Genomic DNA, 255,032 nt, shown 5'->3' with positions numbered 1-255,032 from the left:
GTTTATGGCCATTGTACTCAGCAAGACACTGTAGCAATGACAGATCAAATAGATGCTTGCACTGGAAAGATGTGGTATCCTAAAAAGGCACAAAGAGTAAGCTGGAGGCCTACAACACTCAGTGACATGCTGATGGCAGAAATAACTTTGATTGATTTGAATGGTGGAAGGGCTATAAGCAATTACTACCAGGTCTAAGTGATAAACTTGCCGTGCCCAGCAGTGGTACCCTGAAGTATGCCGCACAGGTCAAACCCATTGCCTCAGACTAGAAGGCAGTGCTTCATGCGCTGCCTGGCATGGTAAATTTACAGTGCAGACATGGCCTTAGTAAACAAGCCTCACCTGGAGCCTGTAATATGGGTATTGTACACTATCCTCTTCTTATAGTTGTGAAACCTGAGGCAGAAAGATAAGTTGCTTGGAAGTGTCTGACTTCTAAGATCCACTGACCATAGTGCATCTCATTTAATCTGTAATGGAAGATGAGAGATTTGCTTGCAGCACAAACTAGAACTATTTTATCAAGTCTCTGCTCCACTGTCTGTTCAAACTATGATTCCTAATATTTTGTGAAGCTGTGTTGGAAGTCATTTAAGATTTCAATATGTCTGGCCTTTGCTGCTGAAGTGTGCACTAGAATTCAGGGCACTGGAACTCAGACATTCCTTGGCATGACTGGTTACTAGATATGGGAAAGGATACATTGTCTGTCTGTCAGTCTCAGATTCTTTTCTGCATCTGCTTTAAAAGTGGCAGGCTGTTTAAATGTAGCTGCAACACTGCCCACAATTTACAGCTCTAAATTAGTGCTACTTTAGTTAATTAGCAGTCCATTGAGACACATGTCTGACATTGTTACCTTTTAACTATTTCCTTGCCATAGTCCCAAATCTTGCTGTTTACAGAAAGAATTAAAGTTAGATGAGTCAGACAAATTCAAGATACAATACTAGACTAAAATATTTCATAAGATGTTGAGTGCCACTTAGCCATTTCCTCGCAGTGGAATTATGCTGATACATTTTCCCTAATATAAAACCTATTAGGGAGTTAAAGGTGATCACCAAAGAAAACAATTAGGCTTGTATATTTTATTGCTTTAAAATGGATAAAGGAAGCAGAAAATGTGTCAATCCCCATCCCTTTCCACCCCATGCCCCGCCTTTTAAAAAGGGAGAAAAAAAAGTTTATTCTGGAAGATTTTATAGTAACTGAAGTAGTACAACTATGCCATCACACAGTTCAAAAGACTAAAAGTAGAGCAAGTAAAGGGAATGGTATTTTTAGTCTCTGTTTTTTTAGTATTTAAACTGGAATGTTTAATAAACATTTGGAGAAAGGACTTGAGAAGGACTCCATTGTATTTCAAAAGGTAAGCACTTGTAATAGGTGTGCTCTGAGAATCTCAAGATCTCCATCAGGATCAGACTTAACCATTCCTGATATTTGTAAGGTAAAAATAAGCAAAATTAGATAATGAAAAATCTAAGCTTCCCAACTGTCATGACTCATAGAAGAGGAAGAATAAAACAAACAAAGCACTTTTATGACTTTATTAGCAGGAGTTAAGCAGGGGGTCATTTTTGCTATACTGCCAGCAGTGCATGCAATGAAAATGCCTGGAAGCTGCTTAAAGATTAATTATAGTAAAAGCAGAAACAAAACACAGCTATTTTGATTTAGAGTAAAGAGTCTGAAGAACAGTGTGGGTGTGACTTTTTTTTTTACAGTCTGCACAGCGCTACAACGTTTCAGTTCCAGTACAAATCTCTGCAGTACAATCACACCCAGAGCCTTGTTTGGCAAATAAGTGCAATCAAACAGCCTATCAAGAAAACTCAAGCAGACAATGAAAGGCAGTAGTTGCTGGGATACAGATATAATGTAATCTTAGGCTCCTTTTTCTTCAACCATTATAGAGCCATTATATATCTACTGGAACCTGGGATTACCCTGTCTGCTGACCCTGTAAAATGGTGGAAGTGCAGAGATACTCAGTTTCTCTGTCCTGCTGTTTTTATAAGATCTGTTCTTGGCAAGTCACTGTGCAGTGCTCCAGCAAAATAGCCTGTTTGTTTTGCAGAGGGCAGTGAATAAACTAGATTATCAGCCCCTCTGAAGAACTAGCTGCTTATTTAGGATGCCTAACCAACCACTGAAATTTGAAAGTGGCCTTTAGCACACTTCTCCAAAATAGAGGTACATAATTTTTTTTTTAAATCTACATACTGAGAAAAATTAGTCCAAGTAGAAATCAGTTATAAAGTACTGTTTCACAGCATCAGTCGTGTCATTTTTCATCCCAGAGGTCTGGTCTGCTGTAAATGTAGTATTAGCAGAACTGGCAACAGCTGCACTTCAGTGTTCAGCAGAATAATGGAGAAGTGGATTGGTCACTCACCTATGCTGGAAGGACAAGTTTAAGTTTGCACTCCCTGCCACATAAAAGCAGCTACCGCACCACGCACAGCACAGGAAGCCCCAAGCACTGGAGCCAGCCGCCTTCCCCTTCCCCAGGGGAAAGTGCCTGGGGCTTCCCACCAAACCATGCAGCACCGGTGCGGAAGGCAGCCGGTGCGGGGGGCTTCTCTCCCGTGCTGTACGAGTGCGAGGGTTGTGCTTGCATAGCGGGGAATGCTAGCAATAGACTATATATTGGGGGGCGGTATGGTCGAGGATGTGCATACGTGTGGATGGTAGGGTGTGTGGGGAGTTGTGGCTGTGGAGAGGGGGAGGCATAGGGTATGTTGGGTTGTGTATATGTTGGGGGTTGCGGGGGTAGGCTGTTGGGGGGGAGGGAGGAGGGCAAAGGGGGGGATTTCTGGTGACAATACATCGTAGGATGCTGCACACCTCACTACAATGTGCTGGAGGTGCATCCTGCCAGGGACTAGTGCCCTGAGTACCCCTGCCTGCTGCTGTCACTGCCTGCTGGAGGAGGAGGAAGGACCGTGGGAGAGTGGTCCCTAAACCCCCCTACCCTCCCTCACACCCACATGCTGCCCACCCATGCCACCACGCCGGGCACAGGCTCTGGGCTGCCAAACCTAGCTCCATGCTCTGCACTGCCATTTGGCTGCAGCTTGGCCCCTGCCGCTTCCCTACCTGCTGCCCTCAGCCCATAGGAGACCAGGAAAGTAGAGCAGGTCCCCAGGGGCTGCAGCAGTCCCATCCAGAAGCTTCCTGCTGGCTGGACCAGGCTCTTCCATCCATGAGGGTGGGAGTGAAGTACAATAGGGTATATTTGGGGGTGGGGGGGTGTACACATGGGCATCTTGCTCCCACCCTCATGGTGGGAAGGGCTGGACAGGGTACAATTCATTGGTGAACACTATGGGCCATATTTTGCCTGCCCTTGCATTAAGGTAATGTGAACTATGCTGGTGTGAACAGTCTAGCTGGCTGAGTGTAAGGCATTGCTCCAATTTAGAGGCTCTCCTTCCTAATCATGCTCAGTTTTAGCCTACAAATGCAAATAAAGCTGCTGCATATCCCAGCTCTCTGGCATCTCTACTAGAGCCTCAGCAGGGCTTCTGCTAACAATCTGAAGGTTGTACAAATACTGGTTGATCCTGTGTTGCCACCTCCTGCTGTATCCCTGTAATCTACTAAGATAAACCTGCTGCGATGCACCAGCATCATTGTGTTATCCTTTGGTAACCAAAGACATGGTGGGAGACAGTACTTGGACAGCTCTGTGCCTGGCTGCTGTTTGCACTGTGCTCTCTATTCTGCAGCAGCAAGGTGGAATAGGATGCAGATCCTGCACCTAAGCAAACAGAGCCCAGAAGGGCTGTTTTCTGGGCTTGCCCTCTCCATAGATAAAAGGTAGTAAGGTACATGTCTACATGGCCTATTTCACAGTGCATCAGTCTTTATCATATTTATCCTCACAGCACCCGAGAGGTGAGGGAGTATTATCTCCATCTTGCAGATGGAAAACTGATGCATAGAGGGTCAGATCCATAAAAGGATCAAACACCCAGGTCCAACATTTTATTATCACTGGCATTCAGAAAACTCTTGAACTGCTGTTGTCCATCCCTGAAGATGCCCGTGTCCATCAGTGGGCATTCACAGACCTACACGAGTCCTGCCACTGCTGTTCATGTTAGCCAATTCTCAGGCTCCAGCAGGCTTTTCAAGTTAGGTATTGTCCTGCCTATTCTGCCAGCAGGGACTGATCCCAATGTGTGCTCAGGGGATATTTAACCCACATGTCATCTGGGAAAAGCTCACATTATACCCCATAATTCAGCCCCTGTTCCAATCAATAACTGAATCAACTTCAACAAGAGAGTCAGGGACCCACCTCAGCTATCCAACAGCCTGTTGAGTGGTCAGGGCACTCTTCTGGGAAGAGAGGTTCGAGTTCAGGTCCCTTCCCTGAAACAGGTAGAGCAGGGATTTAAAAGCCTCCAATGAGAATGACCCAAAATACTACTGGATAGTAGTATTGGGTAGAGCTCACTTCCCCTTCCCTCCCAGTGAGAAAGACCTGACCTGGCCTTGGTGCCTAACTCCAGGAAACAATCCACATTTAAAAATCCCATTCAGAGATAGGCATCTCATCTACCAGGTCATGCTCCTTCCTCAGCATGTCTCCTGTCTAGACAAGGCAGCTCCCCATGCAGTGTGTTGACTCCTATGAATCCCAGTCCTAAGCACTCTGTGCACTGGATAGGGAGTCTGGGCCCCTAAATCGGGGTGGCCAATCCCTGGCATGTGTGCCACAAGTGGCATGGGCAGCCTCTGTGTGACCCAGTGGCGATGCATAGGGGGTATATATGCACCCCAAGAGCTCTGGTGCACCCTCTGGCAGCCAACATTTCCGGGCAGGGGGGGCAGGCAAGAGTGCTGGTGCCTCCCCCGCGAGAGCACCAGCCAGAGTGGGGGCACCAGGAGAAGTGATCCCTGCATTCCCCCCGCAGCCAATCGCACCCACCCAGAAGTGCCAGCGGTGTGCCACTGCCACTTCCAGGACAGCATAATGGGCTGGGGGGGACCCCATCCTGTCATTGACTGGCCACTGCGGGGGGGGGGCAAGAGCTCCCTGACTCAGGAAGTACCAGTTGCCCATGGTGTGACCCACATCAGAGTGGGAAGGGGCCAGACAGCACAGTTGGAAATAGGGCAAGGAGCAGAAAGCAGAACAGCAGATCAGACAGGGGAAGGTGATCAGGGTGGCACCTGGGGATGATGCAGGACTAACTGGATGAAAACCAAAGTGTTCAAGATTCCCTGCGAGGCAGCAGCTCTGCAGATGCAGGGGCTGTTCCAGAAAACTAACCAGAACATCCGTTTCACTGAACAGCTGCAGGAAGCTGCCAGGTGGCGTCTACCCTAGACACTGACCCTGGCAGCGTGGGGTTTCCAGACCTGCAAGAGTCCACCCAACAGGTTTGTCTAGTACCACAGCCCTGGAAGCAAGAGATCCTCATCTTTGCAACAGATCACCAGGAAACTAAGCCAGGTCTCATCATCATCATCCTGCTGAGGACCTGGCAATTGTTTGTCGCATGTGAGTGGTTTCAAACAAGTGTTTTACATTCAACAACTTGTTATTTGTCAATTAAACTTGGTTTCAGTGGCAGGAGGCTGAAAGATTAGGTTTTGCAGTGCTCGTCTGTAGGTCTAGCTCTGAGAGCTAAAGGTGATCTAGAGCAGTGGATTTCAACCGGTGGTCTTCAGACTATGTCTAAGGGGTCCACAAAATAGGAGTACGATCAATGAAAAGTATGTGAATACCCACACTTACACTTCAAAGGGGTCCATACCTCTATTCAAAGTGTTTGGGGATTTAATTTAACCTCAAAAAAAAAGGTTGAAAACCACCGATTTAGAGGACCTAGGCTTGAGTGACTTGTCAAAGGTCCTACAGCAAGTCTATGATGGAATTGGAAATTAAATTCATGTCTCCCAGATCCCCAGCTAGCCCACTGTCTGCTGACTAAACCTTTCATCCAAACTTTGCTCAGTCACTATCACTTGGCCATATTGGCATTAAATTACCTGGCCAATGACTTGTTATTTCAGATCCACTAAAAAAGGAGGACACATTGCAAACTGAAAAACATAGGTGGGTCAGCGGATGTTGGGCAGGAACAGCCATGTAAAGCAAAGGGGATAAAGGTGCAATCGCAAATCTTGTGAGGAGAAGGGGGTATCTTCTCCACATTTTCCTTAGGTTTTCAACAGATTTTGGCTCATTTCTGCCTTGCATAGCAGAAAGGAATATTGGGGCCAGTGTGGTTGAGTAGAAGCAGTTAGAAATCAAGTTGTGTAGGCCTCAAAAAGATATAAAAAGCTTCATTCCCTAAAGAAGTTTGGAGAGTCTTCTATAAGGGCTGCAATAGCTACTTCATAACACCGAGTGGTTTTTTAAAGCAACTGCTCTCTTAATGCGCCAGCTAAGTTTTGTGTGTAGTAAACTAAATGCAATTAATAATAATGAATTAGCCACATTCATGGCTCTTGGAAGTTGTAATACTTGCACTCTTGCAATTACTCTCCTGATGTAGTTGCTCAGCTTTGGCAGTTGTGTGCTGCTAATATTTTGACTGCTGTACGCAGGGAATATAAACTCTGTTATGGAAACTTCTTCTGGGTCCATTTAATGAACTGCAAGAGTCAGAGACCTGTATAAAGCCCAATTAGAAATGAAAGCACAGAAGAAATACATATAAATCTTAAAACCTCATAAAGATTTCCAGCTTTCAAAGTCTGCCTGCTCACTGTGAGGGACTGTGCCCAGCCCTTGCTGCTCTTTCCCTTTCATTGAACTGCTAGGAGTATGGGCAAATTAAGACATAATTGACTGGATCAGCTAACAAAGCCCAGGGCCAAGACAGAAGGGCCGGAATAACCTACTTCTCTCTCTTTCAGGATTTTTTTCATGACAGTAGCACCTCCACCCTTTTTCCATCAGCATGTGTTCCTCCTGCAAGCTGGAGTGGACTTCCTTGGGATTTTACACTTTTATTAATAAGACCATATGATCTGGGGGTTCTGAATTTCTTTGGTAAAGGTTACAGATGATAGCAGTACAGTACATATGTGAATATAGGATGAGCAAAAAAGCATCCAGGAGCTCCACTAACTCAGATTAATACTTCCAGTCAAACACAGTACTTGACTGAAAATAACTGCTTTGTTTTCAATACCACACCTCCAAGGATAATAGCGGACACATCATGCAAGCAAGATGCTTAAGCTTTTGAAGAGTTATACATCAAGATATCTATAGCAGGGATTTTCAATCTTTTTAAAGAAGTGTGCTCCTTCTGCATACACTTCCAGAAGAGCAGGGGGAGAAGATGGGGAGTGGCGGTGGCTGGACACGGAGCGGTGGAGGCTTGCACGCGGTGGTGGCATGGGGTGGTGGACGGCAGTGGCACCTGCTGCATGTGAGCTCCCCCCATTTTGTGCCTGTTTGGCTGGGCAGCACCTGTGCAGCCCGCAGGAGAGCCACTGCCCTCACCCCCTGGGATGCAGCGGCACCGAGTGGTGGGTGGTAGCGCTCCATCCCCACCCACCTGTGCATACCCCCTAGCCCCTTTCCAAGTACCCTGGGGGTACATGTACTCCTGGTTGACAACCCCTGATCTATAGGAAACAGCCTAGTGACAAAGATACAACTTGACTTCAAGTTATGTAGGTCTTTTCCTATATAGCTATATACATGCTTAAGCCCATATCCACAAAAAGATTTACAGGCTGTAATCCAAAACACCCCTCTTCAGCAGCTGCCTAGTCTTACCAACTCCCTCCATTTTTTTTTTTTTTTACATCTAAATTCCCTGGAGGCCCCAGTCTAAACCACATGTGAGGACAAAGAGCTAGAGGCATGGTATTTAAATCCCTTTAGGGCCAGTCTGAAATGTACACTTAAAGAGCCCACCTAACATTAACAGCACTGAATTCATAAAGGCACAAGCTGGGATGTAAATAAATAACTGTGTCCTCGTGAGCATTGTAGGGCATGCAGTGGCTATGTCCTGCACGTGAAAAAGAACCCATAAAAATTAAAAAGAGATTCCCCAGTTGTTCAGGCAATTATGCTTTTAAAGGATGCATGCATAGAGCTGCAGGCATATGGCAGAAGGAGGCAGGGCTGTGAAAGCACTCGAAAATTTGGCCTTCAGAGTTATTCTGACTGGCACAACTCCATTAAAGCCTCACACTAGTTAAAAACCTGCCCCTTATTCAAGCAATTCATAGGTCAGCGCAGGTATTTTAATCCAAGGTCTACCTCCAACAATCGAGAAGTGTGGGGCAGCATTTTCCACAGCATGAAACTCTTACCAAAAGGTGTTCTTTGTGTAAATTATGTACAGGAGTAGCTCTAAATCTGGGATTATATTCTAACCAAGAAGATCATTGCTAGTAGTTTAGGTTAGAATTTCACAAGCTCAGCACCATTCTGTCTCTCTCCTATCTCCTCCTGGAAGAATTTCAGTCATTTACAACCTCCCTTAGGAAAAAAAAAAAAAAGAAGAGCCCCAGAAGCCCATGAACCTTGGTTCCTTGGTGCCCCTTGAAACAATCAAATAACCCAAGAGATCTCAGGTGTACCTCCAAAGGCTAGGCGAGGTGAAATAAGAGCATTACAATCTGCAAAACACTGAGAGTGATCTGTGGTACAGATGTTCAGGGGTATAACATCCAAGGCTACTGAAGCTGTAATTTTTTATTTTTTTTACTGAGCCTTGCAATGGCATGCAAGCTCATTCTTCACACTTCACCTGCTGTCCGTACTTGGGGAAATGATTTGAGCTCCTGGCATGCCAAAAGAAAAGGAGTGTACTGGGTGGCCTAGAGAGTAGGCCTCTGCTCTAAGGAGAATTTGTGAAGGAGGACATTTTTGCTGCCTCCGGTTTGAAAGTTGCACTGTGAATGCCTGCAGGTGTTGATAACATGCAAGAATCCACATCCCATTAGGTGTCCAGTTCAGATCTAGAACAGGCTGAGGCATGTTGGGTGGTGACCCAAGTCCTAGCTTCTGGCAAACAGGTACTAGCTGATGTAACTGTCACCTTAGCAAGGAAATCACATTACTCCCCTGCCACTGGATCAAGGCATAGGCTTCACTTACTGGGCAGCATAAGCATGTTTATATAGTTGTTGCTTGGGCTATACCTATTCTACAGGATATGAGCTCTGGCTTCCTCATGGAGCCTGTTCCATTATTCAAGGAGTGGACCCAACTCATGGTTGCCACAAAAATCGAAGAACAGTTAGTAGGCCATCTCCTGTGGATTTTCCCGGTCAAAAACAACTGAACTGTATGGGACAGAGGCAGCATAACAGCATCTAAACCAATCCTGACTGTAGCTGCAGTTTTACAAAGTGTGCCAGAGAGTGTTCCTGATAACCAGATCATTGTTGTGCTCTGGCTATCCCTAACTGGGACATTAGCCTGTGGGGGCTATAGAAAGCCAGGTGTCTATTAAAAATTAATTCAGTTCAAGTACAGACAGAGAGAGAGAGAGAAAGATGGTCTAGGAGACCAAATGAATGATAGTTTTGAGGAAATACACGTTTTCAAATACCTTCTTCCCTGAAGAGCAAAGCTTCATGCCCAAGTGGTTCTCAGCATTTTGGGGAGGTTCAGACTCTCACAGATGCTTGGCAAACCCAAGCCAGGAAAGTTGAGAGTAAACAGAGGTGATGTGTGACACATTAAATATTGCTAATGAGCATCAGGTGTTTGCAGAAGAAAACGACTTCTCATCTTATGTATGGTAATTATTTTAAAGATCTATTTAGCATTTAGATTGCTAAGGGGAGAAAAAGCTTCCAGCAGCTGATTGCCTTGAAAAATGCTGTGGCATTAAATGGGTCTCCTTGAACATTGCTTTCATCTGCTCAGACAGAAAACAGAGATGACACTTTCACTTGGGATAATTAGAAGGACTTTGACATCGTTGGGTTGTCCTTGTCAACAGCATTATAACATGCAGCTCCAGCTTTAAAAAACCCCCATGCTAAGAGTACACAGCATTAACCACAGTGCACTGAAGTCTTTTGAGAGGGCCTATGAAAGAGCCAACTTGAACGTTCATGCTTTGTAATTGAACCCAAAGGATAAAACACTCAGCATGGCTTTATACACAGCTACACCTGTCAGGTTTTTAACATCCTTTTCCACCAATTAATATTTCTGGCAATGATACTACCATATCCCACAGACGGAGTAGGTTAGACCAATCCAGGGTTTGGAAAGGAAGCCTCCCCTCAGGAAAAAATAAAAATCACAGGCTTTGTAAAAAGGGGGGAGGGTACTGGCTGTGCAGTGGGGAACCAGGGGCTAACTTTTCCCCATGGGAAGCGTGTCCCAGGCTGGTGCTAGGATATGCTGTGCTATTATCAGTCTTGCCAATGACACCTAAAAAATCAAGGTCCCAACAACCTCACAAGGACAATTTCATTCCTTCTATTCATTGCTGCTTTGTTTCAGAGCCTCAAGAAGTTATTTGCTCTACAGAATTTAAAGCATTTTCCAATTGGGAATCGGTGTCTACTGCTCAATACCTCAAGTTCTGTTGGCAACACTTTGCAGAGCACAGATGCTTCAGAGTCAGAAGCCACTTCTTCCTGCTGGCAGAGTAACACCATCAACCCAAAGATGGCTTCCCCATCCAGCAGCGAGCAGAAGGTACATATAAATGTTCCCATGCCTTCTGCTGGCTGCAGCAGCTTCTTCAGCAAGTGGTACGGTCTGTGGCTAGGGACAGAAGTTACACGCAAACCAGTTTAAAATGGTCAGATACTGGTTTAAACCTATAACAGAACAGAAGTTTAGTGCACACAAACCAGTTTCAAAATGGCTGTAACTGGTTCAAGATAAACCTCGTTGAATGTAGTATCAGACTTAACTGATTTGGGTCAAACCAGTTTATAGAATTTCTGTCCCAGACCCCTTCCTGGTTCCAGTTAAAACACAGTCCCCCAGCATCCCAACATGCTTTCCAGGGGCAACACGTAGGGGGTGCATGTGCACCCCCCGAGTGTGGCAGTGCACCCCCTACAAAAAAGTGCTGCCGCCAGTGTCGGTGGCACCTGTGGGCAGTCACTGTCCACCACTCCACCGCTGACACTGCCGGCAGCATCTGTGGGTGATCTGCAATCCCTGCTGGCTGCCACCAGTGGTGGCGGGTGGTCGCTGACCTTTGGTCGGCACTCGCCACTCCCTCCCCCTCCCCCCCCCCACCCCGACAGCTCTGGCTGCACCTGCAGGAGCTCCCCGCTTACTGCCACCATGCTCCCACCACTGGGGGCACGAGTCATTCACGATGCTTTCCAGCCCTGGGCGGGGCTGTGCTATCTGCTCCAGCAGAGAAGGGTTGAGGGTAGGGAGGCAAGGACTGCCCCCTCCCCAGGCAAACCCTATTGGCTGTGGTCTGGGGCCAGACAGGGAGGGTTAAAAAAAAAAAAAACAACAAAAAACAAAAAACTTCCCTTCCCCTGCTGAGTAGGGCTGTGTGAAACTTTGGTACCCGATTCAATTTTGGCAGAGATTCAGCCCGATTTGGTGGCCGAATCTCTGAATCCAAATCAAATCAAGAGACCCTTTAATCTCTCTGAATTAAATTGGAACCCTCTGAATTGATTCTGAAAGATTTGGAGATTCAGACATAGACACAGCTTTAAGTGTTTTTTCTACATACCTCAAGGTACCAGGTGGGTCATGAATGATGTGATGCTGGGGCAAATGGAGAATCCCATAGAAGCGCAAGGGGCTCCCCAGCAAACCCAGAAGTGGACCAGAAGCACTTCTGGTCCACTTCCAGGTCCACCAGGGAGCACACTGCCCCCACCCACCCCTCCAGCTGCTTGGTGACTGGTGCCTCCTGGGTTGGGGACACCTGGGGTCCCCCTGCGGCTGATCGCTGAGCCAGGGGGACACCGGGGGGGGAGGAAGGGGCCCACATGCTCCCCAGCAGACCCAGAAGTGGACCAGAAGTACTTCCAGGTTCACTGCTGAGCACACAGGGGACCCCCCACCGCGCTCCTGTGGGACGCTCCATCCACCCCACCATTGCAGCATTCACAAGCCATGCCTGGTACCTCGAGGTATGTAGGTTTTTAAATGTTTTTTCTAGGTCTGTGGCCAAATTGATGATTCTCCAAATTGGCGTTGAATCTTTAGATTCAGCCAAATCGAAAAATCAGGGACAGCAATCCAAATCACTATCCCCAATTCAGGCCAAATCTGAATCAATACAACACGTTTCACACACCCCTACTACTAAGTACGGAGCTGCCCTGCCCTGCTAAAATCTTCCTGCTGACTGCAACTATGGACTACAAATCCCAGAGGCACCTTGAAGCAGGAAGAGGAAGTGATGAGCAACTCTGCAGAGTCCTGCTGTTGTGATTCTGCACTGTAAATCCCAGAGACCTTGGGGGCAGCAGAAAGAGGAAGCTGTGCTCTAGCACCCTCCTCCCGCAGCTTCTGGCCTTAGCCACTGCAGGCATGTGGCTGCATTTCCAGAATCAAAAGTGAATATCCATCCAGTTGTTTCTCAGTTTAATCTCTGTAGAGATTTAATCTCTGAATCAATTCAGCCTCGGGCTTTTTGACTGTCTGTACTTAGCCCTTGTGTCCTGCCAGTGCAACAACTGCAGTGGAGTCGCACAGAGCCAGCAGCAAGCAATGTGCACACAGGCCTTGGATGTGCAAGGCATGGATGTGCACAGTCTGGCAGCTGCAGTCATTATCAGTAAGTATAGACAAGGCCTCAGATGCATATTGAGATGACTATGTAAGATACTTTGTTGACTACTTATGCATCACCAGTGTTGTAGTAAGCGAGGTTCCATTTTTCTAACAGGCTGTTGTAGTACAGTTGTCAGCATCTACTCCCTGGGAACCCATACAGCTCATCAAAAGCATCAACATTTCATAACCCAAGAACAAATTTAAAATATATATTTTAATTGCCTGTCAAAAATATTATTTGTAGACTTTTCCAAGGCTATGTAGACTGGAGTGAGCGTTCATGAATGTGCCGCTTTAAAAAAAAAAAAAAAATTCAAAACAGTCAACTTTTCACAGCCCATGAACATCTGTATAGGATCATAGGAAAGTAAGGCTGGAAAGAAACTCAAAGTTATCTAGTCCAGACCCCTCCTCAAGGCAGGATCATCCCCAACTAAACCACCCCAGCTAAGTGTCTGTGCAACCTATTCTTGAAAAACTTCCAAGGAGGAGGATTTCATAGTTTCTCTAGATAGCCAATTCTTGTGCTGACCACACACAGTCAGAAAGTTCCTCCTAATCTACAACCTAAATTTGCCCTGCTTCAGCTTGAGGCCATTGACAACAACCCACACATTACAACGAGGAACATGCTCAGTTGGGATGGGCTTCACCTGTCCCCCAAAGGTAAGCGTGTGTTTTCTTCTAGGTTGGCGGATCTCCTCTGGCGGGCTTTAAACTAGGCTCATCATGGGGAGGGGAAGATGAGGGTAGGGGAAGCTGTGGACCACCAAACCATGTGGCACCCACAAGGACAGCCCAGCCTGAAGAAAGAGAGCATTGGGAACCTGAAAGCCATGGGGAGGCCAGCACTACGGCACAGGTAAGAAACGAGAAGGTAAGAAACAAAGGGCCCCTTGGGACTCGGAGTGGGGGGGCAGCAAAGGCACCAGTCACAGGGCTCAAGTGCCTATATACTAATGCTAGGAGCATGGGAAACAAGCAGGATGAACTAGTGCTCCTGCTTGCACTAAACACCTATGACTTAGTGGGGCTAACAGAAACCTGGTGGGATTCGTCCCACGACTGGGCAGTACATATCGAGGGCTATAGATTGTACAGAAAGGACAGGGTGAGGAAGAAAGGGGGAGGGGTTGCACTCTATGTCAATGAGCAATATACATCAACCCTCATCAAGACGGAATCCAAGGATGAGGAAGTAGAAGGATTGTGGGTTAGGCTACATGGGGGGCAAGGAGAAAGGGATTTGGTGGTAGGGGTCTGCTACAGACCCCCACACCAAGGGGAAGAAATAGATTCGGGGCTCCTGAGGCAACTCTCGGAGACCATAAAAGCTAAAGAGGCGGTAGTCATGGGGGACCTAAACTACCCGGACATCTGCTGGGAGTCACAGACGGCAAAGTCCCACCACTCACGCAGGTTTCTAACCTGTGTACAGGACCTCCACCTGACACAGGAGGTACATGGTCCCACTAGGGGAGCGCACAAAAAGTGGAAACAGGGAGAGATCACCAAAGACGAATATACCTCTTCTGCTCGTGCTTGTAGGGAGGCAGTTAGACGGGCCAAAGCTACCATGGAGTTGAGGATGGCAACCCAAGTAAAAGACAACAAGAAATTGTTTTTTAGATATATAGGGAGTAAAAGGAAGGCCCAGGGAGGAATAGGACCCCTGCTAAATGGGCAGAAACAATTGGTGACGGATAGAGGGGACAAGGCTGAACTCCTCAACGAGTTCTTTGCTTCAGTGTTCCTAAGTGAGGGGCACGACAAGTTTCTCACTGGGGTTGTAGAGAGGCAGCAGCAAGGCGTCAGACTACCATGCATAGACCCTGAGATGGTGCAGAGTCACTTGGAAGAACTGGATGCCTTTAAGTCGGCAGGCCCGGATGAGCTCCATCCGAGGGTGGTGAAGGCACTGGCCAACATCATTGCAGAGCCACTGGCAGGAATATTTGAAAGCTCGTGGCGCACGGGCCAAGTCCCGGAGGACTGGAAAAGGGCCAATGTGGTCCCCATTTTCAAGAAGGGGAGGAAGGAGGACCCGGGCAACTATAGGCCAGTCAGGCTCACCTCCATCCTTGGCAAAGTCTTTGAAAAAATTATCAAGGCTCACATTTGTGAGAGCCCGGCAGGACAAATTATGCTGAGGGGAAACCAGCACGGGTTCATGGCAGGCAGATCGTGCCTGGCCGACCTAGTCTCTTTTTATGACCAGGTTACGAAACGCCTGGACACAGGAGGAGGGGTGGATGTCGTATACTTAGACTTCAGGAATGCCTTCGATACGGTATCCCACCCCATACTGGTGAACAAGTTAAGAGGCTGTGACTTGGATGACTACACAGTCCGGTGGGTGGCGAATTGGCTGGAGGGTCGCACCCAGAGAGTCGTGGTAGATGGGTCGGTTTCGACCTGGAAGGGTGTGGGCAGTGGGGTCCCGCAGGGCTCGGTCCTTAGACCGATACTCTTTAATGTCTTCATCAGCGACTTGGATGAGGGAGTGAAATGTACTCTGTCCAAGTTTGCAGATGACACAAAGCTATGGGGAGATGTGGACATGCCGGAGGGCAGGGAACAGCTGCAAGCAGACCTGGACAGGTTGGACAAGTGGGCAGAAAACAACAGAATGCAATTCAACAAGGATGCATGATGAATAGGTCCAAGGAGGTGATACTTCCCCTCTATCGGGCACTGGTCAGACCGCAGTTGGAGTACTGCGTGCAATTCTGAGTGCCACACTTCAAGAAGGATGCGGATAACCTGGAGAGGGTCCAGAGAAGGGCCACTCGTATGGTTAAGGGCCTGCAGACCAAGCCCTACGAAGAGAGACTAGAGAAACTGGACCTTTTCAGCCTCCGCAAGAGAAGGTTGAGAGGCGACCTTGTGGCTGCCTATAAGTTCATCACGGGGGCACAGAAGGGAATTGGTGAGTATTTATTCACCAAGGCGACCCCGGGGGTTACAAGAAATAACGGCCACAAGCTAGCAGAGAGCAGATTTAGATTGGACATTAGGAAGAACTTCTTCACAATTCGAGTGGCCAAGGTCTGGAACGGGCTCCCAAGGGAGGTGGTGCTCTCCCCTACCCTGGGGGTCTTCAAGAGGAGGTTAGATAACCATCTAGCTGAGGTCATCTATACCCAGCACTCTTTCCTGCTATGCAGGGGGTCGGACTCGATGATCTATTGAGGTCCCTTCCGACCCTAACATCTATGAATCTATGAATTGCTCCTAGTCCTGTTCCCAATAGCTACAGAGAAAAGCCCATCTCCATTCTTTTGGAAATTCATCCTTTAGGCATTTGAAAATGGTTATCAAATCCCCACCCTCCTAGTCGTCTTTTCTCCAAACTAAATAACCCTAGTTTTTAGCCTTTCCTCATGTCTTGTGCCTCAGGCCCCTAATCTTTGGATTGAGTCCAGTGTAGAGCAACACAAATCTGTCCACATCCTTCTTGAAGTGCAGGATCCAAAACTGACAATTGGACACCAGCCTCCAGGGGGGCCTCACTAGTGCTGAATAGAGCAGAAAAAAATAGCTTCCCTTGACTTGCAAGCGACATTTCTGTTAATACTATCCAGTATGCCATTAACTATTTTTTTTTGCAGCAAGAACACACTGTTGGCTCATTCAGCTTACAGTCTACTGTAAAGCCAGGTCCTTCTCTGCAGTACTTCAGCCTAGCCAGTCATTCCTCAGTCTGTATTTGTGCATGCAGTTATTCTATCCCAAATGACCTTGTTGACTCATCTGATTGATAGCAGGCCATTTCTCCAGTCTATCCAGGTTGGTCTGGATCTTAGTTCTGCTCTCCAGAGTATCTGCAGTTCCACCAACTTGGGTGTCATCCACAAGTCTTCTAAGCATTCACTCTAGCTCATCATTCAAATCATTAATGAAGATATTAAGCAATACTGGGTCCAGAACATCCCCCTTGGGAACTCCACTAGATACCTCCTTCCAGCTAGGAATTAAAGTCACCGATGACTAAAGGTACCTTTTTAAACACATGCCAGAACAAGTAGTCATCCATGATGCAAGTACTAACTGTGACCCCTTCTGCAACAACTGGTAAAGATGAACCTGCTGTATGATCCTAAAGAAGAAAAAGAGAGGGACTCAGCCATGCCCCATTTTCATTTCTTCCCTTGTTTTGTCATCCGCTGTGTTGTTTTTCCTGACCTGCTCTACTACTGGCCCTTCTGCCAGTATTACTACTACTGCTAGTAATAACAAGTCAGGGAAAACCAAACTGCGGCACTTCCCCTTGCTGTTGCCATTCTCTAGAACAGAGCAGATAAAATGCATTTGTACCAAAGCAGACAAGGTTCCTTGGGTGAATTTGATCTCTTTTATTAGACCAACCCAAATAGTTGGAAAATAGTTATTAAGCAAGCTTTCGGGTTCAAAAACCCTTCGTCAGGCTAAGGAAGTTTCAGCAGTTGGTGTATGCTCATCCTGGATGGAATGAAAAGTAAAGAAGCCAGGGGCTTGTACCAAAGCAGCACTCTGGATCCATGTAGACCTGCAGTGCTTCCCAGTCAAACTTCTGGGCAATGAGTCCTTTTGTATCCCTGTATTTTTCCTTCCTAACATTCAGCTTTTACCAGGAGTCAGGACAAAAACATTGCTGCATTCATTAGTCAAGTGAATTGCATCCACTGTACAATGTCTCATCTTTTTAAAGAATTTTTACAGATATGTGGGTGCAATTGAAGTCATTGGCAAAATTCCTATTCCCCAAAATACAGCCAAAGCTTCACCAAAAAAGCTACAGTCCCTGCTGCATCTATGGGGACTATGTAGTATAGCTCCATACCCCAACTAGCTTTAGACTGGCTAGCTCAGGGACAAGCAGCAGTTTAGCTTTGAGAGCCACAAGCTCAAGGCAAGCCAATCACTTGGGCAATTTATTTAGCTTCTTGGATGGAATTCAGCAGTCCCTACAACATATCACAGCTACATTGCTACTGATACCCAAGCTAGCTGGGGTATGCTTACTCCCTAGTCACTACAGAGATGGCAGCATAGGCATAACCAAGAATTACAGAAGCATAGCTTTAGGATAGATCTGAGGGAACAGATACGCTATGCACATTAGCAGAGCTTCCAAGAGAGGACTGATTAGAAAATGCTAATTATATAAATCCTTTATCTTTCTGCAAGGGTGTGCTTTCCAGCCAAGTACTTCACAAATCCAACTTCACCCTACGTAGTCACTCAACACTAATCACCCCCTTTACACCAATAGGAGATGAACGGAGGGGTAAGATGGCTTGCCCAAGGTCACACAGTGCCCAAGAGTAGAACGCACACCTCCGAGCTCCCAGTCCTTCTTATCAAATGGAAGAATAAACAAGCAAACATACCAGCACCATCTCCCCTGGATTTCCCACCCAGGCTGGTAACTGCTTGTGCTCTTCTTAAAGAAAATAAAATTTGAGGTGGAGGAGCCCAGCAGGATCAAGCATCCGAACTACTGCCGAGTTGTCCCCTAAGGGCACATCTACACTACCACTGACCTGGGCCTGGATGCACCGCTGCACATACCCCAGCTCTGCACATGCCAACTCTTAAAAATGAGGCAATGTGGCCATCTTAGAGGGGCCCTGAGCATCTGCACCCAGACTGCTCTTCCACGTTTCAGGCATGTCAGTGCTGCTCTGCAGTGATTACACTGGAGGTCTCTTCTGGCTATAGGAAGAGACCTGTAAAAGAGATTCCTGTTAAAGGAATCTGTGGTGGTCTCTACAGTATTATTAGCCGTAAATCAATCTATCCAACAATGTTGTCCAAAAGCATTTCTCCTTTAAATCACTGAGGGCAACTGGCAAGTACTCTCAAGTCAGTTCCCCCATTGTGAGCACCTTGCTTTACCCATTTCACTGAGGAATCTGGGTCCATGTTTTTCCCCCAGTAGCCCACAACACTGACTGCCTGATTTTAACCTTCTTTTAGCTAGGGCTAAATTGCAGAGGGATGTTGGAGGAAGAAAGAGCAAGGAAACCAGGTGTGGAAAAAAGAGATACAGAAATGCCTGTATATCTGGGGCACCAGACCTTCTGTCCTGCACTTGCAATCTTCAAGGCTAGATACAAGACGTAACGCTGCCTATTTAAGCTATATTTTGGAGGGGGGAAAAGAATTATTTATTGTGATACAAATGAATGAAATATTAAGAGGTGCTGCCTCTTGAAAATAAGCTGTTCTTCCTCCCCATTACACACTCTTCATAAACTGTCCTACATTGTGAAATGTAGGTAATAACTGATAAATTTATGTTCCCATTCTAAGTAATTTATTCTAAGCAGCGGTGATGAATAAAATGCTCAATTGTCGTAACCCAGTTACTGAAGGAGCAAGCGAGTGGAGCCAACAGAAGCAAGCAGCAGGGCCAAAAAAATGCTGTGTGAAGTCAGGAGATACTAATGAAGCTGCAGCAAGAGCTATTAGGTGCCCACGGCAGCCCTGCTGGCACTGAAGTATTGTGCCAACATCTCAGCTGAAGAGGAAGAACTTCAGGAAGGTGAAGCAAGGGCCAAGAGAAGCCAGGAGAACAAGAGAAGCCCTTGGCCAGCTGTCAAAATAGAGGAAAGCCTCCTACTCTCCAGCTGCCAAAACAAAGCTGGAAGAGAGAAAGGTGTGGGGCTTGAAGCAGCCCTGCAAGCCAGAAGAGCCAGCATCTGAGCTGTGATGAGGAAAAAGGGCCTTGGGGAAAGAAAGCAGAGACAAGGCCATAGGTAAGAGGGGACTTCTGTGCATGCATATGTGAGTTGGAGGAAAACCTCATCTAAGAGCAGATACAGTATTTATTTTTACCTAGCTCTGCTCAGCTGCAGACTGCAATAAGTGGTGGTTTTTTATTAGTTTCCATGGAAATCTTAAATACAGCAGCTGCTATCCACTGAATTCATGTTTAAAAAAACAAAACAATTTTGCCCTAGGGGATTATTTTGTTGTCCTTTCTGCCATGGTGGCAACACAAAGGGACACTGATGGAGCTGGATGCATTTAGACTTTGTTTAATTTACGCAGTACATACAATCCAATAGGCATCATGGAGATCCCAAGAAGAACCTACCATTCCATTTAGAGAAGGGACAGCCTTGCCACAAAACGTTGTGTATTTCAATGACTGCTTTGAACATTTACTGGAATGGTTTCTAGTGTAAAAGAGATGGTCTTATCCTTAACTTCCGAGCTGTATTAACCACTCTGCTCACGAACTGGAAAGATCCAGGCAGCCACCCTCAAAAATACAGGATTCATTTGTCAGAAAACAATGGTGAGATCAATTCTCCCCTATGCACGGGCTCCATGCAGCACTAGTGTAGAGTAAAGGCTATCAGAAAGGTGCTTACAGCTTCTTGATGCTTTGCCTGACCATCTGCAGCACAAGCTAGAGTAACCTAGGAGCTGCTCTAACTTGCATCACAGATACAATATCCTTAAGAGACCTTACAAAAAATGAAGTAGCAGTAGATTGATGTGTGCCCCCCCCCAGTGCCTCTCACCCCAAGTAGAAGCAGCTGGTGCAGAAGCAAACTCTGATACTTGTACACTGATCTGCACAGTCCTAGGGCAAGGAAATTCTCCCTTGGCTATTTCTAGCCAGAATCCAGACCCTTTACCTGCAACCTCAACTCAAGCAGGTGTGGATGTTCTCTTTTATTGTCAAAACAGTGCTTCTCTGGATAGAACTGATTTATTGTGGTTCACTGGCAGAATAGAAACATTGAAAAAGTGTTTCATCTCAGGTCTATCCAGGAGGAGAACTTTGCAGTGACTGAAGAACAAAAAGTTTTGGGTATTGTTATTAAAAGCAAAAAAGAAATTTGGAAATGGAAGTCTAGATTCACAGGATGGGAGAGGCTTGTGGCAACTTCTTATCCTATAGACAAAGGAGCTTAAAATCAGGAGCCACTCTAATTAACACCCCCTCCCCCCCACACACACACACCCTCCTCCCAGAGTACATCTATAAATGCCCAGAGAGAGAGCATGAGAATGACTCTATAGTTTGGTGGGATGCTGAAGTGATCTGTTTGGGCATTTTTAGAAACTTTTTAAATTTCTTTATTTTTGTATCAGAAACTATTAATTAACTTTCACTTAAGGTTAGGAATAGTTCCCCCCACCCCCCATGTATTTTTATTTTTTGAAAATAAGTGATTTGCTACAAATAGTTTACTGAGCTTTGATAAAAAGAATTCTTGAGGATGCAACTGTGCGCTCAGATCTTTAAGTGAGAGTTCACTGGCCTCTAAATTGCTACCTTATTTCCTTAAACCTTCCTTGCAATGAGGAGGTTACCTTTCTCATCCTTCCTCTACTTCTCTTTGCCCCAGTGAAGAAGCAACTGATTTGGCCCTCAGGAGTGCTGTGGTAAAAATATAGCATAATCTATATTTCCTGCTTTTATAATTGCTTCTGCATATTATCACAATTGCTTTTGCTAAGGCATATATGCTAATGATGGATTTACGAGTAGCACCAAACTTCTGCAGACAGAGCCAGGAACAGATGCAATAAATAACTCCTTACGAGAGATAAGAGAAGAGGGGCAGGGAAAGATGCTGATGTGAAGAGACCAGACCCTGACCGAAGGATGACCGGGAGGGGGCTTAAGAACTGCCCCTGGGAGGGGATTTAAGATGTAAATGAGACATGTATGTAAACCATCATAGAACATGTAACTGCTCGACATACAATGCAAGACGTAATGCTAAGTCTGCCAATAATTACACGATATGTTGAAATCTATTGTTTACCTTGGCTATAAAAAGAAGTTGCAGACACAATTTGTGGTCGACCCTGATTTGAGTGGCTCAACTCCCGGGTCGGTCTGTTTGCAAACAATAAATCTGAAATTGGACCTAGCCTGTGTGTGTGACTCTCTCCTGGGGTGGATTGGACAAGCCTCCAGGGGCACGAAACTAGCCGTTTGTGCAACAATTTGGCGAGCCAGCCAGGAGTTGCCCTCGGACCACCCTGGGGTCAACAACGAAAGCGGAAAAGGTGTCTGTGAAGCGCGCACCAGACTGCTTTTGGAGTCTGTCACGGTCACTGGGAACGTGAGTCGGGACACCTGGGAGGTTAAAGGCTCTCCACTGAATGAGTCACCCAGGCTGAGCAGGGTCCGAAGAGACGGCGCCAGGGTGTTGGCAGGAGTAAGTATTCGCTTTCCTTGTGTCATTTGAATAGTCTTTCGGGGAATTTGGAATTTTGGAACGTTCAGTATATAAGTCTGAACATTAGCCCCGGGGACTTTGATTTGTTTTAGCTTTCAGCATAGAGGTCTGAATAATTGGTCCCGGGAACTTTGGAGTTCAGCTGAATATTGGTTTGGAGTTCAGCTGAATATTGGTTCTGAATTTTGATTGACACAATGGGTTCGGGTAGCTCCCGAGAAGAAAACTCTGCAACCCCATTAGGATGCATGCTAAGAAACTTTAGTAAGTTCAAAGGAAATTACGGAATAGAGATGTCAAAGGACAGATTGATTACTTTCTGTCAATTGGAATGGCTATCATTTGAAGTAGGATGGCTGGATGTCGGTTCTTTTGATGTGAATCTGGCTAAGGCGGTGTGAGGGAGGAGGCAGGTCTGACTGAATGAATGTGCATCTGTGTATTTAGAAAAATGAGCCACTGACCAGGTCTGGGACTAAGGCTGAGTCTAGCCGCCCCGATTCTGCCTGATAAGGTAGTGTCGAACGCAAGGGGGCTCAGCCAGAACCTCGTGACCCAGTGGACAGATGTCTGAGTGATTTTGTCTTTCCCAAATCAGTTGTCCCAGTATCTTCTGTCAAGGGCAGGAGTGAAAGAATCCCTTTTGTGTTTCCCTCCCTCCTTCCACTGTATGAGCTGGTGTCAGATCATTAGCCTTGGGTCTGGGCAGTAAAAACTGCGGGGCAAGGCACTGAGCAGCCCGGACGTCCTAAATAAGCCTTTCCTGTGTCTTTCTGTGTGCTCGAAATCATGGTGACTGGATCCGAACCTTATTAAATACAGGTCAGTTTAAAACCTTACTGCCGGCTAGAATTTTGTTTGGTAAAGGATCCTATTTTTGTGTCTGAGAACATACGTTGTATTCAGGGAGAAAGTGCTCAAAGCGCCCTCATCCAACAGCACGTCAGGCTTGTCGTAAATTAACTAAGACGCTGGGAGAAAGCCCCGAGTCCTCTCTAATTCTGGTAGTGAGGGAGATCTGGCTCAGGGACTAAGGCACAGGAACGAAGCCCAGTCACCGGCCAGTACAAGCACTGGAGATCAGAAACCATCACCGTTACAAGAATCTGGCCCTAGTGCTCCAGAAAAAGGAGACTCAAAGAGCACCCCAGAATCGGCACCCTGATATGAACGTGAAGGGAAAGGTGACTCACCCCCGCAAAGGCCCGACCCGGCTCAGCCCTGGCTACCAGGCCACTGGTCCCCAGCATGGTGTTCGCCCCTCTTGAATGGATGGGCACCAGATAGACCCCCTCGTTTATCCCGTAACCGGGCCCCCAACTATCAGTGTCCCATGAGAGAGGTATTTATAGGGGAAAGGGACACCTCCTTTGTTTATGTGCCTTTCAATACGTCAGATTTGTTCAATTGGAAGAATCAGAATCCCTCTTTCAGAGAGGATCCCGAGAAAATGCAAAACTTGTTTCAGTCAGTAGGGCAGACTCACCGCCCCACCTGGGCTGATGTTCAGATGATGTTGCATACCCTTCTAACCTCAGAGGAAAGGCGCTTAGTGCTGGGAACGGCAGATCGAATAGCCGAAGAGCGCCTAGAAGGAGTGGGAGGAAATATACGGAACATATGCCCCATTGAGAGTCCCGACTGGAATAACAGTTCAGCAGACGGGAGATGACGTAATCATGATTATTTAGGAATTATAGTGGAAGCTCTGGGCAAGGCAGTGCCACAGGTAACTAATCTCTCTAAATTGTATGAAGTCCGCCAGGGGAAGGATGAATCTCCCTCGGTTTTCCTGGAACGTTTGTTCGATGCCTTTAAGAAATTTAGTGACTTGAACCCTGAGGCCCAAGAAAATCAGCGCATGGTGAATCTAATGTTTATTGGGCAGGCAGCCCCAGATATAAGGAAGAAGTTGCAAAAGACTGAGGGGGCAACAGGTAAACCGCTTTCAGAACTTGTAGAGATTGCATATAAAGTTTATGGGAATCGTGATCAGGTGGCAGAGAGGAGAGAGGAAAAGCGTGGACAAAAACAGATGGCCCTGCTGGCAGCTGCCTTGGGCAAAAGCGCAAACATTGGTGGGGGATGGAAGGAGAAACCTGAGGGGGGTCAGAAGAAAGGAAAAGGCCGACCTAAGCCTGACGAATGTGCATATTGCTGAGAGAGGTAACTGGAAGAGGGATTGCCCTAAGCTGAAAGACAAACAGAGAGAAACTCAGCAGGGGGGCCGCCAGATGCGAGCGGAATCCTCAGGGGAAGATACTAGCCGAAGGAGACCGGGGTCCAAGGCCATCACCCTACAGGCGAACGCTCGGAAGGATCCCATGGTGAAAATAAGGGTAGGTGGCAAAGACTATGAGGCTCTAGTAGATACTGGAGCTACCTTTTCTATGCTTCCAGTAAAACCTCTTCTAGCTAAAGAAAGCGGAAAGCATGTGACTGTAGAAGGTATAGAAGGAAGACGAACTAGATTGCCTGTATGTAAGCCCCTCCTCACAAAAATTGGGATTAATATGTTAGAGCATGCTTTTATAGTTTCCCCCGCCTGTCCTGTAGCTCTCTTGGGGCGAGATCTACTAACAAAACTCCAAGCTGAAATCTTCTTCCGTGAGGATCAAATTGTGATGCAGCTACCCGTGAAGCAGGGTTCAAATTACCAGATGGCCCTCCGGGCAGCTGAGACTGTGTCAGAAGCCAAAGGAATTGAGATTTTAGAGAATGTTGATTCATGTGTGTGGGCAGATGGGACTCCTGCCCGGGCAAAATACATAAATCCAGTCAAGATTCCTCTAAAGGAGGGAGAGGGTCCTGTGTGTGTGAGACCGTATTCTCTGAAGAAATCCACCCACGCAGGTTTGAAGCCGCTGATTGAAAAATTCAAGCAGTATGGGTGGTTAATAGAGGGATCATCCCCCTTTAATACCCCGATCCTGGGTGTGCCCAAAGCAGATGGTGCCTCCTTCAGGTTAGTGCAAGACTTGAGAGCTGTAAACAAAAAGGTTTTAGTGAATCATCCTATGGTCCCAAATCCACACACCATTCTAACCCAAGTTCCAGCAGGGTTAGATGCCAAGGTGTTTTCTGTGTTAGATTTAAAAGATGCTTTCTTCGCTATCCCGCTACATAAAGATAGTCAGAAATTGTTTGCCTTTGAATGGGAAGACCCGGACACGTATCATAAGACTCAATTGTTATGGACAGTGTTGCCCCAGGGATTTGTCTCATCCCCCCATAACTTTGGAACAGCATTGCAAAAATACTTGGAGCACTGGAAAGAGAGACACCCTGAGGTGGCGCTGCTGCAGTATGTTGATGATTTATTGATAGCAAGCCCTGATGTGCAGACGGGAAAAAGCGCAACAGAATCCTTGCTGAATACCCTGGGAAAGAAAGGGTATAAAGTGTCACGGGAAAAGGCTCAAATTTGTCAGCCAAAGGTCACCTTTTTGGGTTATGAGATTGAGGAGGGGGCTCGGACTTTGAGTAGGGATCGAATTCAAGCAATGCAGGATATGCCTGCCCCCCAAAATCCCAAAGAGCTGTGAGCTTTCCTGGGCCTAGCTGGGTTTTGTAGACTGTGGATTCCTGATTATGGGGGAAAAGCCAAACCCCTATATGAGTCCCTCACAAAAGAGGGTCTCACAAATTGGAAATGGACTAAGGAAAACCAACATGCATTTGAGTTATTGAAAGCTGCCCTTTTGCAACCCCCAGCGCTGATGATTCCAAATGGGCGCAAGCCCTATAGACTGTATGTGCATGAGAATAAAGGGGTGGCCTCAGGGGTCTTAACTCAACCAGTAGGCCCAACTTGGAAGCCCGTGGGCTACTACTCCAAGGTCCTAGACCTGGTAGCGAAGGGATGGCCTGCATGTTTAAGGGCTGTTGCTGCCACAGCTACTCTTGTGGAAGAGGCCCAAAAGATTGTTATGGGAGTGGATATAAAAATACATACACCCCATGGGGTTCCCCAGATCCTCGGAGGAGAGGGAGGGAAATTTTTAAACCCCTCCAGACAATCCAGATATGAAATCTTTCTCCTATCTAATCCAGGCCTCACCTTCAAACATACCACTGCTTTAAACCCAGCCACCCTGATACCAGAACCGGGACCTCCGTGCCATGATTGCTTAGAGGTATTGACTCAGACAGTACTAATTTGTCCTGACTTGACAGACGACCCACTCGAGGACCCAGAGGAGGAGTTCTTCGTAGATGGTTCAAGTAGTGTAATACATGGTGTGCGGCATACGGGGTGTGCTGTGATAACCTTAACTGAGACTGTATGGAAAGAAAAACTCCCTGCAAACTGGTTAGCACAGGCAGCGGAGCTTACGGCCCTGACACATGCATTGGTATTAGAAAAAGACAAAAGAGTGAACATTTTTACAGATTCGCGCTATGCCTTTGCCACTGTACATGCCCATGGGTTGTTGTGAAAAGAATGTGGGTTCATCACGGCCTCTGGACAAAAGATTGCAAATGGGCCACAGATTATAATGCTATTGGAAGCCCTCCGGCTACCGAAAGAGGTGGCCGTGGTGCATGTTAAAGCCCATGGCAAGGCTGCAGACGAGCGCCAGAGAAGGGGAAATGCGAAGGCTGACGTAGCAGCCAAAGAGGCAGCACAGATGGGAGGAGAGGCAGTGTTTCAGGGCTCGGCCCATGAGGTGCCCTTTTACTTAAAAGATTGTAAAGCAAAGTATGGCCCAGGATCAGATAAGTTAGCCGCAGAGCTCAAGGCTATTAAGAACCCTCAGGCATGGTGGATTGTACCCGGAGGAAAAGTATTAATACCTCGATGCTTATTGGGAGAGATACTCCACCGGTTACATTATTCCACTCACATGGGAGGCAATGCGATGGGAGACTTGTTAACTCGTCAAATGGTGGCTCCAGGACTTTATTTGGAAGCCCAGAGAGTGGTCTCTCAGTGCCCAACCTGTCAAAAGATAAACCCAAAATCTACAAGACCACCAGCCCCTATGGGAGGAAGACCATGGGCCCATTATCCCGGACAAGCTTGGCAGATTGACTTCGCTGAACTTCCAAAGTCTGGTTGTTACCGTTATCTGCTAGTATTGGTTGATCAACTAACTGGATGGGTGGAAACGTACGGCTTCCGCAAGAACGGCTACCGCATCCACAGTGACACGAGTACTACTCCACGAGATAATACCCCGATTTCTGTTGCCTGAATCCATTGAGTCAGATCAAGGAAGTCATTTTGTGGGGAAAATAGTACAGGAAGTGTCCAAAGCCTTAGACATCAAATGGAAACTCCATGCTCCATGGAGACCCCAGAGTTCAGGTCAGGTGGAGCGCGTGAATAGAACACTGAAGGCTATGCTAACGAAAATCTGTATTGAGACTCATTTGAAATGGCCGCAGGCACTCCCACTGGCTTTAACTCATATTTGTAGCACACCACGTAGAGGGATTAAATTGTCACCTTTTGAATTAATGTTTGGTATGCCTCCCAGAGTCTTGCCAGCGGGGTGGAGGGAACAGGTTACTGTGGATTTGGGGAAATCTGAAATTTGGGAACATGTTATCGCCTTGCAGTCTGTTTTGTCTTCTCTACACAGGTTTGCTGCACTTCCAGAGCCTCCCGCTTGATGCACCGATCCACAACTTTAAACCGGGTGACCAGGTCCTGGTACAGAAGTGGAGAAAGAATCCCCTCGTGGAAAGGTGGGAGGGACCCTACCAGGTGCTGCTGACTACACACACAGCTGTTCGCTTATCAAACAGTGATAAGTGGACCCATTGCTCGAGAGTGAAGCCTTTTCATCAGGAGGACACCAACTCCCAGGGTGTGGTCACTCCGGAAGCTGATAACACCCGGGAACAAAAAGCCAACAAATGGAAAAGCGAACCTGCTGGAGATTTAAAGTTACGCTTGCAAAGATGTGGGCCCTAGTCTATTTGTTGAAGCTCTTGTCCCTTTTAGGTATATCAAACCCAGCTATTATGCCCACCTGTTGTAAGTGTCCCCAAAGCGGGGGTGGAACCCTCACTAAGGCTAACTACAAACTTTCAAAGTCTACAATACTTAGTGCCCTCCTGCACCCCATTTCCCAGTGCTGCCCACATCGAGAAATTATAATTCAATCCGGCGATACAGCACCGCTGTGTGTAAAGCCAGACCCAGAAATCTGGTCTGCAAGCCTCAAAGATTGGCCTTCAAGCCTTCAACCTGTCAATAATATATGGGAACCTAAAGGCCCACCTACAAATACACGGGTGGGAAATTCATGGGTGGCCCTTCTTAAAGACTCAGCTTGGGCTCTAACTAACCAAAGTTGTCTTTTGTGTGCACTTACTCCTGTTTCTAGTGATGAGGGAGTCCCTTTCTTGCCTATCCCCCTCAATAGGACTGGTATAGTCTCAGATTGGGGTTTTAACCGGAATTTCTCTATGCGATATAATGGTTCTGGGAGAATTATGGTGACAAAAGTTACTGGATCTATTTGCATTTCCCAACACGGAAGTGGATTTAAAGTGGGACAGTCAAGGTACAAGAAAACATGGATTTCTAAGGAAATCGCCCCCTGGGAGGGTGCATGGACATGTGCAAATGTCTCACATAACAATTTTGACAATTGTAGCTGCCTATTGAATAAGGAGTGGATTTCAGTTTGGGGCATTAATTGTACCCACTATCGAAATGATACCAAGGTGAGTGGGAGTTCAACAAAAAGAAGCTCACTAACTCTAACTTTAATGAGCTCTCGTTCCACCATCACAAATGAAGCCTGTGGGCTATGGTGGATTTGTGGGCGATGGGCATATAGACAGCTTCCCGCCAATTGGGCTGGGACTTGTTATTTGGGGGCTTTAATTCCGGGTGTTTGGATAACACAACCCAAAACTCATCGAGCCAAACGCAATACTGATGTTTCTTTTGAGGGCATTGCAGCAGGGGGAGGCCAAAAGTGGAAAAATGATGAGTGGCCAGCAGAGAGAATCATTCAGTACTATGGTCCAGCAACTTGGGAGCCAAACGTGGTTGGGAGAGAGCCCACATATTTGACAAATTGAATTATTAGACTCCAGGCCGTAGTAGAAATTGTTACAATAAAACTGCCGCAGCCCTGCGTCTGATTGGCAACCAGCTCACTCAACTACGTACTACTGTACTACAAAACCGCTTAGCTCTTGACTACTTACTTGCAAGTGAAGGAGGGGTGTGCAGGAAGTTGAATTTATCAAATTGTTATGTTGAAATTGATGATAATGGTGAATTGATAAAGGCCTTAGCGGATGAAATAGAGGAGGTAGCACGTGTCCCAGTCCAAACATGGAACGGGTGGAATTTTGATTGGTTTACATCCTGGCTCCCTAATTTTGGATGGTTAAGGGGAGCGTTCTTAATCTTTTGTCTGCTAATGTTGATACTTTGTTTGATTCCCTGTATTATACCCTGCATCATGGCTCTTGTGAGACAAACAGTACAGTCGGTCGTCAACCAAGAGATGTTTGTGCATTATCAAAAGTTAGCCATAGCTGAAAATTATTAAAATTAGAGTTAGAAAGCATCTTGAGGGGGGAATAATTGTGGTAAAAATATAGCATAATCTATATTTCCTGCTTTTATAGTTGCTTCTGCATATTATCACAATTGCTTTTGCTAAGGCATATATGCTAATGATGGATTTACGAGTAGCACCAAACTTCTGCAGACAGAGCCAGGAACAGATGCAATAAATAACTCCTTACGAGAGATAAGAGAAGAGGGGCAGGGAAAGATGCTGATGTGAAGAGACCAGACCCTGACCGAAGGATGACCGGGAGGGGGCTTAAGAACTGCCCCTGGGAGGGGATTTAAGATGTAAATGGAGACATGTATGTAAACCGTCATAGAACATGTAACTGCTAGACATACGATGCAAGACGTAATGCTAAGTCTGCCAATAATTGCACGATACGTTGAAGTCTATTGTTTACCTTGGCTATAAAAAGAAGTTGCAGACACAATTTGTGGTCGACCCTGATTTGAGTGGCTCAACTCCCGGGTCGGTCTGTTTGCAAACAATAAATCTGAAATTGGACCTAGCCTGTGTGTGTGACTCTCTCCTGGGGTGGATTGGACAAGCCTCCAGGGGCACGAAACTAGCCGTTTGTGCAATATTCATATCTTTGTATAGAACAGACTAGTATCAGCTGTAGGCAAGGTTGCCACTCCAATAGATATGCCCAGCTTCCTGTATGCTAATTCACTTGTGGAGCTACAATACATAAGGAGGAGCTGGATACCAGATTTACAGTCAGGCTAATAGTCTGCAGTGCAACTAAGGCCTAGCAGGGAAGCCCAGGTGCTCCCATTACATTTTCTACTAAACATGCCATCATGAATATCAAATACAAGCTACAATACCTTGCAGACCAGAGAGGGAGGGCTAGTCTCTCTCAATCCAACAGCACTGGAGTGAAATATGAAGCCAAGTCTTCTCACAGACAGTTACTTGCTGGAATAGCTGCTCCAAACATGCAGACCCAGCTGCTCCTGGCTTTAAAAAGTTCCCCCTCAGGTGCAGCAGCAGGCAGGCATAATTAAGCCTGGGCTTCAAATCAAAAATCTCCAATTGGCTACTTCGGTTGTGCTTTTTCAGGCAAGATGAGGATTAGGAAAGTCTGTTAACTCGCTTTTCTAAGATTCAGGGGAATCCAACTGCAAAACAAGTCCAAGCTGCTAACATATGCCTCCAGGGACCAGTGGTGCATCTCCTCCTCCACAACAAGAGGCAGGGGGTGACCCAAGGGAGGCTTAGTGAGGAGTGGGTAAGCTGGGGCCTTTAAGGGAAAGATTTGCAGGATAGTAGTGACCTGAGGAAGTGAAAGCCAGAGCTACAGTAACTGGAAGGTTGTAATTTTTGGGGCATGTTGGACCTTCATATTAATTGCACTTTGCAATTTTGGTGTCACTAGACAGAAAAGGCCTTCTTCCTCATTCACTGAAAGAGATTTGCTCAAGCACTTGCAGCTGATCCTCTTTAGTTGTCAGCCGTGTCTTATAAATCGCTCATTGCTCCAGTGATGTCTCTTTTGAAGTGATCTGGCAATCAGTGCAAAGGATTCAGGAGTGTATCTGAAGAAGAAGCTTTACCAGTGTTGAACGTAGCAGGGGGCAGGGGTGTGGAGAATAGGAAGAACTTCTGCCCATAAAAAGTAAGGGAAATAAACAGACCAACACTCTTGTTTCAAAGTGGATTTAATTCCAGGCATTTAAACAGACAGATTCTGGCACATGCTTTCTTCAAGAAAAGGAAAAACAAATCTGTGTTCCACATAAATTACATTTGGCAAAGTGCATTTGATAGCCAAGTGGGGAAAATAAACTCTTTAAAATTGGTTTCTGTACAACAGTAGCTTCCACTCCTGCTACATAAACCTTGATACTTCCCACATGGCGCAGGAAATTACACTGGGTGATATCATCTAATAACAATTTTCTTAAGGACACTCTTCCTTGTAGCCTAGGTCAGTGGTTGGCAATCTTTTCAAGCTGTAGTCTGGAAGGACCCAGCTCAGGTCCGAGGCACATCAACACTAGGCCCTGGCCGCTGTTGCCACCACTGCTTCTCCCCACTGCCTTGTCTCCTCGTCTACCCAGGTGAGGCACGGTCAAAGCTTCCAGCTACCCAGCCATGTTGCAGGCAAAGCCCCCCGGCTTTGTAGGCTGGATCTAACAGCTCTACAGCATGGATCCACCCTGTGGGCCATAGGTTGCCAACCCCTGGTCTAGGTGTATTTTCAAAGTAAATAGCAAAGCAAGGACCAGGCACAACTCTTTCTGACTGTTTTCACAAACTGTGGGACAGGCCTTGAGGTCCATCCTCAGCTTTTACCCAGCTAAATCCCTCAGTGAAGTTGGTGGGACCTTTGAGTGTGAGAAGCCGTCAAAGTTCAGTGCTAAAGGAAAGACACTGGCAGAAGCAGCACTGTGGGGAAAACATGTTGTTAACATCATCTCCTCAAGCGAGATGCACAAAGGAGCAGGTTAGCAACACACTTAGGGGTACCCTCATCTAGCAGGAGAAGATGTTTGGATTGCTTGAAATGAAAAGAAGCAACTTTTGACACGGTTCCTCCTTATCAGTGATCTCTAAAACCTAATAGGAAAGCTGAAGAACACAGGTTACTTCGAAAGCAGGAGGTGAGTTTTTTGGAATTCACCCTTCAGATAGCATGAGTGCCTGTAGGTAGTGTTTGCCCAACTCCCAAGACAGCCCATGAGGAAATTACCTCACATTGACTTTTGCAATGAAGCACAATCGATGAAGTGCCTGAACCAGGGTTGACTTTTAGTCACAGGACAAGCTTAGGATGACAGACAACTTGAAGACTCAAGACAAGTGGGATTTCTGGTGCAATCAGAGCTCAGCACCCAAGCCAAAAGCAATATTTTGAAGAGGTCCCCTCTCAAAGAGCAGCCCTGTGCAATTGTTTTGGTTCATGAGATAAGAGTTAGAGACGGCTTCTGCCCCTACTGTGGTTAACAGACAAAGCCCTAAAATCAAAGTACAGGAAGGCCACACAGACACAAGAATCAATGGGAACAGGTAAGGGAGCAATGCCTGAGGAAGGAGCTGACTGCGCCACTAGCTGGGACTGTGAATCTACATGATGGGGAAGAAGGGTGCTCAGGCAGCCTCTTAGGATAGAGCTCATAGAACAGATGCAATCTGGAAGCAACAAAATACCCCCAGAAATTACCTCCCTGCTCCTCTCCTCTTTGGTCTTTCTTCACATGCTGCTTTTTTTTTTTTCTGTCAAGTTAATTAGACCTTCTTGTTCCTATCCTGGAAGTAGATCCTCCTGGGTGTGCCTGGTGACTGAGGAATGATGGACTTATCTCTTTTCCATGGTGCCAGTCTGTTCTGTGTTCTCTTCCCTTCATTTTCCTCTCCTTTTTCTTTCTTCTCCTTCTGTGTCTCTCTGCCTTTTCTCCCCATACTGCCTCTTCCTTTTCCCTTTCACTGTTTTTTTACCCCTAAAAACTTGCCCATCAAGTTCAATCCCTCTGATGTGTGCTGGCATGAAAGCATCACAGCATCTCTGTACTGTACAGGAGGAGGAGGAAAACATGTTGTACAACACTCCCTCCTTCCTACACAAAACTGCTCAGTTGCACAAAACTGAACTTGCCATAGCTGTAAGAGGAGTCTCTTGAGTTTTCTTTGGCCAGGCAGGAAAACCACTGCCAAACTGTTAAGCTCCTATCTAAATGAAAAGAGGAAACTGAAGATTCTCATTGCTCCTGGTCAAGCAACAAACTTTTTAAATAGAAGAACAATAGAGAATAATGAACCCCTTTGTTCTCACATAAGCCTTTTTGCTTGCAAGAAAATACAGGTTCAAAGAATAGAATCTGTTCTTTTACCAAGTATTTGGTGCAAGTAATGAATGGAGAACTGGAAACAGGCACAAACATGGTCAAAGCCAACAGAATCCAGAATTGGAGTGTAGTTGTAACCATGATGGTCCAGGGACTATGCAAGAAGCAAGGGGGTTTTGATGATACCTTTTATTGAGCCAGCTGTACATTTGGGAGAAGTATTAGAGAAGCTTTTGGGCACAAGGGTACTTTGTGCCTGAAAGCTTGTCTAACATCTCTGGGAACCAAATCCAACTCCTACCACTGACTAGTTCACTTGAACCAGAAATAGAGGCACAGAAAGAGACACTGGCTTTTCTTTTTGCAGAAAGCAAATGAGGGAAGCAGAGAGCATCTGTTAGGGGCTTGTTTTGGGTTTTTTTTTTCATTTTTCCCTATTTCTATACAGTCCAATTTCCCTTAATAGATGGATTTACATCCTGCCACTGTCCTTTTAAGTGAGAGCAGTTAGTCTTCTCCATAAACGGTAGTAAAAGAGTGATGTTGCCATGATGGTCCAGAAATTATAGGAGGGGCAAGGCTTTCTTAGGATGATGGCTTTTATTGGACCAAACGTATGGTTAGGATAAAGTCAGACATGATTCTGAATGCAAGACATTTTTCTTCAGGTGACCTCACCCTACGAAACCCTCACCTCTTCTCCATGAAAAAAGAGAAATCAGGGTCTGCTCCACTAATCCCTTCACTGCTGCCTTACTCTCGAGTATTCCCAGCATCACATTTTTTTTCACGCCATTGGTTTAAGTAAAAGAGAACAGGAGGAGATGCTTCGGTGGGCACACCCTGTCTGGCTGGCACGGAAGGGATTAACAACAGACTGTGGTGATGCAAGATGTTGGAGAATGGATTCATCCCTGTGCTTCACTGGCATCAGGTCCTGGCACACAGGGGAGGTGACTTGCATCTTCCTTGTTCCATGGCTGCCAGTGGCTGGTTTAATCCCTGCTACAGAGTAGGGCAGTCCTAATTTGCACCTTGGCAAAGTCCACAGAGTGCCAGGACAGGATCTTGTCAGCCACAACTCCTCCAGTCCACCTCAGATCCACCCCCAGCATTGGAACAGCAACTGACTGAGGATCCTGAAGCAGTGGGGCAATTCACCAGCAAGGAAAGGCATGTAATTGCTATGGAGTATCTTTGAGCCAGTACCACAGGGAAGGATTTTCTTTCTACCTCTCCTCACCACGACTAGTTGAAAATGGAAGGGGTCAGGAAACAAGTCACTGGATGTGTATCTACCTTTGTCAGTGAGGGATAATGTCAGGAAATGCCTTACTGTGAGTCCTCATGGGTTACAATGAGGGCAGGCTTTCTAGAAAGGGCAGGTGAATGGGTACTGATGCTTTGGTGGGAAAGCTGGGCTTTCCAAGTGTAAGGAGTGAAGTGGGAAAAGAACAGCCAAATCCTCAAACTTTGCAGCTGCCTTTGTCTCTCAGAGCAAGAGCTTTGGAGCCTGTTACCCCAGGCTGCGTTCACATGGGCAATGCACACTCACGTGGCCATTTCACTGGCTTTCCTTAGTCATAACCCACATTTGGAACACAGTAATTACCCAGGGGGATGCGCGCTGTCTCGCACGCTCTCTGTTAATGCATCCCAGCCAAGGAACGACAGAAGGCAGCAATACATGTTCTCTTTGGAGCCCTCCCCTTGTCATCCCAGAATACAGCAATGCTTTCAACACACACTGTCAGTGCACTGCTGTGGAATGCCTGCAGGGTGGCACTTAATGGATATTTCCTAGTAGCTGTAGCATCTCATCTATCAGTCTCAGAGTGACCTCCAGCAACCTCCAATACCCCAGAGTTTAGGCAGCCATTTTCTGAATGTCAGGCCAATTCATGGCAGAATAGTCATGCAGAAGTGGGGGCATGCACAAGCTAAATCCTGGCATCAGCTCCCTGTGTGGTGGGGTTTCACACAGACACTGTAGTTCTGACATGCATTTACACCCTAGCACTCTTATGAAACACAACAATGTGCCTGGTTGATGAGGATTAGCCCTGGGTTATCTACTGCAGTGATACTGGCCTTTTTGAGGTGTTGAGGCAGAAGTCTTCCTGACCATCATGGCTATTTGCCACAAGAAGCAGGAATCATAAAAAGGTCCTTTGCAAGGAACGACATTGATGTGAACTGACACAACTCAGCAAAAATACATCCCTCCTCCTACCCATTGATCACCCTGCCCTTCTGCCCCTACATCTTTCTTCTTAAATCTCATTTGATCCCACAAAGAGGAGGCTCCACTAGATCAGGCACTGTCCAAACACGGAGCAATAAACAGCGCCTGCCCTGGAATGTGTTACCCACACCCAACCCATTTGTTATTTATGCTGGCACTCCTGCAAGGCCACCTCACTGCAGCAGTCAGACAACATGCAAGCAGTGACCCAGGATGTCACAGTAGAAAGCCAGTAAAGCCAGAGAGGTACCATGAGATTGTACAAGCATTGTTGAAGCTGCTGGTGATGTGGAATCGATGGGGCTGAAGACCACGTATTTCGACACAAAGGAAGGAACCGAAGGGGAGAGCTGTTAGTCAGTTGTTGCCATTCCAAGGTGACTTTGGCTACTGGGCTGTGCCCTCTCCTGCCTTTCACTGTTGTTAGACAAGGATGCCAATTACAGAGGAGAATGGAGGCAATAGGTGGGCCGATTTCAATGCCATTTCTGACCTTCCCTCCCCCCCAACTTCTTCCTTAAAAGTTCAATGACATTGAATGTTCAACTGAAATGGTGACTTACTGATGGCCACAATCAAGACATTAAGGGTTAGACATAATAAACCTTTACTCCCCACCCACGCCCCTTCCATTCCCGAAGTTCCATGCAAAGGAAACAAAGAGGTTTCTGAGCTACCATCATGTGGCCTGCAGCAGCTCCCACTGTTGACCAGGTACATCCAATTGGCATGGGTTGGTCACTGCTCTGCTGGACTGGTTTTCCAAGCAAAGGCCACTAACAAAGTGCTGAACGAAACTGCCTTTCATCTTCCATTTCTGCAGGAGAGGGGAGGGAGAAAAGAGAGGAGGGAAAAGACAACATTATGGCTTGCTGCCCTCCATTTTGTCAGGGAGTGGTGTCTCCCAGTCTGAACTGGGCAACAAAGTTTAGTGCAGTATATCCCAGCTGGCAGGGAAACAGAGTAAAAATTCAGGGAATCACAATTCTGAGTTTAAACAACTCTTTCAAAATATCGACTTATCTGCCTGTCAGATAAGTGGGATCTGGGTAGCTGGGGTTTGCCTGGAGCTATGGCCAGATTTGCCAAGGTATTTAAGAGGCTAACAATGCAGCCACCAAATGGGATTTTTAAACAGATGCCTAAGATTCCTATCTCTATCTTCAGGTACTTAAATAGCTTGATAAATCTGGCCCAGAGATCATCACCCTCCCACAGGGGACAAGTCAAATCTTGTTTATACTTAAATGAGTATGAACCCAGAGTAAGCCCAGGTAGGGTTGGTCTGGGTTTACACTATTGGAACTGAGAAGGAAATCAGGTCTCCCTAAATAATTGATAGCATTTTAAAACATACAATATAAAGTCACCAAGGACAGTAAGGATCCAAACAGGTGGCATTTACATGGAGGGGTACTTCTGGGCAGTCCTGCACTGGCTGGTACCAGTCATGGATTGAAATGGACCTTCAGAGTGTTGGTTCCCCTTTGCAAGCAGCACAGAGCTCTATGTCCACCAGGAGTTCCAAGATACATTTTGCTGCCTTCTGTAGTTTCCTCATACCAAGGAAGATGGCCTGTTCACCACCATGGCTAACCAGCTCTGCTGGATGTGGCTCTGCCCAGCCAAAGGGCAGTTCTATTAAAAGCCACTGTTAAAAGCTTCTTTTCCTCCATCCGGTTCCTGAGGATGATTTCCAGATCTCTCTCTACATCCATGTCCTGACCCCTTCATCTCATCAGCTTAAATTTAGCATGGGGCAAACCAAAGTCCTTATATTTCCACCCTCATTACCCCAACTTCCATTTTTCCTGCAATTGCTGCAACACCACCACCACCCTTGCCTGTAATCTGAGGGAATTTGGTTGCTCCCTCTTGCTTGCTCCCTGGATCTGGGCCATAGGCAAACTCTGTTGTTTCCTCTTCCCCAATATGCCCAAGATCCATCTTTTTCTTTTGATCCACATAGCAGCATTTATTGACTAGGCCCCCATTACATCCCATTTTAACTCCCTCAATTTCTTTCCATTTGCCTTCCCCAAAACTTACTGCTTTTCTCTACCCCCACAGAAAACACAGCAGCAAAAGACCTTTTTCTTGCACATTGATCTGATAAGTTGGTTCCCTCTTTAAATCCCTTCTGTGGCTCCTTGTCCACACTTGCAACAGTTCAAGCTTCTTATCACTACGCACAAAGCTTTTCTGTAACTCTGCCACTCCCCGATTCATTTCACTCCACTCCATGTCACCCCATAACACTACCTTTTTTGCCAGTGTTCCTGCCTGAGTATGCCTACTTGTCAGCTTATTGGCCAATGCCTCTGTGTCCTCTGCCATCTGTGCATGGTACAGCCTCTGTGAGCTTGTCATTCACAAGACCTCTACCCTCCTTTGAGTCTCTCAGAAATCAACTCTGGCTTGGCTACCTACAGCAAAAGGATAGAGGATGTGCTGTTTCCCTTTTGTGCTCTTTGCTCAGCATTTATTTCCTTAAATTATGAGTTTATCACCTGGCTGGAAAGCAGGCCACTACCATACACAAAGCGTAGTAGTAAGTGCCATTGGGAAGCAAGCAGACAAGGTTCTTCGGGTAAATCTGATCTCTTCTATTAGATCGACTCAAATAGTTGGAAAAAAATCTACTTTGCAAGCTTACGGGTATCAATACCCTTTGCCAGGCTAAGGAAGTATCTGCAGTTGGTGTGTGCTCTTCCTGGATGGAATGAATAGCATAGAAGCCAGAGGCTGGTGTGCATGCAAGAAAGATAGTCAGTGAAGATGTAAAACAAGGTTGCCCTGGAGTTTCTCTGCTGTTCATTTGCAAAGGAAGATGGTTGAGATCAGGAGCTCATTGAATTCAGTGTTTCAGGCTGTTGGGATTTTCCCATTTGCCTCCTTTGGTCAGGCAGATGACCCAATTGGGGCATAGGGATTGAGTGCTTATTAGGACAAGACCCTGGGGTTATTAACAGGTTGTTTAGCCAGGCTGCCAGGAAAAGCAGGACAGCCTGGCAGCCAGGACTGAAGGGTCTGAAGGTATTGCAAGAAACACCCCATGGAGTCAGACTTAACTTCTTTTAGATTAATGCCTAAAATCTATAGGAATTGTCCTTCCTGGGTAAGTAACACAGCAAACAGTTTAAGTTGTTATATGTTATACACTGAGGCACCCAGACACATTCAGTGAAAATCCTGCTGTTTAAGTCAACATCAAATCAATAGCAAGGCACTTCCCATTGATATTTATTATCTTTACCAAGCAGCACCTGGGTGCTGCTAATTGTTCTCTTGCTGATGTGTGTGCAGGTTACCTTCCCTCACATGACAGAGCAATTGTGCAGGATAGGGACTCCCATGCGCAGGGCCCGCCTGCATTAGTTAGTCCTTAAGTAGCCTATAAATAGCTCCTAGTATTAACACTTGACTTGCCTCTGGTGCCACCCCTGCTGAGGAGCACCTTTTGTAGGAATGAGTTGCCTTTGCTCCACTGGAAAGAAGCAAACATTGGCAGGCAGGTGCTGGGAAGAAGGGCAAAAATAGGATGGGGTGGAATTACAACTCCTCCTGAAGCACTAGATGGAGCCTAAGGGGCCTTTGTCATCTGGCGCTTGTTAGGACTCAGACTCTAGGTTCCAGGTCAAACTGGCTATCACTTGGCAGGGCCCACTGTGATGGGGGTCAGGGAGGAAGAAAGCCACAATGTGGTATACATAGTCAGTAGGGAGTGCAAAGAAGGGCATGTGTGCTTCTGGGAATGTCTCTGAAGTATATACTGCATATGCCCTTCCAGATCTCACTTTAGTACTACCTATGTATGCAATGCCAACACCTTCTCTCCACCTTTTACCGGCTCTATAAATGCCTTGATTGAGAACCTCTAACCAAATTCCAATTATCTGCTTATGACCATACATGTCCAAAATTCCTTCTTGAATTTACCAGAGGAAATCTTTTACCCTAAATGGTATGATTGAGAATTCCTAGTCCCTTCCCTTGCTTTATCCTCCGGACACTCTAACAAGCAACCTGAAGCCCTCCCCCTCGTATCTCTTCTGGTCTCCTTTTACTGGAAATACCTATGGTAAAGGTATAAGTTGCTATAAGAGTAAAGATTTAGAACAATGGCCATTAGCACGGGACACTTTTTTTCCTCTTCAGTCCCAGGAGAACCCTGACCCTGTTGGGAAATTCTGTCATGCTGTTTCTCCTGCTTAGTGACCTCCTGATCTGTGACTTCTTGGTGCTAAACTGAACCCAGTTGTTCAGCAGCAGAGACTTCCAGTGAGTGCTAACCACAGCATATTTTCTTCTGCTAATGAACTACATCAGAGAAACAAATTTCCCAATTGACTACACAGCCTGAATGATGAGCAATTGTTTCAGAGTCAACTTGAATCTCTCTGTGCAATGGAAAGCCATAGGTGGGTTTTGGCAAAGGAGAGTGCAGCCCTGAGCTTTGGCTACAGCAGTGGTACTCAACCCTTTAGCTCCACTGGCTGGATCCTGGGGGCAGGGTTGGTCTGTGGCCCAAATCCAGCCTGAGGTCAGCATGTGGGGGTGCGATCTGGCATGCCACCACAACCCCATGTGCTGGATTCAGCTGTGGGGCGGCCCCACATGCCAGTACAATCTGGAATGTGGACTGTATTATCTGGTCCATGAGGTTTCCCATGGATCCGGAAATCTGATGGTTGGGGAGCAGTGGCAGCATCAATTGCCGCAACTCTGGAAGCCAAGCTCTCTTTTGCCAAGTTTCTGGACCTACGGGGAGCCCAGCAGGCTGGATGACATGGACCTGCAGGCCAGATTCTTCCTGTGGGCTGGAGGTTGAACATTGCTGGTCTGCAGGGATTTTACACAGATAGCAGTTGGAGTGTCTTGACAGTGGTGTTGATTCTACTCATTAGGTCTGAGTAGTGCCTTTGAAACAATCGATTTTTCTCTCCTGACCTGGATGTTATGTTTGGCTTCTATCTATAGTGTTCCAGGGGGAGCTGTGATCCAGCAAGAGGCATACTCCATTTTGCTTGAAATCTCTCATCTGATTGCTCAAGTGCCCTCAGAAGTTATTAAGCACAATCCAGGGTCTGGTCTGTGCAGCAGAGGTGATATCTCAGCCAGATAACTAAAGAGAATGGGGAGAGAGGAAGGGAGGAAACAGAGTGGCTGGGGAAATCACAATCGGGAGAAAAATTGCACAGGAAACTACCTGCAGTCTCACAGCCCCCTGCTCTGGTTCTCTCAGATCTCATATACCAAGCATAGTTGGGTCTGATCAGTATTTGGGTGGGAGGCCTCTCAGGAAGAGTTACATGTTGCGAAGTTCTTTAAAGTTGTGACCTGAATTATCTTCCTTAGTCTCCCTTCCTGTGGAAGGGGGATAATACAGATTACCCATGAAGCAAGTTAAAAAAAAAAAAAGAGTCAACATTTTCACAAACAAGTTGCCACTGTAAAGTACTTTTAGATGAACAGATGAAAGTTCTCCAGGGTCAAAATAGCAGGGTTGTTGGTTGTAGCTGTGTTGCTAAGGTCATAGGCAGGCAAGGTTCTTTGGGTAGATGTGATAACTTTTATTAGACCAACTAAATAGTTGGAAAAAAGCCAGGGTCAAAATGTTATTTCATTATGACTGAAAGAAATACCCCAGTCATCCAGTCCTTCTGGTCTATTAGTCAGTCTAAAATATAGCTGGAAGTGTTTACCATGTCACAATTTTTCAGTGTGATCACAAGTGGATTTTTAAACCCATATTAGTCCAATCAGTCTTGGTTGATCTGGAACTTTAAGAGCCTTAAAATAGCTCCAAAAGTCTAACAAATTATTAGAGAAAAGCAACCTTGGGAAAGATGTAGAAAGTGCAGAGTGTCTTAGACAGTGATAAAGAAAAGGTAGTTGATAACTGGAACAAGTGGGGGGGTGACACAAGCTAAGACTGAAGTGTATTTACAAAGATTTGGGAAGCCTAGCTGCAGGAGATATTTCATGGAAGATTATTGGCGCTTTGGCTGAGGTGTTTGATGAGAAAGTGTGTACAACAGCTGGCACATCATACAAGAATACAGCAAGTCTGTCTTTGTCCTTTTGAGCTTAGAAATTCACACAAACTTGAAACACACAAAAAGAATTGGAGCTGAGAAAAACTCTTGTCTCTGGAAAATTGCTTTCAAGCTGTGGCATGATGAAAGGAACATTTTACCTGGTTATTATCATCAAGATGCTGAGTCAGGCACTTGCAAAATTGGCAAGTTTTCATTCTTTCTGCATTCAGAGAGTCTGCATAAGGTTTCATTTGTCTGTATCTCAGATGATACAAGCCATTGGAAAGCAGACTGAAGAAAAATATTCCAATCATATGTCCAAAGGCAGATTTCATAGACATTAGGGCTGGAAGGGACCTCAGAAGATCATCGAGTCCAGCCCCCTGCCCAAAGGGCAGGAAGTCAGCTGGGGTCATAGGATTCCAGCAAGATAAGCATCCAGTTTGCTCTTGAAGGTGTTCAATGTCGGCGCTTGAACCACCTCCGATGGCAGGCTGTTCCAGACCTTGGGGGCTCGGACAGTAAAGAAATTCTTCCTTATGTCCAGCCTGAAACGGTCTTGTCATAGTTTATGACCGTTCGACCTAGTCGTCATCCCTTGGGGTGCTCTGGTGAACAAACGTTCCCCCAGATACTGGTGGTCACCCCTGATAAACTTGTAGGTGGCCATCAGATCACCCCTGAGCCTGCACTTTTCCAGGCTAAAGAGCCCCAGGGCTCTCAGCCTGTCATCGTAGGGTCTGCTTCACTGACCTCTGATCATGCGCGTGGCTCTTCTCTGGACTCTCTCAAGCTTCTCCACATCCTTTTTGAATTGTGGAGCCCAAAACTGGACGCAGTACTCCAGCTGCAGCCTCACCAAGGCCGAGTACAAGGGGAAAAGGCCAAGTACAAGGGGATGAGATGAGATTTCATATGTGGTAGCTCCACAAGAAAACCTGGTTGTTCTAATTTTAAGACTGAGGTCGCATTGTTTTGGTAAATTAAAATAAAATATTGGTGGGATTTAGAAAATAATGGGATTGGGAGATCTGGGGAAATAATGGGATTTTTCTTTATTCTCCTTATTCTGTTGGGGAACACTTTGCCAAGGTTCCTCAGTTTAATTCTTGTTTTAGTGTCTGGCTCTCACTTTGTCTTATATTTATCCTCCTATAATACTAATTAAAATGCACCTCCCATCATCCATCTGAGCCAAAATGAGACTATGTAATAATTTATCTTGCATTCAAGTTAAAATGCTATTATCTAAATAATATTATGGATAACATCCATCTGGTTTGAAATCTAGTTGTGATTATGCAGAATAGCTTTTGGCTAGTCTTCCACTTGGGCTTCCTGCTGTTGCTGTTGAGTGATCACTGTGACTGTGTTGCCAAACATATCTTGTTTCTGATTCTTTTCAACCCAGGAAAGAATAAATTAATGGGACCAGAAATCACTCTGATTCAGGCCACTCACTGGTACATGCCTCAAGTTCTTCCCCACATACACATGCAAAGACTTACTTTGCTGAAGTAATCCAACTGTAGCTCACATTACTGCAAAGCGCTCCCCCTACCCTAGGGGGTAAATCAAATTGTTGCTTGCCTTTCTGGCAAAAGTTACTGTCTTTTGTAATAGGAAGCCAGTGGCTCCTGTTACTTGAAGATGTAGGCAGCCAGGGACTCATAGGCAGTGAATGCCTATTGTTGGGTTAGCTGTTCAGGAATAGTACAACAGGGCAGAACCTTGTTTAAGCAGCAAGGACACTACTAAGGCAGCAAGGGTAGCAGCAGTAAGCTGCTCCATAGGCAGTCTGGACTGGAAACACCTGTAGCTGGCTGGAGAGTCACCTGCAAGGAAGGGAGCCAGGCTTAGGCAGCACATAAAGCCAGTGCCTGAGCCCAGGCAGGCAGTCTGGCTCTGCAGGCGGGAGAGGGAATTGCTCCTGTCCAGGAAGGCTGTAGAGGAGTGCCTGGCTGATGCTACCCTGGGATGGTGCTGATAAGGAATATAACCCAGGGCAGGGGGAAGTTTTATTGTACAGCCAGCAAGCTGGTGTTTGTATTTGCATTTAGATCCTGGTGTAGGGATAGTTTGTGCTATAGCCAGTGAGTTTACTCTTGTATTATAGTTTACACTGGCAGACTGATTGGGACTATCAAGGGTGGAAGAGTTCTCAGTAGTGCCCAAGCAGGGTGGACATCAGGGCCAGGGGGCTCAGTACCCAAGCAGCATGGACATCAGGGCCAAAGAACCAAGAGCCAAAATAGGTATTACAAGGGCTGAAGCCCAGAAGCCAGGGGCCTGGGCTAGAAGGCCCAGTGAGAGGAAAGAGGCGAGGCTGTGAAGGCTGAAGCCCCAAAGGAAAGCAACTGAACAGTAACATCTGAGAGAGATGGTTGTGGCTACAGGAGAGATAGGAGACCACAAAATTAGCCCTTAGAAGTGATTAATGCCCTTGGAGATATGGATGGTCTGGGAGGGCCCACCAAGTGAGAGGACAGTACTGAGACCAGCGAAGTCTGAGAGGGATGTGCCGGCAGGAAGAGGATTGGGACTCTCTCTAGGACCCTAGGGCAGCCTCTTTTTTCTCTAATCAGCTGATTACATCAGGGCATGGCAGGTGAGGGAAAAGGAGGGGAACCCAGGGCACCAGAGTGGGGGGGCAGGAGCTGTGTGGCCACCAGGGGGCATCTCAGTCACCCCTGGGGCCCAGCAATTGCTACACTTTGAACTATCCAACTGTGATCTGTAGCCTTCAAGCCTCTCTCTCTCTCAAAATCAAATCACATGCTATTTTTGCAGGAGCGGAGCAACACTCTAAAGGTTGCTAGACAGTCCATTCTGGTTGGACTGAATAACTAAACTTTCTGCCTTTGAACCACTTGACTATAGATGAAAAGCCCTAGATCCTGTAAAATCTATTTCTCTTCCTTTCCTTTTACTATGGATACCTCTGATCAGGACGCTACTAGGGAACATAGTCAAAACAAAGCTCAGCCATACCTGTCCGCCTAGTCCCGCCATTTTTCCCAAAATCTTGTTTGTGTAGATAGCATCAGTAGGGTCAACATTCCTCTACTCTGATGGGCTCCTGCATTTCTGGGCTTGACATGTGCAAGTGGGACTGGTTGGGTGGGGGGGTGTATTCAAGGACATCCCTCCATGAGAGTGCCGAGGAAATGGCATAGACACAGCCCAGGGGTTCTAATGAGTTAGAAGAGTGTGCTAGCTTTGGGGCTGTGAGAGCTGGCAGACAGGACAGAGCTGGCCTCAGATATGCTGCTCTGCTTTATCACTTTGTTGCCAGGATTCCTCCTTGTTAGTCCTGGCCCTACCTTCCCAGGTAATCCATCTTGCCATTGCCAGCTTCAGTTTCCACTTCAGCTGGGGGCTGGCAGAGAAAGAACCAGTTCGCAAAATGAAGTTGAAGCATTATCTGAGAAGCAATGCTATGGAAGAGGAGGGGCAAGGAAGAGGAAGAGCAGGAGATGCAGTAAAGTAAGGACAAGGAATCCTGATAGTTAAAAATCCATGTCAGTCTTAACATCAGCAGTCACAAGAATTATTGTTGCTATTTACAGATGGAAAGAACCAGAATAGTATTTCAGGACGATAGTAATGGAGATGGCTCCATACACAAAAATCTTTGGGATTCTGAACCCTCAGCATTTCAGAGCTCTTTAGATTCAGAGTTCATATATAACCTGTTATGCAGAGATGGACTGTATTTAACATTCAAATGCAAGTTTGCATTCAAGTACAGGCATCCCACAAAGATGCAGAAAGTCTGGAATTACAGCTTTGGTCCAAAGCAAACTCTAATTATTTGAAATATTTAAACAAAATCCTTGTTTATAGACTGGTACTAAAATCATCTGGAAGGTTGAAGTCCTTGACTTGAGTCTAGCTTATCCACATAAGGTAATGGAAAACAACAATACACATCCTTAGCAGGCTGACTCCAAATTCTGACTGTGTCTTATAACATGACTGCTATAAAAACTGACACAAAGGTGCTCTGTAAAACACTTTGACCTTGAAAGGAATCTGTGTGTTAGCGCAGATTGATTTGTCACTTCTCACTAACAGGTCTTGCATGCCTTTTCTGTGCAGAAGACACTGGTCTGCTGTGCCAGGGGAGGAGAGGGAAGGGCAGCTGAAGATTTTGGCAGCTGCCAGCATTGTTTCTGCTACCAGAGAGGAAGATTCTGTAAAGCACTCCGGGGAATTAAGCGACCTAATTACACAGTGAAGCAGTGAGTGGTCACTAGTGGGAGAGAGACCCAGGAAAATACAACCCATCTGGGATATTCTTGGAGGGCTGATTCGAACAGTGAGAATTTTCCCAATGTATTCACAGTAACAGCTCTGAGACATCGCTGCGTTAACCAATTCTCTGGAGAAATATCAGTTCATGCTTTCCATAGATGAGCCTGGCTTAATTTCAGTGCTTTTTAAAGCACTTCCTTTTGGCAAGGACTAAAATCAGTGACTCATTGTGCTGGGTACTGGTAATAAGCTATGCAGCCTCATACCTTTATGCTACCAAGGCAATAGACACATTAGAAAAGATGCCAGCACAGCCCTAGATGATGCAAAGTTTACTTTCGCTTGCTACAGAAGGAAGCACACAAGTCAGGAATACAGGCCTCCTGTCAATTCGTTTTCTGCTAGTGCAGGATCATTCCCTATTGCACTTTGTCCAGTGAAGAAAATGATGCATACCTGTACTTATAGATAGGTCTTGGAGATCTGAGATACCACTTCTCTCTCTAGCTCAACAGAAAAGATCAGGTAAACTGACAGCTCTCTGATATATGTCTGGGTGCGCTAAAGGTAGGATGTTCTGTGTGTCACAGGGATTGTGTGTCTGTTGACTTTTGTATGAAACATACTGAACTTGATTTCAAAGTGAAGTCTATCCAGGTTGGTATCTATCAATGTATCATTTTAAATATATGCACATGTGCCCAAGGACTATGTGATGGGCACATTTTCCAAATCTCAAAATAAGAATTATTGGTAAAGGTAGTGTAACAGTTATGTTGTAGCTGTGATGGCCCATAAATTACACAAGGCAAGGATTTCTTAGGGTGGGATCTTTTATTGGACCAACTGTGTAGCTGGGATAGAGTCAGACAAACTTTTGAATGCAAGACATTCTTCACTGGGCCAGACCTGATGAAGAAAGTTTTGCATTCAGAAGTTTGTCAGACACTATCCCAACTGCAAAATAAGTAGACAAATAGCTCCTGACACTTTATTGAAGGGTGTCAAAGGAAAGTGATCTATATCCCATCCCTAGAGTAAAGGTGACAGTTACAAATGAAAATTTATAAATCACATATAGAAGAAGAGATTCTAGAATCAGAAGACAGAAGAGACCTTTTAGGGTATACAGTCTCCTTACCAGTGCTAATTCTTTCTGTTAAGGTAGTCCTAATAAAGAAACACCAGCATGTGATAGTGACAGTGTTATGAAGATAGTACAATACCTGTCTGCCATCTTTCTGATTGCATGCTTCCAGTGTGACTTGAGACCCAGTAGAGAAGGAGGTGATGGAGAGACACTTGTCCTGCTGCCTAATTAAAGGGTCGCTGAATACCCATTCCTTTAGTGGAGGAAAAAAAACCGAAACAGATAAAGATTCTAGTACTGTGAGGTTGATGATGTTTTTAAAAAAAAGAGATTTTCATCAATGCTGAACCACATCCCAGAGTTCTCACTTAGCAAAAGACATGAATGCACTGAGCTGGTGGGTTTTGGGGAAGTCTTTTACCGTGCTCTGCAGCAGTGATTCTCAACCAGGATGCCACAGCACCGCAGGGTGCTATGAAATCCATTTAAAGGTGCTACACTCTAGCTGCATACACATTTTCCTGGGTTTGTTTCCCTGGTAGAAAAATTTACTCAGAGATGCCTGAATATTTGAGTGCTGAGTTCTTGAAGAGCAAAGAGTTTGTAGTGTTGACACAGCAAAGCCCAGGAGCCCCTGCATGCATATTTCTGCATGCTCTGCAGACTCTCTCATTCTCCCCAGAAACAGATGGTAGCAGTGTACAGGGCAGCCCTGACTGGCTGGCCCACACTGCTCAAGGTCAGCCTGTGTCTCCCTGCAGCACAATATGGGATTGTGAAGGGGCGTGTTGTGTTCCCTGCTTAGCTGGAACACTATCTCCCTTGAAAGACAGAGAGTTGGGAGCAAAGAACCCTAGGAAGTTGGAGGGCTGTGCCGTGCCTGCTTTCAGAAGAGAACATGTACAGACATGCACTCTCCTAGGAGAAACTGTCTTGGGAGTTATTTAACCTTGGTTGTTTCCAGGTCATTTTTCTCCTCGAGCAGCTATTTTTGCTCTAGAAAAAAAATCCTGAACAACTGTACATTTGTGGTTTCTCCTGGGAGAGCAGCAACTTTCCCAGGAGAAACTGAATGTCTATATGTGGCCAATACTAGCGTTGTTAGGTATGCATCATCACCCCAACACTGCCACAGATATCTATGCAAGATAAACCCAGAGATGTCAAATAAGAATCCATAGTGTAAAAACGTTTTGACCTGCTGTGATCTTTCTGGGTTCTTTGCAAGAGAAGAACTGTTCCATTATTCTTCCAGAAAGCTAAGAGCTGGCATTTTCCTAAGGGTGCCTTGAGTCTAAAAATGTTGAGAACCACTGCTCTGGAGTATGTATTCAGGTTTGGGAACCTATGACATATGGATTTCAAACCCTGCCAGGTGGTTCCCCTGACTCTCAGATTGTCCATATGATCTATGGATGAGATCAGCATCCTCATGTAATTAGGGCTGCAAAGTAGGTAGGGCCCTGCTGCCTGATCTTAGCCCACAAGAGGCCAGGAAGCGATTTGCATGAAGTGTAAACATGTTTTTCTTATTATACATAATGGACAAACTCACTGGCTAACTTCTACACCAGCCAACAGTGACTGTCAGCTGTGGTATGCAGACAGTTGATTGTGTTGGGTAAAACATATACCTATAAATCTGCATACTTACAGATGTGCCAAGCACATGCAAAATACAAGTCAGTTCATGTGCCCTCTCCCCCACTTGGTAGATGCCCAAAACAATAGTATTATTATGATTATTCTTTAATTACAAAGAAAATGCAATAAGTTTCAGTGATTTCAAAAAATCGTGACATGTAACAATGAGTCAGAGTAAAAGGCACGTTGGATACTGGCTGCAAACTTTATTCCCAACAGTTAACAGATGTGAATAAGCCTTTTCTGGCATCGATTAACCTACTGTGACCCTTTGCTTATTCAAACTGCTTACCTGCTACATCACGGCTGCTCAGCGTGGGTATCTTGGGCCTCACCCTCTGCTGTTGTAAACCAACATGGCTACATTGCAGTTAGTGGAACTACTATGTTAATTAATGGCAGCAGGGGTTGTGGACCACTTACTGTACAGTTTGGTTTTAGTTGGAAGCATTGCTGAAAAAGTGGCACCTTCCCACTCAATCAATCTGCTCCCTGTGGGTTTTCAGGGTATTATCTGCTGACTTTTAGTGACAACTATTATTTCCCCTTGTGGCTTAGCTCTGTTAACCCTGTTGGGCCAACGCTACTTATGAGACAAAACTATTGTTCTGTTCTGACTTGCCCATTGTTAACAGCTTATCAACTAGACTCCAAATATATGGCCAGATTCTGCCCTCAATCACAAATCTGCAAGTCCACTGAGGGCAGATTTAGGTTTACACAATCCTGTGATGATGGACAAGGCAGCATCATGACTTTCAGGTCCCAGGTCATGGTTACAAGGTTGACATTTTTTCCCTCAAAACTTATGTGTATTCGATCTGGAGTCACTGAGGGAGACATATTCCCACAGTGAATTAGAAGTGTGTGTGTGTGTGTGTGTGTGTGTGTGTGTGTAATCATGACCCCAAGGAGCAAATGTAACAGCCCAATATGACCTAACCCTGTCCCTAAAACACACACATACATATACATACACACGTGTGTGTGTGTTTTAGGGACAGGGTTAGGTCATATTGGGCTGTTACATTTGCTCCTTGGGGTCACGATTTGACTTTTAACCATTTTAGATTAAATAGAAAGATAAAGAATTTAAAAATATATATTTTTAGTCGAGACAGTTCTCCACTAACAGAATTCTTATTTTAAAATGGTTTTTAAAAGGCTTATTCTTAAATAAATATTTCAATATATTATTCTAGCAATTAAGGCAAAGACTTCAGATTCCTCTAGGGGCTGTACTACTTCATGTATACTATGCAATTCAGAGTGTATATGTATATTGACCACTTCAAAATCTGTGTGAACTTTTACATAGTGCTCAGAAAGTGACATCTGTAAGGTCCTACGCCTGTGGTTACCAAAGTTGGGGTTGTTACCCCAAGTGGCATTGCAGCAGTTTGGAGTGTGGTCACAAGCACTATGGAGCCCCTGATTTCCTTAAGCCTCAGTTTATCCCATGTGTGCACAATTAACAGGGAGTGGGATTTTGCCACAGCTGCACCAGTAATTGTGGCTGTACTCAGTTACCGCACAGTAAATGAAAACTAAGCAACTCAGCCCTGTTTCTTTCCCTGGTTTATCTTCCACCATAGGTTTTGAGATGGTGTAGGGACAATGACTAAAGAGCAGCTAAAATGCAATAAATCCTCATGCCCTGTTAATTGTGAGCACCCAGTTCTGGTAAGTTCTCTCCTGCCTTTACTGAACTCAGGAAGAACTCATGCCTTAGCTGTTCTGCAGTAACTGTCCCCAATTACCTCCCAGCCTGAGCTAAACTGAGGAAGCTGACCCACGCAGTGAAAATGGCCTCAATATTGGCTTCATCTGAGTTTCACTTACTGCAGGGTACAAGCAGCAACACAGTCAGACAGTTCATGTAGCCGCAGTTAAAAAAGGGGGAAGTGATTTGCCATGCCTCAGCTGCTCTGCAATACCTGTATGCCTGCAATGACCCCATGCTAATTGGATATACAGAGTTGTGATAAATTAGCCCCGCTCTGAGTGGATTACAACTAGAAAACATTTGGGGACCACTGTCCTGTGCCATATATTCCAGGAGAATGGCTGAACTTTTGTGCAGCTTACCTTCATATATTATGCCACTTTACAGTGCCTGGATGCAAAGGCATTTGGTAAGATAGGGATGAGCTAGAGAGAGAGAATTACATATAGCTTCCCAGAACACAGCATGTAGCTCTCAAGGAGTTAATAAATTATTGTGTGAGCCTGTCAGTATCTAGTGACATGCTGTATCAGTGGGTCTCAATCTTTATACTAAAGGCAGCCCTTGGAAAGTGCCAGTTCTCAGCTTTCATTGTTTTTTTTGTCTACAGAAAAATAACAGAACAGTTCTTCTATTGCAAGGAACTCAGAAAGACCACAACAGGTCAAAATGATTTGACACTATGGATACCTTTGGGTTTATCTGGTAAATTATGTGTAACTGCAGTATCTGGTTAAGAATCACTGTATTATATGGCTCTATAATTAACACAGCTGATCACATATACCTGAACTTTGTTATACTGAGAGCCATCTTAACAATTAGCCTTAAAGCCCAAGGGCCAAACTGAATTTGCTAAAAACTAAGATTGCAGCAACCCCCTCTCAGAAACACAAGTGTGGCCTGTGGAAGTGACAAGTCCCAGCATGCGGTTCTTCAACTTAATCTGAGTGGTTTGAATATGGACCAAATCTGATGAGCATATGCGCTTAAGGTCTCAGTGCATCTAAGGTCATATGTGCACCTTTGTCTGGGTACCATTGTCTTAAGTACTTGCATACTGTATCTAAGAAGCAGCAAGCAGAAGTGAAGAGTGAAATTCAGGACAGCCTCACCTGGGTGACAGGAGGACTGTTCATTGTCCCTTTACAGCTTCCCACGCCAGCCAAAGTATTTCCAGTCATATCCTGTCCCTGAGATTCCAGGCAATTTTCTCCTTGTTTGATAATCCCAGGAATTAGCTCCTTTTCAGGAACCCTTGTAGGAAAACAACTTTTTCATAGCATCTTGTATCCAGAAGTGTTGGAAAGCATTTTACATATTTATATAGGGATCACTCGCTGCATCTGAAACGCACCTCCCTCTGGAGTGAGACACAGCAGCATGCAAGTACACTACACAGAACGTGAAGAATGTCATCATATTTGACTGAAATACCTGAGGGAATTTAGGGAGGCAGGAGGTGAAGAAGGATTTGCCCGTGAAGTTAGCATCCCTCCCAAAAAGGGCTGCAAGATCCCTAACATCTCCAAGTGGTTGGACTGCTGTGTTGTATCTCATCAGCAAGGTGGCACTTCCAGAAACAGGCTGTCTCCCCACTGATCTGTCTCCCTATTGCTAACACCAGGTTATCACCACACTGGTAATAGCAGTGTGAATACTAGTGTAGACAAGACTCCAGCCACCTCCCCAGAATTTTAACCTGTGTTATCTAACCTGACTCAGTCCTAAGGTTCCATCGCACTCGGATTAGGCGGGCTGCTAGAAGATGTTAGCCAACATGCCCTAGTAACGCAGCGCTAGTGTAGATAGGTCTGTTCACTAACATGATGGTTCAGTACCAATGCAGAAGAGTGCCAATTTGAAAAGGTCCTCCAGAATGTGGGGTTTTCTTTAGTGGTCTCCCATCTAAGTACAGAGGCAGAGTGAGCTTATGTCTGTTTCTTCCGGGCTCTGAGCTATATGTGATTATTGTCTCTAGGTTGGGTTCAGCTAGAGATCCTTTCCCAGACTGCCAATTCCCAACTCAAACATTCAGTTAAGAAGTGGTGGTGGGGAGATGAGTCATATGCAAGTGCAGGCTGGGAAACAGGGAAGATTTCTAGCTAAAGGGATGAGGCAGGACTTACTTGATATGAGAGTTTCTATCTTTCCTCACTCCCAGCTTCTGCCACAGATCTCTCCTTGTCCTGTGGCTGACACTTCCCAAACTGGTACAACCTCAGAAAGGGATTTCCCAGGTTTTTTAAGCATTGGTGATCAACTTACTTGAGTTCTGGGTAGACATTCTCCAAATACCACTGGAAGGATCTGCAGTTCAGCTTCTTACGTTGCTCCACTCGGTCAGCAATGCTGGAAACAAAAGTACATTGTTCAGAATGATGCAGTGAATGGAGGGGATGTGGAGCAGCAGGGAGAGGAGGGTGGGTTTTAGTGCCACATGAACAATGAGCAAATATGAAGTTGACCCTCTGCTCATAGTATCTTCCTGTGCAGTTTAACATGTTGCTCTGAGCAGAAACAAGAACACAAGAAGGGACAGGTGTCAGGAGATTTGAGAAGAGCCTTAAATGCTAAGGCTCCGCTCTGGATGATTCTTGTACTTCCTTTGGCTCAGATGGATGGCAAAGCCCCAAGCCCTTTGGGGAATGCAGCATAGTAAAGCCACCAGAAAGCCAGGAAAGTCTCTCTCCTGTGGTGTGACCCTGTGACACTGTACTGTATGTAAGTCTCAAACAACCACCATCTCAGAAAATGAGGTGAGTTGCTGCCAAGGATAAAGGGCATTTTAAATCATTTTTTAAAATGATCTTTTCCCCCTGCATTTAGGACAACACCTGAGAGTTTAATCCTGAAGTGAATAAAAACAATGGCTATGCCACATCGCAGCTCCTCACGGTTGTGCTGCCTGCACCAGTCTGTTAGCAGAGGGTTGCATTGGAGCTGCCATTCGGCAGTCCTCCTATTCTTGGAGAAAGAAGAATGAAGCATTTGTCGTAAACAGGCCACAATGGGTTAAACGACATGCACTGTGAGCCTGGGGAACAGAACCACCACATTGCTTGAAGGTAAGTAAGGTGGGCAAGGAGCTAATGTCTTGCCTTTAGGTGAGTTTGGATTGGGAAGGAACTCACTCAGCTGTTATACCCCATTCCTTTGTACAAGAGGTATTCAGTACATTCCCGTCGCTGTCAATTCGACTGGCTCTCAGTGGTGAATGGGGAGTGGGGGCTGAGGTGAGAAGAGGGCCCTGGCTCCATCTCCAACCCACTCATTGAATGATCCTAGCACACAGTCAGTGACTCCCCTCTTCTCAATATATTTCCATGTTGCGTTGTGCCCTCTTTATATATCCTCTTTCTCCTGTTGTCCCTCAGGCACCCAGCTGGAAGCAGCCATAAACAACCATACCTTATAAGGAACTACATAGACCCTGTAATCTGTTTTAAACAGTGGGGAGGCAGGTCACATTATAGGCCCTATTAATCTTGACAGCATCCGTGACATTTACATCCTACATGTGCATTTAATGTAGGCTTGACAGCACTGTTACTACAGGTTATGTAATTACCTAAGGCCAAACCCTGCAGCCCTGATATAGCTTTTATTCAGCCAAAGCTGCTACTGAGGTCGCTAACAGAGCTTCATGAGGAAGCACTGCAAGCTTTGATCCTAAAATGATGTTAATCCATCTTCAGGCAGGCTCAAGAATTGTGTAATAGGCAGGTCTCCATCACTAATGGGCAAGCAGCGGGGTGCCTGGGTCTTGCAATTTAGGCTCTGGCTCAGATGCTGTACTCAGTTCAGGTCAAGTAAATAAGGTAGGAAAAGCCTGATTTTTTAATTTTTTTTTTAAATTAAAAATCAGCTCTTTGTTCGGGAAAACTAACCAGAATGTAAAACATGAAGGGTTAAGTCTACTTGCCTCAGAATAAAGAGTAGGGCCTGTACTGCTACCAAGCAAACCTACATATTGGCAATACAACTATACTTAACAAACAAACTTCTGGGGCTTATGTCCCAGTGCCACTCCCAGTGCCATTCTTGTGCTGCCCTACTTCAGCTGTTGATTATTGCCGATTCCTCCTCACCACCACTAACTCCCCACACCGTCAATTGCTGTACCTCCTTAGGGGCTGCACTCTACAGTCTGGGAAACACTGCCCCAAACCAATATAGCAATAGCTTCTCACTATCCACAGACAGATACTCCCACAAATATGCATCTATGGATACATATCCTATTTAAAAAAAAATCTTTATAACTGAGTTGGAAGTTCAATGCCCTTTAAGTAACTTGTCCTTTGCCCCTCAGGTACATATAACCTACTCCACACCTAAGTTCATGAGGAAGCCAGTTTGCCTATCCCTGCCTTTTCATGAACACTTATACCAGTAAAAATAAGTCCTGTCAAGTCTGAATCCAGCACCTGCAGAGGAATGCCACATCAGGTGTAAGTCTGCATGTGACAGCTCAGCTCAGACTTACAGAGGCCCGGCACTTTCTGTGAGCTTAATATCTAAAGCATATTTCCTTTTTACTTACTTTTTTTAAGGATCCCTTTGGTTTTGTGTTATAGAGAAAGTTAGATAGTCGTAGTAGGGAAAGACATCTACTTCTTATAAAACACTTAAAGGAAGCCTAGTCATACAATCATTTGTGCTGTGCTTCCAAACATGAGCTATGCAGGGCATCTTTATCTCAATGATAGGATAAAATCCTTCCCAGCTAACAAGTCCATTAGCAGGAACATGGCCAGCCCAGTTTAGAGATGACTTACCTTCCAAATGACTTTCCGATGGCAGATGGCCGGGCCTCATAATAATACTGTTTGTACTCATCCATCCACACCTCTGCAGTGCGTTTGGTGTTCCTGCATGTGGGCAAGGAGCAATTCTGCTGAGTGCCAGCTGCCTGCGGATCGCTCATCAAGACAGAACTGTGGTGACTGAGAATGTGTCTACACAGGGGCATAGTATGCTCAGGAAAGTTCAAGCCAAACAACTAACAGCGTGACTATAGAATGCATCAGTTAAAGCACTTTAGATACCTGTGGGGATGCTCACACTCAAAAGTAAAAGTGTCCTTAAGATTATAGACAGATGAAGCATTTCTGCCAGTGTAAAATCGGCATTACACCTGCGTACACATACAGTAGTGGACAGATTATATTATCCCCTAAACTGGACTAACTTTACCCAATCTGGGGAGAGCTAACCCAGGTGTAAAACTCTACGAGTATAAGTTACACTGGTTTATGTTTCTACAGGCAGGAACCTGATCCCTCACTGCCTAGCAACAAGATGCAGTAATAAACATCTACTGTGTAAGATGCCCTGGGATAGCTGCAGGTTTGGCCATTCCTGATCCCAGGATAATTTCCATATGGACACAAACCAAGGCAAATTATACCAGGGAATGTATTCATCTGTCCTTTAGTCTGCAACAGCTTTACTCCCTTGTGAGTAAAGCTGTGTATACATGTCTTTAGTGATTAGTCACAGACCACTCTCCTTCCTCCCAACACGTCTGCCAGCTTTCCTTATTATGATTCTCTCCCCCCACTTTTCTACAAAGAAAGCTTCCCTTGTGATTTCTCAGAGCTGATACAGACAGGTAGTACATCTGGACTCAGGGGGCTCAGGTACTATCTCCTAATCAGTAGCAACATATGTGATCAAGAATTCCTGAGATCCAGCTGACAGTTCCTGTTGTAGCACCATCACAATTTCTTTTCCTATGCAGAAGGCTCCAGAGAAACCCTGGTTAAATATGAATGTTCAATCATGTGAAACTTCCCCCTGGCCCCCAAGTCCCTATGGAAAAGGTAAGAGAAAAGATGAAACTGTGCAATAAGATTATTTAAGCATGCTAAGCACAAGGGTGACCGATCTGCCATTGCAATCCTCTAATACCTACTTAATGTAGGTCAGTGCGTTGCCCTCAGGGAAGTCGTAGGGGTGGCGTTTCCTGAACACATGGCCCACACGACTGCAGGGAACGATCTCCAAGCTGCCACCACACATCCACACACGGAAGGAGAGCTCTGGAAAAGATCCCAAGAATCATGAGACAACAGCCAGGAACGCAATACCAGACTTCCACCAATGTTGATCCACATGCTGTCCCTGAAGTCCTTGCCTCCCATCTCTGTCCATGCCACAGACACCATGAAAAGTATGACTAGGAAGGTTGGGAATGATGCAAGGTGAGATAATTTGTTCCCTCCTGAATCAGAGTTAGACCCCCTCCCTCCAAGAGACATCCTAACTTTCTTCCAGTCTCTCTTCCCTCTGGTCCCAATAAGACTATTGTTTTAGCAAGATACTTGCTTAGTTATCCTGCTCCTTTGGGTTCTCAGATACTTAAAATGGCTTTCAGGAAAGGTATGTGATATTAACGTGACCTTACAGTGGGTTGCGTAGTTTTGGACTCCAGTGCCTTGCAAGCCCTTCCTCTAGGAGATATGGTTGCACTGGTGAATTTGAGAAACCCATGAAGAATTTAGAATGGGTGGAAAACTTAAGTGGGAGAACAAATAGAAACAAGTGGAAAAGCAACAGATTCATAAAGAGGTGTGAACAAACATGTCTTAGAACAGAAGAAATAGAGGAGATGAAGAGGTCCTTTTTGGTTGAAGCAAACAGTCCACAACTAGTGACCCATCTCCTCCTCTGTGTCCTCAAGTATATCACTCTGGGGTACAAAGGAGAGTGTACTGTAAACACCTGACAAGTTCAGGCCACAGTTGCAATTCCCCTGTAATGGCAGGGTGGTAACATAGCTGACTGCATTTATGCACATTGTATATAAAATTAAACACATTCCTCTGGCACAGGCACTTTTGTGACCCCTCAGCATTGCAGAGTTTGGAACCACTGCTGTAGAAGGCCCCTGTGCCAGTCTGAACAGTGAACCATATGTCCTCTACCAGTCTACCCTTTTCCTCTCTTGGCCCTGAGACCTCTAGTAGCTGCAACAAATCTCTAATTACTGTATTATCTGCCTTGCAAAACCTCACTGTAAACTACAAAATCCACTGGGCTCTACCAAAAACAGCACAAGACTGAAACTGCAATGCTGTAGTTTGTTCACAGTTCCCCCTGTTGAAGGAATTTTATCAGGAACAGAATTCAGTCCCATTTATTTAAAAGAGCACCCTCCCTGCCATTGATTACAGAAGCCCAACTGGCCCTGCAGTAAAATTCAACATTTTGTTAAAGGATTAAAAGAGCAAAGGAGCTTTGATGTACAGAAGCTCATTTGCAACACTGAGGAGGCAGGACCTTGTTAAAGCTTCCAAGTCTGTGCTTGTGAGTTAATGTTGCCACACTGGAGGGGTTCTTCACTTGCATTTAATGTGGAGGTGAAAGGAATAAAAAAGGAAAGAGAATGGGGAAAAGTATCTAGGGAGTCAGGGATGGCTTTGGATAAACCTCCTACCAAGGGCTTATGTAGACTCTTGTCTCTTTCAAATAATTTCCCCACCTGAGGTGCTCTACAGGACGGGGGATTCTAGCACTGGGAAGTTTAAAAATAAATCCTTTCATGCTGAAAGCTACCACCTGAGCCCTTCAGCTTGTCTATCCAGCTCCTTTGGGATGAGTGGGAAAAGTGTCTTAAAGTGAACAGACTATCTTTTAATTTGCTATCGTTTCCAAGTACAGAAGAAAATTGTAATAAGCCATCAGTTTGTAGAATCCACACCTGCCTTTTGTCCTGCCCACTTCCCACAGCACATCCTTTCCCGTCTGTTCTGAATGAGGTGTCAGTCAAGAGGTGAGCAGCAAAGGAAAGTTTCCCAGCTAGCCAACATCAAGAACAGGGAAAACCCTTTTTTTAAAAAGCCAAGCCTGAAATTTCTGTCTGGTCTGATGTCCAGCTGGCACCTTCTCCCCTGGAACTGTTTTCTAACTCATTCTGGGCTAATATTTGTACAAGCATACCCATGTGTGCTTTGTTTGCATGTTAACTGGATTTTGAGTTTCCAGGATCATTCATGTGTGTCCACTGAAGTGTGTCCATGCATGGGCCAATACCGGATTAAGAAAAAAGGGAGGTGCAGTAGATGCCACCTTCTGCCCCTCAGACCAGCGAGGCATAGGTGTGAGGCATGACTGGAGCCTCCAGGCCAGTGAGGGACACCAGGGGGAGGGAGAGCCAGGCAGGGAGCAGGTAAGAGGAACTCACCTACCACCACTGTTGCCCCAAGGGGAGCCCGACACGTGCAGCTGCTACCCGCAGGCTAACACTCCCCCACCAGCTGGGGGCAGCCAGAGCAGTGGGCAGGTCCCTCTTTCCTTCCCCTACTCCCTACACAGTCCCATTTGATGTCCCCCACCAGCTGAGGCTCCAGTTGTGGAGAGCAGCTGCATGGGCTGCCAGACTTGGCAAGGATAGTGGAAGCAGCAGCAGGCAGGCCTCCCGTACCCCCTGCCAGCCCAAGGAATCCAGCTACACTTCCCTGTCCCTTCCTTTCCCTCATAGTATGACCTCAGTTTCTGCCTGGACCCTTCAGGGGACCAAGATGTCCAGGGCCAAGGAGGACTGGAGCCAGCTGGCATACCCTCCAGAGAGCTGGCTCTGGCCTACAGTGCAGAGAAGTTGCAACTGGGTCACTGCACCCCTCCCAATCCATCCCTGTATCATTGAGCAGGCAGGCAAGACAGTCCAAAAATATTATGCAGTAGACTCAATAATCCATCCTTATATTCAAATTTCTTTATTTCCAATGTAGAAGAGAAACTAGAGATGGAGAAGATCCATTATGTGTTTTAGCACATTCCCTAAGGATAAGTGTAGGATTGTTTCATCTGTGCATTTTCCAGTTTTTGGTCCAGTCTAGATTAGGATGATTTAAGTACTGTGGCTTGCTCCATTTCCTGTAAGAGACTCCTACCCACAGCTGAACATGCAGAAGGCTTCTGAGCAACTAACAAGTCACTCCTGTCTCTTAGCTGAAATAAAGCTTGTAGAGTATTGTACTGCAAAGTTCCCTCTTAGTATTTCTCCTCAGGACAGCTGCTCTTCACCCACACCAGGTCCCTTTGCTAACCTGCTCGCTTGCATATACAGTGGGGCAAATTTTCAAGCAAAACATTTGTCACAAAGGTCCTCTATAAAAAAAACAAGGATTCTTGCCCCCCCCAATATTACTGACACTATTAAACTGTTGTTTTCATGAAAAAATATCATTTTAATATAAATTTTGAGAAAGAGGATATTATAAAAATATTATTAGATTTACCAAAAACCTGGGTTTTGATCAAAAAACTTTTTTTTCTTGAGAACTCTTTTAAGGCAAATGAAAAACCACCATTCAATAATGCTTTTCTTAAAAAAAAATAAAAAAAAAGCGCACTTCAATATCTGTTTAAAAAATTCAATAAAAATCAGTTTCTAACCTTGGAAGTGGAACAACTGGCCTGATGCAGAAAGTTATTGGCTAAGACTCTTTGGCTTCTTTTCTTCAAGAAGTTAGACTACAGGCTAGCCTTTATATAAAATATATACACTCTGATTTTTTCACAAAACTATTTTTCATTATTGCCATTCATATTGTCATTAAGGGAGGACAAGTCCTGGGCCTAGGCCCCATTTTTCTAGGCACTGTACAAACATAAATAAAGGGTCTGTGTTATGTTGAGCCTATAGTTGAAGCATAAGGGATGTGACAAGAAGCAAATATAACAAACAGACAAGGAATTCGATGTAATGGGAGAAATGTGTCAACAAGCAGTGGTCACTAGACACCTTTTGCCTGGCCCCTGCCAAGTTTTTGGAGGCATCCCAGCAGAGGGAATATTTATGAAGGGATGCAAAGGAGGACAATTGAGAGACTTTGTGGATAGCTCAATCAGCTCAACATGCAAGTAATGGCATGTGGGTAAGTAGGAGACTGATTTACTACTGCTCACTGCAGAGAACTCTGCCTCACGGTCTCTACTCATAAATGCTTTAGAGAACAATCACCGTGTGCTTCTTAGCGTGCAGCATGGAATGAGCAAACACCTAAATAAATAATCTGTCTCCATCATTAGTGCTTACAGGTTCCACACAAACAGTTGTATGGAAGAAAGTAGAAGGCTGGAATGGGAACCATGTGTGTCAGGCTATCAAAGTCTAAGGAGGGCTAGTGACTATTGCATTAAGAAACTGCATGTCTGTGTGCGTGCGTGCCACAAGGGGTCAGAGGTGGAAGGGGAAGGGTCCATGACACTTGTGGTGTAGTGGCATAACTAAGGTGGGCAAATGGGGTAACTGCCCCAGGCACCAACTTAAGGGGGCCTTAGGCACTCGTGCAGAAACTGGAAGTTGCCACTGCCCTTGTGCCCTGGGGGTCTGGCTGTGTCCCTACTCTACTGCTGGAATATTAAAAGTCTGAGGGAAATAAAGCCCTGCTTCTAAACCAATGCTATCTGTTGTTGGAACGGAAAGGGATGAGCTGTTCATAGCCTCACTGACACTCTAAACAAGCATTGGGGTGGAATGCCTCCTTCAAATGTCTGTGATATCAGGAAAGGAAGCAAGGTCTTGGCAGATAAGCAAAGCAGCCATTGACTATTGTGTATTTTACTCTTAAATTGTGTCAACTGGACATTCTGTTACTGGTCACACTATCATTTGCTTTTTCAAAAGCATTTCAGTTCTACTGCAAGAAGCAGCAGCCCCAGGTGTCTGCTTATTGGAAAGACTTCTGTTTCTGCCCATAATACTCGGCTAATGATTAGCTTGCAGCACTGGCATAACAGGGTTTTTTATTTTATTATCCTCCTATTACCTGGTGGGTATTTATTTGTGCGTCAAGGTGAGATGAGCAGGCCTTTATATTTGTATTTAATTTATGAGATTGGCACCTACAGAGATTTTGAAAAAACACAGTATCGAGTCACTTGATAGCATTCATTTTACAACAAAACTCCCATAGCTGTTGCATTATTTTCCTCCCTTCTCAACTGATCCTTAACTAGGACTAGGACAACTTGTTTTCTTTTTTAAAGGGAACTTATCTACACATCTACATTATGTATTAATAGATATGTAATTTGAATACAGTAAATTGTTAGCAGCTTTGTATTCTTAATAATCTTGCAGTTGCTGCACGGTGGAATTCCAGCAGAGCACCAAACACACCAACTTCTGTCAGGGTGACTGTACCAGTTAGACCATGAAGACAGGTGATCCCCAATTGACAGAGTGGTGCCAACAGAAACCCCAGTCGTAAACTTACAAACTTACATTGGCAAAACAGCTCTTTTTCTTGGCATAACTTGCTTTGTTCAGGTGTGGTGGAATGGCAGTAAAAGTGCAGTTTTGCTGATATAACTGCAACCACACCAAGAGTGCTTTGCCACTATATCTTGACTTCTTAGGGAGGCTATTCCCTCTCTAATGAAACACACTCCTGAACTCTACAGACAATACCAAATTGCATTTCCTGCATGTGGGTGACTCTTGGGATGACTTAAGAGTGAGCAGAAGCACTGTAAAACACTAGATCCTTTCAGGCAGGAGGGATCCATTTTATTACTATGATAGGTACAGAAACACTGGCACAGCTATGTATAGATTTATTTTGTACCTATTTATTTAACAGGAAATATAAATAATAAATTAGTTATTTTAATGCTTCTCCTCTCCTTTCTCCCAGCACTTTGTTCTAATACTTGATTTCTCTGTGAATCTATTTTCAGTACTTTTAGTTCTTCTATTTCACCCTTATTTCAACAGCATCATCTCATTTGGGAGAAAGCAGAGCTTAGAATTGTGTCACCTTTGCTAGGTTTGGGGAGGAAGATCTCAGACCCTTCCTATAGAAATAATATTGCCATTATACTCTGAATTCCTCATCTGCTAAGTATCCTTGTGTTTAGTCCCCTTTTAAACAGATCATGCCCAAATTCTGCTCACTAGACAGTCTGATATAGTAGGAAGACACCAAGCTGAGACAGAACTCACTTTTATTGGAGGAAGAGAAGGGTACAGGAAGATTAAAAGGTGGTGATGACCCTTAAATTCATGAGCTGTATAAAAGTAGAGTGCAGTAGGAAGGAGAAACTCCTCCAAAGATCTGACATTACTAGTAAATAAAAATAACCTCTGTAATATTAAAAAGTAAATATTGTGACAATACCTAGAAGGCTTTGCTGTGTCAGGGCTGTGTACCTCAAAAAATTTACACCTATCGTGTACAAATAAGCCAGTAATACAGATCTGACTGGCACTGAGCCTACCTCAGCATATGTAACTTTAGGGTGATACACAGATCTTTCAAGGGGGGCAATTTTGTAGGTATGGAAGGTGTCCATCTGCTTGCAAGCAGCACTTGAATGAGGCCCAAGATAACCATGAAACACCCTCAAGATTCCCTATAGTCATTTTCTGCGATGTAGGGAGGAAAGGCAAGGAGGGGGCACGAAGAAGTTAATTCATAACTTACCAAAGTTTTCTCCTCCCCAGATGTCCATTTGAGTGTCATATTTCCCCAGGTGATTAAACCAGGACTTATCAATAACAAAGATGCCTCCTGCTATGACAGGTGTTCTGGAGAAAAGGAAGGGCAAACATAATAAAATATTACCACCACAAATACAAACCCCTTTGCATTTGCACAGGACCTTTCAGCTGAAAGTCACAAGACACTTAAGTTAATCAGTTAGTCAGGCCTCATAACCCCAGCTTCATCTTCTCCATTTTATGGCTGGACAAAACTTGGCCTAACCTAGCTCTCTGCCTCATTCACCATGAGGAGGCAGCTGTGTTGGGAACAGGACTCAGCTCTCTACTCTAAATCTTGTACTTTTGTCATCAGGCTGTCTATCTTCACATGCATATGAAGGATGCATGTGCGCATGGGAGGGTCCGAACAACTTAGTAGCTTCACAAAGCAGTAGGACGTACCCTTTTTGGCAGGTGTACCATACATTAGCTCCATAGACTCCCCAAATGCCACTCCAATCCCCTTCCCCTGCCTGATCTGCTGCTCTGGTTTCAGCTTCCTGCCCTGTGCTCCCTGCCTGACCTATTGCCCTGCTTTCTCCTTTCTGCCCTGTCTACCACTGTAGTGCTTCTCGCCTCCTTGATTTGCCACATGCCACAGAGGCTGCCTGTGCTACTTGTGACACACATACTGAAGGTTGGCCACCCCCCCTGCCACAAAACATGTAAGACATAGCTACAAATGCACACCATTTGTGTAGTCTGTATTCTAGTGGCTTCTGGAAAGCAGGAATGAGTAAGGATGACAAAGTCTCTAATGCTATTTAAAGGGATATTACCCAATTCTTAATGTCCTACAGTTAGGAACCTTATTGTCTAAATAGACAACCATTTTGCTTTTGCATCAGCATTGTTCACATACCAAACTTCTCAAAGCTTTGAACACAGACGTGAATTAGGCAGCAGTTGTTCTGACAAACAAGGAAGTAGGTATATGTTCCCATCTCTGTCAAAACCTTGCCCCCAAAGTATGAGTGTTCAAGGACCACTTGTGGTTGCGGGTTAAGTTCTCAGACTCTGCTACTGACTTCCTGTCTGACACCAGACAAATTGTTCCTTGCCTGTAAAATTGGGAAAATGCCGCTTTCTTACCTTACTGGAAAGACATGATGCGCTCAGACAGGTGAGCGATGGGGGCTATATAAATAGACAGGGAGAATGGGCTGCAACAGCTTGTAGATGCACTTAATTTACTATCACTCTCCTTTTTACATTGCTCAGGGAGTAACACAATCATAAACCACAGCTTTCAGACACATCATAATATCTCTTCAAATATGTCACATGACAAGTGTCTCAAAGCACTATCATGTGGGACAGCACCTCATCTCTGCAAGGCAAATTCTCGTGCATACCCTATTACCAAAGTGAAGTCTTAGCTACACAAACCCAACAGAGACTGGTACCTGATGGACTGGGTTGGGTCTATCCTGGACATCTTCTGCTCTATGGGGATCTGCTCCCACTTAAAGTGAAGGCTCCAGTCAAACCCTGAGAAGAAAAAAAAAGGCTAGGAATGGAATCTTGTTCTGCACACATACTCTTCCACCCCTTGTGGTGACTGGTCCCCAGTTTCACCTTGCCATGGTGTTGTGGGGTTGCCTGTTGCATCCCTGCCTGTGGCAAGTGTAACACCAGAGAGTCAGCGCTACTGTGCACATCAGCCAGCAGGAGGCAGCCCAGAATACCGGACCTTCATGAAGCCATCCATAACACCAGTGGACAGAAATCCCAGAGTTACACTCTTCACTCATCTCAAATTAGCCAGCAACTTATCCCATTGCAAAAGAATGCAAGGAAGCTGCTTTGCTTCCAGGTATCACCCGACCCCTTCCCAAGCACTCCTCTCCCTCAGCGGTCCCTGTCTGTGCTCAATTACATTCCAGATCTTCTGGAGTGTGTCACTAGAGCGAGATGTGATAATTAGTGCTACTGTATTCTGGCCAGCGTGTCTAATGCCTCATTGGCTGCCAAAGTTATGAGGTTTTAATCAACACTCTCAGTGGGACGCGGCTGTTTCTGGGAAGAAAGGCTCCAGGTCATTGTAACTGGTTTTCTCCAGTTCTGTCACTTGTTTAGTTGCCCCATATTTGAGACCTGAGCTCAGTGTCATCCTTAAAACAATGTCAAGCAATGGGGTGGATACTGAGAGCAAGGAGGATGATGGGAAGGGATGTTGGCAGATGGAATTCACCCAGCTGAAAGAGAGGGAGGGAAGAGGGATGTTGGTGGAAGGGTTCGGCAGCCAGATAAGAGCTTAAAGAATGTTTTTCAGGGAGGATTGTGGGAGGACTTAGCAGCAGGGAGGAGCAGCTTTAGGATACTTACCAGGTGACAGAGGGAAGTCCAAATAGCTGCATACTGCAGGGAGTAGCAAGAGGGATCTACAGAGAGCAGGGAGTTTGTCTGCAAGCTGCCAGCTGGTTGTTGTACTATTTTCCAGGAATCGTGGAGCGGATGCAGGTATATGTAACAGCTAGGAAAGGAGGGTCAGCCTAGGGACTTTGCTTGAGCGACCTCTTGGTAGTTAGGTATTGCTGGTTAGCCCTTCCTGCTACTTAGTCAGCAAAGGTGTTGAAGGGCAGTGGTCACTTTCATCACTTCTCCATTAGAGTAAGGGTGCTTTTGGAGAGTGTGAGTGGGGCTGGTATACATGCTTTATGTTAGGAGGAGGTGGGAGGGGGGCATATATCAAAAAAGCAAATGTCATCGGGCTCAGGGTAATAAAAAAGAGAAGGCTGAGAGGGGAGTTGGTAGCAGCTTACCACTACATCAGGGGAATACATCAAGGGCTCAGCAAACAACTATTCACCAGGGCACCCTTGGGGAAAACCAGGAGTAATGGCCACAAACTCCTGGAAGACTGTTTCAGGCTTAAAACTAGAAAAATCTTCTTCATAGTTAGGGTGTCCAGACTGTGAAATAAGCTCCCTCCAGAGGTGGTGCAATCACTTACCCTGGAAATCTTCAAGAGGAAACTGGACGGTCACCTCGCTGAGGTCACCTTACCCCAGTTGTCTTTACTACTGCAGGGGGGCTGGACCCAATGATCTTGCATGGTCCCTTCCAAGACCCTTACAATCTATGAATCAATCTATGAATCTATACATGCATGCGTGTATGCAGCATGTGTAGGCAAATTTCCAGGTACACTCTGATTGCTGGCCTGTGAGATAAAGATAAGCTCAGCAATCACAGGAGGGTTTGGGTTGGGTGTCTGTGGGCATCCTTGAGCCACTGGGAATACTGGTCTTGGGCACTGCAGGGGTTGTACTGTGGCAGACCTCTCTTCAATGTCTGCCTAGACCTTCAGTCCACTGACCAATCCTTCCTAGAGAGCAAACTTCAGACTCGAAAAATGCCTCTCTGACTGAAGTAGCCTAAGTGCAGGGTGAGAGGGGAGATCCTAGATGGGCAGTAAGTCCCACCCCTCTTCCCCAGTAAGCTCTATGTTCTCTTTTCCACTACAGCTGGTCCTTCCCAGGGGGTAGAGCACAACAGAAAGTCCAGAACAGCATTGGTGCTGCCACTCACTGGAACCAACACAGGAAGGCTCAGGAGTTTCTAAGGGAGCCCTGCGAACCATGCTGCCTGCCCTGCTTCTCCTCTTACTCGCCATCTCTCAGAAAAGGAAGAGCAGTAAAAGTGATTCTCTCTGCTCTGTCACCAAAAAAAAGAAGTGGAGCAGGAAGCAAATTGTACTAATCTAAATCCCTGCTTCAGGGCTACAGCCTGGAAGTCTGATTACTTCCCTTTATCAAGTGACCTCATACTCCTTGGGCATGAGGTGGCGTGTGGGGGGAGGGGGGTCTGGATGATATGATAACATTTCTTTATCCCTCTAAGTGCTGAGCTTGCAATACTTGGATAGTGCTGACTGGTCTTTCCCTGCTGTTGAGCTCTCTATGCAAGCTAAAGACAGACTTGGTGTGGTTTTATTTCATTCCTACAAGAGATTGAGCAGTGGGCATTGCAGAACCTACAGACAGAACCTGGCCTGGAAAACCTCTCTTTGGCTTCTTGGGAAGGTCAAGAGAACATCAGCTGTTCCTCATGCACTTTCCCTCTAACATATCCAAGCCAGCAGCTTTACGTACCTCCCCTCAGATCTGCTGATGCTGCCAAGTAGGCAAAATTATCCAGGCTGATCACATCAATGATTGGACTCACCACTCGGGTATAATCCTGCCAGAACAGAGGAGAGGAAGAAAAGTCAAGGCCCCTCTTGGGGAAAGAGATGCCAAAGCTACAGGAGATCAAAGAATGTAAAGCAATGCATACAGCCCCAAGACACAAAACAAAGCATCACACAGACAGCATTCATTGTCTCCAATCTGGCAACAGGATAATGAATACATAACCACTGAAGACACATGATAGTCATCAATTGCACTTCCTGTCCATGACACGAGGGAATGGAACTGAGGTCCTCTTACAACATGAGACTGACACACAGACATACAAGGAAGAGACAGCCCTTTGACCCTGGTCACATGACTGGGGGAACAGTCCCAAAGATTAATATTTCTGCCCCATGAATAAGAATCAGCACCTACTGATCCCTACGGTTGCATTAAATCTTGCTTGGATTATATACAAGTAATTTTATCAACCCCAAACAACCAGTCAACTAATCGAACACAAATACAGATGCAGTATTGTCAACTGCAAGTGTCCAAATATTATTAATCAAATTCCCTAAAACCATGAGGCAGGCTTAAAAATCATAAGATTTTATTAAAATTAACAAACTTTCGGGGTTGGACTCGATGATCTATTGAGGTCCCTTCCGACCCTAACATCTATGAATCTATGAAAACTTGGGGTGTTTTATTAGTCTTCTGGTGTCTGAGGTGTTAGGCAGAGTACATTCAGGTCATGTTTTCTAGCCTGAGAACTAGGAATGTATTTCTTATTAAAGGAAAGTTGAGATTTTAATCACTTGATTTCAGGAGCTGGAGCTTTAAAGACGCACACCAAACATGACAAGATTTATGATAAAACTGTATGAGCTGGCCATGCTGCAGAGAGCACCATTTTTTGGGTCTTTCTTAGTCCCCACTCCCCATGAACTTCCTTGGCTTTCTGATCACGTGACTATTTCTTGTTCTCAAAAGAGTTCCTTCTGCCCTGGCCAGTTCAGTCAGTGTAGTGTCTCTCAGCCTATGTGCACCATGTTCATCATTTAGTGACTGAGTAGGCTTGTGTCAATTCTTCCAGTATATGAACACTATCTCCAGATGTGCCAGAGTCTATTCCTTGCAAGATTTAGGCTCAGTCTATAACTAACCAGGAGACAGGCCATTTCAGGAATCAATCCTGACTGCCAGAGAGATCCAAAACCAAGATAAAAGATGCTGTGAATGTGGAGCAAATTTGGCATCTGAACCTACACCCCTATGACCTATGTCTATAATCAACTCACCCAAAATCCCAGAACTTCAGAAAGTGTGGACCAGAGTCCTGAGTTCTTGGCTAAGATCCATCCTTGCTAATGACTTGTCAGGTCCCTTCTGCTTAGGAACCATCACCATGCTGCCTCTGCTGCTGCCAGAAGCATGACTTTACGAGCAGAAGTAAAACAGACATTTATGAGCTACTGAAATAGAGGATTGATTGAACAGGACTAAAAAGCTGAAGCTTTCAGGTCACCCTCTTCCTCCCCTTGATATCAAGTAGAGCAGACATGAAAATATGCAGAGCAGTTGTCTGCACCTCCCACTCTCTCCTGGGTCCTATTACTACCTGGGTAATCCTTCCACAGGAGAAGGAGAATGCCACACGTCAGTGGCTGAGAGTGGTCCCCTGTCCCCCTGCTCTTCTACTGCATGTTCTTCAGCAGCCCTGTCACATCCCCACTTCAACTCCACAGCACAGCCAGGGTGAGAGCTACCAATGCTGCTGTTTCATCTGTTTCTCCAACTTGAGGTTAACCTATTCTTAAGCCTACATTTTTAAAGGCTGTCCCCCTGTACATTCAAGGGTCCTATGTGAGGAATTGCACAGCTGTGCATGCATGTATGTGTGTGCATACATGTATTCATGTCTAGGAGTGTGCATGTGTGCTTGTACATGTTGCTTATTGTCAGGGTTCAGCAGGAGGAGGACTTCACCAGCTGTGAGAGGAAGGAGGGGGAAGGTTCAGCAGTCAGAAGGGAGATTGTGGAATGAAAAGCAGTAGTGTGCACTGAGGTACTGGGTATGCTTCATAAAAGGGGGTGTTTGCATAGGGGGAAGCCTCAGGGAAGGCTAATGTAGGAGTCAGTGGCAGGCTTTACGCATCTCCCTATCCTATCCCTCAAGTTCCTCTTCCTCTCAACAGGACAGTTTTTCTGGGGCCTTTCAGTGAACAGCTCTCTAATACACAGCAGGTGCATGTTGCACTAGCTATTATAGACTCCGTACTCCTCTCCAAACATTCAGGTTTGACAGGGACACGTTTGGATGGTGCCCATACTTGATGCTGGTACCCACATAGATGGTGCCAACTACTGGTTGCTTGGCAAGACTGGCCCCAGATGGGGCCTGTAGGAGGGAAGGACTGGGGTGGGAGAGTTGGTGCTCACCTCTTTCACTCTCTGAAGCATCGGCTGCAGCCACTCACTATTAACCTCACAGTGACTGTCCAGGAAGGTAAGAATCTCAGCTGTCGCCACCTCAGCCCCTCGCACTCGAGAGCGAATCAGTCCTAAGAGAGGGAATGGGTAGAGAAAGGGGAAGGACAGCAAAAAGGAAAAGGAGAGAGTAAAAAAGCAGCTATGGCAGGGAAATTAGGAAAGAAATGTGTTGCACTTCTACCACTTAGAGAATATGACAGGACTCTCACTGCTGCTGGTCACCCCATGTAACCATTTACACCAATTCAGTGACTTTGGTGGCCATTTCTCCATGGTAAACTGGTTCCCTTACACTGTTCCACAGCCTAAACAGGGCCAAAAGAGGCCAACTAGCACGTGGAATGCTGTTAGCAAAGAAGTTACGGCCCAAAATATGTGGCTGGTTTGGCTGGTTCCCTACCAGCCCTGGAGGAGAAGCCAGTCCAGGCCAGGGATGTGGACTTTTCCTTTCTGCCCATGTCACCAACCCACTCATCCAGGCTCACTTCAGGTCCTATTGTGAATACCTGAACCCCCTCCTCTCCACCTATGCTCACACCCACTTCACTACCATCCAGGCAAAACAAAAAACACAGCTGTTACTATCCCTTCTCATCTCATTTCACCCATCTTAGAAAACCTCCACTGGCTCCTTTACCCTTTTCACTCTGCTGTATTCATGCTGGTCCTCCAGACCTCCAGTACTCTCACAACTTGGCTCCTCCTTTCTTATATGCTCTTGTTTGTTATTGCATCTCTTTCTACTTTGCTACTGGTACTGGACCGTCCCGTAAAATCTGTGCTTTCTTTCACCTCATCCCTGATGCTTAGGATACCCCTTCCTGGCCTGATCTGTAAAGTCACAACCCAATTTCAACTCCATATCTCTTTCAAGACCAATGTCAAGCAATTCTTCATGGCTCAGCTAGAGAACAGCAAGTGAAAAGCAGTGTCTCAATTTATAAGCATGTTATGAGTGTTACACACACACACACACCCCGACAGTTGGGAAAAGATAATATTTTACATATATAACATGCTCATAAATTGAGACAAGGCTATGTATGTATGTATGTATTTAGTTGTCTTCTCTTCCATCCTTCAAATATTTCAGATCTTGTTAGGATGTAAGCTAAACAGATCAGGAATCATGTCTACCTAGAGTTTTGTACAGCACCTTGCACAATGAGGGTAACTGAACTTTATTGAGGATTCTGGGCACTACTGCAATGTGAATGCATAAAAAAATATACAATGTGAAACATAAAACATGAGGATTGATAACCAGATTGCTGCCAGATTGGGAAATAAAAACTTCAACTTTATTACAAGTATAAAATCACTACCATGAGAAATAGCTTCTAGGGGAGTGGAGGAATATGGGATGACTTTGAGAACAGATGGTACCTGCAAAGTTTCCAATGCTCACCTTCTCGTCGGCTGTTGTGTAGACACTTAACCTTGGAGATCTTGGTAAGGAGCTGGCAGTCCTCAGCTAAGGAAAGGGAAAAATGTTTGGCACAAACACATAAGTTATTTGGCTTCAGTGGAGAGCTCTGATGAACTGTCCTCATATGTCTCCACAGGAGGGAAAGCTCTGCTTTCACTAAATATCACATTAATTGTGTTGATGGCCTTCCTCCCATTGTCTAAAGCAGCATTTCTCAACCTGTGGGCTGTAAGAATATATGAAAGGGTTGGGAACAAGCTTGAAAAATGGATTGACAAACTTTAAAAATGGTTCTCCTTTAAAGAAGAAAAACGTGGGAAACGGGCTTTTCCCTTGCAGGCAAGGTTCAAATTACACTTTGACTCTGGGGAGGGGTCTACAAAAAAAAACAAACTGGTTCACTGGAAGGAGCAATCCGACGAGAGACCTCCCAGGGTTATGATTTTCAAATCTGACTGGGGGCTGTCATCTCTTACGGGAGAGCTCAGCCCCCCTGAATTCCCCTGTAATTCACACCCTGCTTGCAGGCTGGCAGAGTTCCAGACTGCGTGGGGCTGCTTGGGCCCCCTCTCCCCTCCACCCCTCATGCCCTACACACTACAGGGCTGGGGCACTGGGTCAAGATAAATGGGTCCTGGTACAAAAAGGTTGAGAACCACTGATCTAAAGAGTGCACAAAAAAGCATGGCTTGCTTGACAATCCTTCCTCTAATTGATGAGCCAATGCCTCCAATCCAATGCTGTGAAGGCCTGAGGCTGCAGCCACCTCACCCTCAGCATTTCAGAAGCACAAAGGGGCATGTGCTGAAGGTGCAGAACTGAGGCCAAGAGAAATAGAAGGCCATCAGTGCCTAGTGAACCAGGGAGTTACAGGTGAAAGAGACCTGTTCTATTAGCTGATTTAGTCCATTTTCCCTGCAATCAGTTGTCAGGCTGGGTGTTCCTTACAATCTGTTCTCCAGAACAGCTTCTTGCTTGACTAATTAATCCAACCCATGAGGATTTGATTATCTTCTTTGAGGAAACTCTTCCACTAATATGGATACATCCAACTGAGAATCTCATTCACAGCCCACAAAGAGTCAAAGTCACACCTGCTTTACAAAACACGGGTGCTATATGTCCTGGTGTGGAATGTCTCATTTGGATCACAGCAGCCTTCACTTTGCACTAAGCTGAAACAGTGCACGCTAGGCCATGTAGTCTTGGAAGGCCACACTTTAACAGTAAGAGCAGGCAGGTCACTGGCCACTTGGGTTATATAAATCCACTTTCTGCCACTCCTGCTCCAACAAACATTACTGGAACAAAAGCTGTCATTACAACCCTGTTTCCCTTGATTCAGCTATCCTTGCCTCTGACTGCTTTTATCCCATGCACTTTTCAGTGTCTTGGAGAACCCCCTTTGTTCCTCCTCTCACAGCCTCAGTGCTCTGGAGAGAAACATTAAGGCCCCCAGCCAAAATGCTTCTCTTGGCATCTCTGCATAGAGGCTTTTCCATTTTCAGGGTACTCACAGTAGGAAATATTGCTCTTGTGTGGGCAGTTTGGCAGCTGCTGTATCATTCAAATGCAGTGGCAGGTGCTCATGATTAAAGACTACTGAGATATTACTAGACATCTGCTATAAAAGAGGACCATGTCCCAGCATCAGATAAGCCACAGTTCCAGTGAGTGTATTACAAGTTATGACAAAGGTGGGCCCAGAAAGTCAGCTTAGCTAATCACTTTCCAGAACAGAGCAATTAAGATGTCTCGCTACAGATCCAGTGGTGAGAGTTAGAGCCACTCTGAAGACTCATATTGAGGGCTGTCTCCAGTAAGCCCAGCTGTTATTTGGTACCTGATCATCTGGACTGAAGAGTCAAAGGCAGTCAGCTGTGATCTCTCATGTGCCAGTGGCTACAGAAGCAGGTCTAGCTTGCCAAATTATCCCAATGGGCATACATCTGATCTTTTTTTAATCACTTTCTATCTCTGACACTGATTTTCTTAGTGTATGTGGAGAAACTGAGGCACAGAACCCAGTTTTCAAAAGAAGTGAGCCCACCTCTTTTTAGGCAGACATATGAGACAGCTCAACTATGTGATAGGTACCTAAATAGAGTAGCTGTATTTTCAGATGAGTTTGGCACCCAACAGCTGCCACTGAGGATAAGCAGTTGCTAGGATAATCCTATCAGTTGTGAAAGGCAGTTTCTGGTTGACCACTTATAGAGATCTGGCCAGGACCTCCTCAAATGTTGACCTTGGCTCTGTAATGCATTAGAATACCCTCAGCCTGGACTCATGGCTAAAAGGCACCCTCTACCTGTAGAACACAAGCTTTTGCAGCAGTTCTCTGCTGTTAAGTCTCTCTCTCCCTTTCTCTCTCAGCCATGTAACTAGGCTTTGCTGGTCCTGAACACCATTCACCATATTTGTACTAAACAGCCCATCAGATAGCATTTAATGAGATCAGACCAAGCACTCTGGCAACCTGACAAGAACTGCCAAAGTGACACAACGAAGAGAAGGTTAAATGAGGAAACAATCAGAGGAAAATATTCAAAATGAAAACACAGCCTCTTTGCCATGGATGGAAAGCAAACTAGGTAAAGAAATAGCCTCTCTTCTTTGGCCAACTGGCAGAAGAGCAAGAGAAGGAGAGGGGGGAGGAGGAGTGAAGGAGGAAATGCAAGAGAAAGGGGCAAAAGACAGAGTCCAAGGAAGAGAAGTCAATAGGTACTTACGATCTGAGCTGAAGTCATCTACTAGAATGATCTCCTGAACGAGACTGGCAGGGGTGCGGTTCAGAACGCTGCAGGAATCCAAGATGGAAAAAAATGACTCTCATCATCACTGTGATAACTTACTGAAAGCATCAATAAAGGCTTTTGCCTTCAGTGTCTGTAAGCCTGACAAGACATATTACTGGCTGCTACATATTAACTGAGGAATTCTGAGAGGTAATGATATAACAGGGTGATACTGGCCACCTTCTTCACCACTGCACTGCCTCCTCCACCTGTATCTATTAGGCACGAGGAGACCTATTGAGGGTCAGCTATGATAGCACCCATGGCCTCTGGTCAGGACTGCTGCCTTCAATGTATTTTCTAATGCTTTGTCCAATATGCTTTATATCTAAACTCCCACACAGGGGGCCTTCTATTCTTTCCCTTGGGAAGAGACTCTTCAATAAAATAACAGGTTTAACCATCACTCAGTGGGGGTGTCCACACGAGATACTAACTGCTCAGTAGCCTAATTCTATTGCGCAGTAGTGTGCAGGGCAAAATCCATGCTAATACACTACTGTACAGTAAAATTAGGCTGCTGCACAGTTAGCAATACTAAAAAGCTGTGCACTGGTGCTATTGCACAGTAGCACCAGTTACTGTGCATTGATTTAGTCCTTGGTTATACAAGTACTAAACTTAATGAGCAGTAACTACAGCACATTAATGAACGTGCAGATGCACCCAGTCTGTGTTAAAGTTCAGTTCAAATATTCCCTTCCTGATTTCATCTTCTGGCACTCTCCATCATTTAATCCCCACTTGGACATTTATACCCCATAGGTACTCCATTTGGGTTTTATGAAATGTAGCCCCCTTCCAGAGTGGGGGTTTCAGAGAGGATGGGGATGGAAATTCAATTCAGACTAACCGGTGTAAGGGACACACAGGCAGGGAGACAGACCAGGAAACTGACAAGGAGTGTGACCAAATGCAGGCTGAAGAAAATATGCACATGGATAGGATGTGTGAACTGAACCTAGTGGGAACCCTGCTACCAGAGAGAAGTGGTTGTAGGGACTGGGTTGGAGCGCCTTAAGGAGATGCAGCTTCCAGTGTTATACTATCAAGGCACGGGTGGTCTGACCTAATGGTAAGGGGTGAAATGAGAAGCCACGTTGGCCCAGAGAATTGGAAACCCATGATGGCCAGGATTTTAAACCTATGAGCCAACTAAGAACTCAGGAGTCAGGGAGGAAATGCAACAAAGAACAAGTGTTGAGAAGCCTGCAGTCCATCACCACAGCTGATGAATCACTGATGGGGCTCCCAGCTGTGAGGGCACATGGTGCCTCCGTACAGCTGAGAGCCCCGTCAGTGATCAAAACTCTCAGCCACAGTGGGAGGGCATCTTGTTCTCCCATGGTTGTGAACTCTCTCAGCTTACTGGGGTTCCCAGCTGTTCCCCCAGTTGGGAGCCCTGATCAGCTGACCAGTCCTTCGAGCCTTGGAGTATGCTCCCTTGAGCTTCAGAGGTTGGGAGTATTAGCCACATGTTCAATTAAAGGTATGACAGAACCTAGCAACAAAGTAATCATATGTACTTCATGTAATAACTTTGTCCCTTATTCTGGTTGTATCATACCATTAACTGATTTAAAGTCACTATTTAAGATGAGATTAACCAGTTAATCACTTCTTACATGTAACATGCGTCAGGGGCCTTAATCATAGTTGTACAGGTAACACATGCTAAGTTCCCTCATATCCCTCTTCAGAAGATGTTCCCTCCAGACCCCTATATTTTTCTGCTGTTCACCTTTGAACATGGACTAGCTCTCTGATACAAAGTCATATGATTAATAGGCCTGTGCAAAGCAGCAAGTATTTGTTTCAGCTTCGGATTTGGCCAATTTGGAGGGACAGTGATTCGATTCAGTGATTTGAATCATTGTCCTGATTCTGTTTAGCTGACTGGATTCAGAGATTCGATGTCGATTTGGAGATTCAGCCATAGACTATATAGGCAGTCCTCAACGACTCTGGACACAGCTGCCTCCAGCTGGTAAGTCTGTTGTAGTGGGCGGAGAGAGAAGGGGTGTGGTGGGGGCAGGTCAATGCCTCCACAGCAAGGGAGGGATTGGGGCTGGGACAAGCTGCCCAGCCAGGGTGGGGGGGCATGGGAGTCAAGGAGGGGGGCTCCCGCTACTGTGCAGCACCAGTCCAGGAGCTGCTTTTCTAGTGGCCAGTCTGGGAGGGCACGGGAACAGGCGGGTGCCCCCAGATCTGCGTGATGCAGGCTTGGCCGGACTGCGCTCTGGGAGGCTAGCCCCAGCCGCCTACTGCCAGGCTGTGCTCTGCGGGGCGGGTGGAACTAGGGCTACACTCCAGGCAGCAAGCCCCCACAGCTGGGCTGCACTCTGCGGGGTGGGTGAAGCTAGGGCTGTGCTCCAGCTGTGACTGGGGCTAGCCATCTGGAGTGCAGCTCTGGCCTCCACCCACCCTGTGGAGCGCAGCCCAGTGGCAGGCAGCTGGGTCTAGCCTCCTGGAGTGCAGCCCTGGCCCACCCCGCAGAGTGTAGCCTGGCAGCGGTGGCTTGCTGCCCAGAGTGCAGCCCTGGCTCCGCCCGCCCCGTGAAGGGCAGCCTGGCAGCAGGGCCTTGCCACCCGGAGCGCAGCCCTGGCTCCGCCCACCCCATGGACTGCAGCCTGGCGGTGGGCAACTGGGGCTAGCCTCCCAGAGTGCAGCCTGGCCCAGCCTGCCCCATGCAGATCCGGGGGCACATGCCCACTCCCATGACCTCTTGGACCAGGGGCGAGAGCTGCCGGAGGAGCCACCAGAAGAGCAGCTCCCAGACCACTGGTGTGCAGCAGCACGCAGGGGTGAGAGCTCCCCTCCCCGAGTCCCACACCCCCCCGCCCTGGCTTGGCAGCTTGTCCCAGCCCCAGCCCCAGCCCCAATCCCTCCCTCGCTGTGGGGGTGTTGATCTGCCTCCCACCATGCCCCTTCCCTCCTCCCCTCCACCCCTTCCCTCCCCCCACCACAACAGACTTACCAGCTGGAGACAGCTGCGTCCATCATCGTAAAGTCGAAACTGGGTCAGAACCTGGAAACCCGTTGGAACCCGCTGCAAGCCTTCCAAATCTCTGAATCTCTCCAAATTGATTCAGTGGCTTCCAGTTCAATTTGGGCCTTTTAATGGGTCTCCTGATTCAATTCGGATTCAAAGATTCGGTTGTTGAATCAGGCCAAATCTCTTCCAAATCTAATTGACTACCGAAGCGTCACACAGCCCTAATGTTTAAGTGCCTTGCAGAATCAGGACATAAGCAACAAAGGAGTATAATATTAAAAAGAAAAAATATCAAAGCTAATATGCTTTGATGCTACACATCTGTCCTTCAGATTTCTCAGCCTGTCTTGCTTTCTTGGCACCTATCTTTTACATTTTAAGCTCCCTTGGGCAGGGATCATTGGCATTTTTTGTTTTATTCTGTACATACATAAAAAGAAGAATACTACAATATTCCAAGGCTGGAGTACAGTCACACCAGAACTGTGTATAAAGAAGTGGTCGCCTCTTTGCATACTGAACCTACAGTTGCACTGGCTGGCCCTTTTTACTGCCGTCTCATATTGAAAACTCGTGATTGCTTTGCTGTTCAATATCACATCACACTATTTCAGGTTTATGTTTCCAGGTGCCCCTCTATGAGTATGTGTGTTTCAGTTTATATGTCTCTAGATGTCTTAGCTTGCATTTTTCCAAGCCAAGTCTCATTTGCCATTCTCAGCTCATATTTCAACCCTCTCTGGATCCCTCTGCATTATTTTTCTGTTTGTACTAGTGATTGCAACTCCTCCAGATTTAATATCATGTGCAAATTTCAGAGACAGGACTTTCCTGTACTTTGCATGGAAATTCACACCTGTACAATGTCAGTATAAAATGCAATTAAATTGAATGGTAGCATTTTGTACCCACTCTCCTCGGGTGCAAATAACCACAAGGTGAAAGGAAGCAGAGAACCAGGTCCAGAAAGTTTAAACAGTTTCTTAAAACAATATTTAACAGGAATACCCCATACCTCCTGTCATGTAATTCTTTCTTCCTCCATTCCCAGTCTTTCTTGTGTATATCACTGCCTGACCCTACCTCTGTAGAAATGTTCACCTTGGCTTCACCTCCTCCCAGCTTTACCAGCTTTTCAACATCCACAACTTGTGTTTTCTCCACAAGCTCCAGGCCTCTAGATTCCAGCATGTGCAGAAAGAAACACAAAAACATTCTTCCCTTTTCTTCAATCTGGTGCTGTAGTGGGCTAAGGAATTCTTAGCAACCCATGCTATGCTTAATTCTAACCCAGATCTGCAACTACAAACAACACTGTTTTCTTTAGAGAAGTGCCATGAGAATTAGTTATTGTTAATTCAGAAGTAAAGGTTATTCAGATGTCATTTCACTATCCATAGATTCATAGATATTAGGATCAGAAGGGACCTCAGAAGGTCATCGAGTCCAACCCCCTGTCCTGGGCAGGAAAGAGAGCTGGGGTCAGATGACCCCAGCTAGGAGCTTGTCCAAAATTCAGTTCAGAATTACCTTCTATATCTGAACTGGGGGCCCAAGTCAGTCAGGTCCCCTGTTTCATGGATTTCTTGTTTTTTTACTCTTCTCACCGCTACCTCTGTTCACTCAGTGTTTATCTCTGTCCTGTCACACAGGTTATCATCAGTGTTCCTGTCTTAGGGTCCTCTCCACTACAGATATATGATCCTCATTCTGGTTTATAGATTCTCCACCTCATTCCACATATCAGCCATTATTTAACTTGCCAAAGCCCTTTGGGATGCAGCTTCTATGTAAGGTGCTATACCAACTGTGTGTGTATTATACAGCATAGTTTCCACAAGAATTTACAGTCACTCTGCATGGGCACTGGAGAATTGACAGCCCTGTTGACTTAGTCAAAACACGCTGCCTACAAATCTGTACCCATAGACAAAATCTATCCCTACACTTGGAAAAAATCAATGAGAGAAAGAAAGAAGGAGAGAGAGAGAGAGAGAGAGAGAAAGAGAAAGAGATCATTCCCATAACTCTCCTTCTAGAAATGTCCAGCCTGGCAGAAACCAGTGATATCACTTAGTGACCAGCCAGGCAAAGATACCAAGTAGGCAAATGGTTTTTGAGTGACAGCCATGTCCTGTAGAGCAAGGGATGCCAAGTGAGCAGCCTGTTTATGAGTGACAGCTGTCTCCTGCAGAGCAATCCATGTCAAGCGGGCAAGCAGTTTACAAGCGACAGCCATCTCCCACAGAATAAAGGATGCCAGTAGCAAGCTGTTTGAAATGCCACTTGAGTAGCTTCTAGCATTTAGGCTGTTCCTCATTTTGTTCTGTATTCCCACTCTCATTTAGTCTCCCACTGGTCTTTTTAACCACCCCTCAGACACTGTATCTTCTTTGACAATTGCCTCAAGGCTGAAAATGAATCCTGGTGGCCTAAAGATGTTGTATAACATGGGCATTTGGGACTCATACTGCATTGCCTGCTAAATAAATCATGAGCCTATGGACACAAACATCTTTTCTATGCTAGGGGATTTTAAGGAAAAAATGTTTTGGACAGAGACATTTTTAACCCCCATAAAAAGTGCATTGAAAGTGCAATCTAGCTGTAGAAGCCTTTTCTACACTAGGGCTCCCACTCATCTTAATACAGGTTTAGCTGAACTGGTGAGATCACACTTTCATATTTCTTCTTAGAATTCCCTTGCATAAAACTGATATTTAACAGTGGCCTCTGATTTTGGATTTCCAGCTCAAGATTCTTAGGGCTTGGTTTGAAACTTCAGCTGCAGTGAAAATTTTAACTCTGGCTGTAAATCAGACCCCAAAAATCCATGTCTGCTTTAGAAAATTTTGTCTTTAGATGTCATTCATTTTCAATCACCCCTCTTCATCATCCTCAAATTACTAAAGTTCTATTTAGTGAAAAAGTACCTAGCTGCCATGTTGACATGCAACTTTCAGCAGGTGCAACTTGAATGGTTAATTATGATTATCTAAAAAATGAAGCCCTAACTGACACAGAAAGCTAGATTCACCTGTTGTGGATTCAGAAATGACGATATTCTGGAAGTCTGACCAGCCAATAGATTATAAACTAGTTGGTGCAGTTTTATGCTTTGCCTTGCTTAATATCACCAAGGTCTTCTGCAACCTTAAAACCAACCAATAAACAGAACAGAACAGTCCCTTTCATGCTTGATGTATCCCAAAGTGCTTTAGAATAATTACATAGTGGTAGGTGCACTGACTATGTAGGCGAACGCAGCAGCAATTATACTCACAGCAATAACTCAGCCAGGCACATTCAGACCTGTTCTGCTCAGAGACAGGACCAGTGGTTTTATATTAGATTCCTTGAAAGGTACCCTGGAATCTTTAATTTTCTCTTGAAAAGCAAAAAGAACCCACTGGTCTCCTGGAAAAGGAAACGTCAGATTAAGGTCTCTCTGAAAGATAGCTCCTTTAATGGTGCAGCCATGTCTGGAACCCTATTGCCAGTATACATGATCTGAATCCATATAACGACCTTTTGACCCAGTGGGAACAGTATGGTAGTCTGCCTAGCAGCAATAGCGCAAGATTGGTATAGCTGTTGTCTGGACTGCAGAGAAACCCAATCTTCAAAATCCCATCTTATGCTGGTATGAATTAGAATCAACTTTCTGATGGTAGTCCATGAAGGCATAGCACTAATGAGAGAACTGGGCAGTCTGGCTACCAGCAGTCTGACAACCAGGAATCATTTGTCAGCAACAGCTCCGAGAGGAAGTGCCAATAAGCCAACCATACAAGGCAGTGCATACCTGTTTCCTCCTGGGAATACATCATCAAGAGCAGCAGGGCAGAGCTCAATGTTAGTTTAGAATAGACAGGTTTTGCCCCTTTCATGTACTTTGGGGTTAGGGCTGTAGGAGGCTGGAGAGTGCTCCATTTGTCTGACCACGGGGATCCTGGTCTGCTTTAGGTATTGGCTACCTGGAGCTCTCGGAAGCCTTGTGATCAGCTAATTAATACACCATGGGACCTGAACTGAAACCCACCCCTGCATGTTCCTTTTCCTCTAGCTGCCACCTTCTCCACATTCTGATTGTTACAACTTCTAGCCACCTACCGGTTCCTGCCTATCTCAGGTTTTTCTTAAGATGCCTAATTCCATAGCTTCTAGCCATCTAGCCTGGCCTATGATGTAAATCCAGTGCTGTTGCCCTAGCAGCACTGAGACTGCAAACAATTTTCTAAACAATGGCTCTGTACAACTCATTTTATGGTTCAAATGAAAAGGAAATGAGAGGCAAAAAAGCAAACATGTTATTGCAACACACATAGGCCTCTGGAAAGCAGGTGGCACCAACTTGGGAAGAGTTAGAAAACCAGCTTTCTAGCCATGAGGCCAACTTGGGCACACTTAAAAAAACCCATTATTTATTCACAAAGTAAACTTCTGAAGAACCCCCTAGGACCTGATGCAAGATGAACCAGTACCAATAAATAATGCATTCCCGCTAGAGGTACCCTCTGCTCTACCTTCCAGCTGAGCTGTTTTTTCTTTTCATTTAGCCTCCACTTGAGAAACAGGCTTTTCCAAGACCTGGTAGCCCACTTCAGGGACCCTTTGAGTGAATATAGGATATGTTAGCAAGGGCAGAAGGCAGAGTCTTTGAAAAGCTAAAATTGGAGAGCCTCAGCGGCCTCTCCAGCAAATAAAAGGAGTACAGGTGGAGGAAGCAAAAGAAAGGAAATTGTTGGAAATATTTCTTTGCTGTATAAATAGCAGCAGTTGTCCTCAGACTGCCTTCTGTTTGGGGCAGCCCAAACTGTCTACAGCTCCTACCCATTAGTGGATCCAGGAATGGGATAAGAGGAGGGTAGTTTCTGCCCCCCCGCTTTGGCTGTGCCAAGCTTATGCAGTCACTGCAGGCTCCTGCTGGAGTGCCATGTAAGCAGTGAGCTCTGAGATCACCAAATGATTGGGGCAGGGTCTGGCCAGAGCCTTTGCTTTTGTGAGGCTCCAGAGCCCAGTAGGTGAATGATGCTGCTGTTGCCCCTCCTATTCCTCTGCCTTCCTCTTGAATTCAGCAGCAGAGGAAAGGAAGAGACAAGTAGTGGTGGAAATGCTCACTCTCCGGCCTCCAAGCACACCCCATGCCAAGAGCTGACATGTGGCACAGCCAAAGACAGGGGGTGACTGCACCACTGCACCCTCTCTGCATCTGCCCCTGCCCTTGCTTATTTGCTTATGACTCAGAGATGAGAAGCCACATACCTTGGTTAACTGGGGCACTGCTGGTTGGCAGGGGCTCTGCACAAGCCCCTTGGTGGGGATTTCACAGGGAGTCACGTGCAAAGGCTGTTCCACAAATAAATGATTACAGGGCATGCTTATGCTGCTTTGGTGATGTTCCGTGTGCCACCAAAAAGCACACCCCATCCACCTCTGCAGGCAGTGAAGCTACCCTGAGGGTGCCCCTCGCTGCTGCTGTCAAGTATGCCAGAGACATAACACTTGAGAGCAGTCTACTGTCTCCTCTCTGAGTTTGGTGCATGTGCAGCAGGTGGTGGTGGGCAGGCTGCCCTGTGGAAGCAGTAGATACAGGCTCTAAATGTATTATTAGACTTAGGGGTGCCTCTCCACCAGGTTCTAACGCTACCACCTTTCACTTGGAAAAACACTCACAGGTATACAGTCTGTGATGCTCTCTGCCCCCGTGAAACAGGCTCTGGTTGCCTACTGGTGTTAAGTCATACTAGTACCCCAGTTAGGACCCAGCTACATATTTCACTTGATCACCTTCCAGCTCCTTTGCTTCCCTTCCTGAAAACACCTCAAACAGGCTCTGTCAACCCTGCTGATTCCCTCCCTCTCCTGCCTGAGTGCCCCTTGCTAGTTGCTTCCATGAGGTTTCAGGTCCAACCCCAACAGCCTCCTTCCTGCTGTTAATGATCTCTGCAAGCCCCCTGTCTACCTATCTTCCTGACACCCTTGACACCCTCAGTTCCTGCATGACCTTTGTAGATACACACAACTGGCCACCCTACCTCCTTTTCTCTTGCTGATTGCTGAGCTTATGGTCAAACCAGAAGCCACCAGCAGGGGATCACAGTTTATGGGACCTGCAGAATGAAAACTTTCCTGCCTTGACTCATTGCCAAAAGCTCTCTCCAATCCCCAGACTAGCACTCCTTCAGACCTAAAGGTTAAAAGCCCCTTCTGCCAAAAGCACCTACCTCTTCACTGTGCGGAGCAGGGTGGAACGAGCCTCATTGTGAAAGGTGATGATGATGCTGGTTGCCGGCAAGTCTGCATCATAGTGTACTGAGGCACATCTGTAATGTGGGAGAGTAAAGCGAGTTAAGCTAGATGCAATGGACAACAGCAGGTTGAAAGAAATGCCTGACATTTCCAAGGAGAAAACAACCGTGTGACAGAGTTCTTGCTGCTCCAAACTTCAGCCTCCAGCAGGGAGGGCGAACAGCTGCTGAGAACAATGGAGTTAAGAAGCATACTATGATAAAAGTCCATTAGTAGCTACACAGAAAAAGTGGTCCAAGACACTAAAGTCTGACTCCACAATACTGGGAGTGAGAGAGGACTAATTGTCCAAACAGGGGGCTGAGACCCAAGATTTTGGACCACATTTCTGGATTTGCCACTGACTTGTAGGTGCCAACAGAAGTGACAATTTTTACCTGATCTGGACTCTAAAGGTGCCACAAATGCAAAGCTGCAGAGCGCTTTAAAGGGCCCGATCCCACCACAATCTGAACCCTCATTATATGAGGGTTCAGATGAAGGCACTCCAAAGTGGAGTGCCCTCATTAACTTCTGTCTGCACATGCGAGAGACAGGGCTTAGCTGACACAGCCCAGCATAGCTCCTGGCACTGTTTGTAGAATGTGAGAGGGGGAAGGGAGTAGAGGGAACTTGTTCTGGGGGTTGTCTAGCTGGTGCTGGATGGTGGTGTGGATGGATTAGAGCCTCCTAACCCCCCCCATCCCAAAGTGGGGGCTCCAAACCACTCCCCAACTCCAGCATGGCTGGGGAAACCCCAGAATGGACCTTCCTCCTCTGCCTTCTCCCCCACCCATCCTGAGACAGAATGGGATCTGGGAGATGGGGGACAGAGCTTAGAGAAGAGACTGCAGAGATGCAGCCTCTTTTCCTGGATGGGCTCCAAATTGGAGCTCCATTTCCCATCCTCCCAACACAACAGCTAACATATGTTGGGTCAGGAGGATCGGTCTAACTCATGGCACTTTCTGAGAAATGCTATGAGTTAGACCTGGAAGCTGCACTTCTGTCTGTGCCTTGTATGATCTTAATGGGTCATTTGAAGAGTGGACAAATGAGAAATCTACCTCAGGGTAAAAAGAAGGCAAGATTTTAGTGCATGTCAACTGCACGTCACAAGGTAAGAGCATGGCCATGAGGAGTTATCATAGCACAGATGATACATGGTAAGGCCCTGACCCCTTTCATTTCATAATAAATTGTTTGCATGTCCATATCCTTAAACTCAATTTTCTCAAGTGTAAAACAAGGATAATGTATACCTGCTACTGAGCAGAGTGGGGAGGTATCATTGGTCTATGTCTATAAAACACTTGGGCTTGTCTATACCACATTAGCAGCAGATCTCATGGAGGATAGGACTAAGCATATACCTCCTCTGCCCTCAAGTTCACCAGAATTTTGAGTGAGGCTGCTCTGGTCTTGTCCTCACTGGCTTCTCTCAGACTTGCTGGTAGCCACAAGGTCAAGAAAGGGACAAGGTTAAAACAGTCTTGCTAGGGAGCTTTCAGCCCTGGAGAATGTCAGCAGACTCAAGTGGGTGGGCAGAGGTGCTGAGTATGTCGGGGGTCGGCACCTTTAGGGCAGGTCATGGGTAAGGTGTGCTCAGTCCTGTCCTCCTGAAGACCCACCACTGATTCAGTATAGACAGGCCCTTGGAGGTCAGCCTCTGCAGAAGGAAAAGCAGCTACCATCATTGCATGTGCCCCATGCACAGGGGTTTCTTTTCAAACAGTGACATCTCTGCTGGCAATGGAAAGTGATTTCTGCCCCCCTCATCCCTGGGAAAATACCAACATCAAGATGATTAGTGAGACTGCAGTGTAACCAAATGGGAGGTTGTTCAAGAAGAAGAGTGTGCTTCACTACCAGCCAGTGTGAAACCACTGAGGAGATGAGTTAGGCTCCTTTAAATGAAAAATACCCTCTCACCTGACTTGACTGAAATGTCAAATGTCCATTTGTGCTTGCACTCAAAGTCAAGCGTTCTCCTGGAGTGAACTTTTACCAGGGTTCCTTACATCCCCAGTGGACAAGGGTTGTTAAAAGGGAGAAGGAATCATTCCCATAACTCTGCCAGTCTATTTTTCTCCTGTATCTCATCAAGTCTGTTTTGCAGGTAACCACTGAACTCAATGCCCTCTGTCCCAAGATTCCAATTTGGAGTGTGGATGTGGAATGTGTGGTTACCAATACACAAAGAGCTGAGACAAAAAAAGGAGTGAGGCTGGAACAACCTAAGTTGGATGAGAGCAGCACTGCTCATTGAAAATCAATAATGGTAGAATCTAAATAGACTCTTTCAATCTGGTAGAAAAGCCTTGAGGATCCTTCCCAACATCCCTCCTTATGAAAACTGTTAGATAGCAATGACCATCTTTCCAAAGGCCAATAGCCCAGAGGAATCTCCATGGAGTGAAATGAAAGCTACTAGGGCTGTGCAAAGCTTCAGGTGCAGATTCGATTCGGAGGAGATTCAGCCCAATTCAGTGGCTGAATCTCTGAATTGAATCAGGAGACCAATAAAAAGGTCTGGATTGATTCAAAGCTCTCTGAATCGATTCAGAAAGGATCCGGAAAGCTTCTGAGATTTGGGCAGTCCCCACCCGCTGGTGCAGGGAGCTGGACCCAGAGTAAGTAGGAGGCAGGGGAGGGGGGGCTGGAGGAAGGGGGAGGGAACCATGGGGGGACTCCCACCAGGCCCCAGCCCCCCTGAGCACCCCCCAAGCCCTGCCCACTCTCCCAGCCCCTCTCATGGCTGCCTCGCCTGGCCCCAGCTCCCGGCTCTTAAAAAAAAACAATCCCCCCCTCCCCCCCCACAAAAACCCAAACTCACCTGCTCCTGCCAGGCAGGGGGGTGATTCCCACTGGCCTGCACTGTGTGGGGGACTCTGCCATGAGCCCCCATCCCCCGCCTACTCTCCCAGCGCCGCCCCCCCCATGGCTCCCCCACCCGGCCCCAGCTCCAGGCTCTTTAAAAAAAAGAAAAAAAACAGCCCCCACTCACCAGCTGCTCCATGTGCCATTGGGGCTTCTGGGGGCTTGTGGCAGAGCCCCCCACATGGCGCAGGGCAGTGGGAGGCAGAGGAAATTGGCCCCCACCTGTCAGGAGCTGGTGAGTCCAAAAGAGCCGGGAGCTGGGGTGGGTGGGGCAGCCAATGGGGGAGGGGGCTGGGAGAGTGGGCAGGGGTCAGGAGGTTCATGGCAGAGCCCCCCATGCAGCATGGGGGAGTGGGGATTCCCCCCTGCCTGGCAGGAGCCAGTGAGTGGGAGCTTTTTTCTTTTTCTTGAAGTGCCAGGACGCTGTGGCTGGGCGAAGCAGCCATTGACAGGACTGGAAGAGAGGGCAGGGGATGGGGCCTGTTTGATTTGGAGGTTCAGCTGATTCAGCAACAGCCAGATCTCCTAATCAGATTTGGCTGAATCAATTTGGGACAGTGATTCAAATCACTGAATCAAATCACTGTCCCCTGAATCAGCTGAATCTGATGCGAATACTAGCTGCTTCTCACAGGCCTAAAAGCTACCCCTTCTTTCCAGGGATGGAGCATATTGCAGCCACAGCATTCCCAGTTACTTCTGGTCAAGTAGCAATAGGCTGCATTAGTAGCAATTGGCTGCTTTCCCAGAGGTTTTCCTCCTGCATACTAGTGCAACAAGATTTCATAAAGTCACTAAGCCCGAGCTCCACCACCTCCCTGAAAGGCTTTCCCCTGCCTCAGTAAAATTGTGACAGACTGCAGCTCACTCCAACAACAAGCATTCGTCTATGAATCTTGGATCCCAGACTCCTGAGAACTTTGGAAGTGATAGATTGGGGCTGATATGTTCCTTCAAACTCCCGCCTCACCTCACGTTCCTGAGAAGGTGAGCGTGGATTGGACTATATTGGCCACATGTCCTGATCAGACTCCAAGCCCCAGGATTGGGGCCTATCATTTTCTGGACAATTGGGGTCACATTTAGACCAGTGGTTTTTAGCATGTGGTCCATGGACCCTGGGGGGTCTACAAACTATGTCTAAGGGGTCCACAAAAGATGACTATGATCAATCAAAAGTATGTGAATACCCACACTTATAATTCAAAGGAATACCTGCACTTCCATTCAAAATTTCCAGAGGTCCACAAATGAAAAAAGGTTGGAAACCACTGGTTTAGACTAAACTTTCAGCAGGAGCTATGAAAAATGATTCACTTCTTCCCATGACTTATCACTGTCATTTTCATTTCAGCACTTATTACTACTGTTTTATGATTATTACTAAACTGTTACTACTTTTTATCAGCCCATTCAATGCTGTTGTTTTATGACTATTCTAAGCAATGACTATTTTTTCATTACAGCATTTTATTACTATGACAGTGGCATATTACAGCAATTTTCAGGCATATAAAGAAACTTTGATCAAGACAAAGTGGAATACTTCGGACCAGGCAGGAGACATACTATATACATTATCACTCTAAAATAACTCAGGTGGAGCTTTTTAAAAATATTAAGATGGAAAGATGTGGGAAAGTGTAGAGATCTGTCTGTTTTCTCCGAAGCCCCCAGATTTCAGCATCACAAAGGAGAAGAAAAAAGGCCTCTGGAAAGGTCAGACCTTTCTTTGTACTGGGTTGAATAATATTAGTATCTTATGTCCAAAGGATTCCCAAGTGATTGGAAAATAATGGGCCACAGGCTCAGCTGTGCCTGAGCTCTGCTTTTGTTTCTGAAGCAAGAAGAGAGGAACAGATGTCCTTCTGACCCCTGAAGCTATAGGGCTTCAGTCAGCGGTGGGAATCATGCAGCAGCACAGGTTCAAATATCAGCAGCATATGGTTGACATCAAGCTCTCCATTTTTTTTAATGTCAAATGTGAAACATGCTGTGCTGTTAGTGTCTAGATGAAAATAGTTGGCAGGAACTGAAACTGAAACAAGATGGTACCATAAGTCTGGCTAAAGGGGGCTGGCACAGCGATCAGGGAGGTGAAGAGTGGCTGACTTGGAGTTTGTGAGCGCATCTACACATGCTATTGATGCACATGAATAAACTCTAGGGCTTATTGTTCCCGGGCACTGCATCTGCACATGCACCCAGAAGTGTAGCATACTGAGCTTGATCAGAGAAGCCTTAGCTGGCAAGGGGCACAGCAGGTGAGCCTGCAAGCCCAGAGCTGCTCCCCTTGGCTCAATGTGTTGCAGAGGGGCTGGATAGGGCATGAGGGTGTTTCAGTATGGGGCTAGCCAGCAGGCGGCCCTCACACTGAAGCACCCTTGTGCCCCAGCCAGCCATATCAAGCATCTACACATGCGGAGTAAATACAAGTACTATCCTGCTGTGGAGCTAATTAATCTACTCTGGTCTAATAGGGGCACATGTGTATTCGTGTGACAGATGGTTGCTAATTAGACAACTGCACAACTGATACAGCTAATTAATCAACTGCACAATATATATTTCATGTAGATGTGCCCTGTGTGCAGTAGTTTAACTAGGGGTGGGTGATTTAGAGGGCAGGCAAGAAGGATGGCCCCTCCACCCTGGGAAGTCTGCTCCATAGCAGTAGCAGCCCATGCCATGTCAGCAACCGGTGTAGCAGCTTGTGTGCCATAAGACTCTTTGGTACTCTGCACCCTACCCCCACCACACCCCCTCTCCCCACGTCTGCTATCGGACATCTCTGCCCATAGCACAAAATTCCTAGTTACACCTGTCTGTTGGTGTTCATTTGAGACCTCCAACTCTCTGCTGAAGAAACAGAAAGCCAGGTGAAGGGCAGGTTCTGCCAACCATAAGGACACTACTGCTCACTGACATGGCACATGGCAACACAGGGATGTCACTAGTTATAGGATCCTCAACACAACAAAGTGGCCCTGATTCTAAACAAGGGTGGTGCAGTACCTGTAATGCCTCGTGTCCCGAATGGGCCGATCACTACTGAGCTTGTCACTCTCCAGCTGGTTGAAAGCATGTTGACGGTAAGGGTCTTCTCCAGCCTTCAACAGTTTTGAGGATAGGTAAGCCTTTTCATCAAAACCCCTCCTGCTGCTCTTCTCTCCTTGAGGAGCTCTTGTCACCTAGAGCAGAGACAAGACTCAGAGTGTGCTAGAGGGGGTAGATTGGCTTGTAGGAAGTCATTTCAGACATGCACATAAAGACTGTTCACGTAAAGTCTGTGCAGATTCTGAAAAAAGCCAAAGATTTAAGGGAGGGGAGGGGGGTCAAATTTCTTTCCACTTCACAGAGAGGCAAAGCTCTAGTTTGGAGAGATCAGGACAGAGTAAGTGGATTGGGGAACATGACAGCAAATGAAATTCAGTGTAGACAAGTACAAGGTAATGAACACTAGAGGAAACAAATTGAACTACTCATGCACACTGATGGATTCTAAATTAACTCTGACCTCTCAGGTTAAGTATCTGAGTGTCACTGTGGACAGCTCAGCGAAGGTGCGTTCAATATGCAGAGATGGAAAAGATAGCAAGTATATTAGAGTATATTAAGAACAAAATAGAAAACACCGCAAGTATTATAACACCATCATACAAATCACTGACATAGTCTCACCTTGAATAGTATGCTAAGGTTTGCCAAACAAGTCTCCCAAAGGATGAAGCAGATACAGAAGAGGGTCAGAGATGGGGAACAAAAATTCTTAGAGGATTGAGAAGAAATTAAGCTTCACACTATTTAGTTTGGAGAGGTGAAGAATAAAACAAAAGAGGGACATAGTAAAGTTGTAGACAATGCTGAATTAGTCAATTCTAATATACTTGGGGACAGCTGAACCTGTCTTTCCACACTCCTGATATGTCTGCATTCCCACAAGCTATAAGTGATTTTAAGAGCTTAGTAGGATCCAGACAAACATTCATTATTTATATGGTCAGTTTCAGTTCCTGGTTTTCAAGCACTAATACGGTGCTGGTAGGGAATGCTCTGTTAGCTGCAAAGATTTTTTAAATTCTTTTCTTATTTTTAAGTTTCCATTCATATTAAGCTTGATGAAACTTATACCCACACAACCAAAAATATGGTTGAAGTTCCAGGCCTCAACATGTTAGACTGTCTTGCAGTCAGTCAATGTCTCTAAAAAGTCTTGGAAAAGTAACAGCTACTTTAATTCTCTCTCACTAGAGATATGAGAACGTTGCAATCAGACTGGCAGTGGCAACAGCTCTTTCAGAGCCAATTACTGTAAAAATAAATGGTTACAACTAATTCATCTAGAGATCATGGATCTCAGTGTTACTTTTTAAGTGTCACGTATATATATATATATATATATATATATATATACACACACACACACATCTGGAACATTTGCAGCCAAGAGCATTTCTAATCTTTCACCCTCTTGCCAGTATCTTTTCATCCCTTAAGAATCATTAAAAGCCTGGCCATGGATTCTCTGCACACTCAAAACTTCTAGGGAAATAAATAGGAAATCTGAAATTCCACTGACTTCAGTAGGAACAGGAGTGGATCCAAAATAGTAGCAAACCCACTGGAATAGGAGATCTGGCTTGTGCCTTCACCTGGAATGGTAGTCAGAGATGGACTTAAGAGTGGGCAACGTGGGTGACTGCCCAGGATGCTGTGGTCTGAGGGGTGTCAAACACACATGAGCAACCTGTACTCACAGCTTTCCCCTGGCCCTGCCCCCCCCCCAACCTGATCCTCAACCCCAGGCAGGAGGAACAGTGCCCGGCCCAGCTAGCCCCCTGCCTCCAGCTGCTGCTCAGGAGGAGCTGGGCTGGGCATATGCAGGCAGGGTGGCACCTGCTCCAGTCCACTCACCTTGGTCCTGAACAGCAGTAGTGGTGCCTCCCCACCCACCTGTCTGGTGTACCATGCCACTCCACCTCCCTGCTGGATGGCACCCTGTGCCATTGCCTGCCTGTCTCTGCCTGCAGCAGCACTGATGACTTGGGTGAGGGGGTGTGGAAAGGGCACCAAAATACAAGTTTGCCCAGGGCGCCATTTTCCTTAAGGATGGCCCAGACAGTAGTGTTTGATCTTTCTGGCACATGGGCCAGATGAGTGAGGCACAGTCAGTCCATGGGCCATACCTGGCACAGGGCCTCGCATCAGGTCAAATACCATACATCAGGTCCAGGCACAGACCACCCCGGTGGGCTGGCCTGATCCAGCCAAGGGACCGTGTCATCCAGCCCATGGGGCTCCCCACACAATCCAAAAATTTAGCACTGGGGGACAGTGGCAATGTTAGTGGCTGAGAGGCTCCCAAGCCTTTCCTCATCTCTGACAAGAGCTTCTTCAAGATTGAGGCTGTGTTAATATGCATCCTGAAAACCTATCTCCTGGGAAGTCCTACTGGGGGACTGGTTTACGCAGTAATTGAAGACATTCCAGAATATGAGAATCTTTATAAGACTGGACACCTTCATAAGCCTGATCACAACGCAGCTCCCAACAGCATTACCACAATGAGAACAAAGCACCTTTCAAACATCCTCCCTGGAATTCTGATGCTTCACTAAGATGTGTTGCCATGTTCATCATCTCTGAATTCAAAAGATATGCAAGCCTGGAGCCAGGATCTGCATGGATTCAAATGATAAGAGAAACACCTATCATGAGAGGATGCTTTAGCAATAATCTACTACTCAGGGGATGGATAAGGTAGCCTACTAGAACTTAGTGGGGGCCAAATGGCTTGAGAGTCTTTTTACTTGTTCTTTATCAATTCTAAAGGTGGCTTCTGCAGAGATTAAGGGTAAGAAGCTATACCCCACTCTTTTGCTGCTCCTCTCTCAGAACTTCGGAAGTACCTTGGGGAAATATCAGCTTTTTAGGTTGTTTTAAGGTCCTACGGTCCTCCCTTCCCTCACAGGTTAATTACTCCCTTCAAAACAGCCTAAGGAGAGCTGCTGAATTCAACCAACCAGCAACTTTTACTCATCCATCAAGGAAGCCGGTACAAGTACATTTAAGTGTTAGAAATATTAATATTGATGTTTACAATATGCAGCAAGTTCAGTTAAGTGAAAATTATATAAACTTCATTCATCCAAATGACCCATCCTGGGCACAAATCTGAAACTATTAACAACATTTGTGGGGATAGAAATGGTCTAGTTCCTTTCAACTTGTGCTGGGCAGATCATTCTCATCAAGAGACAAAAGGAATGTGCTACACAACAGCAGGAGTAAAGATGAACAGGTGTTGGAAAGCCGAGTGTCTAGACGAGGGATTAGCAAAGTCATTTTTACATAAACTAAGATCTGCCCCCAAAACTGCCCAAACCATCAACTGAATTCAAATACTAACATTTTGCAAGATTAGAAAAAGCACATAATATTCCCTTTATCATTCAGTATTTCTCCGTGTTACATGGATGTTCTTCTTGCCAGTTCCAGTCAGCACTGGAAGTGCCATAGAGGAAAGGTCATGAACAGCTGGAAATCTGGAACCTCTACTTTTCCAATGGCATATAGATATAGAATCATAAAAAATTAGGGTTGGAAGGGACCTCAGGAGGTCATTTAATCCAATCCCCTGCTCAAAGCAGGACCATTCTCAACAAGATCATTCCAGCCAGGGCTTTGTTGAGCTGAGCCTTAAAAACCTCCAAGGATGGAGATTCCACCACCTCTCTGTGTAACCCATTCCAGAGTTTCACCACCCTCCTAGTATGACAGTTTTTCCTAACATCCAGCCTGAACCTTCCTCGCTGCAACTTGAGACCATTGCTCCTTGTTCTGTCATCTGCTACCACTGAGAAGAGGATAGCTCCATATGTTTGTAGGATTGGAAGTTGGTAATGAAACACATTTCAAATACATACCATTGAGTACCATCTCACATCACCAAACATAAAGACACGCGTTCTTACCTCATATTAGGGGCCAGCCTCTAAAAAACAGTGATTGAGAATTCAAAATACACTTTTTTGCAATAATAACATTGGTAGTCCATCCAGAATCAAACCAGGTATCTATGTTCCTGGCAGACCTCCCAGACATGGAATGAGGCTTGATTAATTAAGGTGAGTAAAGCACACCCCCAGATGACAGTCATGCTAAGGTTTTCAAGTAGTATTTTCTACATGGTGGGAGGGGTGCTTGGCAATTCTTACCCACCAGCTTTGTAGGCATTTGTACAAGCTTGTTAGGACTAGAAGAAGGTACTGGGTAACGTGGAGCCTCTGCAAACACGCTAGGAAATCTGGTCGTCACACCAGACAACAAAGCTAACCTATTTAACAATTTCTTTGCCTCCATTTTCCTGAGCAGGGACCGGATCATGCCCCCCGCACCGGGACCTCTGTAGGCCCCAGGGGAGGCGCACCCAGACCTAGGGTCAGTGAGGACCTAGTCAGGGAGCTTTTGCAGAGACTGGACATATTTAAATCAGCTGGTCCTAACAATCTCTACCCCAGAGTGCTGAGGGAATTAGCAGAGGTCATTGCAGGACCCCTGGCACAGCTTGATGAGCACTCGTGGTGCTCTGGTGTGGTGCCAGAGGACTGGAAAAGGGCCAATGTGGCTCCCATTTTCAAAAAAGGGAGGAAGGAGGACCCAGGAAACTATAGGCCAGTCAGTCTTACCTCGATCCTGGGGAAGCTTTTTGAGAGAATTATCTTAGTGCATGTCCATGAGGGGCCAGCAGGGGAGATTATGCTTACGGGCAACCAACATGGGTTCATTAGAGGCAGATCCTGTCAGACCAACCTGGTGGCCTTCTATGACCAGGTCACAAAATCCTTAGATGCAGGGGTAGCAGTGGATGTAGCCTTTCTGGACTTTAGGAAGGCGTTCGACACTGTCTCTCACCCCATTCTCATTAAAAATCTAGGGGACTGCGGTGTTGACACCTACATAGTCAAATGGGTTGCTAAGTGGCTGGAGGGCCACACCCAGAGAATGGTGATGGACGGGTCATTTTCGACCTGGAGGGATGGGGGCATTGGGATTCCACAGGGCACAGTCCTCGGGCCTGCACTGTTCAACATCTTCATCAGCAACTTGGACAAGGGAGTAAAAAGCACCCTGTTCAAATTCGCAGACAACACTAAGATGCGGGGGGAAGTGGGCATGCTAGAAAGGAAGAATAGGCTGCAATCAGACCTAGACAGGTTACAGGGGTGGACGGATGAGAACAGGATGGGTTTCAACACTGACAAGTGCAAGGTGCTGCACCTGGGGAGGAAGAACCAGCAGCATACCTACAGGCTGGGGAACTCCCTTCTCATCAGTGCAAAGGCAGAAAAGGATCTTGGAGTCATTATTGACGCCAAAATGAACATGGGCCGACAGTGTGGGGACACGGTCAGGAAGGCCAACCGCACCTTGTCATGCATCCACAGATGCATCTCGAGCAGGTCCAAGGAGGTGATCCTCCCCCTCTATGAGACACTGATCAGGCTGCAGTTGGAGTACTGCATCCAGTTCTGGGCACCGCACTTCAGGAGGGACGTGGACAACATAGAGAGGGTCCAGAGGAGGGCCACCCGCATGATCAGGGGTCAGCAGCACAGGCCCTACGAGGAAAGGCTAAGGGACTTGAGCCTGTTCAGCCTCCACAAGAGAAGGGGATCTAGTGGCCGTTTACAAACTAGTCAGGGGGGACCAGCAGGCATTGGGGGAGTCCCTGTTCCCCTGAGCACTCCCAGGAGTGACAAGGAATAACGGTCACAAGCTGGCAGAGGGTAGATTCAGGCTAGACATCAGGAGGCGCTACTTCACTGTCAGGGCAGCTAGGATCTGGAACCAACTTCCAAGAGAAGTGGTGCTGGCTCCTACCCTAGGGGTCGTTAAGAGGAGGCTAGATGAACACCTTGCTGGGGTCGTTTGACCCCAGTACTCTTTCCTGATACAGCAGGGGGTCGGACTTTATGATCTGTTCAGGTCCCTTCCAGCCCTACAAACTATGAAACTGTGACCACAGGGATTCAAACCTAGAGTAACTTAGCTGGCGGGCAGAGGCTAAGTCCTCAACGCCATCAGGTAGCTGGTCATATGCCAGCCCCAGCTCAGCCTGGTCCCTCTCATGAGGACACTTATGCAGGTGACCAGAGGAACCTATAGGAACTACAAGCTCCTGACAGAGGGACTTGTCCCAACAACACTCGTGTGTGCTTCTTAGACCTCTGCCTTTCTTCTGCCTGACCCCAGCCTTGCCATGGTCCCTGTCCACCTTATTTGGATCTCCCAGCTCTGATCTACCTTCTGCCCTGACCATGACACTGCCTCAACCCTTGGCCTGATGACTCAGACTGCAACAGATACCTGGTGTGACCCCAGCTTGCCTACAGTAATTCACTGTCTATGTCCCATTTGATCCTGAAAAAGCTAACAAATGAAAAAGTTTATTTTCCTTTTTTTTTTTAAGCTCATTGTCATGGTTGCAGCAGGTCTGCTGAATCAGAGAACATAAAATGGATTTGCTGTGTGTCTGACCCAATCAACATGCTTTGGCCAGAAGAAAGGGACTATTCTTCTCCCATAAATGAACATGCAAGCACATATATACACACACAATCTCACACAAACACACAACCACATACAAAGCCAAATATAATTGCTCTGCCAAACCTCTCCCTCTCTGTGACTTCCCCCCTCCCAACTATTTGTTTTATTAAATGAGTTCTCAGACTAGAGGAATTGCCAGCTTCACTTAAACAGATGTTGCTATGGTGACCAAGAGGCCAACCAGCTGTTTCAAGCAAAGCCATGGGCCCCCGACTAGCAGTTTCTTGAGAACAGTTGTCAACACAGTGTGGCAGGAACAGGATCAGAGAATGTCTGTGAAGGGTGGTAGCTCTTTAAACCCTCGTTTTTTTGTGATACCAGCTTGCCACAAAAGAGTAGTCATACCTTTTCATGTGTGTGTGTGTGTGTGTGTGTGTGTGTGTGTGTGTGTGTGTGTGTGTGTGTGTGTGTGATATAAGAGCTTGCCTCCTACACAGCACCACAAGACTAGAAAGTGCAGTTCTGACCACTGGAGGATTGCCCTGAATATGTCAAATCCCTCAACTGCACCATTTCCTCACCCAGCACACATTACTAAGGACATGACAAAAGAAAGCATGAGATATGGTGAGGCACCAAATTGAGTGCAGCTGGCTGCCGCTTTTGTAATGGCCTGTTGGGCAACCCTTCAGCAATACCTGGTACCACAATTCACCCCACCATAATCTACCAGGACCTGGTCATACAAACATGACTTAAACCACTATCCTTCTTCATCTCCCAGACTTTCACTAAACACATCTTGACTGGGCCTAGCATCACTGTAACATGAGGCTGAAAACAGAACTACTCTAAAGCAAAATACAGCCCCTTGGCCAGATATGGCTCAAAGAGTCCTATCATCCAGCCCCTACTTTTGCCTCTAGGTCTTGGAGATGACCCACATGCCATATGAATCACTTGCTCTGGCCATTTCAGTCCTTCAGGGCCAGATGAGTTCGATAACCTAAAAGCCCCCTGTACACAAGCAGGTAAATGTGCAATGGGATCTAATGTGCAATCCACAAAATCGTCAAATGTGCATGGCAGGAAGTGTGATTGTGGGATCACACATTAGATCCCATCACATCTTATTGCAGGTGCAGGGAGGAGCCTGATCAGACTCCCCTGAACTGGCAAGAAGCAAACTCCCACAGCTGGAAGGCCCTCAGTTGAGAACGCCTCGGTGGGTTTCACATACCCGTGAGCCTGGGAGATCACAGAATCGCAATCCCCCGGGGCCTGGGGTTTTATGCATCCCTGAGCCTGGAAGATCATGGCAGCTGCAATCTCCCAGGCCCCGGAGTTTCAGACACAGCTGTGGGACCCACAGTCAGCAGCTGCTGGGCCAAGAGTCCCCTCAGTTGCAGGACTCCCAGCCCCATCTGGGCAGGGTGCACCCCTAGAGCTGAGAAGACCCTGCTCACATGCAAATTAAATCTCAATAGCAACCAGCTATGAAGTTAGTACACATTTTCAAGGTTTAACTTTATAGCTGTTTGGAGCTTCTTATAGCATGATAGCTACTTTGCACATGTAGCTGGTCTTAAGGTAATTGCACAATTAGCCTGTTAATTGTGCAATACCTGTAACATGTAGAAAGGGCCTAAAGGCAGGCAATGGGTAATATTTTATACAACTCTTTTATACATGGAATGGGAAACAAAAAATGAAAAAGAATCATTAAGGAAATTGCACATACACCAATATACAGAGATATCCTGGGTTCATTGAGGTATGGACATTCTTCCAGGATTTCCCCCTTAGTATCAATCATTGGCGATGCATAGAGAGTGCATGCGGGTGCACGTGCACCCCTTGTAAAAAGCGCTGCCAACACTGCCTGTAGCTCCTGAAGGCAGTCGCTGCTTGCCACCCCCCCTTGCCCCTGACACTGCTGGTGGCGTCTGCGGGCGGTCCCCAATCGCCACTGGCTGCGGTTGGTGGAGTCTGTGGGAGATTGCTGACCGCCAGTCAGTACTCGCCACCCCACCGCTGACAGTACTGCAACCACATGCAGGAGCTCACAGCTTGTTGCCAACAGTGCTGCTGCTGCTGGCGGGAACTCGCCACACTCCCCCATGAGGGCCCATGGCATTCATGGCATCAATAAAGCTCAGAGTAAGCATACACAAAAGAAATAGAGTTAAATTTCAACTTCAACCTCCAGGCTAAAAATCAATCCCATATCCTGACTGAAAGGTGATATGTAATGAATACAAACTCATAGATTGGTACAAAGAACTCAGAGATTCTTAAATGCTGAGACTGGAAAGGACCATTATTAATATGATGATCTAGTCTGACTTCTTGCACATCACAGTTTTTGACAATAGCATAGCATTTAGATAGGCATCAGCTCTTATAGATTCATAGATTGTAAGGGGCTGGAAGGGACCTCACAAGAACATTGGGTCCATCCCCCTGCACTAGGCAGGAAAGACTACTGGGGGCAGGTGACTCCAGCAAGATGACCGTCCAGTCTCCTCTTGAAGATTTCCAGGGAAGGTGATTGCACCACCTCTGGAGGGAGCTTATTCCACAGTCTGGACACCTAACTGTGAAGAAGTTTTTCCTAGTATTAAGCCTGAAATGGTCTTCCAGGAGTTTGTGGCCATTGCTCCTGGTTTTCCCCAAGGGTGCCCTGGTGAACAGTTGGTCCTTGAGCTCTTGATGTAGTCCCCTGATACAGTGGTAAGCTACTACCAAATACTCTCTCAGCCTGCTCTTTTTTAGACTGAAGAGACCCAAGTCCCTCAGCCTTTCCTTGTATGGCTTGCCATGTAAGTCTCTGATCATATGGGTGGCTCTTGATTTAATGAGTTCAAGCAATTAATTTTAAAAAATGTTTCAAGAGTTACCTTCATTGTTAAAAATGCACCCCTTATTGTCATTTCAGTTTGCCTAGTTTTAATGGCTTCTTGCCATTGAGTTTTGTTGTGCCTATCAGACTTCTTCCCAGGTAGGGAAGCTTGAGTTTAAGAACAGTTTGAGTTATGTACCAAGGAATATAGGCAATATAAAATAATACAGGAGTGGCTTACCATCATGTTTTTACTATTACACCCTTTCTTTTTTTAACTTCTAAAGATTCATTTCTAGAGGGAGTCTAGTTCACACTGATTTGGGATATGGTAGCTGCTGTATTAGATAGTGTGCTGCTGTCATGTCCACACAGCCAGCTGCCTCTTATGCTAATCTGAATCCCTAAGACAAGGGTTTTGTCCATATTAAAGCTCAGCAGTGTAGACAAGTATCTTATATTCCTTTGTCTCACTACTGCTGGGCCCTGTAGGATACATAGCAGAAGCCAGCTGAAAATAATGGGATTTCTGGGACAAACTCATAGTTCTCAAGATTCCCTACTCACTATGCCACTATCCATTGCTGTTTGTCTAGTGGCACCATTCTCAAACCACTACAGGCAAGCATGGAAGAATCCTCATTATGAATCTTCAGTTGTTTTTACGGATGTACTTGTTAGTTGCTATCAGTTACATTCAGCTTTGCAAGCCAGCCACCATATTACTGAGCAACTTCTGCAAGGATTTTGGCAGTAGTACCAGAAGCTATGGTACCCATATGCCACTATGCAGAGATAAAAATGAGGCAGAGAAAGGGGAACAGGTAGAGGAAGACACCCCTGCTTCTAAGGAACTTTCCTTGAATTGGGTTTACTCAGTGTAGTGATGTTTTTGGGTGTGTGAAACTTGCAATGGCTGCAAAACTGCAGAGTGTCAAAAGATCCTTTCTAGAAACCTGTGCAAGGCTGTCCCCAGATCTGCAGCCTTGGCATGCTGACAGGAGAGCTCTCCCAAGTATCTGGAAATGTCTGTCAATGCTTGGAAGTAGTTGTCACCATGTAGAAGCTCACCACTCCCAGTTGGTACTTACTACTTAACCGATTTGATATAGGCAGACCCACTACTGGGAACGTGGCAACAAATATATATGTACCTCCTGCTACTCAAGAGGTCCTGTTGCTTCATGTCACAAAACTTTCCACTCCTCAAGAGGTACATGGTGGCTTTGCATACATGGGACCCCCAGTTACATTAGGACCCACATTTCTATTCTTTGCTTCCTGCACCAGGTTTTTGTATGTAGCCTGGGTATACATGATTTTGTACTCCCCTCTCCAATTGAGGAAATTATTGTCAGGGCAGCGTGCTGTGGAGGGACATAGGAGCCCAGCGGCTGCCTCTGTCCCTTATAGAGTCAGGCCCAGGCCCAGTCAATCAATTAGTTAACTATGTACTAGTACAACAAAACCATTAAAAACTATTACTTCAACTTATTCACATAAACTATAAGGCACAGTCTACAAATATAACAAGCAATCCTTAGATCACCTGGGTGCCATCCAGGGCAGGAGCCCCAATCCCCTGGTTCCACTACAGGAAAGGAGGTGGGGGGAAAGAAAAAGAGAGGGAGACCCCAAAGACTCCTAAGCACTGCCTATCACCGAGGAGTGGCCCATATGGTGCACCCCTGGGGCCCCTCCCCTGTGGGGACCCTCTCTCCAGGGTTCCTTACTACTCCACAGTCCCAGAGGGTTGCCTCCCATTCTCCAGGTCAAGTTCTGTTCCCCGCCAGGCTTTCCTGCCGCCCAACTCTGCTGCCGTTGGCCCAGCTTATGGCCACATGCACCGCTGTGTATAGCAGGTGTTTCGCCTTTTGCTAGGGGTTGGAGGCCCAGGCAGCCTTATGCAGCATTGGGGCGTGGTGTGTTCCTGGACCCTCTGTGCAGCGTCGTCTGCACTGAGCTGCTGCCCTGTGCCATCAGCAACTGTAGATCCGAGCCACCTCCAGCGTCTCTGACCCTCCATGCAGCGCCTCCTGCGGCGGTTGGGGACCTAAGCCACCCAAGCAGCTTCAAAGATCCTGCTCCGTGCACCAGCCTGTGCACCATATCTCTGGCCACATACCAAAGGTTGCAGACCTGAGCCACCTCACGCAGCTCCCAAGGTCCGGACTCCATGTGCTGTGCTGAGCACTGAGAGCCTAACCGCTGGAGCTATCTGCAGCTCCCCGCCGATAGAAGTCTTCAGGGGCTCTTCCAAGCTACTGCTTCACCCTGCTGAGCAGCTCTCCTCAGCTCTTCTAAGCCCCGCTCTTTTCTCTTCTCTGTCCCAGCTGTGCTGGGCACACAGCTCCTTTTATATTCTCCGGGGCTCCGCTCCTGAAGTCTTCCGGACCTGACACTGTTGCAGTCTACAATCGGGTCTGAAGGAGCTCTTCTCCCCCTCCCCTCAGGAAAGGGCCATGACTCCATTTCTCTTGCTGCCACCTGTTTGGTGGATGGGCCCCACCAATCAAAACAGCAGAATCTCAAGCATGGGACTCAACCCAAGCTCTGAAAGTTAAGCCCGCTACATGTACATGGAAAGGAGGGGCTTCTCTTTTGGGCTCCCAGGCCTAGTTGACCATGTTGGCAGGTTTAACATGCAAGGTGGATTTGTAGGGGTTCAGGCAGCTATAATTTTTAGCTGCCTGAACCCTCCTTTAATGAAGAGCAGTAGATTTACTCTCTCATCTACCACCGTAGACATGACCACTATTGTCATTATCCATATTATTCTAGGAGACACTTTTTATCCTCTGATACCTTGGTGACATGTCACTGGACATTTGGACTATAGTTGAACTTTTTCTACCTCTAAATAGCTGCAGGGTGACAGAAGCATGCATGTAGGAGACTGAAGACAAGAGAGCATCTCCATCACATATGGAGACTGGGGGCTGCTGAACAATGCCTGCTTTGAATTCTAACTGTGTGCTGTCTACCACAAAACATATGTGAGCAAGAGAGAGAGTCTAAGTGAGGATTCAGGCATTATCAAGATGTCCCCTCCAAAAAGACAAACATCAGGGTCATGTGTGTTTCTACTTTGAGAATGGAAGACTTTTCCTTTTAATTCCAGTGCACATATGGTTTTCATATTGCTTTGTTTATCTTTTCAGAGATATTTTGCAAAACTATCACAGTTTATTGTATGAAAAATATTTTAACTATGGCAACCTTGCCTTCAGTGTATAGGGCTTGCTTTACTCATGCTTTGTTTAATCTTATAAAGAATGTTCAGTGCCACTTGGGAATGGTGCTCTTATAGAAAGTGTGCAATGAAATGTAAATAAGAATTAACCAGGATTAAATAAAAACCACTCATTGGTTTTAACAAAAGTGCAAGTGTAAAACACAGAGATGAGAGATTTTTGTTTCTATTGTCTGTATTGTTGCACAACAAAAATAACATGGTGGAAGCAGTGAAACAGTTTGAAAGGATCAGTTCATACAACTTTGAGCGCTGAAGCTGACGACCATTGGTTGCCATGGATTTTCCGCTTGGTCACCTTTCTGGAATTCTGAGGGCAGCCATCCCACACCTGGGATGGAGGAATTAGAGACGGGCTCCCACTAGCCTCAATCTTTGATGTCTTATGGAAGGAGCTGTTGTTGGGGGTCCTTGTGGCAAACTGCAGTTCCTAGCATAATGGAGTTCTGCAGGGTCAGAAGGACCAGAGCTGTGCTGCTGTGCTTTGGGGGTGAAAAGGGGGAGCTTTGATGAAGCATGCTATTTATTTTCATCTTGGTAAGAGGCCTCTGCATTTCCTTACTCTTCTCCATTGTCTCCTGTCCCAGGTCACTGCAAAGTTCTGCTCAGTCAGTTCCCCAATCACAGAGACATTGCTAGCTTTCCACATACCTTCTGTCTTCTTTTTAAGCCCTGTGAAACACACTCCTAGGCTGTAAAGCCTTACTTCCAGAAGGCCACTTGGAGTGTAGTAAGCATTTCCTCTTTTATTCTTCAGCTTTCCCCTCTCAGATTTACTAGATCTTTGGCAGTCAGTAGGGAGAGTGCACTTAACCTAGCCTGCTCAGATGCAGATCCTATGGAAGGTAAGAAAAGTAATAGCTGGTTTTTGCTCTTCATTTGGTTTCCATGGCATCAAAGAGAACCTATTCACCCTCTCCTCAGTTCTGAGATGCTATCCTCACAATCTCTTCCTGGAACTGGGTGACAATAGCATAACTAGGGGTGGGTAACCAGGGCACGAGACCTGGGCACTGATGCAGAGCGGATGCAGTGGCTGTTGCTGTTGCAATAGCAGTGGCCATTGCTGCCAGCTCAGTTGCTGCCACCCCTGCCCAGGGCGCAGAAATTGTTCATTATGCTGGAAAACTGTGGAGATGGTAAATTTTTTCCACCTTACTTCCCATATACCTCAGCACCCTGCTGCAGTGATACCTCTATGTACTTCTCAAATGCTTGCGGTGAATAGCTGGCTGCAGTTCACAGCTGATTTGGATAGTTTGCCCGCAAGCTATTAGTTTGAAGGTCACATTAGAGGGGTGGCAGGCAAAGCTTTTAGGGACACAGGAGCCCAGTTAGCAGTTGTACTTGCACCTCTACAGGCAGTCTGGTGTGTTCCAGAGGCTGGCTACTCACCAGGCTGGTGGGCCGGGGTCTAGATCCACTTCAGGATATTCTTGGCTGCCTGGCATCCATCTGGTCTCTTGTGTAACAAAAAGGTCCATGCTTTCAGTCAGCTTTTTGCGGCTTGAGTTCAATCTCATCTGTGTGATCGCCCTATCAGTGGCTACCGCCAAGATGTTTGCCAAAAGCTGTGGTTCTGTAGGCATTCCATGACAAAAGTTCTGTCCATAATATAGGATAGGTGACATATCTGTTACCAGGGACCACTTCTGATACTTTGTTTTCTTATAAGAACATCTTGCATCTTTGTTTTCAATCTGACATTTCAAAATTTGCCAGCTGTGACCCCCACTTAGCTGTCTCTTTAATGACAGCCTCATAAAATACCCTTGTTACAATATTGTGTTTCTCTGAATCATCACTTCTTCCCAGCAAGAGGAGAGATCCAGGGCTTTGGCAAAGCTCCAAGCAGGTACTTGAGGCATGGTACAGCTAGTGCAGTAATGCTAGCCCCATGCTGACCCCAGGATCTTACAAGCACAAATAAACTAAACCCAACTGTAGGACAAAGGGGCTAGGGCCTTTCCGACTGGATGCATGATTCCAAAGCAGTACAAACCACTGCGGTAAAACATACCAGTTAGCCCTGATGGGAGAATGGTGTCCAACACTGTGCACCATACCAATGCACACCCATAAAATAAACATTAGTACATATTAAATTACCACAGAGCAACCAGACAACACTTTCAAAAAGGAATATAGAATATGCATGCTGTCATCATTTAGTACATACAAAGAACTGCACTGTACAGTCACGGGTCATTTCTAGAGGCAGAAACTGAACTTAGCATGACCTGTTCTCCCCCCTCCAACCCTACGCAGACAGGCCTCAGCAGGTATGTTTAACCATTTTAGACTTCCCTCCTAGTCTGGCCCCCAATCTCTCTTTGACTTTTTAAAAATATTTTTGCTAAATAATAAAAAATAGTCACACAGGAAAAGGAAGAATATATTGCATCACTTTGCATACAATAGGTGCAATGATGGGCTGCAGCAGCAGTGTCCAAGCTATAGCACAAGTGACATGGGCAGATTCTGCATGTGGCACATGGCAGATCAGAGTGGGGGATAAGTGGCACAGCTGGAAATAGGATAGGAAGCAGACAGCGAAACAGCAGATCAGGCAGGGGAAGAAAACTGGAGTGGCACTCAGGGAGGGTGTGGGACTATTTTGGGGCATGCCTGCTAAAAAGGTTGGCACCTACTAATCTGCAGCATGCTTTCCAGCTGGGTGATTTCTTTTACCCAAGAAAATAATTCAAGAGCTAGAAAGTTTACCCCTCTATCCTTATAGAATCTTAGAAAATTAGAGTTGGAAGGGACCTCAGGAGGTCATCTAGTCCAACCTCCAGCTCAAAGCAGGACCATCCCAACTAGATCATCCAAGCCAAGATTTTGTCTAGCTGGGTCTTGAAGACCTCCAAGGATGGTGATTCCACCACCTCTTTGTTTAACTTGTTCCAGTGTTTTACTGCTCTCCTACTGAGAAAATTCTTCCTAATATCTAACCTAAACCTCCCTCGCTGCAACTGGAAACCGTTGCTCCTTGTTCTGTCATGTGCCACCACTGAGAACAGTCTAGTTCCATCCTCTTTTGAACCCCCACTTCAGGAAGTTGAAGGCTGCTATGAAATCCCCCCCTAGTCTTCTCCTCTACAGACTAAATAAGCCCAGTTCCCTCAGCCTCTCTTCATCAGTCATGTGCCCCAGCCCCCTCACCATTTTTGTTGCCCTCCGCTGGACTCTCTCCAATTTGTCTACATCCTTTTGGTACTGGGGGGCCCAAAACTGACCAAAGCACTCCAGATGTGGGCTCAGCAGTGAATAGAGGGGAATAATCACTTCTCTTGACCTAGTGACAACACACTTACCAATGCAGCCCAGTATACCATTAACCTTTTTGGAAACAAGGGCACTCTGCTGGCCCATATTAAGCTTATTTTCCACTCTAACCCTCTGGTCCTTTTCTATAGAGCTGCTGCCCAGCCACTCAGTCCCCAACCTGTACTGTTGCATGGGATTGTTCCATCTTAAGTACAGGACTTTACACTTGTCCTTGTTGAACTTCATGAGATGCCTTTTGGCCCAATCCTCCAATTTGTCTAGGTCACTCTGAATCCTTCCCCTACCCTCCAGCATAACTACTACTTCTCCCAGCTTGGTGTCATCTGCACACTTGCTGAGGGTGCACTCTATGCCATCTTGCAGGTCACTGCGGAAGACATTGAACAAAATCGGCTCCAGAACAACCACCAGGGCACCCCACTTGATACCGGCTGCCAACTAGACATTGATTCATTAATTACTATTCTCTGAGCCCGATGCTCCAGCCAGTTTTCTATCCACCATACAGTCCATTCATTCAGCCCATACTTCCTTAGCTTGCCTGTGAGAATGTTGTGGGAGACCGTATCAAAAGCCTTGCTAAAATCAAGGTACATCTCATCCATTAGTCTCCCCATGTCACCTCATCATAGAAGGAAGTCAGGTTGGTCAGGCATGACTTGCCCCTGGTGAATCCATGCTGACTGTTCCTAATCACCTTTTTCTCCTCGAAGTGCTTAGAAATGGATTCCTTGAGGATCTTCTCCATGGTTTCTCCAGGGGTGGAGGTGAGGCTGACTGGTCAATATTTCCATGGATCTCCCTTTTTCCCTTTCTTAAATATAGACACTATCTATGTTTTCCCTTTTCCAGTCATCTGGGACCTCTCCTGATTGCCATGAGTTTTTAAAGATGATAGCCAGTAGTTCTGCAATCACATCAGCCAACTCCCTCAGGGCCCTCGGGTGCATCCCTTCAGCTTCATAGACTTGTACATGTCCAGCTTTTCTAAATAGTACCTAACCTGTTCTTTCACTGCTGAGAGCTGTTCACTAGGGCTGTGCAAAATTTTGCCAGTTTTGTTTTGACTCATTTTGAGCTTGAAACAGTGAAACTGAAACAAAACAGAGAGCTTCGGAACAGCCTTGAAACAAAATGAGGCAAGTTGAAACGTTTTGCAATTTTCTAAACGTTTCGAGTTTCAAAGCTCAAGCTGGCCTTGCCTCCAGGGAAACAGAAAGTAAAGTAAGGAGAGGAAGGGGGAAGTGGGGGGGAGGGGGGAGGACTGCTCTCATTATTGACTGTGTAGCTGGCCAGTGACTGTCACCCTTCCCTGAGGTCCTTTCCAATCCCAGGGCTCTGAGGGGGGATAGAAAAACTGCATAAGAGGCAGCTTTGCTTGAACTGCCCTGTTTTCTGCCTTGGTGTCAGTTAAGTGAGCGCACACCTTAACACATACACAATGTCACCCACCCATGTCACAAGTTTTGCCTATCAGCAGCTAGAGGTGCAGGGCCCCAGAACCCAGACTCCCCTGCACGTATCTCCTTGACAGCTGACAGGCTTCATGGCTGCAGCCAGGCCTAGCAGGCCTGCAGTTTTCACCCCCTGTGCCTCAAGACAGACACAGTCCCACAAGCACCCATGTCATGAGTTTTGCCTGTCAGCAGCCAGAGGTGCAGGGCCCCAGAACCCAGAAGCCCCTGCACCTATCTCCTTGACAGCTGGCAGGCGTTGTGGCCTCAGGAGGGGCTAGCATGCCTGAAATTTTTACTCTGCTGTGCCTTAACACACACACACACACACACACAGTGTCACTCATGTCATGAGTTCTGCTTGTCAGAAGCTTGAGGTGCAGTTTCCCCCAAACCCCTGCACCTGTCTCCTTGAAACTTGGCAGGCTTTGTTGCCTCATCGGGGGCTAACATGACTGTGGTTTTGACCCTGCTGTGGCTTAACACGTACACATGACATTAGTTTTGCTTTCAAGAATTTGAGTTGCAGTTTCCCTGAAACCACTACACCTATCTTCTTGAAAGTTGGCAGACTTCATGCCCTCAGAAGGGGCTACCAGTCCTGCATGTTTCATCCAAATTAGGACAAAAATGACAAAATAATAGGCTGTTTTGAGCTTCCCCATTATAGCCTATGGGTGAAATGTTGAAACAGTGTTGAAACAGAGAAACTGTTTTGACAAAATGAAATGCAACAGCAGTTTCAAATCAAAATGAAATTTGAAATGGAATGCTGTTCCATCAAAACATCAAAATGCAAGTTGAAACAGAACGGTGCCGTTTCACACAACCCTACTGTTCACCTCCTCCCCAAACTGTGCTGCCCAGTGCAGTAGTCTGGGGCCTGTGAAGACTAAGGCAAAAAAGGCATTCCTCACATAGTCAAAAACAAACAATATGCATTCCATTCCCATCTTATGTCATTAACCATTTAATGCTCTCAAAAGTTAGCAAGAACTGGATCATGCAACTAGTTAGCATGTTCACCTCCATGTAACTTCAGGAAGTGAGACTGCTTAGTACATCATGGTGTTGAGCCCTAAGTGAAGGTCAGCAACTTGACCATAATCTCTGTCTTGGCGTCAGTCTTGAACACACACACACACACACACACACACACACACACACACACACACACACACACAGATGTGTTTTGGGATATAAATAATATAATTGCTTAATGTCTGAATTTAACTATGGTTATATAAAAAGCTCATGTATGTTTATGTCATATAAACAAATGCCCCCATACACACATTTGGCAATGTATATGTATTTGTTCTTGCTCCTACTGAAAGGGATGCATACTTTTCTTTTTAAGAAGCTCTTCCTCTGAAATGAAGTTTGCCAATCTGGTTGATTTCTTATTGTTTCAATGATTATTGTGCTTGTTTGGTTACATCTAAGGGGAAAAAAACTCAAGAAAAGACACCAAATTAAAGAGGAAGAGCAAGTCTTCAAAAATGCTGGGTAACAGCGTAAGAGAAGAGTGTCAGATTGTTTTTTCCCCTGCTTTGTCTCTGAAGTCATTCTTATCACGGTCTATACCCCTATGACATTTGGCCACAGAGGCCACATGCAGATGAGCACAGCTGTGCAGTATGTGGAGCCACAGACCCATCTATGGCACCATACATCGCACATTCAGGCATTCCCTGCGCAGGAGATCCTGGGGTCAAAAAAACCCAGCACAGAATGTGGGGGAATTTCCAGTGGGGTTTGGGGAATTTCCATAGCTCAGTCTTGCAGGTAAATGACTATGCATTTTCTCCTAAACGACGATGCATGCTTTCCAAGGCTAGTATCCATAAGTGAATAAAGTAGCAATGATGGCGTCTTCCAAATAAAGACATGACTCAAACCTAAGATTGTGAGTGGCTCAGCCAACAGTATAAAGTCTCAACATGCCCAAACAGTGGCGGAGATGTTTGAGATCGATACTGGGACCATCACCTTCAACTCGGTCAGTCAGAGACTGAGGTCGATCGCACTGGACCACGCCTTACCAGCCAGTCAGCTCACAAATTTGGGGATGCCTGACTTTCATAGATTCAAAGATGTTAGGGTCAGAAGGGACCTCAATAGATCATCGAGTCCGACCCCCTGCATAAGCAGGAAAGAGTGCTGGGTCTAGATGACCCCAGCTAGATACTCATCTAACCTTCTCTTGAAGACCCCCAGGGTAGGGGAGAGCACCACCTCCCTTGGGAGCCCGTTCCAGACCTTGGCCACTTGAACTGTGAAGAAGTTCTTCCTAATGTCCAATCTGAATCTGCTCTCTGCTAGCTTGTGGCCATTATTTCTTGTAACCCCCGGGGGCGCCTTGGTGAATAAATACTCACCAATTCCCTTCTGTGCCCCCGTGATGAACTTATAGACAGCCACAAGGTCGCCTCTCAACCTTCTCTTGCGGAGGCTGAAAAGGTCCAGTTTCTCTAGTCTCTCCTCATAGGGCTTGGTCTGCAGGCCCTTGACCATACGAGTGGCCCTTCTCTGGACCCTCTCCAGGTTATCCGCATCCTTCTTGAAGTGTGGCGCCCAGAATTGCACGCAGTACTCCAACTGCGGTCTGACCAGCACCCAATAGAGGGGAAGTATCAACTCCTTGGACCTATTCATCATGCATCTGCTGATGCACAATAAAGTGCCATTGGCTTTTTTGATGGCTTTGTCACACTGCCGACTCGTGTTCATCTTGGAGTCTACTAGGACTCCAAGATCCTTTTCCACCTCTGTGCCACCCAGCAGGTCATTTCCTAGGCTGTAGGTGTGCTGGACATTTTTCCTCCCTAGGTGCAGCACTTTGCATTTCTCCTTGTTGAACTGCATTCTGTTGTTTTCTGCCCACTTGTCCAACCTGTCCAGGTCTGCCTGCAGCTGTTCCCTGCCCTCTGGCGTGTCCGCATCTCCCCATAGCTTTGTGTCATCTGCAAACTTGGACAGAGTACATTTCACTCCTTCGTCCAAGTCACTGATGAAGACATTAAAGAGTATTGGTCCAAGGACCGAGCCCTGCGGGACCCCACTGCCCACACCCTTCCAGGTCGAAACCGACCCATCTACCACGACTCTCTGGGTGCGACCCTCCAGCCAATTCGCCACCCACCGGACGGTGTAGTCATCCAAGTCACAGCCTCTTAACTTGTTCACCAGTATGGGGTGGGATACCGTATCGAAGGCCTTCCTGAAGTCTAAGTATACGACATCCACCCGTCCTCCTGTGTCCAGGCGTTTCGTAACCTGGTCATAAAAAGAGACTAGATTGGTCAGGCACAATCTGCCTGCCACAAACCCATGCTGGTTTCCCCTCAGCATAATTTGTCCTGCCAGGCTCTCAGAAATGTGAGCCTTGATAATTCATTAGACTTGTGAGAGTCTAATAAAGCCTAATTGGACAGAAAATGTGCATGCTTGGCAACCGGCTCTGACCGATAAATGCCATTGATATATTTTTATGTTTTTTGTGTTATTGTAAGTTATAGTCACAATTTGTGTTTTATTGTTATTTGTAACCATCCTTCTGTTGTTGAACACAGTTGTTTAAATAAACCTTCTCCACGATCTAACCCGGAAATCTCTAGAACCTTCTCTCAGATCCAGCTGACTAGTATTGGGCCGCAACAACAGAAAAAAAGCAGGGCGGTGCATGTGGCAGCAGTGTGCATGACCCAAAACTGGAGCCCAGCTGGCTGGAGGCACATTCCAGTTGCCAACAGGCTCCCAGCTGCAAGAGTGCCATAGCTGCAGCTCCCTGGCTCCTAGGAGCCCAGGTAAGGCTGCTGGGGCCAGCACAGTTGCTGGCCTCAGCCTTCCCTACCCCACCCAGGGTAACCTGCTGTGCACCAGAGCGCACATGGCACAGGCATTCCCTGGGGCCATGTGGCAGAGGCAGAAGGTATGCCACTGCTTCTTGTCCCTGGAAACACAAACATCCACACTTGTGTGGATGTGGCCAGGGAGAGCAGGGAGACATGAAAGCATACATACAGAATAACTAAGGGTCTGAGCCATTTCACACTGGATGCAGAACAAAACCACGGCAGACCCCATGCCAGAGCTACAGAATTGTCAAAATGAAGTCCCAGTATAAAACAGACAAAGCACAAGCTGCAGGGGTTGAAAGTTTCAGTTAAATCGTCACTGATCACGTGGACAGCAAACTAGTTGAGTTCAGACATCTGTTAAGTATCACATAGCATACCCATATAGGAGCACTGTCTAGTTCACTAGAACTCATAAAGCACTAGTGCTTTACTTCATGCTCATTTATTGTTTGTTTCTATATAATTTGTAAAATGTTTTTGGGATTCTTGAGAAAGCAGCACACTATAGAAAATTATTCCTAGAGTACCATCTATCACAATCTTTGTACATATTTAACAGGACAGAAAGTGAATCCTATTTTTAAACATGAGACTCAATTTTCGAGGACAGGGTGGGTTCTTTTGAATTTATTTTTTAAGGGAGAAGGTTTTTAAAATGGTTGGCTTCATAGACATTTATATTTAGATGCCATATTCCAATATGTGCAAAATAGGAAAAATCCTGCTATTCTTTCTTGGACACAGTTTCCAATTAAAGAAGAGTTCTGGCTTAATAATGGATCAAATAAAGACTGCAGGATCTGCCCATGTTAGGGCTGCCTGGTCACGTCCCAATTAAACCAGTAAATGAGTGAGATCAAGGACTTTATTAGAAATATCAGTCACATTAGTTGGATATCCATGTGTGTAAGTACCTACCCACATGGTCAGCAGAGAGACAGCAGATATGTATTTAATCGCTCATTCCAATTTGCTAATGTATTCCTTTTGAACTCAAATGACCTATATGCAGCCTCTTCCTCCCAGTGAATCATAACTGTCTAGAGTGACAGATGTATCCAAAGCTATTTTTGCAGGAAGGGTAAAAGCCACTTCAAACCTTGCAGACTGCACAAAACATCAGGTTAACTTCTGGTCTTCAGGCAGCCAAAGGGTAAACGTCATTCTGAAGGAGTAAGTGGCTGATGGAGTGATTGATTACACAGGGGATACCAAGTGACAGAGAAAGAAGGAAAGAGCATCTCACAGGGAAATAAACAAACTTCCATCAGTGAATTAGGATAAGGTTTGCATACATTGTTATCAGCCTTCAATCAAAAACAGAGACAAAATGCTTAATAGTGTCTGACCTTCCACAGAGAAATTCAAAAGCATAAAGACAAACACTCAAGTTATAATTCTAAACTTCACTTCTTACATTGCAAATGTACTGCCCAGTAGGGCTGTGCAAAATAGCACCGTTCCATTTCACCTTGAGTTTTGACGGTTTGAGGGAACAGTGTTTCGTCTTGAATTTCATTTTGAGTCGAAACAGCTGTTCCATTCTGTCAAAACAGAAAGGCTGTTTTGATGCTGTTTTGAGTTTCGCTGGGGATGGGAAGTCAGACCAGCTGAGCTGACTTCCCATCCACAGTGCTACATCACACCCGGGCAGGAGACAGTCCAGTTGGGCTGCTTTCCAGTACCCCCACTAGATCACACTGGGGTTGGGAGGCAGCCCAGCTGGGGTGCTTCCTGGCCCCAGCATGATCTAGTGCAGGGCACCAGAAAGCAGCCCAGCTGGGCTGCCTTCCAGCCCCAGTGCGATCTAGCAGGGGCACCAGAAAGCAGCCCAGCTGGGCTGCCTCCTGCCCCCAGCACTATCTAGCATGGGGCACAGGGAAGCAGCCTCCGGTGCAATCTAGTGTGGGGCACCAGGAGGCAGCCCAGGTGGGCTGCCTCCCACCCCCAGCATGATCTAGCAAGACTGACTTCCCATCCCCAGCCTATGGTCGAAAGGTCCCTTCCAGCCCAACTTCTCTATGATTCTATGAATATCAGCTCAAAATCAGAATTCTAAAACCTAGAAACTAGTGGCCTTCCCTGAGTCCCTTTCCCCTTTAATAAACTACATTGGCCACCACAGAAACACTGGTATGTACCACCACAAGCACTTCAAATCATCTTTGTAAGACACAAAATGACATGCCCCAAGCATTATGGGGGTGATAGCCAACCTCAAGGAACTACTCTAATGCCATGGCTCAATGAGAGAGACCATGTTATCTCTAAAAGCTAGCCTACAGGGCACTTGAATGCTACTGCAGGCAAAGGGCTCGTTTTTAGTAGACAATCAGATTATGTTAGAACAGTGGTACCCAACCTTTTGGCCCCACAGGCTAGATGAGTGGTGCCAAGTTGGTCTACAGGCTGGATCTGGTTTATAGATTCATAGATGTAGGGTCTGAAGGGACCTAAGTAGACCATCAAGTCTGACCCCCTGCCCTGGGCAGGAGAGAATACTGGGCTCATATGACCCCAGCTAGGTAATCGTCAAGCCTCCTCTTAAAGACCCCCAAGGTAGGAGCCAGCACTGCTTCCCTTGGAAGTTGGTTCCAGATCCTACCCACCCTGACTGTGAAGTAGTGTCTTCTAATGTCCAGCCTGAACCTACTCTCTAAAAACTTATGGCCGTTATTTCTTGTTACTCTGGGAGGTGCTCAGGGGAACAGGGTCTCTCCCATTCCTCACTGGTCCCCCCTGGTAAGTTTATAGACAGCCACCAGGTCCCTTTTCAGCCTTTTCTTGTGAAGGCTGAACAAGTTCAGGTCCCATAGCTTCTCCTCATAGGGTCTGCCCTGCTGTCCCCCGATCATGCGAGTGGCCCTCCTCTAGACCCTCTCGATGCTGTCCACATCCCTCCTGAAGTGTGGCACTCAGAACTGGACACAGTACTCCAACTGTGGCCTGACCAGTGTCACATAGAGGGTGAGGATCACCTCCTTGGCCCTGCTTGTGCTGCAACTGTGGATGCATGACAAGGTGTGGTTAGCCTTACTGACTGCATCCTCACGCAGTCAATAGGATAAATCCCACCATGCAGGGCTTAGACATTTGGCAGTGGAGGATTGGTAGCAGTGTTAGTTTTCATTGTTCCCCCATTGCCAAATTTCCGGACCTGTGGGGAGACCTGCAACCTGGATCCGATCCACGGGCTGGGGGTTGATCACCCCTGGGTTAGAACATGACCTTCCTTAACTAAATATGATGCTATACATAAAATTCACAGCCAACATGTGCAGGGTCAGATAGCTTTTAACAAAATATATTTTGGTTACAAGTAAACCATGAGGGAATCACAGACTTACCTCAACTAGCCAATACTTTTAGACATGCATTGTGGTCTACACCAACTCCAGAAATTGCATTTATCATTGTGTTAGTTAATACCGCTCCTCAAGGTGGTGTTCTAACACAATCTAATTTTCTACTGAAGACAAGCCCAAGGATATCTGTCAGCTTACATAGCAAAGGCCTGCCTTTGGGAACCAGCAGCCCTGAGTTCAATCCCCAGGGCTGTATATGTGAAGTTATTCTAACGCCAGTGGTGACAGTGCACAGGCAGCCTTGGATTTATTGCTCAGTGAATGTTTCTGGTACAAGGCATTTCATATGAGCTCTGAGGTATGTTATCTCCTGTACACTTAGGTTTGTGGCATGCAACTTATTTTCCTGGTAGTGAAAAAATTCGTTCTCCATTTGTCAGTGAAGATTTGAGAATATCAGCCTGTTGGCATTTTGTTTAGAAGCCAAATGGAATTCAATTGAATTGATTGAATTTTTCACTTACTGCATTGCTTCAGTTCCAGGACTCAGCAATCAATTTGAACTGACAAGACCCTCAGAGCTCCGCTCTGTTTCTGCTTGGGTCTCCATTTACAATGGCATTACAATCACCCCATCCCACTGCAAAATTTAATCACGTATGGTACATACCATTAAGCAGTACTGCAATGGGCTCCTTTACACCTATCAAAAATGGAAAAAAAGCTTTACACAATCTGCTTTTGCTTTTGATTTAATTTGCATTATTAATACAGGCCTCCTCAACAACCTTCCAGTACAGCATTTTAATCACCATCAATTAGGAAAGGGTCTGGCATTTGCCTACCAAGGTAACTGTGTTTGTAATTATTTATTTAGGCATCACCCAAAGGCAAGAATTTAGCAAAGCTCCAAAATAGAGTTGGCAAGGATGTGGCCAAAACATGGCTCATGGAATTCCACAGTTCTTTCTATACGTTGAAAACTGCAGTCAGGAGGTGTAACAGGGCAGCTGGATGCCCAAGTAGAAGCCAGAGGGATAGTGATGATTTCCAGCTGCCAGTGCCCCCTGGCATGACCCAGTTGCCTCAACTTAGGCTGCATACATAAGTTCAAATGATCTGGGAGTATTCTCTGGGGTTTATCATCCTGGTAGGAAAACTTACCTGAAGATTTCTGAACAAACATTCAAAAGCTGAACTCCAGAGGAGCAGAAAGATAGCAGAGTAAAATGGTAAAAGGGGTGTGTTCTGTTTCCTGTTTGGCTGGAGCAGTAGAGTCCATCCTGAGCAACATACTATCTCTCTGGAGGAAATGGGGAGGAGAAGGGGGCTGGGAGCAAAGCACTCTGGGATGCTGAAGCACTGTGTTGCATCTTCTCTCAAAAGTGACTATGTACAGACTTTTGCTCTCCCAGCGTTCTGGGAGAGAGTTTCTACTCTCTGGGCATGTCTACATCATGTGTCCCCCGTGGTGCAGTTGTTACTGCACCATCATTCAGTACTTGCCTTAGGAAGTACTAAATGAGAGTGCAGTAACAGCTGTTATTGTGCCATCCCAGTGGCGCACAGTTATTTTTAGTAGCTACACTGCCATAGTGATGCCCTATAATGAAGTAGCTCATGGCTACCAAGATGTAGCATTAGCATCACAGTTTGTGCACATAAACACTACATTGCCGTAGTGCATTGCTACGGCAATGTAGCATCTCATGTAGATGCACTCTCCCAGAAGCAATTTAACCCTCATTGTTCCTGGTTTATTTTTCTCCCAGAGCAGCCATTTTTGCTCTGGGAGAAAAATCCTGAACATCTGTGTACTTGTGGTTTCTACTGGGAGAGCAGAGACTCTCCGAGTAGAAACTGAATGTCTATATATGGCCCTAGTTTTGCTACTGACTGCAGTAGTGCAGACTACCTCCAGTGAAGTTTTGTGGCCTGTGATATGCAGAAAGTCAAACTAGATAAGGGACAATTTTTAGCTTTAAAAATCAATTAATTACCATTCAATAAAAAGAACAGCTGTAATCTCTTAATAATGGAAGAGGGAGGATATATTCAGGTATTTGAAGACTTAGCATTTGAGTATCTCTGGGTGAACAAGCAATTTATTCTGGGGTGAACCAACAAAATATCTTCCCCTTTAGATCTCTAGCTTAATTGATCTACTACAATTAGACTCCCTACCTCAGAGAACAACAAAAAGTCTAGTATTGGTTTAAGGCTTAATCATTAAAGATTTTTAAACCTGTTTCACACTCTCTGTTTTTCTCTGTAGGTAATACTTCAGCAAATCCAGTTGTGGAAATGAATAAAATATGAATTAGGCTGTACTGATATCAAGTTGACTGTAAAAAGAGAGGATATTTTGTGGGTGGGGGGAGCACAGAAATAAAAAACAAACTGACGAACAGCAAAGTTGGGAGGAGGGAGGGGAAGAAAGGATGAGAAGGAAGGTGTACACTCATTGTCTTCCCTATAGAATAGGTGGATGAATCTTTTATGCAGCATGCCATGAAACATGCTTTGTTTCCAAACTTGTACACAAGTTTGGATTTCTGCTGTTCAGATTACTTCAGGAACTGTTCCCTCAACTTAAGACCATGAACAGGTCTTTCAGAGTGACCTCAGAATCAGTTCATTTTATTTGTGTTGTGGTGGCATGTAAGGGCTATCACTGGAACCCCATTGTCCTAGGAGCTGTATGGAAAGGTAGGTCAGACACTACTCAAGAGTTCACATATAGAATAAAGATGAGAGATGCAATACAGATAAATGCAGAATGGGTCTTGGGGGCTGTTATTGGAACAGATTTGATTACAGTTGGATAAATGGTTACAATTTGATAACTAAGTTGCATGGCCAAAGTAGATAGAAAGCCACCAGGCTTAACAATATTAAAATTGAAATATTTTTCATGTAAAATGGGGTTGGGGGGGGGGGGGGTTGATACTTCATTGTTAAAGTTTTAAGCACCATTGAAAATTGGTTTCCCAAAATCACAGATAATTAAACAGACCCTGTAATTAGTTTGCAGATCACAACAGGTCCTCTCCCCCTTTTCATTTAGAAATTTATTATGTGGTAGCTCATGAGAAAAGAAGGGTTGACAACAGTCTGATGGTTCAAAAGCTTTGGAAATGCTGCCACAGAAGAAATGCATCTTAATGTGTGTCAAGTGCTATAACCATACATTGACTTGTAGGAAAATAAATAATTCTCCAGCTGGATATGTTGAGGAAAAGGGGCTGTATCTAGGTTATTTTTCCTTCTTATTTACAGCACAGAATATAAAAAAAGTATTTCATAGGCAAAAGGTCAGCCTGGATATGTAGCATATTTAGGGAATATGTATTTCTGGCTTTGTCAACATTTAGTCAAGTCCCTCAGGGGAGCTTGGTCCAGTACTTTTCAACATCCTTATCAATGACTTGGATGTGGGAGTGCAGAGATCACTGGCCAAGTCCGTGGATAACACCAAGTTACAGGGAAGCGTGCTCACACTTGAAGGTAGGCTGCAGATACAGGTGGACCTTGACAGGCTGGCAAGTTGGGCAGATCAAAACCAGAAGAAGTTCAACATGGAGAAGTATAAAGTGCTCCATCTGTTGACAAACAACCTCCATCATACTTACAGGCTCAGTGGCATCAAACTGACTAGCGTTACAACTGAAAGGGACCTAGGGGTAATAATAGACCATAGTATGAACGTGAGCCATCAGTGCGATGCTGTAGCCAGCAGGGCAAACAATACTTTGGTGTGCATCAACCGATGCATCTCAAGCAAAACCAAGGACGTGATTCTTCCACTTTACTCAGCATTGGTGAGACCACAGCTGGAGTACTGCATCCAGTTCTGGGTGCCGCACTTCAACACGGACATGGAAAAGCTTGAGAGAGTCCAGAGAAGAGCCACCCATATGATCAGAGACTTGCAAGGCAAGCCATATGAGAAAAGGCTGAGGAACTTGGGTCTCTCCAGCCTAAAAAAGAGAAGGCTGAGCGGGGACTTGATAGCAGCTTACCACTACACTAGGGGAGTACATCAAGGAGTCAGTGAGCAACTGTTCACCAGGGCACTCTTGAGGAAAACCAGGAGCAATGGCCACAAACTCCTGGAAGACCATTTCAGGCTTAACACTAGGAAAAACTTCTTCAGTTAGGGTGTCTAGACTATGGTATAAACTCCCTCCAGAGGTGGTGCAACCACCTACCCTAGAAATCTTCGGGGAGACTGGACAGTCACCTCGCTGGGGTCACCTGACCCCCCAGTTGTCTTTCCTGCCTAGTGCAGGGGGGCCGGACCCGACGATCTTGTGAGGTCCCTTCCAACCCCTTACAATCTATGAATCAATCTAATATAAACCAATTCTAACATCAGCTCTCACAATTTTGTTGCATTTTTCTGGCCCTCATGATTGCAGAGAAAAAAAAAAGATGGAAAATGCAAAACCTAAAAGTTCAAAAGACAAGGATAAATAGATACAATATATATTACCACGTTCTCTTGCATACAACACCCCACCCCCAATAAAATATGCACCTTCCTCTAAATAAAGTGGTGTTTCCACATCACAAGCGTCATCAAGATACTGCGAGCAGCTCACTTGCTGCTTCAGGCACAAGCTACAGTGCTCACCCAATAGTTACAACTGTGAGAGGACTCTACCATCTTGGCAGCCACCTTGGCAGCTGCTTGGCATGCTCCAGGCTTGCTTGTTTTCTGGTGAAAAAAGACAGCTTCTCCACTTAAAACCCTCACTCCAATTTGGGGAGGAGGGGTTGATTTGTTGGGAAAAGGGGTATGCAACATGTGAAAAAATATGGTATTTCAAAAACAGTAGAGGGTAAGTAAGTTTCTATATATACCTAATCACGTGGTTTGGAGGCACAACTTGACATTCAAAAACTTCCAGTTGCCTATACTGTAGATGCACATAGCTTTGGGCAAGTTTTATTTTTTTAAGTTTTTGGTCAGGCTAAATTTCAGAGTCTCTGGTTTTAAACAATCACAAAACAATATTTAAAATTGTGCTCACTAGCACAGTTTGAGTCACTGTACTGTTGAATATCACTAAAACAGTAGGAGTTGTACAGGATCAACAGTTTAATCCCTGACAGATAGCCAAGTCACTTATCACCATATTATTTAATGCAGGATCCACAAGCTAGTATAAGCAGACACCAACTCAAAACAGCACCATTTTCTATTTGATTTTACTCTGGCAAATGACTTCTGAAAATAAGAGATTTCTCTTCTCTTAAAAACAAACACCTTTGCTGTTTCTGTCAAGGCCCCTAACTTATTCCAGTTGTGTTGGGCTGCAACCCCTATTGTTTGCCTCCCAAGAGGAACAAAAATAGCTGAGTTCTCCAATCACTGCTAACAATGAACAGGGTTTTCCCAGGACTTGTTATGTATTTGTTTATATGTTTTACTGAAGCGACTTCACAGCCCTTTTCAGTGGCCAACACTGAGAAACCCATCAGAGACAGTGTTTGAAGTCTGAATCCTGCTTGGGCCTTCATAATGCTTGCCCTGCTCCCCACCCGGAAACATCCCCCCCCACCCAAAAAGCAGTCGTAGTAAATTTATGCCAAGGATGAATTTAACTCCATGGAATTTAGAAAAATTTCTTTCTTTCTTAGAAGGAGCTAATGAACAGCATAAAAATACATGCTGTTTTTACTCAGACAAATACAATCTATATAAAGATGTTATAGATTAAGGGTGAAATCCTGGCTTGATGGCAGAACTCCCAATGACGTCAGTGTGATAGAGTTTGACCCAAAGCAATTTTCTTAAGAAAAAAAAAGAAGAATGACTACTTTACCACACAGGGAGATGATAATATTGCCAAAATACTTTCTGATTAAGGGACATGCTAGCCCTGGTTTTCGACCACCTTGAATGGTCAATTTACACCTGTACAAAAGTAGTGACTGTCGGCTGTACTGGAGAATTAAGCCATCCATCTCCCTCAAATAGCCCCAATTTTGTTTCAAGGCTTTATCTAAACTGAAGAATGAGTTGCATTAGAAACTGCTTTAGGGAACATGGTTTTTAACACCATGTTAATTGGTTCCAGTAGACTCAAGTTTAATACTAACACAGATCATTAGAAACCTTAGGTTTTGATTTGTTCATTTTTGTTTCTTAACACCGCTCATTTTTTCCCTGTGTAGACAAACCCACAGAGATGCCATTCTTCAAACTTTTAGTCCTAGGCTCTTGTTGGGTTTTAATTTACACAGTACCTTAGGTGGATATGGTGACAGACAGATGCATAGGAAAGGCAAATCCTGAAGGAGACTAATTTGAAACCTTTAGTCCTAACACAAAGGGCAAAGGTTCAGGTTAAGGAATGTGGGTAGACAGAACTCGAGAAATCACTGGGTGGAAAGTTAAAAGAAAAGGAGCTAAGAAAGGATGTGAAGGCAGAGGAGGGTACTTGTACACAGAAAGTGTGAAGCCCTTTTACTTCAGGGCTGAGTGTGGAAGAGACAAAACTGTGATTTATAGCAGCAGCATGTCCCTAGCAGGGATGCTATGGGGTGTATCCCTCTATCTACTCTTATTTGTACGTTCAAACCTGAAAACATACTGCCCGTCTCAGAGATAACCCTGATAGCCAGTTGTGCTGGAGATCAAAATCCTAAAAATGGCTTTGTGGGGAACTACCCTCTGGAGTGACCTCACCACTGCTTTTCCAAGTTTACAGCAGGGTAAGCTGCCAAGGCAGGTTGTCACTGCAATGTAGGCAAACCCACAGACTAGGGATAGACATTACACAAACCAGTTTAAGTGATCAGAAACTGGTTTAAACCTCTAACAGAACATAAGTTCAGTGCACATAAACCAGTTTCAAAATGGATGAAATCGGTTTGAGATAAACCTGGTTGAATGTAGTATCAGACTTAGCTAATTTGGCTCAAACGGGCTTATGCAATATCTGTCCCAGACCTCTTGCTGGTTTAGGTTAAACCAGAGACCCCCAGCATCCCAGCATGCTCTCTGGGATGCTGCCGGCCCTGCCCCTCTGCTCCCCAGCCAGAGCAGGGACAGGCAGGGGCAGGGGTCTGGCCAGGGAGGGGTTTAATTCCCCCTCTCTATCCCACTGACAGGGACCCAAGCCAGGTCTGCCAGGTGTTCCCCCCTCACTGCTACAGCAGCGAGGCACCATGGCCCCTGAAACAGAGGGGGGCAGGGAGCAGAGTTAGTCTCCCCTTTACCCGCACTAGCAGCTGGGTCTTCCTCCCCACTCCCCGGGGCCCTGCCTGGCCATGCCCCATCCCCGCCACTGCAGTGGGAAGGGGCATTGCCCTTGTTGGTGTCAGCAGCCCCTGTCATAATGTCGGGGAGCACAAGCCCCTTCCCAGCAGGGGTGCTGTGCTGCGGGTCTGGCAGAGCTACAGTGGGCTGTGCACAGCACCACTGGGGTCCTGAGCAGGTCAGAGCCCTGCAAGCCACCCACGGCACTGCCATGCTCCACAGATTGACTCCCACTGGGACAGGGCTCACACTCTGGGAAGCCATGAGACTGCTACCCATCATGGTCACTCACTGCTTCAGCTGCCGGGCAGGGGTGGGATCTGGTCCCCACAGCTTGGTCTGTGCTTGGGGCAAGTCCACTCCTGGCAAGAGGGGGCTTATTCAGCCGCTGGCCCCAAGCACAGGCCAAGCAGTGGCTGCAGCTGGGCTGGGCAGACCCCGCTGCGGTGCCAGCGGCTGAATAAGCCCCCTCCTGCCATCACGGCTTCCTGGAAAGCAAGCCCTTTCCTGGCAGGGGCTGCTCTGAAGAGTGTAGCAGTGCTGCAGGAGGCTTGCAGGGCTCTGGCCTGCTTAGGACCCCGGTGCTGCCATATGCAGCCTGCTGCAGCTCTGCCAGCCCTGCAGCGCAGCACCCCCGCTGGGAAAGGGCTCGTGCTCCCCCACATTATGACAGGGGCTGCTGCCCCCAAAAAGGGTCCTGCCCCCTCCTGCTGCAGCAGCAGGGAGGGAGCACAGGGAGACGTCAGCTGGTAAGGCCCCTTGGCGTGGGGAGGGGGGGCAGGGACAGGGGTTATTCTTCCTCCCTCTGTCATCCAGTGGAGGGGACAGCAGGGGGCCTATTCCTGGGCAGGGAATACAGCAACAAGGGTGGGCAGACCCAACTGGGATGTGGCCAGCCTGGAGGGGGTTCAGAGGAGGGCCACCCACTTGGTGAGAGGGCAGCAGGATGGGCCCTACGAGGAGAGACTGAGGGACCTGAACCTGTTCAGCCTCAGCAAGAGGAGGCTGAGGCGGGACCTGGTGGCTGCCTACAAGCTTATCAGCGGGGATCTACGGCAAATAGGCAGAGCTCTTTTCTCCCCAGCACCACCTGGGGTGACAAGGAACAATGGTAATAAGCTGATGGAGAATAGGTTTAGGATGGAGATCAGAAGGCAATATTTTACAGTTAGGGTGGCCAAAATCTGAAACCAGCTTCCTAGGGAGGTGGTCCTCGCCCCTACCTTGGGCACATTCAAGAGGAAGTTGGACGATCACCTGTCTGGGGTCTTGTGAACCCAGCATTCATTCCTGCCTGTGGCAGGGGGTCAGGCTAGATGATCTGTTCAGGTCCCTCCTGACCCTAGCTACTATGAAACTATGCTAGTGGGGGTAGAGGGGAGACTAACTCTCCTCCCTGCCCCTCTCTGCCTCAGGGGCCATGGTGCCCCGCTACTGCAGCAGCAAGGAGGGAGCACCCGACAGAGCCTGCTCGGGTACCTGCCAGTGGGATAGAGAGGGAGGAATTAAACCCTTCCCCGGCCAGTTCAGCCCAGACTGGCCATGCCCCGCCACTATAGCTTCCCTATAGCTCTAGCGCACCCCAGCACTCCCCACCATAGCTCTAGCTGCCCCCAGCTCCTGGCCTGAGCAGCTGCAGGCATCCTCAGTCCAGAGAGAATGTTTGTCCTGTTACAAACTGGCTCAGCCTAGGCAGGTTAGACTAACTTGCAAAGGTTTAATCAGTTCAGTCTCCGGCTTTTTGAATGTCTGTCCCTAGCCACAAAGAATACCAAAGATCAGAGTGCATGAACAATGTGTGCCCCCAGAGGCTGGGGGGGCATGGCGACCACCCCCAGGTAGCACTGGCAGCAAGTGGGGAGCTCCTGCAGTTAGCCACCACTGGTGTCAGTGGCAGGAGGAGGGGGGGCATAGCAAACGGCAATGGCAGCCAATCGTAGCGAGTGAACCGCCAATCTCAGGGGGTGCACATGAACCTGCATGCACCTCCTACATGTCGCCAATATAAGAGTGTCATAGTCAACAGTACAGACTCTACAGCTTATAATATCAGTTCAGTACAGCAAGCAATTTGAAAAGAGTGTCTACCCAGCATGGCTGTGGGTCTACAATGTTTGGACTATATTTTTATTTGATTTTTTTGTATTCAAACAGCCTGTACCTGGCATGGTTGAAGCCAGGTGTACCAGCACAACAAAGGTCCATGCAATGAAGCATGTGTTCTGATAATTTTCACAAGCTAACAACAAGAGGCACAGGAGGTGCAACTAGAACACACCGTCCAAGATTAAATTTGCAGTAGGTTGAGGGAATTTCACATCATTCTGTACAAAGAGCTGGGCAGGAACAGATCCCAGTGCTGATGGTCTTGTCAGTCAAATGATATATAATTGATAACATTTTTTTTAAAAACATGTAGGGGTTTCATATAGGATTTAGGTTGCAGGCTCAGACACACTGAAGTAAGGAAATGCTGAATGTGGGATGGACAGCCTTAATTAATTTGGCTTTGTTCTGCAATTGCAGATGAGTCTGACAACATGTAATTACATGCCAACATCTTCCCCTCTCCATGAGTTTGCATTCCCCATATATTTCCTCTATCACCATTTCCAACCTCCCCCCCCCCCCCCCCCAATCTCATGCAAAATAGAACAAAAAGATGTGGACATCCAAAAGCATCCAAATCAAATCCCCAGTGACATCTCACTTAGTTGCTTCAATTAATTTAGAAACCAGGAGTGAGAGGGAGGGAAGGGAAAAAAAAGTGTCAGCTTGCCACTATATCCCAGGAGAGATCAGAGCTGTATCAAGCCAGAAAAGCCTTTGCACTCAAAGACTATGCAGCTTCCTTTATAGAGACAGATGCACGCCCTATGCCATAACTCCTGTCAAGAATCTTCCCAAGAGGCAATACTGCAAAGAAACTGAAATCCTTTCATTGGACAGCATTTGAAAATGGCACTGGCTTTGTTAATCATTAGTCTAGTTCCTTCCTCTTCTGCAATTCTGGGCTCCCTTCTCTTTTACAGTGTTAAGTATCATAACTAAATTCCAACCTCAGCACATACAATCAGACTCCTAGACACAACAATGCCATTTTTAAGATAAATAATTTTTTACTTCCTTTCCTATAATACAATGTACTGTTACTGGTAATTTCTAAAGACAGCTGCCAAATTCCTCTTTTGTGTGGTCTCCATTTCACAGGTGAAAAAATGGATCTATAAACTGTATAAACAGGCTGAAAAACCGAGCTTCCTCTCAACCACAAACCTGATCACACCTGGCTCTTAGGAGCTCACCTTCTCTATTGACAAAAAACCTAAAACCACTCAGTAACAGTCTCTGCAAAAAAAGTCTCACCAGAGCCAGAAGTAGGGTGACCCATGTTATCTCCCTTGTTGGATCTTGGCATAGTCCTACTGATCGATGAACTGAATTCATGCTTTCCCTGGCTAATCACAACCAGAAGCAGATGTCTCTGCCAATGCCAACATAAGTCAAAGGTGCCTTTTTCCAACTAGGCATTCTATCAGCTTAAAACATATGATGGTCTATCCCAAGGCTGGCCAACTTCAGTGAAGCTGAGGGCCACACAGTGTGGGTGGGCTCACAGGATTCCTTGCCCCCTAAGAGGCATGCAGTCCCCACTGGGCCATCCCCCACTGGTCAGCAGTGGAAGAGGTGGCTGCAGGGGACTGTGGGCTGCCAACTGAACAGCACTATTCTGTCCTTTTCTGATGACATAACAAGTACTCCAAACTTCCCAAGCCCTGATGGTCTTGTTCATTAGTATTATGACTCTAATTTTATAATGCTTGGCATGATGGTTGAGAACCTTACAATAAATATTTACTAATTTCTCGTGACCTTTCACAATCTGGCTTCGGCCTAGACCTGAGCACTGAAAGGATGCTGGCAGTTCTCATGTAGGGTTTCCCCTATGATTACTGAGGAAAGGAAAACAGGCTGCCACTCTGCTCTGCAACCTGGGGACATCAAGCAACTCCACACATCACACCCTCTAACCAGAAAGCCAGAACTCCTCATTCTGTAGTCAGTACTGTAACTAAGCCAGGTGCTTCTTTCTCCTGCTGCTGCACATGGTTCTCTCTAATATCCACCTGCTCCCATGATCTCCTAGTGATCTGTGTTCAGGAAGGCTCCTGGGTTTCCAACTGTGGCTCTTTACAGCACACTACAGGCATCACTATTCCTAGATCATCCCTCATCAGTGCTTATCCACCCTCATGAAAACCTTCAGTGAAGGAGATTCTACACCTTCCCTAGCCACAGTTCTACTGCCTCGCTGCTTTAATAGTGAAGAATTTTTATCTGGATGTCCAATCTAAACCTACTTTGCTGCAGCATCAAACCACTGCTATGCATCCTACTCTCTGCAACAGGGGAGGAAACGAGTTTTCCCTCTCCTATATGGCAGTCCTTCAGATACCTGAAGGCTGCTTAATCGCCTTTTCCATAAAGTGAACATGCCTATTTCTTTCAACCTCTCTGCCTATGACTTGCTTTCCAAACGCCTTATCATTTTTGTTACCTGCCTCTGGATCCTCTCTATCTTCTTTTTAAGGCTGACAGTATTTAACATCAGTGAGGGGGTAGGCTATAAGCCAGCAGTCTTCAAGTGACACAGATCTGTGTGTGCTTTTGGAGATGCTTCATTACCATAGCAACAGGCACCTTCAGGTTTTTTTGTTTTTCCTTTTTTTTTAAATGAGGTTGTCATCCAGCACAAATGGGACTATTTCCCAGATACATCAGCTCAGGAAGGAAATTGACATGTGGGAAAGCAGAAGGGATATTGTTTTTAAAAAAAAGGAGTAGCTTAAGGACCTGGTAACTTTCCCTGTGTGCTCCTCAGAAGATCAAGATGGTGTGAACCCATGGAGTCATAATGATCTTGCCCATCACAGTCACTTCTACCAATTGCAAATAGCAAGATAGCTCCACCTTTTCCGATCTGACAAATACCTGGCTACTGTGATTCATATGTTCACCACCTCCTCATTGGGATACAGAATTGCAATTCATTAATTCCAAGACTAAAGGAGAAGATTGCAAGGCTGCAGCTCTTATACCTCAAAGCAGCAAAACCCAGAGAGGAGAGGTTATACTGGTGCTTTTCAGCCTGCTCTGGCTCTTCATTCTCTGCTCTCACTTCAAGGTTCTGGTATTGATTGTAGAGCCTTTAATGAGACAGACTTGTGTCCTTTCAAAGAAGGGCTCTTCTTTCAGCATTGCCACGTAAGACAAATCAGCTAGCACATTACAGTGACTGCAGACCCAAGAAATGAGTTCTCAAGAACAGAACTAAAGTTCTGGGAAATTCTCCTGAGAAGAGGGAAGCCAAACCCTTGGTATATTGAGGGAATTCTGTAATATCCCACCTCTTTGCCAAAGAATTCTGCAACTAAATGCAGAAGAAAATCCAAGCAACATCTTCTCCAAAGCAAAAGCTAATGACTAAATCCAAAGATAGGAAAAAAATTTAAGTAACATATTTTATATCTGCTCTGCAAAACCAGAGCTAGTCCTGGATACCCAATCCACTGTTTCCTTTGGTTACAGATACCTCTGTATGCCTGGTTCACAGAGGCTAACAATTTACTACTACTGCTGCCAATTAATATGACCAATGCTTGGATGCAAGTAACACAGATTTGTGTGCAATGCTGAAGGCCTAGGGTTCAAGACCTGCTGGTGTCCCACCTAAGGTGATAAAATTTGTCTGTCTTTTTTAAACTAGGAAGTACATTTAAAGCTCTCTCCCCTCCTATTTTCCTGGCTTCTAAATTTTTGCTCAAACAAGAATTCTCACTGTAGAGAGACGAAAGATCTTCTTTAGTAAAAATGGGATTATACTGCACAAAAGACTGCTCATAAAAATGGTGGAATTTGAAACCCATGAAGCATGGTGACCTGAACTGACACAGTCCATGAACTTTGGAGAAGGCAATGTAACAGCCATTTATATCACTGAATTAAGTCAGTCTGTAGAGCTCTTGCCCAAGAGCTCGAAACATGATGATGGGTGTGGGAGGGAGCGAAGCAGGGTGGAGAAAGAAAAATAGCTGGTGAAACCAAGCAGATTCATTATCCTAGAGCACAGAAACTTATAACAAAAGCTCATGGGCTGAGGTACTACATCTTTTTTGACCCTTCTGTCACAGCATAGAGCTATTAATAATCATCATAAGAGAAACAACAATGTGTCTACTTACAGGATCTTTAATCCAGAGTTATTCAAGTACATCAGAAGTGACAGTAAATGTTGTATCTCAGCCTTTCACTGTGGTAGGTTAATATTGCTATCCCCATTCTTCACACATGGACACGCATAGTTCGAGTTGCAGTCAATGCAAACTTTAGTAGGTCAGCACCTTTAAAAGTCAGGTTCTGAGATAGCTTTCACAGGTCTCGAAATTAATTAGTAGCCAGCATGGGAAGAAAGGGAGTTGGAGCAGAATGAGAATTTGAGGAGGGGATTGGGCTAGATGACCTCCTGAAGTCTCTTCCAACCCTGATTGTCTATGACTTTCTATTATTCTGAAATCTAGGAGTACTGACTCTTAGTTTCCTCTGCTCAATGAGACAACTCTTCTGTCAAAAAGCACCCTGTTACCACACCACCCTACTGCAATGATCCAAAGGACTGAGAGTCTCTGATATTGGTCCAAGTTTTAGATTAGTTAGTATGTTAGGCTAGTACACAACCACTTTGAAAGGACAAGTTTCGTATCCTTCAAAATGCTGTATATATATATATATATATATATATATATCTTAGAGGGCTGGAAGGGACCTCCATAGCTCACCTGGCCCAACCCCACATCTGAGGCAAGATCATTTGGGAAGCTGGACTAGAGTGATACAAAACTGAAGCCTGAAAATCAGGCCTAGATGAAAGTTCTGGAATGAAAGTTACTGAATTTTCTCATGTGCAACAGGGGTTTAGGTTGTAGCCGAGTTGGTCTAAGGACATAGGCAGACAAGGTTCCTTGGGTGAATTTGATATCTTTTATTAGACCAACTCATATGCAACAGGCACCCTTCTCCCAAAATCAGCCCTCTGAAATTGGTGTACATATGGGATGCTGATTTTCTACCCAGGATAGAAACACCCTTCTTTGATTCCTACTACATAGTACAGCAGATGTTGCGTTACTATTCTGGCAGCTGAGTCATTTGACTGGATGGCTCGTTGTTCTTCATTCAAGAGGTGTTAATCATCTCTCCTTTTTAAACAGTCCTGATGCACTTATAAAAGGTAAACTTTCTTAGGGCAATTTTGCCATCTGCTCCTGTTCTCTCTTTTTCACAGCCATTGAGACCCATTAGCTCTTTTAAAAATTATTCATAGACCTATGGAGACCAGTCTTCAGGAGTAGCTAGGGTTTCCGCTTTAGTTAAGCAGAAAAAGGAGGGTGAGTCAACTGAAGTTTAGACTTTATCTCTGCTCTGTGCAGCCATAACTCTAGAAAAATCTTTTTTTCTTGATTCTGCCGTTCAAAAACAAGGTATATATTATATTCCAGAGCACGTTGTATGTGAGAAAATATGGGTAACCAGAAAATGGGGCAAGTTTAATGGGAGAAAGGAAACCTTTGAGCTTGGTTCCCATCAATGCCAGACACCAAAAAAGACCTAGTAGTGGAAGTACAGATGATGTTTAAATGGCTATGTTTTGAGTTTTAAGGTCCTGATCAGACACTCAAATGCTGCCAGGACGCAGCACTACCTCAAATTAGTTTGGGTCCCTTCTACAGTGCTATGAGTTGTCTAACAACATTCTTGTAAGAATTAAAAAGTTCCCTTTTGGGCAAACACATCCCCCCAAGCAGGAGTTAAGTTATAGATACTATAGCCTCAAATCCTGTACAAATGCCCTGGGGAGAATCCTCTCTAAGTTGAAAGTCCTAGAAAATGTACCAGTTTCTTTTACAAAGAACAGTACAGCCCCATGCATCCTCTCAATATTAGGAGGTATGGAAATCATCACCTTCCAGGTAGCTTTAGGCTGAGAGTTGCATGTTCAGAACAAAAATATATATAGCAGAAAAAAAGGCCTGGAAGGTCCTTCAGGTGAGCTAATCCAACCTCCTTCTCAAGGCTGGGTCCTCCCTGTCTAAACCATCTCAGGCAAATTTGCCTGAGCCACCCTTAAATCTTCCATTGATGAGGATTCACCCACCTTTCTAGCTTGGAGAGGTCTAGGACTGGTAATCTAAACACTTCCAGAATGATGTTCTGACTGCCTGGAGTTAGAAGCGAGTCAACATCCCTCTCAACCGCAGGCTTTTTTTTTTTTTTGTGAGGGGCAGGTGTTAGGAAAAGGGAGAAAGAGGATAGGTTTTTTGTGAAGATCTAAAACAGCTTTAACAAAGAAGAAAAAAAAGTACAAAACAGCTGTACAAAGAGTTCCTGAGAATCCTGCTGCTTTTTTATGCACCTCACAGGCCACAGAGCAGCCAGACACAGCAGGAAAGAAGATGGGAAATTGGAAACTTCCTTTGAGGCAGGGCAAAAGGGGCCAGGAGAAGGTATATTTTGAAGTTAAAAGATCCCAAATAGAGCTACTACTTCATGCCAGAGCACTAAGCTTTATGCCATCTGATAGGTCTGAGAATGGCACATATCACTCAACACCCCTACCCCCCCCCGCCCTTTCTCCTCCCACCCTCCTCATCCAATTTAGACCAAAATACTACACAAATATTTGATAGTTCTGCTAAACATGTCTGGAAGGTGAAAGGAGGCAAGGGTGATCCTTCAACTGCATTTCACATTAGGAACCCACCTCCTGATATTACAGGGAGCTCCTCTGTCAGATGCTCTAGCATTCTGGAGCCCAGTGTTGTAAGACAGGAACTGAATGGCTTTCCTAGCTGTCTTACTTATCAGCCCTCCACTGTCTCTTAAATGGAGCATAAATTTCAATAGGGCAGGGAATGGTTCTGGGGCTGGTAACAGGTTATAGTGCCTCAAACTCCAGGCTGCAGGTTCAGAGCTGGCAGCAAGCAAAAACCCTCATCATTTGCCATTCAGTAGCTCATATTGGTGAGTTATTCGGCCAGTTATCTTCCAAGTGGACAAGTGTCTTCCCTCCATTCCCACACCAGCACAGCTGAAACCTTTTCTGTCAGGCTCAGCAGGTGCATCTTATATTCCTGGCTACAAGCAAGGATATTTTGACCAAGTGCCTATTTCAAAGCAGCAATGAGATCTGAATGACATCAACGTTTAACAGACAAGTTGCATGCATGCAACAAATGCCAGCCAAACGGATCCAATTTCATCATCTATTAGATACGTCAGTCACAATTATTCTCTCTGTAGACAGAAAGGAAGCATCCCTTTGACCCACAGCATTTTTAATCAGTAAGGCAAACCACCTGTCACTTATTTTTTACATATCACTCAATACATCAGCAACATTGCACAGGGAAATCAGGTTTCTCTGAATCATTACTTGGAGAAGAGGATTTACATTTGATTATCTACATATTAAAAGGTATGGCTTTATTTCAACACAGATGAAGGAGAAGGCAAAAGGCTCTAAGAAGGGACTGCAGTTAAGAATATTTGCAATGCAGAGTCATTAGAACCATTATATTTTGTTCTAGACATTATCACACACATAATATTCTAACCTACATATTGCACACGTGTATTTATGATTCCCCAAAACAAAACTAAATAAGACACTATAAAATTAATATCTAATAAAGTACAAACAAAAAAAGAATCAAAGAGAACAAGAAACCCATAATGAAAATCTGACAGGGAAAAAAGCAAACTATCACAGGTCTGCTTTTCATGGATTTATAGCTGTTCATCCATTCAGTGATTCCACTGGTGGAACATTCGGGCCCTCTTCTTCTTTACCACTCATGTAATGGGATCCTGTGATCCTCTGCCAGCTTTAAAGGAAATTTCATAAGGAGAGAGGTTACTAAATAATAATAATACTTGTGGGTGCCTTATATGTAGGGTGGCCCTCACTCACAGTGCGGCCCCGCCACCAGGCAGAGGCTTGCGCTCTGGGACACCATAACAAGGGCTGTTGCCCCCATCATGGTTGCTCCCCCTTCACCACTCCAGCAGCAGGGCTGGGACACAGTCAAAGCCCAGTCAGCAGAGCCCCTTAGGCGAGGGGGCAGGGAGGGGTGTTATTCCCCCATGTGTCCCCGAGGGACCGCGGCAGGGTCTGCTTGCCCCGAATGCCACTGCAGCTTTCTCCCTGCACGGGGTGAGCTGCGGGTGAGCCCCCTTCTGCCAGACGTGCTGTGGGATGGGGACAGCTGCTGCGGACTCTGTGGGGTGAGAGGAAGCAGTGCTGGGGGGGGGGGCTATGGCCCACTCCAAGCCCCGCTCATGGCCCCCACTGCTGGGAAGAGCCTTGCACTCCCTGGACACCATGACAGAGTGTGCTGCCCCCTTACTGTTCAGCCAGCAGGGCCCCTTAGGTGGGGGTACAGGGAAGGGGCCTTTTCCTTCCTTACTTCGGCATCTGCCGGGTGGGCTTATCCCTCTGCTCAGCCCCACACAAGCAGTGAAGGGTGGCATTCAGGGATGGCAGACCCTGCTGTGTTCCGCTGGGGTTAGAGGGAGAAATAACCCCACTCCCTGCCCCACTGCCTAAGGGGGCCATGCCAGCTGGCCTCTGGCTACACCCCTGCTACTGCAGCAGCAAGTGGGGAGCACCTGGCAGATCCTGGGTCAGATTCATGGGACAGGGAGGGAGGAATTCAACTCCTTCCCTGGCCAGCTCACTCCAGGCTACTGCCACAGCTGGCCACACCCCTCCTGCTAGAGCAGCCAGAGAAATGCAGGTCATGCTGGTGGGACAGGGGAGGGAGGGTGGAGAACGAACCTCTTCCCTGCTCTCTTCCGGGGCCAGCATCTGTCCAGGCCCCCACCCCTACCTGTCCCTGCTCTGGATGAGAAGCAGAGAGGTGGGGCCAGCCCTGCTCTGCTGGAGCGGACAGCACAGCCCAGAGAGCATGCTGGGATGCCAGGGGATTCTGATTTAACTTAAAACTAGGAAGGGTCTGGGACAGAAGTTACATGAACGAGTTTGAGCTCAATCAGTTAAGTCTGATACTGCACTCAACCAAGTTTATCTCAAACCGTATTTGGCCAGTTTGAAACTGGTTTATGTGCACTGAACTTATGTTCTGTTCCAGGTTTAAATCAGTTTCTGATCACTTAAACCAGTCTGTGTAATGTTTGTCCCTACCCCATATGACAATATATCCTTTCTAGTAATAAAGCTTCTGTCTGGACAATTTCCTTAACTATGTATTAAAGTGAAGAAAGGTAATTTCTCAAGATCAAATAAAACAAAGTTCACTTAATTAATTTTGCTTCCAATTTCAACTCACTCTATTTTATCAGTAGTCATTAAAGGTGCACCGATACACAAGTCCCATATCGGATTGGCGCCGATATAGGGAAAATTGAAAGCACTGGAAATCAGCTTTTTTTTTGCCTGATGTGGCGATAATGTGCGCTGCTCGACCTGGTACTGGCAACTGGGGATGACCTAATCGGGGACCTAGTGATCAATGGGAAGCTGGGTGACAGCAACCATGAGCTGATCATCTTCACCATCTGCTGTAAAGCTGGCAAGTCAGTCAGCAACACTGAAGTCCTTGACTTCAGAAAAGCCGACTTTGACAAGCTCAGAAGGCTTGTCAGTGAGGCCCTAAGGGACCACGACCCCGGGGGGGGAAAAGGGGGGAGTTCAGGAAGAGTGGTTGCTCCTCAAGGGAGTGATCCTCAGTGCACAAGCTAATTCTATTCCATCTCGGAGGAAAGGCAGCAAGAAGGCACAGCAGTCCCCCTGGCTCTCCAGGGATCTAGCAGACCTCCTGAGGCTAAAAAGAAAACCCTACAAAGGATGGAGGACAGGATTCACCTCCAAGGAGGAATATTCTGCACTGATCTGGTCCTGCAGGGAGCAAACCAGGAAAGCCAAGGCTGTAACTGAACTCCAACTAGCTTCGAGTATCAAGAACAATAAAAAGTTTTTTCAGATATATGTGGGGAGCTGGAGGAAAAGCAAGGGCAACATTGGACCCCTACTAAACCAGATGGGACAACTGACAACTGACGCCCAGGAAAAAGCCAAACTATTAAATGGGTCTTTGCATCGGTCTTTCATCAGTCCCATGCCCACTACGGGACAGGGAGGTCCAGGTGAGGGAGATCCCCTTCCCTCCATCAATGTTGACCTCATGAAGGAACACCTTGAGAGGCTGGATACCTTCAAGTCAGCCGGCCCCGATAATGTACACCCCAGGGTACTCAAGGAGCTGGCGAGCATCATAGCCCAGCCCCTGGCACAGATCTTTGAGAACTCCTGACACTCTGGTGTAGTGCCCAAAGACAGGAAGAAGGCCAATGTGCTGCCTATCTTCAAGAAAGGGAGGAAAGTGAATCTGGCAAACTACAGGCCCATCAGCCTGACCTCTATCCCAGGGAAGGTCTTAGAAAAGTTTATTAAAGAGGCCATCCTTAATGGACTGGCTGACATCAACATCCTGAGGCATGGGTTTGTTGCAGGTAGGTTTCGCTTGACCAATCTCATTTCCTTCTATGACCAGGTGACCTATCACCTGGACAAGGGAGAAGAGATTGATGTAATATACCTTGACTTCAAAAAAAGTCTTCTATCTGGTATCCCATGATCAGCTCTTGGCAAAACTGGCCAACTGTGGCCTTGGGTCCACCATGAGCCGCTGGCTGGGAAATTGGCTCCGTGGTCAGACCCAGAGGGTGGTAATTGACGGAAGTCAATCGTCACGGTGCCCCATGACTAGTAGGGTCCCCCAAGGCTCTGTCCTTGGACCCATATTGTCCAACAATGTCCACATCATTAACGAAGATGGAGTCAGAAGCGGACTGGCCAAGTTCGCTGATGACACCAAACTTCGGGGCAAAGCATCCACACCTGAAGACAGGAGAGCAATCCAGGCTGACCTGGACAGGCTCAGAAAATGGGCAGATGAGAACCTGATGGTGTTTAACACTGAAAAATGCAAGGTTCTCCACCTTGGGAGGAAAAATCTGCAGCATCCTTATAGGCTCGGCAGTGCTATGTTGGCTAGCACTACGGAAGAAAGAGACTTGGGGGTCATCATTGACCACAAGATGAACATGAGCCTTTAATGCGATGCTACGGCTAGTAAAGCAAGCAAAACGCTGGCTTGTATCCGTAGATGCTTCTCAAACAAATCCTGGGACGTCATTCTCCCCTTATACTCGGCCTTGGTGAGGCCACAGCTGGAGTACTGTGTCCAGTTTTGGGTCCCACAATTCAAAAAGGATGTGGAGAAACTTGAGAGAGTCCAGAGAAGAGCCACACACATGATCAGAGGTCAGGAAAACAGACCTTATGACGACAGGCTGAGAGCCCTGGGGCTTTTTAGCCTGGAAAAGCGCAGGCTCAGGGGTGATCTGATGGCCACCTATAAGTTTATCGGGGTGACCATCAGTATCTGGGGGAACGTTTGTTCACCAGAGCGCCCCAAGGGATGATGAGGTCGAACGGTTACACACTACTGCAAGACCGTTTCAGGCTGGACATAAAAAAGAATTTCTTTACTGTCCGAGCCCCCAAAGTCTGGAATAGCCTGCCATTGGAGGTGGTTCAAACCCCTACACTGAACACCTTCAAGAGAAAATAGGATGCTTATCTTGCTGGGATCCTATGACCCCAGCTGACTTCTTGCCCCTCGGTGGGGGGCTGGGCTCGATGATCTTCCAAGGTGTGGAATCAGAAAAAATATATGCCTTAAACTTTGATTATTTTAGTTATAAGATGACATAACCGCTTTGTGGAGAATTGCTGGCTCTGTATAGTAGAACAGATAAGAGAAAGTGTTTGTTCTTTGTAACTCCTCTGCAACTGCTTCGCTCACTGCGGCCTTGAAGATAGCAAAAAAGTATGCACAAATCTGATTTCCAGGTGCAAGAAGGAGGTTTGTGAACTAACCTCACCTCCCCCATTAGTTCCCATCCTGATTAGAGCAAAGAAATAATGAAGTAATATTATAGCCGCTTTTCATGCTAATTTCACTATATGATCACGTGAGTTGTAAGCAACTGTTAAAAAGTATATAAGCCTCCTGATTTTGCTCTTGGGGGGGGACCCCTTCCAAGTGCTTGGGAAATCCATGTCACTTTGGAATCCCCCCTACAGCTGTAGTTTCTTTTGAATAAAAGCTTCTGCTGACCTGACCCAAAAGTATGCTGCGTGTGTTTCCAGGACAAAGGTCCCTTCCAGCCCTAATGTCTGTGAAATCTATGAAATCTATGAAATGTGGCCAATAAACGCCCTGTGCATGCGCACAGCTGCAGCATGCACAGGGCCTGGAGTGTAGCACAGCAGCTTGGAGAGCAGCATCTGGCTGGTAAGTCTGGTGTGGAGAAAGGGGTGGGGGGAGGGAATGGAGCTGGGGCAGGCGCTACTCAGCTGGGGCAGGGCAGGGTGGGCACATGACAACTGCAAGCAGCTTGTCTGGAGGGTGCGGCAGAGGGGTGGGGGGGAAGCATAGCTCCTGCTGCTGTGTGCACTCTGGGAGGGCATGTGGGGGGTGTGCCCCTGGATCTGCATGCAGGGCAAGGTGGGCTGCCACTGTGGGCTGGGGCTGTGCTGGACTCTTCCTGGCAGGGGACTGGGCAGAGCTGTAGTGCACTCAGGGTACATGGCAGCAGTGCTGGAAGGGGTCTATGTGAGGGCTATAGCAAATTTAGGAGTGACTGCAACCCCCACCATAGCCTCTTACCAGCACCACCACCCGCCCCGAATGCAGCGCAGCCCAATTCAGCCCCCACTGGGAAGAGCCCAGCGCAGCCCTGGCCTCAGCCCACAGTGGCATCTTGCCCTGTGCAGATCCAGGGGCACACACCCCGCATGCCATGCCAAGGTGCATGCAGGGCAAGAGGAACCGCCCCCCACTGCGCCCCACAAACGAGCCACTTGCAGCTCTGTCTCGTGTCCACCCTATCCCAGCTGAGCCATGCCTACCTCTGCCCACTCCTTCCCTCACCATGGGGGGCCTTGATCGTTCCTTCCTCGCACCCCTTCCCCCACACCAGACTTACCAGCCAGATGCTGCCGTCCAGGCTGCCTGGCTGCATATCACAATCACATCAGTACTGTCCGATATGGCTCCTTATAAATCAGCCATTGGTATCGACCCAAAAAATCTCTATCGGTACACCCCTAGTAGTCATCATGGGGATTACAAACTGTGCAGGTTATTCCAGCAAATTTTACAGTTTCCTTGAAACCTCAGCTGCAGTTCTCAGGGAGATTACAAGCTTGTGCATTCAGTGTAAGAAAAACCATATTTGCAGCCTTACAGAAGTTACATGCTTTGCAGCAGAATCTGCTGGCTTGTTTCTACTGTTGGCTTCACATTTCAGGTATTTCTAAAATTATAAACTCAACTAGTATGACCACAGGGTTCTCAGCAGCTACAAATCCTGCAGATATGGTATAAACAAAGCCTGTAAATTGTTCATAGAGGTAAGAGTTGAAAGTCTCAAAGACTTTCTTTGGTGTGCCCAAACATGTCAAGGGAGCACTATAGACTCTTAAGAGAGAGAAGCCTTTTGTCAATGGTGATTTCATAGAACAGGCACAGAATCTGAAGTTCAGTTCACTTTGGATAATTCTAGTCACCTCTCTGACCCACAATTTCCCATCTGTAAAAGAAGCAATAATACTGACCCATGGCTGAGAATGGGTTGAAGGTTTGGGTCACTAATGTTTACACAGCATGTTGGGAAAGCATTAAGGAAAGCATTTAAGTACCTGCTGCCCTGAAGAGAGATGCTTTCCTGCACTCGCATTCTGAAATCTTCAGAGGCAAAGTGTCAACACAATAAACTGTATGATATTGCAAATTAGCAAATAGTCTGGAGATTGTCTTTATTTTAATCAGTCTCTTTTGAAATATGCTATTGTATCCATGGTCTTGCTCAGCTCCTCCCTCCTTACTTGTGCCCATCACATTTTGGGTCATAGTCATTGTGCTTCTTTGTGCAAGGGAAGCTGAAAATACCTCACTTATCCAAAGGGCAGCACTGGACGAAGTTGATGATATGATAGTTCAGTTTAGCCATTGTAGAGGTCTCCTGCATTCCCTGCAAATTTAGAAGAGTGACTTGAGTGTGTTCAGACTAAACTGAACAAAGACATTTTTCAGCCAAGTATCAGGAGAATATTCCCAACAGTGAGGTGTATTTGACTGTGGAATGGAATAGTTTCCCATGGGAAGTGGATGCAGCTCCATTGCTGAATCATGCACGTTTAGACTGGAAAAAAAAACACACAGGAGAAAAATCCTAGCCTGGCTCCTAGATGGCCAAAATGAGGTTGAGAACACTGTTAAGGGGAGAGCCAAAACTGATGGTAGAAAACACATTAAACCACAACTCCATCATTCCTTCCCCCAGCACCACATCCCTCCTCTTTAAAGTCATATGCCTATTTTACTGTATTCAAATCGTGGTCCCTGGAAGGACACTGCAGAACACTCCAGGTCTTGGAGGTATTTATGTGATTTCCTGCTTTCAGAAAGATTGTAAATATACTCCTAGACAAAAATATTTTGCACAGTTCACCCCAACTTCTCTCTTTGTGGGGCACTTTTCCTCCAGTTAGCTTTCCCTTTTCTGTTTTCTGTCCATCTTTTCCCATCCCAAACCATCTTCTGGTGCACTAGCTTAACCGGTGCCCCAGCCTCCTCTCCCTCATCCGTTCTGCCTTCAGCCCCTGTTCTGTGGGAAAAGTACACAACTTCTCTGCTGTCTTCCCCTTTCCAGCCTCATTTTCTCACCCTACTAGGAAGGAACAGGGTAGCTACTGATCTCTTGCTAGGTGTGAGGGAGTAAGTCTTGCAGCTTCTGCACTGACAGGATGTTTTCCTCACAAGTTTTTAGCTCTCAGGGCCTCACTATACTACTTCTGGCATGGATGGCAGAAACCCCCAAGGACTGTCATGGTTGGAGATCACCCTCAAGGACCAAAATAGGAGTTGGGCACTGTGCTAGGTAGCTAGGCAGAGGGAGTCAAGCATCTAGCAGAGAATCAAAATAGCATCCTCTGGCAATCCATCCAGCAAAGCAACGTGCTATGTTGGCTCTACCTAGGATCCCCCTCAGACTTACAGGACCAGGGAAGTTCAGAGTTCCTGCTTAGCTGTCTCTTTGACAAGGAATAGACACATACCATCCTGCTGCAACTTGAGCTCAGAGTTGATGAACCCACAGCTAATTAATTTGTTTTTTCCATCTCCAGTGTCTCCAAGGGTTTTCCTCCTCTCTTCACACACTATCCCTCATATACTGACAGCTGTGATATGAGCTGCTCAGCTTCCACGCCAGCTGCTGAAGTCACAATGGCATGTCATGCAAGGCTACCCATTCAGCATTTGGAACTGGACTGAGATCTCTGAGCTGAATAGCAGTTTCTTTCCTCCAAACCCTCCACCTGACATCAAGCAAAAAATAACCATTCCAGAGAAGTTTCAAGTCATCTTAAACTTGATAATGTCTTAAAAGAAGAGAATTTATAAAGGTACTTTATCACCCTGCAGACCTGTGCTTTTAACAGCTTTTCCCTGCTTTAATGTAAAAGCAATGTGCCAGAATAAATCCCCAAATGGCTGATATAAAAGAGAAGCAATGAGACATCAACTTCCTTGTGTGCACCTACCTGTTCCACTTCTCCAAGAGTGAAGCACTAATTCAGATCAAGGAAGAATGTTAATTTATGAGGCCAGAGATTTGACCCCTTGACTCATCAGTGCTTGGAGTTCACACATTTCTGGGCACCCTCATGGTTTTGGGCAACCTGGACACACTTCCTCCACGACCCCAAAACAGTGCCTAGAAATGAAGCAATGGTTGGCATGGCAGGAATTAACTTGAGGCAACAGGTTCCCAGACAAGTATCCCAAACTGCAGTCAGCAATAGGAGGTTTCTCATGCTTTAACCCCCTGAGCAAGTATGGAGGTCAGTAGAGCAAACATCCTAATCCTCAGAGTTCAGAGCTAGTAGATGGAAAATTAACTTGATGCTCATTTCTCCCCACCTCCCTAATTCCCCTCACTGCTCTCACTTCCCTCTACCCCTATCCATCCAAACATCAGATGAAACTCCCCATCGTGCATAGATATATAGCCAAACACTGCCACCTGTCACAGAATCTTCCTGTGTCTCTTCACAGAGCTGCACTGTGCCACGTCGTCTCAGCCCCCAGTCTCAGTGACCATTATGTGTGCCTTTCTTCAGCTGTTCCCTAGCACAAGGAAGAGGAATCGCCCAATGTCCAGAAAAGCAGAGCACATCACATACAGACCAGGTAGATGAGGTAGCTAAGCAGTAGCTGGCCAGGGCTATCTTTTCTCCATGAAGCGCCGCAGCTTCCAGCAGCCAGAAATTGCCCCAGTCAGTAGCTTCAGGAAGTCTGATGTAACAGGCTCATTTTCAGCCATGAACTCTGAAGCAAAGACAAGACCTATGCCTTTTTGTTGCTCTTTGCACACCACAAAGTGGCCTCAAATGAAAAAAAATGCTTGCATCTTTCACGTTAAAGCTTTGGGAGCCTTTCCTCCCTGCTCTTAGCTGGAGGACCTTGGTAAGATCTCTGGAGGGCATAAGCAGTGGTGTTTACCAGGCTGCTAAGCTGTCCTTCAAACTAGAGAAAAAGCAATGCTGAGAGGTTGATTAACAATCAGCTTTCCCATTATCCTCTCAGTTGTGCAAAGGGAGACCTGGCACTCCTGATAGGATGATTTAAAAAAACTTTTTCAGATGCATCCTTTTGTCTCAGAGACCCTGTAAATACAAGCCCAAGTAGATTAATAGAGTCAATTTACCATTAATATACAAGAGCTTTGGATTAGCCATTTTTCTAAAAAGTATTTTCTTTTAATGTCCTATAATTAAAACAAAATAGTGGTGCTCCCTGCCTGGCGACAAGTGGGTTTTCAGTATAAATAAGTTCCTACTTATTACTATTCATAGGCTTATAACTCTGTCTCCCAAAAGGTGTGTACAGACCTACCTGCTCTTCTCTGTTTGTGCCCCTTGCCATGCAAATGAAACATTTAGAACAGTCAGCAAAAGCTATTTGGAGCACTTCAGGCTCACAAGAAGAAGAAGATGCACTATGCCCCTAATATCAGTTCCTTTTCAAGCAACTGAAATGCTACACAATAATCCATTGCTTCCTTGAGAAGGCAGGTAGCTGAAAGTAGCATTGTAATCACTGCACTTCAGAGTACAAGACTTAGTGGGAGTTCCTATTTCATTTCTCCAAGAAGCAAGAGTTATAATAAAACCATGCTCCAGGAGAATGAAGAGCTGAAAAGACATCCCCAAATCAAGTACATTCCAATTTCATCTCCACTGGAATTGAAAAACCTATGTTCAAGTAATCTTTTTGAGACCTCCTAGCCAAGACCTACTGTATGTCAGGTTTGGGAGGGGGTGGGGGGATGGACTTTTATCTAAGGCAAAAATAAAACGGTGGGGAAAAGCAGTAGAGGTGTGGAAGCAGCTTCCAGATGGGAGCCACACACGTGTTGCCACAGCTTCTCCGAGCCCCCTGCTCCCCAGCTGTGGTGCAAGCACAGCTCCCAACTGGACCACAGCTGCATCAGGCCTGAGCAGCTGGAAGCTGCTTCCATGCTGTTACCACTTCCCCGTCACTCCCCCTGCCACACACACCTCCCACCACAGCCTTGGGAAGAGGTCAAGAGAAGTGGCAGTGGTGCAGCATAGCTCCCTTCTAGCTGGAAGCTGCACCCACACAACAACTTTGGAGAAGGAGCAAGGGTAGGCGGGAAGAAGCAGCAGCATTGTGGGCACAGCTTCTAATTCTCTGGCCCCAGCACTGCTCCAGCTCCAGCCCCAGTGTCAGCGCAGCCACGGGCAGGGCAAAGCCTTTCACTCCATGGTCCATGTGTTGCCAACCTCTGACAGTATCATTTAAACGTGATAATCATAATATATAGGTCTTAAAACAGAGCTTGCCCCAATTCTATTTTGACCACTGGCAAGACTCCTTGGCAACTGGTTGACATTTTTTAATCTGTCCCTGGAAGAGAAAGAGCCAAAAACTACCACTTAAAAAAGCAGAAGAGTCAGATTTCCAAAACTGCTTCCCAACGGTCTAATTATTACTCCTATTGACATACTTTGTTTTAGGAGAGCAAAGTTAGGCTGACAATAAACACTTCTGAAAATTCCATCCTACGTCAGGAATCATTTTAAGTCTTGTTTTGCATTCCTTGTAACCAGTAAGACATTTTAAACTACTCCAAGAACGGAATCACTTTTCAAATCAGAGTCTATATAACTAGTCCTCAGAGCTGTGCACTAGATTTTATGCAGACAAAGCCTTTAAGCTAAGTTTAATTTCTCGTGTGTTCTATTAAGTGATAAAAAAAAAAAAAAATGAACTAACCTCTGCTTATCCATTCTAATTATCCTCTTACTCCCTTATCCATCCCAATTAAATTTAGTAGAACCAATATTATAAGTGAGCCCCAAATTTAACCTATTCAATTTGTGAAAGATTTTGTACTGGTAGCAAGTTTTTAAACAGTTGGACAAGGCTGAGGCAAATGGTGTGACATATCCATTTTAGAAAGAGTCGTTATTAAGATTCCATCACTCCACGAACATTGAGAGCAGAATTCTTTTAGATTTGCAAATTGGAAAAAAAAAAGGCTTTTTGTGATATAGAACCATTTTGTAGAAATGCCTGGCTGAAGGACAGCAATTGCATGTAATCATTAAATAATAAAAAAAAATGGTGGCACAGCAGAGAGACCATATCCAGTGCCTACCTCGATTGCAGTCTGTAGGCATTGTCACAGTTCATAAAAATAATAAACAACAGAGTTATTTACCCTTCTGCTGATGCACTGAATTTCTAGCCCACACCATATTAGAGAGAGAAAGAGATAACCGTGTTCATGAGACATTTTTCTAATTAAAACCTCAGGGTGAGTGGCATACGTCTCGCCTGAGGGATTTTACCCTATCCAGGAGCCTGGCCCAGTGATACAATACAATCATACAACTATGTAAATAAGCTTCTTGTTGACACCTCTCTTGCTCTGTACCAATCTTTGAAATATCCCTGGAATGACATATGATTGCTTCTCTCATTCCAATCAAAAGCTGAGAATTTTCAATACCCAAGATAGTATGTTGCCAAATAGAGATGAGAAGAATTTGCAAAGCCAGATTCAAAGTTCATCTAATCAGAAGAAACACCTTTTATTTTTCCCCACATGAAGAGCTGAAACCCTTTATACCATATGCAGATTATACTATCTCATGCATTTTTCTTTCATAGCATAGAACTACAGATAATCAAAAGTATGCTGAAGTTCTAGTGAAAATGTGTCAATCAAATGACTTATGTGAATGAAATGAGAAGAAGTCAGTGTGATCTGAGTACTCAACACCTCTGTAAATCAAGTCCTTAACCTCTCTGTGATTCAGATTCCTCTTCTGTAAAATAGAGGTAATACTACTTTTATTTTGTAAAGCACAGAGGCCCTCAGACAATCTATAAATACAAAATATCATTAGTCATTATGTTATCAATAAGATTATGAACTTACTGTATTCTGGAGTTCTTCTAATATTCACTGGATGGAATAGATAACAAGTCTGGAGTGAGTGGATAAGCGTAAATTATAGGTTCAACTGCATCCTATAACTTTAGTCGATAACTGTCTCAAGAATATAGGTTCCTAATATGATGCACTGTCTTCATTCTAGACAGCTATAGCATCCCCATTTTCTGATGTAAAAACTAGTATTTTCTGATTATTGTCCAACCGAGTTTTCAGAGAGACACTTGGCCTCTCCAAATGAGATACAATATTCCTTTTGCCATTGTGGTGAGGTGGATATTCACATTCTCTTAAATCACACCTCACCCACTAGTGCCTATTATGATAACGTTGGTAGGATAACAACAAGCATAGGCCCAGATGTTCTGACCTGCTCCAGCACTGTCGCATATGCTAGTGGTAGCTGGACACTAGTAATTCCCCTTGCTTCTGAATGATAGCATCCCCTGATTAATCCAGGCAAAACTGAATCTTGAACAAGCTGTTCCCCTGATCTTGATGCAGAGCCATGAAAGGGTATAGCAGGACAGAGTTCCATTATGTCTCTTCTTCACTAATGTAGGTGAGACCTGACTTTCAGCTGCTCTAATTTGCCACATAAGAAAAATCAAGGAGTCACAACCACCTTGAACAAAGCAGGAAACTGAGCTCATAATTTAGAGTCCCGGGTTGTTTTAGAAATAGGTTAAACAAGCACCTGTACAGGACACATTTGAATAGGGATGCTTCAGTCATCAGCAGGGTTGGACTGGGTGACCTCCTGAGGTCCATTCCAGCCCTACTTCTCTATAATTCCATGAAAGCTACTAACTGATGCAACTACACCATTCGAATTGCCAATCTAACAAACGGGGAATAAAATTGGATACATACGGGACCTTCCTGTAAAATTAGATGGTTTAAGAGACACTGTACCTATTGGTATGGTAGGGAGCAATTCTGCATTCATGGGCAAAGGGAATGCATGGTATAATGATCATTTTCCATCTCTAAAAATCTATTTGTTTGGCACAATAATGAAATGTAATGAAATGCCTGCAAAGAAGGGCTGGCTTGGAAAGAACAAACAACTGCATTGCTCCCAAACGAGCTGCATCCACTGAGGTAACAGCTTAGGAATCTCAATGTTAGAGTCTAGATTTCAGTTCATGTGCAAATATTTTAATATAACCTAATATTTTCAAACCACTCCTATATTATAGGTATGTTGCTATTTGCCTTCACATTCCTCAGAAATGTGCAAAATAGATATAATTCATGCGAAGAGATGATTGTTTGCACATTGTGTCAAGAAATACACAGTGATGGGTCCCTTTCAGATCACGTGTCATTACAACCTAGGACAGATAACTCTTTTGACTGCCTGATTCAGTATCTGTAAGGAGGATGCAGAGGCAGCTATGAGGTTTTCCAGACGAGATCAAAGATACTTCCTCTGATCCCTCACTAACTGAAAATAGTTCCACTTGAGTTTTTATATTCCAAAGGCCATTAAAATTCTTAATTATATTAGATTCACCCTCTTTAAGAGATCACTTATTTAAGAAACAAGGGATCTGTCTCCAAAGGAAAGAAAAATTCCTTTAAGTTGTCAGGGTAATCATTCTCCACCACTGTTCGCTCTCAAGATAATTATATCTGCCACTGATGCAAAGCCACCTAATCATGAATTCTGTCTCAGTCCCCAAAGTGGTACGGAATTATTCTGAAATGAGACTGAAGAGATTCCTCAGAACAGAGCACCTTTCCATGGAAAGAGATGTGTGTCACAGGATCTTCTGAACATGTAAGGCCCACAAGCTTGGCTCTCCCTGCCTGCTCTAACAACCTGTGCACCTCTGGGCTACCCCTAGTAATTGTGGGTCACCTGACTCAGACACATGACAGAGCTTGGAGCCTTAGAATCACAGAATAGTAGAGGAGAACTGAAAGGTCATGTAGTCCAACCCCTTGCTCAAGTCAAGTTCACCCCCATCTAACCCATTTTAGTGAAGTGTCTAACCTGCTCATAAAAACTTGCATAGAAGGAGATTCACAATCTCGCTGGATAGCCTGTTCCAAAGCTTAACATAAGCCGTGGGGGAAAACATTATTTGGGGGGGTTGAGCCCCATCTGACTCCCACTCCCCCCTCCCGCGGAGCTGTTGCGGGGCCGGCAAATGCTGGTGCTGTATGCAGTGGCAGAGGAGCATCTGCATGGCAAGCAGCGTCAGGTGCTGCAGGACAGCAGTGCTGTGGTGCTGCTGCTGTCGCCAGCCACCACAAAAAGTTTGGGAGTCTAAGCCCCGTTATCGCCAGTCTTCCACCGCCTATGCTTAACTACCTTCATAGAGATAAAGTTCTTCCTAATATCCAACTTAAAATTTCCCGTACTACAATTTCAGACCATTGTTCCTTGTCTTGCCCACTTTGGCCACAGAGTACAGTCTATCTCCATACAACTCCTGATCAGGTATTTGAAGATCTTTCCAGAGTAAATATTCCTAGTTTTTTCAGCCTGTCCTTCTAATAATGTTTTCCAGGCCCCTAATAATTTTTGTCTCTCTCTGCTGGATTCCTAATTTGTACACATCTTTCCTGAAATGACGGGCCAAAATATGGATACAGTACTCCAGGTGAGGCCTCACCGGTGCTGAATGTAGCAAGAGAATCACTTCTCTTCATTTGCAAGTAACACTCCTATTAATACAGCCCCGTATGCTATTGGCCTTCATTGCATCAAGAGCACACTGTTGATTCATAGTTAGTTTATAATCCCCTGTGGCCCCTAGGGCCCTTTTTGTAGTACTGAAGCCTAGCCATTCCTTTCCTCCAGGTGTCTGTATACATGTATGCAATGGTTCTGTCCCAAGTGCAGAACTTTACACTTATCAGTCTAATGAAATTCAATGAGAATAAACTGGAAAAATGGTCCAAATCCAGATCATTCTGAATCTTAGCTCTGCCATCCAGAGTGCCTACAACTCCACCAAACTTGGCATCATCTTCAAATTTGCTAACATTGCACTCAATCCCATCCCCCAAACTGATAATGAAGATGTTAAGCAAAACTGGGCACCAGACAGATCCCTGCTGAACCCCATTTGATACCTCCTCCCATTTGTTGAGCATGACAATACAAACAGTTGTGTATTCACTTTACAGTACTTTCATTTAGTCTGTAATTCTTTAGTATACCAATGATAATATTGTGGGAAACAGTGTCAAAACCACTGACAAAGTCAAGGTATATCACCTTCACTACGCTCTCCCTGTCCACAGAACCTATCACCTTGTCACAGAAGGAAATCAAGTTGGTCAGGCATGACTTGCTCTTGATGAATCCATGCTGGCTGTTCCCAATCATGTTGTTCTCCTCCAGATGGCTAGAAATAGACTTAATGACTTGCTCCATAATCTTTCCTGGTATTGAGGTCAGGCTGACCCAGAAGTCCCCAGATCCTCCTTCTTCCCTTTCTTAAAGATGGGTACTGTATTTCCCCTTTTCCAGTTATTCAGAACTTTATCTGACCTCGAGTTCTTAAAGGGGATAGCTAATGGCTCTGAAATTACCTCAGCCAGTTCCTTCAGTACTAGGTTGAATCCCTTCCAGCCCTGCCAACTTCCCTTCCAGCTTCTCTGGATATTTTCTGTTCTAGTCTAGGCTGCTTTTCTCCTCACCAATCCTTACCGCCAACAGAACAGCACCTGTCATCTCATAGATGACCTCATTCATTAAAAGGCATTACATACTTCAACCTGTCCACATCATCAATTACTAGATTGCCTTCTGTATTTAGAACCTTAGCTGCTCGCCAGCCCAGCTCAGCTTGTAAGGAGGAGGAAGCAACTTGTGGCTGGAGCCACAAGACATCCAGGAGTCACTAGCAACATCAAAGATACCCCTTGAAGAAAGGAACTACATGACTGGGGCATTCTGCCCTTAACCTTGGCTTGCACAACTGAATCCACCTGGGTCACATAGCTTCTTAGCTGGCTACTTATCTCCTTTAGTCACAAAACAAAGGCAGAACCAGGTGTTAAGTCCCTGCACTAGAACTCACGCCTCTGAAAAAAGTGTGAGAAACTGACTGGACTTGTCCTTGTAAAATTCTAGGCCTACAAAAAATGAGAAAAAAAGAGACAGAGGGAGAGACTGCACGTGGGATTTCAGGAGAACATTAATAACTTGTGACAGAGAGGCCGTGGGTCAAATCGGATAATGTATTACCAATCTCTGTCCAGTGATACATGGCACAATTTGGAATTTAGGAGTTCAAGGCTGATCAGACACCAGCACTGCAGTTATCTGTCTGGTCAAAGAAGACATTAGCTTTAACATTAATAGGTACAAAGGGACCAACCACATTTCCAGGTGAAAGCATGGTAAACCTGAGTTCTCACAGCAGCACCAGGTATGGTCTGTTCCTAAAAAGAGAGAGCAGAGTGGAGTATTGGTTTGTGTATGAGACTGGGTTGTGGAAGTAGAGTGATCATAGAGTTCTGGTCTTCCATACCCACTGGAGCAGACTAGAAGGCTTTACTAGGGGGACAGTAATAAAGATCGGACAGCCTCAAGAAGGAGTGGGCAGATTAAAATCCAGAAGATGGCTGCATGTCTCTCTCCCCTCTACATTACAGTGACTGTAGCTTTAAGAACACACCTTTTTTCCTGCAGTGAAGAAATATATTTAATCATGGCTCTTGCTCCCTAAAATGGGACAGATTTTGCTTTCCCTTGTCTACCTTGTCTATGTAGATTATAAACTCTATATGGCAAATACTTTTTTTTTTTTTTTTTTTAAATCTCTACAGGACTCTATGGCCCCAAAAGATACTTGATTTGGATATTAAGAGGTCTTCAGAAAACAGATCCAAGATTACAAGATATACAAAACCCACATGAACATGAAGATTACACAAAAAAATAAACTATACAAATACTCAAGAGATATGGAATTACATACCACTTCATTGTGCAGATCATTGAGGTTTATGCCTGATTAGTCATTTTAGTTCCTTAGGTGATGTGCAGCCTCCTCAGCACTTCTTTTGTGTCATACCACAGCCCTACGTACCCTGCCTCAGTTTCCCCAATAATTTTAAATTAGTCTTGTATTGGGACTTTCAATCTCAGGCCTACCTTCCCTGCCATACAGAGTGTTGATAAAGAAAAAGTATTTCCTGTAGCTCAACCCATGGCAGAGGGAGGAGACAACAAAGAACAGTAATCAGCAGCCTTTTGCCAACACAGAAAAGAGGTTGTAACCCCAGGTACGGCTGCAGGCCAGAAATTCTCCATCTCCACCCTCAGCACCCAGGTACCTGCACTTACTCTGGTTTGTATCTGCATTTGCCTTGCTACAGATTCCCCAACCCTTTCTGCAGTGAAGGAAATGCAGTTGCAACAGAGCAGCATGCTCTGCCAGCAGAAGGGAGTGTGGTAGAAGGAATGGGTGGCTTTCCAGGGAGCTCATGCTGTCCAGGGCGTGGTTTTGTTGGGTTTTTTTAAGCATGGGTTGTAAATAGCTTTTATAAAAAATTTTATTTTTCTTTCTTGCATCACACCATGATAGGCTTAAAATAAAGAAACAGACATTATACTAAATTCAGCAGCCAAAAGCAGGTATTTGTCAGATGGGGAAAGAGGGAGAGATGCCAGACTGGAATTATCCCACATCTGAAAATGTCTGTGGGCAGTTCTAGTACTCTTTGCCTCCTGGTCTACCTTTCCACCCAGCCTGGTTCTCCTCCAAGTGGATCACACACTGCCTTGCTCCAGGCAACCCTATGGTCTAACCCTTTCCAGATCCATCACTGAAGCCTCCTTTTTTACCTACCATCCGTCCTCAAGAGACAACTACCCCTACAAGAGACTCCACTAACTGATCTCAAACTATCTGATCTCCAGATAATCACAATCACCTGGGAAGTTAGCTGATCCATCACAGGTGAGGCTGAACCTGAGTCTATTTAAATGACCAGCCAGTAATACAGTCAAATAAAAACCCCACTAATCATATAGATATGGAGTTTACCTTGGAAGAAAGACACTACATGTTTGCTATCATAAAGTAAGTTCTGGTCTAGATTTAGAAATGTTTTTCTTTGAGACTCAGCTTCTTTCACCAACATCTGGAAAGATATAAATCTTTTTCTTATACTGCAAAATATCCTTTTGCTTCCCTGCTTCATAATTCTGGCTTTGTTACAGAGAACGGTAAAAGCCACAATTTTACACAAGTCTGGTTATATATTTTAGCGGGATTCTAAAAGTCCTAAAGGAGAAAGAGATAAGAAGAACATTGATGATGTAAGGTGGATTCCCAAAACTTAATTATTCTTAATTAAATCTATCATAAAAACCAATTTCAAGACATTACAGTAACCTAACAAATAGATATTGCATAGTGTAGCATTATTTTTCAATAACTCAACTTTGTTATTATTTTAGTAAAGTTTTTAAGCTCTCCTTTTGCTAGTCTGCACAATTTTTCCACCCATATATTAAACAAAATAAGGTTTCTTAATTTTTAATTAAACTATTCAATTTTAGATTCCATTGAGCTGAGCTAAAGTAACCACATAATGAAGCACAGCCCAAACAGGTTTAAGCCCATGTGGCAAAGTGGATAAATGGGTTTAACTCACTTTGGTTTGGGCTGATTGTGGACTCAGGGGCTAGGGACAGACATCCAAAAGCCTGAGCCTGAATTGATTCAATCTTCACAGTTTATTCTAACCTGCCTAGATTGAATCCGTTTGCAACTGTACAGACATTCCCTCTGGATTGAGGAAGTGCAGGCACATGCCTGCAGTGGCTCAGGCTAGAAGCCAGGGGGTGCTAGAGCAGCCCTCCTTTCCCTTCCACAGAACTAGGGGGTGGCCAGGCCCTGGCAGGACACTCTGATCAGGGAGGGGTGTAAACCCCCACCCTGCCTGCATGGTCCCAGGCTTTTTCCCTCTTGCTGCTCAAGGGGGAGGAGTGTTGCCAGCCCCCAAGCCCCAGCTAGCACTCTAAAGCAAAGCGGGTCGGGGTACAGTGCATCTGTCTGCTGATGATACTGAGCTCTTCAATCTCCTTCTTCCTGCTTCTTCATACTGTATACAAATCTCACAGGTGAGGGAGCCAGCAGGGAGCTGCTAACACAGCATTTACCAGCCCATCAACAAAGCAAAAGCCTCTCATTAGTTCAAGCTCTTATTAAACAGCTTTTTCCATGAAGGAACAGAGGGACATTACCAACTGACCTGTTGATTAGCTCCAAAAAGCCCTAAGTAGACACCGTTCTGTCTGCCTGTCTCAGTGAAATTGGAGATGCACACACAGAGACACCTCTCAGCATTAGCTAGCATACCACATACCTAGGGTCCATGAGGCTGGGGTCCGTGCTGTGGGAGATGGGAGGGAGGTGGGGATCCCTGCTTGAGTAGCAAGTGGTGAGGGGGGGAGGGGCAGACGGAAGCCGGGCAGACCCTGCTGTGCTGCAGTCTTTGCTGGAGCTCTGGCTAGGGAGCAGAGGGGTAAGGCCAGCCCTGTTCTCTAAAGCAGAGAGCCCAGCCCAGCCCAGCCCAGAGCTGCAAAGCATCTGGGATGGTAGGGGACTCTGGTTTAACTTAAGCCAGGAAGGGGATCTGGGACAGACACTGCATAAACCAGTTTGACCCAAATCAGTTAAATCTGAAACTACATTCACCCAGGGTTATCTTAAACCAGTTTCAGCCATTTGGAAACTGGTTTATGTGTACTGAGCTTATGTTCTGTTACAGGTATAAACCAGTTTCTGATCACTTAAACTGGTTTATGTGTAATGTCTGTCCCTAGCCAGGGTAGATTTCATAGACATTAGGGCTGGAAGGGACACCATGAGATCTTTGGGTCTAGCCCCCTGTCCAAGGGGCAAGAAGTCAGCTGGGGTCAGATCATCCCAGCAAGATAAGCATCCAAGCATTTCTAAAAGGTATCCAGGGTAGGTGCTTGTACCACTTCTGGGTCTATTCCAGACTCTGGAATCTAGTCTAGTCTAGATCTAATCTGAGTCTATTCTAGACTCTGGAGCCTCGGATGATAAAGTTTGTCCTTATGTCCAGTCTAAAATGGTCTTTAAGCACTTTGTGACTATTAGACCTTGCCTTCCCTTGGGGTGCCCTGGTGAACAGACATTCTCCCAGTTCCTGATGCACACCCTTTATATACTTAGAGGCTGCCACCAAGTCACCCCTGAGCCTTCGCTTCTCCAGGCTTAAGAGTCCCATGCCTCTCAGCCTCTCCTCATAAGGCCTGTTCTCTTGACCTCTAATCATGAGTGTGGCTCTTCTCTGGACTCTCAAGTTTCTCTGCATCCTTTCTAAAGTACAGAGCCCAGAATTGTCTGCAGTACTCCAGCTGCAGCCTCACCAAAGCCAACTAAAGTGGAAGGATGACTTCTTGGGTCTTGCTTGAGATGCATCGGTAGATACAAGCCACAGTTTTATTTGCTTTGCTGGCTGCAGCATCGCATGAGTGGCTCACGTTCATCTTGTGGTCAATCATGACCCCCAAGTCTCTTTCAGTTGTAGTGCTAGTGAGTGCAGCACTGCTGAGCCTGTAAGTATAATGTGGAATTGTTCTCCCAAGGTGGAGCACCTTGCATTTCTCCCTGCTGAATGTCATCAGGTTTTGATCCGCCCACCTTGCAAGCCTGTTCTGAATTGTCAGCCTATCTTCTAGCGTGACCGCATTTCCCCATAATTTGGTGTCATCTGCAAACTTAGCCAGTCCCCTTCTGACATCTAAATTCAGATCATTTATGAATATATTAAAGAATACTGGTCCAAGTACTGAGCCCTGGGGGACACCACTGGTATGTGCCATGTTTCATAGTTTCATGGTAGCTAGGGTCAGGAGGGACCTGAACAGATCATCTAGCCTGACCCCCTGACACAGGCAGGAATGAATGCTGGGTTCACAAGACCCCAGACAGGTGATCGTCCAACCTCCTCTTGAATTTGCCCAAGGTAAGGGCAAGGACCACTTCCCTGGGAAGTTGGTTTCAGATTTTGGCCACCCTAACTGTAAAATATTGCCTCCTGATCTCTAACCTAAACCTATTCTCCATCAGCTTATTACCATTGTTCCTTGTCACCCCAGGTGGTGCTGGGGAGAAAAGGGCTCTACCTATTTGCTGTTGATCTCCCCTGATGAGATTGTAGGCAGTCACCAGGTCCCCCCTCAGCCTCCTCTTGCTGAGGCTGAACAGGCTCAGGTCCCTCAATCTCTCCTCATAGGGCCTGTCCTGCTGCCCCCTCACCAAGCGGGTGACCCTCCTCTGAACCCTCTCCAGGCTGGCCACATCCCACATGTTGACTCAGTTTCATTGACCATCACTCTCTGGGCTCGACTACAGAGCCAGTTCCCCAGCCATCAAACCATAAGGTGGTTGAGGCCACGGTTCCCCAATTTTACCACGAGGACATCATAGGAGACCAAGTCAAAGGCTTTTTTAAATCCAAATACATGACATCAACCTCTTCTTCTTTGTCAGAGATGGAAATCAGGTTGGTCATGCAAGACCTACCTGCAATGAAGTAGGGCTGTGAGAAATTTCTCCCAGTGTTTCGTTTTGAAGCTGTTTCGATGTGTTTCAAGCTTGAAACAGTGAAATTGAAATGAAACAAAAGTCTTTAAAGCAGCTTTGAAATGAAACAAGGGTACTTGAAACGTTTTGAGAGTTTTGAATCATTTCAAGTTTCAAAGCCAGGCTTATTTGTCTTCAGTGCCAGTCCCAGCTGGCAGCAGCAGTCTCCTGTCAACCAGCAGGCAGATCGGGGCCCACCCACATCCCCAGGAGGGCTGTGGGGCTGTGCCAGACTCCTCCTGGGGAAGCGGGCCCCCAGTCTGCCTGCCGGATGACAGGAGGCTGCTGCTGGCTGGGACCGGCACTGGGCACAGCACGCACCCAGTGCCAAGAAGATCAGTGCTGCCACTGGCCCCAGCCAGCAGCACCAGCTTCCTGTCATCTGCCAGGTAGATCGGGAGCTCGCCCGTACCCCAAGGAGGGCTGTGGGGGCTGTGCCAGACTCTTCCTGAGGGGGTGTGGGCCCCTGATCTGCCTGCCAGATGAGAGGAGACTGGTGCTGCTGTCTGGGGCCAGTGGCAGCACCGATCTTCCCCACGCTGGGTGGGTGAAACGTCGAAACAGCAAAACAATTTTGATGAAACAAAATGGAACAGTGCTTTCAAAATTAAACAAAACTCAGTAACCCAACCAACTGCCAAGAATCCCTCCCACTCAAATTTAATTCGGGAGAATAATTCAGTGGAAATTTGACAAGGAGTTGTCACAATTAGCTGCTTAGAAAGTGGCCAATGCAGTGGGTGCAAAACAATTTTTTCTCTCATCCTCCTCTCATTCAGCAGTTACAAACAGGGATAATACTTGTTTATCCATTCCTGACCTTTCTGGATGATGTCTTCTAGGAGATACTAGAAAAGAATACAATAGATACAGCACCCTCCAAATCTCCTAAAAGCTCAGTGTAACAATAATAATCCTCTATCTAAAACGAGCGGAGAAAAGTAAGATGAGCTGGGACAGTTTGAAAGAGGACTAAATCCCCATTAAATTATGGCATAAAGTTTCAAGTTGAAAAGGTTCACCTACAAGGGTCCAAACATCATGCACCTTAAAAAGAAGTTGCCTCAGTGTGCAGCTCAAGCCAGCTGGGATACAGCAAACAGGATGAAGTTCAACGCAGACAAATGCAAGATGCTATACTTGGGAGGAATAATCAGAAACACAAATACAAAATGGGGGACACCTGGATGGATGACAGCTCTATGAAAAAGGACTTGGGAGTCTTGGTAGACCACAGACTCAATATAAGTCAATACTCAGTACCAACAGAAGCATTAGGTGCAAGACTCAGGAGGTGATAGTGCCTCTCTTCTTGGCACTATCTGAAGTAAGGCCTCATCTGGAGTACTGTGTACAACTGGGCTCCACATTTTAAAAAAAGATGTGGGGAAGTCCGAGAGGGTCCAGAAGTAAACAACAAAGATGATCAAGGTCTTGGAAGGCAAGTCATATGAGGAGAGGCTGAAAGAGGTAGGCACATCGAGGTTGTGGAAAAGGTGCTTAAGAGGGGGTATGACAGCCATCTTCAAATACTTGAAGGGCTGCCATAAAGAAGAGGAAAAGCATCTTTTCTCTCTTGCTGCAGAGAGAAGGATGTGGACCAGTAGCTTGCAGTTGCAGCAAGGTAAATTTAGGTTGGATATCTGGAAAAATTTCTTCACTGTTGGAACAGTGAGGCAGTGGAATAGACTGCCTAGAGAAATTGTGGACTCTCCAACACTGGACATGTTCAAGAAGAGGCAGGACAGTGGTTGAGGGTAATCTACATGTAGCTATGCCTATGTTCTACTATAGGTATTTCCCATGCTTCTGGGCTTTGCTGGTTGTCCCTACCCCTGACCCCTTCTGCTACACGTGTCAGGGTGTTTTTAAGCCTTCCTCAGAGGCACTGGGTATTGGCTACAGCTAAGGCTGAGAACTTTGCCTGGGGTGTGCCAATGATCCTGCTGGAACCAAAGCCAGAGGTTCCTACCTAGTGGGGGGGTCTTGCCTCTCCATTCAAGGTCAGACATCACCATATTTGGGGTCAGGAAGGAATTTTACCACATGGTTCGACTAGTACAGACTGGGGGCAGTGGGGTTCGCCTCTACCAGGCCCTCTACCAGGATCTTTTGAGCATATATTGACTGCTTTTTATAGAAGCAGGACATTGGCTGCTGGTGTCCCCCTGCTTTACTTGTAGCAAGTTAGAGTATTTGGTCTGTGTTCTGTCAGGATTGATAGTGGTTTTATGTAGAATAGATTATGGTTTGTGTAGGATGATTTGGATAAGGATGATGCTGCCTTGGACAGGGGGTTGGACTAGATGATATCTGGAGGTCCCTTCCAGCCCTATTCCTCTATGAAGTTCTATGGTGGAGAGAAAGGAAGAGTTTTCTGTTGAGGATTTGCTAAGCTGAGGACGTCAGCGAAAAGAAAGGCAGTAAACAGCCCCAGAACCATTGTACACAGGCTGGGAAGCCCTCCAAGCATAGGCCTACCTTTTTTTTTTTCTTCAACTAGCAGCACACCTGTCTAGCTGAAATGTCAAAATGAGGAAGTTAGCTGTGAAACTATCATTTAACCTACAGAATGCCCTGTAAAAAAAATTATCAGCTACTTTCAGTCAAAATGATATCAAGTAACCTCTACCACAGACAAACACAGACACATCATTGTGGCAGAAAACTTCTATGCATCTGTGAGGGTGTTTTCTGCAAAATTCCTTCAAATGGTAACTCAAGTATAGCCCTGTGAGAGGGTGCTGTTTCATAGTATTTGCTTCTCCAATGCAAAGGTCTAATTTCCACCCTCTCCTCCAGTCTCACCTGCCAAAACTTGTTATAAATATAGAAAAAAAGGAGGGTAAATATTATACAGAGGATGATGGAATGCCTTCAACCTAGAGTGGTTGTTTTGCAGGGCTCCTCCACCCCTACACCCTGTTGCTTTCCTCTCAAGGTGCCAATGGCTGATCTCATCATGTAATCCACAGTCATCAATTTGCTGTCCTGCTTTAGAACTTGTCTGGCATTCCTTCAGCCCTTAATTTAATTAACATAAATCAATACTTTAGTTTAACAAAAGGACCAATTGACCAATTATCAAAATCTGTATCTTGTCACCGATAGAGGTCCTAATTCACTCTTCCATCAATTAAGTTCAGCTAAGGAATCAGCCTACTTATAACGAAGCATCTATTACCTCACACCTCCACCTGAGAAATCAAGGTCTGTTAATCTTCTGCTGGATATCATCTCTCCAAGTTCATGACACAGTCAATTAATACTCAAAAGTCTACTAATTCATGAATTCATAGAGTAAAACAACATGATCAGAGGGAAATCAATTACTAATCATAGTCTGTTAATTTATGAATGCACATAGAAAGGAACAGGATCTGGTATAAATCAAATAATTAAAAGTTTGTCAGTTCATGAGCTTCAACAGAGAGGCAACTCCTCAGATGCTAAAGTCTACCCCTCTGTTCCAGGTTTGGAAGCAGTCAGTCCTGGCCACTCCTTAGGTAAGACACTTAATAACAAACAAAGCAAGAAGAAAACGCCATGGCTTCTCATTCACCATGCACACTGACACACTCCTCCGTGCGGTCTCTCTGCTTCCAGTCCTCTCAGTACTGCCTGGCTGCTCCAGATTTGCATCCACATCTTTTGCAGTGCACCTCAGCTCCATGCTTACCAAAGGCTTTTCTCCACATCTCCATGCCCCTAACTCAAATCCTGTCCCCACTTATGAACCACAACTCAAGTGTTATGATGCCTTCATCTCAAGTTGCTTGACGCATCCAGAGATAACATGGGCTCAAGTTAGCCCATCTTACCAGATACTAACATGACCCAGTTGAGCCTTTCACCTTCTCAATGATTTCTCCTTTGTGCTCAGAAAGGGCAGACCGGTTCTCCCACGACTAATTAGGAAAGAATTCACAAAGCAGCTCAGATTACTTGAGTATACAGGATACATTCCCGTAAATGGCACATGTGAGTGAACAGTGTTAGAGTGCACACAGAAACTTGATTTCTACTTCAGTGTTACTGCTTTTGCTTATCTTACACTAACTTGAGAAAAGTAAACAAGCTATAGATAACTTGAGATAACTCTGCAGTGAAGACATATTGATTACAGTAAAATGTACACACGCAAATGTATTGTACTATTTGACAAACAGCATGGAGTCATGTAATTAACTGTTGTATAGTTGTACTATATAATGTAGGCTGTATTTTGTATAACATTATAATTTTTTCTTAAACATTTTTTTTTAACTTGAGTGATTTTCCCAGGAATCTCTTCAGTTCTTTTCACATTGTTTTCTAATGAAATTTCATAAGGAGAAAAATAAATGAAGAAAAGAATTTCCATTATATGGAACTTATTCAGCAACATTCTACTGAAACACCGCACCTCATGCATGTGATGCTGTCTCTACAAAATGCACAAGCTCTGGTTCATTCAGTAGACTTTTCGTGGTATGGTTAATTTAGCTGGACACACAAATGAAATGTGGCATTACTTAGTGATGCACGTCCAAGTAGTGAGATAATGCTGTTCAGAACAAGCTGCACGTGAACAGAGTGTACTTTTCAGTGACTCATAATTGTGTACACCAGGAATTTTCTTAGACTGCTTAAAGACAACTCTCTTCAATCAGATTTTTCCCCTGATAAACTTCAGTGCTCAGCTGTTTTGAAACTCAGTTGTTCAAAGTAAACCAGGAAAATATTTCCACCTTTTCCTCACACCCTAAAATAGCTGAAACTTTTTTTTTTTTAATTTCTGTTATTTAAAAAGTGCTGCTAGACCTGGTGCTGGCTACTGGGGGTGACTTAGTTGGCGACCTAGTGATCGATGGGAAGCTGGGTGACAGCGACCACGAGCTGATCACCTTCACCATCCGCCGAAAAGCTGGCAAGTCAGTCAGCAACACGGAAGTCCTTGACTTCAGGAAAGCCGACTTTGACAAGCTCAGGAGGCTTGTCAGTGAGGCCCTAAGGGACTGTGACCACAGGGAGAGGGGAGTTCAAGAAGAGTGGTTGCTCCTCAAGGGAGCAATCCTCAATGCACAAACTAAGTCTATTCCATCTCGGAGGAAAGGCAGCAAGAGGGCACAGCAGCCCCCCTGGCTTTCCAGGGACCTAGCAGACCTCCTGAGGCTAAAAAGAAAGGCCTACAAAGGATGGAGGATGGGAGTCACCTCCAAGGAGGATTATTCTGCACTGGTCCGGTCCTGTAGGGAGCAGACCAGGAAAGCCAAGGCTGCAACTGAACTCCAGCTAGCTTTGAGCATCAAGGACAATAAAAAGTCCTTTTTCAGATATGTGGGGAGCCGGAGGAAAAGCAGGGGCAACGTTGGACCCCTGCTGAACCAGATGGGGCAACTGACAACTGACGCCCAGGAAAAAGCCAACCTATTAAATAGGTACTTTGCGTCAGTCTTTCATCAGCCCCATGGGACGCCTGTGCCTGCTACTGGGCCGGGAAGTCCGGGTGAGGGTGATCCCCTGCCCTCCATTAATGCTGACTTCATGAAGGAACATCTTGAGAAGCTGGATACCTTCAAGTCAGCCGGCCCTGACAATCTTCACCCCAGGGTACTCAAGGAGCTGGCGAGCATCATAGCCCAGCCTCTAGCGCGGATCTTTGAAAACTCTTGGCGCTCTGGTGTAGTGCCCGAAGACTGGAAGAAGGCCAATGTGGTGCCTATCTTCAAGAAAGGGAGGAAAGTGGATCCGGCTAACTATAGGCCCATCAGCCTGACTTCTATCCCAGGGAAGATCTTAGAAAAGTTTATTAAGGAGGCCATCCTTAATGGACTGGCCGATGCCAACATCTTAAGGGATAGCCAGCACGGGTTTTTTGCGGGTAGGTCTTGCTTGACCAATCTCATTTCCTTCTACGACCAGGTGACCTATCACCTGGACAAGGGAGATGAGATTGATGTCATATATCTTGACTTCAAAAAAGCCTTCGATCTGGTGTCCCATGATCGTCTCTTGGAGAAACTGGCCAATTGTCGCCTTGGGTCCCCCAAGATCCACTGGCTGGAAAATTGGCTCCGGGGTCGGACCCAGAGGGTAGTAATTGATGGAAGTCACTCATCGTGGTGTCCTGTGACCAGTGGGGTCCCCCAGGGCTCTGTCCTTGGACCCATACTGTTCAACATCTTCATTAATGATGTGGACACTGGAGTCAGAAGCGGACTGGCCAAGTTCGCAGATGACACCAAACTTTGGGGCAAAGCATCCACGCCAGAAGACAGGCGGGTGATCCAGGCTGACCTGGACAGGCTCAGCAAGTGGGCGGATGAGAATCTGATGGTGTTCAACGCCAATAAATGCAAGGTTCTCCACCTTGGGAAAAAAAACCCGCAGCATCCTTATAGGCTCGGCAGTGCTATGTTGGCTAGCACTATGCAAGAAAGAGACTTGGGGGTCATCATTGACCACAAGATGAACATGAGCCTGCAATGTAATGCTGTGGCTAGTAAAGCGACCAAAACGCTGGCTTGCATCCATAGATGCTTCTCAAGCAAATCCCGGGACGTCATTCTCCCCCTGTACTCGGCCTTAGTGAGGCCGCAGCTGGAGTACTGCGTCCAGTTTTGGGCTCCACAATTCAAAAAGGATGTGGAGAAGCTTGAGAGAGTCCAGAGAAGAGCCACGTGCATGATCAGAGGTCAGGGAAGCAGACCCTACGATGACAGGCTGAGAGCCCTGGGGCTCTTTAGCCTGGAAAAGCGCAGGCTCAGGGGTGATCTGATGGCCACCTACAAGTTTATCAGGGGTGACCACCAGTATCTGGGGGAACGTTTGTTCACCAAAGCGCCCCAAGGGATGACGAGGTCGAATGGTCACAAACTACTACAAGATCGTTTCAGGCTGGACATAAGGAAGAATTTCTTTACTGTCCGAGCCCCCAAGGTCTGGAACAGCCTGCCACCGGAGGTTGTTCAAGCGCCTTCATTGAACACCTTCAAGATGAAACTGGATGCTTATCTTGCTGGGATCCTATGACCCCAGCTGACTTCCTGCCCTTTGGGCGGGGGGCTGGACTCGATGATCTTCCGAGGTCCCTTCCAGCCCTAATGTCTATGAAATCTATGAAAAAGAAGACTTGTCTTCATATGGAGAGGTAGACAGGAAATGTTAAATTCAAAAAGTGAAACATTTGGAGAGTTGTGAGAGATTTAAAAGGTAAGGTGTAAATGGAAAACTTTACAGCCTTAACCAGAATGGTCACCATTGTCCTTTCTGAGAGTGAGAAATTAGGGCTTTGAATCAACCTGCCGACAGATGTTTTATGTCTCTCAGAAAAATATGTTGAAGCTTACAACCAACAGGCCTCCCACAATGCACCAAGGAATTCTAATAGAGCATCTTTGGACTGAATAAATAGTTTCACTGAAGCCCACAAGCACTTTTCTCTTTTCTTTCAAGTTACAAGGTAGCATGTGGCTAACAGGCAGACTGCTCCACTGGATTCACATTACCTAGTTTAAAAGAACATAGCATAAGTCAGAGCAAAACGATCTCTCTATAGGTAATTGAGAAAAGGCAATTCTAAAGGGAACATACAGCTGCCTATCAGACAACTAGGTTCAATCAACGCTGGGAAATTGCCTGTGCTCCGAAACCATATTTCACAACATGGGTAATTTCTCTGTGTAGATAAGACCTAAAAGGCATTGCTCGTTCTCTCTCTCTCTCTCTCTCTCTCTCTCTCTCTCTCTGTCACCCCTATACAGACATATATACAATTATCTCAGCAACAGGATACAACAACTGCAAGCACAATCTGGATCTGTGAGCATCATTGGGAATGGCCTGACTTCTGTCCCTTTTTCCTTTTATCAGTTAAAATATACACTCTCAAGCATACAATTAAACTAGTTGTTAATGGGAGTGAAAGCGAGATATACAGTAGTGAAATGTACAAGAACTCAGTGGGCTCATCTACATGAGATGCTACAGTGAAGTAGCAACAAGCTACTGCACGGTAGCTCATTGCTGCCATGCAGTAGCATTGCTGGCCACTAACCAGGTGGTGATGGTACTGTGCAGTAGCATCAGGCAAAAACCATGCAGCGATGGTACTGCACAGTAACACCAGTTACTGAGCAGTCATTTAGTACTTGCTTATGTAAGTACTAAATGACTGTGCAGTAACAATTGCACAGTGGGCAGCTCATATAGACACACCCAGTGTGTAGGCTCTCAGTCAATCCTGAAGTGGCTGGTCCCTGAGCATGATTCTGGGCTTTTGCACAATTCTTTCAACACGGTTCATTCTTAACATTCATCAGCTTTTGCTGTTATGATGCTAAGACACACAGGGCTCGTCTATATATGCATTTGATCTGAGATCAGTTTACTTGCAAGTAAGCTACTTGTGAGTAAATGCTCCCAAGCAGGTGTGTTTACACATGTAGGGACGTGGGAGCAGATTTGCTGCTCCTAACTGCAAATCTGCTCCCGCTTCCTGCAGCCCTGCAATGGGCCCCTTCCACCACCTGAGGGAGCTTGAAGCTCTCCCTGGGTGCTAGCCCTGGGGTTGGCAGGGAGCAAGGGGCCAGGAGACAGGATAAAAATCTCCCAGCACCAGCCCCATGACCACAGAGCTGGCACTGGGAGATAAGAATCTCCCAGCCCTCCGCTCCCGAATCGTGATAGCAAAGCAGAAGCTAAGAGGTAAGGATCTCCCAGCCCCAACTCCCCAACGGTGATCTCTGAGTGGGAGGCTTGAAGCTTCTGGGTGCAAGGAGCAATCTCCTGCCTCCTGGTGGCCAGCTGACCAGAAGCAGGTTTGCTCCCAGTCAGGTATCTACACGAGCGCTACTGTGCAGTAACTCCTCATGAGTAAAATTGCTACTTGCATTTGCAGGTAGCAAATTTACTCACAATTAGTCAGGTTTACTGTGCAGTAAGCATGTGCACATGGAGATGCACTTGCTTACTGCACAGTAAACTATGCCACTTTGCAGTAAAGCATCTCGTGTAGGCATGCCCACATGTATCCAAAATTTGCCAGTGCATCTCAATCTGCTGCAACTTCCATCATTTAAATGAAAAATCCTACTAGACCATGCAGTCATTTGGGTTGTGGACACATCAATACTCTGATTAGGGCTGGTCAAAACTTGGAATTCTTGTTCTGCTTGAAATTCCACCATTTTGAAAAATGTGTTTTGTTCAGAATCAGAACAAAATCAAAACAATTCAATGTTTTGCATTAAATATAATTTAAATAATAATTTTTAATTTATAAAATTTAAATATTCCCCGACATATATAATCTTTAAAGAAGTTAACTATTTCGACATAACATAAACTATTAAAAAAATTAAAAGTAATTTTAAAACAAAAAAGTCAGAATGTTCAGTTCTGGTAAGATCATTAGACTCCTTTTTTTACTTTTTGAAATGAAGTGTTAACTAGGTGTCATGCTTTCCTCAATTATTTTGTTTCAATGAAACAGCATTTTCTAATGGAAATACACCAACAGATCAGATCTACAATGAAAACACATGAGTTGTGAGATGTGCTGTCCAGCTACAGTTCACATGTGTATAAGCCAGTTACATTCTTTTGCCTGGTTTAGCCCCTTTCATCTAAAGGAATCAAAGTTCTTTGCACTCGTTCATGACCTAAGCCTCCCAACAACCCTATGTTGTAGATAATATCCCATTTTATAGATGTGGAAAAAGGAACATAGACTTGTGACTCAACCACTCTCAACAGGGCAAGTCTGTGGTTCACCCAGGAGCAGAAAATAATCTCCAAACCTGTATCTTAGTTGTATTACCACAGCACCTAGAAGATCTGATCAAGAAACAGGACTCCACTGTGCAAACTGCTGTAGGAACACAGAAGACAAAGATGTTCCCTGCCGCAAGGGGAGTATAGTATAGGCAACCATTGAACATCTGGATCACGGTGTACACATAAGAGGTCTAGTCAGGTGCCTGATGAATCCACTTGTGGCTGACAAGTCCAATTTGAGAATGACATAGCTTGTTACAAGTTTCACATATCCACGTGTTGTCTGAGTTGGCATCCAAGGGGAGTACAGCTTAACTAGACAGATGTCAGTCACTATGATAGGCAGCGGTCTCTGTCTTAACCAGAGGGCCATATCTATTTTCTTCCATATCAGTGTAAGAATGACCTGTTTATACCTTATCACACTTTTGTGGAATGAAAGGCAAGGAAAAGGGAGGAGGGGAAAGTTGAGAAAATATGTCTGAAGCAGAAAAAGGAAAGGAAGCAAGACTAACCCCAGAGAAAATGGGGAAAGAGTTACCCAGTAAGGACCACCTAAACCAAGGAGACATGAGTAAGATATAATCTAGAGAGGATCCTATGTTGTGAAGCTATTTTATAAGAGCTCCCAGGACATGGAGAAACAGGCCTAGCTAGCCTCTCCATTAGAAACCGATTTTTATCCATTATGAGGCTAGCTGCTAGTTCCAGACAGTGAGTTACTACCTACCATGTGTGTCAGCTCAGTTCTACAGAGAAAGACACAGACAGAAACAAGAAAGTAAAGCAAATGGCCAGAATATATTTTCATCTCGAGCACAATTGCTTCTGTTTATTTTATTCCCTTTTTTGCTGGGCTGTGTATTTTTCCAGCCGGGATAATTAAGTCATATTTCAGAGCTGGGAAGCTCCCCAACACATTTGCAATATAGCTCAGTTAACTTGAAAAGCGTGATTTTTTTTGTCCTCTCTTTCATCTTCAGGCATTCGGAAGTGTTCTGACCACATTCAGGTGAACATCAAAAGACAGCATCCATGCTGCTGCCGCAGAGAAGTAGCTCTCATGGTCATCATCTATAATAACTATCCAATTTTTGGAGGTAGTCTATTAAAAGAGCCAGTAATTTCAGACTCCTCTTCTAATACATGCAACACCCAGCCAGAATTGGATAGAAAGCTCCCAGCTTCCAGTGTATGTGGATACAATCTTAGCATTGTTAGTATTTGCTATTGCTATTTGCATATGAAGGCAAAAAAATGTCAAGGAAACCTGACTTGGGAAGTGGGTGTGTATGACTAGAGAGCAGGTTATAATCTTGGAGCAGGTTATAAAGGTATTCTTTCCTTGCTCACATAATATTACCTACATACACCTCCACCTTTAAGGGCATAAGGTGAACCTAAAAGGCACCTAACCTTCATCCTCACCCTAACTGCCTGTCACAGGCTAAGCATTAGCTCAGCTCACCTCATTCCTCACACACACACTATTTTTAGATTCACGTAGCTACATAAATTCACAGTGACAGTAATGCAGGAACCCCTCCGACACAACTGACTGGATTTTTTAAAACTATTCTGATGGGTTTGATTTGTTTATTTTGCTTTACATTTTTTTTCAGCCCCATGTATACCACTGGGACAAATTAAATATACAATCATTTTCTCCCATTCAGGCAAATAACATTCCCACACTTGCAAAATGTAAACACTGTAAATAAAATATAAAGCTGTCAAAGTGATACTGAATCTTGCTCTTGCAGTAACTCTCCCAGAGAAGCATTTTTCAACCCCCCTCCCTCCTACAGAGCTGGCTGAGAGCACTCACCTGTGGTTTATGGGAAATAACCAAAGAATAGCATGAACCACAAGCACTGGGGGTCTTGCCACAACTGGAATGTATGCAACAAACCTCAAGTGTGTGGGGGCTTCCTCCCTGAACTTAATAGCTTCCTTGCAATAAGCCACAAACATCATGGGCCTTCTCACAACGTGAAAATCTTCAGCCACCATTGAAAGACGGCCAACTGCCTTTGGGATGAAAGGCAAGAGCAGTGTGCCCTACAGGATAGGGAGCAGTGTTTATTTTATAGAGGTGAAAATACAAGGACTTTAACAAGATAGAGTTTAATTACACAGGTATGTTCAGTATTCAGGGAAAATTCTTATTATTTCTTTTCCCACAAAATATAGCAGAGAACCATTAATGACTATGCTCAGGAGCTACTTTTTATACTTTCCCTGAAAGCTTTGAACTGTACAAGCTGGGACATTAGTCCCATGCAGAATGGAAGGGAAGAGCAAATCCTACTGAATCACCACCTCTATTTTGTGCAGCATCCATGAAGTTTTCCCCATGAGCATTTTAGTTTTCCAAAGGGATCTGACATCCAAGCATAAAAGACCATTGACATGTAAAATGCCCATAGGGAAGAGCCTGTTTTTCAGATCCAGGTAATAAAGTCATTTTGTGAAGGACAGTGGCAGAACTGTGAACAGCAGAGTTATTAACACTGCCCACAAATCAGTCTACATTTACCCATACAAGATCTTTTAGGTAAATCTGATATCTTTTATCAGACCAACTCAAATAGTTGGAAGAATTCTTGTTTGCAAGCTTTCGGGTACACATACTCTTCATTAGGGTGTTTGTACCTGAAAGCTTGCAAAGAAGAAATTTTCGAACTATTTGAGTTGGTCTAATAAAACATATCAGATTTAATTAAAGAACCTTGTCTGCCTATGTTCATAGACCAACACAGCTACAACCTACACCCCTGGCTACATTTACCCAGTGCTTGTGGGTCCAAGGATGGTTGTTATGATTTCTGGTGAATCAGTTAAGAAAGGAAGAATTTAGGATCCAGGTAAAAGGGGCACATCAAATCAAGCCAGGTTCCAGAATGTAGACCCTATGAAAGCAAGATAGCTACTCTCCCAAATTGATTCTAGCAAGACCCTCTGCCAAGGCAAGACTGAATTCTAGTCTAAGGAAGATCTCATGACCTCTTCAACATTCCTCTTTCCTGTATGGATGGGGGTGGGGTAGAAATACATATCTGTTTGGGGAACAGGGAATTGTTTAAGAAACCCTTTGACATAAGACACTGAATATTTCAGAGTTCAGAAAAATATACAAAACCCAGAGCTTCCTTGGATTCTCTCCAAGGCTAGTGTCTCATCACCTGCTTTCTGGGTCTCCTCTTGTTAAAAAATGTAAATTCAGTGAGCAGCTTTTAAGAGACCAGACAATTTTGTGGATACCAGCATTTTATAACCACATACAGGTCCTAATTAATTTGCATTGACAAGGAGTGATAGCAGGGAAGGAAAAAAGAAGTTAAATTCCTAAACCAGTGCAGCAAATCAAGTTTGCTCTTGACCCTCAAATAGCAGAAAATTAGCCAGTAACAGTTTCAAAGAAAACCAAGTGATTTCACCACTGCAACAGGCTGCTGCTAGGATCTGTGATATATCTTTAATATTTAGGTCCTACCTCCTCAGCAGCACAGCAGGACATGAAATAAAAAACTGTATTTCATGAGCCTGGCACTGTGCCAGCACAGGGAGTGCTTTCTCCTGAACCTATTTCATTTTATTAATTTATTTAGGAGCCACCTCTACTCCCCTAGTTATGGTATTGAAGCTGACATGGCCTGCCTTCAGGCAGGCACAGTAGCCTAAGGAGCCCAGTAGGATAGAAGTCTTTGAAAGATAAAGGAGATCATTTATTGATCCATGAAAGATGCAGTTTATCCCAGTTGTGAAATACTGTCTCTGGTTTTGATACCAGCATGCAAGAGGGAGGCATCTAACTATTGTACAGATTGTCAGGGAGCTCAATGGCACTGATAACCATCATTTGGAAGCCATTGTCTATCATTCAAATATAGCTTAAGTCAGACTTGTAATGAGACAGGATTTTCACTCCAGTAAGGCCTCTTTTGGATAGAGAAAAACATATTCTCAGTTTTCCATATTAAAAATAAGCATACCTAATTAGATGTGGGAAGCTTGGTTAACTAATGTTTTCAGAGTATTCTGAAATGCATAGATGGGGAAAGGACTAAGGATTTGTTAGTAAATAATACTTCTCCCTCCTTGTTTAAGGAGGTTTAAATGGACACATCAGGGAGTAATGGTATTTTAAACAGACAAACAAAAAAAAGTGGGATCAATATTAAAGAAGATCAGCTGTAGAATAGGCTCCAAAGGGATGTGAAGGACATGGCTTGGGACACACAAAACTGGTCTGAATAAAAATATCAAACAAGGTACCTGTTATACAGAACAATCTGGCACCAAACCCACAGGAGAGATGAGACTTCATCCTGTTTATCTCCATCTGCAACATTATTAACTTGACAAAAGTTAAGAGCTGACCATATATCCAGCCTTTGGGAATTATTGCCAGGGATCCTGGTTTTCTCTGATAAACAACAACAAAAAAAAACATTTTTTTTTTTATTTACCCCCACACACAAATCCACATTTTTCCATGATTTAAATGAAACACTACTCTCTCTCTATATATATAGAAAATTATATATATATAGATATATAGATATAGATATATAGAGAGAGAGAGAGTGGTGTTTGATTGAAATCACGGAAAAATGTGGATTTTACAGGGGGTGGAGTTTAAATCAGCACATTTTAGACCATTTTGAAGACACAGTTTTGTAGACACTACATATCTATATAGATGAGTGGCGTTTTGTTTAATAAGTTATTACTATACCTACCTGACTGCTATCAACATGTTTTCAGCCATCTATAGATGTCCTTTTTCACAGCTAGGGATCAGCCACCTATCTGACAAGCAGGCATTCATTATATGGCAACAGTGGCCTCTTTTGAATGGGTTTCACATTTGGACGCATGCCTCTCATATAGCATAAATGCACCAAGTAAATTTCTCAATCTGCAATCATTGGGAAGCTAAGACAGACCATAGGCGGCATCTTTCACATTTTTGCTAACTCAGATGGAAGAAAAAATTAGGAAGATAGGCCATTTAAAACTAGCTTGTAGGTAATGCCAGAAACCCACTGACCACATATCTTAAAGTTTCTGCATTAAGGAAATTTACAAGAAATAGAAGTGAACCTCCCATGGGGAGAGGAAAAAAAGGAAGAGCACATTTATAGGAATTCAATTTTTCAGAAATGCTCAACTTGCCAACACAGAGGGTCATTTGAGCAACTTACCAGGAACTCAAGAGCTACCCGTAACTTACGCATAAATATTCAGTATTAAAAAAAGGCAAGCTTTGGACTGGAGGATTGGCTTGTATTTATTCTTTGCTTCAGAGATGGAACAGAAAGTGCTTCTAGGCCAAGTTTGCCAGCCATGAAGTCCTGCAGCCAAACAGATTCTGATTAGCTGTTACCTGACAGTTTATTAGAAAAGAGTGGATGTGATTTATATTTTGGGTGAAACCATCATCCTTCCACAGTTTCTCTCTCAGCTTAAAAGCTGAATAGTATCCACAGCCATCCACTGTATCTTGTATTAGACTGTAAGCTGCCAGGTGCAGGAGACATTTTGTTGTTACATTTGTACAGTGCCTAGCACAGTGGATTCCTGTCCATGCCTAGGATTCTTAAGGCTTAAGGTAAAGAACAAGCAGCATGGATTTTTTCTGTGGTTACCCTATGTGACAGGGGGATGTCCCAGAGACAGTCACAGTATCGGCCCATCCACCTGGCTAGGGCATTCCACCCTGACTCACCTGCCATGACTTGATATATTAAATAAACCGATGGAAAAAATGCAGGAGGCTGCCCACTTAATGCCCTGATGTGTAAAATGTTACACAGCTCCAACCTCCCCTTTACTGTGTCCCATGCCTTGCAGATGGCATCCAAACTTCACTTCTACTATTACTCTCCCAGCCCCAATGCTGGGCCGCACTCAGCCTCTGGCCCAAACTAGGTCTCAGGCTTCTGGAGACTTACCTTGGCCACATGTCCCCCTCACTGGGGCCTCAACTCTTGCACACACTCTGGGCTTCTTACCTCTCATTAGACCCCTAGGCCCTCACACTCTGCCCTGTCGCTGGGGGGGGCTGTAGGGCCTTACACCCCACGGGCCTCAGGTGTCTGTTGATGTGCCTGGACCCCACTCTCGGCCTATGGACCCCTCAGGCACCTGCTGACCTACCTGGACCTCACTCTTCCTTGGGCCTCCCCCACTAGGCCCCACTCCCACTAGGCCTTGGGCCCTTTTGGCCCCTGCATTGTCACCCAAGCCTCACTCTCAGGCCTTGGTCCTCAGGCCCTCCTGGCCTCCATGTTGTTGCCCAAGTCTGTTGCTTTTCTCTCAGGGTGTGCTCCCCTAGCCATTCCCCTCCACAGGTCACCCACAAGGCAGTCGGTGCTAAGGCTTTTCATAGATTTCATAGACATTAGGGCTGGAAGGGACCTCGGAAGATCATCGAGTCCAGCCCCCCGCCCAAAGGGCAGGACGTCAGCTGGGGTCATAGGATCTCAGCAAGATAAGCATCCAGTTTCATCTTGAAGGTGTTCAATGAAGGCGCTTGAACAACCTCCGGCGGCAGGCTGTTCCAGACCTTGGGGGCTCGGACAGTAAAGAAATTCTTCCTTATGTCCAGCCTGAAACGATCTTGTAGTAGTTTGTGACCATTCGTCCTCGTCATCCCTTGGGGCGCTCTGGTGAACAAACGTTCCCCTAGATACTGGTGATCACCCCTGATAAACTTGTAGGTGGCCATCAGATCACCCCTGAGCCTGCGCTTTTCCAGGCTAAAGAGCCCCAGGGCTCTCAGCCTGTCATCGTAGGGTCTGCTTCCCTGACCCCTGATCATGCGCGTGGCTCTTCTCTGGACTCTCTCAAGCTTCTCCACATCCTTTTTGAATTGTGGAGCCCAAAACTGGACGCAGTACTCCAGCTGCGGCCTCACTAAGGCCGAGTACAGGGGGAGAATGACGTCCCGGGATTTGCTTGAGAAGCATCTATGGATGCAAGCCAGCGTTTTGGTTGCTTTACTAGCCGCAGCATCGCATTGCAGGCTCATGTTCATCTTGTGGTCAATGATGACCCCCAAGTCTCTTTCTTCCATAGTGCTAACCAACATAGCACTGCCGAGCCTATAAGGATGCTGCGGGTTTTTTTTCCCAAGGTGGAGAACCTTGCATTTATCGGCGTTGAACACCATCAGATTCTCATCCGCCCACTTGCTGAGCCTGTCCAGGTCAGCCTGGATCACCCGCCTGTCTTCTGGCGTGGATGCTTTGCCCCAAAGTTTGGTGTCATCGGCGAACTTGGCCAGTCCGCTTCTGACTCCAGTGTCCACATCATTAATGAAGATGTTGAACAGTATGGGTCCAAGGACAGAGCCCTGGGGGACCCCACTGGTCACAGGACACCACGATGAGTGACTTCCATCAATTACTACCCTCTGGGTCCGACCCCGGAGCCAATTTTCCAGCCAGTGGATCGTGGGGGACCCAAGGCGACAATTGGCCAGTTTCTCCAAGAGACGATCATGGGACACCAGATCGAAGGCTTTTTTGAAGTCAAGATATATGACATCAATCTCATCTCCCTTGTCCAGATGATAGGTCACCTGGTCGTAGAAGGAAATGAGATTGGTCAAGCAAGACCTACCCGCAACAAACCCGTGCTGGCTATCCCTTAAGATGTTGGCGTCGGCCAGTCCATTAAGGATGGCCTCCTTAATAAACTTTTCTAAGATCTTCCCCGGGATAGAAGTCAGGCTGATGGGCCTATAGTTAGCCAGATCCACTTTCCTCCCTTTCTTGAAGATAGGCACCACGTTGGCCTTCTTCCAGTCTTCGGGCACTACACCAGAGCGCCAAGAGTTTTCAAAGATCCGCGCTAGAGGCTGGGCTATGATGCTCGCCAGCTCCTTGAGTACCCTGGGGTGAAGATTGTCAGGGCCGGCTGACTTGAAGGTATCCAGCTTCTCAAGATGTTCCTTCACAAAGTCAGCATTAATGGAGGGCAGGGGATCACCCTCATCCGGACTTCCCGGCCCCGTAGCAGGCACAGGCGTCCCATGGGGCTGATGAAAGACCGACGCAAAGTACCTATTTAATAGGTTGGCTTTTTCCTGGGCGTCAGTTGTCAGTTGCCCCATCTGGTTCAGCAGGGGTCCAACGTTGCCCCTGCTTTTCCTCCGGCTCCCCACATATCTGAAAAAGGACTTTTTATTGTCCTTGATGCTCAAAGCTAGCTGGAGTTCAGTTGCAGCCTTGGCTTTCCTGGTCTGCTCCCTACAGGACCGGACCAGTGCAGAATAATCCTCCTTGGAGGTGACTCCCATCCTCCATCCTTTGTAGGCCTTTCTTTTTAGCCTCAGGAGGTCTGCTAGGTCCCTGGAGAGCCAGGGGGGCTGCTGTGCCCTCTTGCTGCCTTTCCTCCGAGATGGAATAGACTTAGTTTGTGCATTGAGGATCGCTCCCTTGAGGAGCAACCACTCTTCTTGAACTCCCCTCTCCCTGTGGTCACAGTCCCTTAGGGCCTCACTGACAAGCCTCCTGAGCTTGTCGAAGTCGGCTTTCCTGAAGTCAAGGACTTGCGTGTTTCTGACCGACTTGCCAGCTTTTCGGCAGATGGTGAAGGTGATCAGCTCGTGGTCGCTGTCACCCAGCTTCCCATCGATCACTAGGTCGCCGACTAGGTCCTCCCCAGTAGCCAGCACCAGGTCAAGCAGCGCTTTGCCTCTCGTTGGCCCATAGACTTCTTGAGTCAGGTAGAGGTCATCCACGCACGAGAGGAAGCTCTGCGACCGCTCAGATTTTGCTGAGCGATCCTCCCACGAGATGTCCGGGTAATTGAAGTCACCCATGACAACCATGGTCCTGGAGCAAGCTGCCTCAGCCAGTTCCTGGGCAAACTCCTGGTCTAGCTCAGGACTTTGGGTGGGAGGTCTGTAATAGACTCCCACCATTGTGTCCCCTGTGCCGTGTTCCCCATGGATTTTAACCCAGAGGGTCTCCAGCCGTCCACCCTGGTCGCCAATATCGGCTTGCAGGGACGTGTAGCTTTCCTTAACATAGGGAGCTACACCCCCGCCCCTTTTCTCTACACGATCCCTCCTGTACAGGGTATAGCCATCTATCCCCGTGGTCCAGTCATGGGTGGAGTCCCACCAGGTCTCCGTGATCCCTATGACATCGTAATTGTTTGCACTGAGCAGGAGGATGAGCTCCTCCTGCTTATTCCCCAGGCTCCTGGCATTTGTGTACAGGCAGGCAAGCGCCCCCTGGGGGGCTCCTTCCTTGCCCACAGATTTTACCAGGGCTGGGGCTGGGGTGGGCTCCCTTGAGTGCCATGATCCACTGGCTTTGCAAGGATTGCTTAGCGGGCCAGCAGTGGCGGTCGTCCCCCCGTCCTCCAGCGGGCTTAGTTTAAAGCCCGGTGGAGCAGGTCAGCCAGTCTGGCTGAGAAGAGCCTCCTCCCTAGGGGAGAGAGGTGGAGACCATCTCTTCCCAGCAGCTCGCTGCCTCTCTCGCCAAAGAGCGGGCTGTGGTCATGAAAGCCAAAGCCTTCCTGACGACACCAGCGCCGCAGTCTTTGGTTGACCACATAGATCCTCCTGTCCCTTCTTAGCCCATAGCCTGAGACTGGGAGGATCGACGAGAACACCACCTGTGCCCCCAGACCCTTAAGCCCCGCTCCCAAGTCCCTGTTGCGCCTCATGACCTGGCTGGGAGTGCTCCGAGCCGTGTCATTGGTGCCCACATGAATAAGGAGCATGGGATAGCGGTCTGTGGGTTTGAGGAGCTTGGGGATCCTCTCTGCAATGTCCCGGATGCGGGCCCCTGGGAAGCAGCAGACTTGGCGGGCTAAGGGGTCAGGGTGGCAGATTGGCCCCTCCGTCCCCCTCAGGAGGGAGTCTCCCACGACAAACACCTTACGTTTTGTCTTGGGGAGAGCAGGGGCGGGAGTTGCAGTTGGGCCCATGTTGCCTGTGGGGGCCGGCAACTCAGCAGGCTCTGCTGGGGCAGCAAGAGGTGCGTACCTGTTTCTCAGTTCTGGCGGGGGAGGGGCCTTGGTGCGGCGGGCCTTAGGGCCCTTGACCACCTTGGTCCATGCCCCTGGCTGGACACAGCAGGAGGTCCCAGAGTCCTCCTCTGGCCTGGAGGGAGACTGTGATCTACCCTCTGCCTCCCGGGGGAGAAGGGCCTGGCAGTAGGAGTCTTTCCAAGGCTCCTTCTCACCTTTCACTAGGGAGGCACTGGTGCAGCATTTCCTGAGGACTGCCCTGCCACAAGTAGCCTCACCACACCATCCTCCCCAGCAGAGTGTAGTTTTAGGTCATTTCCCAGGACCAACTGCAGGCCTACTTGCCCTGGTCCTTCTTCCCCCACTAATACAGTGGCTCCCAACCTTTTTTATACTACAGACCAGCAAATTCACTCAAAGAATTTTGGTGGACCGGGCATAGAAGCAATCTAATTTACATATTTAAATTTAATGTTTATGTGGGGGTGGGGGTTATGAGGATCGAATCAGGTTGTGCCACCACAGCCATGGGCACTGGAGGACCTTGCAGGGGAGGGGGCTGTGCAGGCAGTGGCCCAGGGGGACCCAGTTGGGGCTACCCGGGAAGAAGGGGCTCCGCTGCTTTCCCTAGAAGCAAGCACTGGAGTTGCCTCCCTGCCCTCCGCCCTGGGCATTTTCCTACCCACATCCCCCCCACTCGCAGCCACAGGTGGAGCTATGGGGTCCTGCCCGGCCTGGCACGGGCCCCAGTACCTGCTGTGTGGGCAGCGCCTCACCGGGTGCAGCTATGGCGGCAGGAGCAGGACGGGGCACACAGAGCCAGCTGCCTCCCTCCCGGAGATGCCCTGCCACCCAGCTTTAACCTGGGCAGATAGACCACCCGGCAGATAGTCGTCCTGGCAGCTCCTTCACGGTTCAGTACTGGGCCGTGGCCCAGTGGTTGGGAACCTCTGCCCTAATACACCACTATGACCTAGCCTCTTAGGGACTGATGGAAAGGCTACCTACAGCATCCTTAGAGGTACCAGAGTCACCCTCCAGCAGCTATGGTACCTACTCACACTCCTCATTTCCTCATAAAATTGAAACACAGTGGTTCTTGTGAGATGCTCTTGTATTTCAGTGAAGTCTTCTCTTTAGAGTCCATGAGTTGTATGCAACTCAGTGCTTTGTAATGGCTTTCTGTTTGGAGAGCCAGATACACAGGAGTTAAGCTTTACTTATAAAAGTAAGTACAAAGGTATAAAAGTACCTTAGGTTTTACTTAGGCAGACAAGGTTCTTTGGGTGAATCCGATATCTTTTATTAGACCAACTAGATAGATGGAGAACAATATTTAAGCAAGTTTTCGGGTTCAAAAACCCTTCATCAGACTAACGAAGTTTCAGCAGTTGATGTGTGCTCTTCCTGGGTGGAATGGAAAGTAAAGAAGCCAGCGGCTGGGCTGGTATGCATACAAGACAGGTAGCCAGTGAAAATGTAGATTGAGGAGTCAATGGGTGAGAGACAAGCTGGGGGGGGTGGGGAACGGGAATGAAAGTGGAGAGGTACCTGGGAAGTCAAGCAGGTTATAATGTGTCATAAATCCAATGACTATATTTAGTCCATGATTTTTAGTATCCAGGAGGTTGATGAAGTGGAGTTCATAGGCTCATCTCTGGGAAGTATTTTGTAAGTTTCTTTTGAGGATCAGGACTGAGAGGTTGGAGAGAGAGTGGTTTTCTTGTGAGAAATGTACCCCCACAGGTAAATGGGTATTCCGGTCTTTGATAGATTTCTGGTGTGCATTCATTCTGGTGTGCAGTTGTTGTTTGGTCTCACCTATGTATTTTCCATCTGGGCATTTGGTGCACTGGATGAGATATATTACATCCTATATTACATTAGGTTTTACTTGACATTTGATACCTAGCATTAGGTTTTTACTATTTCAGGAATATCCTTATTTCATATGGACAACAGCTTTGCAGGTGCTTTTCAGAATGGACCCAGTCAGTAAACTGATTTCATTTTGAGGCCTGGGGAGATGCATTTGGTGATTTTTTACTAAGGTTCGACCAAGGATGACTCAGTCCTAGAGAGATTCAATTTCAAAGCTTCTGTACTTAAAAAAAGGATCTGAGTACCTACCATTATTATGTAGGAAATTCCCATCAATAGTGCCCATCACTGTAGCCTCAGACTCTCAAATCATGATTAAGATTCACAGAGAGATTTCTTTTGAAGACTCCAAGTTTGAAACTGGAGGCCAACCATGGTCATAAGAAACTAGGCAGTTATTCAGTGGCCTTGTTACTAATTCACATTTAGTCTTGTAGTCAAGTGTATATTTTACTGGGAGTGATTTTTATTCTCCCTTTCAACAGGGGATTAAAAAATCCTCACTTAAGACCCCCAAAAAGCATTTCAATTTTTTGAAACATGTAACTCACCTTAGTGCATCTAGGACTTGAAGTGTTGTATTGTAGGTGCAAGAGCTGAACTTCCAGTCTTGCTCAGCCCAACACAAGCGTTTCAGGCAGAAAAACAATTTTAAAAAGATGGCTCTAAAACTCTAAAAAATAAATTTCTGAGGTCCCTTAAGCCTGTCAGTCACTTTTTTCTCCTCAGTGGGCACATTTACACGCACAATTAAGTTGACTATATAAATTACAGTGCAGTTTGCTCCAAAGTTTATTTCTCCTGGGTGTCATGTTCACTCTGCACCCAGGACCACAGCATATTGAGCCAGGTTCGAGTAGCCCCCTCTAGCAGGGGACCATGGGCAGTCAGCCTGCCAGGTTGTGGCTGCTCCGACCTGACTCAACATGCTGCAGAGGGGCTCGCTGGGGTATGAGGGTGCTCCAGTACAGGGCTAGGTGGCAGACAGCCCCTGCTCTGAAGCATCCTCATGCCCCAGTCAGCCAAATCAGCATCTACACCTGCACTGCTGAGTATTAAATAACATCGCCATAGAATTACAAGTACAAGTGTTTACAAGTACTATCCTACAATGGAGTTAATTAGTTTCCTGCGGCCTAATAGGTCTGCATGTGTAGATGCTCAGTCTTACTGTGCAGCTAGTTAGACAGCTCTGCAGTAAACATCTCCTGTAAGGTCAAAGCAAAGTCCAGGATCCTAACCAGAGAAACTAGGGGTATATGTAGATCCAAACTTCAGTTCACCTGAACTGTGCTATGGCAGGCCAAACCACAGCAACACAGCCAAACACCCTCAGGGTAAAGTTAGTAGCTGGCAGCCACACCTACTGATAAGGTCAGCACTATATATATATTATGTCAGGTAATTAATGAGGTTCCTCCATGTTAATAGCTTCTGTTCACTGAAAGGGCAGCTGAAATTACACATTTTATATGCCTTGAAAAATCCCAATCTGTGCTAAAGGGGCCTAGGAGACCCTGCCTGAATTTCTCAAGGACCCCAGCACTCTTTCCTGCCTAGGAAGGGGGTTGGACTCGATGATCTGTTGAGGTCCCTTCCGACCCTAGCACCTATGAATCTATAACCCTCTGCACAACTCCAATTGCTTCATTATCCAAGCTTGCCTTCTCACATGCACAGATGTGCATCATGCTCAGGACACATAATAGACCCGCTGGCAGGAGGAGATGGTTGGATACCCCCGAGGATTCAGCACTTGCAATTTATTGCTCTAGTTCTAGATTAGATGTCACCACACAACTCAGTGAGATCTGAGAGGCTCAAGAAGAAAGCCCTGTTCCTGGTTCCTCTTCTGCCTCAATATGCCCCGCTGTTGCTCTCTCCACTGACTGTTCCCTTCCCACCCTAGACTTGCGCCTCAGTAATTCTGCTTTGCCTCCTTTCAAAATGTTTGTCCTACCAATCCAATGAGACTGCTGGAAGTGGGACTGCTTGCTATTCACATTCCATCACAGCAGAGTCCCCTTACTCTCTCACTCTGGTGCCAGATCAATAATAATGCCACTGCATGAGGTCACAGATGCAGGAATAGTCATTTTATTGGCCCAACTCTCACAGCAGCAGGCAGAACATTTTGGAAACTACTTTCTGAATGCATTTACTTGAGAAGCATATTATTCAAAAGGTCTTGTTGCTTCCAACTTTCCTGTTTCCTTCTACAAACTAACCACTAGAAGGGTCAAGAAGATATATTCCTGCCAGGCAGAGAACTGACTATCAGGTCAGGTGCACTATGGGGGTGGGTCACCTTTGTCACAGCCATCAGGAATTGGCCAATACAGGAGGTGAGAAATTGTAAGTAAAAAAGAAGTGAGATCTGGCAAATTCTGTGATCCAAATGATAGATAGCCTTACAGGGAAGCAAAGGGTAATTACCACTCTGTATGAACGGGCTGGTGGCATGAGCCCAAGTCAGGCTAAACCATCTCTATTCTTTTTTGGTGATAATTTTCTGTGGTATTTTGTCATTACTGCTAGATTTTACAGTAATCTCTCAAAATGGTATGGCTCCTAATGACATCTCTTGTGCATTACTGCTGGGTGAAGCATGCATCTGCACTCTGAGTAATGTAACAACACTTTGCACTTCTTCACAGCGTCTTTCCTCTGAGGATCTGTCAAGGCACTTTGCAAACATGAATGTACAAGTCCTCCCAACTGGTCTGCAAGGTTTTTTATCCCCCATCATCCAGATGGAGAAAGAGAAATGGGCAGTGACTTTCCAAGAACACACAAGAAATCAAGATCTCTGCCAGAACCAGAAACGGAATCCAGGATTTCTGACTCTTTGCCTCTGTCTTCATCATGGGACCAGCTCTTTAGTGTTACAAATTTAACATTTGCTTCCCTAAAGCAATTATCCGTTTATACATCTCCTGGTTACCTGCCATCTTGGCCAACATGAGAATATTTCCCTGCATTCATGCCCCAATGGCGCTGAGTTACAAATGATATTAAGGCATCTGTATGGGGTGGTTTAGTAACAGCACATCCTTCAGCTGTGCAGGGGGTTAGAGTAAATGGTCCCTGAGGCCTCTTCTGACCCTATAACTCTGTTCTATAGGTTTCTTGGTAGGAAAGCCCATGTATCCACAAACATTTCCAGAACACCACTCAGCATAGTATGTCATACCGTTTTGTAGACACTGATGAATTAACCCTCACAACCCCCATGGTATGGCTGCATGTTAGTTCTTTTCACACACGGAAAAACTGAACTGTATGGTCAAGTCACAGAGCAGATCAGTGACAAGAGCTGAGAATCCTAATGCCTATCCCTACTATAACAACTAGCCCCTGCAGCTTCTGTTCATCTCCCTGCCTGTGAAACCAGATGATAAACGGCTGCAGAGCCAAGCACAAACAGGGACACATATTGCAGCTTGGCTGGGTCACCTCTGGGAATGGGCTTAAGAAGGGGTATTTTTTTTTATTAACTGTTTCTTACAGTTAAAAGAGTTTTTATTATTCCTGGCTGTAACCAGAAAGAAGAAAACACTTCTCCCCCTGGCAGAGATGAAAGGTTCCTATCATCTCCTTTAATACAGGGAGAGAATAGAAGCTCTTCTTTTTTCACCATGCCAAACTCACAGGCAGCCTCAGTCCAAGTGGAGTGCAGGTCTTTTAAAAGAAGTTTGATCCAGTACTTTAAACAGGAGGGAAGCTGGGAGCTAATCTGGATGTCCCCAGGGTGGGCAAGACTCCCTCCCCCCCTTGTCATCTTGCCAATTTGGCCCAAATCCAACTCAGACCTGCAGAGAACTTCCTCTTGCTTCATTTCATGTGAACTTTCAGGGTTGGGTTGCCTGCTCAGATCTCACAGTAAGAAGTACAGCAGCTAAGTGCCATGAGGTTGAGACCACCAAACTCACCACACAGAACACCAACACTGCCATAGTTTGCCTATGTGCCCAGCTTCTGGAGCCCTGCATGTAAGGCACCTGTTTTCTGAAAATGCAGATCTTACTGGTCTCATTGAAAATATGCATCCTGAACACAAATCGAAAACCCTGCAAGGCAGTTTCATCCCCCGCCTTTCTTAGCCAAAAAGGAAACCCAGCTCTCAGCCAAAGGAACAGACCCTGGGCAAGCCAGTGGATGCAACTTGCAAATACTTTACATTCACCATTAGTCTGCTCCCCCAAAGCCTTTTGATCCTGCTCCCCAATTGTAAATGCTGCCATGGTTACAAGCAAGAATGCTAAGATAAATACAAAGAAACCCATGAAAATCTAACTCCTCCTCCCAATGCCTCTCCCCCATTCATTCACTTACCCCCCATCAATCTCTCAGCGAACTAGATTGCTGTGCAAGGGGAGATGCTTGTAGGAGCATTATAGGCAACAGCACGAACACAGAATACAATTTCACTGCAACAATCACTGCCTAGGAATAAACATGTAACATGCTCTGCGGTCATGTCTCACTTACAATGAGGGGGATGGTCCTGTCTTCCCTGTGGATTTCCAGCCTCCCAGCTGATCTCTGCCCATTCTTGCTGCTGCTGCCGCTGCTAGGGGATTTGCTGGATGCTGCTGAATGAGGCTTGTTGTCCTGCCATAAGTAATAGAAAGTGCCCAGGATCCAAGCTACAGTCAGGATTGCAATAGCATTAGCCCTGATTCTCCTCATCCTGAGAGCCCCAGTGGAGCCTGGGAGCCCTGACTAAACTGGAGAAGAGGTTTCTAGGGGATCAGATGAGAGAAGGACCAAGACTGTGTGTAAAAGGGGGTGAGGGGAGGAGGCAGTTGATGGTGGAGTGGTGAAAGGATTCTCTCTCCCTCTTTCTTTCTATTTGTCTGGCTCTTATAGTCACAGCTGTTTGTTTTAGCTCGTCTCACTGCTCAGTCCTGCAGAGCAGAAAAGAGAGAGAGAGAGAGATCCTCAGGGTCCTAATGCCCTTTTTCAACATGCTACAGACCTGATAAAATGCACCCAGTCCACAGTACATCTCAGGGAGCTAACTTGTAACTGGTAATCCTGTAGTGAGGATGCACTGGGTAGCCTAAACTTTCTTCTCCATCTCCTACATTTTTTAGTGGGGCACAATGACTGAGGGTTAGTGATCAGTTGCAAACAGAGGAGTAGGGACAGTGTTTCTTATACAGATACTGGACAGTGCTGCACTCATTTCCAGTACCAGTCTGCTGAAGAGAAGGTACCTGGAATCCACTTAGAATAGGCATTGTGTCATTGACCTGAAACCATCACCGGTGGAGTGTTGGTAAGCAGAAGACTGCACTTCTCCCTGATCTGTTACTCAAGCTAAAATGAAGAAGAGACAACTAACCTGAAGTAAAATGGTCCTCTAAATTTACCTAAGGTTAACTGCTGGTTACAGACTGAATGTCTCGGCTCTACATGTCCCTAGCAAGCAACTAAGCTATTCATGATTCATATCCTTCTCTCAGACTTCAGCAGCTTCTTTCCTTAGTGTTGACTGAGCACTGTGCTAGCAAAGGGGAAGGAGGTGCACTGCCACTGGAACGGCAATCTTTCTGTTATGGAAATGTGAGGTCCTGATGAATTATAGTAATCAAAGTTCCCTTGCACTTTTGGCAGGAGTAGGAATGCTGGGCTACATCTACAAAAAGAACCTGGCCACAACCTCACCACACCTTGCACTTAAGTATCCTGCCACCTACTAAAATCCACAGGTCCAGGTCAGGTATATAGGTTTCCTATTCAATGCATGGAAAAAATTATCATAGATACCTCCAGATGGAACCCACAAAGCCAGAATGCTGAACAGGGGTCCATCCAAGGTTGCCAAAAGGAAATACCAAAGATGAGGTACCAAGGTGTAGCTCAAATCAACCACCCCAGGGAGTTAGGCCCTCCCCACATTTTATACTCAACCATTAGGCTACATGGCATTCTGAAAAGAGTGACTATCAATCTCCCATGTTGAAGCTTTCCCAGTTACTATGATATAATTATCTAATCACTGAAGCAGAGACCCATATCTTCCAGGTCAGATCCCTAATGACCAGACTAGAGAGTCATTTTCACTCATTCTCTGGCCCACCTCAAAATGCCTTGGCAGCTCAACAATCAAGATACTTTTATACGAGATGTGCTTGCAAATCCCCTTAGCAAATCATGGAGAAGATGGGTCCAAACATGGATCTGCAACAGCCTGAGTGAATGCTCTAACCACTAGGACAACAAATAGGGGGGGGAATTTGTTTTTCGTTTGTTTTTGTTTTAATTTAGGGGACGGGGGGGGAGGGGGGAGAAATTTTTTGTATTCCAGGCCAGATTAGCCAAATCAGTTCTGAATTCTCTTCATTGAGCAAAAAATCAATCATTCTAACATATGTGGCACTACAACCAGCAAGTATCCTCCACCCCAGACTTTTCAGCCAGGAGCTTCAGATACTCCAGATCCATTGGTGGCCATCCTACATGCAGGCCCAAGTCCAGAGGGCTTGAGGTTCGTATGCCCCTGAGTTTCACTTGCCCTTAGCTAACGGCCACAGGAGCAAGCTAGGGAGGAGTCCCCCATTTCTATAAAGTAGGCATGTAGCTGAGATCATGCCACTGGAAGCTGGCCACTGGGAAGCTAATTACAAGACTCATAAGGTGTCCTGTCCTCAGTGTATTGGACAGGGGTGCACCATCCACTACACAACACCATTCAAATCCATCTCAGTTTGGGCAACAGACCAGTGCAGCACTTAATCTTAGCCAAAAGGCTGAGAACAAATAGGGGGGAATAGTTCAGCTATATTTTGTGAGAGACCTGATTTGGCAGGTATGTTCCGAGAATACCTAGCAGGGCAGGCCCACTTTTCTTCGAGTTCTGCTGAGCAGCTTTCAGGTGCTAATCAGCAAAGTACCCTCTGCTGTTGGTGGCCAAGCCCACAGGCAAAAAGGAAGGCATCTAGGGAACTCTACTAGTGAGAAAGAAGGAACTTTACTACATTCCCTTTCAGTCTTGCCTGGATATAATTCTCTTCTTTCAGCTTTGTCATTGTTCTGTTAAGCACCTACTGTACTACCATCTCTGAAATATCTGTATTCCTAGGTCATACAGTCTCAGAAGATGGAGTTTCCTTTGGTTGCCATGTCCTAGGATCCTCCTTGATACTAGTGAAGGATTTTCATAACGATTATGTTGCCTTTGCAACATAGAAAACCTTTCTTAAACAGCTAAAAAACATACTAGATACTCTTCTCTGCCAGCTGCTCAATAACCTATAATTCCTACAGACTTTTAGGGGTAATCCTTACCAATTGTGAGATGAAATCTTTAGAACATACAAAGCAAGAGCACTTACCTCCTCTGAGGGATTAATGAGGAACTCCAAACTACAAGCCAGGTCCCTGTCTCCAGTGGAAAGGGCAGAGAGAAAGAGCTTTGTATCATTCTGCTGGGGGTATCAGAGGTTTTGACTCAACCCTACTGATTCTCTTTTGCACAGTAAACATGAGCCATTTTGCAGTAAATGCTGCTGATCTTCCTCCACACAGCTACTGACTGGGTAGCTATTCAGCAGCCACAGAGAAGATCCAGAAATAATCCATCAGCTCTGAACTATATCCAAGATGAAGAAGACAGGCATCCCTGAGGTGCATGAGAAGGAGGAAGTGCTGTAGAGAGAGCAAAATTAGTACTGACCTCTGTGGCAGTGGGAGTAGACCCAAACTAGTATATCCCTATTTTACTGGTGTGAAGAAGAGAATACCAGCTTTTACCCTGATCCATCTTAGCCTTTGCTCTTCCAGCTGTGAGATTCATGAGAGAAGTCAATTACCCAAATATGGAGAGAATGCTTGAAACAGGAGAAACCCAATAGGTGGCCCTAATTTAGTTTAAATTCATTGTACTTTCCAACTTCTCTGAGCTTGTTTCCCAGAAAAGATCACTTCAGTTCCTTAGCTACTTTCCCCTGCAAGTCACCCCATAAGCTACTTACTTTTTATATATCAAAAGGGCCCCTCAGTCCCTCTACACTTTAAATTTTGTCACCTTCCTATATCCTGATTTTGACCCCTGAATTATTAGACGCTTTTTGAAACCGTCCATCTCACCTTCTCCTTTTTTCTGCTGAGAATATGCCCAGCTTCCAGAGCCTTTTCACAATTCAGATTCTATGACGATGACATTAACTTAATGACTATCTATCATTCCCTTCTGATGGCACTAACATCTTTCTTAGGGAATGATGCCCAACAGTGAATTCCATATGCAAGAGAGGATCTCCCAAAGCCTTATGCATTCACAATATTACCACTTATGTTTTGCTAGGGCAACCTAACAGCTTGCCATCGGTCAGTTTGTCACCTGTCAATACAACCTGTTCATTGTTAAATGCCAGTTGATTATTTTTAAAAAGTCAAACACAAAGTGGGCCTGTCCACTGCCTTGTGCAGCCCTTTACACCTGTGCTAAGTTAGTGTAAAATGCTAGCAGCTGTGCAAATAAAAAGAGGGGTCTGATCCAGCTACACTGTGTAAATGAACACATGGGGGGGAAGTCACTGGAGAATTAGGCCTGTTTTTATTAAGAATTAACAACTGCACAAATAATTCACTGAGTTGCATGTTCCCCAGATGGTACTACCTGCAGCAAGTTTCAGCCAGAGACAGCTAATTCAAGCTTACTACTCAGTTATCTTTGGAAGCAGTTGCACCTTGAACAAAGTCTGGAAATGTGACTGCGTCACTAGCACACGCTATCAGTTACTAATGAGTCTCTTTGACTGAAAAGGAGACTCTCTCTCATTGCAGGCAAGAAGGCAGTAGAACTAAGAAATCTAAAATGGACATAGCTGGGTCCAATTTGTTATTCTGCCTTCATCGCATCCTGTTATTCCTTGTCAGTGTCTCCAGAATAACCCATTTCAGAGGCTGACATGGCAGAGATGAAGATTCCAGCCGAGCCTTGCCTGCAGTGCTTGAGAAGCATTAGCTGCTGAACAGGGTATGTGAGAGATATTAATAGTCAAGGAGAGACTCTCAGTTCCCTTCTAGTTAATCAGTTCACTAATAAGAAAAGATTAACCAGCCTTTTCTTAGTGCTTCAGATAAGGATCCCAAAGCATTTTACCAAGTAGTAATGAAATAACCCTACAGCTGTTAGATAGGTGGGTTAATCTCTTTATACCTTTTACAGATAAAGAAATGGGCACAGAAATGAAATTACTTACCCAAAACCATACATCAGCAGAGACCCAATGCAGAAATTGTTTCAGTGTAGAAATGCGAAGTTGAAGTTTTAAATTTTTTTGTAAGAAAAAGTCCTCTTCACTCATTTAGCAGCACAGCCAGCAGGACCTGGGATCACGGTTCCCTGACTGCTGTTGTAGGGGAGGCCCAAGACCTTGTATTTTACTGAAGTCCTTGCTCCAGCCCAGGACCTCAGCTAAGGGTATAGCAGTATCACAAAGCTGAATCTCAGGCTTCATCATGTGCAATAAATGCCTGGAAAACATATCCCCAACTATGGTTAATCTTCAGGGACTGAAATCTCTCGATGCAGAATAAATAACTCCCAATGAATGGGTCTTACTCATATCCAAGGCCTTGTGTACTCTGAAATTCTGCAACCACAGAATTTGCTGTGAATTCATCCCTGGCTCTGGACCTGAACTTCAGTCTCACCTTTCATTTACCTTATGGCCACATAGAAGACCTTGAAAATATAAACTGCTGAGGTCTGACTGCAGTGCAGAGTGCCTTGTAGTATAAAGGCACCCAAGTTCATTTTAAATTAACTAGTTTGGATATGGGAAGCAATTTGGCAGCAGAACTTTTAAGCTCAGCACAGACTGGTTTACCCTGCCAAGAAGGAGGATGTCTGCCTGAGTATAGTGTTAGAAGTTAAAATTTAGAAATGCTCCCTAAGTGAGACTGAGAAAGCTAAGAATTGAAAGATGGTCCCTCAGATAGAGAGAAAGAGAGAGACAAAGGGTCTGCAGACATTGTGTACTGCTCCACAAATTAAAGTGTGTAATTCTTCTAATTCACTATATGTCTATATTTACTGAACCCAGTGATCACTACAGTGAATCTTCAGACATCCCCCTTCCCATTCATCTCTGTAAGTTAACACCTAAGTAATAGTGTAACTGTTAATACTTTAGAAACATCAGATAACACCATAATCCCAAACATCAGCTAATATCATAATCCCAAACATAATTTTCTGTCATTCAAATCCCTCTCATACAACCCCCTTGGCCAGCTCAACCACAAGAAAGGAGTGGAGGAAGGTAATATAATATATGATTAAAATCAGACCAAGAAGAATATGAACTTTGTTGCATAAACATGTGATCTTACCCTTTTTCCTGTTTGGTCTATTTATAATGAGTGTTTGTCTGTCATGTTGGGCTGTGTTGGAAAACGCTTCAAAAGAGGGGCCATTCTTGTTTTGTGCTGCACCTAACGTATGTATAGACAGTGAAATAATAACAATAACAACAAAAACCCTGGTAGAAAACCCTGGTGGCTGTTTCATCAGGATGAAGCTAGGAACCCCTCACCTAGCCATTTTAGTCAAATTAGTCACATATATAGAGAAAATGAATGGCTATGACTAGCCATGCGAAAGAAAATGTACAGGAACTTTTTTAGGATGCTACCTTCTTGGTTGTCATCAGGGTCTCAAGTAGTATTATTAGTATGAAGAGATTTCTTAGAACTTTTACCTACTGGAGAGTGCATTTTGGTAACCAGTTTTGTCTTATCAGCAGGCAGTCTAACATAGGCCTCAGTGGCACTAGCTAGGCATGCAAATCAGATGCTCAACACTGCCCAAATGGAGTTAATGGGAGTTTTAATGCAGAGGAGAAAAAGAATAACATCCTAAAACTTTGCCTGTGTATGACAAAAGATTGGGGCCACCACCCTTTGTCATGGAGAGACAACTGAAGCATTTTTGCTGTTTCTGTCATAAAATGGTTGAGTCTTTGACTCAGAAACATCTGGAGGAAACCAGGAAATTTTTCTTAACACGCTTCTGATCTGCAAAATCAGGGTCAGCTGTATTCATGGCCTCTGGGTATGACAGTACCATCCTCAAAAGCAGAGGAGGATCAGTCTAGAGCTCTGGAAACAATTTGAACCAAGTCATCCAGAGTTTAGTTGAAAAGGGTTAAAGAAAAATTGTCTTAAGGTTAAGGGGGCTGATGCAGTCCCAGCATAGGTAAGGCAGGTCTGGGCAGCAGAGACTCTTGCTGTACAGAGTCATTTTGTATTTTTTAAGCTGCCAGGTGAGGCTTTTTAGACTTCCATATGGATACATGACTTAGTAAACACCCTGTCAATAGAGAGGACAGTGGGATATTTCATGGCGTGAAATAGAAGACAGGGGTGCATAAATCTACTTCGATCAGAGGCAGGCCTTTGCAGCAGTGAGGTTCTGCTCTGTTTGAATTCAGTGAGCTGAGGTTCATGGGCCTTTACAGATGGCTACAAAGAGTGGTTTAGAGTACTATGATCAAGAAAAACGAGGAGACCCACTGTTACTGGGAAACTCAGGTGAACCACAAGATGAATAACCACAGGATTTACTCTTCATATCTCTGGATAAAGAGACTCCTGGGGGGAAGGGAGGAAAGGACACCTGTGGTCCATCCTGAAAGGAACTGGGTCAGTGGTAGAACAGGAGGTAATCTTGTGTGAAGAGCCATTGCAGCTAGAGGTATTCCTACTTATCTACTCACTACGTACGATATTGTTTTAAGGCCAGAAGGGATCAACATGATTGTTCAGCTCGACGTCCTACATAACACAGGCCTTAGGATCTCCCTCCATTAAGTCCTACTTCAAAGCCAAAGCCCGGTGCTGATGTGTGCACTGTGCTGAGTCAGGCTTTTACGTGAGCAAGAAAAGTGGCAGAATGAAACTATTCTCTAGTAAAGATTAATGAAGGCAAACTTAAACACAGCCACTTTCCCTGGTAATAGCAAAACAAATTTCAGAGAGGTGCTTCCCCCATGGTTCTGGAATCACTCACCAGTGCCCTGGCGAACTGGTGAACTGTACAACTGGGATAAATAAGGACTTTGGTTCAAAATGCAAGGCTGCTTTCCTCTGAGGATGCTGCCACCATGTGGTTCTGGCTTTCCTCTTCAGCTAATCTCAGCAGGTGACATGCCCAATCTGAATGCAGTTCTCGAGTTGCCCTGAAGAGTGTCTACAACTTGTTTCCAGGTATGCTTATCATCAGATTGTAAAGGCAGAGACTGGGCAGGGTGCTCAGAGATATCATTAGCACAGATGGAAGACTCCACACCTGCTTTAGATCTCACCCCAGTGTGACTCTAGCAAAATAAGTAGGACTCTGCTCCCATTGAAGTCAATGAAGAGCTCTGTTCCTGTCCCTGCCCAAGGAGCTCACATTATTTCCTGGTTTGACACCAACTTAGCCAGAAACTCATCTTTACTCCACTCACTGCAAGCACTGCTCACAGATGTTCTTCTCCCAAAAGGACAGGAGCTCTAATCCTGTTTATAACTTAACCTAGGCTCTAGTTTACAGTCCCCTTGTGCCAGAGGCAAAATATTCCCCTTTACTTTCTCTGCCTTAAGTCAGTCAAGAAACAGCATCCATTCAGTTTAGTCTTCTTCTTGCACCACTAGGTGCATGCAACAGAGGTTGGTTTTCATCAACCAGTTCCTCTAATCTCCACTGGCTGGTACCATGTAAGATTGCTGCCTCAGGCCTTAGTATGTTGTGAAGAGTTTCTCTGGGTCAACCTCTGTTCCCTTTTAATTGGGGCTGCTGAAAAGGAAGGGCTTATTCAGAGAGCCTGTTATCTGGCCTTCTTAGAACATGGCCAAGGTGAGTGTCCATTTCCAGTTCTTGGTATTTGTGCCTGTTCCAAGATCTCAGCATTCTTTATTAATCTGCCTGGCCACTTTATTCTGAATATCCAGCACAACGTCCAAACTGAAAGCTGTTTAATTTCCCCTGGGATAGACACGTTGCTCATGTGTGAGTCCAATTTTAACTGGAGTAAGCTTAGGACAGGGCTGCTAAAGATTTGCAGCCTAGCGCTGACGCTATACGATTCCCATAATGGGGTGGGCTTCCAAAAAGCAACATAAACTTCTAAACATCTCCATGGAGGACCTAAAGGGCTAAGATGTACCTAGTGCCTGTCTTGTTCATATGCTACCTGTGCATGTCTATACATCTATGGTGCATCCACATAAAAGGGACAAATATACCTTAAATGTGTTTTGGCAAATGGTTCATGTCTCTGGCCTGGCTGTGGAGAGTGAAGGGAAATAAAAGAACAGTTAAGGTGACTGCTGGTTCCTTAACCATAGATGTACTGACTTTCAAGAGTTTAGGTTGCTTTTTAATTAATTTCTCTCAAGTTATATATAAGGTCAATATATTTTTAACCCTAATATAATGTTCATGAACATTTTTCCTCTGGAAATTATTCAAAAGGAAAATATAAAACCTAAAGGATGTTTTCTCAAAGAACAATAACTAGCAGTTCCATACAACGCTTCTGTTCTTGAAGTATGAAGAAAAAAACATATGCTGAAAAGCTAACAGTGGCAAGATGAACCTCCTTTAACAGTATGTAGGAGCCAGAAAAGAGTTAGCAGAGTTAATTAGTGGTGATTCAGAATGACTCCCCTTCCAAGACGTGCCATTAAGTTCTGTGAGCTCTACGCTTAATCCAATACTGCACCGTTGTCCTGTGGCTGCAATTGGTGCAGCATCAAGTAAAATAACATTGTTGCGCATCCATTGTTGCTATTTTCACTGTCTCTTCTTCCTTTCCTTGGCAAATTATGATATTTTCTGTTCCTTCTTTGAAAGCTGTAGTTCTCACAACATTCTGTATTTCTTTAATTTCTGTTTTGATCAAGGGACAAAACTCTCTTGATTTCTTCACTGATTGTGTTGCATGTAGAGTCATAAAGAAGTAAGACTGGAAGGGACCTTCAGAGGTCATCTAGTCCAATCCTCTGTCTGAGGCAGGATCATCCCTAGTCAAACCATCCCATACAATCTAAGCTAAACTCTACATAAGACCACCTTCAAACCTGACACAACATAGACCTAACACTCCAACCTGCCACAGGTAAATCAGGGGAATCATGGCAACCAATGTCCTGCTTCTATAAAATGCTGTCAATATGCACTCAGAAGATCCCAGGTAAAAAGCCATGCCCCCCGCTACAAAAGAAGGCAAAACTCCCCACAGTCTGTACAAATCTTAGCATGGGGTAAAATTCCTTCCTGATCCCAGATATGGCGATTGGTCTGACCCTAAGCAGAGGGGCAACACCCTCTAGCCAGAAACGTCTGGCATTAAGTCCAAGTAGAAGCACTAGCACATCTGAGTCAAACTCCCCAGTCTTGGCCAGCTCAACCACAAGAAAGGAGTAGAGGAAGGTAATATAATATATGATAACAATCAGACCAAGAAGAATATGAACTTCATTGCATAAACATGTAATCTTACCCTTTTTCCTGTTTGGTCTATTTATAATGAGTGCTTGTCTGTCATTATGGTTGCAGCCAACATCCAGTGCCTCCGAGGAAGACTTAAAAAAAAGCCTAGACACATGTAGCTGTCATAACCCAGTGAGTTTGGTGCCTCGGCACTATGGAATTTTCTTGACACATGAGAGCCTCTTGCACAGTGAGGGTTTTGCTGCATAGAGAACCCGCGTGCAGGAGAGAGTTCCCGCCAATTTGCAGCTGTCTTTACAGGATGCATTTTCCCTTTGCAGCACAGAAGTGCACAGTGCAAAGAGTTCCTGCCATTTGGATGTAAATTTGTGTCCTGCTATTGGCTAGTGCTAAATTATTCACACGTGGCGGCTGGTAATTGGCTTGCTGGCCGTTTAAAAACTAGCGCGACTTCCGCCCAAGTCGAAGAGCTTTGAGCACGCTGCAGAGTGCCTCTTAGAGATCTGACTTGCAGCTAGCTGATCGATAGACTGATCACCTATCGATCCCTCTTCCCGTCTCCAAACGCAGTGCCAGACGTATCCTTTTCCCGCCGGCTTGAATTACGGACGGATTTACTGGCATTGGCCTCGCCAGCTGGAGCAACTCACATTGTTGTCCAGACGACCGAACCGTTTCCGTCGCAGCCACCCGTGACGTAAGTAAAGTTTTTACAACCATTAAACCTCGTCTGCCTCTCCATTCACCAGCCCGCCCTGATGAACGAGTAATTTCTGAATCACCTCGAGTCAGTTCAGCCCGGCCGAGACATGGCGACGAGGATGGGATTAAAGGGCATGGTGATGGAGAAGAACTTAATTGGGTGCTGCCCCTGGCGCACCGGGAACCACCACGTAGAGAATGCTAATGATCTATGGGCGCATATCGCTTACCACCAGGCGGTAGAAGGGGAGGAAAGAAGTATTGACAGTTACTTCTCCGTAAAAAGAGAAGAGACCGTAATAAAAGAATGGAGAACAAAGCTATCCCTTGGGGAGTTCGGATGCATAATGGGGAGCGACCGGGTTTACCATCGGCCCCCAGAGGAAACATCAACAATATCCCTAGCCGGGGTGAAAGCGCGGAAAGCAGAAAAGCTGACCCCCGCTCAGGAGTTCGCCCAATGTACCTGATATTTAAAGGAGGGGGGGGAACCCACCCCCGCGGACTGGTTCAACTGTCCGGATTTGGTGCCTGAGTCACGGGGCCATGAGCTCCTCGTTCAGCTACGGGAGGATTTGGAAACCAAGGGCCGTCACAAGCCGAAGTGGGGTCTAATTAAATGGAAAAAGGGAAAAATGATAAATGTGCTGTTCCGTGCAGTAAGGGGCCTACTGAGGGAATACGCGAATCTGGAGGCTCAGGTGCATACTGCGGGTAAAGAGTCGCTGGAGCGGACAGCAAAGGGCTCCGGAGCAGCGTTTGTTAACCGTGCCGGCCGCATGGTGCTGTTAGCAGAAAATGGCGGGGAAAGAAGCAGGAGCTACCTGGGGAACCCGGAAAGGAGGGGCGGAGTTATGGGAGACCCAGCGGGGATTCCCTTGGTGACTCCACCCCCTGAGGTGACATCGTTCCCTGCAATCAGGCCTCTTTACCACAGGGAGGGGGCAATGGGAGAAGGGATGTACCCAACACTCCCAGATACAGAATTTAACCCTCTCTCTGCCGCAGCTTACCCAATAGCTATGACAAAGCATGTCGAGGATGAAGAAGGTACCACGCGTACCACTGTTATCTCTCGTACACGCACCAGACGAGAGATACAAGAGCTTTGCAAAGAATCTAAAATAAGGCCGGAAGAAACCTTGGCCATGTGGTTAGGAAGACTGATAGTGGAATTTGGATCCGACACTCTGGATAAAGAAGAAGCGAGTGCCCTGACACAACAAGCAGCGTAGAGCGGAGGGCGCGCTACTGATTTGAATGTGGTCACGGACAGTGCCCACTGGCCCATCCCGCTCCCGGCACTTGTGGTGGGACAGGTAACCCACAAATTTCACACCTGGCACGAGGGTTGCCCGAAGAAGGCTACAGCAGAACAACTTCTCCTGGCTATAGTTGGAGTGTCGTATCTCTCATGGAGCCCAAGAACAAATCCAATGGGACTAACAGCAGTCCAGCGTAAAGAGAGATGGGCTCATCGTCACCTATCGGACCCCGGGGCAATTCCAACGCCCTTGGAAGCCATAGATGCCTGCGTGGAGTTGTACGGAGGAGCGAATGCTGTTACACTCCGACTCTTCTTGAACCCGATGGCAGGTCATCCAGTGGGAAATCTTTTAGGCCATCTCCCACGATTGCAGGCACTCATGAAGCAAGGTGAGGAAGCTTCTAATGACACAAGGGATCGACCTTCAGCGTACCTGGCTGCAACATTGAGGCCTAGGCATCAAGGGTATACCCCTCGGCAAGAGCCATGGGGGTCACCTCCAAGGACCCAAAAGAAAGAACCTCGAAGGAAAGAACTCTGAAGGAAAGAACTATGTTCGGATTTCTTCTCGCTCACTCCGGACTAACAAAGGCTCAACTGAGACTTTTGGGAGACAAGGCCCAGGCCAATATGGCTGAAGCATTGGGATTTAATTTTGAGGATCTGTCAAAAAACGAGTAATGGCCGTCAGCTCCGCCGGCGGCCTTCCTCAACTCAGACCTGATCCTACTGATTCTCGACCATACACTGAACTCACTGTTTACAACCCTATCGATCCGGATGACCAACAACAGGTATTCTTTCTTCTTGATACTGGAGCTCAGACCAATGTGATTACCTCAACGATACCTCATCAAAAGACCACCAAGACGATCAAGGTACAAGGGCTTAACGCTATCGCCGTCACAATGAAGGTCAAGTTTTGGCTTCAGGATCACCGATATCCCCTAGAGGCTGTTCTAGGGGGCATCAACATTTTAGGAATCCCGGGGATAAAAACGTTTGACCTCAAGGAACAAGTGCTACAGGCATTACCCGTAATTATCCCAGAGCAGGACTGGCATCGACCAACGCTTCATGACACTACCACCTGGCGATATCGGCCAATCCCAACTAAGGATTCTCTGAAACAGTCCCTTACTAACCTTCTGCAGCGACTCGAGCGACGAGGCTGTATTAAGACCGTAACGGCCAGCACCTACCTATCATCAGGATGGGGAGTGGCGAAACCTGGGAAGCCTAATGAAACCCGGTTGGTAGTAGACTATTGAGAAGTCAATAAAAGATGCCAAGTACTTCAACAACCTAATCCGTCTACTCTGCCACAGTGTATGTTTGAGATGGCACAGTTCCAGCAAAGTCCGTGGGTCGGAGTTACGTTAGATCTAAAAAATATGTTCTTTTCTATCCCAATAACTGACCCGGAAGGAATATTGAATATGTGTATTGATGGCATCATGTACAGGTGGACAGTTTGTCCGCAAGGATATCGCAACGCTTCATCATTAGCCACTGGTGCCATGAATAACACCCTGAAGAATTTTCGAGCTTCGTATTCTCTTCCCCCAGAAAAAGAATTAAAAATTTGGAGTTATGTGGATGATATTGCCATCATGGGTCGCGATAGCTCTGTAGTTGCCAGTGTAGTAAACCAACTAGTTGCTCACCTTCAAAGTGAGGGATGGACCATCAACGAGGAAAAGTCAAGCCTACATCCTGTAGATGACATTACATTCCTTGGCACTCGATACACCGGTTCCATCTGCCACGGAGTCTCGCATGAGGGTCCTAACATCGATCCGCTAAAAACATTCCACCCTGTCACTAAGAGGCATTTTCAACAGTTTTTGGGTCATTTAAATTGGTATCGACATTATATTGGACCCAGCGATTTGGCACTCCTCACTAAATTACAGCAACAGATTTGTGACAAGTCCCGAAAGTCCACGCCTTGGACGGAAAAGGATCAGCAGAATCTGCTTCGCCTGCTAACCACAGTTAAAGGTACACAACTCCATGCCCTCGATCTGGGTGAGTCACTAACCGTAACCCTTGGATTCACCACCAACCACGTGTGGGCTGTCGTGCACAACCCCCATGATGAGTTAGTATACACGGCCCATAAGACGCTTCAAGCGGCACAACATCGATATGGAGCTATAGGAAAGATTCTCCTAGCCGAACAACTGGTGGAGCCGTTAGCAAGGGGGCATGGGACGTTACGCGCTCCTGGTGCCACATTTTTACCCTTGCTGGACGCGGGAAGAATCGACCCACATTTTCAAGGGGAGTCTAAGACTTGGAATACACTAGTACTAACCCACCATTATAATTGGCATTGTTGGAAGTTGGAAGACACGGTACCTGATCCAAGCCCAGAAGATGAGGAAAAAGTTCCTACACTGTATGGAACTTCAGCCTCAGCGTGGATGGCCTCAGATGGAACCTCCTGACATGAAGGAGCCTATGGATACTACTGTAAAGCTTGTCATGATAAGGAAATATTCCAGGCCGACCCAGATGATAATTCGTCCCAAAAATGTGAATTATTAGGATTCCTGAAGGTACTAGAACATTGTTTGATGTATCATAACGATACACTCCCAGTTCCGATCATCGCAATTGATTCACAGTATATCTATAAAATTCTTACTGGTATAGCTTCTCCCACCGAAAACTTGGATGATTGGCGAGACATCTGGAGGATGTTAACTAGATTTGTACACCTTCCCTTGATTAGGCACACTAAGTCCCATCGTCCAGATACTGATCCAGTGCATGAGGTAATTGATAAGCTCTTGGAGGATCCACTCTGGACTGATATAGCCTTGCCTGTCACATCTACCACTGATCCTGAAGTAAATCCATTCCTCGCGTGGCTTCACGAAAATTGGGGTCACCCAGGACCACGGGCTTGTCATCAACGTTGGTGCCGAACCATTACAGAGCCGGCCTCATATGGAGCCCGGTGGGACTGGGAAAAGGTAGCTCAGGCTTGTGAGACATGTGCTAAAGAGAAGTGTCATAAAACCAAGCATCAGATCGGAGCTTTCGATTCTTCACAGTTTCAGGCAGGAAAAGTTTGGCAGGTGGATCTGCTAGGACCCCTCCCAGGGTCTAAACCGCCAAATAAAGGACTAGTTGTGGTTGATTTGGGGACTAGGCAGTTGCAGGTTATTCCCTTACGAAAAAGCAATGCCACTGCTGTTATTGCTGCCTTAACTGCTGTGTTTGCCGCCTGGCAACCCCCTCATGAAATTCAGTCTGATGGAGGACCTCCGTTTAACTCTAATGCTTTGGATAAATTTGCTCGTCTTCACAATGTGGCATGGCATCTTCATCTGCCATACCACCCGCAGTCCAACGGCATTGTGGAGAGACACATAGGTCTATACAAGGAGCAGCTTCGCCTTAGAGGAGGAGGGACGTTTAAAAATTGGACTAAATTTAATCACGATGTCCTTATTTCACTAAACACTGCTAAGCCGTTATGGGACGAAGCTAATGTCCAAAAACCCCCACCTTGGGAGCCCAAGTTCCAACCTGAAGAGTTAGTGTGGATTTCAATACCTCACCCCCATCAGTCTCATCCACAAGTTCACAAAGGGACGGTTCAGCAGTCGGGACAATAGCCCAATACCTATTCTGTCCAATTGGAAGAGAAGCCTGATTGTCCTCCTATTATCGTTCATCACAACTGGATGACTCGCCGTTCCAACGTTCACCCAGTATCCTTACAGTGAGACCAATTATGATTCTTTCTTGTTTTGTTTTGTCTTGTTATTCTGTTTTCTTCACAGGTTTGACCCCAGCAAAAACGGTAGTTCACAACCACCTGATTGTGGGATCAGACTGCAGTCCATTCGAAGCCAAAGAGTGATAGTTGCGAGGGAGGCACTGAGACGGCAAAGAACCCATTGGCTCAGGACTTGTTATGACACTATTTTCGTGTGTTAAGTGTTTACTGACATTGTCTGTTATAGGAGAAGACAGACTGAAGCGACTGTTCTCCAATCAGACGATGATCAACAGTTGTTGCTATACGTTCAAAGTTATTGTATTTCGTAACTTGTTGAAAAGACCGATTTGTCAAGTTATTTGTTTATGTATATATAATGGTTGTGAAGGCTTTGCCAAGTCAGTGAATCCTCTAACAAAGATGCCGTATAATGTGCTCATGTGTCGAAAGTTCCAGTTGTGCCGTCGGCAAGGGGGCATGTCATAACCCAGTGAGTTTGGTGCCTTGGCACTATGGAATTTTCTTGACACATGAGAGCCTCTTGCACAGTGAGGGTTTTGCTGCATAGAGAACCCACGTGCAGGAGAGAGTTCCCGCCAATTTGCAGCTGTCTTTACAGGATGCATTTTCCCTTTGCAGCACAGAAGTGCACGGTGCAAAGAGTTCCCGCCATTCAGATGTAAATTTGTGTCCCGCTATTGGCTAGCGCTAAATTATTCACACGTGGCGGCCGGTAATTGGCTTGCTGGCCATTTAAAAACTAGTGCGACTTCCGCCCAAGTCGAAGAGCTTTGAGCACGCTGCAGAGTGCCTCTTAGAGATCTGACTTGCGGCTAGCTTATTGATAGACTGATCACCTATCGATCCCTCTTCCCGTCGCCGAACGCAGTCCCAGACGTATCCTTTTCCTGCCGACTTGAATTACAGATGGATTTACTGGCATTGGCCTCGCCAGCTGGAGCAACTCACATTGTTGTCCAGACGACCGAACCGTTTCCGTCGCAGCCACCCGCAATGTAAGTAAAGTTTTTACAACCATTAAACCTTGTCTGCCTCTCCATTCACCAGCCCACCCTGACGAACGAGTAATTTCTGAATCACCTCGAGTTGGTTCAGCCCGGCCGAGACAGTAGCCACAAGGAGGGATTGGGGGGGTGGGGGAGGGCAGAATACCAGCCCCATGCAGAGATCAGCAAAGCCCAGGAAAATGGGAAATGTCCATAGTAGAACACAGGCATAATTATGCCTAGATCATCCCTTACCAGTGGCTGTCTAGCCTCTTGAACACCTCCAGCGATGGAGAGTCCACAACTTCCCTAGGCAGTCTGTTCCACTGCCTCGCTGTTCTAACAGTGAAGTATTTTTTTCTAGATATCCAACCTAAATTTATTTTGCTTCAACTTCAAGCCATTGGTCCATGTCCTTCTCTCTGCAGCAAGAGATAAAAAGTGTTTTCCCTCTTCTCTATGGCATTCCTTCAAGTATTTGAAGACTCCTGTCATGTTCCCTCTTAAGCACCTTTTCTGCAAGCTTAACATGCCTAGCTCCTTCAGCCTCTCCTCCATATGACTTGCCCTCCAAGCCCTTGATCATCTTTGTTGCCCACCTCTCAACCTTCTCTAACTTCTCCACATCCTTTTTAATGTGGAGCCCAGAACTGCACACAATACTCCAAATGAGGCCTAACCAGTGGCAAGTGGAGAGGCACTATCACCTCCTGTGTCTTGTGCCTAATGCTTCTATTGATGCAACCCAATACTGTGTTCACCTTTTGTGTGTCTGCATTATTGCAAACTTGCATCGAGTCTATGGTCTGCCAAGACTCCCATGTCCTTTTCCACAGAGCTGTCATCCAGCCAGGTGTCCCCCATTTTGTATTTGTTTTTTATTATTCCTCCCAAAGTGCAGTACCTTGTACTTGTTGACAATGAACTTCATCCTGTTAGCTCTAGCCCAACTTTCTAATCTGAGATCCTTCTGAATTGCACTCACATCCTCCAATGTGTTCACAACCCTTCCCTGTTTTGTGTCATCTGCAAACTTGCTCAAGCAGCTTTCTTTGCCAGGATCCAAATCATTAATAATCACATTGAACAATACTGGACCCAAGGCAGACTCCTGTGGGACTTCACTCAAAACCTTCTGCCATTCTGACATGGACCTATTAATAATTACCCTTTGGTTGTGGCTATCAAGCCAGTTACTACCTTGTAGTAGTTTTATGTAGCCCAAGTTTCTCCAATTTGTTTATGAGGAAGTCATGTGGGACCTTGTCAAAAGCCTTGCTGAAATGTAGATACACTATATCCACAGCATTCCCTTCATCCATTCAAGTAGTTACTTTGTAAAAAATGGAGATCAGGTTTGCTTGAAACAATTTTTATAAATTTAGTCTGGCCGCTTGTAGTCAGGTTTTCCTCCTCCAAATGCTTGCAAATGGCCTTCCTTAGGATATATTCCAGTAACTTCTCAGGTATTGAGGTAAGTCTACCTGTTCTGTAGTTTCCCCGGTCCTCCTTCTTGCCTTTTCTAAATAGGGGCACTACGTCAGCCCTCTTACAGTCCTCTGGTATGTGGCCTGTCTTCCATGACTTTATGAAGATCATTGTCAAGGGGTCTGAGATCTCCTCTGCTGGTTCCTTCAGGATCCTGGGATGAAGGTTATCCAGCCCTGCTGACTTGAATTCATTCAGGCACACCAAAAGCTCTCTGACTGTCTCTTTTGTTATCTCCTCCATCACCTTCCTTCCTTCTTTGTCCAGATAATCCCTATTAGGTGTCTGGCAGCTTAAAATTTTTGTGAAGACTGAGACAAAGTAGCGATTCAGTAGTTCCACCTTCTTTGTATCTTCAGTTAGGAGTTCCTCCTTACTTGTTAACAGAGGACCAACAGCTCCCTTGGTGCTTCTTTTTTGGCCAACATACTTACAGAACCTCTTCTTGTTGTCCTTAACCTCCTTCGCCAGGTACAGCTTGTTCTTTATCTTTGCATTCCTGATTTTGTCCCTTCAGGTTCCTGGTACACATCTTTGGTGACCTGTCCATTCTTGCCTGTATGCTTTCCTTTTGCATTTGTGGCATTTTAGAAACTCCTTGTGTAGCCATATACCATATACCACACAGCCCTGGCAGAAAAAAGCACCTTGTTCAAATTCGCAGATGACACTAAGATGTGGAGAGAAGTGGGCATGCTAGAAGGAAGGGACAGGCTGCAATTGGATCCGGACAGGTTACAGGGGTGGGCAGATGAGAATAAGATGGGATTCGATACTGACAAATGCAAGGTACTGCACCTAGGGAGGAAGAACCAGCAGCATACCTACAGGCTGGAGAACTCCCTTCTAGTCAGCACAGAGGCAGAAAAGGATCTTGGAGTCATTATAGACTCCAAGATGAACATGGGCCGCCAATGTGGGGACGCAGTCAGGAAAGCTAACCGCACCTTGTCATGCATCCACAGATGAATCATGAGCAGGTCCAAGGAGGTGATCCTCTCCCTCTATATGACATTGGTCAGGCTGCAGTTGGAGTATTGCATCCAGTTCTGGGCACCACACTTCAGGAAGGATGTGGACAACATCGAGAGGGTCCAGAGGAGGGCCACCCACATGATCAGGGGGCAGCAGAGCAGACCCTATGAGGAAAGGCTACGGGACCTGAACCTGTTCAGCCTCCACAAGAGAAGGCTGTGAGGGGATCTGGTGGCCATCTATAAACTGGCCAAGGGGGACAAGCAGGCAATGGGAGAGTCCCTGTTCCCCCAAGCACTACTGGGAGTAACAAGGAATAATGACCATAAGTTGATGGAGAGTAGATTCAGGCTAGATATCAGGAGGCACTACTTCACAGTCAGGGTGGCTAGGATCTGGAACCAACTTCCAAGGGAAGTGGTGCTCACCCCTACCCTGGGGGTCTTTAAGAGAAGGCTAGATAGCCACCTTGCTGGGGTCGTTTGACCCCAGGATTCTTTCCTACCTTTGGCAGAGGGTCGGACTTGAAGATCTGCTCAGGTCCCTTCCGACCCTACCAACTATGAAACTATGAAAGGCAGCCAGCTCCAGTACATGGGGTTTTCCTCCTGTACCCAGTGAGTGCAGGGAGTGCCGGTGATACAGACTTCCCAGCAGGGTCTGTGCCCCTCTCTGCGATGTGTAGTGCTGGCCAGAGCCACACCCCACTGGACATGAGAGCCCTGAGTGCCACCACCTGCTGCTGCTGCTGCCACTGCCTGCTGGGGCTGTGCACCATGGGGGATTGTGTGTGGGGGGGGGGTCCTCACCCCGCACCACCCTCCCTCATACCCTCATGCTGTCCACCCAAGCTCCCTGCTGCCGCCATGCCCTTAGGTGCAGGCTCTGTGCTGCCACCAGCCCCAGCCCCATGGCTCCATGTTCTTGCCCAGCTGCAGCTCTGTCCCAGCTGCTTCCCTACCTGCTGCCTGGAGCCAGCAGCAGACCAGAGAAGCAGAGCAGGTTCCCAGGGGCTGCAGCAGTGGCAGCAGCAGTCCGGCCTGGAAGCTACCTGCTGGCTGGGTCAGGCCCTTCTGCTCACGAGGGTGGGAGTGAGGCGCAATATGGTATGTTTGAGGAGGGGTGTACATATGGGCACCTTGCACCCACCTCATGGGCAAAAGGGCTGGGTGGGGCACAATTTGTTGGTGGGCACCATGCACTGGATGAAAGTGCTTGGTGGGTTGGATCCAGCCCATGGGCCATATTTTGCCCACCCCTGCCCTAGTTGTATACTTCACTTTCTGGAAGAGAAAGTTGACCTCCACACAAGATGGGAACTAGCATAACATTTTATGTTTGGCTGCATTGTACATTCAGTAGATGTCCAGAAAATTGAAGTCTCCCATCAGTACCATCCTATAGCTTTTGTATACATTTGTTACCTGCTTGAAGAGTGTCTCACCCACCTCCTCTTCTTTATTAGGTGGCCTATAATAAATCTCCACAATTATATTGGTGCTATATCTTTAACTTTTCATCTTCATCCAAATGTATTTTGCTTTGCCATCTTCTTCCTCTGGAACCAGGGAACAAATGTGTTTTTGACATACAAAGCAACACAGCCACCTTTCCAATCATAAGAACTGACCCACCAGGTCTCAGTGATGCCAATCAGATCATAGTTCTTTTCACAGGTTGCAGTTTCCAGCTCATCTTATTTATTCCCCCTACTTCTCACATTTGTAAATGTGCATGGGATGTATTTTGCATTTTGACCTCCTCACTTCCCTTTTTGTGCCACATTTACAGTCATGTTGCTCTCTGGCCCTTTCCCAGAGTTGAGTTTCTTCTCTGAGTCCTTTCCCCTCTAGACTGTGTGCTCTGTTACAGGAGGGTTTTGATTACTATTCCCTGTAAAACCTAATTTAAAGCCCTCTTTACTAGGGTGGCCAGATGACACCTAAAGATTGCCCATTCTCATCAGATGGATCCTCTCTCTTAATAGCAGTCCTCCTCCCAAGAGCATCTGCCCGTTGTCAAAGAAGCCAGTCTTCACCATTGTCTCAGCCATGCATTCACTTCCAGGATACAACAATCTCTGCCTGGATCCCTGCCTTCCGTAGGAAGGATCAATGAGAACACCACTTGAATATGAGAAAGAAACAAGAAAAAAACATAGGAATTAAGTGGCTCATTTCTAGATCACTTGTTCAGATCAATAATGGCCAATAACAGCAAGCAGTTCAGGGGAACTGGCTAGTTGAGCCCCTCCCAACAGCCTCAGAAACCTAACTCCAGTAACTGCTTCCCACTGGACCAGGAGCTCCACAACAGCAGCTGCTGGGAGAATGGCTGTGAGAAGGTTTCTGTTTCCTCTATGAAGCAAAACTCAGCAGCTGCAATTGCCACAAACAGTAAGGGCTAGCATTAGCTGAGCCCCTTGTGACCAAATCTTGTTACACAGGGAATCTCTGAGCACAGCTGTTCCAGACTGTGCACTGCTGCATGCAAAGGGGATAACTAATAGGTTGAACACAGCAAGGATTAAAGTAGTGGTGGAATCAGGCTGGAAATAAATGAATGAGAGAGTCAGATGGATGGGAAAATAGGAGATGGAATCTGCAGGGGAAAGAGAAACACCTTAAAAATGGTTGTAAAAAATTAGACGTTTTTAGAAATAGAACATGGGGATTTTTTTAAAGTTTGAATATAAGTGATTAAATTACAAGATTTGAACATGCTAGGAGTAGTTGTGTAGTCCATACTCTTCTCCTTTTCATCTTCCCTTCTTGCCATTCTCCTTATCACCTTCCCCTCCAAAACTATTAGATTATTTCATCTGTTCTACCTTGTGTAAATACATCTGGCAGGGAACAAATTCTTTCTCTGTGCCTCCTCCCCTCCCCCGCCTCCTTTAATGGTTGATACCCACCTCATGTTCAGGGGCTCAAATTTAAATGTCAGCAAAAACCTCTTCATTATCCTCTAACAGCTATTTCATGACCTATACGGGCAGCTTGCCACACCACCTACTGTAGCAAAAATGCAACTTATTCTGTTCAGAAAGTCTACACCTATGAGGCACGGTGTAGTCACCAGCTTTCCCAGTTCAATGTTTACAAGAATTCTCTCTTCCACAAAACGTTATTAGGTAATGTGATGGAGCAACAGCCAGGAAGGAACTTCAACTTGAAAAAGTGAGAATTTAGAAGCTACCTTGTTATTGTGTTGAAGCATAGCCTATTTATGATCTCACATGTACTGTAAAAGTCATTTGAATGCTGTACTGCCAGCTGGTTTGAACTCAGCACAATAAAAAATGGTTAACTTTTCTAAAAGTCACAGCAATTTTTTGAAGTTCTGTCATTCAAAATAGCTTATACAATTAACAGAAAACTTTTCAATAACATTTCTTCACTGACACTAAGCATGAGAAATTTCAGGTTGAAAGGAGGCCAGAAATAGGACTTATGGATCTGTCAGTGTTGGAGCTGCTGCTGTGACTTCATAATAAGATTAATCATATAACCTTTTGTGTGTTAGGATCCAGATTCATTTCTACGTGACAACTGCAGAGTTTAAAAACAACTAAAGTGTTTCAATCAAAGAAAGAAAGAAAGAAAGAAAGAAAGACTTTTGACTTTTAAGAGACCTTTATTCCCCGGAGGGTGATGACTCGGAGCCAGTCAAAAGCATGTACAAGGATGCCCAAAGCTCTGGGCCTCGTGGACAAGGCCTGGGCTCGTGGCCTGCAAGGCCTGCCCGTACACTCTAGACAAAAAAAAACACAACCAACACAACGAAACATAAGGACTATTTACAGTATTTACAGTTCTGCCAGGAGGGACACCCATGGAGGCCTCCGGGGTCGACCCGCACGAGCAAAAGTCCAGGGCCTCGGCCCGCTTGACGCGTCTCTGCGGCTTGAGCAGCCGGTGGCATCACAGAACGAGGATCAGGCGTCCCGCCTCGACCCGGCACAGCACCCCCTCGAGGGCCCAGCGCTCCTCAAAGGCGGGCACCGTCCGCCGGAGGACAGCGTGCTCAAACTCGAGCGAGAGGCGGGCCCGCACCAGCAGGCGGAAGAGCTGCAGGGCGTCGACCATCCCGGTGCCACTGAGCTGGTTTCGCCGGCTCTTCAGGGTGGCCATCTTGGCCTGGCCCAGCAGGAAGTTGGCCAGGCTGACCGTGGCCCGCTCGGCCGCCCGGTACGGAAAGGAGTGGACGTAGGCGTCTTCGGAGAGGTCTCGGCCCAGTACCCGAAGCAGTGCGCCCAGGGCGGCAAAGAGAGGCTGCAGCCGGGGGCAGTCGAGGAAGGCGTGGAAAATGTCCTCGTCCAGCACCCCCGGGCAGAAGGGGCAGGCCGCCGAGGCCGCTGGCTCCAAGTGACGCACAAAGGTGCCGGTGGCCAGGATGCCGTGCACGAGCCGCCACTGCAGGTCGCCGGTCTTCTTGGCGATGGGCGCCTTATACAGCGTGCGCCACGCCGGGGTCCCGGGCCGCGCCAGGCGCCGCCGCCACGCGGTGTCCGGGCGGCCGGCGAGCACCTGGGCGTGCCGGGTGCGCACCACCCACATGTAGAGGCCCTTGCGGGGCAGGGTGCCAAAAGGGCAGCCCGTATTGCTGCTGGGGGGCACCGGGAGCCTGAGCAGCGTGTTGGGCCGCTCGGCCAGCTCGCCGGGTACCGCTGGGATGACGGGTAGCGGTGGGAAGGCGTCTTCTGCGGCGTCTGCGGCGGGGAGGGGCCGGCGAGTCTGGAGATGGGCTTCCAGGGCGGTCGCTGCCTCCGTCGGGAGGGCGGCCCTAACGGCCCGCAGAAGCCGCCCCGCGGTGCGGACGGAGCGCATCGCCAGCCGGGCAGCCAGGGCCTCGGGTGACAGCCAGTCCGACCGAGCGGGGTCCAGGAGGTGCTCCAGGCGGGTGGAGCGCGCCTCGACGAGAGCTGCCGTGAGGCTGGCGGAGGCCAGGCTCGGCACGACACGGTGCAGGGCCGGGTTGTGGACCAAGGGCTCTCGAAGGAGCTGCGGGAACCGCAGGTGCCTGGCCTGGGGACAGAGATGGAAGGCCGCCCGCCAGGCCCGCACCACGCTGCGGTAGAACGGGGGAAGGACCGCCCCGTTCAGGAAGGTGAGGTCCAGTTGAAACAGCTCCCGGTCAAAGCCGAGGCCCCCCACTCGCCGCAGGAATCGGCACGCCAGCTGTCGCCACGGGAGGTGGCCTTCGGTGTACAGGAGCCGCTGGAGGGCCTGCAGCCGATAGGCGGCCACCCTGCTGGCCAGATCGATCAGGCCCTGGCCCCCCTCGCCGGTGGGCAGGTAGAGGGCAGCTCGTGGGAGCCAGTGGCGTCTGTCCCACAGGAAATCGACCAGGAGCCGCTGCAGTCGCTCCAGTAGCTCCGGCGGAGGGTCCAGCACCGCGCAGCGGTGCCACAGGGTGGCCGCCGCCAGGTTATTGATGACGAGGACGCGTCCCCGGTAGGAAAGGCTGGGCAGGCGCCAGCGCCACCGCTGCAGGCGGGCCTCCACTCCCTCCTCGAGGCCGTCCCAGTTGCGCGCCATGAAGGTCGTCGGCCCCAGGAACACGCCCAAGACCTTGAGGCCCTCGCGGCGCCAGGCGAGGCCCCCCGGCAAGTCCGGCGGAGGCCTGCCAGTCCATGCGCCAAGCAGCAGAGTGTCACTCTTGCCCCAGTTGATGCGGGCGGAGGAGGCGCGCTCGTAGGCCCGCTGGCAATCTGCCAGAGCCCGCACGTCTTCCCGGGTGGCGAGGAAGACGGTGACGTCGTCCGCATAGGCCGACAGCCGGAGACGAGGCCCAGCGGACGGGCCCGTGACCGATGGCAGGGCCACCCCACTCAGGCGGCGGCGCAGCGCGTGTAACAGCGGCTCGATGGCCAGGGCGTAGAGCATGCCCGACAGCGGACAGCCCTGGCGAATGCCCCTGCGCGCGGGGAACGGAGCGCAAAGCACCCCGTTCACCTTGAGCAGGCTGGAAATGTCCCGGTACAAGACCCGGAGGGCCCCGGTGAAGAGGGGCCCGAAGCCAAAGGCCTCCAGCGTGCGGAAGAGGTAGGCGTGGCCCACGCGGTCAAAGGCCTTCTCCTGGTCGAGAGAGAGGAGGCCGACGTCGAGGCCAAAGAGCTCGCTAGCTGTGAGCAGGTCCCGCAGCAGGAACAGGTTGTCTTGTATGGTCCTGCCCGGCACGCAGTAGCTCTGCTCGGGCCCGGTGAGAGAGGCCATGACCGCGCGGAGGCGGGTGGCCAGCGCTTTGGCCAGAATCTTGTAGTCCGCGCACAGCAGGGAGACCGGCCGCCAGTTCTTCATGTAGCCCAGGTCTCCCTTCTTGGGCAGCAGGGTCAGCACCGCTCGGCGGCAGCTGATCGGCAAGACCTTGTCGGCGAGGCTCTCCTGGAAAACGCGCAGGAGGCTGGGGCCGAGGAGAGGCCAGAAGGTCTTGTAGAACTCGGCAGGCAGCCCGTCGAGGCCCGGGGCTTTGCCGGAGGCGAGGCCGGCCGTGGCGGCCGCCAGCTCTTCCAGGGACAAGTCCCGCTCCAGCTCGCCGGCCTCCAGGGCATCGAGACGCGGTAGGCCCTCGTGGAGTTCCCGCGTGGCCTCGGGGCACGACGGCTCGGCCGCGAACAGGTCGTGATAGAAGGCGACGGCATGTTCGCGGACTTCGCCCGGCTCTGTAATGACCCGGCCCTCAGGAGTCTTGAGATGGTCCAAGACTTTGCTCGCTGCCCGCCGCCGCTCCAGGTCGAAAAAGAAGCGGGTCGGGGCGTCGGTTTCCACCAGCTCCTGGCAGCGGGCGCGGATCCTCGCGCCGCGGGCCGCGCTCTCCGCCAAGTCGCGCAGGCATTTCCTGCGGAGCCGGAGGCTCTCGCTCAGTGCCGCGTCGCTGCCAGCGGCCAGCAGAGCAGCCTCGAGCTCCGCCACGTCCTCCTCCAACTCCCGGATACGGCGGCGCGTCTCGTTCGCGGCCAGCTGGGTGTACTGCTGGCAGAAGGCTCGGGTCTGGACCTTGCCCACGTCCCACCACAGCTTCCAGGAGGAGTGGCTCGGTCTCGCAGCCTCCCACCTCCGCCAAAAGTGGGCAAAGCAGTCCCGGAAATAAGAGTCCTGGAGCAGACTAATGTTCAAACACCAATACGGTGCCCGTGCACAGGCTCTCCCCGGCAGGCTCAGTTCGCTGAAGGCCAGGCCATGATCTGATAGACCCGAGGGAGCGATGCGGCTGCTGCGCAGGAGTGGCAGGTGGTGCCTGGTGATATAAAGGCGGTCGAGGCGAGCCATGGTGAGACCGCCGGCACTCGTCTTGGCCCAGGTGTACTGGCGCGCATCGGGATGCAGGGCTCGCCAGACGTCCACGAGGTCTGCCCCCTCCAGGGCAGCTTGCAGCTTGCGAGCGGAGGGCAGGTGGGGCTCAGGCCCTGTGCGGTCGAGGCGCGGGGCAGTGGTGCAATTGAAATCGCCCCCGAGGAGGAGCAGGTCATCATCCTCGCTAGCGTCGCGCAGGAGGGCAGCCAAGCTCTCAAAGAAAGCGACCCTCTCCTGGCCATCGGAGGGCGCGTAGATGTTGACGAGCAGCAGACGGTGTTGCGCGAGGGTGACGCGGACGGTCAGCAGGCGGCCGGGGACGACCTCCCGCGGCACCGCCGCGTCAAGCTGCAGCTGCGGCGATAAGAGTGTCGCGACCCCCGCGCGGAGGCTGGTGCCGTGGCTCAGGAACACCTGTCCTCGCCAGGCAGCCCGCCAGGCCGCCTGGTTGAACCTGTCAGAGTGGGTCTCTTGTAGGAAGGCGATGGCCAGCCTCTTCTGCCGCAGGAGCTCCAGGACGGCCTCGCACTTCACCGCGTCTCGACAGCCGTTGACGTTGAAGGTGCCAATGGTTGTGGCTGCCATGGGGGTGGGTGTGGGAGAGGAGGAGCAAAGCAGAGTGCGGGTGGAAGAGCGAGCACCCAAGAGCAGAGCAAGGCAATACAGACAGGTCAGGGAAGGCCTACCGTGCCCTACTCTAGTCGAGGGACCCGCCCAGGCCCCACTCCACTCTCACCCTCTGGGCAAGCTTGTCCAGACGGTAGGCCATCTGACGTGTGCCCCGATCTTGCTTCATGAGCTTGACTGCCGCCCTGGCAGCCTTGACAAACACTTCGGGGTCCGCACACCACTGGGTGATGTGCCCCGCTACATTTTTCTGCCCCTTGGTTAGCTTCAGCAAGGACAGGAGTCCCCCATAGTCAGGAGAGACCCAGGGGGGCTCCGCCAGCTTGGGGTGGATGTTGCCTACTGAAGAGCGGCGAGGCCACACCCCCGGCGGGAGCTCGCCCGCAACTGCAGCGTCGACCCCCTCGATGTCCAGGCACATCAGCCGCCTCTCGTCGTCCGAGTCGAGGACCGGCTCCGCGAGGACATTCCCTATCTTCTTGGGGGGGGAGGGGCCATCCCGCTCACGACGTCTCTTGCGAGACTCCGAGAGCTGGATCTCCATCTCGCTAACGTCCCCATCTGCTCCGGTAGGCTGGGGCGTGACCAAAGGGGCAGCGGGCTCTCCCGCCACCCCCGGGGCCAGGCCACCGGAAGAGAGACATTCGCCACTATCCCTGCTGCCGCCTGACTCCGGAGGCCGGGGGACAGGCGAGGGGAGGAGGACCCCTGAAGGCCCCTCCCCCCCACCCGCTAAGTCTGCCTCGTCGGTGGCTACATCCGACGGGGCGGGTGGTGTGGCAGCCGGAACGGGGTCCGGCTCTGTAGTGGGGGGGTCCTCGGCACTGGCCGAGGAGGGGTCTGTCAGGGATGGGGTGTCCTGAGAGGCCCCCCTCATCTCCCTCTCTTTTTCGGGTGGTAGGGAGGACGCCCGAGCCCCATCATCCGATGAGGCTCCAGCACCGCAGTCCCCGGCCACCCCAGCCACTTCGGCCGGGGCAGGCAGGGGGCAAGGGGAGGCGTCCGCCTCTCCACCCGGTGGGGCTGCCGCACCGAGGGCAGGGGGCGCCACAGACGGGGGAGGGGGCGGCGGGGCCATGGTAGCAGCACCAGCCCCTCGGCTGGACGATGGCTTCCCGCTGGAGACCCCGGTCCCCTGAGATGGAACGGAGGGGGAAGGAGGTCGGGAGGAAGAGCTCCCAGCCTCCCTGGGCCTGTCGCGTGCCCCAGAGGTCGACGCGCTGTCTTTCGGCGCTGCCGCAGGCGGCGATGGTCCGGCCGCCTTGCCCCGAGGGCACTGCGCGGCCAGGTGGGAGGAGCCCCCGCACTTGAAGCACGTGGTCTCTCCCACAGACAGATAGATAATAAACCGCCGCCCCTCGAGCGTGAGGCTCAGGGAGCGAGGCAGCGACTGGGGGCCCTCCTTGAGGAGCATGAAGACCTGCCTCCGAAAGGACAGGACGTGCTTGCCCTGAGGGTTCTTGTTTCCCATCGGCAGGCGGCGAAAAGGACTCGCAGGAACCCCATAGGCCTCGAGTCCCCTGGCCAGCTCCCGATTGGAAATGTGCGGTGGGACGTTGGAAATCACCACCCTCACTGCCTGAGTCTCTAGGGGCGTGACGGGGTAGTGGATGCCCGCAATGTCCAGGCCCTCCGCACACACCCTGTCAACCAAGGCGGGCTTGCTCAAATAGATCATCGGGACCGTGTTCACGCGCCCCGCGTAGCGGATGGTACGCCATCCCAGGAGGGCGGCCAGAGCCTCCACGCAAGCCTCGAGCCCCACATGGAGAGGGGCATGAACCCTCAGGCCATGAGACAGTGGGAGGTCCTGAGAGACATCCTCATGCCAGCTGCCAGGCGTAGGAGCCGCCATTCCTCGCCAGGACAGGGTTAAACTGCGAAGCGCAGAAAAAAAAAAAAAAAAAAAAAAAAAAAAGCCTCAGGCTGACAGGGGGGACTGGGACTGGGAGGGGGCTGAAAACGCCCCAAAATCGGCCTGAGGGGGGGCAGAGCAACCCCGCAGGGGCTCAGGGCAAGCCCCAAGGCAGGGGCAGATGGCAGGGACCAAGGGAAGGGGCCCTGGGGGAGGGAGGCAGCAGAAATCAAAGGGACAACTCAGGCGCGGGTGGGGGAGGGGCAGAGGCAAACGAGGCTGCCAGAGCCCAGGGGAAAAAGGCTCAGAAAGTGGGGGGAAGGGGCAGGGGGGGGGTCCCCAGGGACAGGGTGGGGAGAGGCAAGGGTTTTTTTGGGGGGGGGACAGGAAAAGGGGGACAGGGAGTGCGATGCAATGAGCTGAAAGCACCTGAGCTGGAGGAGCTTAGAAGGGCTTCAGCTGTCGGCGGCCATCTTGAAAGAAAGAAAGAAAGAAAGAAAGAAAGAAAGAAAGAAAGAAAACAGCCCTAATCTGTAAAGCAAGGAATCAAACCATAAATCTAGTTAAATTAGTGAGAGACAGAGGAGAAAGCTAGGGAGACGCATGCTTTTGAGAATCCCAGAGATTTCAGGCACAGAAGGGAACATAGTGTTTTCAGTTCTTGCAAAAAAACCCCACCCCACCAACTCTAAATCAAGTCATCATTACTGCAGAGCATTGTGCTTCATCAGCAGAACTTGAGGCTTCCTTCCAAGGGTCAATTATTTGTTCATCTGCGGCTGGATGACAACTGAGTAAGGGTTACCTTCAGTTCCCTTTCTACTGTCATTGGTGGTTGTACAACTCTGCATTTTCCCCTCGTGGCAACTGATTCTTGTTCACATTCCAGCTACTTAAAATGGTGTCAATAAATTATTATTTCTCTTTCACTGTTTGGACTGTATAAACACTTTTTTTCCCTCTGGCTAGTGCATAAGGATGCAGGACATCCCAATCATATGTATTTTTAGGATCAGTTGTAAAAGGCCAGTGACCTGCAAGTTAGTTGGTAAAGCCTCACCTAGAGCTCAGAATTTACTCTGCCCAGCAGTGCTGCCCATAGATAGCCTGTGTAGCTCTATACAGTTACCTCCTGGCTGGAAGCAGTGTAGGCACATCTAATGAAGCACAGTAGCTGTACCAAGCAGACCTGCAGTGAAAGCCAGGTGTCAAAACAAGCATTGTATGTATTGCAGCCTAGAATTGGAGGGACAGGAGAAAATATGATGGATTTATAAAGCTCATTAGCTACTGATAAACCAAGAGGGAGTGGAAAGCACATTGTCCCAATTATCTCCATGCTTACAGGCCCCACTTATGCTCAACGTAAAATTCAGCAAACAAATGCACAAATCATTTCCCACTGAAAGAAGCAGAATACACAGCTGTATATCTGTGGGCAGAATTTCCTTTTAGCTCTCCCCAGAACTAGGGCTCAAGCCAGCGCCACCAGGAACGTGTCTAAGGCAGAGGTGGGCAAAATACAGCGCATGGGCCGGATCCAGCCCGCTGACAGAATTTGTCCGGCCCACGGCAGGTCCCTCGTCCTGCCCAGCCCAGGTGCAGGGGGCAGCCCTGGCTGTTGCATGTGCGGCTGGTCCCACCACCCCTAGTTACAGCAGGGCTCATGTGGCACAGCAGCCAGATTCAGCTTCTCAGCAGCCCTGGCAGCAGTGACTCCTTCTGGCAGCCAGTGCCACTGGATCAAGCCCAGTTGCCTGGGCACCCCAGCCCATCCGCCCTGTACTGGGCCATTCTTGAGTGACCTGCTCTATAATATTCACTTAATATAGAACCCTATAGCAATGCTTGCAAGAACTGTTTTCATTATAGCTTACTGTACTGTTCACATTTTTGGACAAACGGGTTCCCCTAAGGGGAGTGCTTCGGAAAACCAAAACAAAAATCATCTCAACTATTTGTACATCAAAGAAACAGGAGTTTGGAAATAATGAATTCCCTCACTCTAAAAATCTTGCTTCTTTTTTTCACCATAGATGTCTCAAGCATCTGCACATAAGGTTTGGCAGGTAAAGAGCAGTCATCAACAAGGGTAGCATCCACAACTAAGCAGATGGAAATCAGGGAAAATGGCTTGGAAATGCTCAGAATGTTTGTTAGTGGCACAGCTAGTAGTGGATGGTGTCATTAAGTCTCAGAGTTGTCAGACTACAGCATTTTCAGCCATACAGACATTTCTGTATATATAAATAGACACCAGTTAGCTTTAAGCTTAATTTCAGCTCTGCGGGACTCTCAGCTTTCTCTAGGGCTTGCCCAGGACTGTGAAATTAGTTCCCTGAAAACTAAGGGCCATCATAAGCCTCAGCCCTGCCACTCTGAGCACAATGCGTGTTTCTTTGACCCTCTCTTCTCTAACATAGGGCAGTGTCTGTGCCTGTGTTTGTGTACACACAGTTAATTCTCACAAACACTCCACTGCTCACACTTCTTTCCCTGGGGAGGGGATCATAGAATCATATAAAAAGTAGGGCTGGAAGGGACCTCAGAAGGTCATCTAGTTCAAACCCCTACTCAAGGCAGGATCATCCCTGTCTAAACCAGGACAAGAGAAAATCCATGTGACAATGTGAATCACATATTGTAACCCATTATTGGAAGGTGCTTACACCATGGTGATGTCTATGGTGTAAGATTTTATACAGGCTAAAAGAACCTTTGGTCATATCCATTTGTGCTCTTCATCCCAGGTTTTTTTTACCCTGTCATGGATGTTATCAGTCTCAGCCATTGGAGGCTTATGCCAGGCAGTTAAGGCCTGAAGTAATAACCTTTTACTAAGAGTGGTGAGCTGGTAGGGGATGGATAGACACCTGGCCTTGGAGTTCCAGTGCAATAGCCATTGTCCCACCAATTCCTGAAGACAGAGAAGAGTGACAGGGAGGGAGGAAGTGGAGGTAGCACTCTTCCTAGACATTTTACAGGACCCAGAGAGAATAGCAAATCAACTTGAGGTGTTAGGACAGCTAGGGGAGTTCCAGAAGAAAAAGATTCCCTGAAGTTACTAGAGCGTGTGAGGGGAGCTATTGGCTGTGTGTATGGAAAAGGAGGAACTCCTAAGATAGCAAGCCCATATAAAGGGGGAACTTGCTAAAGGACAAGAGTTATGTCCAGAGAGAGAATCAGGCCATGTGTTCTTTGTTGGTTCAGATCAATATCCCTCTTCACAGGCTTCTCCAAATCACTGATCTATATCTGAGGGTTTCCATTACTATAGTTCAAGGACTTCTGTCATGTCCCCAAGACAGGTTAGTATATCGTTAATCAGTTTTGATGTCCAGTAATTTCAGGCTAGAATTTAATGAAGTGCATGTTCAACCCTTCATGGGCCAGGGTGTGGGCAGCCCCATCTGATATGAGGATTTGCTCATAGATCTTCGCTTTCCTCCTAAATGTTGGCAGCTATGCCAGACCTCCAGCTCTCCTTAAATCACTGAGAGCTGTTACATGATCAAGTGTCTTACTGAGGCACCCAAATGTGAATGTTACAGCATATTATTAGCCACCCTTCAGTTGTTGGCGTTCAAGTATTCCATCTGCCTGATATCACAGTAGGGCTGCTGCTACCTCTTCTTGGAGTCAGAGGGGGATTAGGAAGTAAAGCATTGTAAATGCTAGATTTTAGTCAAAAGGAAAAAAGAAAAAAAAAAACAAGAAAGCATTGTGATTTTTTGGATTGATATTTCAGATTTTCCAATGAGATTTAGGGCTGATTGATAAATATGTAAAGGGAAATCATTACATTTGATAAAAATTATCTGACATTTTCCAACCCGACAAATTCAGTGGCCCTTCTGTAGGCCTCCTTCTTCTTGCCAGGGAACTAACACACAAAAGCTGAGCTTGTTGCTGCAACATGGGGTTTCATAAGAGACATTAGAGAGGAGCATAAGATGTTGTGTTCAGATTTGAGGTCCCCACAGTTTGTGGGGTTCAGTTCTGAGGTTCTGGTTCAGCCCAGCACAGATATAAGGATCAGATGTGAAGACAGGATCCAGATTTGAAAAGCCAGACATGCCTCAGCATGGGGAGGGGAGGTATAGGACTAGCTGAGATTTGGGGTCAGTCCTCTGTATCTGGTTCACTTCTATAGTCTTGCAGTGCAGAGCTCAACATGTCCAATGTATGAAGAAGCAGGCTGGAATGGAAGTTTAGGTATAGCCCCATCTCTGAGACACATGGACCCAGCTTCAGTTGCTAAGTGCTTCTGACTCTTTTAAGCTGGTAAAACACTGAAAAGGAAGGATTTGATTAGGTGCATTCAGTGGAAGTTATACTCCTCATTCACATGCTACCCCATCCCTACAGTTTTAATGTGGTCATCACATCCTAGCTGAAGTTATATTGCAAGCTCCTTGAGGTATAGATTGCATCTCTTCATTTGTATTTTACTTTTTAGAAAAGGTGTGCTGAATGTTTTAATGAGAGCAAATAAGATAAAAGGACTCTGTCAAGAGCATCTAGGTATGTTTCTGAAATATATCACACAAGAATTAGCCTAAAAAAAAAGGGGCCCAATGACCCCCTCACTCTAATCCATCCTTTCCTATAAGATCAGCATTCAGATGATTACATTCCCTACCCTCTTTAAAAAAGGGTTTGCAGAGGAAACATTAGAGAAAATGCCTCCAATTAATATGCCAGACTAAAGTTGGCTCGGTAGGAAACTAAAGAGCATGGACAGCAGCCTGTAGCACTTCCATCACTGTCAAAATGCATTATCCCTCAGAGGTGTGCAAAGGTCACATGACTGATACACACACTCGCTCTCTCTTTCTTTCTCTCCCTCCTCCTCCTCCAAGAGCTGCAGAGAGAGTTAAACATGGGAATCAATGCTGCTATGCTCTTCAGTAAAGGGCAAGCAGTTACATCTGCTTTTGGTATGGGCAGAGCGGAAGGACCCAGCTGTTATCTGCAGCTCTCGATTAATGCTGCTGGGCTGATTAAGTTTCAGAATATTTTACTGCTGTATTTGACACATCCATCAATGGGAGAAAATGGGAGAAGGTTTGTTTGTTCTTCCAGCCCTGTTTCAAAGGACTATTTCAAAGCAGGCCAAATGCACACACTGATGAAACACTCAAGGGCTTTGCACAGAGTAGCACCTAACAAACCAACAGCAGCTCCTTCTATTGGGACCATCACCTCAGGGAAATCTGATTAGCAGGAACGAAGGCCTGGGAGAAAGTGAAAGGGGTCTTGAATGAGAAAGCATCTATTGCCCTTAGGTAAAAGCCACTGCCAGTTCTCTTCAACCTGGATACAGACAAGGTACCTTTAAAAGAGAGCTTTGGACAACAGGGCCTCTACACCTGGCCTGACCCTTGATCCCACATTCAGCTGCTTACAACCAGAGCCTGTTTCAGTGACACATTGGAAGGCACCCTTTCAATCAGTTCCCACAGTGCATCAGAGGTGGAGCAGTGCTGTTCAAAACAGGCACCACAAGACGTCCCCAGAGGTTACAGGCTGCTTCTGAGAAGAACCTAGTTGCAACTTGCTGAGGAAGTTATTGAAGGGGCGGACTTATGAAATACAGGAACAGGCTTGTGACTGCACAGCCCAGGCTGCTGCTAGTGACTCTTTTGAAGGTTCCAGTGACCTGCTTTAGCACTGCTGGGATTGGTCCTTCTGCACATTCACTCTCACCTATCACACCTTTAAAAAACTTTATTAAAAATATCTACAACTAAGCCTAGCGAAGCTGCACAACAAAGGATTCACTCTCCAGAGCAAGAATTACAGTTCCTGCCTCAATGCAACACTTGTGCTCCAAGGCCTAGCACATACCTCTCCAACCAGTCACTCAAAGAATATTAACCAAAGTAGTTCAGAAGCCAATTTAGTTAAACAAGTGCAAGCCATCTTGTTTGGGAACTGACTCCAGTTGGTTTGAGAGTATCAGCAATGCTACAGACGTAACTAAACTGGTTTAAAAGTCATCTCTCTGCTAATCACACTGCAACTTTGTCTAAGGCCCAAGCCAATGTCTATTCTTATTCCTGAATCCCTGTTATTGGCCTGAATTAGCAGATGGTCTTAGCATGCTCTCTCCCCTGGCATGCATACTAATAAAATGCAGTGCAATAGAATAACAATTTTCCTTCTACCTCCTATCTGCAGAATAGATACAGAACGCTGCCAGCACATTCAGGGTCTGCTTGGGATGGCTGTGTAAGCACGGCCCAGCAAAGGACAGTGAATACACTACACAGCACTTCAGTTGAAGGGTTTGGTTTTCAGAGAGACCACAATAACCACAATTGAAATGAAGAGTAGTTGCAAACACTCACAACCTCAGGGAAAAACACAATACAAGGATTACTTGTAGGAAAGCATACTTGTTTGAAGTGACAGAGGTGGAGAAGATGACTGTGATGGGTTGTCAGTTGATTGAGAACCATACTTCTGAGCTGCTGCAGTCTCTCTCTTTCCCCTTTTCCTGTGCCAGCTTAGGAGCAGGCTTTCCTTCTTCAGGCCCTAGGACATCCATGGAGATGCTCTCCAAGAGTGCTGCCTAGTCCCAAACAGACACCTCACCACCACAGAATACCACTTGGGCCAAGAATCAAAAAGGGATTGGGCAGAGACAATTAATACATTAAACAAGACTACCCAGAAATATGGTAGTTGATAATTGTTGTGGAGAGGGCACAAACATATTTCAGGGTTTAAACCAATCTATAGTATACTATTAAAGCTCTTATTGGTGGTGGGGGGCAGTTTATGCCACGCATTTGCCTGTGGTGGGGTGGTTCTTTCACTTTCTTTGGAAACATCTCTCATGGACTGCTGTCTGAGTCAGAGTGCTGGACTGGAAAGAACATGGCTGTGATCCAGCCTGGCAGTTCTTACATTCCCATCCTTGCCCCTGTGGGTTACAAGTAGGACATTTTCTGGTTCCCTTTTAGACATGGAAAAAAAATTACTTTTCAGGTCATCTTTAATCCCAAGTTTATTGTATTGCCAGTGTTTCCCCCTCCATGTTGGGAAAAAGGGTGGGGGGAGAATCCTCTTCTGTTCCTCGTATGCAATTTCAGTATAATCCATTCCTTTGTCTGAGAGCTCATTTAAGTTCCTAGTAATAGCCATGAGTTAAGTTAAATGCTTTCCTCATGCCAGGGGACAAGTGATCTATAAACAAGCCCTTTTTTAGTAAGGAAAAGTTAGAACAGGGTTGGAGTTTATTTTTGTATTTCTTCTTATAGGACAGTTTTTTGGAAAATTAAGGAGTTACTTCTTTTGAGCCTTAACTCAGTCCATATGCTTTCTGTGAAGCATTAACTCATGGATAAAAGCTTCTTGCCAAAAGGCAGGGAAGGATAGTAAATGGAGGGGCATACGCTAAGGCTGATCACTTACTGGGAGGAATGGCCAGTTGCACGCCAGTGACATAAAACCTCTCTCCAAAAATCAGAGACCACCTGTGACTACATTTCAGAACAGTAAAATCCAGGACTGGTATATGTTAATTTAAGCAGTTCTTGGCAAAGAGCTCCGTGTCATTCCCAGTGACACATGAGGTTGTAGTTGTAAGATGCCTATACAGTACTACAGTCTTTCAAGTGTTTTCAGCTTCAGTAACTTAAGGCCTTGTTGATACACAACACTGGAAATCACTTTTTTCTGCTTTAAGTCTGAGGACCCAATCATCCCTGGGCATAAGCAAACAGGGCGCCATTGCCAGGAAGTGAGTGTTATCAGGGAAGAAGGGATGTCCCACAGGGACCAGGATATCTCACCTACCAGAAGTAGGGACAATCTTGGGGATAGCTCTATCAAGCCTTCAGTCGGTGCAGATGTAGTTAGGGATCTTCTGGAAGGGCTAGACATTTTTAAATCTGCAGGTCCAGATGCCCTCCACCCAAGGGCATTGAGGGAGCTGGCAGGGGTCATCACGGAGCCCTTGGCCCAGCTATATGAGCATTCATAGTCATCTGGCCAGGTGCTGGGGGATTGGAAACTGGCTAATGTGGTCCCCATTTTCAAGAAAGGGAGGAAGGAGGACCCAAGTAACTATAGGCCTGTAAGCCTCACCTCAGTGCTCAGGAAGATCTTGGAGAGAATCATCAAGGAGCACATCTGTGGGGGGCCTGCAGGGGAGATCATACTCAGGGGCAACCAGCATGGGTTCACCAAAGGCAGGTCCTGTCAGACCAACCTGATTGCCTTTTACGACCAAGTAACTCAATCCTTGGATGATGGTGTCGCCGTGGACATAGTCTTTCTAGACTTTAAGAAGGCCTTTGACACTCTCTCTCACCCCATCCTCATCAATAAATTAAGTGACTGCAGCATTGATGCCTGCACAGTTGGAGGGGTAAAAAATTGGCTGATGGGGTGCACCCAGAGAGTAGTGGTGGATGGGTTGTACTCAACCTGGTGAGATGTGAGCAGTGGGGTACCCCAGGGCTCGGTCCTTGGGCCCGCACTGTTTAACATCTTCACTGGAGACTTGGACGAGGGAGTGGAAAGCACACTGTCCAAGTATGAAGATTTGGGGCAAGGTGGACACACTTGAAGGGAGAGAGAGGCTGCAACTAGATTTAGACAGACTACAAAAGTGGGCAGACGAGAATAGGATGGGGTTCAATGTAGACAAATGCAGGGTGCTGCACCTTGGGAGAAGGAATCCATGGCATACATACACGCTGGGGAGTTCCCTTCTTGAAAGCACAGAGGCAGAAAGGGATCTTGGGATTATTGACTCCAAGATGAACATGAGCCGCCAATGCCAGACCGCAGCCAGCAAGGCCAGCCATACCTTGTCATGCATCCAAAGGTGCATCTCAAGCTGGTCCAGAGGTGATACTCCCCCTCTATGCGACTTTGGTCAGGCCGCAGTTGGAGTACTACGTCCCGTACTGGGCACTGCACGTCAAAAGGGATGTGGCCAGCCTGGAGAGGGTTCAGAGGAGGGCCACCTGCTTGGTGAGAGGGCAGCAGCACAGGCCCTGTGAGGAGAGACTGAAGGACCTGAACCTGTTCAGCCTCAGCAAGAGGAGGCTGAGGCGGGACCTGGTGGCTTCCTACAAGCTCATCAGGGGGGATCAACAGCAAACAGGCAGAGCCCTTTTCTCCCCAGCACCACCTGGGGTGACAAGGAACAATGGTCATAAGCTGATGGAGAATAGGTTTAAGTTAGAGATCAGAAGGCAATATTTTACCGTTAGAGTGGCCAAAATCTGGAACCAACTTCCCAGGGAAGTGGTCCTTGCCCCTACCTTGGGCAAATTCAAGAGGAGGTTGGACGATCACCTGTCTGGGGTCTTGTGAACCCAGCATTCATTCCTGCCTGTGGCAGGGGGTCAGGCTAGATGATCTGTTCAGGTCCCTCCTGACCCTAGCTACTATGAAACTATGATGTTACTCCTTCCTCGGAAGTATAAGGTAGTGGTCACTGTTGGTGGCAGACTACCCGACTGAGCAGAGCCAGTACTCCCAGGCTTTTATAGTTCCTATAAGAAAGAGATAGGGCCTAAGTCAGTACCCTGCTAAGGCATGAGAGGGTACTTGCATATGCTCTCCTTGGCTCTTTCTCTTTCATAGAGTAGGGGAAGCCAGGACTAGGAGAATGAGACTACTAATTACCAAGTACAATTTGTCAGAGTGATTTCTGTATGCCTTCTAAATACATGCTGCAGGAAGGGATTTTCATGTAAATCTTCCAACTAAGCTGAAAGTAGAATAACTCAAGCAGAGAAACGTAGGTGAGGTTTTAATTTTGGAAAGCAAATTAAATTAATTGGAAATGATTAAGATTTTGTTTTAAATTAACCATCCAACCACTCCCTCCTCCCTCACTCCCCACACAAACTGCTTACAGAAAACAACCTGTGTTGCATACTTTTGTCAAAGCTCATAACCCACTGTATTTAGCACTCCCTCACTACCAGTTTCTCCAACACTGCAGCAAGACTTCCTGAGGTTTTATGCCATTTATTACTGAAGTAGCCTACAATAAAAGCCTACACAGAAGCACATAAAATCTTCAAGTCTCTCCCTCTCATCCCCAAGAAAAGGAGAAGTAACCTGAAACCCATGAGTGAGTGTGAAAAGGGGACAGATAACCATCTGGTAAGAGGAGGATCTCTCATTTTATTCTGAGGGTTTTCAGGTTGTTTAGCTGAGGTGGGCTACCTGTTGAGAACACCATCCCCTGTGCTTAGTTGGGCCCTTCTAGTGGTTGTCAACTACAGCTGTTGGACAAAGCCCTTTGTTATGCCTATTTTAACACTTAAAAATACAGGACTAGTTGATTTACAGTGACAGTCTACCCTATAGCCCGTCTGTAGAGAGAGATGAAGCCTAATGAATTTTTGGTACAGAACTCTTTGAACCAGGAATGCCTAAGTGTTAATTATGTCACTAAACACATCCTTAAAGTACTTTGAGATGTCCAGGAGAATGAGGCTGTGCAGGTGTCAGGTGCTACGACTAACAACATCACAGGAAAATTATGGGATGTAACATCTGTAAATCATGTTGACATGAAAAACAGAATAGAAATGATTTGACATAAAACTGCAACCAGATAACATCTTAGATTCTAGTCTGCCATAGCTCTTTCGAGATCAGTGAAAGGTAAGTGTTCTGTGTTTACAGCGAATTGAGAAGATCACCCAGTCCTGCCACACACGTTGTAGGTTCTCTGCCTGTGGTTTGCAGACAGGTTTAATGCAGTCACAATCACTCTTCTTTGTATGGCAGAGCAGGAGGCAAGCAGGCTCCCAAAGCCTCCTGTTGTAATGTGTAGCATAGAGTCAAGGCACAGAAAAAAGTGGAGAGACAGACGGGCAACAGTTGATGCAGAGCTGTTCAGAGGAAGAAAACAGCATTTTTCAAATAAAAATCACATGCTGTTAATCAGCCTCAGACCCATTTGCTTGACATTCCTACAAAGAGGTCTGGTGCACAGGCTACCATGTCAGAGCAGCAGGATTTTCTACAGAGGGAAATGGGTCATTCGGTTTTCCTCCTAAGCCTGCACATCCACTTGCTGCCTGCTCTTGCGGAATTCACATTTACATACCAACCAGTAACTATTCTACCTCTACCTTGTTAATCACTGGAAAATCTCCCTAACCCTTCCCCAAAGGAAGAAGAAAGCCACATCATTATATGAACATGGATATAACTTAGCCATGCATAAAAAGACTGTCTCCAAATGCAAAGAAAGCCGTGTCTTAAGTTTGATTATTTTTTTCTTTCCTATTTCACACAGGCAGATGTTTTTACCTAATTTGAGGGAAAGGTGGCAAAGAAGAACAGTGCTTCTCTATTTTGAGCCACAGAAAGAAACAGACTTTTAGCTATTTCCTGTTGATTAATATCTGTGAGGTCCTACACAGCCACACTCAAGCCAATTTAAGGAAGTCATAGGTGCAGTGATAATTAAGCAGGGACTGAGGGTACTGTGGATAATCCTGCTACAGAAAAGCTTTACTGCAGAAGCCTGCTGTTTGCGTAGGAGTTCTAATAAGGTGGGATTGTGGAGATGTGCTTGTGTTGAATACAACAGGAACTTATGTTCCATGTCTGTTGGTTTTGCATTTTCCTTTGAATAAACTTTGATCATTTATGTTTTTACCTCCTTTGCCCTGAATTAGAATTTAGCAAGCTTGCCTCTGTGCCTGACCAATAACAGAAGGTATTTGGGGTACAATATGTCTGGCCTTAAAGTTGTGAAAGGAAGCTGGGAATTTTCTCTCAAGCTCATCTCAACCCAGAACACTATACACCCAAGTGCTGATTAAATGTTTGTTGTTCTACTAAGGCAGGGGTCAGTAACCTTCTGCTTGCAAAGGAACTGCCTACAGCCCATGACAACACTCAGCGAGAGGGTGGTGGGGAGCACCTTCTCCATATGCTGTGCATTCCCTTCCTGTCAAACCCCTTTGCTCCATCTAGCAGGTGGCCACCCCAGCCCTCCCTGCTCTGTCATGCTGCTACTGCAGCCTCTGCATACCCTCACCACCAAATTTGCTGTTCACCATTGTCATTTAAGATGGCAAGTGGCATCACTTGGTGGGGAGGACAAGCACAAGCTGCAGTAGCAGGGTGCGAGAGCAGCCCTTGGCACAGAACAGGGAGGGCTTGGATGCTCTGAATAGGGGACTCTGAGGAGGGGATTGATGACCTGTGACAGGGGCTGGGTCAGAAGCAATGGCTCACCAGTTTTAACGGTTGCTGATCCCTGCACTAAGGCTTTCTGGTGACCTACAAAATGAGAACAACATTTCTAAAAAAAAAACTCTGCCTGGCCTCCAAAGAAACACAAGAAGACACCTAGATGGTAACAGTTTAACCAGATAATGGGATTGGAAAAAAAGTAAGGGAGAAACCTTGTGTCTGACTAGTATAGAAGCTCTGGCTTTCTGCATATAGAAGTCTACTAGGCTACAGAAGGCACCAAAAAGCTCATATAGATAAGCTTTTGGAATACGCCTTCACTTATCCTGCCAGCCTCTTCCTCAGAGAGAATCCTACAATTCTCTGACAGGGAAGTGAGTGAGAGTAGGAGATGAGGACAGTGCAGTGGCTCTCAACCTCTTTGGACTTGAGGCATCCCTCAGTGGACTCCAGGCACCCTTCCATAACTTTTGTAAATTAAGGGGCACCCAAACTCAATAACTAATTTATATATGACAGTGCTTACCTCCTTGCAGAAGGGCTGGGCAGTGGGGATGGTGGATCGGCCAGGCAGGCGCATTTCCTCACACTTCATGGTGCCCCTCAAAGGATCTCATGGCACCCTGGTTGCAAATCCCTGGGATATCAATATACAAGATGCTGACTGCAGACCATAAATCAAGAGGGCCTAGTGCAGGGGCAGGCAAAGTCCGTCCTGCAGGCTGGATCAGGCTCGCAGTGGGCTCCATTTCCCAACCCTTGTTGCTGCGACCAGTTTCCATGAAGACCCCAGAACCATGACAGCATGGTGGCCAGGGTTTCCTGTATTAAACTGTTAACTTCAACGGAAGTTGGGACACTAAATGGTTTTGAGGATTTGGGCCTCATTTCCCATAGGTAAATAAGGACATTTCCTTACCAAACATGTAATCATGATCCAAGGTTTAAAGACAAAAAAGTAAGAAACCCATAGCAGACAATGAATAAGTACTATGGGGAGAAGATTATTCCTCATGCCCTTTAGCCTGAGTTTCAACTTTTCGAAAGAAAGCCTTGATTTATGTACTGCAGGGGGTCTAATTATATGGCCCAGGGACCAGATATGTTTTATATGGGATCTTCAAAGTGTGCAAAATCTAAATTTTCATTAAAAAAATAAAGCTTGTGTAGCTAAGCTACAGATGTCACACATGAACCAAGAGAGACCAAAGTAAGCCTGCAGAATGCCTGAAGTAACAACTGTTAAGTTAATCAGAGCGTCATTCAAAGTGCAGCTTTGAATATTTACTATTCCATTGGAGTCATTTCTAGAAGGTAGACTGGGAAAGCTGGTGGTTGTAAAGCCCTCATGTCACAGGAGCTGGGAGCTGCTGCAAGGAAAACACTGCAGAAAGATAAGAGAAGACTCCAAAGGCAGGACTGAGGGAGAAAAACAGTGAAAGGAGCATGAAAAAAGAAACAAAGGGCTGGATTAGTACTGGTCCTAAAGGGGAGCAGGAACAAAAAGGATCTGAACAAATAACTAAGAGATTTGTTACTACCTAAAGGTCACTTTGGTCTCTGTACATGCCAACCTCCTACTGACATCAGCTGGAAACCCACTGTAGACTGGGGAGGCCTACAAAGTTATGAATTTACATCCTGGCTCTCACACCATAAGTAACAATCTCTTCCAAAGGTGTCAGACATTTTTCATCTGCTATAATTGACAGGTTCGTATTATTCAAATACAGTTATCTTGTTCATGGTATTATAAAAGGGGCATTCTAGGAAAACAATATTTTAAACCAGTTTAAAAATAATACAAAGAATATATTTCCACACAAATCAGGATAAACCTGAAAGATGGAAAAGCAAGGTGTCAAAAGACAAGTAATTTTCATACTTTTGATAAAAATTAAGGTAGAGTCAATATTCTCTGACATAGCAAGACTGAGAATGTTTTGGCAGATGAAAATACAAATACCATCTTTCAAGTCCTATTTCCAGGCCAGTAGTTTGAAAGAAACTAGAAATTCCTTGGTATATACCTTCTCCACATTTAAGGAGTCCCAATTTGGCTTGCTCTTGTCTCAAGACTATTCTGCTACCCTGACAGAGATAGAAATCACAACAGTCCTGCAGCCCACTCAGTGGTTACATCAAACTCAGGCTGTCCAAGACAATGTTACAATAGCAAGAACAGCTCAAGTGCTAGAAGAGAAGGGAGAAAACACCAATGGCTGTGTTGAATTGGGGATTTCTGAGAAGGCAGTTTTGTGCTTAGGAAGAAGCACTAAAAAACCTGACAGTATTATGGTACAGTGGATGCTGAAATAGGAGATAAGGAAATATGACCTGAACAAGCCTTCAAAATGATCTGGACAGGCGAGCCATATCTGGGCTGTTACAATAGAGATGAGGTTGCTTATTGAGATTACAACCAGATCTGTGAAAGGGCATGGAAATTAACACATTTGGACATGGGATGTGCTTTTTGTTAAGACTTGTCTTTGTAGATTGGGGGGGGGGGGGTCATAACAACACCTTCATAACTGAGATAGTGTTTTACTTGCAACCCTGTGAAAAGATACATCAGTGATGTCCCATCTGCCCATTACTGCACCTCCTTGGGATTAACTACAAGCATGCCATATCTCCTCAACTGCAATGTATTTCAAGCAACCTACACCAGAAGTATTATCAACTGCCCATGAAACATGAATTTTTTCCTGGAATTACTACGGGCTGAGTTGATCAGAAATCAGATTTGCCTATCCTACCAATAGCTGGTAGAAGAATAGATATTGAGTGACCCATCAGGACCAGAACCAATCACTCTGCACTAAAAAAAAACTTCTTTTCCATTGGCATAAAGCTTTTTATTTCATACCTCTTGGCCCTGAACAATTGGACCTACTGTTTTAATTTCATCTACTTTATCCTCAAAGTGCCCAAGCCCCACTATTGGCTTATTCATCCATGAAAAACTCATGCAAGATGGGTAAATACTAGATCCATTTCATAGATAGGAAGCCAAGTTACAGAGAGAATAAGTAACTTGCCTAAAGTTATACAAGATATCTGATGAGTTAAGATTTGAATCCAGATCTTCTGTGTCCTAGTTCATTGCTCCATCTACCAGACCCACCTTCCTACAAGGGAGGCATGTACTAAACATATTCTCAGTGCGAAGGTGAAACCCTAGGTAGGCCAGGACACTTGACTCAAAGCTGTAAACTGCTCTCTAGCCAAATCTGTCTTTTGACAGAGATGATGTCAAGGAGTTAAAACAATTAGAAATCCCTGGATTTAAATATGACTGGGGTTGTAAACAGAAGTTGCAGAAGAGCAATGACAGCGAGTGAAGGAAAACAATGAGGAAGATGCAGAGCAACCCCAAACTCAGTTTCACAGAAAGGTTATTTATTTTAAAAAGTTAAATATAAACTAAAATCTAGCACCAGGCAGAAACACGACTGCTAAACCTAAGTAGGCAGAATTACATTAAAAATTAACAAATCTAATGGCCAACATTTACAAAGCATTTTCCAAACATTAATTCAAATAAGCCTCACAACATCCCTGTGAGGTAGGTGAGTGTTATTAGCCCCATTTTACAGACAGGGAAACTGAGGCAAAGAGCAAATATGCAGCCTATTCAAGGCCACACAGCAAGTCAGTGTCAGAGCCAGGATTAGAACTCAGGTTGTTACCATGTGCAGGGATGCTTTAGAAGATGGTGCTTCTCTAAAGAAACCTCCCCCCAATCCATTGCAAGACAACTAACCCCATTTCACTACAGAAATTATGCATCATGGTATCTAAACAGAAAAAACTGTACTGGAAAGTAATAATTCTATAGACAGTGTGCTGCTGGCAGCTCCTATGTTTTTAAAGAAGTGGTATTGGTGTTCCCATACTGCCAGCATCAAACAATGTCACGTTTTATCAGGTGATGGCCACTGGAGGCCTTGCTGCACACAACTCTCAAAATGGGACAGCAGTGCTGCTTCTTCACCTCATTCGCACAAAGGCATCTCTCTTCATGGAAGGTCTCCTCCCTGTGCCTGTCACCAGAAGCAAGGAAAGGAGATGGGGGCAGGGGAGAGGGAATTGTGGGTCTGTAAAGAGGTGCAGCTGTAGAAGGAAGAGATCAGTTCATATCTGGCATCTGGCAAAACTGAAAAAATTCACAACCCAGGCTGAGAATCCAGGTCAAGAAGGTAAACCTAGCAGCACCATACCACTCTGAAGGGATAGCCAACATCAACACCGGGCACTCTCCTCTCAGGGTGGCGACATCCCCTTTTCCCATACTTCCTCCAGATTAAAACAGTCTAGAGGTGAAGGGCCAGATGGGGCCCCCAGCCCCATCTCTGTAAAATAAGCTTGTAAGGAATCACAGGCAATTTCATTCAGTATCTAGTTAAAAGCTCCATTGTTAAGTCCCCAAACAGCCACTGCTGGCAGCGGGACTCTCGCTGAGAAATGGCAAGCCCATGTACTTGCAAATCCCATGCGGAGGCCGAAATAAAATAGTTCTTCCATGTTAAGTGGCTGCTTTCCCTGTCAGACCCAGGTCTCAGTCCTCTGGAGGGATCGTTTCACGACAGCTCAATCTGAAGGTCCTCCCCATACTTTCGGATCAGCTTCCCATGATTGTGGTCCACTGACCACCGCACCGGGAGGTGCTTGGGCTGCATGGTATCCAGGAAGTGCTGACGCCAACGCCTCTCCAACTGCATGAGGGAGCTCAACCCCCCTTTGGCGAAGCACTGCACCACCTTCAGGCCATGGGGAATGTAGTTCTCATTGTAAATCCTGCTGAGACAAGAGTGAAGCTAGGTTTCACAAAAGCCTGCTGGACTTGAAGCCTCTCCCTAAGGTACAGCAGCTCACTGACCACTGTCTCACCCTCGCAGCTTTACAGACACAAGGCTTAGCTGTGGCACCCCAGCTGATCACCACATCATCATCCAAGTAACAAACTGGGGAGAGACTTAGCTGGGTTTGTTTAAGCTTTGCTTTAATTCCAAACGGCTCCCTGGAGCACAACCACAAAACTAAAAGTGCCTTGTTAATTATGAAGAACAAGACTTTGCACCATTCATGAGGATCCTGGAGCACTTGGCAAATGCTAATTAATTAGTAAACTAATTAAAGTTTACAAACATCCGGTGATATAGGCTGTGAACTTCTCAAGGCAGGAGACATGTGATCTATGGTCCCAATCCTACCGCAGCATCCCTGTAGGCATTTCCCTTCCCTGCACAGCTCCACTACACTCTGTAGAGAGAACTGGGCACATCTGCAACTCCTTAGAAGCATTGGTAGCCACAGTGAAATACCATCCCCATTGTGCCAATGACAGATGTGAAGCTCAAGCTAGTGAAGTGGCTTATCAAAAAGCCATGCAATAAGCGATGGCAGCACTGGGAACAGAACTCCAGGGCTTCTACTCTAACCTCCAAAAGACTCGCATTTGGTTGTGGACACTGACTCATTGAGGCAATGTAAGATGTTAAAGGGCAGACCCCACCCTCCAGAAGTGCTTCACAACAGCTGCAATAAAGAGCTTCGAAGTGTGGACCAGATGCATGCCTTCACACAGGGAAACACTATATGTGGCCTATATCTCCAGTCACTTAAAAAGATGGAGTACTGGCCAGGTGAGGTTTTTAAGTTTACCCAGTGCTCATTGCAGAACGTAAAATATCATGAACGTCACTCTGGACAGCTACAATAGTGCAAGGGCACGATGGGGACTAACCTTTTTCAAGATTCATCTGGAGGGTCCATTGTCCTAAAGCCACCAACCTGAGAAGGGCTCTTTTTGCCCTTCATGGTATGTCATGAAGCATGTAAAAAATATGAAAAAGGACCATCTAAAGAGGCCCAATTTGAAAAATCAGGCTACTCACTGGGGTGCCTAATTAAGGATATGTAAACTATACTTGAGGAAATCATCCCTGTAATGACCGTATGACCAGAATTTTAAGAAAATGGGTTCCTTTAAGAAGTTAGGATTCCATATCCTTAATTAGGCAGCCCAATGTGTAGCCCAGTTTTCCAAATAAGGCACTTGAACAGATGGCCTTAATATGGATTTAGGAGCCTAAGTTTAGACAGCCATTGTTTTGAAATTTCAGTGCCAATGTTTGCTAGGATATTGGTGACACCTGGACTGGTAAAGGACGTCTGGAATATGGTATTACCACTTCTCCTTAAACTGATACAGCTTTGCCGATGAAAAGGCAAAACGGTGGCAGACCTGTCTACCCACCTTATTCTAACAAAGGACACTGCAAGGGTATTGTAACTGCTTGGCAGAAGTGGAGCTGGGAAGTCCCAAGTTTGCAGTATGACAATTAAACAGAGTTTATAATTCTACTAAGCAGGGGGTGATTCATCTTTGTTCTTGTTTTGTCATGTCTGGCTTCCTTGGGGATTAAAGTATCCTTTCAGAAAGAGGAGAGCACAACACAAAATCTAACCTGGGGCTGATAAATTTTAGAACTTTTGCAATCAAAGCTGAAAGCCAATTTGCCAGTCTAGCAATCCTTCCCACAGTAGACCATACTATGCTACCAGATACTTAGCTGTGGACTAGTAACAAGCAAGGCTGCCTGATGCCTCCATTTTTAGATATAAAATCTGTTCAGTTAGAACTGAATGGAAAGGGCTGAATCATTCATACTCATAACTTGGTTTTCAATGGAATGAGAAAAAAAGACAATGAATTATACATTTCTCTCCAGAGTTGTATTAGGTTTATTAATTACCATTAAACCTTCCAGCACCCTGTGTGGACACTTAAGAAAGTTAAAACTAAACACAGGATCTAAGCTGGGTAAGAATGTTTGGAAAATTTAGTGCTCAAGACCAGTTAAATTACATCCCTCCTCAGCTGGAAGGGTGGAAAAGGATGAAAGGAAAGCAGTGCATGGGACCCCCCCCCCCCAAACTCTCTCTACATTGAGTCCTGAAGAACATTATCAATTTGGGCTATTTTTAAGAGTCTGGGAAAAGCTGCTGGAATGCAGTTAAGCAGTAGGCTTGAAGCCATGTTAAAACTCCAAGTACAATGTGAATCTTGCATTACATATGCCGTATCAGCAGGATGTTTAAATCAGGCAGAACGGGAAAATGGCAAAATCTGCAATTCCAGTTAAGTGAGAAAATCTTGCTTGCTATTTCCTGGCAGGAAGGCCTTGAAATAAATACCATTTCACTTAAGGATATGAGTAATAGCAATAGACATAACCAAATGTACCAGATGCAATAGTACTGTAACAGGTATACCTGTTTTCACAGCTTATCTAAGGCACATTTAAAAAAGGCAGCCTTGTCAAAGAAGACCACAAAATAAGAAGAAAGGAGAACAGGATGATGGTAAGAGACATGCCAGAAGGCTGAAGGAAAAAGAAAACAGTAGAATTCCAAAAACTGTAAAAATTCACAGGAATACAAATCCCAGCTAATGAACACCTCCTAGGACTATGGAAGAACTTGTTCCTAGAGTCTCAGTAAAACAAAAACAAAAAAATTGAACCCAGGATGTTTACTAGCATGAACATGTTTGCATAAATAAGGGGTATGGACTGGACGAGGAGAGGGTGGAGGGAATCTGAGAACTAAGAGGATCCAAGACAACCTGTCAGTCTGTGGGCTGTCAACCCCTTACCCACAAAACTTGCCAGATAAGAATCTGTACTGCAGTCACAAGTAGTGAGACATATACTGAAGTAAGCATAATGACTTGTGCTTTGGGGTATGTAACAATAAGAGGTTAGGCTGCAGACCTGTCTCTTGCCTCATATTGGCAGCCAACTTACCAAACCACCTGTAATGCAGGAAGCAGCAGAGCCGGAGTCAGAAGGTCATGGGACCAGCACTAGCAATAAGAGAATGGAAGCTGGGAGAGCTAAAGCAGGGCTTGTATTTCACAGGGCATCAGGGTGAGAAAATAGAGCAGGCAGCGCCCAGGGATGTCAATGCCCTCATGGTAAAGTGCTGGAACCTTCTCTCTTCCTTTCCACGCAAAAAATACTGAGCCCAAAATCATCCTTACCATAAATGCACATATTTTAATAGGCTTATGCTTGTCCAATTAAATGCTCAATCTTTCTGCATACATCAGTTCCTCCCAGTCCTGAACAGAGATGCCTTTTAGCCTAACAGTAAAACCAGTTCTTTTGACAGGTTGGCTGATGCTGAAGGGATATTAAGATAACCAAGGGTATTCTTAAAAGTGTTTTGCAGGGAGTAGAGGAAGCGTGGGGGGGGAAGGGAGAAAGTCAGAATACTTATTATTTAGCACTGTAAATGTTCCTATGACTTTTGGTGCTGTCCTACTAATTATATGAGGCTCTACATGCCCTAATGCACATACCCCTTCTTACATACATTTAAACCTAAAGCATTCATAGACATGCACATGTATCTAAAATACTACATTGCGTTACTGGGCTCTGGTTGTACCTGGTTTCCAGTTCTGCTGCTTCCTGGAGCATCTCTGGTGTAATGGTCTCTCTGTCAAAAAAGTCTTTGATTCCTTGCAGCAGCTCCTCCCTCCTGGAGTCAGGCAGGCTGCCCGCGTTCAGCAAGGCACGGGCCCCAGACCGAACCTGACGGCGGTGGGGGTCCTCCAAGAGGCGTACCCCTTCCTCACAGCCAATGGGGGCTGCAAACTCCTCTGCAAGTTGCTGCTTGAGATGGTTGTCATAGTAATTGGAGATGGCATGACAAGAAGTACAAAGCAGCAGCACATCATGGGAGTTGTGGTCCTTCATTTGGATGGGGAAGTGTCTCCTGTACTCATGAGGTACAATGTTTTTCCTATTAAGGAAACAGTAGCATTCTCAGCTAGGCTCCAGGCACCATCTACTGTAAATTCCTAAATTAAACATTGATATTCAATTATCTGAAGGGTGGTTACAAAGAGAATGGAGCTAGACTGCTTTCAGTGATGGCAGATGACAGGACAAGGAGCAATGGTCTCAAGTTGCAGCAGTTGCAGGGAAGTTTAGGTTAGACATTAGGAAAAACTCTCATTAGGAGGGTAGTAAAACCCAGAGAAGAGAGGTGGTAGAATTTCCATCCTTGGAGGTTTTTAAGACCCACCTAGACAAAGCTTTGGTTGGGATGATCTAGTTGGGGATGGTCCTGCTTTGAGCAGGGGGTTGAACTAGATGACCTACTGAGGTCCCTTCCAATCCTAATTTTCTGTGATTCTATAATTTTAATGAAGGAAACCATCACATGCATTGGGACTTTCTATATTTGGTGTCAGCCCAGAAGCAAACTGTATTTTTAAAGTTTGTGGACAATCTTTTAGGTTCCTTTTGAACAAGCAATGGTAAAAAAAAAAAAAATATCCCTCACAACTTTATAGATATTCCTTTAAAAAAAGGGGGGAGCCAGAAAAGCATCAATAAAAATGGCACTATATCACTTCTGTGTGCATCTGAAGGCCAAACTTATGACTTCAGTGACAGAAAAGCATGTTTCACTTTCTACTGCTGATAGCCCCATGGAGACAAAACAGATAGAGAGAGCAAATGAGAGTCTATTCTGGATTGTGCACCACCAAAATTCCTAATGGAAATCCCAAGCAAGATCTCCCAAATGAATGCATATGCACTTATCTAAACTCACAGGAGTAGCCTCATTAACAAAGAGACTACGTATGTGTAAATAAGCAGGGGCTTTGGTGCTTGCAAGACTGGGGCTTTAAAGTTTAAATGCAAAACTAAATCCTGCCCTCATATGCAACTGTGTATCCACAAATAAGGCAAAGAGGCAGCTAGCTGTTGTAGCTAAAAGTAACATCTAGTTTCCAAGAATGCCTGCTATGGGGGATGTGAGAAGCCCAAGTGAGAAGTCCTGCTTGTCTTTCAGATCCCAATATGGAGGGTGGGCTGTGAGTAAAAACATCCTCTGTAACCTAGGTAAGCTTGCTTTGGCAGCTGTTGAGAGACAATCAGAAAAGCACCCCATCTTACTGTTTTTACAGGGGACCTTTTCAAAGCAGATTAAGGATTTTAAGATGAAATGCACATGCTTATTCTAAAATAAAACAAGATTCAATGCAGCTAAATACATTTATTTAAGGTTGGCATGTTACTCAGTCTTCCCAGAGGCTTCCAGAACAAAATCAAATTTTAGAAAGTTACAAGCAATTGCACAACTACAAATGAGCACACTCAGTTAGATGACTGCTCATTTTCAGCAGCCTATACACAAGAGCTGAAGTGGAAAGAAACAGTACTTTTTTCCTGCTTTGCCTGTCTAAGGGATTGGCAAGGATAAGAACACCTGCTTGGGAAACTATGAAAGACAGAGAGACTATGTAGGCCTCCATAAGAAACAAAACTATTTTTCAACATTCTGCCCATAAAGACAACAAAAGCAAGGATGCACCCTTCCCATTGCCAACAGAAGGAATCTAAGCCTGGAGACCCCAAACTGTCACATGAACTTTTTAAGCTTCTCCCCATCATTTTTGTTACATTCTTCAAATATTCAGCATTTCAAAGCTTTAATTCCTCTCTTAATATAAGTAAAGCTGTCCCAATATAAAATGGATGACCAGCTGTTCAGTTCAGATAACCTTGAAGATACTGCCCTCAGCTAAACAATAGCAGTCATAAAAACTCACATTTCTCCCATACCCAGCCACTACAAGCTCATACGAGCTATTTAAGTGTTAACAGGCTTAAAAATAGAGTAGGGTTACTCTCACAAAAGGAAAAAAAACCCAAAAAACTAAAAGAAAAGATATGCTTGTAATGTACATCACTGGTTTTCCCAGGCTGGACCACAGCATGTATGTTTCTGGTTATAGCCCTCTGCTGGAGAGAATGCTGATGTGTATGGTGTCAGACTTGCCACACAGCATGATCACATGGCTTTCTTATGGCTACAGCAAACCAAGGAGGCAAACCTTCTGTTTTCCACAAGCCTGATTGTTTTGTACATGACATACAACAACTACAAACACTAGCCTCTAGAAACAGGAACCTAAGCTAGATCAGGGGGATTCCTTCTACCGAAAGGATTCTTATTCCCTGCATGGCACAACTCACCGGATGTAGGACTCTCTCTTGCCACAGACTACACAGAGATTCTCCTTGACTGTCAGGTAATAATCAACCTGGGACTCGGGACGTCCTGAGGGCTCAAACTGCAACTTTACTACAAACGGATCCATGCTCACCAGCTCTGGAAGGGTAGAAGAAAAAAGCAGGCCTTTGACAGCTGAAGAAAAACTATGGGTGGGAGCTAGATTGTTAACATGTAGGTGAGAGGGCACATCCTGTTTAACCCTTCTCCCAGCATCTCCAATAACTAGATATCAACATTTGAACCCCAACTTAAAGGTTTAATCTCTCAGCTAACTATCTTGGCAAAGTGGAAATCTTTCACAGATGCAGGCTGATATGTGGCCTGTCATACGTACCTCCAATGCCCTTGTCCAGGTACCACTGGGCCTTCTTGCGATCGCAAGTGCACAGAGGCTGTCCGTCTGGCGCATGCAGAAAGCAGTTGTCATACAAGGGAGATTTTCTGTGAAATGGTCAATGTCAACAATTAATAGGCAAAAGCACCCCAAAAAGGAGCTTCCTGTAACCGTGTATTTCACACTGCATTCAGTCAGCTTCCTTCAAGTCAACTGCATACCCTCAGTAATAAAAACACTCCATACAACTAGCAACATGTACTTATGGGCTAGGCACTGTATGGGCAAAATCATCTATTGCCAAGGATAATAAAATACTGTCCAAAGAATAACCGCTGGCTGTGAAGGGTATATGAGCTCCCAGTTACCTTACAGCAGCCAAAACCCAAAGGATCTGGGACTTCCAACTCTGTTTCTTTAGTTACCAATAACAAGTCTCACATTTCAAAATTAAAAATAAGTAAACCTCAGGAAACTGGAACATAAAAGGGAAGGCTAAGCTAAAGTGCATCAAAGACATGCGATCTACTGGAACTGGGGCTCATGTGTTAAGGGTTTCTGATATGAATTTGTTTTCATAAATAAAGAAGCTGCATGTGGCAAGGCAAGAGTGCCTGGACTAGGAGTGTGAGCAGTCACGTTAACCCCTCAGAGACTGGATGTGACCAATGGGCCACCAGCTAGACAGCCCTGTTCTAGTATATTCTCCCAGCAGTCCCTTCCAGCATACCCTCCAACATTTTGTCTCATCTAGTTTTAAATGTCTTTCATTAAACGGGTTTCTTCATTTAAAAAAAAAAAAAAAAAAAAAAAATCACACTAAACCTGAAGCTGTGTTGCCATTTGCTCAAAATTCTGTTATAGCAAGGATTCTCTTTTTCCTAGGGGTCTGATCCTTCTTGATTTATTTGAAGCTTGCTCTACATAGATTCTGAAATGATGAAGTGACCATAAAAAAAGAATGCATGATGCAAAAGAATTTGGTGATTTCTGTTGTAGTTGTTAGAGAATACTAACGGAGCCAATATTATGGGCACCACTAAATTGGCTCCTTCCCAGCTTAAAGGAAGATCATAAAGGAGAAAGTGAACAGTGAAACATCTACTTTTCATCTGGCTGCATCTGTGACTGAAAATGTTTAACTTCCCATGTTTGCATGCATAAAATCTGACATACCCAAATAAAACCTAAAATCAGTACCATGTCTCCCCATGCTGGGATCAGATTAAGATTTAACCTGATTTGCTTTTATTTATTTAATTTAAATACATTGTATTTTATTTAAATTTAAATAAAACAAATAAGTAAAATAACTGGACATGGACATGCAGACTCCACTGCTACAAAATAACTGAGACCTTGGATGGTAGTTGAGGTTTGATGTTCTGTCTCCACACAGTGCCCATTCTGGACACTCTGGGAACCATGTCACATGTGGTTCCTGTCTTGGATGCTCCCAGACTCACTATGCATAGCACCTGCTCCAATTGGTCCAGAACCAGGACTGCATTGCTGGAGCAGGCACCACATGCGATGCAGTCCTGACCTAACTACTGAGGGTTTTCCATGCAACATGGATCTTGGAGTGGGTGCCACAGGCACTGGATCCAGCACATGGGGTGAAGGGAAGGGAGTCTGGGATTCATGGGCTTGCTGGGCTGATCCAGGCCGCAGACCAGCCTTGCATCACTCATTTGACCAGTGGGGCCAGATAAGTTTGACATACTTGGGCTACAGGCATCCATCAAAAATCCTCTTCCTGCAAACACAACTAGAGGTGCGCATATATATAAAAATGCTCATGCAATTACCTTGCAGAATATCCCACACCCAGGGGCTTCCGCTTTTGTTTCCGAGGGTCTTTCCCTTGCTGATTGACCATGGACTGGCCATTGGCTGCAAGTTTCCGATTCCTTGGTTTCTGCTGGGAGTCTGCCTCTCCATTCCCATCATCTCCTAGGCTGCTACTGCTTCTTCCTCTGAATGGGACGTCCATCAATCCCTGGCACTTACCCACCACCTTCTCCCATGCAGTGATGGCATTTTGACCTTCAAATGTAGCAGGGAGGAGGGAACATCCCAGAAGATGGAGAAACAGAGCTACTGAGACCTGGGCATCTTTGGCAGCATACATGATCTGGTAGGGGAGCAGCAAGAGCACAACATTATTGTTCAGCAGACAGCAACAAGCCAAACACCGTGTGTGGACTGGAGTCAAGTTTCACCCAAACAGTGAATCTTTAAAAACATTTGTAGTAAAGCCAAAAACAGCCTTTGTTCTGCTTAGACGCTTACACTGAGCAGCAAAGTGAGGGGCTTACAATAGTAATACTTCCTACTTATAACAACAGTCCCTGGCCTCCCTTTCGTTACACAACCTGATGCCAGTATAGCAACCTACTGTATAGATATTTATCCTGTGCCTCCCCCTAGTGGTCTCTGACATTCTAGAAGCAACGATTTTTTCGGATACCTTTTATTGGACCCACAAGATATTCCTCCCAGCTATACAGTAGGTCCAATAAAAGGTAATCCCCACAAAAATCCTCATCCCTCACATTTTTCCTGGACCATCATGGCTGCAACATCACCCCAACTCTACCATTGACATTCAAGCTGTTTATAGTATAATTTCAAAGAAGATGAGTGAAGAGGCAAGTGGGGTTCCTGAAAGATTTTCACACCCACACACGTACACCCACACACAGTAGACTTCTGCACACCAAAGAAACTTACTGACAGGCTGTGTTCAAAAGGCATACCCAGAGCTTTATGTAGTTAGCTCCCTTCTCTCAAGGAGCTGAATAATAATCTGCTCATCAGGGGCACTATCCTAGAACCAGACCACAGCTATGAAATGTTTAAGCAAAATTCAATATCTTCCATGCTTTCAGCTTGTTGGCTGTAGCTGGCCTGGTCTAAGGACACAGGCAGGCAAGGTTCTTTTGGTACACATGATATGATATCTTTTATTAGACCAAGTAAATAGTTGGAAAAATTGTTCTTTGCAAGCTTTTGGGCACACATACCCTTCTTCAGGCATAGGGAGAGTTTAGTGGGTAGAATATGCATTTTGCATCTTGGCTTCTATTCTACCCAGGAGAGCACACATTACACCAGCAAACTCACCCTGTACCTGAAGAAGGGTGTTTGTGCACAAAAGCTTGCAAAGACACTTTTTTCCAACTATTTACTTGGTCTAATAAGAGGTATCACATCTACCCAAAGAACCTTGTCTGTCTATGTCTAAGCAAAGCATTCAAGCTTATGCTTAACTTCAAGCACAAGAAGTCACATTCAAATCCTCACATGCATGGCTGGATCAAAGCAAGAGTGCTCAGCTCTTTCAGAGCCAGAGTGCTGAGCGCCATGAGATGCACAGAACACAAAACCCTTGCAGATTAGCAGTTACCAGTTTCTGGAGCTTCCTTTGAAATAAATTAACACTTGGCACTTCAGCCACTGCTGGCATTGAAAAAGGCATTGGAAGAGGCATTAGTGATTTTCAGGCATTAAACCTTGAATTCTGGTCCCCCACTCTAGGAGACAGGAAATCAGCCCTATCGAAAGAGAGGAAAGTAGCAGTACAGAGAAGGAAAGAGGGATATGAGATATAAGTCACAGACTGTGTTGGTGGCAGAGCTGGGAACTGACCTCACATTTCCCAAGTCCAACTAGAGGCTTTGATTACAACATTGTATGTAGCATTTTTATGAGGAAGACTAATCAGAAGACACACCTGGTCCTGAGTCAGTTCTTCCACCTCCCAGTTGCTGCAGCGCAGGCTTGGAGACTTGTCAAGGGGGCAGTTCAGGACATTCTCGCACAGAGACTTGAGGCTGAGCCCATTCTGGAGCAGATCCTTCCTTCGGTTTAATAACAAAAGAGTAAACAGACAGCCATCAAAGCAAACCAGAACTTCCCATCTGTCCGGATTCTGTTCAAACACGGTGAACAATAAAAAATGAGATGAGGTCCATGTTGGGGACCACTAGCAACAAGACACCTGCTCACTTTCTAATTAACTGTATTTTCCAAGCTAGCATGGCTTTTGCTTAGGGGTGCACTGATAGAGATTTGGGGGGCCGATACAGATAGATGATTTTTAAGGAGGCATATCAGCTGATACTGATCTGATTTCTGATACAGCTGCATCCAGCTGGTAAGTCTGTTGTGGTGGAAAGGATGGAGGGGCGCAGATCAACGCCCCCCATAGTGAGGGAGAGTGGGGCAGTGGCAGGGGCTGAGGCTGGTGCTGCCCAGCCAGGGTAGGATGGAGCCGCAGCTTGTCCGGGGGTTGTGGGGAGGGGGTGCGGCTCCTGCTGCTGCGTGTACCCTGGGAGGGCACAGGGCAAGACATGTGCCCCCAGATCTGTGCGGGGTACAGGCAGGGTGGGCTACAGCTGTGCGCTAGGGCCAGGGCTGCACTGAGCTCTTCCTGGCACATGGTGGGAAATGGGGGGTGGGCCAGGGCTGCACTCAGGGTGGGCAGCAGCTATGGGGGGTCTACAGCAAAATTTGGGGTGGCAGCAGCCTCCCCCATAACCTCCCTCCCAGTGCCACTGCCACCTCCGGAGCACAGCCCCAGCCCCAGCCCCTGCCCCACTCCCTCCCTCACTGCAGGGGACATTGATCTACCCCCCCCCACACCCCTTCCCTCCTCCCTCTCCACAGCAGACTTACCAGCTGCACACAGCTCTTCAAGCTGCCTGCATGCTGCGCTGCAGCTGCATGGGCATTTATCGGCCAAATCAGGCCAATTTCCAATACAGTTAATTTTCTTTGTATTGGTGTTGATCTGATATCAGACTGATGTATCCGTGCACCTCTACTCATGCTCCCTTAGTTTACTTATACATTTTGGAGCAATAGATCTCAAACCTCTCCTCTTGAAGCTGTTTTGCATAATATAAGCACTAGACTGTGGTGTACTGGTACCTATTACATGGCAAGCACCCTACCTGTCTAAACCATAGGATTTGGACTTGTAATAATCCAACTTTATGACACCCGAAGCAGCCTCTATTGTTGTCCTGCAAGGTGGCCAAATGATGCTCCTAATTTGTATGCAAAACCAAAATTACAAAACACAAAATGAATGTGCACATGTACCTTTACTTGATTGTTGAACATTATCCATTATCTACGATATGGCCCCACTCTACTTATCTTTAAGACTGGACAGGAGCAAGAGAGGTATTTTAGGTCAAAGCCAAATACTTAACTCGGCGATTCTCAACCCAGGCGCTACAAGATGCATAGCATTATTAGCATAGTTGTGTGTGCAAACATGATTCACAAGATAAACCCAGAGATTTCAAACAGAAATGCATAGTGTCAAAACATTCTGACCCATTGTGATATTTCTGAATTTTCTGCAATAGAATCAGAGTCATAGAAGTAGGGTCAGAAGGGACCTTGTAGATCTTCAAGTCCGACCCCCTGCCTGGGCAGGAGGAAAACTCGGCTCAAAAGACCCCAGCCAGGTAGGCTTCAAGACTCTTCTCAAAGACTCCAAGGGTAGGAGCCAGTACCACTTCCCTTGGAAGTTGGTTCCAGATCCTAGCCACCCTAACTGTGAAGTAGTTCTTACGGATGTCTAATCTAAACCTACTCTCCAACAACTTATGGCTGTTATTCCTTGTTATCCCAGGGGGCGCTAAGGGAAACAAGGTCTCCCCCAAACGCTTCTGGTCCCCCCTAGTGAGTTTATAGACGGTCACAAGGTCACCCCTCAGCCTTCTCTTGTGAAGGCTGAACAGGTTCAGGTCCCATAGCCTCTCATTGTAGGGTCTGCTCTGCTGTCCCCGGATCATGCGGGTGGCCCTCCTCTGGACCCTCTCAATGTTGTCCACATCCCTCCTGAAGTGGGGTGCCCAGAACTGGACACAGTACTCCAGCTGTAGCCTGACCAGTGTCACGTAGAGGGGGAGGATCACCTCCTTGGCCCTACTTGAGATGCACCTGTGGATGCACGATAAGGTTCGGTTAGCCCTGCCGACCGTGACCTCGCATTGTCAGCCCATGTTCATCTTGGAGTCAATAATGACTCCAAGATCCCCTTCTGCCTCCGTGCTGTCAAGAAGGGAGTTTCCCAGCTTATAAGTGTGCTGCTGGTTCCCACTGCCCAAGTGCAGCACCCTGCACTTGTCAGTATTGAAACCCATCCTATTTTTGTTAGCCCACCTCTGTAACCTGTCCAGGTTAAGTCCAGAACTCCTGTATTATTTTCCCACAGCCAAAAAGCAAAATAAATAAATAAATAATCTGAAATCTTAGCAGGCATTTTCTGAGGGGTGCCTTGACTGTGAAAAGGTTGAAAACCACTGTTTTAGCTTGAGGAGACGGAAACCCAGCATCAGCTGTCCAACTCTCTTCATTGCTAATGTATGGATAAAAGAACAGCACAGTTGCCATTTAGCACCCTTGCACCTGGGATTATATGGAAGATAAAGCTGTCACCAGCACCATTTCAAGCCTTGGATGCTAGATGATAATGCACCAATACTGGAAGGCTTTTCAGCTGGTAGTAACAGAAGCAGCATTCTCCACAGTCTTTGGAGCCCATAAACACTTAAAATGGCTCCACAGACTGAAAGATTCTGCCTCAGAGGACAAAAGTAAGTAGTGCACACTGATAGGTGAAAAGAAACCAGTTCAGTCCAACCCTTTGTTCAGAGAGACCAGATGAGCTTTCCCTTCTACCTCTTATTAGGTCTTTGTGATCTTGCAATTCAATTCTGAGTTAAACTGATATTGTGAGCCCCTGAACAAAGTAGATGGCAGCATTCACTGAGATCCTAGGAGCTAGTTACAAAAACAATCACTATAATTGATACTAACTACTGACAACCTCAGCAGAGAAGACAAGGACCCAGGACTTGTCTACATTATTCCGTTGCTATAACTATGCCAGCATAGAGTTCCCTAGAGTACATAAGGTGTATGGGGCAGAATTTTTTTCCTGGTGCCATCACTACCCTGTCTCTCTGAATGACATTAGCCAAGTCAGCAACAGCCTTCTTTTGTCAGCATAGCTATGTTAATTAGAGGAGTGATCTCTTTTTTTTTTTTTTCAGTTCCTAGTCAGCATAACTTTGAAATGCATACCCAACCTGAATAGGCTACAGGGACTCTACTTCTCTCTCACTGGTACAGCTGGTTCCCCAGGTCAGGTATGAGACACTGCAAGGACACCTAGAGGGGAACTTGCATGGTTGCTACCCACACTGTTAACTGTGCTGGGGAAGCACCAAGGACTTCAGACCTGCCCATGTGGCATCCTTCATCAAAATAAAGTCATTTTTACCATTTCTAACTCAAGTTGTACGACACAAGCAGGTTGCTCCTGTGAATGGGTACACACCTCTGTCGCATGGCTAGGTAACGGAGATCCACGCTCCCTTTGACTGCAAGGCCGTAGTCCTGAAGTAGCTTGCAGGCATCCTCCCAGCACCCCACTCCTACTTTTAATATGGCGCTATCTGCCAAGATGTCCAGTAAAGTCTTTGGGATAGTCCGTCCACTGTTGACGAGCCTGGACAAACGAACGAGAACGCAAAGGCCGCTGGAGGAAGCCATCTGTAAAAGGGATACGGGATTGGCCTTTCCTTCCACTGACACCTGGAACACAAGGAGTTGGGGTTGAGTACTAGTATCCAGGCCTGGAACAAACCAGAACAGAACCATAGGGCACTTTTAGACATGCTCCAGGGGTGGAGTGGGGGGCACTTTAATCACAGCAGCTCCAAGAACCACTCTAATTAAAGCGCTGCAGTATCTCATGCATCAGCATCCCCACGCTTCAAAATGGCCATGGGAGCATTTGAACTAAAGCTTGTACAATGAGCTTTAGTTCAAGCACCCCTGCTGCCATTTTGAAGTGCAGGGACACTGATACACAAGATATGGGAGGCTCTGAAGCATGGTAATTATGCTCTAGCAGAGTCAGTTAAGCAAGTCTGCTCTGACACACTGTAATTACAGCACGTCGGAGCAGCCTTCACGCTCACGTACAAGCACAGACAGACATTAAAGATGGGAAAGCCCTGATGTCACCCAATTCAGTCCAAACCTTGTCACACCACTGTAGCATTACACTGAACAATGCATTCCCTAGAGCATTTTCTGGTCCAATAAGAAGTTGCATTGCTTCAGCCACTTCAATCACTTTTCTTGGATGACTATTTCACAGCCTGCATTACTTGTTAAGTGCCTTTCCCTTATGTATGCAAGAGAAGTCCAGCCAGAAGTCTACCTCTGAATCAGGCTCTGTCTACAGGGCTGCTGCCACTATAATCAGTGGCCAGGCCCCTGGTGTGAATGTAGCTTGAGAGCAGGCAGAGCCATAATATCACCAAAGCTTTCCAATTCCCCTGAATGACAGAGTTTCATCCACTATGGGGTATGATTTTTACACATCACTAGTAGGCATAGCTCTGCCAGCAGAACTTTGTCATGTGAACTATTCTTCATTCCATTCGAAAACTTGCTGTGAAGCTTGTAGGGGAATTTCCCCTCCTGAGAGAGGCAATATTTTATATTAGGTACAGTTTTCCCTCCTTAACTACTTTTAAAGCATCCCCTTATTTTAAGAGTTATGAGTAATTAACAATAAGTTAACTCAGTGAGGCCCAATATCATTCCAATGATGCACCTTGAAAGAAACAGCATACAAGTACATGATATAATGCTTAGCCACAGTTCTAATTCCTCCAGCAGAACCAGTTAGATTCATCCCTGAAGTCTAACAAACAGCTGAACCAATAATTCCAAATCGATGGTGAGCCAATTTCAATTTCAAGTACAGTACAAAAATAATCATAAATTTTTAAATAAATTAATAAATAAATAAATATTGATCCATCATGAATTTGGCAGTTTCAAGAGTCCAGTTGCTGCTGTGTCTATTCCAACAAGCAGGTGACTTTGATCAGGTGCCAGGCTTCATCCAATCCATCTCTGCTTTATTAGGCAGAAAGAGACAGCTTTCCTTTATCACTCACCCACTCACAGTCAACCCCAAGCACTGGCCACCTCTCCAGCTCCTTCTTCAGCAATGGTTCCACACCATCCCACTCTGCTGGCTCCGAAACGATCACAACTTCTGCTTCCAGGAACTTTTCCACCCAAGAAATGGCAGGATAGCTGAAGGGAAGCAGCTCCTTTTCTTCCACTGGTGTCAGTTCCTTATCTCCTGGCTCTCTTGCAGATCCTTCTTGTTTACTAACGCAGTGGGTCCTTTCTTTCCGACGCCGAATGACCCCCCACAAAATCAGCCCCCCTGCTGCAATACCCAACAAGGCGGCAGCTGTGATCGTCACTGCTGTCTGTCTGGGCATTTTTCATCCCCGTCTGCTTCACCCACTCAGAACAGCATCACAGGATTTTTATCACAGCCTGCAAAAGAAAAAGGAGGAGGCATGGTAGTTAAACATAGCTTAGTTACAAGGTTTACAAAGCATAAAACGACATCATAGCTAGAGTCCTACCAGGAACTTGGGACCATAAAAATGAAGGAGGGCTTTTTAAAAGGCACTGAGCTTCATTTGGGGAAAGCCCAACAGGGACCAGAAGGAATGCCAAGAACAGCCACTGCACATCAAGTCACCCAGTGGAAGCAGACGCTGGCTTCCCATTAACCTGGTGTCTGTCCAGAACCGGGGTGAATCCATGAAGGATACAGTGGTTCAGTTGCACCCCCACTTTGTTTTAAACTTTGGGTGGAGTAGGAATCAAACTGCCAGGCAGTGACAGTGGCATTTCTAATCAGGCAGTGCTGAGGGAATGTATGGACTTCATGGCTCATTATGATCCACCTGATCACAGAATCATATTAAGGTTGGAAGGGACCTCAGGAGGTCATCTAAGCCAAACCCCTGATCAAAACAGGGCCACCCCCAAATACATCATCCCAGACAAGGCTTTGTCTACCTTGGTCTTAAAAGCCTCCAAGATGGAAACTCCACAGCCTCTCTGGGTAACCTATTCCAGTGCTGCACTACACTCCTCATGAGTTTTCCCTCATATCTAACCTGAACTTCCCCTGCTGCAACTGGAGACCATTGCTCCTTGTTCTGTCATCTGTCACCACAGAGAACAGTTTAGCTCCACCCTCCTTGCAACAAACCTTCAGACAGTTGAAGGCTCTTATTAAATCCCCCCTCAGTCTTCTCTTCTCCAGACTGAATAAGTTCAGTTCCCTCAGCTTCTCCCCACAAGACCTGTTCCCCAGACCTTGAACCATTTTCACTACACTCCGCTAGCCTCTCTCCAGTTTACCCTCATCCTTTCTGCAGCAGGAGACCCAAAACTGAACACAGGACTGTGCTAGAGCAGAGTAGAGGGGAATCATCACTCCTGAACTCTCCATTTCAGGGGCGTTTATGATCTACGCTCCCCCCCTTTTTTTTTTCTCAAATGGCCTTGATGCTCTGTTCAGCAATCCGGCCTTTCTGCTGCTGCGTTCGTTGCTGCCTGCCAGCTGCTCCTAGTAACCTGGCTCCTAGTTCAACAGTTTTAACTCATCCTAGTGAAGCTGTATTTGGTTTTGCTTCAGTTGTAACCAAGGTGCAAATAACACTTCAGCTCTTGGGGTGGGGGGACTTAACACCAAGTTAAACTGGTCCATTGATTAACAAGTCCCCCAGGTTCTTTGGGTAGACATGACACTTTTTACTAGACCAACTGAGTAGTTGGAAAAAAGTTCTTGGCAAGTTTTTGTGTCCAATCACCTTCGCATTGAAGAGTGATTACATCCGAAAGCTTGCAAAGAACTCCCTCCCCCCCTCCCCTACTAATACAAAATATCATATCTACCCAAATAATCCTGCCTGCCTTTGCCTTTAGACCAACACGGCTACAACACCCCCCTCCAGGTTACACTATCCAAATCTTACAGGGGGACTCTTGTCTCTGCCGGGGGGCTCAGCCCCCACGCCGTGCTCCCCCGGAGCTCGGGCGCTGGCTGCACCCGAGCAACATGGCCCTCGTCCCTGGTGCCGGGCCCTGCTTCGGGTTTCTTCTGCCCTGGACGCAAGGGGGTGCAGTGGTAGGGGCACAGCGCCCCTCCCTTCCGCCCCTGCTGCAGACTAAGCCCCTAGGCCGAGCAGGCGGCTAGGCCCGTGCGGAGCCGGCTCGCGTCCACAGATTTTTAAAGGGCGACATCGGCGGGTGCTGCCCGCCCCACCCCCCGGGCCTTCTCGCGGGATCAGGATCGGGCCGCAGCCCGCGACTCCCCGCAGCGCCAGTCCTCTGCCCCCGCTCCTGGACCCGCGGCGGCTTAGCCCGAGCCAGACACGGGCAGGTGGAGCCCGGGGGCTCTGGCACGTGAATGCGGGACAGGCCGAGCCAAGCCATGCAGCCGGGGGATTGCCCAACCCCAGCCCCATCCCCATCGCGCCCCTCACCTGCCCGGAAGGCGGCAGCATCCACCATCCGGAACTCTCTGAGCTGCGGCCGCCGCACCCACCCGGAACTGCCGATCTGAAGGACACTTCCGGTCGCCGGGGGGTTCTCAGGGGAAGGAGTTCTCCGGGTTCTGCCTCTGGGCGCCGCCATGTTGTACGGAAATCGCCTCTGGCGCAGGGGCTTGGACCGGGTTTCTCTAGGTACAGCGGCTTGCGCGGTATGCTCCCCGGGCCCCAATGCACCTTTGCTCCGTGTGACTCAGTTGCATGGGCTGGTGAGCAGGGATGGGCCCCCTGCTAGGCTGGAGGCACTAGTGAGTCAGGGGCCTGGCAGCTTCGGTACAAGTGGGCCATCATCATGGTCCGAGTCCCCAAGGTCTGGAATAGCCTGCCACAGGAGGTGGTTCAAGCACCTACTTTGAATGCCTTCAAGAGAAATTTGGTTGTTTATCTTGCTGGGATCCTATGACCCCAGCTGACTTCCTGCCCCTGGGGCAGGGGGCTGGACTCCATTTTCCGAGGTCCCTTCCAGCCCTAATGTCTATGAAATCCTTCCTGTGCCCAGGGTGAAAAGAGCAGATGGTTCTAGCAGCCCTGCAAAGTGTCTGCTCAAGTCCTGCTTCCCTGGGTCAAGGGAGGAAGCTGCAGGGCTTTTGAGTGACTCAAATAATTGCACCCTCCTGCCTGCACCTGTGTCCTCCTCTTTCTCCTGCCAGGAGCTGCTTAGAAGGTGGAGCAGAAAATGCAAGAGATGGTGGAGACTGGAGGGATCTGTGTGGAACGGCTCCATCTGGGAACTGGCCACCTGATCCTGCAGTGGAGATGTCCCACTCTTGAGGGAGGAGGCTTAGGGGGAGGAGAGGGATCCACCTGCTGAAGAAGACCATACCAATCACCCTTTGGGCACTGAGACTGAGTCTCCCTGTGAAATGGAGACAAGACTTAGTAATTCAGGGAGATAATCGCTGGACATGTCGCTGGCTGGGAATGTGGTGGACATGAGAAGGGAAAGCCCTTGTAGGAAATCTCTTAATTATAAACTTGGTTGGTGTGTGGGAGCAGTCTGGCTGTGGCATGTGTTGGTACCAACACTATTGGGAAGTAAGGGGAAGAAGTATGGGTGACAGAAGTTTGAGGTAGATGGTGAGGAGACATGGTTAAATCCTGAGCCTATAGCAACTTCCTGTGAAATGCTTCCAGATTCCCTATCTATGCCTGGCTAGACAGAAGAAACTCGAGACTCTAGGCATGAGGATAAGAAGATGGTATAAAGTACATGGGTGTCAAATGTATGGCCTGCAGGCCAGATTTGGCCTGTGAATCTCAGACTGACTCTACATACTGTATGCAACATGCAAAGCTGGTCTGGTGTGCAGGCTGGACCCTGTGCTATGGAGTTTAGCCTGTGTGCTGGGTATAGTTCTACTGGTTCAACCCCTAACACGTCTGCAGTTATAGCAGAGTAAAAAGAAATGCATGCCTTTATTTCCATTATATCTGGATAAAAGTATTTCCCTTCCCTTATAGGAATAGTTATTTTTGCATAAGCACCTTTATCCTTTACCTGTGTCCACACCAAATCTGGTATTCATCTTTCCACCCACACAATAAATTAACCTTCATACTTAAGCAAGTTAAAGCAACTGATGCACGTGTGCATTCTGACAAAAACACAAGCTCCAAATGTCTGACAGGAACACTGCAGAAGACAAGAAGGTAGCCAAGTATGTACAACTCAACTGCTGGCTTATCCTTATTTATGTGGCAACTGTATCAGCATTTAACTAGGACTTGTGTGTAAGGTGTACAGCTGCCTAGTTAGGAAAATACTTTTCTTTATCTCAATAGTCAGATTTAAGATCTCTGGAGGGATTTCAGCCAAAATCCCACTTTTTTACAATCATGTTGGCTCAGCTCTCAACATGGAGGAGGCTAGAATACATCACTCCATGCTCAAGGGAAAAGAACAAAAAAAAAGCAGTACTTCAGAATAAAAAAAAAGAGGCTTGAGTCTAGAGGTTTGAAGGGCTGGTAGCAGGCAAGGAGTAGACCACTTGATATAATCCCCCTTGCCCCATTGATAACTAGAATACACATTGTGTGGAGGATGTGATTCTGCATACCATCAGCAGGCCAAAATCTTTTTTCAAATAATTATCACTCGCCTTTTAAGTCAAAATGGGAGCTGCAGTGATAACTGCCTGAGTTCGCAGAGAATCTGAGGCTAAAAACAGACAACTGGTTTCATCCACAGCTGATTAATCTGAGATTTGACTGCATCAAAAGAAGTGTGGGACACTCATTTACACATAAGGCTTAAATGGCAATGAACTGCAATTAGCTACAATTGCTCCAAGGCAAAATATTCATTCTTCACAGGTACTTAACATGGGACAAGAGGCTTGTCCCTGTAAGGGTTTTGCAGGGACAAGAGGAGCTCAAATAGAATTCAACCGTTTAACTGGTTGACTGTTTTGAGCTTGAAGGATAACTGCCCATATACCTCAGTGAGTACTACTGAAACAGCAATAAGTTAACTACATGATTATGTTTGTATGAAGAGAAAGACAGTCATTCCATGAAAACCTCACAATGCACCCTGAGTGACAGTAGGTCTTTGGGGAAAACCTCTTTTCCTCTCTACCCATCCAGCCTATGATACAAAACAAAACAGTTTTTAGCACTGAGACCAAAGGGGCATCCAAGTCCCACCTTGTGGGAGGTATGCCCAGGTGAGCCTCACAAAACATCTAAACTGCACCCAGAGAGAAGCTAAGCCTGAGGACCCCAGCGGAGTACTCATGATCAGACTTAGAATCATAGAAAGTTAGGGTTGGAAGGGATTTCAGGCAGTCTAGTACAACTGCCTGCTCAAAGCAGGACCGGCCCCAACTAGATCCTTCCAGCCAAAGCTTTGTCTAGCCAGGTTTTGAAAACCCCCAGGGAGAAAGCTTCCACCACTTCTCTGGGCAAAAATGAGTTTCTTGTGCTCATGTTACCCAGGTGAGCCACTGGGCCTGCACCCAGGCTTGAACTCACAACCTTCCTGCTAATAGCTCAGCAGACAAACCTCTTTGAATCATTTATTGTAAAAGGCATTTTGGTGGGGCTTGGTTTTTGGGCAGAACATGGAAGAGTATGGACAAGCTATTCAAGTATCAGGATGGAAAGAACTCAGAATGGTAAGGGAATGTTTTGCCTTGTGTGGAGAAAAGAGTAAATGGATGAGGACATTGTCAAGAGTTATAGGGACTAAGATGAGCTCCCAGGTTATGGGGCTGATAAAACTCACAGTTGTTTAGGGGTAATACAAAAGTGCTACCAATTATATTTTGAATACTGTTGACAGTACATTCAGCTAGCTGCTTTTGCAGCTATAGAAATACCCTTAAATATATTCAAATGTGATCCTTCAAATACTTAAGGCTGCATAATAAACATTTGGAGAGATGCACTGTAGAAAATAACTTGTGATGATGAGGCTTAAAGTGCTGTCTGTAAACTTCCAGGAACAATTATTTCAAACACAAAATCTTTCAGCATTTAGGACCTGCACTCTTTGAAGTCAAAGATAAAACTTCCATTGACATCAAGTGCAATTAGGGCCAGTCCTTTAAAATTAGGTTCTTCTCTGAAGAAAAACTTGGAGGAAAAGGGAACGAGAATGAACATCTATATTTAGTGTTGTCCCTCTACCTGCTCCCGGCAACTACTGAAGATTGCATTTGCTCAAGTGACAGCTTGAAGAACTTTTTTTTTTTAATGGCAAATTCTGGAACCTAATCCTGGGTGCTAAAAGTTCAACTAGGTACTTTCCTGCTCATAAATCATTAGAAAATATTTGAGCTACTAAACTGGGTAAATGACATGCAGTATCCCCAAAAAACCCCAAACAAACAAAAAACACACCCACTGAACATGGACAAATGCTAGTCACACTATTTTTATAATGCATTTCTGGAAAGTGCTCAGATGTCATGATGATGTGAGTGCTGTTAGAACCTTTGATAAACTAGACTTGAACCCCACAGTGTCATCTTTATGCACTGTTAGAATGTAGCTACCTTTCCAACATGGAGCAATTGCTAGCAGCCAATATGGATTTGTTGAGAACAAATCATGCCATACCAATCTGATTCCTTGCTTGGACAAGTTAACTAGATTAGGTAATGGGAATTCAGTGGACAAAAGATACCTGGATTTTAGTATGGCTTTTGACACAGTCCAACATGCCATTATCAAGTGAGGTTCAAGAGGTTCCATTTGGAGGCCAGGGGTAGAGGTTGTAGCCGTGTTCTTCATTGACTGCCTGTCTTGCATGTATACCAGCCTCTGGCTGCTTTCCTATTCATTCCATCCAGGAAGAGCACACACCAACTGCAGATGCTTCCTCAGCCTGATGAGGGGTATTTATACTGAAAAGCTTGCAAAGAAGAATTTTTCCAACTATTTGAGTTGGTCTAATAATAGATATCAGATTTAACCAAAGAACCATTTGGAGTCTAGTGTTTTTTTAAATTTTTATTAATGAAATGGATTCAGGGAGAGACTGTAATGACTAAATTTGCATACCACAAAAAGCCACGGGTCTGATGCTGTTAAATATGTTTATTACATTACTTGAATCCTGGAACTGAGCACTTCCTGATCAAGCTTGCAGATGACCCAAAACTGGGAAGGACTGTAAACACCTTGGAGAATAGGATTAGAATTCAAAATGATCCTGAAAAATTGGAGACTTGGGCTGTAGGCAACAAGATTAAATTCAGAAATGATAAAAGTAAAGTGCTACACTAAGGGAAGAAAAAACAAATACACAAATGCAGAATGGAAGATAACTAGCTAGGCCAGTGATTCTCAACCAGGATGCCTGGAGTGGAGGCATGAGGAGGTAAACAGATAAGCTCAGGCTCTACCCCTCACTGCCCGATAAAGTAGACACTGTAATCTTGTAAATTCGTTTTTGAAATTGGGTTGATTCAATGTACAAATTTCAAAAAGGGTACTTTGAGTCCAGTGTGGGGTACCTCCAGGGGTGGATCCGTGGAGTTGCATTTGCATCCTCACTTTGACTCGTGCTCCACCCAAAGTTTAAAACCCAGTGTCTGGTAGTGGCTGTAGCATTTCAAGTCAGGCACTGTTGAGGGAGTCACTTGACTTCATGGCTTATTATAATCTACCTGATCTCTTCTAAACTCTTCATTCCACAGGTTTTAACAACCCTCTCTTCTTGTTAATGGTCTTGGTATTTCACCAGTTAAGCTATCCTTTGTTCTGCAGTTCTGCTGTCTGTTAACAAACTGCTCCTGGTAATGAAGCTCCTATTTCACAGCCCTGCAGACTGTTTTTACCTCATTCCAATTAAGTTGTACATATATATGTTTTTGCTTAAATCTTAAACTGGATAATAGGGCCCTAGGCTTCTAACATATTAGTAATGCTTCTAGTTTATTTTTAAAATGAACAGGAGAAAAATATGTGTTGTTTTGCAAGTGATGATGCACCTTACCATCTGCACCCTCATTTTCCAAATGCTAGATCTGCCCATGGGTACCTTGAGTTAAAAAAGACTGAGAATTACTAAGCTAAGCAGTAGCACTGCTGAGAAGGATCTAGGTGTTATGATAGCCCACAGTCTCAACAAGAATCAGCAATGAGGTGCTGTCACAAAAAATGTGAATTGTATTAACAGAAGCATTGTATGCATAGACACAGAAGGTGATTATATCATTGTACTCAGCTCTGGTTAGGCCTCAGCTGGAGCACTCTGTCCAGTTTTGTGCACTACATTTTAAGAAGAATGTAACCCAAATTGGAGAGGATCCAGAGGTGAGTGGCAAGGATTATAAAGGGGTTAGAAGACAGGCTTTATGGGGAACAGCAGAAGGAACAAGGTATACTAAGTATGGAGAAGAGGAGATTAAGAAGAAGCATAATAGTAGTTTTCACGTATATGAAAGGCTGCCATAAGGATTATGAAGAAATACTGTTCTCTCTTACCACACTGGGCAGGACACGTGGCAATGAGTCTAAACTGCAACAAAGCTGATTTAGATCATATTGCAGGAAATAACCTCCTAAGAACAGTAGAACATAGAGAAGTTGTGGGTTCTCTTTCTTTGGAGGTTTACAAAAGGAAGCTGGATAGGAACCTATCGGGGTGGTTTAGGAACAGTGGATCCTCAATCCACCCAAATTGTTTGGATTAGATAACCCAGAAGTCCCTTCCAAACATCTAATTCAACTAAATCTCTAATGACCACTTCTCGATACAGCCCAGGAATAGGACTTCAGCCTCTTGTTCCTTGACTTTCAGCCATCTCTGACTGCTGACTATACTTTTCTTCTTGAAAGTTTGTCCTTCCTGGTGGTCTGTGACTCAGTTCTCTCCTAGCTCTTCTTCTATTTCATGAATCCCTCCTTCAGCACATCTTTGGAGGATTGCACAGGACTTTTCTTTGGTCCCTTTCTCTCTCTATGCGATTTCTCTAGAAAATCTCATCTACAAACACAATCTTAGCTATCATCTCCATGCTAATGATGACTGACAAATCTATCTTTGCACTGCAGACCACTGTCTATTGTCAAAATTTAAAACTCAGCTTCCTTGTGGATATATACTAGCCAGCCCTAGCTTAACATGGTTTTTTAATCTTCCCTCCATGCCCTTCCTGCTATCTCCTTTCCTGACCATTGTGAACAACAGTATCATTCTTTCTGTCCCTTGGGCCTGTACTATAGGCAATCTTCAGGCATATATATCTACATTATAAGGCTTCTCAGAGAGTTATATCTGCTGAGCCAATGTGTGGGGTTGTGGCATATGGCAGAAGTAGAGGTTTTCTGCCCACAGTTATTCCACTTCCCTGGATGACATAGCTAAGCTGACAGCTTTTTCAACACCCCTAGCTGACTTTATAGCTATGCTTTCAGAACTCTAATGTAGACCAGATTTTCTACTCATACCACCTTCTAGGTCTTTATATCCAGGTTATGACTAAATCTTACAGATTCTTCATGTAGAACATCTTTAGGATACAGTCTTTCTTTTCCACCCAGGCAGCCACATCTCTTACTCTGTCTTTCATCACTTCATTTATTAATTTCTGTAACATGCTTCTCTCTGGCATTGATGAATTCTTGCCCTGCTGACATCCATGCAGAATCATGCTTTACAGCGATCCCATTCCTTACACATTGTTTTGACTCATTCTCCTTGCATCCTGCTGGCTCCTTCTTCTGAACTGAATCAAACATTAGCTACCTATCTTCATTTTCAAGGTCTTTCATAGCCTGTTCCTCACCCTTCCCATCATTTCTCATTTGCTCTTGTGATGTGGACTCCTTTCTTGGACTGACTAATTATACTACCCCCATTATCCACTGATTTTCAAACAACCACCTTTGTGCTTTCTCCTCCATTCCCTCTCTCACACATAAATATCTACAAAACTAACTCATATCTTTTCCCAAAGACCCTCCTTAAGACTCCCCTTTGCCATGACAACAGAGACTTGAAAACAGTCAGACTGCTGGTATGTGGAGACTATTGCCTATTGTTTCAATCAGTATTGTCTGATCCCTTCCTTATTCTCCCCTATCTAGCTGTATCTTTTCTGAACATTTTGGATGATGACTATATTTTTTCCTGCATTGGTGGGCGTTGAGCAAGAAGGGTTCATTGCCCATGACTGAGGCTCCTAGATTTTATAGTAATACAAATATTATATATTATATAATAAATAAGAACATTAGCTACTTATCTTCATTTTCAAGGTCTTTCATACTATACTATACTAACAAGGTCTTTCATAGCCTAATCCCCACTGCCCCACACCACATGGGGGACTCTTCCATGAGTCCCCTGAAGCCCTGAGGCAGCTGCAAGAGCTGGTGAGCACGGGTTTGTTTGTTTTTTCTTAAAGGGCCAGAGCTGGGGCGGGCAGGGCAGCAATGGGGGGGTGGGTCTGGGGGCTCATGGCAGAGCCCCCCCCATGCAGCATGGGGCAGCAGGGGGCAACAGGGATTGCCCCCCTACCTGGCAGCACCCGGTGAGTAGGGACTGTTTTTAAAGCACTAGGAGCTGGAGTGGCAGGACAGCCATGGAAGGGGGCCTGGGGGAGCAGGCAGGGACTGGGACTGGAAGGAGTCCCCCATGGTCCCTTCCCCCCTCCTCCAGACCCCCTACTTAACCAGCTCTGAGTTGGCTCCAGCTCCCTGCTGCAGCAGGCGGGGACTGTCTGAATCATCAAAGCTTTCCAAATCTTTTCCAAATCGATTTGGAGAGCTTCGAATCAATTCTGACCTTTTTATTGGTCCCCTGATTCGATTTGGGTTGAGAGATTCGGCCACCGAATCAGGCCAAATCACCTCCAAATTGAATCAGCACCTAAAGCTTCGCACAGCCTTAGTGGCCACTCTCCATAGATATTCTGCCCACGTTGAAGTCCTCCAGTATCCTAGGATGCAGTGGCCCCTCCAGAGTCAGGGTGAGTGGGGATGCTGAGACACAGCAGAGCTGGGCATGGTGCCTCTGCCCACTGCTCCTGCTGGGCAGAAGAAGTGCCACAGCCCTGGAGTGCCCAGCAGCCGCAGTGCCTCCCATTGCTGCCCAGACTGGCTCACTGCTCATGCACTACTTGCTCTGCCTGGCAGGAGCAGTGAGCTGGTCTGGGTGGCTGCAGGAGGTACCATGGTCACTGGATGCTCCAGGGCTGTGGTGCTTGCTCTGTCCGGTGGGAGCAGCAAGCCGGTCCTCCTCCTAGTACAGCCCCTGCTCACCAAGCTTCTCATGACAAGTCACAGCTGTGCAGGTGAAGGACGGTCAAAGAAGGGTTTTTTGCCTCAAGGTGCGACAGCTCCCCTAAGCCAACCAACACTAAGCTGATTAACATTTGTGCAGCTTACAGCATGAAGTGTAGCAAGGCCCTAGGTCTCCAAACCTTGTATTGAAGCCATTGAGAGTTATGCCATTGACTACAATGAATGTTAGAGCGGGCCCTCAAAGTGGAAAAATAATCTAGCCTACAGACAATACCGCACCCCATTTTTATTATGTTGGCTGCCACTTCTTCTTTCATATGGCTGATGTAGACACAGAACAGCAACTACCATTTTACACTTAGGTGGTTGAGCCAGATAATTGCATCAGGAGCAGCAGGGTGTATTGCTGTGATACCTTTTTCATATTTGTGGATTGAGCATTGAGTCATTATATGTTCCATGGTCTGTTCTGGACAACCATAGTTGTACACTGGAGAGTTTTTAATTTTTCATTTGTGCATCAAGTATCTGTATGTCTCATGGTTTGTGTGGCTTACAGAATAAGCCATAACAAGGCCCTAGGTCTCTAAACCTTGGCCTATTGAAGCCACTGAGAGTTGTGCCATTGACTATAATGAATGTTAAAGCAGGACCTCAAATTGGATATGGGTTAGAGTTGCCCCTGAGCATCACAGGAGATCCAACCCGGGGACCTTCTGTGTTGGATCTATCACAAGATGTTTATAGGAGACTTTCTGTGAATTCATTAGGTTTTCCAAGCTTAATCAGGGTTGAAGTAATATTGCTGAAGTTTAAGTGTGTGGATCCAGAAGGGCTTGTGTGACTTTAGGCAATGGTGAGGTACATTGTTGAGGTCCTGGTGGATGGGGAGACTTTTGTTTTCCCTAATTCACTGGCCTTCCCATAGAGTTGCTGCCTCATGACGAATGGACAGAGAATCGGTGTGTGACAGCACGGACAGCCAAGGTGTTAGGGCCGATTTCTACCTGCCATTGATTTCCTAGTACAGGATCATCTTGAATAATATTTCAAAATTTCAGGTCCTTGATTCTCAAAAAAAAAAAAAGAAACAAAAAGACTTTTTTGTAATAGTGAGGAAGAATAAAAAGTGAAATAAGTTGTCTTCTCACATTTTTAACATGTTAACTTGGTAAAACTGAACAGGCCTGGTTTGCTAAGTTCTTCCTATTGCCCAACTCCATTCCATTTTTGACAATTCCTATTAAAGTTAGTAGACCCCTTTTTCTCATGGTGCTTGCATGATTAGGCATCACAATGCATTTGTCCTGTTGAGATTAATATATTTAGCAGCAAATATAGAAAAATAGCCAAAACAGAGAAAATTGTGCTTGTAGCTACCCACTGATTAAGATAATAATAATTTACCTGGGGACAATAATGTGTTTTCAAGGTTAATTTTTAAAACAAGGAACAGGGAAAGGAAACACTGATGTAAACAATGTTGCTAGACTTAGTCAAAAAGCTACCTTTAGCAGGAATAGTGTTCAGTTCTGTCATCATTTTAACTTCAAGAAAAACAGAACCCAAAATGTCTGACTATGAAGTGTTGTTCTCTGGCTGATTGCTTACAAACTTGTTTTTTTCCTCAAATCAAATAATTAAAATTAATAATATGGGAAATTCTGGCAGTTTTCTTGGCACTCTTCCAGACTGGGGGTGGGGTGGGGTGGGAGGGAAACTCCATCAGAACTAAAACTACCACAAACTTTCACTGCAAGTGCAAAACAAAACCAAGCAAAAACTTGACTCTTTGGAAAGATTTTGTTAGTTACACTGCATAATGTACTTCTGGACATCACTCAGACAATATGAAGTAATACATGAACCTTTACAGAATAGAACATAAACTGATACAGTCGATCTGAGTCTACAGAAAAAAACCCCAAGATGTCACTAAGGCCTGTCTACAAAGATAATTTAACCCATGAAGTGAGCAGCCTCCAGATTAACTACAATGGTATAGGCACGCAAATAGCTATGTAAGTATGATTAGCTTCCAGCAGTTTACTCACGTCTGAAATCTGGGAATTTGCCCTTGTGCAGATTAAGTTTTTATAGGGCCTTTGCCTGTCTACATAAGATACTTGTGTCAGTATAAGTACACCAATGGCTGGCCCTTGATAGCTGTAACTACTGCAAGGTCCTAATATAAGGTATAAGAAAGGCAAAGCAATATATTTAAAATCATTTTCCATTTCAATAGTGACATTGTTAATGGGCATTATAACAGAAATATCTAGCTAATGCATTTTGGTTGGATGTTCCTGTCAAACTGCTATTATGAATTTATTATCTTTTGTGTTCTGATAGTGTATTTGAAGACATTTTCACATGCTGATATCATTCATTTGCAACAATGTTGTATAAAAATAAAGCTGCACATCTTTAATATAAGAGTTAAATCCCAGAGCTTTTTTCTCAATGTAATTGAAGGTTTTATTTTTCTTACACGTTATAGTAGAAGTAGCATTTATAATGTTGTCAGCTAAAAGAGTGCGGTTCATAGGATTTTGTGGTCTCTCTATAAACCTTAGTCAAGAAGAATCCCAGAGTACTTTCCTCACTTTAAAGAAATCTTTTCACTTTCTACTGAAAAGCAGTCGCCTCTGAGGTGGAACATGGCAGCAGTTTAAGAGCCCCACAGCAGTTTATGTCAAGAAGTAAGGAAAAAAAACCCCTCTTGTCTACATTAGTTTAGAGACTTGTAATTCTTGACAGATACAACTCTACATAGATATGGCTCTGATGGGATTGGGCTTCTTTCTTGCCCTCTGCATTGTCTTTACATCTTCCAAAAGTATTAACAGCAGCCCACTTGCTCCCTTTGAGAATGATAGGTCTAAATGTCCTCATTTGATCACTAGTGTTCACCAGTGCCCACACCACAAAAGACTGAACACTTGTGCAAGCTTTTGAAAGACTGGGACCACAGGCAGTGTCTGTACTGTAGTTAACTTTAATTACTTTTAGATAGATTCTCCCTTTGTCCTACAACGGCATCTAGTGTTACAGCTTAATAATATGGCGATGCCGAACATAAAATAAAAATATATTTTCCCCTTAGCACACATACATACACTATAGTACTAGTGAGGTAACAGGCCACTATTAGAGAAGAAAATATGATGAATTTCACCAGATCTCATGGAGATACAGCCACAGAAATCCACTAGATGCAAAAGGAGAAAAGTTCTAGTTGTACGAAGGGATCAAAATCAAGTTTATTTTCGACCTAAGGGGACTTTTGCCATTTTTATTTTCCCTCAGCCTGAGGAAAAGCGCGTGTACCCAAAAGCTTGCAAAGAAAGATTTTTTTTCTTTTTTTGCTATTTTCCAGTTGATCTAATAAAAGGTACCACCTCTGAACCAAGAGTTTTAGAGTTTTGTATTCCTGGTTGTATGAAGCCATTTTACATTCATGGAAAGAGGACTATTGAAGAGAGTCCAGCAGAGGGCTACAAAAATGTTTAGAGGGCTGGGGCACATGACTGTTGAGGAGAGGCTGAGGGAACTGGGTTTGAGTCTGGAGAAGAGAAGACTGAGGAGATTTAACAGCAGCCTTCAACTACCTGAAGGATGGTTGCAAAGAGGTTGGGGCTAGACTGAACTCAGTGGTGGCAGATGACAGAACAAGGAGCAATGGTTTCAAGTTGCAGCAAGGGAAGTTTAGGTTAGATATCAGGAAGAACTTTCTCATGGGGAGAAGTAAAGCATTGGAACAGGCTACCCAGAGAGGTGATGCAATCTCCATTCTCCAAGGTTTTTTAAGACTGAGGTAGGCAAAGCCTGGGCTAGGATGATCCAGTTGGGGATGGTCCTGCTTTGAGCAGGGGGTTGGACTAGATGACCTCCTGAGAGTGGCGACACGTAGCAGGTGCATGTGTACCCCCTGACTCAAGAGGCACCAGTTGCCTGAGGTCCCTTCCAACCCTAGTTTTCTTTGATTGATTATGACATCTAAAAAACAGCAGCAGCAACTACTCACTGCTGATTGATGCAAGAGAGTCCTGCAGAAAGTCACCAGTCTTAAGGGGTGGTTGTTGGAAATCTTACCAAAAAAAAATTAACAGTTTGGGAGGGTAAGATCTGGTGCATCATCCACAGCTTGCAGATACCTTTCTGGGCCCAACTTTCCATCCTCCCTGCGTAGCAAAATGTCCCAGCCTTTGCTTTTCAAGGAGGTCTCTACAAGGACCAAGACACCTGCTTCTGAAAGCCTCTGTCCTCAGTGTGCAACTGCCA

The 255,032-nt window shown here is 46.1% G+C and overlaps 2 protein-coding genes and 1 long non-coding RNA gene across 10 annotated transcripts; 1 reads left to right on the top strand and 2 right to left on the bottom strand.

The window, feature by feature from the left end:
* Positions 1-31,117: 31,117 nt before the first annotated feature.
* On the bottom strand, positions 31,118-180,388 carry GALNT16 (polypeptide N-acetylgalactosaminyltransferase 16). Of its 2 annotated transcripts, XM_019476768.2 has the most exons (16): positions 178,024-180,388; positions 88,790-88,965; positions 82,831-82,929; positions 73,543-73,610; positions 70,790-70,855; positions 69,331-69,452; positions 66,862-66,949; positions 64,171-64,255; positions 62,706-62,809; positions 56,186-56,312; positions 55,047-55,139; positions 52,534-52,617; positions 51,381-51,522; positions 47,032-47,148; positions 36,185-36,324; positions 31,118-35,924 (listed from the first exon to the last, which is right to left on the bottom strand). In XM_019476768.2, exons 1-15 carry the CDS (start codon positions 178,222-178,224, stop codon positions 36,187-36,189), a joined length of 1,710 nt encoding a protein of 569 aa, XP_019332313.1. In that variant the 5' UTR covers positions 178,225-180,388; the 3' UTR covers positions 31,118-35,924; positions 36,185-36,186. The 2 variants fall into 2 exon arrangements, with proteins under 2 accessions (XP_019332313.1, XP_019332312.1); XM_019476767.2 differs by having other exon boundaries at positions 31,118-36,324; positions 178,024-179,947.
* A 492-nt stretch (positions 180,389-180,880) lies between these two features.
* On the bottom strand, positions 180,881-242,079 carry EXD2 (exonuclease 3'-5' domain containing 2). Of its 7 annotated transcripts, XR_009460147.1 has the most exons (10): positions 241,986-242,079; positions 239,583-239,976; positions 237,944-238,200; positions 234,317-234,443; positions 232,389-232,714; positions 230,578-230,684; positions 230,204-230,339; positions 227,598-227,954; positions 182,748-183,021; positions 180,881-181,188 (listed from the first exon to the last, which is right to left on the bottom strand). XR_009460147.1 is itself a non-coding variant. In XM_019477053.2 (9 exons), exons 2-9 carry the CDS (start codon positions 239,916-239,918, stop codon positions 211,219-211,221), a joined length of 1,662 nt encoding a protein of 553 aa, XP_019332598.1. In that variant the 5' UTR covers positions 239,919-239,976; positions 241,986-242,078; the 3' UTR covers positions 210,677-211,218. The 7 variants fall into 7 exon arrangements, 6 of the variants coding, with proteins under 6 accessions (XP_019332598.1, XP_019332596.1, XP_006266505.1 ...); XM_019477053.2 differs by lacking the exons at positions 180,881-181,188; positions 182,748-183,021 and adding an exon at positions 210,677-211,234 and having other exon boundaries at positions 241,986-242,078; XM_019477051.2 differs by lacking the exons at positions 180,881-181,188; positions 182,748-183,021 and adding an exon at positions 222,519-223,940 and having other exon boundaries at positions 241,986-242,078.
* A 12-nt stretch (positions 242,080-242,091) lies between these two features.
* On the top strand, positions 242,092-243,043 carry LOC132248770 (uncharacterized). Its single transcript, XR_009460148.1, has 2 exons — positions 242,092-242,186; positions 242,702-243,043. It is a non-coding gene; the product is annotated as an uncharacterized LOC132248770 (long non-coding RNA).
* The last annotated feature ends 11,989 nt before the right edge of the window (positions 243,044-255,032 follow it).

The sequence above is a fragment of the Alligator mississippiensis genome, chromosome 2 (assembly GCF_030867095.1).
Source record: "Alligator mississippiensis isolate rAllMis1 chromosome 2, rAllMis1, whole genome shotgun sequence".
NCBI lineage: Eukaryota > Metazoa > Chordata > Crocodylia > Alligatoridae > Alligator > Alligator mississippiensis.
Note: the sequence above shows the minus strand (reverse complement) of the source record. Positions and strands in the feature narration are given on the sequence as shown.

What these genes read in the sequence shown, in the direction of transcription:
- EXD2 (XM_019477051.2), bottom strand. Translation starts at nt 239,918, where the DNA reads ATGCCCAGACAGACAGCAGTGACGATCACAGCTGCCGCCTTGTTGGGT. An exon ending in GGTGTGGGATATTCTGCAAG is followed by an intron (nt 230,685 to 232,388) that starts GTAATTGCATGA and finishes ACCATTTCACAG; the next exon opens with AAAATCTCCCTTGTATGACA. An exon ending in CCTGGACAAGGGCATTGGAG is followed by an intron (nt 230,340 to 230,577) that starts GTACGTATGACA and finishes CTACCCTTCCAG; the next exon opens with AGCTGGTGAGCATGGATCCG.
- GALNT16 (XM_019476768.2), bottom strand. Translation starts at nt 178,224, where the DNA reads ATGAGGAGAATCAGGGCTAATGCTATTGCAATCCTGACTGTAGCTTGG. An exon ending in CTGGGGAGGAGAAAACTTTG is followed by an intron (nt 56,313 to 62,705) that starts GTAAGTTATGAA and finishes GATCTTTTCCAG; the next exon opens with AGCTCTCCTTCCGTGTGTGG. An exon ending in ACAGTCCTCCTGTCACCCAG is followed by an intron (nt 47,149 to 51,380) that starts GTGAGGCTGTCC and finishes CCTCCACTAAAG; the next exon opens with GAATGGGTATTCAGCGACCC.